Source organism: Leptopilina heterotoma, unplaced genomic scaffold, assembly GCF_015476425.1.
Source record: "Leptopilina heterotoma isolate Lh14 unplaced genomic scaffold, ASM1547642v1 Lhet_99, whole genome shotgun sequence".
Lineage (NCBI taxonomy): Eukaryota > Metazoa > Arthropoda > Insecta > Hymenoptera > Figitidae > Leptopilina > Leptopilina heterotoma.
Window position 1 is genome coordinate 1 of NW_025111206.1, and position 283,737 is coordinate 283,737.

Consider the following 283,737-nt stretch of genomic DNA (forward strand, 5'->3'; position numbering starts at 1 on the left):
TTCATTTAACAAAATGAAACAAAAATACAGAAAAAAAATTAACGAACCTTTGCTTCAATTTGTAATTTTTTGCACTCGAAGAGCAATAATTCAGCGCTCGCTGAAGAATCACCTAAATGATCACTGGTACTCGATAGAGCTGATATTCTGTCATTGAGAATATCTTCGAGATTTCTGAGATCAGTGGCGAGTAGAGCTAACGCAAGACACTGTTCGAGTTGAGTTTTTCGACTTTTGAATGAAATTTCAATTAATCGTCTTCTATCGTGGAGCTCCTCGAGCCATGTTTCAACTTGTTGGATGGCTAAAAATTCGAAATGAAAATTGTTATTAGAATAAAGAGAGAAAATTGCAAATTTTAGTTAAAAGAAGGTTGAATAAAAATCAAAAGTAAATTTTGAAAGATGAGTTGAAAAATTAGAGGAAGAAAAAATAGCGAAAGATTAAAAGTTGAAAGAGAAGAAGAAATAGAAAATTTACGAGAATAAAAGATGGAGATAAACAGAAAAAGAACAAAAATAGAAGAAAAGAAAATAGAAGTAGAAGAAAAGAAAAAGGAAATATTAGAGAAATAGAAGAAACAGAAGAAAGATCATCAAATCTCCAAAGGAATAGAAAATCTTTTAATAAATATAAAATATAAAAAATTAAAAACTTAAGATATAAATAAAAATTTCATATTCACCATGATCGGCATCGTGTTTAATTCTATCAGGTCGGGAATCGAGAGTACCTTCATTTGAAATCTCTTTCAATCGATCGAGCAATATTTTCCCCTCCTGCAATGCACCCATCAGTGTTTCGAGCATCATTTTTCGTAAATCATGAATTTTACTCAGGAAATTTTTCACAGCTTCAATTTCAATTGGCAATAGTGTATCGTTGCAAGCCATCTCTAAATTTTTCATACTCTCCTTGCACTCGTCAGCCCGACTAGTAAATAAAAATATTTTTCTTTTTTATAATTGTCTCATTTCAATGGAACCAAACTTTGCTTTTCTATTTTTTTTCTCCTCAAGAACAAATAAAAAATAATTCATTCAATAAACAAATAGTTTAAAAGAGTTTCAATTTTAAAACAAAGAGTAAAATCTAAAATTCTTAAAAAAGTGTTTAATTTTTATAATAAAAAAAAAATATACCATTGAAAAAGAACATTTCGTTCGAGAATAATTTTCCGTCGTTCCAAAAGTGAATTGACATCCCTCCATGCGTTTGCAAGTGTATCAGCCATAGCTTTATAAACTTCCGCCTTTGGTTTTTGCGTTGAAATAAGTCGATCGGCTTGTCGTAGTAATTCTTCCACGGGACTTTGTTTAGTCTGAAAATAAATTGAAAAATTCTTCAATTTCTATCGAGTTGAGTAAAGATTCTAAATAATAATAGAGGAACGAAAATAAATTATTATTATTATTTTTATCATTATCATTGTTATGATTATTATTAATAAAAAGGCAAAAATAGGTAAACGACAAAAATTTGTTTACCTGTAAACGTAAAAGAACTTCGTTATGTGCGTTCGAAAGTTCCGTAGCCTCCTCAGGCGAAGAACCTAATTTCGTTAGTTCCGGCTGAATTTCCAGAACTTTTAGTCGCAACCATTCACCACTCTAAAAGCAGAAAAATCAATTTTTTATTAAGCAAATTATTGATTTAATTAATTACTTTAAGTTACTTATCTCGTTACTTAAAAATAATGACTGTATTTTAGTTATTGAATTTTTGCCATAATTTACAATTGAAAAAGAATTTACTCGATTTAAATAACCGATTACTTGTCTATTATCAAATAATTTCTATTATCAAATAATTTCTTGAATCGAATAATTTTAATCAATAAAATAGCATTTGCTTCGAATACTATAAAATTATTGGTTCAATTATAATTTAATTGATTCAAATAAAAATTATTTACTTCATGTAAATATTTATTTTAGACAAGTAATTGATTATTTTATAATCAAATACATTTTTTTCAGTGTAACAAAATAAAATAAAAAAAAAAATCGGTAGTACTAAAATTTTATAGTACTGATAGTAAAAAAATAAACCACTTCATTTACAATTATAATTTTTTTCGTACTGAAACTTCACCATTGTTGTCTGTAAATAATAATGAAAACTTATCAGCACTTGCAAAATTTAACAGGTGAAAATTTTCATTTCAGTGATAATTTACACTTGTAATTTAAAATTAGAATAATTTATAGTAAATATAAAATTATTATTATTATTCTAGTAAGTTATAATCGTAATAGCTACAACTAAAATTTGCAAGTAAATTTATAGCGTAAATAAACAATTAAAATAATTTACAGTCTAAATTAACAATTAAGATAATTTACAGTGTGAATTAATAATTATGTTGTAATTTATAGTAGAGAAAAAATGCGGTACTAGTAACATTGTTTTACAGCTAAAATTTTGCTATTAGAGAAAATTTATGGGAGAAATTAACTAAAGATATAAATTACAGTAGACATAGTAGTAGTTCTCAAAGTAACTTAAACACATGGGGTTTCATCTATTTTTTTTTTTTTATTTTTATTCTCCAATTTCTGGTCACATAATGTTAACCTACTTTACAAAAATACAAAACATAAGGAACTAGACTGAGAAAATTCATTCTCCCTCGTATATTTGCTTTCATACTGAAACTGACAATACTTATTTTAAGTGCTTTAACATGTGTTACACATTTGGAGTGTTCAAATTCTTGAACCCTTTTTTTTCTCTGCAAAACAAGAAAAAAGAAGATGATTTTCAATTCCAAAATGTAACATTTGTTTCTTTCGGAATTTTACGAAAAATACTTTGGTTTTTTTTCATTCAGTAATTTCTAGTGAAGATTTAATTAATATTAGTAGTGAATAATTAATTAAAATAATTAGTAGTGAATAATTAATTAAAATAATTAACAGTGTATAATTAATAATTAACTGTTAATAAATAATAATTGACAAATAATAAAAATGAATAACAAAAAATAAAATATTATGAAAATATTAAAGTAATAACTAAACAATACATAATTTTTTATCCATTATTATTATTATTTTGAAAATTAAATTTTAACAAATATTAATAAGAATTTTAAATTTTGGGATTAAAATAGTTATTCGTTGATGGTATTGAATGGTTTTTCAAATAATTAATTTGCAGGTGAATCTAAATTTTTCTTTAATCGTAAATTTACAACTATTGATAAGTAGTACAGTTTCTAAATTGAAACTTTCTGGAAATCGTTTAACTTCAGACTAGACACTTGCTAAAAGTCTAATTATAAAGAGCATGGAACATCAAGAATCAGAAGGGAAATGTAACAAGAGAACATCAATACCTCTCTTCAAGACATGTACAAAATTTTTTGATTAATTTACCGAAATTAAGAATTAAAAAATTTTTTTTTCACTAATTTAACTTTTTTCTAACTCTATTTTTTGAATAAAAAATTAAAAGTGAAGAATCATGGGAGAAAAATGATAAAATCAAAACAAATCCTCACGTTGTTACTATTTTTGTGTATATATCTTTGATTGTATATTTAATTCCTTTCGCAGAGTTTAGATCAACAGAAAAGGAAGAGTTCGTTTTCAATCAATCGGAAGGGATAAATTCAAACAGTTTGGACAATTTTAAACAAACATATGACTATTTTTATCATAGAAATTTTCTTTTCTTTTTCAATAAAAAATTTGTGTGTATTCACACAAGGGTGAAGTAAATTTCAAGTTCGTTGAACTCAAAAAGTCGCGCTTTACTGGTAAGAGAATAAGATATGCTTCCATTTCCATCATTGGCATTTTGCCAAAATTGTCTCTCGTGACTTTGGATTCCTCTTAAAGTGCGTGTGCGTTCCCCTTGTTTTTTTTTTTGGGGGGGAAGAAACAAAATTTTATGCAAAGTTTACGAAAAATTTTAATCAACAGTCTACGAATTGTTTATAATACGAAAATGGAACAATTTTCTTTTCATTTGGTATTTCCGCAGGTTTCAAAGATTTTATTATTAAAAACAAAATCAAATAAAAAAAAATGCCACAAAATTAGATATCAATAAAAAAGTGTCCAAAGATTTGAATCTTTGGACACTTTTTTTATTGATATCTAATTTTGTGGATTTTTTTCGATCACTTAATCACTGAATTTTCGAGTTTTTGAAAAACGGAAAAAATTACAAAATTCGAAAATTGTTAAAAGTTAAATTTGCTAATTTTGACTTTAATTTAATTTAATCAAAAAATTAGAATTGGCACATTTTCCACTAGTCAAACAGGAAGTAAAAAAAGGAAAAATAGGAAGTTTACTTTTCATTTCAATTTATAGAAGCAAATACTCTCGAAAGTTTCAGTGTAAGTTTCCTTTAAGACGTTCAGTGACATAACAAGGGGGGCAAGCAGAAAAAGCAAAAAAAAAAAGAAAAAAAAATTTCTCGTAGCGTCTTTCCGAAACGGAGTGAAAGTGAATCCAATTACAAGCGTAGGTACATACTTGTTCGTAAAACTTATTGCAAGGAAGGTATATAACCTTCGACAAGAAACGAAGAAATAGTCGCCCGCGACTGCTATTCAAGCATTCCCATATTTGTAACGAGGCCGGCCAGTGCGAGAGAGATGAATCCGAAAGTAGACACGAAAAAAAAAATCAACAAGACATTTGCCTAGGCGTTTTTAATACTAGATTCGCAGCACACTTTACTGCCATCAATGGCACATAATTGCATTCACACTTTTTTCATCTTTTCAAGAACACACAATTAAAAAAATTAAAAAAAAAAAAATAGGAAAAAGGAGTTTTTATTGAAAAATATTCTACAAAATGTTTTTTTCGAACCAAATGTAGGTACACTGCAAAATATTTTTTTAACATAATATATTTTTAATACATTTTGTTAAAGAGAAAATTTACTTTAAAAATAAATTTTCCAACAAAGAATATTTTGAATACATTTTCCAAAATAAAAAAAATACATTAAAAATATTTATTCGAGCAAATTAAAACATTTTCCAATTTTTAGAACATTTTCCAAAAAAGAAAATTTACTTTAAAAATATTTATTCGAGCAAAATATATTTTTAGAACATTTTCCAAAAAAGGAAATTTACTTTAAAAATATTTTCTAAAGAAAATATATTTTTAGTACATTTTTCTAAAAACAAAATATATTAATAAATGTTTTTTCAAGAAAAAAAATGTTTTCTACAAAACATTTATATCAACATAAAATATATTGACAGATAATTGTTACAAAAGAAAGTTCTATTTCTAAATATTATGTTTGAAAAAATATATTCTACAGAATATTTTCTCCAACAAAATATATTTTTAATTTTAATTTACATTTTGCCAAAAAGAAAATTTACTTTGAAATTCTCCGACAAAAAATATTTTGAATTAATTTTCGAAAAAGAAAATATATTTTTACAAAATGTTTTTCCAACAAGAAAATACAAATGTAAAATAATTTTTCTTTCAAAAAATATTGGAAATGTTTTTTTCAAACAGGAAATGTACTTTAAAAAAAATTTTACCCAATTTTTCCTCCACTAAAAAATATTTTTTAATAGAATTTTCTAAAAAGAAAATATACTTTAATAATAATTTTCTAAACAAAATATATTTTTAGAATATTTTTCCAAAAGAAAACATTTTTACTAAATGATTTTCAAAGAAAGAAAAAATATTTTTACTAAATGATCTTCTAAAAAATAAAACATATTTTTTCATATTTTACTAGAAAGAAAATGTACTTTTGAAAATATTATAATTTTAGTAAATTTTTCCAAAAAGTATTTTCTTTGTAAAATATATTTTGCAAAATATTTTTCTATTCGAAAAAGAAATATATTTGTCCAGACAGAAGATATATCGTTACTAAATGTTTTTCTAAAAAGAAAATATACTTTAATTATCATTTTTCCACAAAAAAAAATTTTTTACTGCATTTTTCAAAAAAGAAAAGTACTTTGAAAATAATTATTATTCAATTTTACCAAAAAAATTTTCCAAACATTTTTTAATACAATTTTCCAAAAAGAAAATATGCTTTAAAAATAATTTTCTAAAAAAAATTTTTAGTATATTTTTATAAAAATAAAACAAAATTTTACTAAATGAATTTCCAAAAAAGAACATGTATTTTAGAGAATGTATTTTCAGTCAATTTTCACAAAAAGAATTTTCTTTATAAAATATTTAATTTCTTTTTGGAAAAATATATTTCATAAAATATTTTTCTATTCAAAAGGTTTTGCAAAATGAGTTTTCCTTTTGGAAAAGTTCATTTACATAATATTTGTCTCTTTGGAAAAATATATTTTACAAAATATTTTTTCAAATAGAAAATAATTTCAGTGTGTTTTTCCTAAAAGAAAATGGGTTTTTTGTGTAAATTTTTCCAAACAAAATATATTTTTCAAAAAAAAATTTCCAATCGAGAAATATAATAAGGAAAATATTTTTTAAATAGAAAATATTTTTCAAATAGAAAATATTTTTTAAAAAGAAACACTTCTTTTCTATCACAAAACAGTTCATTAAAAAAATTCCGCCAAAAAAGTGAAACAGACGTCGGATAAAAATTTCAAAGACAATTTAGCAAATTCTTTTTTTTTAATTTTCATTTCAATTCTCTTATTAACTGAAATTAATTTATTGTTGAAAAATTTATTGTCTACGTACAAAAATATATAAATATTTAAAAAAAAAATTTAAAAACTGAATAAATTTTCCTCAACAAAAGAAAAAAAATTAATACACAAAAAAATGTGTAAACACTTGAAGGAAAAAGCGTGTATCGAAAAGAAAATCCGAGACGACAATGATGAGGAGAATATGATATTCTGATGAAAGAATACAATATCCGTTTTTGAAAAAAACTATATACAATACGATGCGGGATGAATTTCGGGAACCTTTAAGAAGAGATTGAATAACTTGTGAGTCCGTGATAACTGACCCAGTCATGGTGCTCACGTTTCAGGTGCGTGTGCGCTTGTATAATATATATCGTATATATATGTGAGTGAAAAACAATTTTATAAATTTAGAGTCATAAAAAGACTACGTGATTGACATGAACGACAACATGAAAGTTAAATGGTTTTTGGGGCGTTGCCTTCTATATGAGTTGAAAGCTATTTCTGAATATATGCTCTTCAGTTATACAGTTAGTAGCACTATACTATGATTCTACGAAATTCTGCAGAAAATAAATCCTACCTTGCACGCGTGGTAGTCAATTTATTCTCATGACATGTCGGAGAAGGAAAAGTACAAACTTATTAGGGCTTCATTTTGGTAACAATCCATGAAGTCAAAAAATATTTTTATTTTCTCTCACTTACATATATTTTTTATTATTATTTCACAAATTTTTAAATTACACAATAATTTTAATTTATTTTCACAAATTTTTTTAAATAAAGTTTCAAGAATCGTTTTTTTATCTGTTTTAAACGACAGTTTCTATCTTAATATTCAATTTGAAAAGAGACTTAAGTTCTAATTGGAAGTAAAAAAAAATTAAAAAGTAGTTCAGTTTAAAAAACATTTGCAAATTGAAAATGGAAGTTTTTGAAATAAAAAATTATTGAACTAAAATATTTATGAGAACATTGAAAAATAATTTGTCAGAATTAAAAAAAATTGTTTTTAAATAATTAAGAAACATTTAGGAATGTTTAAAAAAGAAATGTTTGGAAAAAATTGAAGTGTGTTTAAAAAATATTTACAAAATATATAAAACTTGTAATAAATAAATAATTAAATAATATTGAAAATAAAGTGTCTGACCGAAAACTACTTGTTCTACTTGAAGCTAATTATTTTACAGTATTTTTTTCAATAAAACTTTGTAAACGTTGTTTTCAAAGATTTATTTTTTTTTAATTTAAAAAAAAATTTTCTATTTAATTATTCAATTTAAAAAATAGATATGAAACCAAATTAGAAAATTAAAACTTTTTAAATTTTTGGAAAATGAAGGAAAAAAATTTTACTCAAAAAAATGTTCTGTTACTTTTATTTACGAATTTCTTTAATTGTAAAATTATTCGAAAACATCAATAACTTTTTTTTTAAATAAATATTTAATCAATATTATTTTTTATCATAGGAATTAAAAATTTCAAATTCAAATCTTTTTAAATTCAATAACTTACAAGAAAATTTTTATAAAACATGAAGATAGCGATCGCTTCGAATCGAAGACTCGGAGTGATCGATTTCTTAATGTTTTATAATAATTAAAGATGACCAAGTTTAGTAATAAAATCATTGTTTTATATTATAAGAATATTATTACAGTAACAAATTTAAAATTTAACTTTTTCAAAATTATTTTCATGATTTCAAATTAATTATTATTTTCTACAATTTTTAATTATTTTTTATGAAAATAATTGGAATTCCTTAACAAAAATTTTATTATTTATAAAAGTAATTGAATTATGGCGAAGGAATTTATAAAAAATTTGTAAATAATTGAATTCTTGAGAAATTTTTATTATATATGAGAATAATTAAATGTTTGCGTATTATTTTTGGGAATTTGAAATTGATTTGAAAATAATTGAACTTTGGGGAAAAATTTTGTTATTTAAAAAGATAATTGGGATTTTGACGAGAATTTTTTTTTAAATTTTAAAGATAATTGAATTTTATGAGAAGAATTTTATTACTCTTGAAAAGAATTGAATTTTTGCAATTATTTGTAATTGTTCAAAAATAGAATTTTTTTAGTATTGTCAAGAAAAATTTGAATTACAAATTTTTAAATTCTATTATTTTTAAAATTTCTAATTTTATCCTAAAAGTTAGCCGCGCGCTTTAGTTCCCAAATTATTGCTAGTTTATAAAATAAACAATTTTTAACAAATATTTAAGAGTTTTTAAAAAATATTTGGGAGTATTCAAAAATTTTTTAGGAATATTTAAAATATTCAGAAACGTTTGAAAAAAGGAATCTTAAAAAATATTGAAGCACCTATAATTATTTAAAAATATTTAGAAAATATATTGCAATTTCTGTGTCTGACCGAAAACTATTTGTTCTACTTGAAGCTAATTATTTACAGTGCCTTTTGAATACAATTTCCACAGTTGGGAAATTTAATTCGTATATAAAAAAAATAATTTTCTATTTATTCAATTCTAATACAAAAATAATTTAATAGAATTATTTAATAGAAATTATTTGTTGTCATTTTTTTATAATAATTTTATTATAAAGTATTTTCTTTTCTTTTTGTTTCAGGTGAGTTAAACAAAATTTTTCCTGGCGAGTTTTTTCGTAAGTAACTACATTTTGAAATATTTATAATTTCTATATTATTATAAGAAAAATATAATTATCAAAAGAATTTTAAAAGTTCTGATTCGTTCATTTAAGCTTCGTGGTATTTTTATGGATTTGATAATTAAAGAAATTTAGAGAAAATATCGAAAAATATATGTTCGTTTTGAAAAATTTATTTTTAATATTTATAAGCGATGTAGTTTAATTTCTAAGAAAATATATTTTTAATATACTTTTCCAAAAAGAAAACGTACTTTACAAAATATTTTTTCAAATAGAAAATATAATTTTAGTACCTACATTTTTTCACAATAATTTTTTTCGTAAAATTTATTTATTTTTTTGAAAAATGTACTTTAAAAAATGTTTTTTCTTTTCTGAATTAAAAAAATATTATATAAAATTTTTTTTTTAAGTAAAATTCAAGAATATATTTTTTAGAAAATATTTTTCAAGCAGCATGAGCAATTATTGTCATGGATTTTTTTCATAATTCATGACTGTATACAACAATAAAAATTATGTTTTACTTGAAAAATCCCCTTTTCGCAAAGTATCTTCTTTTTAAAAATAAAAGTCCCACTGACATAAATAATTTTAAAAAAAATTTAAAAGTCTCTCAAGTTATTCACAGAATAAATAAACAATAAAAAAAATTCAGTCACTTGATACGATTTTAGTTAATGATAAAAAAATTAATTTTCATGTATTTTTGGATTTTCGAGGCGCGGGAAAAAAATCAAATGTTCTAATCTTTAAATCGTAAGAAAGAACGAAGGCGGTTTTCATAATGAGAAGTGTATCCCTAGATATATCCCAATAGATTTCGGGCATTGAACTCACTATGTGACTTCAATGTATGGCTAAACTTTCAAAACCTGTTCTTTTTTTTCTTTTAAATCTTTACGAACTCTTTTCTTTTTAAAAAGTGTCATAGGGAGTACATTAATCTTAGAGAACTCTTTAATGCATTTTTTCCATGTTATGCTAATAAGCCAATAAAACTTTATGTTAATTAGCTGAAGATATTCTTTGAATTTCCCAGAAGCTGATTTCATTCTTCTACATATGTAAAGAACGAGTGTATTCTCAATGTTAATTAAATAATGATAAATCTATTTTATCCATAAAGATCAACTATAATAGTGACACAAAAAAGTCAGGTTAAAAAAATTACATATAATATAAAATAGTTAAAATTAATTTTTTTAATCAATTAATTATAATATCATTGAGAAGAGTAAATAATTATAATTTTATTATTTAGGAAAATAACTAAATTCCCGCAAAGAATTTTATTAAAATTTGTAAAAGTCCTAATTAAATTCTTTTAAAGAATTTCTTTGAATTTTTTTATAATCTAATGGAGTTTCTATAAAAATTTTAATTGGAAATTTTGAAAGCAATTAAATTTTATGAAGAAGAATTTTATTAAAATTGAATTAAAAACAATTGAATTCTTGCGAAGAATTTTAATATTTATAAAAATAATTTAAATGTTTCGAAAGAATTTATTAAAATTTTAAAAAATATTTAAATTGTTATGAATAATTTTATAGAAATATTTGATAATAATGAAATTTTTTGGAGAAATTCAATTAAAGTTGTTTCGAAAATAATTGAATTTCTTTAAAGAATTGTGTAAAAATTAAGTATTATTCAAAATAATTGGATTCATCACAAGAGTTTTATTATTTTTCGAAAATAATTGATTTTTTTCAATTTTTTTCACAAATATATTTAAAAATTGTATTGAAAGTAATTTAATTTTTATATAGAATTTTTTTAAAAATATTTTCAGAATAATTGAATCATTTTTTAGAGAATTTGAAATTCTTGTTGAAATGGAATTTCATGGAAATTTTTGAAAATATTTAAATTCTTTCGTGTGATTTTATTTAAATTGGATTAAAAATAATTTAATTCCTGCAAAGAATTTTAGTATTTATAAAAATAGTTGAATTGTTTCGAAGAATTTATTAAAATGTTAGGAAATAATTGAAACTTATGAAAATATTTTAAAATATTTGAATTCATCCTAGGAATTCAATTAAAATTGTTTTGAAAATAATTGAATTCCTGCAAAGAATTTTACTATTCATAAAATTAATTGAATTCTTGAGAAAAATTTTACTATTTATTAAAATAATTGGATTTTTTCGAAGGATTTATTAAATTAAAATTAAAATTGTTTTGAAAATCATTGAATTTTTGTAAAGATTTTACTATTTAAAAAAATAATTGAATTGTTTAGAAGGATTTATTAAAATTTTAGAAAATAATTGAATTTTTTCGTGAAATTTTATTAAAATTTTTGAAAATATGAACAGTAATAATTAATTTTGTACTTAATATGTGAATTTTTTAAATTTTGATTATGAAATTATTTTAAAAATTTATATTTGAAAATAAAAAATTTTGTTTTACTATTAATAATACAATTTCTGTTATTAATAGTAATTAATAATTTTAATTATAACAATTAATAATTTTAATTATAACGCTAACAATTTGAATTACCAATTAAATTAAATTAAATTAAATTAAATTAAATTACCAATTAAAATTGTTATTAATAATTTGTTAATTACACAAGTATTGATAATATAAATTAATTGTTATTTATTTCGTTTGATTAAATAATTATTTTTTATTTACTATATATATAAAAATTTTTTTTTTGTTTCTTACTTGAAGAAGGGCAATAACGAGACGAGTGTCACCACTTTGCAGTGCAATGGTTCCGATTGTGGTTGTCACAGGGGGTTGCGAGGGGGGAATTTCCTCAGATCTATTTGCCAAAAAATCCCCCTGTCGATCACCAATATCGTCGCGATTCTCCTCCATGTCGACGGATTCACATCCATTTACCATTATATCGTTTTTACACTCAAAACACTTTCCTCCACTAATTTAATAAAAAAAATTATTTATTCATTTCATTTTCCCACAAAAATCAATTCTGTTGTAGAGAAGAATATTTTTTTAGAAAAATTTTCTCAATTCGAACTCGTGGATTTTTTTACATTTCGTCCTTGATCTTCAAAATTGATAACCAATTTTTTAAAGAATTTTACTTGATTTATTATTACTACTTATTCATTGATATTTATTTAATAATATTTATTTAATAATATTTGTTTAATAATATTTGTTCAATAATATTTATTTAATAATATTTATTTATCAATATTCACTTCTTTATTAATATTTATTTATTTCGAATTTTGCAATTTTGAAAAAATAAATTTAATATTTATTAACTTATTTCTTAATATTTGCCTATTTTTGAATATTTACTAATTTATTAATATTTACTTCTTTATTAACATTCGATAATTTGTAAACGTTAATTAATTCTTTTTTCGAAATTTTTTAACTTTTACTAAAAGAAATGAATAATTATCGATTTTTGGTACAACTGATTGACGTTATTTAGAAGGAATTGACAAAGTGCATATGGAAGTGTATTATATTTCTCGCAATACGATATAGTTGGCTAATGTTCAGAAAAATATTCGCTGGCATAGCATTTCAAGTTTTTCATACATATATATAATAATAATAAATGTGTAATGTGCGACAGTGACCTTGTCAGTAGTGCAGAAACACAATTATAAATCGTTATTATTTTTTTTTCTTGCGAAAACTGGATTATTTATGAAAACCGAAAAATGTTGTTACGTAACAAGTGGTATTTATAATTCGCAAGGTCGATAATCGAGACACTTTTTTTTTAAATCAAAACGGGATAATTTTCATTGAGGATTTCTCTGTAATCCATATACAATAGGTATTGAATAATTCCTTGATTGTATATTTGTTCCTTGAACTAGACGATAATGGATTTATTATCAATTGACAGTTTATACGTACTGACTCTATTTTTCGAATTTAATATTTATTAATTTCTATTCTTTTAAAAATATATTTATTTTGAATTTATGTTTCATATTCTTATTTTGAATTTATATTTCATATTTCTTAATTTTTTTAATTTATATTAACTAATTTCTTATTTTTCCAATTTATATTTTTACTCTAAGTAGCAGTGCTTGGTTTTATTCAGACAATAAAAAAATTAGTAAAATTAGTATTAAAAAAAGTTAAAGTAGTAAAAGTCAGTTTTAGTCAGACTTTGAAATTTTTTTCATTTAGTAGTAGTAGGTGTCAGTTTCAGTCAGACTTCAAAATTTTTTCTTCATTTTGCACTAGTAGGAGTCTGCAATCCGACTTCGAAATTTATTTTTGTTTTCTAGTTGTAGAAGTCATTTTTAGTCAGACTATTAATTCCTATTTTGTATATAAGTATTTTTGCTCCTAGTAGTAATTTCCAGTTACAATCAGACCTAAAAAACACTTTTTAAATTAATTTCAGTAGTAAAAGTCATTTTTAGTCAGCCTATTATTTTTAATTACAGTAATTAACTTTAGCATCAGTAGTAAAAACCAGTTAGCGTCGGACTTTTGAAATAATTATCAATTTAACTTCAGTAGTAAAAACCAATTAAGGCCAGACTTTGAAAACACTTTTTAATTAAATTTCAGTAGTAAAAGTAATTTCTAGTCAGACTATATATTTTTAATTACTGTAAATAAAACTAGTTACAGTAAAAACAAATTACAATCAGACTTTTGAAATAATTATCAATTCAATTCTAGTAGTAAAAACCAATTACGGTCAGACTTTGAAAACACTTTTTAATGAAATTTAAGTAGTAAAAGTAATTTTTAGTCAGTTATTTTTAATTACTTATTTTTAATTATTTTTTATTACTGTAAGAAAATTTACTATGAAAATTTTTCAGCAGTAAAAGTCAATTTTTACTCTGTCCTAAAAAAATTCTATCGAATTGTATCACTTTTTTAGTTTACAAAAAATATTTTATTCATTACAATTTATCAATTAAATGTCAGTAGTGAAAGTCACTTTTAGTCAGACAAGAAGAATACCATTAAATTGTATCACGATTTTCTAACAGCTAAAGAAAGTACTTTATCAGACCTGGTAATTTATTTAGATTTACAAATCCGATTAGTAGTAACAGTCAATTTTAAGTCAGGCGTGAATAAAAATGTCTTCTATTTTTATCATCAATAAGAAAAACACATTTTCTCGATCCATTTAAATTACTTTGAGTAAAAAAAAAGTTTCTCTCCTAATTCATATTTTAAATAATAACTTTTTACAGTTTCAAGAAATTGGTTTGTAAAAAGTCTTAGTAAAGTAACCAAACTCTAAAAAAATTATTTTTTAAAATTAAAATAGTTTACTTTCGTAAACTATTTTTTAAATAATTTTTTTCTGGAATTATTTCTGCATTAGAGTGCAAGAAAAAATAATGTGCGAGACAATTTTTCTTTTTTAAAAAATGTATATCACTTTTTGTTTTAAATATAGAAAACTAGTCATCGTCGATTATATCACTTTTATTTTTGTCTTAAAACTTTTTTAAAGTTAAATACCGCAGTGGAAGGAAAATTATTCATCCATAATTATATGCAATACTTATGTTTTTAATAACTGACTAAAAAAGAAGTAAAGAAACAGTTTGCATAAAAGTTAATAATAGTTTTTTTCGAATGTTTTTTGTACGAGTGTTTGAAATATGTAATCTGCATTTTAAAAATACAAACGGCAAATATAAATGCGAATGAGCAATTATATATGTCTATATCGTGTGCTTGGAAGATTAAACACTGAGCTTATTTTCATTTCTTCAAAGTCAAACAAACCTAAATTGACTATTTGTGAAATTATTTTTTTTCAACTTTATTGCTTCTTTCACACTTTTTTTTATTTTTTCAGTTTTTTATTTTCTTTCTTTTTCTTTTTCTATTTTTTTAACTCTATTTTTTCTTTTTCCTTTCTCATCTTTTTTTTCTTTTTCTTTTCTCCTCTTATTCTTTCTCTTTCTTTCTCATTTTTTTCTCTTTTCCTTTTTCCGTTTTTATTTCTTCTTTTTTTTCTATTTCTGTTTTTCTTTCCTCTTCACCTTTTTTCTTTTTTTTTCTCTCTTTATTTTTTCTCCGTCTTTCTCTTTTCTTTTTCTATTCGTTTTCTCTAGTATTTTCTCTTCTTTTTTCTTTCCTTTCTATCCTCCTTTTAGTTTTTTATTTCTCTTTCCCTTTCTTTTCTTGTTTCTATTTATTTTCTCTTCTAATTTTTTATTTCTTTTTTCTTTTTTTTTCTTTTCCTTTTCTCTTTGTATTTTTTTTTCTATTTTTTCTTTCTCTTTTCTTATTTTTCTTATTTAATTTGTTTATTTTCATTTTTTGAAAAATAGAGTCTTTTAGAATGATTTAAATTTCATAATGTGTAGAAAGAGAAAAGTAATTTATGTAATAAATCAATTTCATCGTGGTTTATTTTTGTTGGGCTTATTTTAAATTTTCTTTTTCTTTTCACTTTAAGCGTGATATGTAACTTTTCTCCCTCGTTTTGTTTTCCTTCTAAAATGTTTTTCTTTCCACCGCATTCTTCTTTGTCTTTCTCCTCGTATGTCGATTAGGAGAGAAGCCTTCGAAGAAACATTATTTTTGGCCCTAGACCAATACTGACACGCGCAAAAACCGCAGAAGCCATGAAAGAATATTTTTTTATTATTTTAAATACCCTGCGAGTCGCCTAATGTAAAATCACTTGTCTATTTATGCGAAAAAAAAATTAATTAACTCTAATGAATAAATGAAGAAAATAAATAAATTTAAATTCTCTCTAAATTAGAATTAGTAAAGATGATTACTAACCTTTGAATTAGTGACTGACTTTTCGCTTTTGGATTAGTAAATTTTACTAATAAATAGTAATTTCTACTGAATTTTACTAATAAATAGTAATTTTTACTAAATTTTTCTAAAAAAAAATAATTTCTACTGAATTTTACTGATAAATAGTAATTTGTACTACATTTAACTAATAAATAGTTATTTCTACTAATAAATACTAATTTCTAGTAAATTTTACTAACAAATATAAATTTGCACTAAATTTTACTAATAAATAGTAATTTGTACTACATTTAACTAATAAATAGTTATTTTTACTAATAAATAGTAATTTCTACTAATGAATACTAATTTCTAGTAAGTTTTACTAACAAATAGTAATTTGGACTAAATTTTACTAATAAATAGTAATTTCTACTGAATTTTACTAATAAATTGTAATTTCTACTAAATTTTACTAATAAATAGTATTTTCTATTAAATTCTACAAATAAATATTATTTTTTACTAATTTGATTAATAAATAGTTATTTCTACTAAATTTGACTAATTAATTATCATTTCTACTAAATTTTACTAATAAATAGTAATTTCTAATAATTTCTTAGTAAAATTTACTAATAAACTAGTAAAATTTTTTACTAATTCTAATTCAGAGTTTACCAATAAAAATAAAATAGTCAAAACAAAAATTTTTGACGACGAGATGAATAGAAAACTATTGAAATTTAATTTTTAAAAAATATTAAAAGAAAAATACTTTCAAAGAAAGTTAACAAAAAATTTGTAATGAATTAAAAAATAAGAATTAAATATTAAAAATTAGAAATTAAAAATTAAAAGTTAAGAAATACAATTTAAAAATTAAGAAATAAGTACAAAAAATAATAAAAGACGAAAAATAAGAAATTAAATCAAAATTAAAAAGGAGCCAAAAATAGGAGAGAAACTAAACAAAAAAGGACGAAGAAGAAAAACCTTTTGCGAATATAAATTGCAAACGAATTACTTAACATTGACTGAACAAATTCATTAGCCTTGAATAACAAGAGAGTGGAGAAAATAATGTTCCGCGGAAGATGGAGATAATGAGAATGTTGATAACGGACTTGTTTAAAACGGAGATAAAAATTAAATTAAGTTTCATTCACTCTAATTAATAATAATAATAAACCGGAATGTCAATTAATGTTTCTTGATGACTTTTTACAATTTTTTTCTTTTAACTTTTAAAAACCCGGCATTGTGTGTACATATATATATGAATCTTAGCGCACACTGACGTCATCGACATGGACGAAAGAAAACCTGCCTGACCGGTAGCCTTTTCGTTGTACCAGAAATAATGCATATCGAAAGTGAATAAAAATTATTTATTTTTGGTAACTATTTGAAACAATTTTTTTTTTCGAATTACTGATTTAACTTTCTACAATGTAGATTTTGTGTTTATTTTTGATACTTATTTTTATTTCGTAATTCCAGGTGGTATCCACTTATAAGAATGTATTTAAGTATTTTATATGATACGCACTACAATCAATTTCGATAACACACATGATGTATTCGATCCACTTTAAAAAAGAAAATTTGTTTTTCATCTTCCCTTGGTCCTTGAGATGGAAAAAATATTCCTACCACTTGGAATTTGAATTTTCTTCTCTCAAAATTATTTATTTAAATTCACCGGCGCAAAATATTGTTCTATTTGATTTTTACAAAAAAGAAGTTTTTCTCTTTTTCGAAATAAGATGGGAAAATATGAGAGAAAATAATAGAACAAAAATAATTGGAAGAAGAAGTCAATATTTTACTAAACCGAATTTAATCTTTTATTTCTTGAATTAAAATTTCAAATAAATTTTTTTTTAAGTTTCCGTGCTAGAAAAAATTTTTTTTTTTATATTTCACTGTTAACGAGGTTTGAATAATCCGAAGTGTATAAAAATAAAAAAACTAAAAAAATAACTAAAAATTTTAAAAAGTGGAATAAAAACGAAAATTTTATTTCGAAGATCAAGGACGTAATAATAATAAGAAGAAATTAGTGTAAAATAAATAAAAAATTGAATTTTTCACACATAAAATTTTTCTTTTTTTCTTTTTCGAAACCGCAAATATTCACTCGCGAACAATAACACTATAAAGAGACACGCGTGACATGTTTGAGAATCGAGCGACTTGTGTATTGTAATACAACAATCTGGCGCGAAGGCCGCTCAAACACTAAAACTGTTAAAAGTTAAACTGGTATAAGAGAACTTCCCACTTCCCCAAGGTGGATTCCCGAGTGGCACCGATAGTTCCCGACATGATGATCGGTCCATATCATCATCATCCACAAGCGGTATATTTAGCGAATCTTTTCTTAGATTATTTGCAAAGTTATCCATAGGATATATTTTAATGTCTATCATCATAATTTTCAAAAATTGTTGATTTTATAGCCCGAGTTTTTTTTTTTTTATTTTTCATTGGCCTTTGGGAATTTTTTAGCTAATTTTATATTCAGTGAATGATGGGAGAAAAGAAAAAGTTTATTTGGAATAGGGATAAGTTTCTGTAGAATAGAGAAATTTTATTAAGAAAAATAAAGAAAATAAAAATTACCAGCAAATGAAGAAAATGAAAATAATGATTTTGATGATATTTTTGATTATGCTAAAAAAGAAAAAGAAGAAGAAGAAGAATGTAAATGAGAAGCAAAAGAAGGAAAAGAATAATTCATTATTATTATGATGAATAAAAAAAGAAGAAGAAGATTAAAAATGTGGATCGAAAGAAGAAAAAATTAAGATCTTGATGATGATAATAATGACTATGGAGAAAAAAGAAAAAAGTGAATTGGGAAGAGTAATAAAGAAAAGATGACAAAGAATATGAATAATGATCGAATTTAGAGAAAGAGAAAAAGAAGGAAGAAAGGAAAAAGAAAAGAAGGAGAAAAAGAGGAAAAATAAGAAAAAGGAGAGGAAGGAGAAAAGAAAAAAGAAAAAGAAAAGGAAAAAGTGGACGGTGAAGAAAAAAGTGAAAAAGAAGAAGTAAAAGGAAAAAAAGAAGGAAAAGTAGAAGAATAAAATAAGAAGTAAAGTAAGAAGTAAAAAGTAAAGTAAAAAAGAAAAACTGGAAAATAATAAAAAGAAGATGAAAATGGAAAATAAGATTTAAAAAACAAGAAGAAGAAGAAAAAAAGTAGAAAAAGGAAATTAAGAAGAAAAAAAAGAAGGTGAAAGAAAAAATGTAAAAAGAAGAAAATAGAAGGAGAACAAAAAGAGGGAGAAGAAGAAGAAGCAAATGAAGAAAAAAAAGTAGGAGATAAATAAAAAGAGAAAAAGTAAAAGAAGAAAGAAAGAAAAAAGAAGAAAAATGAGAAGAATATATAAAAAATTAAAAATGAAAGAGAAAAGGAAAAAGAAGAAAAAGGAAAAGAGGAAGAAAAAACAAGAAGCAGAAAGAAAAATGTAGAAAAGAAGAAAATAAAAGGAGAACAAAAAGAGGGAGAAGAAGAAGCAAAGAAAATAAAAAGAAGTAGAAGATAAAAGGAAAGAGAAAAAGAAGAAAGAAAGGAAAAAGAAAAGAAGGAGAAAAAGAAGAAAAATATGAAGAAAGAGAAGAAGGAGAAAATAAAAAAAGAGACAAGGAAAGAGTAGAAAAAGAAGAAAAAGGAAAAGAGGAAGAAAAAAACAAGAAGCAGAAGGAAAAATGTAGTAAAGAAGAAGAAAAAAGGAGAAAAAAGTAAAAAAGAAGTAAAAGAAAAAAAAGAAGGAGAAGTAGAAAAATAAAAGGAAGAAGTAAAGTTAAAAAGAAAATCTGAAAAATAAAAAAAGATGAAAAAGAAAAATAAGATGTAGAAAACAAACAAAAAAAATTAATTAACTCTGATGAATAAATAAAGAAAATAAGTAAATTTAAATTCTCTATAAATTAGAATTACAAAAAAGTGTTTACTAAAATTTGAATTAGTGACTGAATTTTTGCTGTTCAATTAGTAAATTTTACTAATAAATAGTAATTTTTACTGAATGTTACTAATAAATAGTAATTTCTACTGAATTTTACTAATAAATAGTAATTTCTAGTAACTTTTACTAATAAATAGTAATCTATACTGAATTTTACTAATAAATAGTAATTTGTACTAAATTTTACGAATAAACAGTAATTTCTACTGAATTTTACTAATAAGTAGTAATTTCTACTAAATTTTACTAATAAATAGTATTTTCTATTCAATTTTACCAATAAATAGTATTTTCTACTAATTTGACTAATAAATAGTCATTTCTACTAAATTTGACTAATAAATAATCATTTCTACTAAATTTTAATAATAAATAGTAATTTTTACTAATTTTTTTAATAAAATTGACTAATAAACTAGTAAACATTTTTACTAATTCTAATTTAGAGAGTGACAATAAAAATAAAATAGTCAAAAAAAATTTTTTGACGACAAGTTAAATATAAAACTATTGAAATTTAATTTTTAAAAAATACTAGTAAAGAAGAAAAAAGAAGGAGAAAAAATAGAAAAAGAAGTAAAGTAAAAAAGAAAAACTGGAAAATAAAAAAAAGATGACCAAGGAAAATAAGATGTAGAAAACAAGAAGGAGAAGGAAAAAAAGTAGAAAAAGGAAATTAAGAAGAAAAAAAGAAGGTGAAAGAAAAAATGTAGAAAAGAAGAAAATAGAAGGAGAACAAAAAGAGGGAGAAGAAGAAGAAGCAAATGAAAAAAAGAAGTAGGGGATAAATAGAAAGAGAAAAAGAAGAAGGAAAGAAAATAGAAAAAAAGGAGAAAAAGAGTAAAAATAAGAAGAAGGAGAAAATAAAAAAGAAAGAGAAAAGGAAAAAGAAGAAAGAGAGAAAAAAGAAAAGAACGAGAAAAAGAGGAAAAATAAGAAGAAAATAATGACGACAATGATAAAAAAACATAAAGAAAATATTAAACAAAAAAAGAAAAATTATGCCAAAAAAGAAAAGAACATTATTATAATTAATAAAAATTAAAAAATCAACATAACAATTATCAACAACAGCGAATAGGCAAAATTAAAAAAATAAACCATCGAAAATTAATTGTGACACTTTATTTACAAAAATAAAAAATACAGCATTAAATACATAACAATACAACATAAATTGTTAGATGAATTAACCAGCAGAGGCGTTATTAATTCATGCTTAATTGTATGCTCGCCTCTATTCTTCAACATCCATTTTTTTTTAATTTTCTTTCATTTTTTTTACACTATGGCATGTTAGTCCATACCCCCCTCCCTTATTTTGAAATAAAAAAAAATAAATAAAAGAAAACGGGAATTTTTATCTTTTAATAATTTGCTCTTTTTATTCAGATGAGAATTTTGTTTTTACGAAGAACCTCTTTGACTCACCATACGAATTTTCGACAAAAACCCATTTTCAATTCCATCAATGTCCACATCTTTTGTATCCTCCTTACAACGTTGATAATAATTTGTCGTAATATTGTTATTATTCATTGGTGACAATTCTTGCATTTTTATTTTATTGAATTTTATTAATGACGTGGTGGACGGTGAACCGCCATTTGAACACATTGAATGCTCTTCCTGTTCGTGTGACCATAATTTTGATTCAAAACCATTTAATAAATTACCGGTAGCAGTGTGTTTTGAATAATCTGTGTCGTAGTCTTTAAAAAAACGATCAGCTGTTGGAAAAGAAAAATCAATTATTAATTTATTTATTTCATTGACTTATTTTATATTTATTGTTTTATTATTATTATTAAAATTAGTATTGTTTATTATTCTTTAATTTTTAATTTAATTTAATTATAATTGGTTAGAAAAATTAATTTAAATAATTAAAAAGTAATTTTTTATCTTTATGAATATTGAAGTAATTATTCAATATTAAATCGAAAAATTAATATTAAACTAATTATTTTATATTAAATGAAGTAATTAATATTAAATAAAGTAATTAATATTAAATTAAATTTTAATATTAATGTAATTACTTCAATATTAATTATTTAATATCCGAGAGAGCTAATCTGTCAGTTTATTAATTATTTAATATTAAATTAAATATTAATATGAATTATTAAAATAGAATAATTCTTACAGGGAAAAAAATTTATCTGGTGTAGCTACAAATTTTACTGTATTTGGCGAAAATTTTAGTTTTTTTAGTTAAGACTTTTGCTACTGTAAAAAAATTTATCACTGCTCCAGGTAAATATTTTTTTTTCGTTTACTATTTAAATAGATTACTATTAAATTCAGGGAAATTAATAAACTTGTAGAAAAAAATTTACGTTAATAAAAAAGTTTTCCAAAACTTAATAATTATAAATTACATACTATTCGCAACTTCTGAATTACTCGATTCCATTTCACTTTCGCAAGTTAGTTTGAGATCTTGCATTTTCTTCACATCACAGTGATGCTGATTATCTCGAGTCGTATTCGCAACTAATTTATAAGATGAAACTCCTAATCGAGTATCATGAGACACTCGCAGTGTCGTCGTTTCAGTCACTTCCTTCACGATCTTTCCGCTTTTTCCCTGAAATTCAAAGGGAAAATTTTAATGAAACTTTAATATTACATTAAAAAGACCACTTCCCAGTATCATTTTGATAAAAATTTTTTTTATTTTTTTTAAATGACATTTTGGTTTTGAATTAGTGAATTTTATAGTAATTATCAATAATTTATTAGCAAATTTTACTAATTCGAAAGAAAAATGTTAGTCACTAATTCAAATAATTTTTACTAATTCAAATTTAGAGAAAAAAGTTTAAGAATAAAGTTTAGTATTAAATTTTACCAATTCGAAAGGGCACGGCCCGTGTAAATGAATAAATAAATAAATTCGAAAAAAAAAGTTAGATTATTTTCCCTAATTCAAATCTACAGAGCAATGTTTATTATTTTTAATACTTTAGTGTAAAAAAAGTTTTAAAAAAATTGAATTGAAAAATAATAATAAAAAATAAATAAATTTTCAAAATAAAAAAAAACAGCTAAAATTGCTTCTGTGAAAAAAATATTTTTACGACCATTTTTATTGGCCTTGAAAATCTTTTCGTCTTCTTTTCTCTGCGGTTATCATGCGGGAGCATTGCTCCTTGAAACGAAAAACTGATGCTGGTTCTTTTTATATAAAATATAAATATACATTATATTATACTGTAGAGTGGATATTGCCAATACGCATATCAGTATCAATTTACTAATTTAAAGTTCAAGTTTCAATAGATATTTTTACCTCAATGAATCTTTGTATTGAAATAGCTTGATCACAGTTCACTTCATCTTGAGATCCTGTCGCTGTTGATTTTATCGCTATTGGCTTTATAATTGCTGGCTCGCTTTTCTTCGTTGATAAAACAGGTATAACATATTCCGTAGGCGTTGAAGCGTGATCAACATTCCTGATGAACAAAATTTTATTTTCATTTTATTAAAATATTTCAACGCACCAAAAAAAAAAATATTCTTTTTAAATTTATTTTTTTTTATCTTTCTTTTCAATTTTTGGGAATATTTTTTTCATTTTATTTATATTTATATAAATTTATATTTAATTTTTATTGTAATTTACATCATAGTTTTTCTAAGGATATCAAATTGAGACAAAAAATGTATCAAAACGTTGCTTCGCAACTTAGAAACACTCTATAGTAACTAATTCACTTGGTAAATTATTTTAATAAATATATTATTTATTAGAAATTATAATGAATAATTTATTTATTAGAAATTATAATACATAATTTATTTATTAGAATGGCAAATAATCTACTTCTTTCTTTCTTAATTCTTTCTTAAATTTTGAATAATTTATTTATTATAATTTGTAATTAATAATTTTTCCAGTCACAAATTTTTTTCCGACTCATTTTAATATTTAAGTTATTCATTATTTAATTAATTTTTTGTAATTTATAATATTTAATTTAATTTACTCTCTAAATTTGAAAAATGTTTTTTAAAATGTTTTTTACTTTGAATTAGTGACTGACTTTTTGCATTTAAATTTATCAGTTTTACTAATTAGTAAAAATTACTATTTATTACTATAACTTACTAATTCAAAAGCAAACAGTCATCAGTTACTAATTTATTAAGAAAAGTCAACTTTACTAATAAATTAGTAGAAATTACTATTTATTACTAATTTTACTAATTCAAATTTAGAAAGTAAATATTAAAATAATGCGTAAATAAAATTAGTTATGACTAATTTACTTATTAGAATTTACAATAAATAATTACTTTAATTCAAATATTAAAATTAATTGTAAATAAAATTGTTATTAAAAAAATTGCAGTAAATATTTCAAATAAATATAATAAATAATTAATTTCATTCATTTAAAATAAAATAAATTATTTTGTATCATCATATTTGCAAGAGAATCAGATTTATTATTATTGCGTTTTATTATTATTATTTTATGATTATTATTGTTGTTGTTATTATAATTATTTTATTATTATTATTATTATTATTATTATTTTATTATTGTTATTTTATTGTTATTATTATTTTATTCTTTAAAAAATAGAATTTTAAAATAATTTCCAAGAAATAAAATTGAGAGCTATTTTTTGTACCTTGATAAAGCATCTTCATATTCTGAACTGGTTACAATTGATTCACTTCGAGATCGAATGATTGGCGTGGTTGAGCATTCAGTTGCTGTCACGTATTCTTCTAAATTCGAATCTTCAATTGCGCTGTCAGATAATTTTTGATCACCCACAACCTATTAATTATTAGAAATAAAATTATAATTAAAAAAAGATTATTATTTTATTTCTAATTTTTTAAATTATTAATTATTCATTTAATTAAGTAATATTATTATTAAATTTTTTATAACAAAAATTTATGCACACAAATGATAGGTACCTACTTAAAAATTTTTCACAAAAGATGTAATCAGATTTTGTTGATAAATTGCTTCTGAATAATAATTGACAAGCATTTTTTTATTTTTTTTTATTTTACTTTATTTTTATTTTTATTTTTATTTTTATTTTTATTTTTATTTTTTACTATTTTATTTTTAATATTTTCCACTTACTTTTTAATTGTTTTTAATTTTTTGATTTTATTTGTAATGTTTCTTATTTTCATTTTAATTGCTTTGTAATTTTTAATACTTTATTTTTAGTGTTTTTTATTTTCCTTTAAATTGGTTTTAATTTTTTATTTCGTATTTAAAACAAATAACGAACCTCAATGGGACTTTCCTTCCTCTCATCTCTCGGCAAATCAACACAAGTTGTTTGACGCGGTGATTCTAGACGACTATTTGAACTATTGTCATCTTGTTTGGTCCTAGCACCCGCCTCACTGAGTTTCGCGTCCAATTTTTCCGCGAGCCTCGTAACTTCGAGTAATTTATTTGAAATTGACTCGACCGCTGATAAATTTCCACTTTCATCCGGCGATTTTCTCTCCAAATCGGACATTCTTGTGTAGTATTTAAAAAAAATAGTAAATTAAATTTTCGACTTTTTCGATCATAAATAACATAAATAGAAAAATGAACGAATTTTTAACATAAACAGTTATTAATTTTATTACTAGGGTAGTCAGTTTGTTTTCAGTTTCAAATTTAAAGTCTTAAAAATTCTTTAAAAAGTCAGATTTTTCACTTTTTTCATTGTTTTTACATTTTTTATTTAAATTAATAATTTAGAATTGAAAATGAATTAATTTAATAATAATTAATATAATATTTTTAATATTTGCAAATTGTGGGAAAGAAATTACATAAGAAAAGTGACAGGGAGGTCTTGACAGCGCGAAAGAAATGAAAAGGTAGGTCACTGATCTAATTTAGTTGGAACGTCATTGCCATCAGTGCATGCGCGTAAAGAGTTTGAAAACACTGGAGGTGAGGGAAATTGAAAGTTTATTTGGTGGGGTGGGGGAGGAAGAAGGTTATTTTCACCATACTCTTGGGCGTTTTTTGTTTTTCTGCCGCTGGATAAAATCAGTTCTTGGCTTCCAAAATGATATTTTAAGAAATTTTTGCGCAAAAACGTTAGGCAAATATTTGATGTTATAAAATGAGATTTGAAATTTTATTTGCATGTTTTATACGTTGGAAATTATAGAGCATTCGTTTGGTTGGATAAATTTAGAGTGAAGAAGAAAATTTAGAGAAAGAGTAGAAATAAATCATCGTTCTTTTGATGAAAATTTATGAAAGCTATAAATTAGTCATGATAAATTAGAAATTAAATTATTGAATTTTGTTTTTTAATATTTCAAGTTTTTTTTCCAAATTGTAGAAAAATTAATATTTCTTATCTCCGTTAAGTAGTAAAATCAATATTCAGTCAGACAACACATATTGTTTGGAAATAGTAAAAAAAATGTTAGTAGTAGATTTTAGCAGTAAAAATTAGTCATAGACCATATTAGTAAAAATTAGTAATTGATCTTATTAGTGAAAATTAGTAATAGACTTTAATAGTAAAAATAAGCAGTTAATTTCAGTAGTAAAAAATTGTTTGTATATTTTAGTAGAAAAAAGAATTTTCAGTCAGACAAAATAAAAATTTTAATTTGAATACAAGTAGAAAATATTTGTCTTAGTCAGACTTTAAGATATTTTCAAATTGTTATCAGTAGCAAAAGTCAATAAGAGAGAGGAATTTTCTAATTTTCTGTATTTTTTGTCTCAGTAGTAAAAGTCAAACTTGGTCAGACATAAATAAATTATCAATTTTTTATTAGTAGTATTAGTCAATTATAGTCAGACTTCTGCATTAATATTATTCTTAATTTTCAAAATTTTTTAAATCAGTAGTAAAATCCAACTTTGGTCAGACAGTAAATTATTATTCATTTCTTATCAGTAGTGTAAGTCAATTATAGTCAGACTTCTGCATTTATTAATTTTTTTATTCAGTAGTTTACATCAAATTCAGTCTGACGTCGAATTTTCGTTAATTTTTAATCAGTAGAAAACTTCTATTTTAGTCAGACAATTTTAACAGTTTTAATAAATTAATTTTTTCTTTGCTGCTATGCTTTTTAGTAAAAAAAAAGTAAATGTCAATTGAAAAAATAATTTCCAGTCGATCGTAAAACTTTTTTTTGTAATTTTGATGTCAGTAGTAAATATCAAGTTTAGTCAGACAGTTACTTCTTTTTTCGCTTTCAAAAATAATTAAGTAAGTAGTAAATTAATTTTTAGCAAATCGTTCAAAAACCAGAAAAACTTTTAGTTCGTTTGACACTAGTGGTAATATTCCTCATTAGTCAGACTTTAAAATTTTATTAAATTAGTGTTTAGTAGTCGCAGTCAAGTCATCAGTCTGACCTTTAAAGGACCATAATTTTTTTTTCAATAGTAAGAATAATTTTTATTGAAACATTAAATCTTTGTTTTTATATCAGTAGGGAAAGACACTATTAATCAGACACTGTATAAAGTTAATCAATTTTCAGTAGTAAAATTCTATTATAGTCAGACAATCGTTTATTTAATTTTCTCTTGGAATTTAGTAATTTTCAGTAGTAAAATTCTATTATAGTCATACAATCGTTTTTTAATTTTCTCTTGGAATTTAGTAATTTTCAGTAGTAAAATTCTATTTTAGTCAGACAATCGTTTATTTAATTTTCTCTTGGAATTCAGTAATTTTCAGTAGTAAAATTCTATTTTAGCCAGACAATCGTTTTTTAATTTTCTCTTGGAATTTAGTAATTTTCAGTAGTAAAATTCTATTATAGTCATACAATCGTTTTTTAATTTTCTCTTGGAATTTAGTAATTTTCAGTAGTAAAATTCTATTCTAGTCAGACAACCGTTTATTTAATTTTCTCTTGGAATTCAGTAATTTTCAGTAGTAAAATTCTATTTTAGCCAGACAATCGTTTATTTTATTTTATTTTTTTTTTGCCTCAGTAGAAAAAGTCCCGTTTTTGTCAGACATCGCAATTAATTTTGTTAAAATATAAGTAGTAACTAATCGTTAAGTTTGAATACTAATTTTTTAAGTAGTAGAAGCCAGTGTTAATCAGACAATCTTGCAATTTTTTATTAATTTCCCATCTCTCTAGTAAATTTTTACTAAATTGTTGAAAAAATATTTCTTTAGTTAAGAACTAAAAAAAATTTACCGTTGAAACGTCAAAGAATCTTTTAATCTTGTCCTCAGGAGTCTTCCAAGTCTCACCATTCGTCCAACTTCCGGTAAAAGTTCTTCCCTCTTTGTCAGTATTTCTCTTATTTCCACTTTTGGATATGTTTCAACATCCGGCGACGTTCCGGATTCCAGTTTTAATTTTTGTCTCTCCAACAACTTCTCCACAACTTCAATTATATCACCTAATTGTTTACAGTGCTGCAAAATTAACGTTCACATTTTTTTCACTGTTATTTTACGAACGACTATTAATTAAAATAATTATATGTAGTTAAAAAAATTGTGATAGTTATTAATTATATATACTAAATTAATTTTTATAATATTAAATTAATTTTTAACTAAATCAGAGATTTTTTATTAATAGAAATTAATAGAAAATTAATAGAAAATTAATTATTAATTGGAAAATGTAAAATAAAAAAATATAAAATAAACTTTAAATAATTAAGAAAATAGAAGAAAATATAAAATTAATTATTAGTTTTTTATTAAATTAGTTATTAACAAAAGTATAGTAAAATTAGTTTGAATTAAAATAATTTGAAAATCAAATTAATTTAAGAAACAAAGTAATTAACGAAAAGACAATATATTCAATTGTAATTTGTCCTTTAAGTTGTAATTTTTTTTCTCTTCTGAAAAAGGGCAATTAGACAAAAATAATAAGAGTAATTAAAGTAAAGTGCTTACGTCGTCGACATTTCTGTGAAAAACGGCACAAACTCTCAATCTTGTTAGTTGCTCCTGTCCCACAGAATGTAATTTTCTCCAAGCCAATCGTAATCTCACTGATAAATCGGTATTTTCAGCTAGTGATAATTTACAGGAAAGCCTAAGAACTCGAGCTCCATTTATTAATTGATTTCCGTACTCATACGTGCCCTATTTTTTTTTTGTTTTAAAATACATAAATACCGTTAAATGAGGAAACGAGTTTCATTTTCTTATATAATAATTATCTTAATTACCTTTGCCGTATCTTGGAATGCTTGATGTTCCTCCTTTTGCGATTGAATTTCGTTCATATTGCAACCAATTTCAACGTGACTTCCAAGAAGAACGTCGAAGAGATCATTCAACCAATGCACAGCCTATAAATTTCCAAACAATTATTGAAAGAAAAAAAAATGTAATTATATCCGAGAATTAATTAAATATGTTTGTATTCTATTATCTCTCAATTTTCCAACGATTAAGCTTTTCTACAACTGAAAAAATTATTTGTTTTTAATTAAACTACAAAATTTTTAATTGAGCTGAATAATTATTAAGTAGGCCAAATAATTACTAATTAGAATAAATAATTATTAACTTGACTAAATAATTACTAATCAAGCCAAATTATTATTAATTAGAACAAATAATTACTAATTAGAATAAATTTTTTTGTTTTTTTTTTTCTTTAAAAAATATTGTTTGACAGATCGAAAAAATGCAGGTATTTTTTTCATGATTTATAATAAAAATAAATAGGATAAATAATTACTCATTGGACTTAATAATTACTAACTAAACTAAATTATTATTAATTAAAACAAATATTTACTAATTTGAATAAATAATTATTAAATTTAGAAAATAATTTATAATTACACCAAATAATTACTTATTAAACCAAATAATTAATGTTTAGATTATTTGACTAATTAATTCGAGTTAAAAGTATTTTTAATTCTTAATTTATTTCCAATTAAAAATTAAATTAAATAAAAAGTAAAAATAATACAGCCTTAATTAATTACTGATCAAAAAATATTTTTATTCCTTAGCTTATTTTCGATTAGAAATGTTTAAAATTCTTAATTTAGTTTCGATTAAAAATGAAATGATATTAAATTTAATTTAATGAAATAAAATTAAATTTAATGAAATAAAATTAAATTTAATGAAATTAAATGAAACGAAATTAAATTAAATTTAATTTAATGAAATGAAATTAATTTGAATTAAAAATTGAAATAAAACAAATTTAAACATTAAATTCTTTTGGTAAGTAATTTTATTGTTTACCTGTTGAGCATCATTTTCGTAGGTGTGTATCAGGGTAATTTGATTTAACGCCAATTTTTGTAGTTCAACACTGTCGTTGAAAATATTTTTTCGTGCATTTGTCGCGTCTAAAATATCGCGAACGTTAATTATATCTTCACCATAATCAACGTGAATATCACGACACAATGCATCCTTTACTGGCATTGAAAGAATATCCGACAATTTTTCACCTTCTTTCACCAATTCTTTCTCAAGAGTTTCTAGAAGAAAAATTTTTATTATTCACTTTCTTTCCAACTGTGGTCTCTCTCAATTAATAAAATGAGAATTTACCTAATTAATTATTTTAATTGGATAAATTAACATATACATTGTATTAATTTAATTAATTAAATAAATACTTCAAATTTAACAAAATACATTTACCCAACATTAATTGACTCTTCTCGAGTTTTTGTAATTTTAATCTCGCCTGCAAGAAATCGTAAGATCGATTTCCCATTATTAGCTTATCGAACACTTCACTCGTTTTGTCAAAATACTGTAACATTCCGAAATAAATTAATTGATTAATATTTATTTCATAAATAAATTAATATTATTTTTTTTTTATTTTGAAACTAATAACAAGTTTTTTTTTTTTGACAATATTATTTTATTTTTCGAAAATATATGCAAAATAAAAAAAAATCCAAAATAAAATATTTAATTTAGAAATATTCAAAATAAATCTTAATTTTTTTGAGGGGGGAGGGGGATTAACTTACCTCTGAAACGAGTCGAAAAAATCTTTGGGAAGTAATAAGAACATTTCGTCGCCTCTCTAATCTAGTGGCAAAACTTCGACACACAAAATCCATAAAATCTCTTTGGGACTTGAGATCACTGGATATACATCCGTTTGGTACATTATCAATTCTATGAAGTAGTTCAGCGTATCTTCCATACGTGTCCTGCAAATAATTAATATAAAAATTCAATTTTAAAAAATATAATTAAATAAATAATTATTATTTAATAATTAGGTAAATTACAAAGATTATATGAAACGAATGACAAGAGAATATTTTTATATTTAGAATTATTGTTCTCTTTATACTAAAGAAAATAATTGACAATAATTATAAATTAATAAACAATAAGTTAATAATAATTATTTATAATTTATTTAATTAATTATAATTAATTAGTTTAATCTATAAAAAATTGTTCGTTAAACATACTCTGCACTCGAGTTCCAATTTCTCATGTTCCCTCCTTAATTCTTCGGATGAAGCGACGTCGAATCCAATTTGATAGCGTGAATTAAGCATAGAATCAGCTGGACCCAGAATCCAATTGGTCACTCTCGAAACACTTTCCTCCAAGTTTTTAATTTCCCTAACTGTATCTAAATTGCGTTCCATTTCCGTCCAAGCGCTTTCGACTTCCACCTGGCGAGAAGAATATTATTCTCATTACCATCTAATTAGACTTGTAATTATATATTTTTTTTACTTTAATATTTACTTATAATTATATAATTATAATTTATTTATCATTATAGTTAATATAATTTATAAATACAGTAATTTTTTTTTATTTCCACCTGCTTGAGTTCTATTGTGTCCAACGATTTATTAACTTCTTGAACTGCATCTAAAATATCCTGCGAAGTTTCTTTACTCAGTAAACTATTCACCAAAAGACGACCTAAAATTTACAAACAATAGAAAAATTATTTTTTGCAATTTTTATTACATTAATTAATTTCGTTGAGAAGAAATTAATTTAAGCTTAGAAATTCAGTATTTATTGATCAATAAAAATCAATAAAAATAAAATATATTTTATTTACCTGTATGAAGAATTCGTCGAGCGGCGAATGTAACTTCAGTTCCAATTTCCCAAAATGATGCAAGATTATCTTTGGATTCTCTTGAGCGAATTTTTTCCAAACTCCTTAAATTATTTCCAAGTTCTGTCATTTTTGTAATTAACTTCAAAGAATCGTTGGCAAGTTCCTCGATATGCTGAGTATGCAAAAATAAAAAAAAACAATTAACAATGTTTTTCCAAAATTTTTTTTTTTTAATTTCCTCTCAAAATTGTTTAAATATTAATTAAATATATTAAATTACCACACGATTTTGAATCCATTCCGTGTGATCGAAAGATTTTGTTCCTCCCAAGTCGTAGGTCAATTGATTAGGTCGAATGAAAGTGTACAGTCTTGTAACCGGAATGTATATTGGCTGGAAAAAAAATTTTTTGATACTAAATAATATTGTTTAATAAAAATTTATAAATAAAATGAAATATTCATTTTATTTTAAAGTTAAATTAATTTGAGTTAATTTAGTTTACTTTAAAAATAAATTTCGTTAATAAAATATAATTTAAACAATAATAATTGATAATTAATAAATAATAATTTATTATTAATAAAATAAATAATAATAAAATAATAAAAATATAAATAATAAATATAAATAAATAATAAAAATATTAATAACTTTATTTATTTATAATAAATAGCTTCAATTTTAAATCAAATATAGGGGAATGTAGTCAAGGTTGGTCTACTGTCTAGGTAGGCCACTCGCGTTTTTTTGTCAAGTTCACTAGCGCCACCTACGCGCATTTTTGTCGAAGCTTGTCTTAGTGAAACCTAACTTTTTGTTCAATTACATTTTCGGAAAATCGAAAATTGTGTTTTCTGTGACGTCGGTACAAAAAAAGCTCAAAAAAAGTTTTGTGCATAATGTGAAAAACCATTAATAAAAGATAAAAAACAAATTGAATCGTCAAGGCAAGTATGCAGAAAATTTGTGGGACTCATGGTTGAAAGGAAAACAAAGTAAAAAATCGAATCCCGAAACGTATTTCTTTATGGTTACAACAATTCGGTAATGTTACTTACTGTCAAGGTCGGCCACTATGTGTTTAAAATGCGCAAAGATGAGGACGAGCTACTTCATTTGCAAAAACTGCAATTCTGTATAACTCATAATATAATTGATCATCTTATTAATAGTTTCATTTAATTTTATTAATATTTTAGTGCAAAATTTTTTTTTATTTATATTTATTTTTTTATATTGTTTATTTTTATTATTTTGTTATTTCATTAAGTTACAAACTGTAAACAATAAAGAATCAATTTTCCGTAACTCCAAACATGTTATTTTATTTTTTAACGATTAATGCCCTTTGAATTTTAAACATGGCCGACCTTGACTGTAATGGCCAACCTGGACTACAAATTTTTTTTTTTTTAAATCTTTATAACTTTTTCATTTTTAAACCTGTCAATTTACTTTGTACAGAAAAAATGTTCCTATTAAACAGGACTTTCCAACCATATACTTCAATTGTCCAAATTCATTTTTAAAAAAAAGTTATAAACAAAAGTCAAAAAGGTGGCCGACCTAGACTATGTTCCCCTAATAATACAATTAAAAATAATTAATAAGTAATAATAATAAGTACAATAACAATAATTGAAATACTGAAAAATTGAAAAATATTGTACAAAAAATATTAATTTTTTTCGGACTATAATGAAAAAAATTTTTAGTGACTTACCTCCCCCTCTTTATGAGATTTGGTACAATTATCAACCCGTTTGTCCCAAAATCCATCGGGACGCACTGCAATAGTTGATGTTGCATTAGAGCCCAAAATAAGAGTCGAAAGTCGAATAAAAGATCTCGCAACTCGCCAAACAGCATAACGAGCATCAATTAAAAGGCACAATCCATTTTGTTTAGTTTCTTCACTGAAATATTAATAATTCTCGTTTAACATTATTAATCATTCGACAATTTTTTTCCCAAAAAATAAAAATTATTTTTAATTTATTATTTAAATTTAAATACAATAAAAATGTTTATTTCTTTATTAACATTAAAAAAATATAATTTTTTAAATATTTTTATTTTAATTATTTTAATATTTTTATACGATTATATTTTAATAAATAAATAATTGAATAAATAAATACATTAATTATCTAATTATTTCCGTTATATTATAAAAATGATATTAAATAATAATACTCCGTATAATAAATGTATTTATTCATAAATAAACATGTACTTTGTTTATTTATTTATTTATTTATTTATTCAATCGTATTTACATAAAAGAAAACTTCACCTCATTAAAAATTGAATTTAAATTAAGAAGAATAAATTGAATTGAAGAAAATAATATATATATATAAGTATTAAAAGATTCACCTGAAGATTGTGAGATAATATTCAAGAAGGGCTTCTAATTTCGACTTGGAACTCGAGGGAGGATCACCTGGCGGGACATTTACCACAACCAGGGGACGGCCTTCGCGGTCCCTTCCCCCAGGAAGTAAAGCGAGACCGGATTCAAGGGTCTCGAGAATATTAACCGCTTCGAGCTCCGGACTAGGCATTTCTAAAATTTTAAAGAAAACCAAAATTTTACTCCTTTTCAATTATAAGTACATTTTTTCCAATTTTTTAAATTTACTTTCTTATTGCTTCTCATTTGCAAATAAAATTTTAATTTCTCTTGATTTATTCTATTTATGATGAAGAAGTATTTAAAAGTGTTGTGTCATCTTTAGCTTCACAAAATTTGAATGTAGAAAAAAACATTTCTTGTATTAAATAAAAGATTTTCTTGTATTACAAAAACATTCTTGTATTAAAAAAAAATTTCTTGTATTAAAAAAACTTTTCTTGTATTCAAAAAAAATTTCTGGAATTAAAAAAAAACTTTTCTGGAATTAAAAAAACTTTCTGGAATTAGAACAAATTTTCTTGTATTCAAAAAACTTTTTTTGCATTCAAAAAAAATTTCTGGAACTAAAAAAAACTTTTCTGGAATTAAAGCAAACTTTCTGGAATTAGAACAAAATTTTCTTGTATTCAAAAAACTTTTTTTGCATTCAAAAAAAATTTCTGGAACTAAAAAAAACTTTTCTGGAATTAAATCAAACTTTCTGGAATTAGAACAAATTTTTTTCTATTAAAAAAATTTTTTGTCGAAAACCAATCAATTCATAATTAAAATAAAAAAATTCACCTCAATTCCTATTGAAGACGAAGTGAAGAATTTTTTTTTAGTTAGTAAACAATTTCTTTAAACAAAAAGAAATTTATCTTTAAACAAAAGAGTGTGCAGTTCTTTTAATCAAATAAATTGTTTTTTAATTAAAAGAAGTTTCCTTCTAAAAAGACATTTTTTTTATTCTGAATAAATTATTTGTTATTTACAACAAGTTTACAGTTATTTTTCTAGAATAAATTGTTTCTGAAGAAGAAATTTAAAGTTTTTTAACAAAAATTGTTCATTATTAAATAAAATTTTTAATTTCTTTATATTTAAATGTTGCTTTATAATTATGAGAAGTTTTCATCTTTTTCCTGAATAAATAATTTGTTATTTAAAAGAAGTTTACAGTTCTTTTCTTCAAAGAAATTATGCTTCTATTTAAAACAAGTTTGCAGTTTTTTTTCTCGTATAAATTATTTCTTAATTAAAAGATTGAAGAAAAATGTTCTTTAATAAATGAGTTTTAAGTTCTTTTTTATTAAAAAAATTGTCTCTAGGTTGAAAAATGTTTGCACTTATCTTTTAATCGAATAAATTATTATCTAATTAAAAGAAGTTTACGTTTTTTTCAAAAAATTGTTCTTTTATTAAATAATGTTTTAAATTTCTTTATATTTAATTAAAATCGCTTTATAATTATGAGGATTTTTCATTTTTTCCACAATAAATTATTTGTTATTTGAAAGAAATTTACACTTCTCTTTTTCAAAATAGTTATTCTAATATTAAAGGAATAAGTTTGTTTTCTCATATAAACTATTTCTTCATTAAAACAGTTTTTTTTACAAAAAAAATTATTCCTTTTTGAAATTAAATTTTAGCTTCTTTTCCTTTTGAAAAAATTGCTCTAGAATTAAAAGAAGTTTGCACTTATCTTCTACTCGAATAAATTGCTTCCTAATTAAAAGAAGTTAACAGTTTTTGCCTACAAAGAAATTATTATTTTCTTAAATGAAGTAGTTTAATAAGTTTCCTTCCGTTTAAAGAAATTGTTCTATTATTAAGTCTGCGGTTATTTTTGCTCAAACAAATTGTTTTTTAATGAAAAGAATATTTTTTTCTTTAGGATTTTTTGTTTCAACCAGAAATTTTAATTGAAAAAATAATTATATAGAATTTACTAAAGTAAATTTCTTTCAATTTAAAAAAAAATCTTTCACTCTTTCATTTAAATTTTAAATTAAAAATTAGTCGATTTCTTTAATTTAGAAATATTTGGAAAATAATTTTTCAAACAAAATCTATCATTATTTATGGGAAAAATTCTAACAAATTGGTATTTTTTATCCACTAGTGAAAAATTTCTTCATATTGAAAAAATAGACTCACTAAATTATTATCATTACATTTCAGTAAATTTATGGAAATTGTTCAAGACCCAAGAAAGTTTTCTCTAGTTTCAAAATTAAATAGGCTTTCTTTTTTCGAAAACTTTCTATTTTTTCAGCAAAGTACAAAAATAAACACAGTTTTTTTTATTTTATTGAAAACATCTTCCTATTTAAATTTTTAGTTAGGAATATTTATAAAAATGTTTTTCTTTGAAAACCAAAAAATTCGATAGTAAAAAATTTTTTATTTTGTAAAAACTTTGTTAGTTAAGAATATTTACATAAATGTTTCTCTTTGAAAACCAAAACATTCAATAGCAAAGAATTTTTCCATTTATCAATTAATATTAAAACTGTTACTTAAAAATATTTACAAAAATATTTCTCTTTAAAAACTGAAAAATTCAATAATAAGGAATTTAATGATTTTAATTTAATTTAATTCATCAACAAAGAATTTATTTTATTTTTACGTTTTTTACTTTCGAATTATTTTTTTTTAAACAAAAAAAACAAGCATCACTGAATTTCTTTTCAGTCCTTAAAAAAAAAAGAGGAAACACTTTATTTATTACCATTGAAATTCCAGTTTCCTGAACAACAGTGTATTTATCTGAATAAACAATCTTCCGGCATTTAGCAAAAATAGGGTCACTCACTGAACTGAAACACTGATTTGAAAGTGTGTATCCTTTTTTTATTTTTATTATTTTGAATTGGCGCCAGATATAATGAAAAGTGAATGAACCAGTGTAGCATGAGAAAAGAAAAATTTATGTAAAAATATTTCAAGGTCAAACAATAACAAATTCACTAGACGTCACTTTGAAATAAATTGAGATATAAAAAAAATCACAAATTTATATACAATAGAATACAAGAATCGTGGATAAAACGATTTATTTGCGCGCATAGCAAAGCAGAAAGTTTCACTGCGATTGCATTTTGAGCACGATCGCACACACGAGACTGTTGAGGAGAACCTTTAGCAAGTATCAACGTGACCGCTTTTCCCTCAAATCCCCCCCTTCCCTATTTCTCGAAAGGTGTAACTTACGGTATATTATTCGGTCCTTCGATTCAGCTCGATTCTCGATACATTCACCTATACACATACAAAACAACGTGTTTTGCTGAATGACAAATTTTTTTCAATGTATATATATATACCATATAGAATGAAGAAAAAACCACAAGTTCTCAGTGTAATAAATTTATATATTTAACGACACTCCTAAGTCTTCAAGATGACATTTTATTTTTTTCTTCCCTCTTGAACAATTTTTTTGTTTCTTCGCGTCTAATTTGTGACCCCAGGTATATAAGCTGCTAATGAATAATACAGGTGTTCAGTGTAGGTCACAAATGTATGCATTCACCTGCGTCTTTGAGGATTTAATGATGATAGTGTCAGAATTGTTTTTTTTCTTCTTCAAATTATTATGTTTATTCTTCTCATATTATTAATTTCACTTTAATATTTTTATACCTAGTGATTATTATGTTTTCTATAATTTCTAATAGTATAATTACAATTATTAATTAATTATTGTATTATATTAAAACAATAATTATTAATAACTATTTTATTATACACCCAGATATATTTGACTCAGAGCCAAAAAAAATTTACTTACAGTGTAATAATTATTATTTATAACTAAATTTTATTATTATAAACATAATTATTTATAATAATTTAATGACAGTAATAATTATAATTAATTAATAATTATAATACATTTTATTATAAATATAATTATTCACAAACATTTTGGTATAAAAATAATTATTTATAACAATTTAATGACAATAATAATTATAATAAATTATATTTGATGTTCTCCAAGGAAAGGTACCTAAGCGGCAGAAAATTTAAGTTTATGTTTGTAATTTTTGTAAGGAAAATACAAAATGATAATCAACTTTAAATTCCAACAACTAATCTTCAAGTCTTCATTACATTGAAAATAATTAATAGAAACTGATTTTTGTTTTACGCAATTAAACTAAAATTTTTAATTAATGTAAAAATTACACGAAAATAACCTCAAAATTCTTTGCTTCTTAGGTATCTTTCTTTGGAGCACGTCACATTATTATATAATTATAATTTTAAAATTGCAAATTAGGAATTTATTTCATCATAATTTTGCTTAAAAATAATAAATTTTTCAATGAAAAAACAAAAAAATGAACAAAATAAAAAAATAAGTTTTCCAAAAAATGAAAACATTAAACTTTATTTAAAAACAGTAAAGTATACTTTTCAATTAATTGAAACTTCACTCTGAAGTATTAGGAACTTTTTGGATCAATTTTTTTAATATTTTAAATTTGTTACGTATTTTATTCGAAATAATAAATAATTAAACGTATTTTATTGAATATAATCAAATTGAAATGTATTTTATTCCATATAATAAAATTAAGACGATTTAAAATATGAAATTTTATTGTAAATTAAATTTTGATAAAAATAAAGAAAAAAGATTGAAAAGAAATTCCGATTAAAATTTAATTAAAATTTAATTAAAATTGTAATTAAAAAATATTTTAAAGAAATATTAAAAAAATAATAATAACTAAAATATATGAAACAAAAATTAAAATTCGTTGAATTAAAGAAACTTTATTGAGAATTAAAATCCACTGAAGAACTGTAAAGTTAAAACTTCATCACAATATCCATCTTGAATTTTTCGAATCCTCGCGGAAATAACTAGGACATAAGTTGCGTACAACCAGGACGAGCCATCACTTAAGTAGGACTTCACTCATTAACATAATTTTATCAACTTGAAAAAAATCTATTCAGCAATTTCTAACTGTTAACAATTATTAATTTCTTCGTTTAATACGGAACTTTGTAATTAATTGATGTAAATTATTTTTCGACACCTGTTAGAAACTATTTTAATGAAGATTTCATTTTTTTAGAAAACAAAAATAAATGGAGAAGTAATAATAAAAGAGAAAAATTAAGAAGTAATTTAAATAAATGGGAAATAATAATTATTAACATTATTATTATTATTATTAGAAGAAGAAGAAATAAAAAAATAGAAGTAGAAGAGAAACTAAAAGAAGAAAACAATTTTTCACTTCTTCTTTTTTTAGTAGTTTAATTAGAATTTAAATTAAATATTTAATAATTTAATGAATTGAAGAAAAGGGGGAAACAAATTGTGCTGAAGAAATAAAGAAAATATAGAAATAATTATTGAAAGAAGAAAACGAAGAAGAAGAAGAAGAAGTAAATAAAGAAATAATTAGTGGAAAAAGAGGAAAAAATTTAGGAGAAAAAATTAAGTAAGGAAATAATAAGTAGAAGAAGAATAAATGAGGAGAGAAATAATTAGTAGAGGACAATGAAGAAATAATTACAGAAAATGGAGAAATTGAAAAATGAGGAAATAATTAGAAGGAGCAAAAAGATTGGAATTGAAATTAATTAAGTAATAATTACTAGAAGGGAAAAAGAGAAGATAGAAATAGAAATGAATGAAGTGATAATATGTAGAAAAAGAAAAGAATAGGGGGAAATAGAATCGAATAAAGAAATAATTAGTCGTAACGAAGATGAAAAAAAGAAGTAAAAGAAGAAAAAAAGGAAAAAAAGAAGAAAAAGAAGAATGATGAAGATAAGAATATAAAAAAGAAAAAGAAGGAAGAGAAGAATGATGAAGGAAAAGAAGAAAAAATGGAAACAGAAGGAAAAGAAGAAAGAAGGAAAAACAAGGAAAAGGAGAAAAAAGGAAAAAGAAGGTAAAGAAGAATGAGTGCAAAAACGTAAACAAAAAATATAGGAAAAAAGAAGAACAAAAAGAGGAAAAAGAAGAGAAAGAAATTTATAAAACCCAACTATTTAGAGCCTACCTGGCTTGAAATAGACATTTACAGGAGTGAAGAAATAATTGGAAAAATATTCACAAAGTTCGCCAAGTATGGGACACGAGACTCACGTGGAGGCTGCTTGTCTTCCACTGAGTCTCTCGCCGCTCACCTCTGGTCCATTCAGATGCAACGGTATAGACACAAACACTCACACACACACATACACACTCATCGCTTTTCCTATCTCTCTCTCCCTTTCTCTCATATACCAGAATCTCCACTCCCTTGTCCCCTCCAACACTACATAGCAACTACACAAACCGAAGGCTGAAGGACACACCTTAATCTTTAGAAGAATCAGACAGGGAGTGTAAAAGTCTCAGTTTTGTCAAGAATTATATATTTTAACCGGAAGGAGAAGTGATAGAAATTCTAATTGAGATTTAAATCTTTCAATATGAAAAGAAGATATTTCTATTATAGTATTATTATTATTGTATTACAAATGTCCTTGCGCGACGAGGTGATTATCTGGAATTCCTAAATAGAGAAAAACTATGACGATGAGATGATGATGGGAGAAAAAAACTATCTGAACGGTACTTTTGATCAGCGATGGTGGAAATTTTTTTCTGGTAAAGAAAAATGGGTGAATTGTGTGTAATATAATGGATTAATTAAAATAGTTTGTCGTAAATTTGTTTTTTTCTTGCAAAAATAATTTTGTCTCTTGCAAAAAAAAAATTTAATATGTTGCGAAAAACATTTTGTCTCTTGCAAAAAAAATTTGATATGTTGCGAAAAACATTTTGTCTCTTGCAAAAAAAATTTGCTATGTTGCGAAAAACATTTTTTTTTTTTTTGCAAGTAGAATATAAAAATGAAAAATGATGGAATAGGTCAAAATTAATTGAAGATTTTTGGATTTACAAAATTCGTTTAGTTTCCGAGTTGAAAAATTTGGTACCAAAACTACCGATGATACTGTCGAATTTGTGAATGGTACCATTTTTGGTATTATTCCATAATTTTTCATTTTTATATTCTTTTTGCAAAAAGAAATGTTTTTCGCAACATAACAATTTTTTCGCAACAAAAAAATGATACCATTCTACTATCTGTTAGTAAAACCATGAAAATAATAAATGGTACCGTCTAAATAGTAAATGGTACTAAATAGTATATAAATCAAAATAGCAAATGGTACCACCTACCAAATAGTGATTGGTACCATCCGAATAATAATTGGTACCATTTACAGATACGATCCGATAGTAAAAGGTACTCAAATAGTAAATAAATCCGAATAGGAAATGGTACCATCCGCATAGAAAATGGTACCGTTTAAATAATAAATGGTACCACTAAAATATTGCATTTTACCATCTGAATAATTATTGGTACCATTTACTATTTACTAGTACTGGTATGATCCAGCAGAAATGGTACCATTTTAATAATAACTGGTACCACCAAAAATATTGAAAGTATCATTAGAATGTGGTACCATCTAAATTGTAAAAATTATTCTCCAAATAATTATTGGTACCACCAGAATAATAAATGGTAACATCAAAATTAGAAGTGGTAGTATCGAATTTACTAATTGAATGGTACCACTGTTAATTTTAAAGGGACTATTTACTATTTTGGTGGTACCAATAATGTAGTGTCATTAATTTTAGTAGTATCATTATACAATATTAGTGGTATCATCAAAATTATTGTTGGTACCAACCAGAATATAAGCGGTACGATCAAAGAAATAAATAATATCACTGAAATTACAAATGGTACCACCCAAATAGTAAATGGTACCATACAAAATATAAGCGGTACCATCGAAGTAATAAATGGTACCACTGAAATTACAAACGGTACCACCCAAGTAGTAAATGGTACCATCAAAAATATAATCGGTACCATCGAAGTAATAAATGGTACCACTGAAATTACAAACGGTACCATCAAAAATATAATCGGTACCATCGAAGTATTACATGGTACCACCCAAGTAGTAAATGGTACCTTCAAAATTATAAGCGGTACCATTAAAATAATGAATGGTACCATCCAAAATTACTAATAACCCTAGTTGAAACCCAAATAGAATGTAATTACAAAAATGAATTTTGCTTCATGAATTCAATGAAATTAAATTTGTTAAATTTACAGGCCTTTTAATGTTAAAGTGTAATGCAAAAACTTGTATGTTCCAGGTACGTTTCAAGGTGACTGACCGTTGTTAAATGACGAAGGAATGGAAGAACGTGTATACAAGGGGCAAGGCTTAAGGAAAAGGGAGAAGTAAAAGGTAAGAAAAAAAAAGAAAATTGCAGTAGAATTACTCTGTCTACGAATTAGACTACACTTCTTCTTCTTCTTCTTCTTTTTTATTCTTCTTCTATCTTCTTTTTCTTCTCCTTGTTCGAAACAATGTAAGAAATTCATTTCGTACGAATTTAAATTTTTATCCTTTTGTGTTTTTTTGAAGATACAACCGATTTTGGAAAAAAATTCCAGACGAAAAAAATACCATTTAATAATAGACTCAAATAATAATTATTTGATTCAAGAAAATATTTAATTACTGATAATCAATTTATAAAAATATATTTTGAAATAATTATTATATATATTTTTAAATATATATTTTTAGATAATATTATATTTCTTTTAATTTAAGAAAAAAAAGAGGAAGAAAAAGTTTTACCTTAATGAAAATTAGTTATTGCACATGGTTTACAGGAAAAAAAACCCCCAGTAATAAAATTTGAATGAAAGGCGTTTATAAACAGGAACGAGAAATTTATTTCGAATAACGATCATGCACTTAATTAATCGGCGAATAAATATACTGTATAAATCAGAGGTACTTATTATCAGCTACTTATTATCTAATCTTGCTAAGTCGTAATCGAAAAAAAAAATTCGTCAATATCGCAAAATTAATCGTCGTTCGCTTAGAATCAAATATATTCTTTCACTTCAAATTAAAATTCATTTGAGAGAATAACTTGAGAATAAATAAAATTCAATTAAATTATTATTCTCCCCTATCGTTAAAGTAAAGAGTATACAATTTTCATTAAATCAACTTTTTTTTTGATTCTATATAAATTAAAAAATTCTAATTATATATCGTAAATATGTTTCTTCGTTTTCGTATAAAAAATATTTCCATTAGAATTTTTTTTTCCCTTTTTTTATAAATTTTACAAAAATAATATAATTTTGCTAAAATTTATTTGTGAAATAGTTATTTTCGTTAAGTTTTCTTTTCTTTTTTGCTCGTCATCTCAAGGAAGTTACTTTTTCCAAAACTCAAATGCTTTTTGTATTCTTTCACGTTGTGTATTTGTTCGTGATAATGGCCGTGTAGATTTCTCCTTCACTGAACTTCCGGCATGTGATTCTGTTCCCTTCTTCTCGAATATTTTTGCCGTTCGACTCACATTCCCCGTGTGAAGATAGTGCCGACCTTGACTTGTTTTAATTACCCGTGTGTTCCGTGTGTTCTCACCACAATCGTCTGTAAAAAAAAACGCCAAAAGAAAAATTGTCAGTGAAACATTTCTTGAAAACTAAATAAAGATGGCAATTTCTATAGAAAAATTTTTCTCTTCGCGAAAGGATTTCTCCTTTACTCACTTAATCAAATAAAAAAAATTCTGGTAAAAAAAAAGATTATAAGATAATTTAAATCGTAATTAACGAAAACAAATAAATAAAAAATAAAGAATAACAAAATATTTTTAAAAATAAATAAAAATAGAGAATTAGAAAATAATAAATAAAATAAATAAAAATATAGAACAATGAAATAATAAAGAAAATAAATAAAAATAAATAATAACAAAATAGTGAAGAAAAATAGACAAAAATAAATAATAAAAAAAATGAGAAAATATTTTCTGAAAAAAGGAAAAAAATCGAATTTGAGTAAATGAAAAAATACACACCTTCGTGCAAAGTGTTAAGATCACACACAGTGTTACATACTCCATTTTTGAAGTCATCTTGGTTGAATTTCTCCTCCTCAACCTCCTGCTTATCGGAATCGATTTTATTTCGATTGTCATCAGTCTTCTTTGAATTTTTCAGTTGCTCGAAATTAAAATCCGAATCACTTTCCATCTCGTCAGCTTTTACGTCAATGGAAAATCTGACTTGATATTTTTGCTTGTTCGCTTCTTTCGTTTGAGATTCAATAGCTTCATTTTCCGCTAATTCCACATTGTCATTTTCTTCAGTTGCAAATTTTTGCAGTTTAGAATTTACTTCTTCCATAATTTCTTCAATATTCAAAATATTTCCAGAAGGAAGTTCTTCAGTTTCTTTTTGTCCTTCTACTTCTTCTTTTGCTTCTTCTTCTTCTTCTTCTTTTCGGTCATTTTCTTCTTCTTTGAATTCTGAATTTCTTTTTTGACTAGCTTCATCAATATCCAATTTTTCAAATACTTCAAATACTTCAAATACCTCAGGTTCGACAATATCTTCAGTATTCTTTTCTTTCTTCAGTGAAAGTGAGGAAATATTCTCATAAATGGGTTCGAAATTTGAAGAAATAGGAAGGAAATATCCCTGTGTTTTTTCACTGGAAGAAAAAACGTTTTCTGTTGATTCGGCAACAGGAGAAGATAAATTTTTTCTCCTTTCTTCAACGAAGGAAGTATCTTCCATTGATACTTCGAAAGGAGAAGAAGAAACATACTCTATTTCTTCAGCAGCAAAGGAAGAAGTTTCTTCTGATTGTTGATCGGTAGGAGAAGAAACTTTTTCTATTTCTTCATTAGTAGGAGAAGAAACTTTATCCGTTTCTTCATTAGTAGAAGAAGATACTTTTTTCGATTCCTTATTAGCAGAAGAAGAAACTTTCTCCGTTTCTTCATTAGCAAAAGAAGAAACTTTTTTCGATTCTTTATTTATAAAAGAAGAAACTTTTTTTGATTCTTTGTTAGTAAGAGAAGAAACTTTTTTCGATTCTCCATTAGTAAAAGAAGAAATGTTTTCCGATCGTTTCTTAGTAGAAGAAGAAACATCTGTTGATTCGGCAACAGAAGATAAATTTTTTCGTGTCTCGGTAGGAAAAGAAGAAGATTTCGTTGATGCTTCGGGAAGAGAAGGAGAAACTTCGTTTGTTTCTTCAGCAGCTAAACAAGAAGCTTCTTCTGATTCTTCATTAGCAAAAGACAATTTTTCTTTTATTTCGTCAGCAGAAAAAGAAGTAGTTTTCACCGGTATTTCGGAACGCAAAGAAGAAGCTTCATCTGATGCATCATCATCGACTGAAGAAACTTTTTCTGATTCCCGACGAGAATAAGATTTCTCCGTTTCTTCATCAGCGAAAGAAGAAACATTTCCCGAAGATAAAATTTCTTCCCCTGCTGACACAATTTTCAAAGTCATTTTATCTTCCTTTCGAGAAAAATCTTCTTTGGCAACTGAAGAAATTTCGATATTTTCTTCAAAAGAATTTTCCCTTGTACTCGTATTTTTTTTATCTGATGACTCCTCAAAGGATGATGATTCCTTCAAAACGGGAGAGGACGGTCCCGACGATTGTGAAGGACTTCGTCTACTATTTGCCGATTTCGACATCCGGCCAAGTGCTCGAAGTGCATTTCCTGTTTTCTGTTTTAGAAAAAAACAAAACGCAAACAAAAGACAAAAAATATTAAAACACACATGCTATTAGAAATTTCTTTGTTTTTTAAACTAAAAATCTATTAAAATTTGTGTGAGTGTACCAAACAAGCACATCAAACACTCGAAACACAAACAATGGAAAAAGTTAAAAAAAAGTTTTCTTTTTTTTTTAATTTGTTTTCTCACCTGCCATTTTCTTCGTACGAGGAATTTCTTCAATTTTTCGGTCGATAAAGCAACTTGACTCATATTTTCCGTGTGTTGCGCCAGCCACGAGTGCTCTAAACATTCCTTTGCCGACATTCGAGATCTAAAATCGTTCCAATTATTTAAATTCTTGTATAATTCTTAATTATTGAAATAATAATAATTTTGTGATTATTATATTAATAATTTAATAATTATTATATTGATAATAAATAATTTTTTTAATTTATAAAAATGAAAAAATAAATAAAATATATAAATAAATAAGAATAAATAATAATAAAATAATGTAACAAATAAAGTAAAATAATAAAATAAATATAAATAAATATAAAATCATATATAAAAAAAATATCATATTATTATAAAACATCATATTATTAAAAATTTTACAATAATTTTATGAAAATAAAAAAAAACATGAATAGAAATTTTTGGAATTGTGGAAACTTAAAAGGAAACTTACTCTTTTCTCTTAATCAATAAACAGCCAATAAAATCTTTGGCATCCTGTGAAATTGCGTCAAATGCTTCGTCATCGAAATCATATTCAGATCTTGTTATATTGGCAAAAGTTTCCGTATCATTATTGCCCATAAACGGAGAGAGTCCACTTAATCTGTAGATTTAAATTAAAATTGAATTTATTTATAACTGAATTAATATTAATTATTATTTATATTTGAATTATTCTTAATAATTATTTATAGTTAAATTATTATTATTAATTACTATTTAATAATAATTATTTATAATTAAATTATTATTATTAATTATTTATAACTGAATCAGCGATTCAAATAAAATTTAAAAAAAAAATAATTTAATCTGAAAGTTTTATTTTTAAATAATTCAAATTTTGAATCCTTTTTTTCTAAATACTCACAAAACGTAACAGATTATTCCCACACTCCACATATCGGATTCGGTGCCAATAGGCTCGTAGCTAATAATCTCAGGTGGAATAAATTCCGGCGTTCCAAAAAGTACACGAATTGGAACATTTGGCTTTAAAATTTGTGCCAAGCCAAAATCTATTAATTTTATACTGTGGGACGTTCGAGTTCGACACATTATATTCTCTGGCTGAAATTAAAATAAAAAAAGATAAATACATAAAATGAAAATGTTAGAATTATAAATTTTATTATTATTACTAATTACCATTATTTTATTAACAATAATAAAAGTAAAAAAAAATATTTATATCAATTATTATTATTATTATTATTATTGTTATTATAATTATGATAATTATTATAATAATATATTTTCTAATTTAATTAATTGCAACTCACTTTGAGATCCAGATGAACGACATTATTTTTGTGCATGTATTTAACGCCCTCGCAAATTTGTCTCATAAAGAGAATGCTATCTTTCTCAGTGAGTGTGAAATCATCGGCAACTACTCTTTCAAAAAGCTCACCGCCTGATATGCTAAACGAAGCAAAAAGAAATGTTGCTTAAAAATTTATCAATAAAATTATCAAAAACTCGATTTTAGAAGAAAGAAAATATAAAAAATGGTAGAAAACAATAATTAGAAATTTTTAATTAAAAATTTAATTTAATATTATTTATTTCAATTTATCAAATTTAATTAGCAAATTAATTTAACTTATTATTACAAAATATGAAGATAACGATTTAATTTAAGTACCAAATTAATTTATTAATTATATTTAATTATTAGTAATTAAACAATAGTCTCACTATTCTGTGATCATGATGATTTCCCTCGGACTCTCAAAAGCTGCTGACAAACGAAGAAGCTTCGGATGTTTAAGTAGATTCATTATTTTTATTTCTTCACGCACTAATTTTCTATCCGTTGCTTTTATTGTCTTCACAAATTTCGATGCGAATTCATGTCCCGTTGTTTTTTCCACAACTCTTTTGACAATTCCGTATCGACCTTTTCCCAATTCCTCCATTACATCGTATCTTTCGTGGAAGACTTTTCCGTCCTCGGGAGTGACTACTGTCTTCTCCATGTTCTTCTCGCCAAAGCCTTCAAGAAAAAAAAATTGCAAAAATAAATAAATAAAAAGAAAAAAGAAGAGAAAAAATCCATAAAAAGAAAGAAAAGAAACAAAGAAAAATAACAATAAATAAACAGGAAAAAAGAGAAGAAAAAATACCACGGAAGTAGCAAATTGTACTATGAGTAATAAATGGTACGAAATAATTGTTGGTATCACTGAAGTAATAAGTGGTACCATTGAAATAATAAGTGGTACCATTGAAATAAGTATTGGTACCATTGAAATAATTATTGGTACCATTGAAATAAGTATTGGTACCATTGAAATAATTATTGGTACCATTGAAATAAGTATTGGTGCCATTGAAATAATTATTGGTTCCATTGAAATAATTATTGGTACCATTAAAATACTAATGGTACTACCCTAATATTGATTGATACCATCAAAGTTACAAATCATACAATCGATTTGTAAATAGTACCAGACCACAAGTTTTACCATCAAAATAATCGCTGGTACAATGTAAATTAAAAATGGTATCATCAGTACCTGGATTAGTACCATCAAAAAATTAATACTACCATCAAATTAATTATTGGTACCAATTAAATAGTAAGTAATAACATCGAGATTACTGCACCCGTAAAATTATTTAATTGTACCAGCGAATTAATGATACAATAGAATTTATAAGTGGTACTATCAAAATTACAGATGGTACCATTAAAGTAATAAATGGTACCACCGAAATTAATAACGGTACCGCCCAAGTAGTAAATGGTACCATCGAAATATTGATTGGTACCATCGAAATAATAAGTGGTACCATCGAAATAATAAGTGGTACCATTGAAACAATAAGTGGTACCACTGAAATTATAAATGGTACTTTCAAAACAATAATTGGTACCATCAAAATTACAAAGGCCACAATCGATCTACTAAATTGTTACCATTAATTGGTTCCAATCATTACTTCTTACTTGAGTGGTATAATTATTTCGATGGTACCATTAATTACTTTAATGGTACCAACTGTTATTTTGATAGTACCACTTATAAATTATATGGTACCAAAAAAAAAGATAATTGTGAATTAATATTAAAGAAACGGCAAAAAAACAGCAAAATGCCATTTTTCTCCAAATGATACCAGTGAATTTTAAATACTTAACATATACGAATACATACTTTCGTCTTCGGTTTCCTTATCCGACATTTGATCCTTCATTTCCTTCTCGTTTTCAATTTCCCGTCGAACTGTAAACGGAACGGATTCAAAACTCGGTTCACTTGCTCCGTGAATGTTTATTGCCCTAACTCGAAATAGATACGTCTCATCTGGTATGAGACCAGCGATTGTGTGATTAAGTGAATGATATGTTTCTGAAACAAGAGTCCAACTTTCTTCATCAATATTTCGCATTTCAATCGCATAGCCAGTGAGTGCACATCCACCGTCGTATGACGGAGAACACCATGCTACATTGACACCTGGAATTTCTTTGCCCACATTGCATGCGCTCACTATTGGCACTCCCGCTGGTGCTTCCGGTGGTCCTGAGAACAAAAATCACCCAAAAAAAAGAATTAAAAAAGTAATAAATAATTCTAAAATTGAAAACAAAATACTAACAGTATTTTTTTTTCTTTTTTACAAACTTGTAATTTTATTACATTACAAATTAGAAATGTTTTCATTACAATAATTAAAAATCCCCGTGGAAGGATTTTCGGAAAATTTTGTCGAAAATCTTCTGTATTATCAAGGAAAATTTCCAGAAACTACTCCTGAAAGGTTCACACTTCCTGGGGGAGTGACTTCCGGAAATCCTTCCGCATAGTAACACTAAGCTAATTTAATTAACAAATTGGTGATTTACTGCGATTTATTGTAGTTAAAATCAAAATTAATATAAAGTAAAATCCCACTTGAAAAAGTTTCCGGAAATAATACCGGGAATTTCCGGGAATGACTCTTTAAAATTTTTAAGGGTTTTATTTTCATTTCCACTCACGAGAAATTTTTAACGTAATATTAAATATTGATGATTGAATAATAAAATATTGAATTAATAAAATTAAATAAATAAATCAATAAATTTCTGGAAATAAATTTAATTTCTAGAATCAAAAATACGTTTTATTCTCTCTAAATTTGAATTAAATAAAAATGTTTACTAATAACTGCTTTTGAATTAGTAAAGTTTACTAATAAATTAGTAGAAATTACTATATTTATTAGTAAAATTCACTAATTCAAAAACCAAAAGTCAGTCACCAATTCAAATTGGTAAACATTTTTATTAATTTAAATTTTACTAAGTAATTTACCACTAATTTTACTAATTCAAATTCACTAGAAATTTTTTGATTTATTACTTTTAATTATAAAAAATATAATTATAAAAAATATTGACTAATACAAAAAAGAACTAAAAAACAATGTATCTAAAGAACGATTTAAATAATTTTAATTCATTGATATTAAATTCGAAAACTTAATTAACACAATTCGAACCTTAATTGTTAAACTAAAATTACTAAATTAAGACTTACAGTTGAGCACAGATCACTAACAATTTCCAAGGCACAATTTTTCTCTTTTTTCCAAAAAATCAAAAAACTCAAAATTAGCGCAATGAAAAATTGATAAAAACAAATTGGAATTTATTTTTTTTTCAAGTAAATGGAATAACACACTGAAACTAGATATTTAAACAGCTGGCTTCGTTGACGATCAAGAAACGTCTGCTATGCAAAAGGATTTGAGAAATAAACATATATAAACTTTAGATTTTAAACTCACACGATGTCATTGGAGCTAGACTACCTTGTCTGGGGAGAACTAGACCGAGAACACGCCTACTTAAGCTCATTATGTGAAGTTTATAGCTTTACATCCAAAGAAGATATATTCTTCCCTACCCTAGCTTACAGTTTCATTTTTCTCCCAAGTTTATATATATATTTTTTTTGGTTTATTTTGTCTATTACGTAATCTAACTCAACTGTCGTCATTCATTCTACACGTGAACAATTTCTGTTTTCTTGATAAATAATCGATTGCTCCGACTTAATAACAATTGAATAGTATAATAAATTAATTTTATATGATTTATTAATTATTTATAACTATTTATAACTATTTATACATAATTATTTATAAATTATTATTTATATTATAAATTTATAATTTATTTACTCTCCCTTCAGTACTCAGATTTCGAGGATACATACAGTGAAACCTATCGGAATGCAACTCGATTTTTAAAATTTTGATTACAGTAAATAATTCTTAAAAAATTGTTTTATAATTTAATTTTGTAATATTTTTATTTTTTTGCAATATTCTGGAACTATGTGAAAATTATTGTTTGTCATTTTTGAATACAAAAATATTTTAAAAATAGAGTTGTATTCCGACAGGCTCGACTGTTGTAATTTAATTAAAATATTTATGTAAAACTATAAATTAGTTTATTTTTAATTATTTATTGAAGTCAATTAAGGGGAGGTTCTCATTGCAAAGGCCAAAATAAACACAAACTTTGACAATTTTTTGCAAAGAGCGGCTATGACTTAGCGATGTAGTTCTTTTTTCTAAATAAAGATACATTCTTGAACTTTCAAAACATATATTTCATTTTTAAAAAAATGCAAAATGGCGGCCAATATGGCGCATCTAGAAAATAATGTTTTTTTAAATATGGAAAACGGTGGGCATTCTACACTGCGCAATTTTTAGTCTAAAACAAAAACTCAAAATTTTTTATAAAGATGACATCCTAAAGAATAGGTTATACCTATAAAATAGTTAAAAAGTTAACAAAATGACAAAATGGCGGACACATTTTTAAAAAAACTGCGTTTTTGCATTATTTTTCTATATTTGACCTCTTGTAAAAATCTCTATTGTTAACAATTTTACCATATTATAGGTATAACCCCAGTAGAATTTAGTTACCTTTAATTAGCCGCAAACCCGAAGTTGATTGACTAAATAGTTTAGACGCTACGATGCCCACCAGTTTGAAAAATCTTGTTTCGAGAAAAACGCGTTTAAAGTTTGAGAAACATTTTTGTGCAATAATTAAATTCTTTCCAATTCTTTGTTCAATTTGCGTATTTGATAAATATCTATAGGTATTTAGGGTCACTCTTTACGATTCTGAGGTCAGATTTGCAAAATTTTTAAAAATCGATTCGATTTGCCTGACATTTGTTATTCAGTGCTCGGGACGCCGGTGAGTTCAAGACTCCATAAGAACGAAAATATTCTTCGGATCAAAAAATCGCTATACACACATATTCTACATATATATAGCTTTCAAAAAATACAATAAAAAAGAAATAAATTTTTTTGATTCCCGCAATGAGAACCTCCCCTTAAATGGTATTTTTTTTATATACTGAATTTTTTGGTTCAAATAAAATTTAATTAGTTGAGATAAAAATTATTTAATTCAAGTAAAAATTATTTGATTCGAGTAAAAATTATTTTATTCAAGTAAAATTTATTTGATAATAGAAAAGTAATCGGTTACTTGAATCAAATATATGTTTTTCAGTATTAAAATTAATTAGAAGTACATATTAAATTTAATTAATTAATTACTTTCATTAAAAAAAAATTAATTTTAATCAAAATATATTTACATAAGTTATATTAATTGTAATCAAAATTTATTTAAATTATATAAACTATAATTAATATCTACACTGTAAAAAGAAATAAGTACTAAATACGAGTTACTATTAGGTATTAAAATGAAACTTAATTATTAGAACAATAAAATAATTATTAAAATAAAAAAAAAATTACTATAATAATAAAATAATTACTATAATAGTTTGTAATTTTACCTTCAACCGCAAGACTCGAATATCTCCAATCGCGTCCTGAAGAATTTTCAACGAAAACCGCGTATTTTCCAGCTTGGTCAGCTGTTATTTTTTCCAAAGTGAGTCTCGATGTGCCTTTTTCGGTTTCGATTCGAATTCTCTCGCTTGGAATCAAAACTCGACCCTAAAGAATAAAAAAAAAATTTTGTTCAGTATGAATAAAAAATCCACTTTGTTTCAGGTAAAATATCAATTTTTTTTTGTTTATTAAAGTAAAAGTAAAAGTTGAAGACGAGAAAAATAAATAAAAAGTAGAAGAATAAAACATAAAAAATAAAGAATAAGACAAAATTGAATTAAAATATAGAATTTAAAAAATTTTTTAATTGAAATGAAAAAAAATTAAATTAATAATAATAAAAATACAATAATAAACAACCATAAAGAAGGGGGGAAAAAAGATAACAAAATATAGTAAAAAAAGTTTTAAAAAAATTTATAAAAATAAAAATATAATGTAAATATTCAGAAAAGTATATAATTAAAGATATAAAAAAAGAGAATCTAAAAATTAAAAAAAAATGGGTGCACGGTAGTAATCTATCATAAAACTGATTTGCAATAAGAGAAACAATCTCATTTTTCCGCTATATTGAGCCGAAAAAAAATCGCCATGTTATCGAATTAACAATGCGTTTTACGCATTTTACAGATTCATGTTCTTATATAGGCATGAAACAAAATACTTTTCTCTCGCTTAAAAAGAGCAATTTGAGTCGAGCAAAAGATCAAGTGTCGTTGTGAAGCTGAACAAAAGTGAACAAAAGCAACAAGTCGTTATTCCACGTGGTACGAACAAGGTCACATGAAAAGCCCGACTAATTCATGTTTCCTTCTTACCTATTGTAATCTCACTGCATATAAAAATGTGCATTCACTTCTTTTTTTTTCGAAAAAAAAAATAAAGGAAACAATAATTCAAAAACACATATTTACAAATTACAAGAAAAAAAAACCAAAACAAAACACAGAAATAAAAGCACAAAATATGAAAGAAATAAACTTTAAAATGACTGACACGTTTGGTTTGAAAAATTTCGTTCCGATAACATAATGTGCACTCACGAGTGGGAGAAACCATAATAATATATGAAAGTAATATTGTGCGTGTCACGCGTTTTCTCTGCCTCGTACACGATGAATCATCATCAGCCGCATTTTTTAAATTCTATTAAGAATTCTTTCCGTGTGTCTTTTAGCTTATTTCGATTTAAAACTCGCGACTTGAGCGAATCAGCAACATATGATATTTATTATTGTATTCGTTTATATGTTTTTTGCATCCAAGCACACTGGTAATTATTTTAGAATAATTATATTTATTATATAATAATTGAATAATAAATAAATTATTAAATAAACATATTTTTATTATTATTTATTTTTTCTACTGTGTTTTTCTACTTTTGTTATTAAATTCGATAAACAGAAAAAATTGATATTTTGCCTGAGATGAAACGATTTTTTTCGTAATTACAAATTTTAGTAGTGAATTATATTTTTTTCGTAAATAAAGAAAACTGTTTTTTTTTTACTTTCAAACAAATTATTTTTATTTAGGTAAAAAAAAATTGTACTGCTCTAATTTGAAATGTAATTTCAACAATAATCACTTATTTTTGACCTAGAGGGTAAATAGCATAACCCACTGTCACTAACGACCTATTCTGACCTAGCGAAAAAATACCATAATATAATTGACTGTAAGAAAAATTATTCCTTTTTGAAATCGCGAATCTCCAAAATTTTGGGGCTAATTTTCAATAAACTATTATTTCAGAAACTCCAAAGAGTGCAGGAAAATTTCTTTCTATCATAATTGACCTAAATTCATAATAAAATTACGTATTATAACATAACATATTTGACCGAAAGAAAAATTAATCCCTTCGGAAATCGTTAAAATCTAGCAATTTTTTAAATAATTTTCAAAAATCAAAATTTGCAGGAAAATTTTCTCTTTCTCTTAATTGACCCAAATTGGTCATAAAATGACCTATTTTTTCTGGTGAAAAAAGGTCTATTAGTTAATTGCCTTAAAAAAAAAAATAACCCTTATGAAAACGGCGAATTTCATGCATTTCTGCTTATTTTCCACAAAATATTATTATTTTTTTATTAGGACCTATTTTGTCCTAAAAAAAAATTTCATAACATAATTAACCTAAAGGAAAATTAATCCCTTCAAAAATAGTTAAATTCTAGCAATTTTTTGGCTTATTTATAAACTCCAAAATTTGAAGAAAAATTTCTCTTTTTTTAATTGACCTAAATTAGTCATAAAATGACCTATTTTGTCCTGGTGGAAAAATTCCATTAACTAATTGTCTTGAAAAAATTATGAAAACCGCTAATTTCCTGCAATTTTTGATTATTTTCCACAAAATATTATTCAAACCACTCAAAAATTTTAGAAGTGACCTATTTTGACCTATCAAAAAAATACCATAACATAATTAACCGAAAGGAAAATTTAAGCCTTTTAAAAATAGTTCGTAAAATTCTTTTGTTAATATTTAATAATTTATGAATAAGCAACTAGAAGGGATTCCTTTAAATTTTCTACCATTATAATTGACCTAAATAAGTCATATAATGACCTATTTTGACGTGGAAAAAATATTTTTTAAAATAATTTTTAAATAAATTTAAATAATTTTTATTGCGTCAATTCTCTTATAAGAGAATTGACACGAAAAAATTTTTTTGAAAAGGGTTAAAAATAATTTCGCTAATAATAGAATTGACCTAACGGTATATAAAATAACCTATTTTATTCTAGTGAAAAATTCCATTACATAATTGTCTCGAAAAAAATTAACTCTTTTATGAAAACCGCTAATTTTCTACCAATTCTGTTTATTTTCTACAGAATATTATTTAATCCACTGCAAAGGTTTAAAAAAAATTTGTTTATAATTAATAATGACCTATTTTGGCCTAACAAAAAATACCATAACATAATTGACCGAAAAAAAATTAACCCTTTCAAAAATCGTTATAGTGTAGCAATTTTTTAGCTAAATTTCAATAAATTTAAAAGGGTAACGAAAAATTTCTCTCTTTCATAATAGACCTAAATTAATCATAAAATGACCTACTTTGTCCTGATGAAAAAATTCCATTAGAGAAATAACCCGAAAAATATTAATTCTTCGAAAATCGTTAATTTTCTGCAAGTTTTCTGCTTATTTTTGGATAAAATATTATTTGAGACACTTGAAAGGGTTTAGGAAATTTTACGGTTTTCACTAATGACTTAAATGATCTAAAAAAAAAAATTAATAAAAAATAATTTACTGAAGGAAAAATTAACCTATTTGAAAATCGCGAATTTCTCACAATTTTTCGGCTACTCTCTAAATTTGAATTAGTAAAAATATTTACTAATTTAAATTAATGACTGACTTTTTACTTTTGAATTAGTAAATTTTACTAATAAGTAGTAATTTCTACAAATTTATTAGTAAATTTTACTAATTCAAAAGCAAAAAGTCAGTCACTAATTCAAATTAGTAAATATTTTTACCAATTCAAATTTAGAGAGTAATTTTCAAAAAATTACTATTCAATTAACTCTGAAAGGTTGTTATTAAAAAAAAAGTTATTATTAATTTATTAAAAAAAATTCACGATCAAGAATCAATTATTATTTTAGCTAAACTCGTAAGCAACTCGTTATCTTGAAGACTGAAACTAACGCAATGTTGTGTTATCGTTAATTCAATAAACTACTGGATTAGTAGATTTCATGCTCGTTTTCAAGAAGAGCAGTGTGTCTATTTTCGAACAGATGTGCCTTTTGATGATAATACGAGAGTTTCTCTTTTTGATTTATAAAAAGTCAAAAAAAAAAAAAAAAAATTGTAATGTTGATATGAATTTTATCAGACATTAACATAAATATAATGACGTATCGATTTTCAAGTCATTATGATTATTACAGAAATGTATTTGTTCTACTCACAGCTTGAAGCCATCTGACTGTGGGCTCCGGTTGACCTCGATACAACACACTGAGAATCGCTGTTGAACCTCTGAGCGCTATTACGTCCAATGGATCTTTTAATACTATTGCCGGTTCGTCACGCTCGTACACATCCAAAAATTCCAACTCTTCTCCGTTCACTGACTCGTGGGTGGGGAGGTATCTCTTTACCTCTAAAGTTTCCGGATTTACTTGTTCGAGAGCCGGTTTCACTGCAATAAATTCCGTTTGCTTATTGTCAACATTTTCCTCTTCTTCTTCTTTTTTTGTACTTTTCTTTTTATTTTTGCTTCTCTTCTTTTCTTCATTTTTCCAATTTTCTTCTTTTTCAATTCTTCGCTCCGATTTGTTGGGGATTTTCTTTATTTTTCGATTTTCGTTTGTGTTCATTTCTCTCTTGTTTTCGTCTCTTTTCATCTTCGGTTTGTCTGGAGATATCTTCATTTCTTCTAAAGAGTTATTTTGCTTCATTTTTTCGTCGAATTTATTTTGCTTCATTTCTTCTAAAGATTTATTGTGTTTTATGTTTTTGAGTGAATTATTTTGCTTAATTTCTTCTAAGGATTTATTTTGCTTCATTTTTTCGAAAGATTTAATTTTCTTCATTTCTTCAAAAGATGTATTTTGTTTTCTTTCATCCAAAAATGTATTTTGCTTCCTTTCATCCAAAGATGTATTTTGCTTCCTTTCATCCAAAGATGTGTTTTGCTTCATTTCTTCTAAAGATTTACTTTGCTTCATTTTTTCGAAAGATTTATTTTGCTTCATTTTTGTGAAAGATTTATCTTGACTCATTTCTTCTAAAGACTTATTTTTCTTCATTTCTTCTAAAGATTTATTTTGCTTCATTTTTTCGACAAATTTATTTTGCTTCATTTCTTTCAAAGATTTAGTTTTCTTTATTTCTTCTAAAGATTTGTTTTGCTTCATTTCTTCTAAAGGTTTAATTTGCTTCATTTCTTCTGAAGATATATTTAGCTGCATTGCTTCTGAAGATACTTTGTGCGAATTTTGGTTTGAGTTTTTCTTCTTTATTTCTTCTTTTCGTTTAGCATATTTTCTTGGCTCGTTTTCTTCAGCTGATTTCATTTCTCTCTCTATTTCTTCTTTTATTGACTTCACTTTTGTTTGTAAATTTTCTTCTTCTCTTACTTTCTTTTTTTCGTTTTCTTTTCTTTCTTCATTTCCTCTTTTCTGCTTTGCTTTTTCTTCTTTTCGTTTTCCTTTTCTTATTTTCGTTTCTTCTTTCCTGAAACCACCTTCTACGTTTCTCGTCTTCACTTCTTCAATTCTTCCAATAATCTCTATTCTCTCTTCATCTCTTACTATTTCTTCTTCCTTTTCAATTTTTCTCTCCTTCCGATTGCCAAGAGAGTTTGCCAACTTATTGAGACAATTACGAACAATTTTTTCCTCCCTCTGATTTTCAGTCTCAGTTCTAATTTGTCGATTATTGTAAATTTTCGCCGATATTAATTCATCTTCAATTATTGTATTTTTCTTGATGATTTCCTGATTCTGCTGAGATGTTGAATTGTTGCAGAAAATCTCGATTTGTGAACGATTATGCAAATCATTAATTTTATTAATTTTATTAATTTTATTGTCTGCCCTTTCATTTAATGATGATATTCTATTTGAATTCTCTTTATTATCGTAACGATTGGGACTTGTGGTGACACGTGTCGAACGTCTTGGCAGTGGTGATAGGAACATTTTTACAGGCGATGGAGATCTGTCTCTTGATCTGGGAATTCTGAAGAAACGAAGATCAGTGGCACAACTTATCGATGGACCTCGACCTCCAGTCACTGATGCTGTGCAACGAATTTCACCGCAGTCACGATAAGTCACTGAATTTATCCTCAATATTGTCGTTGGCCCGTCTTTCTCAACCTAAAATTATTTTAACAATGTAATTTAGAAAAAAAAATTTTTTTACTGTTCGGAGGAAATTTTGTTTAAAAATTTTTTTGATTGTTCCAAAGGATCAATCAAATTTTAATTAAAACTTTCTGATTGATCAAAAGCAAATTCTGATCAACAATCATCATCTAATGATGAAGAGGTATTAGTTATGATGTTGATGATGATTGAAAGAGGCATTACATATGATGATGATTCATCCAAACCTTGCAATTGTGATTCTCTCTAGCACTCTTTCCATTGACGGTCCATTCAATTTCAATGGATCTTTCAGTCTGAATCCTAGCACAAAATGAAACGGTCTCGCCCTTGGTAGCCAGAACTGGAACTGGAGTTTTTGTGAACCAAAATGCAGCTTTCGATCCACCTTTATAGTCTAGAATAGAGGAATAAATTCTCTTCAGTTAAAATACAAAAATTAAAGAAAATTTTTTTTATTCTTCTATTTTCTCATTACCTTGAACTGCGAATAAACCGTTACATGATGATGATCCAAAAGCATTTCGCACTAGGCAGGTGTATTCACCAGCATCCAAGGAATTGACATTGGCTAATCGTAGAGCTAAACCTCCATCTTCGTAGACAACATATCGGTAGCAGTCAGTGTCACAAACTTCCTTCTTGTCCTTCAGCCACTTGATTTCAAACGGAGGAGTACCTGCGAATATAAATTTGTTTCAATCAATCAATCTAACTAATCTGATTGATCATTGATTAAAATCAATTAAAATCAAAAACAGTACCTGCAATTCTCGTCTGCAATTCATAAGAATGTCCCTCCATTACTATTGATTCTTTCGCAAGAGTTTGTAGAAATTTCGGTGCCTCTTTATCCAGTGTCGAGGGATCATCAGAATCAAAGACAATTACTTGACAACTACTTCTTGTTGATCCCAGAAAATTATAAGCCTCACAAACATATTCACCAGTATCAGTTTTCTTCACTTCGAAGATCTCTATTTTTGCCGTTCGTCCATCAAAATATTTTCTAACTCTACTCGATCGCTCCATTCGTTTACCATTTCTATTCACAGGAAGAAAAAAAAGGGGGGAAAGACAAGAAAAAAGTATTTCATTAATTGATCAGTTACAAATTAATGCTCAACTAATTGATTGCATAAATATTCAATATGCCAACCTGTACCAAGAAGGAGTTGGACTTGGAGAACTTCTAATGTCGCATTGCAATTGAAATGAATCATTGACCCTCGTTGCACAACCAAGAAGACTTCTAGTGAATGTTGGATAGGTTCTAGGCGATGCACTTCTCGTTCGAATTGGACGAGGAACTGCACTGTGTCGATCTGAAAAAATTTGACTGATAATTAAGGTAAATTTTATTGTTGATCTAATTTTGGCTCTAGATTTGGCTGAACTTTATTGATCAATCAATCAGTTAACAGATACTGATCACTAGCAATCAAAAGAAGTATTGATCATTAGCAATCAAAAGAAATAATGATCATTGCAATCAACAAATGTTGATCATTAGCAATCAGCTGTTGCTGATTATAAACAATAAATATATATTGATCATTAGCAATCAGCAGATGTTGATCAACGACAATAAATATTTACTGCTTATTACCAATTATCAGATGTTGATCATTACCAAGAAACAGATGATAATAATCATTAGCAATTAGTAAATATGTTGATCATTAGCAATCAACAACTATTTGGATATTCCTGATATTCATCAGCAATGATTATGATAACCAAAAAAAACATACTGATTATTTCCAAACGTGCTGTAGCTTCAGTGCGTCCGACATCATTCTCAAGGGTGACTCTGTACAGTCCTGCATCTTCGGACATCACCTGGGAGATTTCCAGAACTCGTAAGTCATCTTTCTCTTTGATTGTTATTCTTGGCGTTTGAGTAACGGAGACACCATTTTTATCCCAAACCACCCAGGGCATCGGATGACCAGTGATTGCGCACTGGAATCTTATTGTCTCGCCTTCCTCTGCCACTCTATTATGAGGAACCGTGTAAAATTTCGGAGGAGCTATTTTTTGCTTTCTTCTCATATTGACACCAGCTTCCACTCGTCTTGGAAGATTTATTGCTCTCAATTCGCGGCCATCTGAAAAACACAAGATTCAAGGTCATCGTAGAATCATGATTGATCATTTCATTCAGGGTCTCGATTCAAGGTCAGCATCAATCAATCAGTTGATTGATGATAAATTCACTGATTGATCATTTCATTTAGAAACGTAAATTTAGGAAGGTCTTTAGAAATGATTAAAGGATCATGATCAACTGATGAATAAACATGTCATTTAAAATCGCTAATTCAACAATTGGTTCACAATCCTATTGATCATTTGAGAAACAATTAAACCACAATCGTATTGATTAATTAACAATGGTTCACAATCGTACTGATCAATTGATCAACAAGTGTAAAATGAATTGATCAACACTTGGTTCACAATCCTATTGATCTTTTGAGAAACAATTAAACCACAATCGTATTAATCAATTGATTAACAATTGATTCCCAATCGTACTGATCAATTGACCAACAATTGGTTCATAATCGTATTGATCAATTGATCAAGAATTGGTCCAGTTGTAACATCATCAATATTGATCAGCAGTTTTACAATTGTATGGATCAACTGATCAATAATTGGTCCAAATATTTCATCATCAATTATTGATCGATTGATCATTATCATTTAAGTCATCAATGGATGATTCATCAGGTAATCAATATTTTCCGCTCTCGTCTCAAGGCCATCATTGGATCATGATCAAAATTAATAATTGATCTTGCAATCAATAATATTATAAATATTAAATCATTAAATCATTAATATTTACTGCTCTTGATTCAAGGACATTATAGGATCATGATAATCATAATTCATCATGCATGATCATAATTCATCATATTATTTAGAAAGGTCTATAGAAAGTTCAAAAAAGGATCATGATCATTTAAAGATTGATGGCATTTACAATATTTATTATTTTCAATTCAAGGTTATCGAAGGATCGTCATCAATTGATGAATGATCATAAAATCAACGAATCGACGAAATCATCAGTAATGATCATCAATGATTCTAGCTTAAGTCCCTTTTAAAAATTCCTTTATTCTTATTATTATTATTCTTTCATGAATAAACAAAACAAATAGCTTGAAAATAGTGTTCAAGAAGAAAAAAATAATTGCAGAACAAAAAATTCGAAATTTGTTATTTATCATAGACCTAAATCTATTATTTACACATTGTTCGATTCACATATAACAAACATTTACTTTCGATTTCGCATAATAAATCGACCACCATTGAGATCGACACTTGTCCTGACAGCTATGCTGAGTCAAAGTGCAAATCAAGTATTGCACAATAATGACTCTTTTTTTGTGTGTGCGCACATTAAACTTGCATGCTAAATATTCATGAAAGTAAATCTTTTCACTTCATTGTATCTTATATATATTTCTTGGAATACTTTGTGTGCCGACACAAACGAGCAAATATATATTTTAAATAAAGAAAAACATTCTTTTATAAAGTAAATTTAGAGAAGAGGGAAAAAAAATTGAGTAAAGAGAATAAATTATTTTTTTTTCTTACGGGCACCAGCAGCCGGTGAGAGACTGCGAACAGGCGTCGATCTTGGAGTTGATCTAGGAGTTGACCCTGCTGATAATAGTCCCATGGGCTTCATAAGGCGTGGTTGACTTAATACATTCTCCTTACCCTCGGGTACTGGAATAATTCAAGCGTAACGAATTTATTAAGAATCCTTTTCTGAGTGATTTCTATTTTTTTTAATAACTCTTTTCCTGAATCTGTGTTGATTGACGTTAGACGATAATGTTATTCGATAAGACTTGTGAAATACGTTTTACTAATTATTGTTGATCATTTATTTCCAAATGACTGCCTGTGAACGAAAACTGATCAGTGGATCACTTGATGATTGTTCAAGACAAATGGATCATCAGTTGATCTATTGATCGTCTACTTTTGATTTATTGATTATCAACATTTCATATCAATCTGTTGATCATTAAAATTTAATCTATTGATCTCTAAAATTTGAACTATTGATCTTTAAAATTTGATCTATTGATCATCAATAGTTGATCTACTGATTAGTTAATCCACTCATCAGTTAATCCACTGATGCAACAGAATCATCAATTCATTCAATTAAGAATCCAGTGATCAAGAGATCAATTAATCCACTAATTAATCCTTAATAAATGAATGAATCCACTGATCAAGAGCTAATCTACTGATCAATTAATTCACTGATCCAAAAAAATTTATTGATTGAATATATGACTCCACTGATCAAAGGCTGATTTACTGGTCAATTAATTCACTTATCCAAAAAAATCATTAACAAATCATTAGATTGAATAAATGAATGAATCCACTGATCAACTAATTCACTGATGAAAATAATCATTAGATTAAATGAATGAATGAATCTACTAATCAGTTAATTCACTAATTAAAAAAAAATCATTAATCGATCATTAGATTGAATGAATGAATCCACTGATCAAGATTGATTGAATTGAATCAAAAAAAAAATCATCAATCTAATAATGATTTCAATGATCAAGAGTTGATCTACTAATCAGCAAAAAGTGTAAAATAGTGCAAACATTAAAAAAAACTGTTAAATTCATGAGTCATTAAGTTAATGCCTGACATTCCATCACGTGCAATTAGCGTTAAATTGTGTAACATTTTATAATTTAAATTAGCTGACTATTAAAATCACTTAATGACAGTTGATAAAAAAAAGAGCGAGTTAATTTATTCTGATTATCCACTCACCGTCAACAATGAGACACGCAGATGTGAAAGCTTTTCCCAATTGATTTGAGGCAATGCAAGTGTATTCACCCTCGTCTTCTGGATACACATGCTGAATACTGAGTCTTGCAGTTTCACCATCAAAATCAGCGGAGAAATCTCCGCTTAATGACAGTGTCTACCAATGAAAAAAGAAATTAATTTTTTATTATTATAATTTTTTTATTATTTTATATTATTATCATTTTCTTCATAATCATCATTGTAATCATGATCATTGAGTTATTAATCATTAAGAAATCATTACCATTAAGTTGTTATGATTCAGTAAAATACTACATTTCAATGATCATCATTCAATAATTATTATCACTTGGTAATTAGTACCATTAACTAAAAATCATTCGGTAATCATTACAATTAGGTGGTCATCATTCAATAATCATTACCAATATATAAAAATCATTCAGTAATCAGTACCAATAAGTAAAAATCATTCAGTAATCATTATCAATAAGTAAAAATCTTTCATCAATCATTACCATTAAATGATCATCATTCAGTAAACATTGCCATTAATTAAAAATCATTGAGTAATCATTACCATTAATTAAAAATCACTCAGTAATTATTACCATTAAGTGATCATCATTTGGTAATAATTATTCCTAAATAATTAACTAATTGTCAAAAAGTATTCAATTTATCAGCTGAATCTGATCAACTATCATCGCAACTAGACTATTTTCTGGTAGCTAATTAACTAATCATTAGAAATTGATAGAATGATTATCAAATATTTTTTTAATTACCTTGCCATCTTTCTCCCAGCGAATATTTGGCGTTTCTGAAGGAGCATAAAATTTGCATTCCAAAACAACAGCATCACCATCACAACATTGAAGATCACGCAATTCCTTCCTTATGATTGGCAGACTTAAAATTTTCCTTTGAGAAAAAAAGAAATTCGTTCAATGAAAAAAATTCTATTACTGATCAGTTTTCATTTTATTGATCAACTTTTGCCTTTATTAATCTGTTTTTACTTTATTAGTTATTTTCCGAATTACTCTAAATTTTCCAACTTATCAAAAGAATCAATTGGATCATTTGATGGAAAAATCAATTGGATCAATTGATCACTTGACTTTAATAACTTTAAAAAATTCTCATTATTGCAAAATTATTTATTATTGTAATTAATTAATTGACTATTATTTTAATTAATTACTTAAATACAATTAATTGTTGCACAATTATAAACGAAAAATTCAGAAAATTACTACCTACCCTTCTCGAATTGTTGACTGCTGATTCATTCTGTCACCTTTGCCTTGCCCTTTTGATATTAATAACAGAATATTAAATTTTTAATTTATCACTAAAAATATTTCATAACTTATAGAGAGTCGATTTGTAATTTCAGTTTTGATTTGAATTTTATTTTCACATCTACTTTGAAAAATTCTTACTTTCACTTTTATTTTTATGACTTTTTATTTTTACTTTCATTTTTACTTTCATTTTTACTTTCACTTTGATATTTTTATTTTCACTTTCATTCTCATTTTCACTTTGACAGTTTCATATTTTCGCTTTATTTCAAAGTGAAAGTGAAAGTAAAAACAAAAGTGAAAGTAAAAGTAAAAACATCAAAGTGTGACAGTCAAAACAAAAGTGAAAGTAAAAATAAAAAATATTAAAGTGAAAGTGAAAAAAAATTGAAAGTAAAAAAGAAATATCAAAGTGTCAGTAAAAATAAAACTGAAAATAAACATCCATCAAAGTGTAAGTAAAAATAAAAGTGAAAATGAAAATCTATTAATGTAAACATGAAACTAAAAGTAAAAATAAAAATAAAATTACATAATCGACCCCCAAAATAAAATTAATTTTTCACACATAAATCCCTACCTTTTGCGTATATTTGTAACGATATTATCGCTTTTGCTTCACCATGACAATTTTTCGCGATAACCGTATAAGTCCCAGTGAAATCAAGTTTAGCAAATGGAATTTCAAGTCGATATTGAGGACCAGCGCCAATTCGTCGAAAATGTGTTGCGTCTCTATAATAATCGGGCTGAAAAAATAAATATTCGCTCATTGAAATAAATAATTTTTTGTACATATAATGAAGGATAAAAAAATTATTCATTGATAAAATTAAGTAATTTACGATGTTTGAATTTACGTAAATAAAATTATCGCGACGCAATGTACAACGGATTAAAATGACGCGCAAGGTTGGCATAATAAATCAGACTAATGGAATCCAGTTTTTGCCTTGATCATGGCATTCGAATTACTGATACTTATTATTATTAATATTTTTTTTATTATTATTATTGATTTTCTTCACTACGGGAAAATTTTTCATTGATAATAGCAAAAATTTATGAGTTTCAGGAAATATTCCTTTACCCGATAGTAAAAGATTAATGCAAAGTGAGATGTTTTATTTATATATTTGCTACCAACTATTTTTATGCTCGTGATTTTATGATCCAAATTTGGTTACCAAAGTGGTGAAGTGTAAAAAAATAATTCAATCAAATAATCATCAATTTTATTAATTAATTATATTTCTTTCTTTTTAATTCGCTTTAAATAAAATAAAATTTTTTAAAAATTATCATAACTATTATATTATTATTATAATCAAGAAAATTATTGTAATTAAATTGTTGAACTCTAGTAACAAAATATAATGTAAAGGGATAAAAGAAATTTTTATCTGATTGTAAATCATTTTTTTGAGCATTTATCATTCATTCAATCAAAAAAAAAAAAAAAAATACTGTCTCTTATATTTAATTCCCAAATAAATTTGCAAAGACTTTTTAAAGTAGACGCAGATCATATTTTATTTCTTCAGGGCATTAATTATGCAATTTCACTTTAAGACAAATCATTAAAATGCCATCGTATTTTATGAATTACGAGTAATTATCACTTTCCCCATCAGTTATTTTATTCCGCAAAAAAAACAAAAATTTGTTCTTCATTTACTTTTTAAAAGTTAATCAAAATTATCCTTAACGAGTTTCATTCAACAAAAAATTTTTAATTTAACTTTATATCAAAAATAAATAAATTAATTAAATAAATAAACTAAGGGAGAGAAAGGAGGGAAACAACCAAATAAACAAATAAACAAATAAATAATAAACAAAATAAATAAATATGAATAAAAATAATTATAAAAATAATGTAATGTAAGTATAACAAAGATGTAAAACAATAATTATAAAATCAACAATTTATAAAATTAATAAATAATAACAGCAAATAACAATAAGCATAAAAATAATAAAAATAATAATAATAATAATAATAATAATGATAATAATATTAATAATAATATAGTAATAGTGATAATAAATAAAAAATAATAATTAGTTATTAATAATAAATACCTAATTATTAATTAATAATATATAAATAATAAGTAAATCAAATTAATTCAATCAGTGTGAGAAAAATAAGCAAGTGTCAATCAATACCAAATGAATGCCAAAGATTGTAAATTCCATAAAACGAAAAAATAAACCTATGTTGAAAATAGGTCACAATTTTCTTTTTTATTTTTTTTTTTTAATATAAAAATAATTAATTTTCTATGGCCATTTAATAGCGTTGTGTGTGTATATGGGTGATTCTCCTGAAAGGGACCCTTTTTTGGTTGAATTTCCAAAAAATCAAATTATTCTTTTTTTCTTACTTTTCTTTCATAAATAAGTTTAGAAAATGTTTAAAGATAAAAATATAAGTTGCGCAAAATTAATTTTCAGAAATAAGACCTCCAGGAACATTTTACTATCATGTGTTCTAGAGGTTAAGTATAATTAATTATAACTTTTAAATTAATTATTTTGTAAAAAAAACTCGGTAGGAATATTTTTTTTAAATAATAAATTGTTATGTTTTAATTTATTGCACTTTTTGCTTGTATATTTTATTTTTATTAAATTAATAATTTAATTTGAGGGTTAAATATTTCAAAACAATGATTAAAAAATTAAAAACAAAAGAAAACGCCTATCAAATATAAAAAAGGCTTCGGAGATGAATTGATAATTTAATGAAAAAATTCTCATTTTTTCTAATTTTAAAAATATTACAATTTTTTAAACAATATTTTTAGTTTTAATCATCAAATATTTTCACATCGATTACATATTATGTTTAAAACGTTAAAAAATATGATGTTATTATATAGAAAATGAGGCTTCGGAGATGAATTTAATTTTTACTCTCATTGATAATACTATTTTAATTAATAATTTAAATAACTTTTTTTACCTTATTTTAAACAAATGTAAGTAAAAAATAATCCTTATATTCTAAACTTTAATTTGATATATATCATAAATATGTTGAAATTGTTTAAATACGTTAAAATATAATTATAAAATATACATTCTGTTTAACCAAAATTCGATGACAAAATTAAATATGTTTTTTAAATAGGAAGAAATTTAAATATAAGCAATAGAAGATTATATAAAGATAGATAAATCTTCGTAGATTATAAATAAATTTTTCAAAAAATTTAAACATGATAAAATATTAATGAAAAATTAATTTAAATAATGAACCTCATGTTGGAGACACGTGAAGTGGTCCCTTTCAGGAGAATCACCCATATACACTTTCGCGGATAAGTCTAAGAAATAAACTCTGGACATGCGTTCGCCCATATAGGGAGCGAAAGTTTAATCGGTTCGGTTTTTGGCCGGTTCATTTTATCCAGTTTACCATTTTTCATTTGATGAACTTGTTTAAAATGAACCTTAAAAAGTAATTAACTTGATAAATACTCAATTAAATCAAATGAAAATTGAGGGAGTAAATTATTTAATTGACCCCTGCTTATAACGAGAGTTCCGTATACATATTGTATATATAATGCATACTAACTATATCCCTTTAGAAAAAGAAACAAAAATAATTTAAAATTTTTTTCTATCCAATGATCTTATTATATCCGCGAAAAATGACACCTCATTCAGGTTTTTCTTTGCAAACACCTTGCGTACTAGAACAAGATAAAATCTTCCAAATATGTATAAAGAGTGCGCCCATTTTCACAGATGATGATGATGATGAATTGGAAAATGACTCCTAATGAATTAATTGACACTGAAATCGTTCGAGTAATTTATTTTCAATTTGTAAATTATCAAATTAAGAAGAAAATAGAATTTAGAACAAAATTAAGAAAACAAAAATAATAGAAAATGTGGCCATTTTCTATTATTTTTGGTTTCTTAATCTTGTTCTAAATTTTTTTTTTTTGTAGAAAAAAATGTATTTATTGCAAATAATGTATTTCTTGTCTATTATTAGAGTTTTTTATTTTTATTTGCGGCGAATAACTAATATTTAAATAAACTAACAACATTTTCCAATTAAAAATTGTCTCTTTTGGAAAAATATTATTTACTTCAATAGTTTAAATATTATTTCCCTCAGAAATTATTTTAGTTATAATAAAAATTGCTTGGATAAAAAGGTAAATTTTTATTTCTTAATTTTTAAGTAATTGTTTAATTTATTTCATAATTATTAATTTTTATTTATTATTAATTGTTTTTTTAATTATTATTAATTGTTATTTTAAGTATTACTAACTGTTATTTCTGTTTTTCTGGATTTTTGCTTTAATTTTGATTAATTGTTACTTAAATTATTATTAATTGTTACTTAAATTTTTATTTGTTATTAACTGATATTTTTATTTTTTAATAATTGTCAATTTCAATTTTTATTGATTTTAACTTTAATTTTTATTAATTGTTACCTTAATTTGTACAAATTATTGTTAATTTAATTTCTATTGATTGTAAACTTTATTTTTGTTAATTGCTATTTTAATTTCTATTTAGTATTAAATTGTTATTATAATTTTTTATTTATTGTTAATTTCATTTTTATTAATCGTTACTTAAATTAGCATAAATTATTAATTATGTAATTTAATTTCTACTAATTGATTACTTAATTTTTGTTGATTGCTATTTTAATTTCTATTCATCCTTAAATTATTGTAACCAGTTTTTAATTTTTAATAGTTTAATTTATTATCAATTAATAATTTAATTTAATTTTTAATTATTTACTTATTCGAATCAAATATAATTTTTTCCGCTGTATAAATTAACTAAACATTTATTTAACTTACGTTTCCAATTTGATTCAAAATTTCCTCAAGGATAATTTTGGGGGCAAAAACAATTCATCACAATTAAACATCATTGTAATTTTGAAACTTGAAACAACAAATAAATAAATAACTAAATAGACGAAAATTAACGAAACAAGGTTGAATTATTCAGAAGGAATAATTTGAATTTATAATTTTCTTTTGCTTCGAATTGAAAAAAATAATTTTTTGTTTATTTTCTCATTGTTGTTTTTGCGAAAATCGCGGATCAATAGACAGTCAACGCCAACGCGTTCCGAAGACTCTTTCGCGGCACGCGACGTTACACCTTCAACTGTAAAACCGATCTCTTAACTTGAAGATCTGTCAAGAGTGGGGATCGACACGACACCACTCAGCCTCCCTCTCATTATAAAGATTTTTATTACTCCACATTTTTAATGAGCTCCTAAATCAATTGCGCTTTTTGGAAAAATTGTTTTTGAATTTTTTCCAACTTTTTCCAATTTGTTCTGATTTTTTCAAATCACTTTTTTACAATTTTTTGCCTTTTTTGCTTCTATTTTTTATTTGTATTCTATTTTATTCTATTTTTACTATTTTCTATATTCTTCTATTTTTTCTATTTCTTTATATTTTCATGATTATATTTTATCTCATCGTAAATTTTTGGCCACTTTTAATTTTTGTTTGTTTGTTTATTTTTAAACAAACATTTTGTTCATTTTATTATTTTTAATTAATTTAAATGAATTATCAATTAATTATTTTAATTTTAATTATTTATTAAATTAATTATTTTTAATTTTGTTTATTTGTTGCAATTTTTTGCTACAATTAATCATAATGTAAATTTTTTTTATAAATTGCAATAATTAAATAAAAAATATTGTAAATAATTTCTATAGTTGATAAAATTAGAGAAAATAGAAAAAAATTAAATTAAATTAGAAAATAAGCGAAAATACTTGATTCATTTCGTTTGTGAGTGAATTTTCATGCCATCTAGGCGGTAATTTAATGAAATAATATATTTGCGCAAAATTCAAAAAAAGAAAAATTTAATTAATTAATAATTATTAATTCTGTTATTTTTTATTATTATTATTAAATCTAGAAAATAATTACAATCTATAAATCCAAAAAAGTACAACAAGAAATAAAAACCACTAGCGATTGTACCAAAAAAAAATCCTCCAAAGAACTGATCACACTCAACAAGAGAGGATGCAAATGAATATAACAAAAAGTCCTTTAAAATATTTCACGCCGCATGGCGCTTAAAAATAAATTTGTGACGAATGAAAAGAATCGAAAAAAAGATAAATAAATAATGAAAATAAAAAGTATCTTGACGAATAATAACAGGCACGTCTGAGGCGGCAGACATCAACGGCGTCGATTATCCATCTTACATGGGCATAATATTTCTTTTCGCGACACCCTTGACCCACATTAGAGCAACACTAACGACACGTCATCCAAAAATTACGTAATCTTTCCTAGTTTAAACCACACACCCGTAAAATCCTCATGCTCACCGCAATTATCAACCCGTTGACGGTTCAATGAACGTACACTTTTTTATTGTGTATACGCGAACTTTGTTTTATAATATAAATAGACTTTCTTTTCTTTTGCTTCTTCAAAATGAAAACAATGGAAACAATGTATTCAGAAGAGGGACACAAAAAAATACATACCCTCTTTCATCAAAAAAAAGGACTAACTCACCTTTAGAAAATCACGAAGCCACATGACCTCTGGCTTAGGATCGCCAACGACCTCGCACATTATGATGATCGTATCTCCTTCAACAGCATCCGATGAAAGTGGTTTCGTAACGAAAAGAGGCTTCTGTGAATACCTGATGATCGAAAATATAAAATGTCTTTTGAAAAAAAAAGTTATTTCATCTCGAGAAATTGGAATTGATGTCAAATATATATTAAGTGCTTCTTGAGTGTTTCGAATGCTTTTTTTGAATTTCTAATTGCTTTTCTCTTTAATTTTTTACTCCTTTTTCTTCGGCTATTTTTGATATTATTGCTATTTTGATATTATTGCTATTTTGATATTATTGCCTTCATTGCTATTTTTTGGGATAGTTTTTAACAAAACTTTAATTTATCGTTGCTGATAATTAAAGAGAAGGTATCAGCAATAATTATAGCGAAAGTTATCAAAAATTATTGATGCTGATAACTGAAGGGAAAGTCATCAGCAACTATTATTGCTGTTATTAAATGAATTATTAAATTCATAAATAAATAAATTATCAGAAACTGTCGCTGCTGTTAATTAAAGGAAAAAGTTATCAATGCTTCTTGTATCTGATAATTCAAGACAAACTTATCAGCAATTACTGTAACAATTAAAAGCGAAATTATCAGCAACTATTGACGCTGATAACTTTAAGAGAAAGAAAGAATTGGAAGAAAAGGGAATATATGGAAAGTTATCAGCAATAGATGTTGCTGAAGATAAAGAGCAACTATTGTCACTGATAATTAAAAAAAAGAAAGAAAAGGTATTAAAGGGAAAGTTATCATCAATCATTGTTGATGATAATTAAAAGCAACTTTTGCCACTGATAACTGAAGAAAAAGAAAAAAATTGAAGTAATCTCTTGGTCTTAATAGTCATAAAAAGTAAAACGAAAGAAAATACTAACGGAATTCCAGAACTAGGTTCCATAATTAATTTTTCTCCGGAAGTCTCTTGATCATCAAGTGAAATATCAACCCTGGTTGAAGTCTCCGCTCGTCCGACTTCATTGGTCGCTGTGCAACTGTACATTCCCGCATCCCTGCTGGTGACATTGCCCAAGCACAATTCAACAGCTCCGTTGTGATTCAAGGTCATCACTGCTCTTCTACTCGGTCGAAGGCGAACTCCATCGCGATGCCTTCGGATCAGATTGAAAATTGATAAACAAATAAATTGAAGGTGGAGAATAATAACAAAAAAAATTATTAAATAAATTGAAGAAGATGAAGAAGAAGTATAACCAAAAAAAGATAAAATAATTTAGAAATAAAGAAGGAGAAGAATAAAATAAGGATAAAATAAATTGAAGAAGAAGAAGAAGAAGAAGAAAAAATAAAATATAAAATAAATTAAAGAAGAAGAAGAAGAATACCAAAAATGGTAAAATAAATTAAAGAAGAAGAGTAATAACAAAAAAAGATAAAAAAAATTAAAGAAGAAGAAGAAGAAGAAGAATACAAAATATTATTAAATGAATTGAAGAAGAAGAGTAATAACAAAAAAAGATAAAATAAATTAAAGAGGAAGAAGAAGAATAAAAAAGTAGTAAAATAAATTGAAGAAGAAGAGTAATAACAAGAAAAAGATAAAAAAAATTAAAGAAGAAGAAGAAGAAGAATACAAAATATTATTAAATGAATTGAAGAAGAAGAGTAATAACAAAAAAAGATAAAATAAATTAAAGAGGAAGAAGAAGAATAAAAAAGTAGTAAAATAAATTGAAGAAGAAGAGTAATAACAAAAAAAATAAAAAAATTAAGAAAGAAGAAGAAGAATACTAAAAAAATAAATTAAAGAAGAAAAAGAATAAAAATAATTAATAAAATAAATTGAAGAAGAGTACTCAGAAGAAGAACGAAAAAAGATAAAATAAATTAAAGGAGAAGAACAATAAAATAGTGCTAAAATAAATTAAAGAAGAAGAGTAATAACAAAAAAAATAAAATAATTTAAAATACTTCCTCTATGAGGAAGTAAAAGAAGAAGAATAATAACAAAAAAGATAAAATAAATAAAAGAAGAATAAAAAATTAGTAAAATAAATTGAAGAAGAAGAAGAAGAATAAAAAATTAGTAAAATAAATTAAAGAAGAAGAGTAATAACAAAAAAGATAAAATAAATGAAAGAAGAAGAAGAAGAAGAAGAAGAAGAAGAAGAAGAAGAAGAAGAAGAAGAAGAAGAAGAAGAAGAAGAAGAAGAAGAATACAAAATATTATTAAATGAATTGAAGAAGAAGAGTAATAACAAAAAAAGATAAAATAAATTAAAGAAGAAGAAGAAGAAGAATAAAAAAGTAGTAAAATAAATTGAAGAAGAAGAAGAGTAATAACAAAAAAATAAAAAAATTAAGAAAGAAGAAGAAGAATACAAAAAAAAATAAACTAAAGAAGAAAAAGAATAAAAATAATTAATAAAATAAATTAAAGGAGAAGAACAATAAAATAGTGCTAAAATAAATTAAAGAAGAAGAGTAATAACAAAAAAAATAAAATAATTTAAAATACTTCCTCTATGAGGAAGTAAAAGAAGAAGAATAATAACAAAAAAGATAAAATAAATAAAAGAAGAAGAAGAAAAAATTAGTAAAATAAATTGAAGAAGAATACTAAGAAGAAGAACAAAAAAAGATAAAATAAATTAAGGAACAAGATTAAAAGAAATGGTAAAATAAATTGAAGAAGAAGAGTAATAACAAAAAAGCTAAAAAAATAACTTAAAAAAGAAGAAGAAGAAGAATATCAAAAAAAGATAAAATAAATTAAAGAAGAAGAAGAATAAAATATTGATAAAATAAATTGAAGAAGAAGAATAAAATAGTGATGAAATAAATTGAAGAAGAAGAATAAAATAGTGATCAAATAAATTGAAGAAGAATACTAAGAAGAGGAAGAAGAAGAAGAAGAAGAAGAGAAATTACAAAAAAAAGATAAAATAATTTAAAAAAGAAGAATAATAACAAAAATTGACAAGGACATTTTTTTTTAATCGTTCTACAAAGGAATAAATAACAGAAATTTGCAAAATTGGTTGCTCACCAAACGACACCAACACTTGGATATGCCTCAATTTGAGCAGACATTCGCAATTCCTCGCCAGGTCTCAAGGTGTAGGCGGCATCCAAACCGCAGGTGAATTCCGGAGCAATGTAAGCGCGAATTCCTTTATCGACGACGATCATGCAGCGGCAGGAAACGGAGCCGTATAAATTTTTTGCAGTCGCCATGTAACAACCAGAATCCTCAACTGACGACGAGGAAATCTCGAGAGTATGGAAATGTGATTCGTCATTCCAAAATGCGTGAAAGCCTGGAATTTTTTTTAATTTTTAGGAAAAATTATACCAGGGAAGAATTTTAATTTTAAATAAAAATTTTTTTTTATTTATTTATTTTTCTGATAATTTTTTACCGTCTTCGTGAATTTCTTTGCCATTTTTGAACCAAGTGACCTGGGGTTCGGGGAATCCTAAAACTTGACAGGTCAATCTCACTGGATAGCTCGCCTGTACTCGTCTGTCTCGTAGTCTCATTGCAAATTGAGGAGGACTCTCCACAGTTGCGCCATCGAAATATCTTTTAAAAAAAAATATGTTTAAAATATTGTTTTTAATATTTAAAACTATTTTTGAATATTTAAAACTATTTTGGAGTATTTGAAACTATTTTGGAATATTTTTAACTATGTTGGAATATTTTAAACTATTTTAGAATACTTTAAAATATTTTGGAATATTTAAAGCTTTTTTGGAATATTTTAAACTATTTTGGAGTATTTGAAACTATTTAGGAATATTTAAAACTATTTTGGAATATTTAAAACTAATTTAGAGTGTTTTAAACTATTTTAATTCTTGACGAAAACTTGGAATTTTTAAAACTATTTTCAAGCATATAAAACTATTTTAGAATATTTTAAACTGTTTTAGAGTATTTAAAACTATTTTGGAATATTTTGGAGTATTAAAGAACATTTTATGTGCTTATTAATTATTTAAAAATATTTCAAACTATTTATGAACGTTTTAAATTATTTTTGAATGTTTTAAAAATATTTCGACATATTTGAAACTGTTTTTGAATACTTCAAAATATTTTGTGATTTTTTACAATATTTTAGAGTATTAAAAATTTTTTTTAAATAATTTAAAACTATTTTGAAATATTTAAAACTGTTTTTGAATACTTTTAAATATTTTGAAATATTCAAAATCTATTTTTGAACAGTTTAAAAAATTGTCGAATAATTTAAAGATTTTGTATTTAAATTTTTGAAATATTTCGAATTATTTATATTTGAATTAGGTTTTAATTTATTTCTTATTATAATATTGTGGTTTTCACTCTAATTTTACCTGCTCCTCAATTTTTCGTCAGCCTGCAAAATTTTTTCATCATTCACCACCATCAATCTGGCGAAGGTCGAAACTTTTCCAGCTTTATTCGTTGCCTCACAAATATACCTTCCAGAATCAGTCTCTTGAATTTTACTTAAAATTAACGAACACTTGGTACCATTGTGAGAAACTGTGCATCTTGGATCATCATTAGGATCAATTCCATTGTTCTCTCGAAACCAATTTATTTTCGAGTCCCCTCGAACCTTCGTTTTAAATAAACATTTTTCAATTATAAATTTTAATGATTATTTAAAAACAATTTTTTTTTACTAAATAAATAATAAATAAAATTGAAAGAGTTGTAGAGCAAAATTTGTAGAATCAAAAAAATTAATTCTATTCTAATTCCAAAATAAAGAGAAAACAAATAAAGAAAAATAAATAAATAAATAACTGCTGTAAATAATAATAAATACAAAATAATAAATATTTATTTAATTACATTTGCAACAAAAAAAACATAGATTATAGGAAAATATAAAATTACCTCACACTCCAATTTAACGGTGGTACCTTCGAGAGCTTTGATTTGACCAGGAAGAATTCTGACGAATTCCGGAATTTCGACATTATCATTAACTGTAAATGTCTCTGTACTTAGGAGAGATTCACCCCAGCCATAACGATTTCTAGGTGTTATGCGAAATTTATATTCACTTCCCGATCGAAGATTAAAAGCGTCGAACGAATTTATAGGACTTTCACCCAACTAAATTTTAAAAGAAAGAAAAAGTTGATTTGTAATTTTTTTCTTCCTCTCAAAAAAAAAAAAAAAAAAAAAAAGGAAACAGAGAAAAGAGAAAATAATTACCGTCACCCATCTTGCACCACCTTCACCTCCAAGTAACCAGGCTTCAATTTTATAACCAACAATTGGAGCCGGACCTCTTTGCTCAGCTCTGCCCCAACTCAAAGACAGCCAATTTCTACCACTGTCCAAAACAATCGGTTCGCTGCTAATTGGTCCCGGAATATCTGAAAAAAAATTTTTTTACTTTAATTTTTTTTAGATAAAATAATTTGTGGTTATTACAATTCTTAGTTTAATTTTTTTAGATAAAATAATTTTTAGTTATTAAAATTTTTAGTTAATACCTTCTTTAGTTAATAAATATTTTTAGCTAATATAATTTTTCATTAATTATGTTTTTTCAAAATATTCTTGAATATTAAATCTCGTTATATAATCTACTGAAGAATCACCTTTTAATAATTATTATATCACACCTACATTGAAAAATGTAAATTTATTATTTTTTAACATTTTCTGTAACTATGATGTTTTAAAATATTTATTATTATTATAATTAAAATAATTTATTGTTATTTCTAAACACTTATTTATTTATTTATTTATTTAATGAACAAAATTGAAACTAAAATTAATTAAAAATTCTTAATTATTTATTTATTTACTTATTCTTTTACGTATTTAGTTGTTTAATAATTATTAATAATAATTTTATTTCTTTACTTATTTAAATTAGTTTCCTTTTTTAAAAATATTTACTACTATAATAAGTAAATAAATGTTTAAAAAAAAGGAGACTAATTTAACTCTAAATATCATTTTTAAAATTTTTCGTTTTTTATTTAAATATTTATAAAAGTTCAAAAATTAGATACGAAACCTTGAAAATCCACCAATTCTTGACTCGAACATTCTCTATTAAACCACGAAAGTCGAAGGCGCTTGATTAAATTCTGCTTCTCATCACTAATAGATTCATGATTATTTTCATTATCCATCATGAAACATCACTATTTTTTTCGATAATTTTCATATATTTTTTTAATACAAAAATTCCAAATAATTTTTTTCCTTTCAATAATTGCTTCTTATAATGACTTTCTCTAATAATATTTTTTCATTCAAATCTTTTTTATTCTTTTTCCACTATTTTTACGTATTTTATTTACTGTTTATTACTTTCATCTGTAATTTTTTTTATTTTTACACATTTTATTTTTTATTTATTTTATTTACAATTTTCTATTTTTATTTTTTATTTTCTCTCTTCATTTATTACTGCCTCTTTTCATTTAGTATCTTTTTATAATCTCTTCATTTATTATCTTCTTTTTATTTATTAATTTTATTTACGAATCAATAATTATCAATTTTTTCTTTCGTTTTCCACCGCAATTAAGAAATAATTTCTTTACGAATATTCATAATTTTTTTTAACAATAAAAACAATGTTAAATTTGCAAAATTTATTCAAAAAAAAAATTTTCAACGATAAAATTTAAGAGAACACGCAATATAAGATTAAATGCAGTGCATGAAATTAGACCGCTTGCATATAGATAGATAAGTTGACTACTCGTGGGAAAATAGGACCCGCGCGTATTTCAACTCTCGAACTGAATTTCAATTTTGGAACACTACCGATGAAGTGACCGGAGATATGAGAGTAGCAGGGGAGAGTCTCTCTAAACTCAAAAATAACCCAACGGTTTGTGTTCATTTTTGAATTCAGAATGTAGGTGGGTTTATGCGTGAAAATTTTCTTGTTTATTATGCTATTTTTATTGCTCTTTCTATATGTTACACACACACTACTTTTCTCATTCTTGCGAATACTAATAAATTTTAAGCCACTTCAAATGTAAAAGCAATTATTGCATTTTCAAAATAACTTCTCACTCGCATGCTTTTTCGCGAGCATTTTTTTTTTCTAATCGTGAACTTCGATTTGCAAAAAATAAACTAACGAAAGATATTTTAAGCAAATTTCTATTCTCTCAGAGTGTGAAATAAAAGAATATAAATATTATCTCAAAATATAAAAATTAATTAAATAAATTAAAAATATTATTTAAAAATATTAATATTATTTAATAATGTTAATAATGTTTTTAAATTATCGATTGCTGAAAATGTTCATCATTTAGAGAAATAAATATTTCACCACATCGTAAAAAATGAAATTTTTAAAATAGATTTATAAACCAAAAAAAAAATTTTTAATTTATGGAGAAAATTAAAATTGAAATTGAAAATTATTATAAGATTAAAATTTTTACTTTTTGTAAAATTTTTAAAAAATCAATTTACCTTTTATGTTCAAAGATACTTCTTCATTTTCATGTTCCGACAGATGATTTCCAATGTCGCTTAAGAACGTCGGCGTCAGTGATCTCGCTCTTTGCTTCACCTTAAATCATCACAAATTGTAAGTCCAAATTCAGAAAATAGTAAATCTTTGAAATTTTTAAATTATATTTTGCATAGTATAAACAAATTAAATATTTTTCTGGTTTAAAAATAAACATATATTTTTTTAAACAGAAAAATTAACTGATAGAAAAGCGAAACCTTTAAAAAAATTAAACCTATATATATAAGCAACAAAATTAAATCTGTATGCAATTAGTAAATAAATCGAATAATTTATTTACTATATAATTAAGATTACTAAAAAAAAAATTTAAACAGCATTTAAGAAATAAATAAATTTATATTCAACTAGTAAAAAAAATCAGTCTGCAGTTAATTAATAAAAATTGAATTTGTAATTAAGTACATAAAAAAATTTAAACCTATAATTAATTGCTAAAAATATTTTAAACATTTTTATGCAATTAATAAAATAGGTATACTTTTATTAATAATTTTAAAACGAAAGTGAAATATGAAGAAACATACCTTGATTGAAAAAAATGCTCTATCACATCCGTAACGATTTTTTGCCAAAATACAATAAGTACCTTCATCGGCGGGAATAATTCTGCTGAGAGTGATTCGAACATAATCGTCAACATTATCTTTACATGATCTCGGTCCATTAGTGATGTCTCGTAATCCCTTCATCCACGTTACTACGACATGAAGATAATTTATCATTTTTACATATGATTAAACATTTCTTGAAAAGTAACTATATTACAATTTTTCATTTTTAAAAGTTATAATTTTTTTACTTTTAGTAGTGAAATTTTCATCATTACCCTAATTTAATTTTTTTAATCTTAACAGACATAGAAAATAAATAGAAAATAAATAAATGAACAAACAGATTAAAAAATAAAATAAATAAAAATATAAAAATAATAATATGGAAATACTGTAGGAATTAAAATAGAAAATAAAATATTAAATTTAATTAAAAATTAAAAAACCATTTATTTTTAAAAATAAAAAAACCCACCACGTGGTTTTGGAACTCCTGCCAATCTGAATGAAACAGAAACGTCTTCGCCGACAACAGCAGAAATTGTCTTCTCAGCGGGTCGAGAAATGAACATTGCGGGTTTTCCATTAGCGTCGAACTTGGTTGGACCAAGAACTTCAACATTAGCAATTGTGTCCGTCTGACCAAAGACATTCGACGCCCTGCAAACGTAGGTTCCAGCTTCCGATTCCGATGCCTCCGGTAAAATTAACGTATGAACACCCGACTCCGTAAATGTACGGAATTTCGAACATAAAGATCTTTCCCTCCTCTCATCATCACGACGTAACCACGTTACTTTTGGTGCTGGCGTTCCTGATTATGAATCAGAAAATTAATTAAGTAATTAAACAAATTCATTAATTTTATTAATTCAAAAAAAAAAAATTGAATCAAAAAAATTTACCTCCAACTTCAACCTGTAAGGCAATGGTACCACCGACCGGAACACTGTGATCCATGAGATGACTGGAGAAACATGGACGTCGACCAATCTCTCTAGTGGAAGTTCGATTCCTATCGTCAAACAGAATACGTTCCCGTGCGCTCGTGAATCGTTGCTCGTGACCTTCATTCAAAATTATTTTCATTACTTTTCCGCATTTTTATATTCTACATCACATTTTAATTTTTATTGGACGAATTTTTCAAAACTGATGAAGCTATCAAAATTGTAAAATATAAAGGTATCAAAGTATAAGGAGAAGAAAAAAATGGAAAAAGAAAGAAGAATGGGAAGAGGAGAACAAAGAAAAGAAAAAATATAAGAAAGAGAAAGAAAAAAGAAGAAAATAAAACAGAGAAAGAAGAAGATAGAAAGGAGAAAGAAAAAAAAGAAAGTAAAAAGGAAGAAAAAACAAAGAAAAGAAAAAAGATAAGAAAAATCAAGAAAATGAAACAGAGAAAGAAAAAGAAAGACAGGAGAAAGAAAAAAGAAGGAAATAAAAAGGAAGAAAGAAAAAATGGAAAACCGGAGTTGGAGAAAAGAAGAATAATAAAAGAAGACCAGAGAGAAAAGAAGAAGAAGAAAAAAAGCAGAAAGAAAAAATAAAAAGAAAGACGACAATAAAAAAGAGAAATAAGAAAAAGACGAAAAAAGAAGAAAATAAAAAGAAAAAAGAAAAAATAGAGACGGAATGAAGAGGAATATAAAAAGACGAGGGAGAAAAAAAGAAGAAAAAGAAACAGAAGAAAGAAAAAAGAAGAAAATAAAAAGAACAAAAGAAAGAAGAAAAAAAAGAGAAATAAGAAAAAGACGAAAAAAGAAGAAAATAAAAAGGAAAAAGAAAAAATAGAGACTGAATAAAGAGGAATATAAAAAGAAGACGAGGGAAAAAAAAGAAGAAAATAAAAAGAAAGAAAAGAGAGAAGAAAAAAATAAGAAGGAGGAAGAAAAAAAGGCAAAAAATAGAGACAAAAAGAAGAAGAATAAATAAAGAAGAAGAGGGAAAAAAGAAGAAAATAAAAAGAAAGAAAAAAAGAAAAGGGAAAAAAAAGAGGAATAAATTAAAAATAGGGAAGAAAAGAAAAGGGAGAAAGAACTAAGAAGATAATAAAATAGAGAAAGAAAAAGAAGAAAATAAGAAGGAAAAGGAAAAAACGAAGAAAAGGGAAAAGAAGAAGAAGGAAAAATAAGAGAAGAGAATAAAAAGGAGAAAGGAAAAAATGAAAAAATGGAGACAAAAAAGAAGAATAAGAAGAAAGCAGAGAGAAAATGAAGTCGAGCAACGAAAAGAAGAATCTACCTTCAAAATGAACAATATGACGAATTTGATCCTTTCGTACATCATTGTCAGCACGACAAACATATTCACCACTGTCTGATGCATCTGGATTTGCAATTTTCAAACGGCAAATACCATCAGCAAGAAAACTTTGATTGTAACGATTTCCTCGCAATTCAATCTCATCCTTCAACCACGTTATAGTTGGCGTTGGCTGTCCTCGAACTCTGCATTCCAGGATCAATTCATGATCTGAGAATCTATAAGTATCTGCGGACAAATTTAATTTCTCCTCAAAAAAATGATTATCGTCAAGTATTCAATTTTTATCTTTAAAAAAATTAAAATTATCTTTTAAAATATTAATTTTTTCTGCTCTAATGGATAGTGATCAAGTTGATCAACTTGTTTATTATTGATTCAGCTATTTCTGATTAAATAATGATCAGTTGTGAATTGTGATAGCAATGATTAAGTGTTTGCAACAAACCGTCAATCATCATCAGTTGATCATTAATAGCTGATTCATTTGATCATTATTGATTCAGCTGATTCTGATCCTGTTTCTGATCATTACTTGTGATTAGTGATGATCAAGTATCTTCTAGAATACATTAGCTGATCACCAATAGCTAATTTACTTGTTTATTAGTGATTCACCTGTTTCTGATAAAGTCATGATCATTATATTATAATCATTAATTGATCAAGTGATTAACAATGATCAGTACCTTCTAAAATCCACCAGATTAACAATAGCTGATACATGATCAATTAATCAACGCTGATCCTTTGATCAATTCTCATCAGTTAATCATTATTTATCAGTTGATCATTAATGATCAGATGATCATCAAGCAGTGGTAACAAAATAGTAAGGCTAAACTCTAAAAATCATGTTATCATCGAAACAAGATTAAACAAACAAATCACCTTTTATGGAACTTGTAAAAGTTGGAGGCAATGGTATGGCTTCGAACGCGGCGTAAATCCTCACCACAGCCTCACTGATTGATTGGCCATGAGAATTTTTCGCGACACAAACGTAACATCCAGAATCCTCAGGAAGAACTGAATTTATTTCCAAAATTGCCAATCCATTTTCCAACTTGATCCGCTCACGACTTCCAGGTCGAATCTTCTCGCCATTCTTCGTCCAATGAACATCAGGATCCGGTTGACCAATCACCGTGCAAGTTAATCTCAATCTCGAACCCTCGGCCACTGTTCGATTCGTTAATTTTGTACAGAAAAAGGGACACTTTGCTCGATCGATGGAGCTTTTCTGAAAAATGGAGATAAGTTCAAATTCCAATAAACCAAACAGTAGGTAATCTTGCAGTAATCTTGGGGCAAGCTTTCACCAAGATTGCTGCAAGATTACTTGCTATCTTGGTATCATTTCGAAATTTCAAAATTGTTCCCAAAGTTTCTGGAAAACATCATCAAAAACAGAAAAGACGGTTCTTTTTTGTTTTTGATGATTATTTTTCAATTCATCAGAGTTATCATTAATTTTCCTACCTCTGGTGTGCAACTTCCTTCAGTTGATAAATAATAGGCTGACGAATCAATTTCCGGAATTAAACTAGGACTGACGCTACCAGGTCTTCTGCGGGTATAATGAACAGTGGGTGAAACATAAATGGAACGTTCAGTGGGTCTTAGAAACGATGTCGAGGAACTGATTGGTGATTCATAATATTTTGATGATCTTGAACGTTCCCTGTCGTAGGATTTATTTCGTTGAACAACCGCTGGACGAAGAGTGGAATAATCTTCTCTACTTTGCCTCGAATGTACCGTTGCTGAGTACTCTGAATAAGTCGTCGTGCTCCTGAAGGAGGCTGAAGGAGTGATCCTTTCAGAACAACTGAAATCAGTTCTGGAATATCTTTCCGGCTCCTGCCTGATTCTCTCCCTAGCTGATGATTTTTCCTCTCGACCCAAAGTTATCGTATTCGAAGAAGAATCATCGGATTGATAATCTGACAGACGTTTTCGTTCGTGATCATCTGTTATCCTGGGTTTATCAGTTTCTCGTTTCCTGAGTCCAGAGTCTTGAGAATCATCAATAGATGATGTTTTTGTGCTACTTCTTCGACGCATTTCTTTTGTTGAAGATTTAATTGTTTTTGTGCTGGCTCCATTTTCAATTTGGGATTTTTCCATTTTCTCTAAAGAGACAATTTCCTCTTGATTCGATTGTTTTGAGGATCGTCTTAATTTTTGTTTAGGTACTTCAGTATCTGTAGTTGTTGTTTTGGAATAATCAGTTTTTGTTTCAATTTGTGATCCATTTTGTTCTCCATTTTCGGTAGTTTGCGATTTTTCTTCGACTTTACTGCTTTTTTCAATTTTTGATTGCTTCAAGGATGCCTTACGTTTGGTTTTCTTTGTTTCTTCAATTTTTGGTTTATCTTTTTCTGGAACTTCCTCTTCAGGTTTTTTAGTATCCTTAATGATGGATTGATCATCTGCTGGAGTTTTGTCTGCTGAACTCTCCTTTTGCTCAACATCGTCTTTCAAACCATTATCTTTGGCTTTAATTGTTTTTTCAGTTTCTTCTTTCAGTGCTTCTGCAGAACCTTTGCGTTTCTGATCCTTTGATTTTCTTCTGACTTTTTCCTTTGCATCCTTCTTCCTATCGACAGTCTTGGATTCTAGTTGTTCTTGTTCTTCTTTTTTTGGTAACTCTTCTTTCTCTTTTTTCTTTTTTTCGGATTCAAGTTTCAATTGTTCTTCTTTCTTTAAACACTCCTCTTCCTCTCGGCGTTTAAGTTCCTCTACTTCTTCCTTCTTCCTTTTCTCAGCTTCAAGTTTTAATTTTTCTTCTTCTTCTTTACGTTGTTGTTCTTTCTTTAAACGTTCCTCTTCTTCTTGTTTCTTCCCGGCTTCGAGTTTTTCTTCTTCTTCTTTCTGTTCTTTTTCTTTCTTCAATCGTTCCTCTTCTTCTTGACGTTTTAGTTCCTCTTCTTTTTTCTTTTTCTCATCCTCAAGCTTAACTCCTTCCTCTTCTTTTTTCTTTTCAACCTCAACTTTTTCCTCTTCTTTCTTACGCTCCTGTTCTTGCTTTAATCGGTCATCTTCTTCTTTCTTCTTCTTTGCCTCACGTTTGACTCTTTTCTCTTCTTCTTTGACTTCTTTCTCTTTCTTCAAACGTTCCTCTTCTTCTTTTTTCTTTTCAGCTTCATTTCTTTCCTCTTCTTCTTTACGTTCTTGTTCTTTCTTTAAACGTTCCTCTTCTTTTTTCTTATCAGCTGCAATTCTTTCATTTTCTTCTTCACGCTCTTGTTCTTTCTTTATTCTCTCCTCTTCTTCTTTCTTCTCAGCCTCAAGTTTAAGCCTTTCTTCTTCTTTACGTTCTTGTTCTAATTTCAAACGTTCTTCTTCTTCTTTGAGTTCTTGTTCCTTCTGTAAACGTTCCTCTTCTTCTTTCCTCTTCTCAGCCTCAACTCTTTCTTCTTCTTCCTTACGTTCCTGTTCTTTCTTCAATCGCTCTTCTTCTTCTCTTTTTTTCTTTGCCTCACGTTTAACTCTTTTTTCTTCTTCTTTACGTTCTTGTTCTTGCTTTAAACGCTCCTCTTCTTGTTTTTTCTTTTCAGCTTCAATCCTTTCCTCTTCCTCTTTTTTCTTTTCAGCTTTAATTCTTTCCTCTTCTTCTTTCAGTTCTTGTTCTTTTTTCAATCGCTCCTCTTCTTCAATACGCTCTTTTTCTTTCTTTACACGCTCCTCTTCTTCTCTTTTCCTTTCAGCCTCAATTCTTTCATTTTCTTCTTTGAGTTCTTGTTCCTTCTTCAATCGATTCTCTTCGTCCAGACGTTCTTGTTCTTTCTTTAAGCGTTCCTCTTCTTCTTTGCGCTTTTGTTCCTTCTTTAAGCGTTCCTCTTCTTCTTTTTTCTTTTCTGCCTCAACTCTTGCCTTTTCTTCTTTAAGTTCTTGTTCTTTCTTCAATCTTTCCTCTTCTTGTTCTTTTTCCTTCTTTAAACGTTCCTCTTCTTCTTTTATCTTCTCAGCTTTAATTCTTTCCTCTTCTTCTTTAAGTTCTTGTTCCTTTCTTAATCGTTCTTCTTCTTCTTTACGCTCTTGTTCTTTTTTCAATCGTTCCTCTTCCTCTTTCTTTTTCTCTGCCTCGCGTTTGATTCGTTCCTCTTCTTCTTTAAGTTCCTTTTCTTTCATTAATCGTTCCTCTTCTTCTTTAAGTTCTTTTTCCTTCTTTAATCGTTCCTCTTCTTCTTTAAGTTCTTTTTCCTTCTTTAATCGTTCCTCTTCATCTTTACGCTCTAGCTCTCTCTTTAATCGTTCTTCTTCCTGTTTTTTCTCTTCAGCCTCACGTTCAATTCTTTGTTCCTCTTCTTTACGTTCTTTTTCTGTTCTTAATCTTTCTTCTTCTTGTTCTTTCTTTAAACGTTCCTGTTCTTCTTTTTTCTTCTCTGCCTCAAGTCTTTCCTCTTCTTCTTTACGCTCTTGTTCTTTTTTCAATCGGTCCTCTTCTTCCTTTCTTTTCTCTGCCTCACGATTTAACCTTTCTTCTTCTTTGCAATCTTGTTCTTTTCTCAATCTTTCCTCTTCTTCTCTAAGTTTTTCTTCCTTCTTTAGACGCTCTTCTTCTTTTTTCTTCTCAGCCTCAATTCTTTCCTTTTCTTCTTTAAGTTCTTGTTCTTTCTTTAACCGTTCCTCTTCTTCTTTGATTTCTTGCTCTTTCTTTAATCGTTCTTCTTCTTTCTTGATTTCTTGTTCTTTCTTTACTCTTTCTTCTTCTTCCTTGATTTCTTGTTCTTTCTTTAATCGTTCTTCTTCTTCTTTGGTTTCTTGTTCCTTTTTCAATCGTTCTTCTTCTATACGTTCTTTTTCCTTCTTTAATCGTTCCTCCTCTTCTTTTTCTTTTGCTAGTAGTTCTTCTTCTTCTTTCTTTTTCTCTGTCTCGCGCTTGATTCTTTCCTCTTCTTCCTTGAGTTCTTTTTCTTTCTCTATACGTTCCTCTTCTTTTCTTTTCTCCTCAGCCTCCTTTTCAAGTCTTTCTTCTTCTTTTCTACGTTCTTGTTCTTCCTTTAATCTTTGCTCTTCCTCCTGACGTTTAATTTCCTCTTCTTCTTTTCTCTTCTCTTCTTCGCGTTTTAATCTTTCTTCTTCTTGAAGTTCTTGTTCCTTCTTTAATCGTTCTTCTTCTTTTTCTTTAATTTCTTGTTCCTTCTTCAATCGTTCCTCTTCTTCTATACGTTCTTTTTCCTTCTTTAAACGTTCTTCTTCTTCTTTTTTCTTCTCAGCTTCAATTCTTTCCTCTTCTTCTTTAAGCTCTTGTTCTTTTTTCAATCTCTCTTCTTCTTTTTTCTTCTTCGCCTCACGTTTAACTCTTCTTTCTTCCTCTTTACGTCCTTGTTCTTGCTTTAAACGTTCCTCTTCTTCTTTCTTCTTTTCAGCTTCAATTCTTTCCTCTTCTTCTTTAAGCTCTTGTTCTTTCTTTAATCTTTCCTCTTCTTCTTTCTTCTCAGCTTCAATTCTTTCCTCTTCTTCTTTACGTTCTTGTTCTTTCTTTAATTTCTCCTCTTCTTCTTTCTTCTCGGCTTCAATTCTTTCCTCTTCTTCTTTTCGTTCTTGTTCTTTCTTTAATTTCTCCTCTTCTTCTTTCTTCTCAGTTTCAATTCTTTTTTCTTCTGCTTCACGCTCTTGTTCTTTCTTTAATTTGTCATCTTCTTCTTTCTTCTCAGCCTCAACTCTTTTCTCTTCTGCTTCACGTTCCTTTTCTTCTTTTTCTTTTTCTATACGATCCTCTTCTTCACGACTTTTCAATTCTTCCTCTATCTTCTTCTTTGTTTCTATCTCTTGTTTGTTTACTGCTTCTTTTTCCTTTTCTTGTTCTTCTTTTTCCTTCATTAGTAGTTGTTCTTCTTTCTTTATAATTTCTCCTTCGAGTTTTTGTTTTCTTTCTTCTTCATTCTTCTTATTTATCACTTCTTCCTGCTTTAGACTCTGTTCACCGTCCACAGTTTTCAATTCTTCTTGATCTTTTTTCTGCTCTTCTTCGTCTTTTATTTTTTCTTCTTTTTGTACTTGTACTTTGTCTACTTTTTCTTTGTCTTCTTGTACTTTTTTCAATTGCTCTTCGTCAGTTTCTTTCATTTTCTCAATTTCTTCTTTTAATTCCTTTTTCTCTCTAATCTGTTTAACTTCTACTTCTTCTTCTTTTCCTTCTTCTTTTACTTCTGCTTCTTCTTCTTTCTTCTCCTTCATAATTTTTTCTTCAGCCTTCTGCTTCAAATTCTCCTCTTCTTTTACTCGTTTTACCTCCTCATCATCAATCTCTCTTTGGCCTTCATCTCGTTCTTCTTCTTTCTTCTGAATACTTTCTTCCACTTTGAATTTAGATATGGTTTCTTCAGCAACCAATTTATTTTCATCTTCGATAACAATTCCCACCGTTTCCTGTTTCATAGGCGATAATTCATCCACACTCTCTGATTCCTGTTCTAGATATACATTATCTTCCACTAATAGTGCAAGTGATTCTCTCAATTCCTGAAGAGGTTGCACCAATGTCTTCAATTTATCAGCCGTCACTGTATCATCTGCCAAGCTAGAAGCTACTTCTTCAATTTCGATTGTCTCCATCACTGGTAAATGTTCTCCCAACTTCTCCAAAGCTTTCGCTAAATTTTGCAAAGCAGGAAAACTCTCCTCCTGCCAAGTGACCTCTTCCGATCGGTCAGCTTCCGATAGAGTCAATTCCTGAATAGCAGCTATTGACGATTGCAGTTCAGTTAATTGCTGAACTACCTCAGATTGTAGGATCATTTCACTTTTTGCTTCATCAATTTTTCCAGTTTCCTCCAAATTCACCTGCTCGTCAATGATTGTGGCAATTGATTCCTTGAGTGCATTTAGTGGTTCGTCCATTAGAGACCAAAATGCGACAAGACTCTCCTTTCTGTCTAAATTCTGCATTGATGATCCTTCTTCTGAAATATCTGCTGTCTCCACTATCAAAGCTTGATGAATATTTAATTTTTCTTCTTTTGATTTTTCATCCAACTTGATTTCTCCTGACTCCTCAAGAATTACTCCTTTAGATTCCTCATCATGCAGTGTAGCTGTTTGCTCCTTAACAACGTTCAATCGACTCTCATCCACTTCCGCTTTTGGAATAGCTCTCGCAACTTCCAGCAAGGCTTCAGTTTGCAAATTCGATATTTCGATACATTCGTCAATAATTGTCTCAACGGTCGTGAATACAGTCGGAAGTGAGGTACTTTCTTCTTTTTGAGTCTGGTCTTCATCTTTTGGAATCTTTTCACTTTTGGAATCTGCTCCATTGTCTTTTGCTTCCGTTTGAATACTCTTTCCACTCTCCTTGATAATTGATCCAATTGTCGAGTGTATACTCTTCAGTGGTACAAGAACAGCACCTAGGGTTTCAGCTTTTGACAATTGTTGACTCTCACTGTCAGTGATGAGTTCTTTGTGCAATGTGGACAATGATGATTCAAAATTTACCACAGCTTCCTGTAGGGTTTGCAATAAACGCAAAGAATCTTCTTTTATTTCAGTATTTTGTTGATTTTCTTTCAAAACATTAAGGGATGAGAGAAGTCTATCAGCCGGGTAGATGAAACCTTCGACAATTGCTTCTTCATCGAGATGTTGATCAGAAGTTTCATTCAACTGCGTTTGAGCTATTTGAAGTTGTTTTTGAAGAGTCTGCAGTGGATTTGAGACAATATCAAAAGTTTCCTGATCAAGATTCTCCTGGAGTGTTGATACTGTGCCTAAGAGTTCATTCAGTGCGGGTGTTATTCTAGTCTGAAGTGTTCCAATGCAACTGACTCTTCTGCTGTACTCCGCTTTGCTGAAATCATAATTAATCTTTATTATAAAGGATTTTTTTACTTATTGAAAATTAGTTTGTAATTATTATTTTAGTTCTGATTTTAATTCTAATTAAATTAAGAATAAGAGAATCAGAATCAGAGTTAAAATTTGAACAGAATTAGAAATAAAATTAAGTATTTAAATATTATAATCAACATCATACCAAACATGTCGTTGAACAGATGACATAGCCGCATTCAAAGTAATCAACGAATCCAAAAGTGCATCAATATCGCCATTTCTTCCATTTCCTCCAACACTCTCGATTATTTCCCCCAAAGAATTACTCAAGCCCTCAATTGATAGAAGAATAACATTCTTCCTCTTCTCCAGTAATTCCGTTTCCATCACCGAACTTCTTCGACTACTCCTAACAACTGACAATGTACTGTGAAATTCAAACAATGGTTCCACCAATCCATGAAGCTTCAACACTGCATTTCGCATCCGTTCGTCTGAATGATTTCCATCCTCAAATTTCTCCACAAGATCAGCAAGAACACGTTGAAAATAATTTGTCGGTCCCACGAGAATATTAGCCACATCCGTTTCCAATGTGCGTTCAGCAGACGTGTCCAGATCATTCATTCTCTCCCTGACAACATCCAATGGTCTCATAACATTATGCAGAACATTCACAATCTCCAATTTGTACTTCACTTCATCTAGAGCGAGCGGTATTTCTTCTTCGATAGTCTCTAGAACTTGAATCATTGGAGTCAGAGTGATTATCGATGATGATTCAATTTTAGATTCTATCAACAATTTGACGATATTTTGTTTTATATTTTCAATCGGATTGTTGAGTTTGTTGAGAAGTACCAATTCGGGAGCGCCACACTCTTGTGTTGCTGACAAAGCTTCGCTAACTTTCATTAACGGTTTCAGCATTTTTGTTAATTCGCTCGTAATTTCGTTGACGTTAATTTCACACAATTCTTCACCACTGAATTCTGCTTCATAGTCGGACTTTGAAAACTCTTCGGCGGTTGTTGCAAATTCTGTAGAAATATTCGAAACTGTTCTCCTTAACATTTCGATTGCGGTTGCTAATTGTGAGACTGACAATGAGGGAGTTGTTACTGGTCTTTGTTCGAATTCTTCTACAATGTTCGTTATTTGTTGCTTAACTTCGTTCAGATTGTTACTCACTTTGATGATTAGTTCCTTTGGAATTTGTATCTTCTCTTCGGAGATTTCTCGCCTTTCTTCCGTATCTTTTGATTCATCATCTGTAATTTCTTTTGTTGTTGCTTCTTCCATTTGATGAATGTCTTTAGTTTCTTTTTTCGATGAATCTACAATTTCTTCAATTTTAGCTTCTTTAATTTTAGCATCTTTAGTATCAGCTTCTTTAATTTCAGCATCTTTAGTACCAACTTCTTTAGCTTCAGCATCTTCAGTGTCTTTAATTTCAACTTCTTGAATTTCAGCTTTTTTAATTTTAACTTCTTCGATATTTGCGAGGTTCAAAACTTCTGGCATTTCTTCAGTGAAAGCGATACCAGTATCTGCACTTGTAGCTTCTTCATATTTAGCTTCTTTACTTTCAGCTTCATTTATTTTAGTTTCTTCGATATTTGCTAGATTCAAAACTTCTGGTCTTTCTTCAATAGAAGCGTTACCAACTTCATCGGTTTTAGCTTCTTTAATGTTTACAAGATTCAAAACATCTGCTCTTTCTTCAGTAGAAGCAATACCAGTTTCTTCAGTTTTAGCTTCTTCGATATTTGCGAGACTCAAAACTTCCGCTTTTTCTTCAGTAGAAGCGATGCCAAAATCAGTACCAGTTTCTTCAGTTTTAGCTTCTTCGATATTTGCGACCTTAAATACTTCCGATATTTCTTCAGTAGAAGCAATACCAATTTCTTCAGTTTTAGCTTCTTCGATATTTGCGACCTTAAATACTTCCGATATTTCTTCAGCAGAAGCAATACCAGTTTCTTCAGTTTTAGCTTCTTCGATATTTGCGAGACTCAAAACTTCCGCTTTTTCTTCAGTAGAAGCGATGCCAAAAGCAGTACCAGTTTCTTCAGTTTTAGCTTCTTCGATATTTGCGACCTTCAATACTTCCGGTATTTCTTCAGTAGAAGCGATACCATTTTCTTCAGCCTTAGCTTCTTCGATATTTGCGACCTTCGAATTTTCCTGTAATTCTTCAGTAGAAACGATATCAGAAGCGAGACCACTTTCTTCAATTTTAGCCTCTTCCATATTTGCCACACTCAAAACATCCGGTATTTCTTCAATTGAAGCGACAACTTCTTCAACAGATTTCGTCAACATTTGCTCGTTAATTTCCCTAAAACTCTGATCACTTTCTTCTGCTATTGCCATTTGGAGAACTTGTGGTTTATCCAGGATGTCAATCACTTCTTCTTGTTCCATCGCTTCATGGAAGGTTGAATCGTCTTTAGTCGTCATAGTTGAGATTTCTTCCGACAGTGAAGAAATATCGTCACCAACTGCCATTTGCAAAACAATTGGCGCACCAATTAATTCGAATTTTTCGTGCGAGGAAACTGTTTCTAAAATTTTTCCCTCCTCTCCCTCAATGGAACTTTCATCAGTAATTATTCCCGTTTGATCAAATTCAGAGAGCTCTGTTATTTCTTCTTTCTGTAAAATTTGATATGGTTCTTTGAGAATATTAACGAAATCGGTTCGTTCAGATTCTACGATTTCAATTAAATTTTCTTTCAAATCTGGTTGAGTGTCCAAATTTTCAGCAAGTGAATCTCTAAATTGTTCCGTTTGTTCAGCACCGATTTGAACAGTTTTTTCCGATTCTTCAAATTCTTGTGCTTGTTTAGACAAAGTTGCTTCAGTTATACTTTGTAGATCTTCACTTGTTGATATTTCTTCGATGTTTTCCATTTGGAACACGTTTGGCTTATTGAAGATCAGTTGGTTTCCTCTCAAATATGTTTCAGAAACATCTAATTCGGTCAGATTTTCTGATTCCTGATCGATTGGTTCTAAAGTTTTTGGTTCTTCTTCTTCCAATTGGGAGATATCTTTACTTTTTGCCATACTGTACACTTCCGGTAATTCTGTACGAGCGGTTGATTTGATTTCCTCTAGTTTCTCTTCTGCTAGGTTTAAGATTTCTTCTCTTTCTGACAATTCTCTTAATTCCTTTGACATATCTTCGGTTATAGGTTCATTGATTGACGAAGACTGCAAAACGTTTGATTTTTGTAAATCTGTTGCAGTTTCTAGACTCGTTGCTGAATCAACAACTGCCTGAAGAGTTTTAGCTTCGGGCAAATTTTCCGTTAAAGAATCTGCTTCCTCCAATTTTGAAGATTCTGTTGCTTTGGCAACATTGTAAATGTTTGATGGTTCTGTAATTTTTGGTGATTCTGTTAGTGTGTCGATTGATGAAGCTTCTTGTGCTTCAGTTGATGATGTTTTAGCTGCTGCTTGTTCTGCTTCTAATTGTGTTGATTTCTTGATATCTTCTTTTTCAATTGTTGTTGCTGCAGCTACTGCTGCATCAGCTGATTGAACAGATATTTCTGATAATTCTGATTGTTTCGATTCGTTACCTTTTGCTTGATCTTCTGCAACTGCTGATGGAGAAGATGTTTCAGCTGATTCTGCTTGTTTCAATTTTTTGTTATCTTCTTCTTGATGGTCTGCTGCATCACCTGATGGAGCAGATATTTCAGCTGATTCTGATTGTTTCGATTCTTTATTTTTTTCTTGATATTCTGCAGTTGCTGTAACAACTAATGGATCAGAAGTTTCAGCTGATTCCTTGTTATCCTTTCTTCGTTCATCACCAACTAATAAATCTTCTTGATTCACAGTTGCAGACATTTTATCTAATTCCAAATGTATCGTTTCCTTGGCATCTTCAGCAATTCCCATTTTCTCTGGACCTAAAGATCCTGCTGCTTCATCAAGTTCTCCAGAAACTTCCGTTTGAGCCAAATCTAAAATTTCCTGCTTAACTCCAATTGCTCCCGAGAGTAATTTTTCATTTCCACCAACTACCAGTCCTTCTCCATTAAATTGCTGATCAAATTCCTGATCATCCTGACTCTTCTGAACTTCCTCCATCCTTCCTCCATTCTCCTGCTCCACTTTTCCTATTTTCAACACTTCCGGTCTTGAAGAATCAATTGTCGACAAATCCTGAACAACTTCCATCATTGCCATCTGATCCTTTGTCTCTCTATCAATTCCCACAACTTCTTCAGATAACGAAGAAATATCTTCATCAATTGGCATTTTTAAAACCTGTGGTGAATCCGTAATATTCACCGCTTCCTGCAATGATACTTCAGAACCTAAACCTCTTTCCGTTTTGGTTTCATATTCATCGATTAAACCGGAGTCTTGATCAATTTCCCTCAGCTCCTTCAGTTCTTCTCTCTGCATAACATCCACTGATTCCATTTTCATAGAATCGGAAGATTCCTGCAATTCCTGTAGTTTAAAATTCAAAATATCTTTACTGTCTTTCAGACTTGAGAGCAATGAATCATCAAAATGTTCCGTTTGTTCAGCGGCTATTTGCAACGTTTTCGCCAATTCCTGAACTCTAGTCGCATACTGTTTGGAAATCGAATCCTCGTCCAGACTCTCGAGTTCTTCGGTTCTCGTAATTTCATCAGAATCACCCATTTGGAGTACTTTCGGCTGATCGGGAATGTTATGACTCTCTCTACTTTCAGATATTTGGGTTAATTTATTAATTTCCTGCGATATCTCTTCAATGTTCGTTGCTTCTATTGGTGAAATATCTTCTAATTGCGAAACATCTTCGATTCTTCCAACATTATAGACATTTGGTTTTTGGGCTAATTCGGAGACTTCAGCGGTGGGAGTTTCTTGAGTTTTTTCAATTTCGGTTAGTTCCATCGACGTGTGGATCGATGGAAGATTGGTGATTCCTTCCTGATCAGCTTGTTGAACAATTTTAGCTTCTTGAAGTTTTTTGCCTTCTGGACAAACGTCTGATTCCGTTAATTTTACTTCTATTTCTCCAGCATATGATTTTTGTGATTCTGCAACTACTGATGAATCAGCAAATTGATTTTCCCTAGCGGCTATTTTAGACAATGCTAATTGTTCAGCTGCTTCGGCAAATTCACCAGCAACTGCTTCAGAGAAAGCATCATTAATACCTGTCGGTTCGATTTCGATCATTTTTTCACGGTCCATTGATTTTTGGAACATTTCGTTTAATTCCGAATTCGTCACCTCTTCCACCTTCTCGAGATCGATTTCTTCACTTTCAAGAATTGTTTTGACCCCTGAACTTTGTACAAGGATGTTTTCTTCGATGTCACCCAATAAACCTAGAATCAACAATACTTTCTCAGGTTTTTCTATTCCTTGGGCAAGACTCTCTATTATGGTTCGTATCCGCCTAATCGGCTCTCTTAGTCCCTGGAGAACTTCTTCTTCCTCTAAATTGTGTCGTTTATTCAACTCTTTTTGAAAATTGATCAACGGTGCACTCAACTGGGCCAACTCGTTGATTATGTCGTCATCATTTAGGTCCAGTTTTATTGGAAGATTGCCTAGAGCGACAGTGGTGGAACCCAGACTTTCTCTCACTTCCTCTAATTTTGCGATGAGGTCGGAATCGTTTATGGTTGTTCCACCAATCTTACGTTCCTGTTTTTCCAAAATTGTCGAAATATCAAAAAATACGGTGGTCAGTTGCGAGGCAACTTCCAATGACTCCAGAATTTCGGTCAATTCCTTTCTCCTGTCGACTTTTGCTCCTATTTCGTCAGGTTGACTTTCCATCATCATTAGCTGATCAATGATCAAGGGAACCTGCTGCTGTATTTCCCCCAGTGTCTCCAGTATCGGACTCATTGAACTAACAATCTCGATTCCGCTCACGTGCTCAAGAGTCGTGGAGAACATCTTCTTCAGTGTGTTTATAGGAGGAATGATGCTGTTTATAATCGGAATTTCCTCGTAGAGTAATTCTGATGACAGAGCAATTTGCAGATCGAACAAGGGTTCTCGTAGGTCGATCAAAGAATTGATCGTCTCGTCTTCCTTGAGTGTTGTCGCTATTTGTGCGGCGTTCGACAAAGCTTGGCGTAATTGCGTCAATGTCATGATCAATTCCGATGAGCCTAGAACTTGGGAAATTTGGATCTCCTTCTCCGAACGGGGATCGTCAATAACTCTTAGGATCGAATTCACCGAGGATTGGACGTCAATCAGGGGATCGAGAATCACTTCGGATAGAGTTCCAGGTTCGTCGAAGGATAACGGTTTGGAGATGTTGGTCAATTCGTCCGCCGCTCCGACTAGGGAAGATTTCAGAGCCAGGACAAATTCGGTCCGATTATCGGTCTCGTAGCCCTCTAGTGCGACAACTAATGCGTCGAGTCTGGTCAACAATTCGTCGAAAGGTTCCGCGATTTGTTTGGCGACTTCTGGATTCACCTCTTGGAGAATATCGGCTGAAGTTCTGGTCAAGTCTTCCAGGGGTCGACAGAGAGATTCTATGAGAACGGCATCGATGTTCTCGCTCCAGGTTCCATTGACTGGATTCAATGGTACTTGATCTACGAATTCTTTCAATGTTCTATGAATCATTGTTAGGGAGTTTGACAAGTTTGATGACTCCTCGGATTGTTGGAGACGTTCCCCGAGCCAGGAGATAGTTCTCCTCATTCTTTCCAAGACGATCGGTTCTTTGCTTTTTGATTGACCGGAAATTTCGTAGTCTATCTTCGACAATCCGGAGAGGATTTCATCAACAGGATCAGCCAACGGTTCCAGAATGACAGGATCGAGTTTCAAATTGTCGGCGCCTCTTCGCTTCATTACCTCGATTCCCCGGAGTAGTTCTTCGGTTGGTCCGCTAATTGCTTCTAAAACAGCGATTCTTACGTTTTGCGCTAGAGATCGTTTGCCAGCACCTTTTAGAGCCTTTGCCTCTATGATGTTTATCTGATTGCAGAGTCTTTGAATCGGTTGGACAAAATTTTCGGTTATGAATGCATTCTGCTCGTTATCAGTGCACTCGGCCAGGGATAAAAGTAAATCGAAGTCGACCAAAGCATTCCGGATTATCAATGCTGGTTCAGCTAGTTCTTGATTCATGTTCAGAAGCATTTCCTTATTGTTCAGTAATTGCTTTTCCGATTCGTCATCAATGGATTTTCCGGTTAGAACCGGATCGGCCGAATCGCTCCGTTTGAGCTTCTTCAATTCATCTGGCAATTCTTCGGATGGGGTTTTTTCGATCAACGAGCGCTTCTTTCGGGGTTTTTGATTCTTGCCATTGGTGAGGGAATCGAAGGAGTCTTGATTTTTCTGTAACTTACTGTCGGTTGATGAAAGAGCATCGGTGAATGGTTCAGTGTCAACGTCCATTTCGAAACTGTCTTTCTTTTGTGGTTCCCTCGCACTGTGATAACTTTCAGACAGCTTCTCGCTCCTGGCGCTTGATTTTCTCCTCGGAGGTTTCACTGGTGGACGATCACCATCAGCGAAGATGATTTCCGGTAGGGGCGATGAGATAGTGGTCTGCTCGTCCATCATTGACATATCCTCGACGTCAGCTTCAGTTCGTAGATCATCACCTTCTTCGATAGAGACAAAATATTCCGGGGACACGTCAATGACAACTGCTTCCATCAATAAATTACCCGAATTTGAAGTCTCCTTCATGAATCTCATGGGTGGGAGTTCGATAATATTGTGTGAGGTGACATGCTCAGAGAGTTGATCAGCGTACATTTCGACAATTTGAATGGCTTCCTCCTCGGTGAGATCGGGTGTTTCGTAGAGACTTACGGAGACTTCTTTTCCATCGAAGCTGAATGAGACTTCGCCGCGATCATCAACGGTGATTGATTGATCGGTTTGAATGGTGTCGTACAATTGAGATGTTCTCTCCTCGTGAATTGTTGATAGGGAGAGATTGCGAGCTAGTTCACGATCGTGATCAAAGGCTGAGAATGGCCGGGCTGGAATTCCATTCCCTGGTGATGTGACAACTCGATCTTCGAAACCAAGCAGGGAGGCTGAACTGCTCACACTTCCCATGCAATTTGAGGCTTCACAGGTGTAGGTTCCTAGGCAGCAGGTACCATCTTGTCCTGATGTTATCCTGTGAATATCGCCAGCTTTCAGCTCAGCACCATCTTTGAACCACTTCAAAGTTGGCTGAGGTACTCCAATTACTTTACACTCGAGATTAACTGCACCCTCTTCGGAGAGAATTGCTCTCAAGTTTTCTAGAAATTTCGGTTGCTTATAATGTTTTGGAATGATCAGTTTCAGGAAACAGGATGTCACACTGTGTCCGTAATCATTGCTCGCCACGCATTTCCATTCAGCCTGGTGAATTAATCATCAATTGTTAGTTAATCGTCATATCAAGCTGTGATAAGTGGAACTAATCCTTAATCACTGATTGTTGATCAGCCATAACTATAATTAATCATTGATCATTGATGATGAATCATCAATCACTGATTGATCATTGATTATAGATCATCAATCACTGAAGGTTGATCAATGATTATTGATCAATCATGACTGAAATTAATCATTGATTATTGATCAATAATCTTTTATCGTCGATGATAGATCATTGATCCTTAAACACTAATAACAAAAATTAATAATTGATCGTTAATTATAAATTATTGATCGTTGATAATTGAACAATAAACGCTGAAAATTGATCGTTCATAACTGATCATTGATAATAATTATCATTGATCGTTGATCAATGATAAAGATCATTGATGAAGTATCGATAATAATTGAAACTCACTTGATCAACAAAGTCAAGACGCTGCACATCTAGATGACACGTTCCCAATGATTCCTTCTCTATTCTGAATTTGTCATTCTCATCAACTTGAGAATCATCTCGATACCAAAATAGACTTGGCGCAGGTGCAAGACTCACTTAATCGGAGAATTTGAAAACATAATTAATTTTCCAACTAAGTGTAAACCATTTGATCGAATTGTAAATTGAATGTAGAATTATACCTTGAACAGTGAATCGGAAATGATCACAAATTTTGGCTTCGCAACTTCTAAGGCCCCTGATGAATTTTGGTGGTTGATTTGTACTCAAAAGTTGAAGACGTTCCTCTTCATTCAACTGATTTTGAATGTCTTCCACCGTTAATTCAGCTGTACTTTTAGCTTCACCCATACAATTTTTTGCGATACAACAATAAGAACCTGAAATTGACAGTTGATCAGTGATCATTGATCAGTTGATTATTGATCATTTATCACTGACAGTTGATCAGTGATCGATGATCAATTAAGAATAAAAGTGAAATTATATATTTTAGCAAATTAGAAATCATAAAGAATTTTATTTTCTTTTTAAATTCAAAAATACCTAACGAATTGGCACCAGTGAGCTGATAAACATCCCCTGGCTTTAGTTCCTGTCCATCTTTGAACCATTGCAACAGGGGCGTGGGGAAACCAACGACTTTGCATTCAAAGGACACTAATCCTTCTTCTGTTAAGATCGCCTTTAAGCTCTCCATGAATCGAGGCTTTCGATAATTTTTTGGAACTAGAAAAGAGATATTTGAAAATATCGAAAATAATAATGATAATAAAGATTAATTGAGTGTTGAATAAGCTTACTGGACATGGCGACATAACAGGTCGTGAATTGCTTCATATTTTCGAAACTCGTTGCAACACATTTCCATTCTCCTTCGTCCATTGCTTCGACGGGATTTATTTCGATCGAATAACCACCTATACCATCAGCTTGAATGTGATATCTTTCGCTTGCTTCAACTTTACCTTCTTTATTGTACCAATGGATTTCCTTCGGCCACGGTGGAACGTCAACTGGAAAATTTTATTATTTACTATACTAAATTCTCGATTCAATTTTTATTAAACACATTAGTGAATTATCAGGAATCTTTGGAAACCATAATAAATTTAGAAAAACTTCTTTGAAATCATTAGAGATCATCAGGGGTGATCGCAAACTGAGAGATCATCAAAAATCCTTGGGAGTTGTTGAAAAAAAAATAGAAAACCGTACCTTTGCAAGAAAGACACAGAGCCTCTCCAATTTTACAGGATTCATCTTTGAGGATTTGTTTGAAAATTGGAAGTGGTCCAGATGGTGCCAAGGTGTCTGCTGGTCTCAGCGATCCTTCTCTACTTCCTTTTCCAACAACGTGAACCTAGAACAATAAAAATCCACAATAGAAGAAATAAAGAAGAGAAAAGCAGAAAATTTTTGTGAATTCAAGAAGAAAATAAAAGTTGCTTATAAACCTTGGAAGAAGAGAAAGATGTTCCCATGCAATTTGTTGCCTCGCAAGTATAAGTACCCAGAGATGTTGGATCATCGACGTTAGCCGTCAGGGCGAAAACATCACCTGCTTTTATTTCCTTATTGTCCTTGAACCATTTTAACAATGGTGTTGGCACTCCAACGACTTTGCATTCCAACGAAACGGTTCCAGTCTCCGTTAGGATTGCTCGAAGTTCTCCAACGAATTCTGGCTTCTTATAGGCCTTTGGAACTGAGAAACGAAGAATTAAATATTAATTTTTTAAAAATTTATTTTCATTGCTTTTATTATTATCAATTTACTATTGTGATTATTATCATTATTATTATTTAGTAACTATTTATTTATTTTATAATTTATAATTTATCTTTTCTTTTCTATCTGCAGAAGAAAATTAAAAACATGAAGATTTGAAGAAAATGTAAGAAACTAAGAAAAAAAAACTAAGAAAATGTAAAAGAAGAAACAAAAAGATAGAAGAAATGTTTTAATGAATAAAAGTTAAAAATAGAAATTAAATTGAAGACATAAAAAAACTATTATAAACAAATTGAAGACAACTACAGGAATAAAGCCAGGAAATTCGGATATAAATACCTAGAAGTTAAATTTAGAAACAAATAGAAGAAAGAAAGGGATATAAATAAAGAGATAAACATAAGAGTAAATGGATAAAATTAAAACATAAATAAATGAAATATCAAAATAGAAGTAAGTAAAAAATTAATTTGCTGTTACTATTAATTACTATTAATTACTATTACCAACAGCTATTAATTTCTTTTACTAATTTCTAGGAATTATTACTACTAATTACCATTAATTACTATTAATTCCTATTACCAATGTCTATTAATTAATTTTATTAATTGCAATAAGTAATTACTACTATTAATTACAATAAGTAATTACTACTATTAATTACTGTTAATTATTACTAGTATGTACTGCTACAAATTACTAGTAATTACTACTACTAATTACCATTACTTACTATTAATAATTTCTATTAATGACTATTGCCAATGACTATTAATTACCTTTCCTAATTACTATTACTAATTAGTAGTGATTACTACTATTAATTACATTTAATTTTTACTAGTATGTACTGCTGCTAATTACTATTAAGTACTACTGATAATTACTATTAATGACTATTTCCACTTATCATTAATTACTTTAACTAATTATCATTAATTATTACTAGTAATTACTACGACTAATTACCATTAATTACTATTAATGACTATTGACAATTACAATTAATTACTTTCACTAATTACTATTAATTATTTTTAATTATTACTATCAATTACTACTACTAATTACCATTAATTACTATTAATGCCTATTATCAATTACAATTAATTACTTTTGCTAGTTACTAATAATATTATTATTAGTAATTACCACTATTATTGGTAATTTACCACTACTAATTACTATTACTAATTACTAGTAATTACTAATAATAATTACTATAGTTAATAACTATTTAAAAATATAATTAGTATTGAATAAAAGAATAAAAAATAAATGTAAAATAAAAAGTTACAAATAATTATATAAACAAATATTATACACATAAAAATTTAAGAAAAAAACAAGAACAATTATTGCATTAAATATTAAATTAATGTGAAGAAAAAACTTTTCTAAAAAAAAAAAATAAAGAAAATTTATTCACCAATGACTGTCAAGTGCGATGAACAAGATGATCTTCCGCAGTAATTTTCCACCATGCACGTCCAATGTCCTTCATCGTCAACTGTTACCGGCGCAACGTCAACGCAATAAAAATTTCCCTCATTTACAAATGAAAAACGTGAATTTCCTTGAATAATTTCATCATTCCTGTGCCACGTTACCTTCAGAGAGAAAATTTTTTGTAAATTTTCAAAAAATGTTTTAAAATCGAAAAATTATTTTATTAAAATAAATTAGAAAAGTACCCACTTTTGGTGTAGCGGGACTTCGTATTTCAACCAAAAATCTCGTTCTCGTGCCAACTTTAACTGATAGATCGCTCAGTCTTCGGACAAAGATAGGCAAATCACCTTCATCGAAACTAGACGATTCGTCAACTCTCAAGTGAATTCGCCTTGCATATTTATTCTGATTTCCATTTTGTGTTATTCTTTTTGCAGTCAACGAATAATGTCCGGCGTCATCTTGTTTTGTTTCCTTTAATGTTAATTGCACTAAATTCCCCTGTGTTTCAATTCGATAGCGATTTGTTGAAATCGGCAGCTCCCCTCGATATCTGCGCAGCGAAAGAAAATCAAGAATAAATACAAAAATAATTTTTTTTATATATTTTTCTTCCTTAAATTCTAACAAATTTTTTATTCATTTTCTTATTTTTTATTTTATTTGGCAGTTTTTTTTTTATTTGTTTATTTTATTTATTAACTTTATTTATTTAATAACATTTTTTCTACTTATTTAATTTATTGTATTTATTTTATTTCTTGCATTGAAAATTGAAGCTACTGAAGAAAAAGAAGATGATTTGAATGAGAAAATTAGAGAAAAACAGAAAAAGTAGAAAAAAATAAAAGAGTGTAAAAATGAAGAAAAATAAAGAAAAAGATGAAGAGTATAGAAAAAAAGAGAATAAACAAAAATAGAAGAATGTGAGACAAAAGTAGATTAACGAGAAAAATGAATGTAGAACAAAAGAAAGAAGAAGAAGAAGAAAAATGTACAAAAGAAGTTAGATACAAAAATAATGAAGAATAAGAAACAAAAAAAAATATAGAATAGAAGTAGAATGGAAATAAAATGAAGAATATACGGAACAGAAGAAGAATAAGAAGAAAAAATGTTAATAAAAAATAACAATAAAGAACAATAAAGAAAAAACAATAATGGTGAAAAAGGAAAATTAGGAAAAGAGAAAAATATAAAAATAGAAGTAGAATGGAGTAAGGAAAAAAATATTAAATGGAAGAAGAATAAGAAAAAAATGAAGAATTCAGAGCATAAGAAAAACATGTCAAAAAGAAGAAAAATATGGAAAAAGAAGAATGTAGAAAAGAAGAAAAATATGAAAAAAAGAAGAATGTAGAAGAGGAATATAAATTCGAAGAAAAATAAAAAAAATAAAAATAAGGAAAAAAAGAAAATATGGAATAGGAGAAGGAAAAGGAAAAAGAAGAATATAAATTTGAAAAAAAATATAAAAAAAAAAAGAAGAAGAAAAATATGGAATAGAAGAAGAATAAGAAAAAATGAAGAATACAGAGCATAAGAAAAACATTTCAAAAAGAAGAAAATAGAACAGAAGAAAAATATGGAAAAAAGAAGAATGTAGAAAAGAAGAAAAATAAGGAAAGAAAGAAAATATGGAATAGGAGAAGGAAAAGGAAAGAAGAAAAATATAAATTCGACGAAAAATAAGGAAAGGGAGAAAAATATGGAATAGGGGAAGGTAAGGGAAAAAAGAAGAATATAGAAAAGAAGAAAAATAAAAGAAAGAAATCTAAGAGAAAAAAAAGAAAACATTTACTACCCTAAGAAAATGTCAGTAGATAAATAAGTAAAAAAACAAAAATTCTAACAAACTGTAAAATTTCTTTTTTGGAAAATTTTTGCCGTCTTTTTTCACACGTGATAGTCAAAGTCCAATCGAAACGTCATCGACTATTCTTCAACGTTCTTCTAATTCTATAGATTCCTCTCATTCAGCCCGTCAGACTTGCGCAATACCAACAAGAATACACGAATACCAATTCACATTATATAGCAAAGCAAAAAAAAGCGTTGCAAAGCATTTCAAATTTATTTCTTCTTCTTCTTCTTTTTCTCTAAAAGAAAAATGATTCAATATTTCAATTTTTTCGTAACAAAATTTTGTTTTTGGAAAATCTTTCTTTTTCGAAATTCAGAAGCAAAAAAAAACTAATTTAAAATGTTTGTTGATGAGGATGTAAATTATAAAAGCCAAGCGCGGATATCTGTTACAAGCTTACGTCAGATCCACGAGGGTATGCAACCGTCAGAAAACGAGGCTCGTGATATTTCTAGATCACAATATACATATATATGTTTATCTATTATTGCTGTAGGACAAGATCTTTATAAATTTTCTTTTGAAACAATAATTTCTCTAGCCATGAAAATTGGTGACAATTATTTTGTTCTTTGGAAAATTATTGTTTTGTAGGAAAAAAATTTTTTTGTTTTATGACAAGTTTTGTTTTTTTAATTTATTAGGCAGAAAATGTGTTTTTCCTGTCAAATATCGCTGCGAATATTTACATTCAAAATTATGGAAAATTTGAAGGAAATTCAAAGAAAAATTGAAGAAGAATTAAAGAAAAATTTTTAACAACTTTTAATAGTTTCTTTTAATAGTTTTCTTTAGAAAAATTTAAAAAAAAATACAAATTAAAGAAAAATTTAAAAAAATTAAAGAATAATCTAAAGTTTAGTCAAAACGAAAATTAGTCCAATGTCGTAATTTCGTATTTTAGGAGAAAGCGATAAAATAAATTTTTAATTCGTTTCGGTGGAAGCGTAAAGAAGTTAATTTTCAACGATTCAAAACTATGGGAAATTTAAATTTGAAAACAAAATTCAAGAAAAGTTTGAAATCTTTTCTTGAATTTTTTTTTCAAATTTAAATTTTCCATAGGAAAGAAGACAGAAGAAATGCAATAAAAATTAAGGAATAATCTGACGGACAGTCAAAACAAAAGTTATTTCGTATTTTAAGAGGAAACGACAAAATTAAATTCCCGTCAGATTTTTTCTTTAGTAAAATTACAAAAAAATGTTAAAAAATATTAAAGAGAAATTAATTGAGAAAAAAAGGAGTTAAACTAACTTTTATTTTGACTGCCCGTCAGATTTTTCCTTAAGCGAAAATTACAAAAAAAATGTAAAAAAAATTAAAGAGAAATTAATTTAGAAAAAAGGAGTGAAACTAACTTTTTAACTAACTTTTGTTTTGACTGTCAGTCAAATTTTTCCTTAAGCGAAAATTCCCAAAAAAAAATTTTAAAACTTAATGAGAAATTAATGTAAAAACAAGGGTTGAAACTAACTTTTGTTTTGACTGTCCGTCAGATTTTTCCTTAAGCGAAAATTACAAAAGAAAATGTAAAAAAAATTGAAGAGAAGTTAATTGAGGAAAAAAGAAGTGAAACTTACTTTTTAACTAACTTTTGTTTTGACTGTCTATCAGATTTTTCTTTTAGCAAAAATTACAAAAAAAAAAACATTAAAGAAAAATTAAAGAAAAGTTAATTGAGGAAAAAAAGAAGTGAAACTAAGAAGAAAAATTTAAATGAAGTTTATACACGAAAGAACAATTTTTTGTATAAAAAATAATGAAAAATATTAAGAGAAAAAGAAGAAGAAAAAATGGAGAGAAATAAAAAAAAGAAAAATGTGAAATAAAAAAGAAAAGGAAGAAGAAGAAAAAAAAGAAACAGAAGAAAAGAAGAAATAACTTTGCATTGCAATTTCTTCAATTCAAAGATTTTAAGAAGCGTTTCAGGAAATTCAAGAATATAAAATTAAAAAAAATAAAAAAAAATAGTTACGAAAGAAAAAAAATCATCTCGACTGTTTACCGGTATCTGGATCCATCATTGGAACTAGCGGCATGGGTTTTCTTGGCACATTTGCAACATTTGCTACCCATAACGCGGCAACAATGGCGGACGAATCACAATTCTTCATCTAAGCGAATCGCGCCTAGATCGTAGTTTGAAACTCATAGAAATCACATTCTCAGTAAAAAATCTCCTATTTCGATTCATAATTTTCAAAATAAAATTTTCAACACCATTGAAAAAAACGAAAAATTTTCTCAAAAATTTTTTTTCACCATAGAAAAAACGAGAAATTTTCTCAAAAAAAAAAATTTTTTTTTTTTCACCAATAATTACGAATTCTTTATAATTCTCGAAAACTTGCACTGATAATTTGTGAAAAAAGCACATTAAATAGGAATGAATTTTTTAGGCGAATGTCATCAAATGAGATCGTTCCACTTTGCTTGATTCGCTTCGTCCTAATTCGAAGCATTGCACTTTTGCAAGGGCACTGAATAAATACAGTCCAATAATAAAATATAGATTTAAATTTGTTTAATCGATCGTTGTCGTCGTCGGATCTCTCGCGAGACTGATAGTTTCAGTCTGTGTCTTTTAGGTGGCAGACATAGTCTCAACTACGCCATTTCCCACCGTTCATCCCCCTTCTCTTCTTCTTCATCTTCTTCTTCATCTTTTACGCAAACGAGGAGAAGCACAAAGCGCAAAAATAGGTCAAGAATTAATGTCTCTCTCTCCCTCCCTCTCTCTCTCTTGATTTAGCAAAAGACTTTTAGAATAATGAAATTAAATTTAGTTATGTGAATGGTACAAAAATTTTGATAGAATTTTTTTTTAAAAAGGATTTCTTTTTTTGAAAAAATATTTTTGTTGAGAGACAAAAATTGGTGGTAGACTGTGAGGGGAAAAATTTAGCAATAGACTCTAAAATAGTAAAATTAAATTTAGTTATACTAATGGTATAAAAAACTTTGCTATATTATAATTTTTGTTTAATGAACGCTTAAGTAGTAACGGCCTGTTTAAGTCAGACTTTTTTAAATTGAATTTATTATTTTAGTAGTAAAAGACAGTTAGGGCCAGACAATATAATTTTTTAATACAAATTTGTTTTTTTTAATTTGCATTTTTAAATCTAGTAGTAAAAAACAGTTTTAGCCAGACGAAGAATTTTCTTAACACAATTTTTGAAAGAATATAAAAATTGAGACAAGAAACGTATCAAAATGTTGCTTTGTTTGTTTTTTTTTTTTGTTTTTACAAATTTTTTATTTTTGCTTTTTTTTTAATTAGATTTTTTTAGTCTAGTAGTAAAAAACAGTTTAAGTCAGACAAAGTATTCTATTTCACAGTTTCTCTGAGGTTAGAAAATTTAAACAAAAAACGAATCAAAACGTTGCTTTGTACAAATTTTTTATTTGTTTTATTTTTTCAGTAAATTTTTTTAATTTAGTAGTAAAAAGCAGTTTTAGTCAGACGAAGCATTTTTTACACAATTTTTGAAAGAATATAAAAACTGAGACAAGAAATGTATCAAAACGTTGCTTTGTACAAATTTTTTTTTTTATTTTTTCAATTAAATTTTTTTAATTTAGTAGGAAAAAACAGTTTTAGTCAGACGAAGAATTTTATTTCACAATTTTTCGAATGATGTAAAATATGGAAAAACGAATTAAAACGTTGCTTTGTACTTTTATACTTTTTAATTAGCATTTTTTAATCTAGTAGTAAAAAACAGTTTTAGTCAGACGAAGCATTCTTTTCCACAATTTTTATGATGATATAAAATTGAGACAAAAAACGAATGAAAACTTTGCTTTGTACAAATTCTTTATTTATTTTATTTTTTAATTAAATATTTTTTTAGTCTAGTAGTAAAAACAGTTTTAGTCAGACGAAACACTTTCTTTACATAGTTTTTCTATAAGGATATCAAATTAAGACAAAAAAGGAATCAAAAGCGTTGCGTAGCAACGCCTCTTACGCTGAGAGGGAAAAAAATTTAGCGAAAGTCTTTAAAAAATAGAATAAAATATAATTATACTAATATAAAAATTTTATGAGAATTGTTTTTTAATAAGCAAATTAAAAATTCATCTTATACGCTGAGAGGGGGAAATTTTTGGACTTGAAAAATAATAAAAAAAATAGTTCGAAAGTGAGTATGGACTGGAAATTAAAATAGAAAATCAAGAATGTAAAGTGAAAAATGTCAGTGAGAGTCAGACAAAACATTTTAATGTAATTTTAGTAGCAGTAGTAAACAAGTTCTTGAAAGAAGATTTTTTTCTAATTTTTGTATTATTTTTGTTTTGTTAGACAAATTTTTAACATTGTTCAACCTTGACAGTAGTAGAAGAAGACTGTTTTAGTCAGACGAAATACAATTCAATTATTAAAATTTTTAATCAGTAGTACAAAAATATTCTAGTCAGACGTTTTCAGAAGTATTTAAAAAATACTTGATTTGATTTTTTTTATTTCAGTAGTAACTGCATGTTTGAGTCAGACTTTTTTAGTTAAATTTTTTACTTTAGTAGTAAAAGGCAACTTTTAGTCAGACGAAGTAGTATTTATTTATAGAAATGTTTAATTTGTATTATTGTTTAATTAGGTTTTTTTGTCAGATTTCTTTAGATAGATAATTCTTTAGAATTATTTATTTTTATTACTTCAGAGCAGTAAAATACAGTCCAATTATCCAAATTTTGATTTCAGTAGTAAAAGAGTATTACAGTCAGACGTAATCAGAATTTTTGTATTGTTTATTTTAGTAGTAACGATCAGTTTTAGTGAGACGTTTTCAGAATTGCACATTTTTTTCATTCAGTAGTAAAAGGCATTTTTAGTCAGACAACGTTATCTTTATTTATACTTATTTTTTTATTTTTATTTTTTTCCATTATTATTTTCTTTCTAATTCATTTAGTAAAAAATAATTTTAATCTAACGGAGAAAATATTTCTATTAATAGTAAAAAAAACTACGTGCCAGACGAAAATTTTCTACATTCATAACAGACAAATGCAAATAGGAGCAATTTCAGTAAGTGCTTTTTGTACTCAATTTTTCTCACAGTAGTGAAGGTCAGTAGTAGACAATCTATTTTTGACAGTAATAAAGATTAGCATTTGTCTGCCAAAAAATCTTTAATTCCGTATGTTTTTAATTCAGTAGAACAGGTCAGTTTTGGTCAGACAAGTTGTGGATATTATTACATTTACAATTTTCCAGTGGTTTCTTTCAGTTGTAAAATATTTATTTTCCGACGTAGTTCGTAGTAAATAAAAATTTATTTAACTGACGAGACATTATTGAAATTTTTATTTTAGTAGTAAAAATCATTATCAGTCAGACAGTTTTTATTTTCAACTAACGAAAGTTTCATTAGGACGAATTTTTTATTTCAATAATAAAATATTGTAATCGTAGTTAGTAGAAAAAATTCCTTTAACTGACGAATACTTATTGGAATTTTTCTATCAGTAGTAAAAATCAGTAGTGGTCAGACAAATTTTTTTTTTAAATAGGTAAAAAGAATGTTTCAGTAGAACAAAATTTCTTTTAGTATAGTAAAATATTCAGTGTCGGACGTAGTTAGTAGTAAAAACTGATTTAACTGACGAAACATTGAAATTTTTATTTCAGTAGTAAAAACCTGTATTAATCAGACAATTTATATTTTTAAGTATCAAATCAGTTTTTTAGTAAGACAAATTTTTTTATTTTAGTGATAAAATATTCAGTCTCAGATGTAGTTAGTAGTCAAAATTCCTTCAACTAATGAAACATTAGTGTAATTTTTATTTCAGTAGTAAAAATCAATATCGGTCAGACAGTTTTTATTTTCAAATAACGGAAGTTTCATTAATACGAATTTTCTTATTTCAATAGTGAAATATTCAGTGTAAACCGTAGTTAGTAGTAAAAATTTCCTTTAACTGACAAATACTTATTGAAATTTTTATTTCAGTAGTAAAAATCATTATCAGTCAGACAATTTTTTTTAAGTAGCGAAACAGTTTGTCAAGTAAAACAAATTTTGTTTTTTTATTTTATCCGTAAAATATTCAGTGTAAAATGTAGTTAATAGTAAAAATTCCTCCAAGTGATGAAAAAATATTAAAATTTTTATTTCAGTAGTAAACATCAATAGTAGTCAGACTGTTTTTATTTTAAAGTAACAAAAGAGTAAGACAACATTTATTTTAGTAGTAAAATATTCAGTGTCAGACATAGTGTGCTAAATAATTTAAATTTCGCCGACAGTAGAAAATGCTACTTCTATTGAGACACATTTTCGAAATTCTTGACTCCTCTGCATAAAAGTAGTAAATGACACTTAAAGTCAGACGAAAAGTTTTAAATCCGCAAAGTTACGTTTTGCGTAAAAACTATTAAAAGACCCCTAGTATTTCAAAAATTTACAAGTTTCACAAAATTTAAAAAAAAAATTCAAAGTTATATTTTATAAGTAGTATAAATCCCTATTAGTCAGACATCCGTGAAATATTTCTGGTTCAAGTTTCCAGACTCGGCAAAACTTAACATTCAACAGTAATGAGACAGTTTTGACGCACATTTTCCAATTGGCACTAGACCACGTAATTCACAAATTTGTTCTAATTCGTCACTTATACGTATTCGTTAAATTACCTTCGTTTACTTATTATATTTTTTACATTTTATTTCAAATATTTATTTAAAAAGGATTTTTTAAAAATTTATTTTATATAATATATAAAATAAATTTTATATAATATATAAAATAAATTTTACAAATAAGTAAAAATTCTCTCCCTCTTTTATGTAGGGGTTAGAAAAAATATACGTTTCGTTAATTATTAAATTTTACTAAAAAGAATTTTTTTTTCTACAAAGTTTATAAGGACAAGTTTTTTGCTCAGGCATATTATAAAGTTTTATATTTTTTGTGTTTTTGTTTGTGTTGTGATGAAGCTATTCCCACGAAGCTTATAAGTGTTGAAAACAGAGGAAAATGCAATGATCCCACACGTCCCTGGCATTGAAGACAGTCTCGTCGAAATGACATGACGAGAATAATTTCGACCTCGCAAAATTAAATCCACGACTGCTTGAAATAAACACCTTCTGATGATGCTTGGCACGCACGACAGTTTCACGGGAACCGGGACAAATTACCGAATCCAATGTTTCGATTCATTTTTGTATCCCCACGTAATTTCAAGTTTTCTTATTAATTATCAAAATTTTCAACAAGATTTTTTTTTATTTATAATCTTATCACTATACTTCAATTTAATTTCCATTTTAGTTTCATTTCCTTTTTATTTTTATTTCTATCTAATTTTTAATTTTCAATTTTTAATTTATTTTTAATTTGGTTTTATTTATTTATTGATGTTTTCTTTATTTTTTTATTTATTTTATGTTCCTAAAGTTTTGAACATTCAAATGAACGACGTCAGGAAATTTCTTTTTGCTTTAATTTGTGTTATTGGTTTGTTTATATTCAAAAAATTAATTTTTTCATGATTTATAATAAAATAATATTTTAAATAAAAAAATTAGAAAATTTTTTATAAATTATAATTAAGAAATAAATGTTGTTTATTATAATGCTTTTTTCTATAAAAAATTTTGTTTGACTCCTTTTTATTTATAAAAAATAGAAAATTGTTAATTATTAAAAAATTATGATTAAGAAAAAGGAAATATATTCATTTTATGCCTAATTTTCATTTCTTTCAATTTCTATTTCTTAATTATAATTGTTTTAATATAATTCAAAATTTTTTAAAAATAAAAGAAAAAATGTTTATAAAATTCTATTTGTAAATTACAAATTCTCATTGAAAATGATATTAAAAATTTTTTTATTTTTAAAAAATAAAGGAAAAAAAAACTTCTTCAAAATTTAATTTAATTTAATTATTATTTTCTAGAATTTTTAACTACTTTTTATCGCAATAATTCAATTCCTTAAAAAAAATTTTATCATTTATAAAAATAATTGAATTATTGGAAAGAAATTTATAAAAATATTTGTAAATAATTGAATTCCTGTCAAATTTTTATTATTTATGAAAATAATTGAATGTTTGCGTACAATTTTATTAAATTTTTTTTTAAATAATTGAATTCGTTTATATTTTAATTTTCGTATTTATTGATTTATTTATATTTTAATTTTTTCGTTTAATTATTATTTCTTTCTTTTACAAACTTATTTCAGTATGAAAATATTTTTCAAGACAATTTGTTTATTTATTTATTTATTTATTTATTTATTTATTTATTTATAAGTTAAAAAAACAAATAAAGATCAAAGGGAAAAATCTACTCACAATTCGAAGAGAAAATTGTCGCAAATTTCCGTTTGGCGAATTTTCACCGCGATGACAACGTCTTCGTTCGATCGGCATTTCACTTTTATTTCCTCCTCTTCCTCCCATATTGATGTTTCGATTCCGGAGGAATGATCTACGATTATCGTTAAAAATTAGAAGAGAAAACAATATTTTTCTTTTTTTTTGCAAAATTGTGTAAAAATAAAAAAAAAATTCAAGCAAAAATACAAAAACTCAACTCAAATTTTAGATAATAAAAAATGTTTCTAATTTTTACCGGGGGGAGGCGAAAAAAAAATTAACTTAGAAATGCAATTGAAATCGCAATTGAGTTGATTCGCTAAGTTCGACTAACCGGCTTTCTAAAAATATCATCGACTTCAAATCACCACGTATAAGAAACGACTGCTTTACTATTCGTCTTCTCTTCTTTTTTTTCTTACTTTTCATTTCGCTAAAATACTATTTGAACGAAATTTTCAATTATTTTCCATCCCATTTTTTTCTCTACTCTAATTTTAATTTTTTTTCCCCTCCATTAATTTGAATTTTCCCTCAGAAATATATTCAACTATTTTCTTCATTAATAGATTTTGGAAAATTTTCACATAAATGTCAATCAAAATTTGACGTTGCTCACGCATGTCAAAAGTTTCACACTTATACGCACACGTCAGAGCAAAAAAAAAAAAATAACCAGTAGTTTCAAATCTATTTTTATTCAAAATTCTCCTACTAATAAATGATGACAGTTGATTAGTTTTTCCAATAATTATCACCGGCTTATTTTATTTTACAAATTTTTCTGAAAAATTTATTAATATAGAGAAAAAAACAATAATTTTTCACGTTTATGCAACACGGTGTTTATTAAAGACTGGCCAACTCTCAAAATATTCTCACCAAGTGCATCCCGTCGCATTCATCGAGAAAAATCCGACCCAAATCCGCTTGTTTTGACGCTTTTTATTAGGTGAAGAGGAAAAAATAAAAAATGTTTCTAAACCAATTTCTTTCTCAATATCGGAAAAGCAAAATAAAATTTTTCTGTCGTTAAAAGAATTTTAAAAAAATACTTTGAGAAAAAAATATAATTTACGAAAAATGGTAAAAATTAAAATGAAGAAATAAACAGAAAATTTTATCTAAAGGGTAAAATTGTTAAGACTTTAAAAAATTAGAAAAATTAAAAAAGGAATAATTTACGCAAAAGGTGATAATTAATTAAAAAAGGAAAAAGGGGAAAAAAATAGTTTAAAAGTTAAAAAAAAGCTAATTAGAAAAATAAAAAAACAAAAATTATTTTCAACAACAAAATCAAAAAAAAAAAAAATTTCCAAAAAATTGAAAAATTCTTTTTTCCAAAAATATTTAATTACCTGTTAAGGTCATTCCGTCAAGTGAAGAAGCAATTTTCGATTCTTTTTTCCATTGACATAACTCTCTTTTTTAAATTACTCAATTAAAAAATGAATTATTTGGCGCGTGCCGAAATAACACTTCCCTATTCGTTCCCGTCTTTTCGCATTCGATTCTCGCCTTTTTCCCCACCTTTCCCACAATTTTCACCAAACACTTTACCAAGAAGCAAAATTTTGCCGCACGCAACCCTAAACTGCGCCAAGCCAAGGGCTCTGATCTAAAATCGTCAACGATGAACGGCGTTGTGTGCGCGCCGACCACTCTCTCCACTCTTCTTCTCTTTTGTACATATGTTGAGAAAAACTTTTTCGTCGCGTTTTAAACACAGACATGCGCTTGTGAGTTTCACTCTTTCTCTCTCTCTCTCACTCCAAAAGCTATAGTGGAATTCTGACGTAATAAAAAAAATATAAAACCACGCGTCATGGAATTTCAAAATTTTTTTTTTCGTGAAATAAAAATCTTTCTATAAAAGAAAGAAATTTTTTATGGACAAGAGAGAAGGAAAATTGTATTTTAAAAAGGGAGAGAGAGAGAGAGAGAGAAAAGGAAAGAATAGGAGAGAAATGGCGAACAAGGAATGAGGAACTAATTAAATGCATCTAAATCCGTGGGATCTACTTTAAAATACAGTGGTCAGAGTGCGTATATATTTAAAGCACTATTTGCACTCGTCCCCTGAATTTAATGGTTTTCCCGAGTTCAAATTATGCTTTTGTTTTAGCTCCCCCCCCCCTCCCCCCTCCTTCGGCCTGATCCTAAAATAGAGTCTCAATTGGAAATTTACGAAAAAAACCTATTTAGGATTTTTTATTCATTTGTTTAGAATAATGCAAAAAAGTTACAAAATTATTTTTTATAGATATTAATTAATCATGTATTATTAATATCAAAATATTATTTATTATGGTTTTTTGAATTTTGAATTTCGCGCCAATACATTTCTTTAAACTGTCGCCTAGATGGCATGAAAGTTCTCTCGCAAACGAAATGATGCGGATAGAGAACAGAAAAAATTTGGACTCATTTTTGTTGCAACACAAAATTTTAATTTTATTTATTTCACTAGCAACAATTCGCGTTCGATTTTTTTTACTTAGCAATTTTTATTAATTAGTAATTTTAACAATAATAGAATTTAAAAATTTGTAATTCAAATTTTTCTTGAAAACAATATAAAAATCTAATTTTGGAACAATTACAAATAATTGCAGAAATTTAATTATTTTCAAGAGGGATAAAATTCTTCTCATAAAATTCAATTATCTTTTAAATTTAAAAAAAATTCTCGTCAAAATCTCCAATTATCTTTATAAATAACAAAATTCTTCCCCAAGGTTCAATTATTTTCAAATAAATTTCAAGTTCACAAAAATATAGTACGCAAAGATTTAATTATTTTCATAAATAATAAAAATTTCTCAGAAATTCAATTATTTACAAATTTTTTTATAAATTCCTTCGCAATAATACAATTATTTTCATAAAAAATAATTTAAAATTGTAGAAAATAATAATTGATTTGAAATGATGGAAATAATTTTTGAAAAAGTTACTGTAATAATATTCTTATAATATAAAACAATGATTTTATCACTCGGTCATTTTAATTATTATAAAACATTCTTATAAGTTATTGAATTTAAAAAGATTTTGAATTTGAATGTTTTGAAAAATTTTAATTTCTACGTAAAAATAATATTTAAATATTTATTTAAAAAAAAATTATTGACGTTTTCGAATAATTTTACAATTAAAGAAATTCGTAAATAAATTGAGAAATATAAATTATGCATAAAATGGGTATACGTCCTGTTTCTTAATTATAATTTAACAATTAACAATTTTCTCATATTTTTTATAAATAAAAAGGAGAAAAATTTGCATAATTTAGATCAGTCAAAATTTGAAAATAATTGAATTTTATGAAGAATACAATGAATTCAAAATTGTAATGAAATTCTTTAGTCAATATATAAATAATATAAATCTTCGTAAAAAATTCAATTATTTTAAAAAATCTTGTTAAAATTCTCTGAGAAAAACAATTATTTTAAAGGCAATTTTAATAAAATTCTTCTCAAAAAATCACTTATTTTTTTAAATTTTGCAAAAATTCAATTATTTGCAGAAATAATACATTTTTTCGCAGGGATTCAATTGTTCTCAAAAGTTTTAATAAAATTCTATTTAAGAATTCAATTATTTTCAGAAATAATTCAAATTGTCGATTTACTAAAAATCATTGAATGCTTGTAAAGTATTTATAAAAAAATTTGAAAATAATTGAATTTATTTCGAGAATTTTATCAAAATTTTTTTATTAAATTATTTATTTATTTATTTATTTATTTAAACGGTTCCTAGGGCTAATGAGCCCTCCAAGGAACAATATGTTTGTAATTTTAAAAAATAATTTTTTAATTAAAAATTTTGAAAATAATTGAAATTTACAAATAAATTTATTAAAAACTTTTGAGAACAATTGAATTGTTCAGAAAAATGTTATTACAATTTTTATTAAAACTTTTAAAAATAATTGAATTCTTACAAAACATTTTATTATTTATGAAATGTTTTTTCTCAGTTTAGTGAAATTTGTAGCTGTTCCAGGCAAATTTTTCTTCTTGTAGTCATTATAAAATTTCCGTTAAGAGACTTTTCGTTTTTTCTCAAGTTTTTCGTTAAAACCATTTTCTATTACAAAAAGAATTTTTGTAAACATTTTTGTTAAAGAAAAATAATTACAGAAATAAATTCTGTAAGAGGAAATTTGAAATATAGAAAGGTAAAAAATTGTTTTCTTTAATTATACATTTTTATTATATATTATTTATTTTATTATATATTAACATTTCTGTACACATAAAGCACAGTTGTCGAAAGACATAAAAACCAATAATCAGACACATTTGTTCGTAAAAAACACGATTTTTTTGCAATTATTACACTTTCAATAGAAATCAAACGAAAAACCTAGTGACATGCAAAATTTGACATAATCTTCGAGGAAACTTTAGTCGAAAAAGTTGTGTTAAACTTAATGAAATTAATTTAATTAATTCAGAATTGAATATAAATTAAAAGCTTTTAATAAAAATTAAAAAATATTAAAACTAGATTTACTGTAAATAAATAAATTCCAGCTGACGTCTGTTAATTTTTTTTCTTTTCTTTTATTTTTTATTTATAGACATATTTTAAAAATTTTTTGTAATTTTGCTTGTCACTGGAAAAATTGGATCAGCGGTTACAAAACTGACAGTAGGGACAAGTATACAATATTTACAATTTTTGAGATATTATAATATCTCTGAGTCTTCGTGACACTTTATTTTTAAAAAGTTAATTCAATTAATTACACTTTATTTTTTAAAAATTAATTCACTCTCTGAAAAAAGGAGTCATAATTTAGTCTTCAACAGTGGTCTAAAACAAAACATTTGGTGTTAAAATCCAATTATTATTTATTCAATTTTGATTTATTATTATTTATTAGGAATTAGAATTGAAATTAGAATTGAAATTCTAGTTTTAATTCTAAATTCGAATTGGAATTAAAATTATAACTAAAACTAGAATTGAAATTCTAGTTTTAATTGTAATTTCAATTTTTATTTTTATTCCTGATCCAATTCTAATACGAATTCTAATTCGAATTTAAATTCTACTTCCAGTTCTAGTTTTAATTCTACTTTTTAAAATTTAATTTTAAATCCAATTCCAATTCGGATTTAAATTCGAATTCCACGTTAAATTCACGTTTGAATTAAATTTCTAGTTTCAATTCTGATTTGAAGTCTAATTCCAATTCTATATCCGATTCTTATTTGAATTCTAATTCTAATTTCGATTTTAGTTCCAATTGTAGATTTAATTCTATTTCTAGTTCGAATTCTAATTGGAATTAAAATTTTCCTTTCAATTCTAATTAAAATTTTAATTCCTGAAGTGCATTAATGCGATAAAATTGTAACTTGAATTGAAATTACAATTAGAATTGAATTGTAACTGGCATTAGAATTTAAATTAAAATTAGAATTGAAACTAGAACTGGAATTAGAATTGGAATAAAAATTAGAATTGAAACTGGAATTTGAATTGGAATTAAAATTAGAATTGGAACTAGAATTGGAACTGGCAATAGAATTTAAATTAAAATTAGAATTGAAACTAGAATTGGAACTGGAATTAGAATTGGAATCAAACTTAGAATTGAAACTGAAATTAGAATTGGAATTAAAATTAGAACTGAAACTGGAATTGGAACTGGAATTAGAATTGGAATTATAATTAGAACTGGAACCCAGACGCTTTAGCAATTCATACAGACTCGCGTCCTTTTTTTTTAATTCCTTATATTTGATTCGAATTCGAATTCGTAATTCTCTTTTCGAATTATTTCACCCTTATTTTCATTCGTATTTCAAAAAATTATTTTCCTAAATTACATTCAATGTCCAGAAGACTCAATTATTCAATTTCACTCATTTGTTCATTGTTTTTTTGTTTATTTTCATCTCCCTTTTTTGGAAACTTAACGTCTAGGACCACGCAACCATTTAGGAATTAAATCACAAATTCCTTGTTGAATTCGCCGATAAAGAATCAGTCCAATAATGGGAATAGCGAAAATTGCCTCCTTAAAAATATAAACATACACAGCGGCCAACAATAAAATCACGTCCGTCACAAAACTGAAATTCGATCTAACATTCCGTTCGGCTTGAATTTCTAGTAAATATTTTGTGTGAGGATCAATAAAATCATATCTCTCGTGGGTTGATATTCGCCTCGATCGTTGCCTCCTACCACCACTTTGACTTTGCAATCGTTCCATTTTCGCCTCGGTTGGTGTTTGAGCACGTGAACGATCACGAGAATTCGATCTCGACGATGTACGACTACTGGATTGATATTTGGACGACTGATTTTGATGACTAGACTGATCATTTCGTGTCTTTGATGACGATCTCGATGATCCGCCTCCTCTCTCGCTGGAGACATTTCTCGATCTTGGTTTGGAATTTTCACCTCTTCTCGTCTTGGATGATGATCTGGACGATGCAGCCCTGTCGGTGGAAACATTTCTTGATCTTGGCGCGGGAATTTCGTCGGCACGTGATCTAGCGCGTCGTGTTTCCGTTCGAGTCGGACTAAAAGTACCTGATCTTTGGTTGAACTCTTGATTAAGATTCCTGTCTCTATAGTTTTGGGAATCACTCGATCTTTCGTCTGAGGAATAATCGACCCTCGTGGGTGGAATCGACAACGATTTTACAATTTCTTCGGGATTTATTTTTTCCGTTCGGGAAAAGGTGGGGGTTGGAACTCTTTTCTGGGGAGGGAATGGTTTATGTGTTTGGGAGAATTGATTAACAATTTCGGTGTAGTGACTGACGACGGCCATTCTTTGTTCGAAGCGCTCCTCCTCATTGTCTGATGATGTAATCGAACTTTTGGACATTTGCTTCAATTGTCGTCGTCTGTTTTGCGCGACTTCGGCCGCTGAGAGGACGTTCTCGTTGTCAATGGCCGATAGTGACATTTCACCTGAAACCATTTCAGGAGCGGATGTACCAGTGAAATCACTTGTATTTTTGGTTCTTGGTTCGTCCGGTAACTTTTTGACATCGGTTTCGATTGGTTTCTCCGGTGGTACCGGTCTGCCGAATTGGTTCACTGGTACCGAGTCGGGTTCGACTCGCTTTTTGAGAATTGATTTTGGAACTATGGTGACGGGCGACATTGGTGGCGATGGAATTGATTGGCGAATACTTTCGGGAGTTGGTTCGATTACCTGAACTCTGTGTGAGGGAATTGGTGGTTGTGCTGTTTTTTCTGGACTGACGTGACGAACTGGATTTCCCCTGGGATGGTAGGTGTCCTCCTCGTTTTCGACTGGAATTGCCAAAATTCTTGCTCTGAATAGTCGGAGATCTTCGTCACTACTTTCTTCTTCGGATGATTCGATGGAAGTTTCGACACTCATTGTCTCGGTTACTTCCTCGTATTGTTTCTGCTGCCAAGTTGTTTCGATTTTTTTCTCCTGAGGCTCTTCGATCATTATCGGAGTGAACGTATTTTCTGATGAATAATCATGCCACCTTCGCAGAGGTTCGGAATTGTCGACTTCTGTCACTTCCGAATACTCCTTTTGATCTATTTCATCAAAATATTCCGTTTGATCAACTTCTGGATCAATAGGTTCGGAATCCACTCGATCGACTTCTTCGGAGTATTCACCAATTCCAACCTCTTCTGGATAGTCATCTTGACCTGAGTATTGTGTTCTTACTTTTCCCGAAAACCTATTCATCTCGTCGATTGGGGAATTTTCCGAATCCAGTTGTTGACTACCCCAATGATCCATCTTTGGTTCTAGGGACGATAAATTAGGATCGGAAGCAACGTCTTCCAAAACTCCGGGTATTAGTTTGGTGGGAACGCGTAAAGTGTCGGTTTGACTGTCACTGCATCTTCTGCGATCGCGTTTAGTTTGCCAGAGCGATGAATGAGCTGGAACTTTCTTTCGTAGGGATATTCTTTGCTCGAAGAGGGGATATTTTTCGAGAGTATCGTTTGTTGGGTCAGTCTTTAGATCACTGTTATCGATCTCTTGGGGAATTTGTCGTTTAGCTTCGTCGACAGCAACTGCACGATAGAATCTTTCCATGGCACGTTCGTGAAGTAGTTCTGTTGAACTGACAGCCTCGCGCATTGTCTCCACGAATTGATGATCAATTCTGAATAATTCCGGAAGTGAAATAGACTTTGGTGGTGGAACCAAATCGTCTTCTTCATTTCCCATTGTTCTCGATCTTGGTCGACCTTTAGGAAAAAAATCAAGATTGTTAGTTAAAACAGAACGAAAGAGACAAATTCTAATTCCAATTCCAATTCTAATTCTAATTCTAATTCCAATTCTAATTTAAATTCTAATTCAAATTTCAATTCTAATTCCACTTCTAATTCGAATTTCATTTCCATCGCGTTAATAAACAAATCAATTACATCACTTTAGCTTTTACATTTACCTGAAAAATCAATTTCCGTCTGTGAATGGCGATCAAGCTCCTGTTGAGAGTCCCGATCATCGGGATAGAGAACAAGAACAAATTCCGAACTACCATGCAGAGCATTTTCATCATCATCAGCAAATGAGGCAGGTTCAGTTCTAGCGAATTGTTTTCGTTTAACATCCAAAAATGCTGAATCACCCTGAGCCGATAAATCAGTGAAATGTTGTTCTTTTCTCAAAGTGGAAACTGGAGTTCTGGGTGGACTCAAATGAGTGCGATCCGGTGAAGTCGGTACCTGACTCCTAGGATCATGAGCTCTCGGTGGCTTAGGTGGGGCTGGAGTCTTTGTGGTCCCTCCAATCGATCGTGATCTTGGCTGAGGAACTGGAGATTCTCCTCCCGAATCGTCAAACGTTGGAGTGACAATTATTGTTGTTGCTGTGGGTTCTTTCCTCTTCTCATGAACATCTGACACCTGAAAGGGAATTTAATTTTAGTCACTCAAATTATTATCATCTCCTTTTTCGTTATCATCACCTTCACCATCATCATTAACATTATCATTATCATCAACATCATCATTATCATCATCTTTCTCATTATAATCAACAATATCATCATCATTAGCATTACCTTTAGCTTCAGCATTATCATCATCATCAGCATTATCTTTATCTTCAGCATTATCATCATCATCATCATCATCGCTCCCACAGCATTTAAACTTGCAGCAATGTTGTTAATGTTGCTGCAAGTTTAGATGCTGTGGGTGCATCCTCATCATCATCACTATCATTATAATTATTATTATAACTAATACTATTATTATTTCTTCATTATGTACCTTTACTTGATCATTTTTCTTCTGCATTTCCTCGGAATGATCAACAACGTCCAGAGCAAAGGTCACTCTGCTGTCGGATCTCGATGATCTTCCTGAGCTGAGACGTTGTGATGACAGAGAACGTTCAACAGGATCTCCCCTTGAATAATTTTCTTCGCGAGTCAAACTCCTGGTTCTTTGCGAAGGTTCAACGAAACTCACTTCTCGTCTTTCGCTTCGTCCTCTGTGAATTTCTCGATGACTCTGTGATTTGTTGCTCAGAGGCCCTGTAATTCTGTCATTTTCATTACAATAAATATAGGTTTTTCGAATTTTTGGAAAATTTTGATAATTTTAGATTTTTTACCAAAGGGTAGAGACTAATAAATAAGTAAAGTGTTTTTGAAGAGCACAAAAATAATGAAGCTAAATGCCATAAAAAAGAAGAAAAAATGTTGAATTTTAAGAAATTCGGTTTTTCGAATTTTTGGAAAATTTTGATAATTTTAGATTTTTTACCAAAGGGTGGAGAGTAATAAATAAATAAAGTGTTTTTCAAAAGCACAAAAATAATGAAGCTTAATGCCATAAAAAAGAAGAAAAAATGTTGAATTTTAAGAAATTCGGTTTTTCGAATTTTTGGTAAATTTTGATAATTTTAGATTTTTTACCAAAGAGTGGAGACTATTAAATAAGTAAAGTGTTTTTCAAAAGCACAAAAATAATGAAGCTAAATGCCATAAAACAGAAGAAAAAATGTTTAATTTTAAGAAATTCGGTTTTTCGAATTTTTGGAAAATTTTGATAATTTTAGATTTTTTACCAAAGGGTGGAGAGTAATAAATAAATAAAGTGTTTTTCAAAAGCACAAAAATAATGAAGCTTAATGCCATAAAAAAGAAGAAAAAATGTTGAATTTTAAGAAATTCGGTTTTTCGAATTTTTGGTAAATTTTGATAATTTTAGATTTTTTACCAAAGGGTGGAGAGTAATAAATAAGTAAAGTGTTTTTCAAAAGCACAAAAATAATGAAGCTTAATGCCATAAAAAAGAAGAAAAAATGTTGAATTTTAAGAAATTCGGTTTTTCGAATTTTTGGAAAATTTTGATAATTTTAGATTTTTTACCAAAGGGTGGAGAGTAATAAATAAATAAAGTGTTTTTCAAAAGCACAAAAATAATGAAGCTTAATGCCATAAAAAAGAAGAAAAAATGTTGAATTTTAAGAAATTCGGTTTTTCGAATTTTTGGTAAATTTTGATAATTTTAGATTTTTTACCAAAGAGTGGAGACTATTAAATAAGTAAAGTGTTTTTCAAAAGCACAAAAATAATGAAGCTAAATGCCATAAAACAGAAGAAAAAATGTTTAATTTTAAGAAATTCGGTTTTTCGAATTTTTGGAAAATTTTGATAATTTTAGATTTTTTACCAAAGGGTGGAGAGTAATAAATAAATAAAGTGTTTTTCAAAAGCACAAAAATAATGAAGCTTAATGCCATAAAAAAGAAGAAAAAATGTTGAATTTTAAGAAATTCGGTTTTTCGAATTTTTGGTAAATTTTGATAATTTTAGATTTTTTACCAAAGGGTGGAGAGTAATAAATAAGTAAAGTGTTTTTCAAAAGCACAAAAATAATGAAGCTTAATGCCATAAAAAAGAAGAAAAAATGTTGAATTTTAAGAAATTCGGTTTTTCGAATTTTTGGTAAATTTTGATAATTTTAGATTTTTTACCAAAGGGTGGAGAGTAATAAATAAGTAAAGTGTTTTTCAAAAGCACAAAAATAATGAAGCTTAATGCCATAAAAAAGAAGAAAAAATGTTGAATTTTAAGAAATTCCGTTTTTCGAATTTTTGGAAAATTTTGATAATTTTAGATTTTTTACCAAAGATTGGAGACTTTTAAATAAGTAAAGTGTTTTTGAAGAGCACAAAAATAATGAAGTTAAATGCCATAAAACAGAAGAAAAAATGTTGAATTTTAAGAAATTCGGTTTTTCGAATTTTTGGAAAATTTTTATAATTTTAGATTTTTTACCAAAGAGTGGAGATTATTGAATAAGTAAAATTTTTTTGAAGAGCCCAAAAATAATGAAGCTAAATGCCATAAAAAAGAATAAAAAATGTTGAATTTTAAGAAATTCGGTTTTTCGAATTTTTGGAAAATTTTGATAATTTTAGATTTTTTACCAAAGAGTGGAGATTATTAAATAAGTAAAATTTTTTTGAAGAGCTTAAAAATAATGAAGCTAAATGCCATAAAAAAGAATAAAAAATGTTGAATTTTAAGAAATTCGGTTTTTCGAATTTTTGAATAATTTTGTTATTTTTAGATTTGAAAATTTGAATTTTTTGTACTTTTAACTAACTATTCTGTAGAATTAATTTTTGTCAAAAAAGTAGAAAAATAAGAAGAAATTCAAAGAAAAGAAAAAAAGAAAAACTCTATAAGGAAAAGAAGAAGAAGAAATTCCAAAAGTTGGAGGAGAAGAAAATTAAGAAGAAATTCAAAAAAAAGAAGAAAGAAAAAAAATGCAATGAGGAAAAGGAAAAGAAATTCTTTTTAATTATCATTATCATATAATTATATTAATTATATTATCATTATCTTTTTTCCAAAAGGCGGAGGAGAAGAAAAATAAGAAGAAATTGAAAAAAGGGAAGAAAGATAACAAATGCAATAAATAAAAGAAGAAGAAAAATTGCAAAACGTGAAGGAGAAGAAATGCAAAAAGGTAAAGATAGGACAGGAGAAAAGAGGAGAAGAAGAAGAAATTCAAAGAGGAAAAGAAGAAGGAGAAGAAGTAACTCAAAAAGTAGAAGATGAAGATGCAAAAATGCAAAAAGGAAGAGAAGAAGAAATACCAAAACGAGAAGTACAATATATAGAAGAAGAAATTCAAAAAGGTGTAGAAGATAAACTCAAGAAAGAGGAAAAAGAAGAAGAAATACAAAATGTAAAAGAAGAAGGAACTCAAGAAAAAGAAGAAGAATAAGAAATCCAAAAAGAAGAAGGAAAAGAAAAAATACAAAAAGAAGAAATAGTAGAAGGAAATGAATAAGAAGGAGGATAAGAAGAAATCCAAAAAGAATAAGAAGAATTAAAGGAATTCTAGAAAAAAGAAATCTCACCCCCGCTTCAGATCTGGAATGAAGACAACGTCACTCTCCTCACTGGGATCACTGACACCATAAGGATTTTCCGCCTTAATGCGAAAACGATATTCCGAGCCCTCGATAAGTTCGCTCAATGTTGTCGTTGTCTGTCGACATGTCGCAGCTTTGAGCCACATATCCCAACCGACTCGATAGTATTCAACGATATATGTACCAATTTTGCAACCGCCATCGTCTTCCGGCTCCATCCACTTGAGTGTGACGGACCTTCCCAAGGTCATTGCGACCGTGGCCTTGCCCGGTGCCGAAGGTCGATCTACATAAATATACAAACAATTTAAATTAAAAAAAAGTCACACAAATCAATTTCATTCATTTTCAATGCCAAAAATTCATATTACGAAATATATAAAGATATAGATGAAAATTTGGCTGGCAAAACCATTACCTACCTACCTGTTACGGTGACTAAAAATGAAGCGATGTCTTCACCTAATTTATTCGTCACCTTCACACTGTACTCGCCACGATCTTTTCTCTTAGCGTCAGGTATCTTCAGCACACTCTCACCGTCCATTGACTCGAAAATGTGTCTCTCGTCTTTGTTTATTGTATCACCATCGTGATACCATGTGACATCAGGCGGTGGACGACCAGCGAGTGTTATCTTCAATCGAATTGTTTCGTCTTGCTCGAATAGAAGTCCGTCCTCATATTGTCGGGGGAGTCGTATTCTCGGTGGAGCTAGTGATCAATGAAATTGGAATTTTTCTTTGAAAATGTGAAGATATTTTGTGGCAGTTCACTGTTCATTTAATAGTATCAAATTGCAAAGAATTGACAGCAAAAATGTGGATCAAATCAAAAATTGATCTTAATTTAAATGAAGAAATATTTTTTAAAGAAGATGACAGTCATTCAATTGAAGATTAATTCAAACTAAGGTGTATCTTCAAAAGAAGATTTATATACAAACGAAGATAGACTTATAAATGAAGAAATATGCAAAAGAAGATTCATTCAAATGAAGAAATATTTAAACAAAGGATTATTTAAACGAAAGATACATTTAAATGAAGATATAATCAAACGAAGATACATTCAACTGAAGATATATTCAAACGAAGATACATTCAATCGAAAATAGAATTAATATTTAAATTGAAAATAAGATTAATTTTCAAATCATGAAGACATTTAAAATTCAAATTATTAAACAGAGAATGATTTATTGTATTTGTATGATATAAAGCTAAATTCAATGGAGTATTCGGTGAAGAAATAGAAGATAAAAGATTATCACTATTCAATGTAACAAAAATATTAAAAAGAAATTTTTATTGCACTCGAAATAAAATGAAGAAAAGAAGAAATAAAACTGAAGATATTTACCTTCGAGCATGAGTCTCGCTTTTGTGCTCACATGTCCAGCGCGATTGGTCGCAGTGCATTTAATTTCACCCTCATCATCAATTGCCGTTCGATGAATCAGCAGAACACTTTTTCCATTTTCTGTCACAATTCTCGTTCGTCGACTGCTAAATATTTCAAAACCATCCTTAAACCAAGCAATCTTTGGTGATGGCACTCCGGAATATTGGACTTCAAATTCCGCCTGTAAATAAGAAGAAAGTTTTCTCTTTTTTTTGTCGAATTTATTCTCATATCGAAATTTACATCGAAATTTAAATCGAAATTCAAAATCTCAATTCAAAATCGAAATATAAATTTAAATTAAAATTCGAAAATAAATTTACAATATTTTAGAAATTAAATGTTCTTGTTTATTATTATTCGAAAATTTTAATAAAATTCCTTCAAGAAATTCAATTATTTTCATAAATAATAAAATGTTTTATAAGAATTCAATTATTTTCAATAGAATTTTAATAAAATTTCTCGAAAGAATATAATTATTCATAAAATTTAAATTCAATTAAATTAAATTTAAATTCAATTATCTTTTTAAAATAAAAATTCAATTATTTTCAACAATTCTGATATAAAATTCTTCCAAATAATTCAATAATTTTTATAAATTGTAAAATTCTTGGCAATAATTCAATTATTTTTGTAAATAATAAAATTTTTCTTAGAAATTCAAATATTTCCAATACAATTTTAAATTTCTAATAAAATTTCTAGGAAAAAGTTCAATTATATTCAAGATAATTTTAATAAAATTTCTCTAACAGGTTTCAATTATTTTAAAAAAATTGTAATAAAATTTTTCTAAACAATTTAATTGTTCTCAAAAGTTTTTAATAAAATTCTTTGTAAATTTCAATTATTTTCAAAATTTTCAATTAAAAAATTATTTTAAAAAATTACATTATTTTTATGAAATTTAATGAAAAAAATTTTTGATAAAATTCTCGAAATAAATTCAATTATTTTCAAATTTTTTTATAAATACTTTACAAGAATTCAATGATTTTTAGTAAATCAACAATTTTAATTATTTCTGAAAATAATTGAATTCTTGAATAGAATTTTATTAAAACTTTTTAAATAATTGAATCCTTGCGAAAAAATTTATTCTTTCTGCAAATAATTGAATTTTTGCAAATTTTTAAAAAATAAGTGATTTTTTGAGAAGAATTTTATTAAAATTGCCTTTAAAATATTTGTTTTTCTCAGAGAATTTTTACAAGATTTTTAAAAATAATTGGAAATTTTTGAAGAATTCAATTAAAATTGTATTGAAAATAAGTGAAATCCTGATAAGAATTTTATTATTTATATAAAAATAATTTAATTTTTTACGAAGATTTTTATTATTTATATATTGACTAAAGAATTTAAAATACAATTTTGAATTAATTGAATTCTTCATAAAATTCAATTATTTTCAAATTTTTTTTATAAATACTTTACAAGAAGTCAAGGATTTTCAGTACACTAATTAAAAAATTGAAAATATTTAAAAAGAAAAATTATTTAAAAAGTTAGGATACAAAATTCTGTCGATCCACATTTTGAAATTAGTTTTTTTTGTGTTTTTTTCTTTAAAAAATATTGTTTGACAGATCGAAAAAGTGCAGGTATTCTTCATGATTTATAATAAAACAATATTTGAAATTAGAAAATGTAAAAAAATTATGATTAACAAATAAATTTTGTTTATTACATGCTTTTTTCTATAACAAATTTCGTTTGACTGATCTAAATTACGCAAAGTTTACTCCTTTTTATTTATAAAAAATATGAGAAAATTGTTAATTGTTAAATTATAATTAAGAAATAGGAAATATACCCATTTTATGCATAGAATTTATATTTCTCAATAACAATATTTTTAGAAACTCATCATTTTCTTTTATATAAGAAAACATTACATATTCTATTCTATTTTTCAATTACAAATTTTAATTAAAAATTAAATTGAAACTTTTTAAATTTTTAGAAAATAGAGGCAAAAAACTTTAATCAAAAAAATGTTCTGTTACATTTATTTACGAATTTCTTTAATTGTAAAATTATTTGAAAACATCAATAACATTTTTTTAAATAAATATTTAAATATTATTTTTCCGTAGGAATTAAAATTTTTCAAAACATTCAAATTCAAATCTTTTTAAATTCAATAACTTATAAGAATATTTTTATAAAACATGAAGATAGCGATTGCTCCGAGTCGAAGACTCGGAGTGATCGATTTCTTCATGTTTTATAATAATTAAAGATGACCGAGTGATAAAATCATTTTTTTAAATTATAAGAATATTATTACAGTAACTTTTTCAAAAATTATTTCCATAATTTCAAATCAATTATTATTTTCTACAATTTTTAATTATTTTTTATGAAAATAATTGAAAAAATTTTATTATTTATAAAAATAATTGAATTATTGGGAAGGAATTTATAAAAAAAATTTGTAAATAATTGAATTTCTGAGAAATTTTTATTATTTATGAAAATAATAATGAAGTAAAAAAAACCTGCTCGTTTTCAAGTGAAGTTGTGTCTTTTAATTCAATATCAAAATAAGGCGATGAGGCAATGGCACGTTGGAGAGTGACAGTGAGTGGATCGGAAATTTCACTTGGTTCCGATAGTCCCAGGGCATTCTGGGCACGAATACGAAATTGATAACGCCATCCTGGTTCAAGACCACTCAATGTGACTTCGGAAAATTTACAAAGAACTGGCGTTGAACGAATCCAATTTGGTGAACCCAATTTTCGATGTTCAACAAGATAGCCAATAATAGCCGATCCTCCATTACTTGTTGATCGTTCCCATCTGATACTGACTACATCTGGTTGTGTTTCCTCCGTGCCTGGTATCAGTATTGGCTTTCCTGGCGATGCTGGTAAACCTTCAACAATAAAAACCAAAAAAAATTTAATCACCAATTAAATTAAATCAAATCAAATTAAATTTCCCATCAATTAATTTCATATTTAATTATTTCAATTTTCGTAAATCAATTATAGACGCTATTTAAACAATTAAATTTAATTTCTCAAATAAATTATTAATTTAACTACTTTTTTATAATAATTAGTTGCTTAATTAATTGTGTCAGGTGCTAATGAATAAAGTAGTTTTCAATAGTTTTTTTTCTTAATAGTTTTATTTCAAATAAATATTTAATCATTATTCATTATTCTCATGAAGAATTTTATCAACAAATTTTTAAATAATTGAATTCTTTTAACGAATTTTATTAATATTACATTTTTTTATGAATCCGATTAAAATTGTATTAAAAATTATTGAAATTCTACGATGAGTTTTATTATTTGTGAAAATAAATGAATCCCCGTAAAAAATTATAATATTTTTAAAAATAATTGAATTATTGGGAAGAAATTTATAAAAATTAGTAAATAATTGAATTATTGTGAAGAAATTGATAAAAATTGGTAAATAATTTAATTATTGGGAAGATATTTATAAAAATTTGTAAATAATTGAATTGAGGGAAAGTTTTGCAAATAATTGAAATTTCACCAAGAATTTTATTAAAATTTTTAAAAATAATTGAATTTCGGAGAAGAGTTTTATTATTTCTATAAAGACAATTGAAATTTTAACGAGAATTTTGAAAAAAATTCTGGACATAATTAAATTTTTGAGAAGAATTTTATTTAATTCTTCTATAAATTCATTATTAATACTAATTAATAATAACTAATTTCTGAAGAATTTAAATTATTAAAATTTTTGAAAAATCTAAGTTCTTTAAAATTTCTAATGAAATTCATTCAAAATTGAAATTTTACAAAATTTAAAATTAAAACTTTTTTTTAAGTTCTTCTATTTATAAAAATTGTGAACGCAACTCTTTTAAAATTCAATTAAATTAATCTTCAAGAGTTAAGTTATTTAATAGGAAATTATTGTCTGAAATAGAAAAAATTGAAGGTCTTTTTTTAGAATTTGTGATAATCTCATAGTTTATGAGTCAAACAAAAAAAAGACTCTCATATGCTCTTGCAAAATCTGCTTTTTGAGAAAAAATAGCAGTTAATAAACTTAGCTGTTAATAAATTTGATATTTTATCAATTGTGTCATGAATTAATTAAGAAGTAAATTAAATCAGTCCAGAATTAATTATGTGAATAAAAATTATGTTATTATGATAATTATGTGAGTAAAAATTAATTAAATAATTAATAAAGAAAATAATAAATTTATTAAGTAGTAAATTTATGCAGTAACGATTTTGTTAAATAGTGATTTAATTTAAAATTGAATTAATTAAGTAGTTATTTAATTAAGTTGTGATTTAATTAAATAGTGATTTAATTTAAAATTGAATTAATTAAGTAGTTATTTAATTAAGTTATGATTTAATTAATTAGTGAATTAATTAATTAGTAAATTAATTAAGCAGTCATTTAATTAAGTTGTGATTAATTTAATTAATTAAATAGTAAATTAATTCAGTAGTTATTTAATTAAGTATTCAATTAATTAAGTAGTGAATTAATTAGCAGTTGATTAAATTAAATAATTAATTAGGCAGCGGTTAATGAATTCCCAATTATCTGCGTGGTTTTCTATTATTTCAATCTCGATTTTAAAGTTTTTGCTCAGAAACATCAAATTTGCCAATTGGTATATTTTTATTTCTCTCTGATTTTCTTTTTCTTTTTTTTCAACGTCATGAATGAAATATTATGTTTTTGTGTGTGTGTAAACTGTTTAGCTTGCAAAAAGCACATGGTTTTTCTCAAAGAAGCAAAGGAGAACTGCTAATAAGAATGATTTATTCGTGAATTAAAAATAAAACCCAAAGATTTTTGTAGGAAAGTAAGAAAAGTTTTGAATAAAGGAAAAATGCGCATAAAAATAAAATTTTGCAGAGATTTGCAAAAACTTTTTTTTTTCTGTGATATTATTTTTTTCAAACAGTCTCTATTTTTATCTCCTGCCGTTTAATTTTTTATTGAAATAGACTATTCATAAAGAATGACATATTCTCTTTGATTTGAAGAAGGAAAAAATTTTGAAAAAGAACTTTCACCGAAAATTAAAATTATTTATAAATTAATAAATTGAATAATTTTTCTTTTTGAATTGAAAAAAAAATTGTTTGTTTATTGCTGTTTATTTTTCAAGTAGAAAATATTTTTACAAAATAATTAGCAATGAGGGAATATATTATAATAGTAAATTACTGCAAATTATTAAAACAAAATCAAAATTCAACAGAAAAAAAAAATTACTTAGAGGAAAATATTTTTAAATCAACATTTCAAATCGATATGTATTTGTACGCTTGTATTGTATAACAAAAGCATTCAATATAATAATATGTTGGGGAGCACGCGACCTAATGGATAGCTGCACGTGGCTCTCCCAAAATAAAACGATGAGCATTTGGCAATCAGAAGAGGCGAAACCACTGGGCAGCTCCGGGAAGGATGACATCGGATACCAAATCGAAAGATCAACATCTTTCAATATCGCAAAAGAAAAAAAAAATATTCAAAATCTTTTTTTCCTCATCAAATTAGTTTAACACCCATTTTTCAAAATTCTCCAAAATCAAATTCGAAAGAAAAAAAAAAATTATTCCAAACTATTCAATAGTAAAAGAAAATATTTTCAAATATCAGAGAAAAAAATCTTTTTTCAAAAAACAATTTTGAAAATAAAGCGTTATAAACAAGCGATTTTTTTAACATAAAAAAAAGGCGGAAGGATGGAAAAAGTTACCTGGACCTTCCCAGTGTACCTTCTTCGTACCGCTTCCCGAAGAAGAAATTGGCTTCGAATAATGTGACTTCCTCTGGGCGTTGCCCATGATTTCTTCGTTGATTTAAACTGAAGAAATTTTGCAGTAGAAGGAGTAGTAGGAGGAGGAGGACAATGACACGTGACCCGAATGTCCGGTCTATTAAATAATTAAAATTTTGATGTCAAAAAAAAAGAAGAAGAATGAATTCACTAATCTTCATTTACGTTCTAGATGAAGAATAATCTCAAAAAGAAAAAACATGATAGAAATAAAAAATAAAAAAAAAAATTATTAAAATTGAAGACGACGCAAACGTTGAGTGAGAGAGAAAAAAAAATAAAAAAAGAAATTGGAAAAACTATTGGGAAGAAGACCGTCGTTGGCCCGCTACGAGCCGAGACTCTCGGGAGGGCTCTCGATATAGAGCGAGGTTCTTTGCGGCAGCACTGGTTCTTAAACGTAGACGAGTTAAAATTTATTCAAAGACATTGCGCGCTCCATCTTTACCACCTAAAAGAAACGCGCATCCATCAATTTTTTCAAGACGTAAACATATTTCTTTTTAATTTACTTTAAATAAAAAAAAAATTTGCATTAAAGTGAAGAAATTAAAAATTTAGTTTAGTAAATAAAGAAATTAATTATGTAACTAATTAAGTGAATAATTATACAGATAATTAGCAATGAGTATATATTAAGAAAAATTTATTTGATTCAAGTAAACGATTTCTTGTCTTTCATCAAATAAATATTTACTTGAATCAAATAAATTGTATTTGAAACAATAATAAATTAAATATTTGAACCATTAATGTTTCAATTCATATTTGATTCAAATAATGAAATTATTGTTACAAATAAAATTTAATTGACTTGAATAAAATTTATTTGATTCAAGTAAATATTTAAGAGACAAGTAATTGGTTATTTGAAGCAAATAAATTTTTTTTTCAGTGTAAATCGTACAGTCAAAAATTCATATAAATAATTATTGAGTAATTAATGTTGTCAAAACTTCTATTAAGTGTGATAAAAAAATATATAAACATTAAATAATAATTAATTTAAAAATTAAAAAATTAATTTAAATATTAAATAATTAATTTAAATATTAAATAATTAATTTAAATATTAAACAATTAATTTAATTAATTAACATTAAAACGCATTAATGTAATTAATTAATTACTTAATACTGTAATTATCTAATATTACTTTGTAATGTTATTAAATAACTAGTAAATATATTAAGTAATGATATTAATTTATAAAAGCATTTATTACTAAATTAATAAGATAATTAATTGATGAATGAACTGATAAATTAATTAAGCAATTGAATTGAAAAATTAATATTTTAATTAATTGAAGAATTAATTAAGTATTTAATTTTAGAAGTACTTTGATACTCAGTGGAAGAGTTAATTAAATAATTAATTCAGAAATTAGTTAATAAATTAATTGGACACATTAGTGAAAAATCAATAAATGAATCAATTTTTTATTTGATTGCGGAATTAATGAGATATTTAATGGAAAAATTAATAAAGAATTTAATCCGAGTATTAAATATAGGTATTCAATTTTAGAACTCATATGGTACTCAATGAAGGAGTTAATAAAAAAATTATTTAAATAATTAATTCAGAAATTAGTTAATAAATTAATTAGGTACATCAATGAAAAATCAATAAATAAATCAATTCTTAAATTTAATTACGGAATCAATTAGATATTTAATGGAAAAATTAATAAAGAAATTAAATGGAGAAATAAATAAATTCCTTAATTGAGTAAATAATTAGGGTATTTATAGTATAATTGGTAATTTTTTGACAAATTAACATATAAATTAATTTCATATTTAAATGAGGAGTTAATTAGTTAATTAATTGACTAATTAATCAGGCATTTAATCGAGAAGTTAACAAACAAACTGATTGAGAAATTAAATACACAATTAAATTGATATTTTATTGACAAATTAACATATAAATTAATTTTATAATTAAATGATGAGTTAATTATAGTTATTTTATGGAGGAATTTAAAAAAATTATTTGGAAACTAATTAGGTATTAAATTGAAAAATTAATCAATTAATTAATTAAGGAATTAATTGGGTAATTCATTGAGGAATTAATTAAGTAGTTAATTAAGGAATTAATCAGGTAGTTAATTAAGGAATCAATTTGATATTAAATTCAACAGTTAATTAGGAAATTAATTTTTTTATTAATTACATAATTAATTGAGAAATTAGTTAATGAATTATATGTGTAATTTATTGAGGATAAAATATATAAATTAATTTCATAATTAATTGTGGCATTAATTAATTTTTTAATTAAAAATTTCATAATGAAATTAATTAAGAAATTAATTATGTAATCGATAAACTAGTTAATAAATTAATTGGGTAATTTTTGAAGTAATTAATTAATAAATCAATTCCGTAATTAACTAAGAAATTAATTATTAAATTATTTAGGTAATTTATTGAGTAATTAATTAAGAAATCAATTCTGTAATTAACTGAAAAAATAATAAATTAATTATGTACTTAACTAAGAAATTAATTATTTACTAATTAATTATTACTAATTTGTTGTTAATAAATAATAAACAACATTTATTTTCAACATTTTCAAATATATATTTAAACAAAAATGTAGTCGTTATCAATTTTAAATTTACAGCTGTACCAACTTAAATTTCAAATTTTTCTGTTTGCAGCCCTGACGAGCAGACGACAGTGTCAATAGGGGAAACATGGCGTTCTCCAGTTCACGTGCATTTATCTGTTATTTAAGTAAAAATAACAGTAGTCTTGTAACGAAAAATGCTAATTTCTATAGTTTATTATCAATTACTAATTGCCAGGTAATAAAATTAATTTTTCTATGAATATTCTTTACACCAACAACATTAATTATTAATCTTCCTGACGAGGACAGAAATCCTAACCTCAAAGATTGTTTTTATTCTCTTTATTTATTATTTCTTTGTAGATTTTTAATAAATGTTCATATTCTGCCGCTAAAGAAGAAATTGCCGAAAATTTAGCCGATGAATTGGAATCTGCTGTCTTTGGTGGGCCGAGTAAAAAAATAAGTAAATCTATGAAAGCATATTTGGAACGTTCAAAAGAGCACAGTAAGTTAATATATTCCATTTGTTTTTAATGTATACATATTTAATTATTTTGATTTAATTGTTTATTAATGAATTAAACTGTCGAATAGATGAGTTTATGCAAAAAGCGAGAGCTGAATATCAAATTGGAAAACGACATCTCGCTAATATGATGGGTGAAAATCCGGATAATTTCTCACAAGATGATATAAATGTAAGTTTTTTTTATATTTCAACTATTATTGGTTTGATTTAATTCTGAATTATTATTGATAATTTTATTACATTACTAATAATAGATAGATTAGTAAATTAAAGTATAAATTTAAATTGATAAATTAACATTCACTTCTGTTTTGGTTTTTTAAAAGTACTTTTTATTTATTTATATTTAATTTTTTCTAGAAAGCAATAGAATATCTTTTTCCCTCTGGAGTATTCGATAAAAAAGCTAAACCTATGATGAAACCACCAGATGAAATATTTCCTCCACGAAAAGCAGCAGAATTTGATGAATCCGGAAGACCTTTCCATTCTATGTTTTACACATGCAGACCAAATTATTATCAAACACTTCACGTAAAATATTTACAATTTATTTCTAAAATTTCTATTTTTCGATTTTTTTTACAATATCTTTTTTATAATTTTGTAGTAATAATAAGTTTCCTTTAATTTTCAATTTCTAAATATAATGAACTTTACAGAAAATTGCAGACGAAATACATAAATTAAATGAAAAAGAAGATAAGCTTTACATGTCAGGTTCACGACCAGATGACAATGTGAAAATGTACGTAGAAATTTGCTAATTAAACACGAAACACTATTTATTTTAATTCACAAGTAATTAAATTTATTTTACTTTTTACAGCGATCTAGAAACTTCAGTTTGGTTGACAAATGGTGAGCTTGAAAAAGTTCTTTTCGAAACTGTTCCTGATAATTTGGTAATTATTTCCTACATTATTTGGAAACAAAATATCTTTTAAAAGCAGAAACTAATTATAATAATTTTAGTATGAATACTTTATAAACACTATGGACAGATTGGCAGCTCATCCTGTATCGTATGAAGCCAAAGAATTTATCATGAAGTACAGAAAAGAATTACAAAATATTTCCGATTCAGTTGAACTACTTCCGGTAAGTTTGATATTTTTTGACAAAAATAACTCATATGTAATAAATTAATCTAATTAAATATAAAATTAGAATTAGAAATTAGAACTTTCTAATGAAGAAAATTTATTTATTTCTTCTTCAAATTCAATTTTTATTATAATTTTGCGTCACTATAAAAAAAAATTATAAAGTAAAATTCTAAATGTAAAATTGAAGTCGTAATTTTTATGGCAATCAGTAATTTATGAAAATATTTCGTTAATTTGAATGTTCAAAAGTTGTTAATTTATAGAATTAATAGAAAAATTTTAAATATTCACTGAATTCTTCGCAAGAATTCAATTATTTTTATAAATAGTAAAATTTTTCTCAGGAATTCAATTATATTCAATTCGATTCTAAAAAAAATCAATATTCAAATTTTCAATTATAATTATTGACTGACACGATTGTTTTGAAAAGTTTTAAAAATTCTTTGTTTAATTCAATTATTTTCAAAATGTTCAATTAAAATTATTTTAAAAAACTACATTTTTTCCAACAAACTTAAAGAAATTTTTCCAAAGAATTTAATTATTTACAAAAACTCTAATAAAATTGTTTAAGAAAATTCAATTTTGTATCAATAATTTTAATAGAATTTAATTAATAGCAAAATTATTAATTATAACAATTAATACAATTATTAACAAAATCGATTATATTAAAAAAAAATAAAGATATTTTTTAAAAGAATTCAATATTTTAATGAAATTCCATAAAGAAATTAAATTATTTTCTAAAAATTTTAATAATCTTCAATAATCAAATGTTGAAATCAAATGTTTCAGTTATTAACAAACACGATTATTTTAAAAACTTGAAAGAAATTTTTCATAAAATTCGATTACTAAAAATTTTCAATTAAAACTATTAAGAAATCTCACTTATTTAAAAAAAAATTAAAAGGCATTTTTCAAAAGAATGTAATTAGGATTTTAAAAAATTTGAATAAAATTCTTTACAGAAATTTAATGATTTTCAATGCATTAATTTAAAAATTGAAAACATTTGAAGAGAAAAATTATTCAAAAAGTTAGGAAACAAAAAAGAAAACAACAACTAATTTCAAATTGCGAACCGATTATCGGAATACAACGATTATTAATATAGAAGATAAATTTATAGAATTACAATTTTTATCTTATTATTTAATAAGATATTTAATATTTCTTTCTTTTCCAGATGCAATATGACGCAGATGGAAGACCTTTTGTCTGTGTCCCTGGTAAGTTGATTTTGTAAAAAATAAATCATTTACTCTTTATCTGCAATAAAAGGAATTAGAATTGAATCAGAAAAATTTGTAATTCTAATTCTCTGTTTGTTTTCTAAAGAGATCAAGGAATATTAATGTTTAATTAATATTTATTTTAGATTGCAAAAGAAAGTCTGCAAGGGGTCAGGTAATTCTACGAGGAGAAGGTACCGGTAAAATATCAATCAATGGTGAGAATATTCGTTACTTTAATGATTGGCAAAGCAGGGAACAAGTGAGTTTTTAACTTTATAAAAATTATTAATTATATAGTCTCATTTTCTAATCGGCAATTTTTTACCATCTAAAGATTTTTATAAAACTATTCAGTAATAACTTAACTGAATATTAAAAAATAATATCAAAAATATTAATATTAATAATTCCGATATGAATTCTTCATTTTGTTTATTATATTAATATGACTAAAGTCAATTAATTTATTTACGAAACTAATTCTCCATTGCTTATCCGAACTGTTTTTTATTTCTCATTTTAATGATTCGTATTTAGGTATAAAATTTAATAATTTCCGTGTCAAAAAAAATTTTTTTTCTCGTCTGGTTTAACCAGTTATGTGAAATGATTAATAACTCAAGTATTCAATTGTTGCGCATTCACAGGTAAGTGAATTATTCAATTTATTCAATTTTTATTAATTTTATGCGTGAATAAAATGAGTCGATATTTATTTTTATTTAAATTCTCTCACTCTGATTAGATTTTTCTTACTATTACCTACGTTTTCTCGGACAAATTGTTTCTCTGAATTACGTACATCATTGAGAAATCTATTACTTTTTGAATAATTCATAATAAATGAGGAAACAGGAAAAATTAGAAAATTCCCATAGAAATCAAAAACTAACAATTGCGTGCGTCTCTTTACGTAAAATAATTATATCTACTACCGCAGTATTTTGAATTTTCGTCAATTATTCCTTTTTCCTTGCGATTAATACGAAAATAAATTTTTATTATTTATTATTCTATTCTTCATTTTGCAGGATGCTTATTTTTATTAAGTAACCTTCGGTCATGAATCATCTCAAATACATTCGCCAATTACATCCGGTGAGAATTAAAACAACATTTTCTGATTTTAAATTTTGTTATTTTAAAAAAAAGATTTCGTTATTTTACTGAATAATGGATTGTGTTTTTGCAAAAACTAATTACTCGGGAATTATTAATAGTAAATTGGTATTAATTTATAAGAAGGAAGAAAAAATATTGTTAGTATAGAATTTTTTTACCATAATATGTCTAAAAATTAATTGATTAAAATTATTTATTTGTGTTTTCAGTTTTGCTGCGACCTTTTCATGTGCAGGTAAATTACACCTAGAAAGTGCTTTACCGCTATTCAAAAAAAACTTCCTCGCCAAGTGGAAGAACCTCTCATTCGTCTGGTTTAGTCATCAACGACCTTCTCATATTTAAGATACTTTAGTGCATTGTTACGGCGCCGTTACTCAGGTAAACATACGCTTGATTTAAAAATATAATAACACGTGCGAATATTTTTAAATAAATTTCAATCTGCTTAAAATTGCAATCAATGAAAATATTTTCTTCAAAATTTTTTTCAAACAAAAAGTAAATATTATAAAACGTACTTTTTGTTTCCATCACGTAATTAATAATCTTTTATATTTCGCTTTTGACAAATAAATAACAACAAAATTTTTATTAATTTCTTATTAATCTAAATTAATTCAGATAAACAAAAAATTACGTGCGATTTTATTACAATTTACAAGAAAAGAAAAAATATCGAATTTGCAACAAGTGATAAAAATATTAAGGAGGTCATAAAATTTTCAGTTTAAATAAATAACCGGTTTTAATTGAACGAGAAAAGCAATCAAAAGTAGAACACTTAATTTTAATTTTAAAATAAATTTTCCATATAAATATAAAATTTATTTATTTTTCATAGAAAATAATCTCAAATATTTTTTTTTCTTTATTTATTTAATTTTTAATTTTCAAAAAATTAATTTTTTTGAAAGTTAGTATTTTTTTGCATATTTATAGCAAACTATAAATCAAGCAATACGAAAAAACTATGCTGATTTTTATATTTAATAATATCTTATACAACACGTGTGAATTTTCTCTTTTAGTAATATTTCCAATTTTTTCTATAAACTTTTTAAAACAGGATACAAGTAAAGATAAAAATATTTGAATTTGACATATGCACCTGGAGTGCAGATTCAAGTATTATAAAACACAAATTAATGCCATAAATTTTATTGTGCGTCATCAGAATCCATAAAAAAAATATATTCTAGGCATTTTCGAAATGTGAACGATAAAAAATCAATTATAGAAAATAAATAATGAAACGACAACAATTGGATAATAAAATTAATTAAGATACAAATTTTTCGCAAATAAGAATAAATTTAAAAATGAAATAAAATTGATTGTCAAAAACTATTTTTAAAACATTTGCTGATAAATGTTTTTCGAATTATTTTTTAACTCCTTTCGGATTTTTTCAAATAATTGCAAATTTTGTAGAATTGAATTGAAAATAATTGAATTTTAAAATGCATTTCAAGTAAACTTTTTTTTATTTCTTGATTTATTCAATTCTTAAAAATGTTTGTGAAAATAAATAAGAATAATAAATTTAGACAAGAAATCGAATTAAAAATTCTAGAAAATAAGTAAATATTGGAAGAGTTATAGTCGAAATTTTTGGAAATAATTAAATTTCAAAAGGCTTCAAATTAAAATTTTTATAAGATTTGAATTTTGAATAATTTTAATTACAAATTTAAACAAGACAGTTCTTTGAAACAATTTGATGTAAATTTTTTAAAAATGAGTTATTAATTTTTTGGAATTTTTAACATATTTTTAATAGAAAAATTTTCAAGTAATCAAAATTTCATGAAATTGAATTGAAAATAATTGAATTTCAAATTTTATTTCAAGCGAACTTTCCTTTTTTTTTTGAACAAATAATTCTCCAAAAAACTTTTTCAAAATTATTAAAAACAATTGATTTAAAAAATAATTCCAGGAAAAAATCTTAAAAAAATGATTTTATTTAATATTAAAATATTTTTAATTAAATTAAATTAAAATTAAATTTTTATATTAGATATTAATTAAATTATTATTAAATAAAATAAAAACTTGAATAGATAAAATAAATTAAACAACGACCCGAGGCCTTTAAATTTGTAATTTTACACATTGATTGTATATTAATTATTTTTATTTAAAATTTTATTTAAATATTCAGAAATTTTTTTTTTTAATTTTAAAACATTTTTAGTAAAATTTTTCTCCTTTTCTAATTTAAGAACACGTTTCTGTCTATTTCTTCTTTTCTTGAATAACATGGGAGTCCCCTAATAAAAACTAAATTCGAAACAAGTTTGTGATCCTTTTTTCGTTTAGAGGTCCAGAATGCAAAATAGAAATGACTGCATTTTAAAGAATTTGATTTTAATTTGCCCTTTTTGTATAAAAACTAATTTATTTCCTTGCTTTAACAATTAATTTTTTTCATTCAATTTTTGTCGTTAATTTAATTTTTCCATTCGATTATTGTCGTCAATTTATTTTTTTTTCCCATTCAATTACTGTTCATTTAATTTTTCCCTTCAATTATTGTCATTTCTTCAATTTTCAATTATTTTCATTTTCCTTTAAATAATTTTTCAATTTCTCGTTAGTTTAATTTTTCCATTCAATTATTGTCGTTTCTCTAATTTTTTGCTACTATTGTCATTAATTTAATTTTCCAATCAATTCAAGATAAATCAATTTTTTCCATTTTGAATAAACAAAAATAATAACACTGGTAAAAATTTTCAATTATTTTCGTTTTCCTTTAAATAATTTTTCAATTTCTCGTTAGTTTAATTTTTCTATTCGATTATTGTCGTTAATTTAATTTTTCCCTTCAATTATTCTCGTTTCTCTAATTTTTTCTATTATTGTCATTAATTTAATTTTCCAGTCAATTCAAGATATGTAAATCAATTTTTTCCATTTTGAATAAACAAAAATAAGGGGAAAATTAAAAAAATAAGGGAAAAATAAAAAAAAAGAGATTAATTTCACGTGAAATAAGACAAGAGAGATTAAAGACAATCTTTAATCGCTATTTAATCGAAATCGGAGTTTTTTTTGCTGATAAATTCGTGCTTGGACAAATTAATAACAAAAATGTTAAAAAGAAAGTTAAATATAGTATTTGGTTTTTATTTTTTCTTCAACGCTACTGTACTTTGAATAAGTTAGATTTGCTTTAATAGCATCATTGAAAAAAATAGTCAGTCAATCGTGGTCCACGAAGTCAACCGGTTTGCTTGGTTCTTTCCACGTTCTCTGCATATGTGCAATTCTGTGTCACATGTGAGTGCCTCCTTTTATTATATAGTGCTTAAGATCAACCAAAGACCAGCTTGGTTACGTCGTTCAGTCAGTGTCAGAATGGTCAGCCAGACAGAATGATCTTGGTACATTGTCGTGACTTTCATTATCAGAATATTTAACTTTTCAATATCGACATCTTTATAGTTCAAGTTCAAAAGGTGATTGTCAGGTGTGATTGTCCTCTAAGAGTAGTTTCAATTGTATTCTCATTTTAATCTCAAAGAATTAATTTATTTTGAAAGTTACCTTGAAGCGAGTAAAAAGTCATTATTACACTCAAATTAAAGCCGGTAATTTTCTTGTTTACCTCAATATAAGTGATTCACTGTAAATTCTTGGAATTTATTTTTTTATTCTTCAAAATGGAACATCAAGAGCTGAAACAATTTTTCAATTGACATTCGTCGTCCTCTTAATTATATTCAGGAAGAATTTTTCATTCAAGACGTTATCATTTTTTTTTTATTTTTGATTTGTTCCACTGTGGCAAAAATTTATAAATTAATTTTCATTTTATTTATTTTAGAGAAATGATCCTGAGTTAAAACACAATGGGTGATCAAAAATCAACACCGCCGGTTTTGCCAGCAGCGAGGAAACGAGTGCAATTGGAACGTGCGTTTAGTATGCAATCGCCAATGGTGAAAACTCCCCCTTGTTTAAAATCAAAATCAGCGACTTCTCTCCTGCTGACAAGATGGCTCGTGTCGAAGAGACCAGTGACACCGGAAACGGAGGAAGGATGGACGTTGGATGATCGTTCGATGGAATATGGAACACCACCGCCTGTTGAGGAGCCACATTGTTACTCGATGTGCATTAGTGAAAGTTCGATAAGCGATGAGAAAAATTGTGCAGTACAGGTGACGAATGATTTGATAAGAAATCTCCTCGTTGAACATATGCGAGGAGTTGGTGGTCGTCTTCAACTATTAGACGATTTAGATACTTTGAAAATAACCATCGATAGTGAGGAGTTGGGGAATGGTTATAAATTATCGGAGATAAATGCTCTTTTACTGCAGGCGAGTTTTCTAGGCCGTGGGGATTTAATTCCCCTGTTGCATAAATGCGGCGCTGACTTAAATCATTCGGAACAGGAATTAGGCTTGACGGCACTGCATTTGTGCGCCTATAGTAATTCAATGACGGGGGTAAAGTATTTGATTACCAATGGTGCTAATATTAATTCGAGAAAAGCGCACACACCGTTTCATTATGCTGCTTTTGGAGATTCGGTGGATGTGACGCAGCATTTTAAGCAGCAGGGTTATAGTCAGGAGTCGCCGTTGGGCGATGAGTCGGTACTGCATTCGGCGGCTAGGAGTAATGCTCTTAATGTTCTGCATCTGTTGGCGAAGGATAATCCGGCTTTGAATGTTAAGGATAAGAATGGATATGCGCCGATTCATCATGTGGCTGACAGGGGTGATTCGACTTGTCTGGAGGTTTTGTTGTCGAGTGGTTGTCAAGTGGATTTGGCGTCGAAGAAGGGGGATACGGCTTTGCATCTTGCCGCCGAGGCGGGTTGTGTGGAGAATGTGGAGTTGCTGCTGAAAAATGGAGCGAGCGCGAGGATGAAGAATTCACGAGGACACACACCGCTGCATTTGGCGGCACGTTCGCATTGTTTGGAGTGTGTTGAGATCCTGTTGCATAAGGCGAATTGTGATCCGAATGCGGAGGATAATGATGGACGGACGCCACTGCATTTGGCTTTGGGACGATCGCTGTTGGCTTATGACGTTAGCGATTTGTTGATTACGAGAATGGCGAATGTTAATAAGGCGGATAAATATGGTTACACGCCGTTACACGTTGCGGCTGTTAATGAATTGTCCCAGTGTGTGGATATCTTGATAAAGAGAGGGGCGGATCTGAGTGCGCGGACGAAAGGCGGAACGACGGCTCTGTCGATAATTTTGCGGAAAACACCAACGTCGTTGAATGTTTTTAAGGAGAAATTGGATTCGTCGATATCGCTCCATCAGCATGGATCGGCGACCGGTGAGGTTGAATTGCGACTCGATTTTCATCCGCTCTTGCAGCATCAGGAGCAGGGGGAGATTGGTTATTTGGGAACGTTCGTCAAGGAGGGTTATAAGGAGATTTTAGAGCATCCGTTGTGTCAGTCGTTTCTCTATCTGAAGTGGGAGAAAATTCGGAAGTACTATGTTGGACGATTGTTGTTTTATTTGTTGTACGTTTTGGTGTTGACGGCATGGGTTATAACGGCGTTGGCTCACAATTGTTATAATGAGTCGCATGGACAGTTGGATAATCCTGGAACACCGTTGTGTGCGAATTCGACTGGATTGAATGGTTTTCTCTACACGAATCCGATTGTATTGGAAATCGAATGGTACGCTTTGGTTGTATTAACGGTTCTCGAGTGTCTGAGGAAATTGGCTGGTATTTTCACCTATTCGTCGGTTCGGCAATTTTTTACGCAAGCGGAAAATATGGTAGAGTGGTGCGTTATTGTGAGCGTATTTGCAACGTCGTTCGTTTATACGGGAAGGACTTATACTTGGCAGAGTCACGTTGGTGCATTTGCGGTCCTCTGCGGTTGGAGTAATTTGATGTTGATGATTGGACAATTGCCGATGTTTGGTGCCTATGTTGCAATGTTCACTAGTGTTCAGGCGCAGGTTTTCAAATTATTGCTCGCCTATGCTTGCCTCCTGGTGGGATTTACGGCTAGTTTTTGTGTTATTTTTCCAAGATCGAAATCATTTAGTAGTCCGCATACGGGTTTGATAAAAGTATTGGTGATGATGACGGGGGAATTGGATTTTGAGGAATTATTCTTCCCCGAGGAGGAAGGTGGTCGTCCGGTTGATGTTGGCGGGACTTCTTGGATATTGTTGCAAGTTTCGGCACAATTATCCTTTGTATTATTTCTCCTGTTCGTCACGATTGTTCTCATGAATTTACTGGTTGGCATTGCTGTTCATGATATTAAGGGATTGCAAAAGACGGCTGGCTTGGCAAAACTCGTGCGACAAACAAAACTCATTTGTGATGTTGAGACGGCTCTATTTTTGGGTCTTGTGCCGAGACGATTGATGAAATTGTTGCGTTGGACTGCTTTGGTTCTTCCATCGCCACTCAAGGCTGTATTAACTGTTCGACCATTGAATCCACGAGAAAAGAGGCTTCCGCCGGAAGTTTTGGCTTCGGCACACAAAGTTGCGAGAGAAAAGAAATTTATTTCTGGCACAATGTCGAGTAATAAAAGTAATAATACTGCTTTTCCGTATTCAAAAAATGATATGTACTCCTCGATAAGACGTGATGGTAATTATGAACAATTGTTGAGCGAAAATAATGTCAAATTAAGAAGTCAAGTGATGGAATTGAAAAAAATTTTCCAGGAAAATCACAAACTTATCCAAGATCTCGTTATGGCTCTTGCGCTGGATCAACGTTTCAATCCAAATGCAATTAATGAAAATTTGTGATTTTTCCTAATTTAACAATCATATGAAATGATTTTTTCATTTATTTTTCAACCAAAAAAAAATGAAATCGCTGATAAATTTTTCAATTTCAAGGATGTTTTAAAAATAACAACCCTCGAAATTGCATTTAATTTATGATTATGTGCTCATGGGTAAACGTTTTAAATTGTTTCAATTGTTTTAAAAGCATGTGTAGACGCCTAGTCATTTTATCTGTTAGTGGCACTTATTTGAAATTACGCATCAATAAATCGAAAAAATTGCTAGAAAAAATTTTTTTTCACAAAAAAATAAAAATATATTTTTAGCAGTTGTTAATTTTTTTTGTAATATTTGAAAAAAATGCGTAATCTCAAATCGAATTTCATTGAGCTTTCAATACTTTATCTTCATTTATTTGTTTGAATTTTAACATTTTCGTTAAAATCAGATACGGTCAAAGATTATTTTTTTACTGTAGGATAATTTTTCATTAGTCTTTTATTTTCCAAAAAATAATTATTAAAAAATAAAGAACTAAGAGAAATTCTTATTCCGTCCAATGTAATATTTATAATATGGCGAAGAAAAAAGAATGGAGAATATTTTTTTTTTTTACTTTGATCCATTCTTATTGTAGAATGAAGTTTCAAAGAATTGAAAAAAGAATGATAAGCCATTTGGATATTTATAATTGTTTAATTACAATTATATAATTGCAATCTATATGATTATAATTGAATAAAAAAAAATTAATAAATACAGATGTATAATTACGATTGTAAGAATTGTATAATATTAAGAAAATTGAAAAAAATAGTGAAGTGATTTTTCGTATAAAAGAAAATGCATATTCATAAGAACAATTTAGTTATAATGCTCACTTAGAATTTATAAAAATAGTTGCTCAATTCATATAGTGTGATCATAGGCATAGTATTTTTTTTCCCGATATTTTATAAGTAAATAAAATTAAAATTTTGTATTCACTTTTCGATTTTAGTAATTTTACAATTTCTATTATGAACTTCGTAAAAATTTTTATTATACTTTTTAAAAATATTCGCAAATTTATAATTATAAATTGAGATTTATATTTTGCTCTTTTTGTAAGAAAGCAAAATAAACACAAAACGGTACAAAATAAAAAAAATATCAATCGATTCTAATTTAATCTTTTACCCGTACAAATAAATTTTTAAGAAAAAAATAAACAAGTTTCACTTTAATTTGAATATTTAAAAATATTTATTAATGTTTAAATTAACAATTTGTTATTTAAATATTTTATTTAAAGTGAAATTTTCTCTTTTCTCTAATTTTGATGAAAGTAAAAATTCGAGGGAAAATAAGTAACAAAATCAATTGAATTTTTCCTCGATTTTAACTTCAATTTTAATGTTTACAATTGAAATGTTGAGAATAATTCTTGCCCAAGTATATCAGACTTGTAAGTTCATTATGAATTCTATAGAAATCTTCAAGTTGAAATTGTTGTATCATTCAATTGACAATTTTGCTCATAGCATAACAAGTGGTTTGAAAGTAGGAAGGTCAAATTTAATTTAAAAAAAAAGAGAAAAAAAGAGAATTTAATAAGCCGCAAATTTCTGAAAATTCATAAAATACTCTGAAGCATCTTTACTGTCAAAAATAATTACACGATTGTCGGAAATTGAATAAACGCTTTTATGTTTCTAGTTTATTAAAGCAAGGACGCTAAGTTTTTTTTTAAATTGAAGACATTCGAAAAAGTAATTTTTTTTATTAATATTATTATTTTTTTTATCTTTATTTGATTCAGTTAATGTTAACGACTTATCAGCGACTATCAAAATGATAATTAAGTAATTAAACATTACGTGTAAAATATTAATGAAATACGTGATTAATTGAAATTTTGTCCTTTAAGTTTGTAGTTAAAAAAATTAATTTCGTGCATATCATTGCATTTCTGAATTGACAAATTTTTTCTCCCACTTTTTTTGGAGAGAAAAGAATTATTTTTTCGTCGGTATATTAATGAAATATTTGACGCGATTCCTCAGTTCTTGTATAAAAAGACTGCTTTCTTCACGTGTTACCTACATTAACCTGGAGTATTAAAATTTCCACCGAAAAAAAGTTGATTCAAATTTTTTTTTGGAGATCAAAAATTATCTAATCGAAAGAGATAAAAAAGATTAGAGTTTTCTGAAAACATTTCAATATAATATTGTGTTATTTTTTGAAGATAGGCTAAATGGACTCATCTGGACGAAGGATTTTTTAATTTTCGAATCCGACCAGGAAGACTTCTCAGATCTTCAAAAAAGAGGAAAGTGGTAAAGAGAGGAAAATTTCCGCTGAAAAACAAAACAATGGAAATTTTAATTTTAAGAAGAAACTGAAGATAAAAATAAATAGAAACAAGAAAAATTGAGAAAAAGGCAGAAATAGAATTGAAAAAGGCGAGAGAGAATTAATCTTGTTCATCGAAGTGAAGTCAATGTGTTTAAAGTAACTGCTTCCTGCAATAATATGAAATTTCTGAATCAAGTGGATGGTCACGTTTAAAGATGAGAGATTTCATTTGCTACTGTTACACGAATACTCGTTTCTATCTTGTATTTTACGAAATATTTGGACGAAATTTTAATACCTTCTTCACTTAATTTTATCTTCTCTTAAACATTGTCAAGAATTTCTTAGCAAAAATATTTCTGTAAATTTTTTCCTGAATAAAAGCCAGCAGTACGCATTCCCCTGGAAGGAAATAAACTGATTGTCTATGTCCTATATATCTTCGCATATGAATGCGCAATTCGTAACCGAGCTTGTAACACATTAAGGGAAATGACACGACTTCAAATATATAGAAGGTAATGACGACGTTTGATCTAAAGTGGTTTAAACGACCTTACACGCCTAACAGTGTTTAGAAGTGAGCGAACAAGATCGGTATCACTCAACCTGTGCCATGTAAAGGAAAAGAAAAAAAATGATGCAGCCATCTTTAAATAATTTACAAATCTGATCAAAATCGATAAGGATTTAATTTTTAATTAAGACAATATGGGGTACGACAATGTCGCCACGCAAGAAAAGGTGAGACTTTATTTTAATTTTACTTTTTTGTAACAAAGAAAAACAACAGTAAAAGTGAATAATCGATTCTAAATTGTATTTTTGTTTTCAGGCCCTACCTAGACAGATTTATTCAATTAGTCAGAAATCGCCACCCGATAGAATTTTCTGCAGATCGGAGAGTTCGACGTCATTCTATAAATTGGGAAAAAATGACACTCAACCACCGTGTCCGCTACTAAATGAAGAAACAAAGCCCCGTCATTATTCCGTGGGCTGTCTCTACGATCACGTGAATAAGGATCCATTTTTCAAGGGCATCACACCAATCCACAAATCCATTAAATCAATTTGCGTTGAGAAGGGCCTCGAGACAAAGGACACAAATCCAATTGAAATTGACGCCGGTGAACCGCCACCGGTCGACGATTCCCTCTTCTTCGACAATCTCGAGGCACTGAAACACATGAAAGTCGATGGAACGAGTCTCATGACAAAAATCTGGTCCTCCCTCAATGTCACCGAAATGAAACTCCTCCTGGAAATGGAACGTGTCAATATAACAAAATTAAAGAGCGGTAAATTATTCACCAATTGTCATGAGAATTTTAAAAATATCGCCTTCCTCTGGGCATGCTTTCGTGGTTTAATTCATCTTTTGCCTATTTTAGAATCAATTGGCGTTGATGTTCATTATATTGATCCGGTGACGGGTGCAAATTCGATAATGGTCGCGTGTGTCTCGGGTAATATTCCCTGTTTGGAGTATTTGATGAAAAAAAATGTCGACGTCAATCACACGAGTTTGATTAATAATTACACATGTTTACATATTGCGGCTATTGCTAATTCAAAGGACGCTGCTGAATTATTGATCAACAATGGGGCGAAATTACATACACTCAGTTCACAGGAGATGGAACCGGTTCTTCATTGCAGTATCAAGGCACAATCGGAATCGGTTGTTGAATTATTGTTGGCAAAGGGAATAAGTCTTGCGCAAAAGAATCGTTTGGGTGAGACGCCACTTCATGTCGCTTGTTTCGTGCAGTCGATAAATTGCGCAAAAATGCTTTTGTCCGCACAGGGAACGGATGTGAATGCTGTTGATCGTATGCATCGAACGCCATTGCACTATGCCGTGATGAATACATCGTCATCGGCGGAATTAGTGAAACTTTTATTGAAACATGGAGCGCAGGTGAATGTTTTCGATAGGACGAGTTTTTCACCTTTGCACATTGCTTCGCTGAATGAATTGTCACATTGTGTTGAGGCGTTGATTTGGGCCGGTGCGGATGTGAGCGCAACGACAAATTCTGGTCTTTCGGCGTTGAATATTATTTTACGGAAAATACCCGAATCGTTGCAGGTGTTTCGTCGACGATTGGACGCGTCGATTAGATTGAAACGACCGGTGCCACATAATCGGGAATTTGAGATGAGAATGGAATTTGATATACTATTCCCGAGTAATAATCATTGTGAGACGAGTTTTATCAATACTTTTGTACAGGAGCATTGTAAGGATCTTTTGTCGCATCCTCTTGTCATGGCGTTCCTTCATCTCAAATGGGAGAAGATAAGGAAAATTTATCTTCTCCGAATTTTCCTCTATGCACTGACGGTGATGTGTATGACGACCTATGTACTCACTGCATTGGCCTATAAATGCTACAATACGGACGAGGCGATAAATAGCAAAATATGCAACAATAAACGTGTCTCGAGTTTTTTATTTCGAAAATCGGTGATTGAAATTGAATGGTATTTGTCATTGGTACTGACGTCGGTGGCGATACCAAGGAAAGTAATGGCATTCACGGTTTATAAATCGGTGAAGCAATATTTTTCGAATATTGAAAATATTCTTGATGCAATTGTTGTGATTAGCGTATTTTTAACATCGTTCATCTACACGGGTCGCACCTACGATTGGCAGAATTATGTCGGAGCTTTTGCTATTCTTTGCGCGTGGACCAATCTCATGCTGATGGTTGGTCAACTTCCCGCTTTTGGCACCTACGTGGCAATGTTCACACACATACAATTTGAATTCGCGAAACTTCTTCTCGCCTACTCGGGACTTCTCATTGGTTTCACGATAAGTTTCTGCGTCATCTTCGTTGGTGAACCATCATTCGGCAATCCATTCACGGGCTTGATAAAAGTCCTTGCAATGATGGCGGGAGAATTAGATTTCGAGGGCCTGATAAATCAGGCCGATTTAATGACTGACGGTTCATTTGTAATTTATCATCCGCTTTCCGTTTGTTCGCAAATTCTATTTACTTTGTTCATTGTATTTGTTACGGTGATTTTAATGAATTTACTCGTAGGCATTGCTGTTCATGATATTCAGGGTTTACGTAATCACGCTGGTTTAACGAAATTAGTGCGTCAGACGAAATTAATTCTTTTCACGGAAATGGTCCTTCATAATGGTCGAATTCCCTATTTATTTCGCAAATGGATGTCCGATCACAATATCGATGTGGAAAATCGTAAACGCGTTCTTGTTGTTAAACCACTGAATCCATTGGAGAAACGATTGCCTAAGGATATATTGAAATCGGCTTACGATATTGCTCAAAAGAATGGTCCACTAATTAATGAGGATGATGATAATTTGTGTGAATTTATCTCGTGGACCAATCAACTCAGTGAGGATGGTTCCGAATCGGATGTACAATTGGCTGTTGAAAAATTATCACTGCAAATGAAAGCCAGTGAGGAGGAAATACATTTCATTAAGGATCAATTACTAGACACTAAGAAAATCTTAGAGAATTTAATTCACAACGTATTGAAAGTAAATTAAAACAATAAGAAAAGAAAAATATTTTAATTATTAAAAATCTTTTTGAATTATTCAATGTCAAATCCAAAGTCCTTGAATTATTTATTGAGTTAAATCTTTGTAATTTCTTAATTAATTTGATCCATGTCTACTATTAAAACAAAATTTTTTCATTGTACTGAAAATGTAAATATGAAATTTATACATTTTGTTTTTTCAGTTATTGGTTTTTTTACGACTCATTTTACACTTTAAGAAATGTTTGTAAATGTGACAATAAAAAATAAAACTGAAAATTGTCCTTTTTTTCATTGCAATTAGAAAATTGAATTTTCACTCTGTCTCGTTAAAGGAGAGTAATTGTTAACACTCCCTATTATTATAATCGATTCACTTTATTTTGGCTTATAATGATGTAGTAAATTTCTCGTGATAGATAAGGGCACAAAGATAATTAATGAGATGGATAAAAAGCTACCCTTTAATTAATAAGTCAAGTTCATTGCTAGTTCGCAAATTACGCAATATAGCGTAAATAACGAATATTTTAAATTAAAAAAAAATATTATAATTTGTGAAAAGTCGACGTTTTTTTCAAGGTTAAAAATAATTATGAAAACTTATTTCAAATACTTATTTGATTATTCTTGATAAGGGTCCGAGACCTTGACCGTAACATTGCTTTTTAACACAATTACAAGAAAATTAACATAAACATCTAATTTTATTTAAAAACGTCCAAATAAGTATTTAATAATTTTTATCTGTTTCATACAACTTTTTTCTTTTTTCTCTTTTCTTTGATCAATTTTATCAGTTTTACTTCCGGTATAATTAAATTAAATATAAATAAAGAAAAAAGGTGAAAAAAATTCTAATCTTCAACTAATACAATTAGTGAAAATTTCTTTCTCTTCACCTGTAATTTCATTGATTAAAAGATATGAGTATTTTCCATGGAGGAAAATATAAAATCAGGGACACGCCCCTATACAAGATATATTCTAGATTAGTAGTTGTGTAAACGCAATTCAAATAAAATTTGTAATTCATTGAGACGACAGACTTCAGTTGGAGCGTTTCATAAAAATTTTTCGCAACTCGTGAAAATATTTCTACACTTTTGTAAAAATTTTTATTTTTTTTACATATGAAAGTATAATTTTCTCTTCTGGAAATATTTTTCTAAAATAATTCTCGCAATTTTTATAGTTCGAAAAATGGAGTTCGACAATTATTTTCAAATGGAAGAAGCTGAATTAATCAATATGGTATGTACTTTTCTTCGGATTTATTAAATTTTCAATTAAGGAATTTGCTAATTTTATTCGTGGTGAAAATATTATTCATTTTTCTTTGCCAAAGAAGAAATTGGTTGAAGAATTTTAAAATTTTTCTTTCAAATTTTATTTTGTTTCAATTTAATTTAATTTTAATATAATTTATTGAAAATTGAATTAATAATTAATAAATTTCACTTTTTAAGAATAATACGTTTGTTTAAGGACCACCTACAAGGAATTGGAAGGAGACCGAAAAGTCTGTTGACTATTAATCATCAGGATAAAAATGAGATGTCCCTATTGTCGCCGACTTACGACACTAGTCGACGACACTTTTCCGCAAGTTTCGTCTACGATCAACTGAGAGCCGACGACCTTTCAGACTCTCTGAAAAAATCCTACAGTTCACTGAAATCACCGATAATTCTTCAAGAATCGATGACTGAGAAAGAAATTGTAAAATCCCAGGAGATAAGAATAAACATCGAAGATTCGTCATTTTCGACAAACGACTCTTTCATGGAGAAAGCTTTCAACGATCTGAAAAGTCGTGAATTCGAAGGTCTAAATCTACTGGGTTTCATTCTACAAATTTTGTCAGCCGACGAATTGAAGCAATTTTTAAAAATGGAATTGGGAATAATCCCGGAGAAAAATGGAATTCTCTTTCCCGATAATGAAGTGGAATTTAGAAATCGTGCATTTATTTGGGCAGCTTTTCGTGGTTTAACACATCTTCTACCGAAATTCGAATCCTCGGGTGTTGATGTTCACAACACTTGTTTCGGTGGATCGAATGCAATCATGACAGCTTGCTATTCAGGCCACATTTCTTCTGTTCAATATCTAATTGACAAAAATTTGGATTTAAATTACGTGAGTCCTATCGACGGTCGCAGTTGTTTACACTTGGCAGTTGCTGGTAAATCCTACGAGGCTGCAAAATTACTCCTTCAAAATGGAGCCAATTTGAATGACCCAGGAATATCAAAGACAAATCCACTGCTACATTACGCCATCAAAGCAAAAATTGAATCAATTGTCGAATTATTCCTCGAGCATGGAGCTGATCCAACGCAAAAAAATAGTTTCGGCGAGACACCACTTCATGTCGCTTGCTCCGTTTATTCGATAAATTGCTGTCGAATGTTGATCGAAAATCACCAGGTCGACGTGAATGCAATTGACGTGATGGATCGCACACCTCTTCACTACGCAACAATGTCGTCGTGGTGCGATTATCGTTTAATCGACATTCTCGTAAAACACGGTGCCCTAGTGAATGTCATCGACAAAGCGGGTTATTCACCCCTTCACATTGCATCACTAAACGAAAAATCGAAATGCTCCGAAATTCTGATTTTGAATGGTGCCGATGTGAGTTGTACCACCACTAAAGGTGTCTCAGCCTTAAATATAATCCTGAGAAAAATTCCCGAATCATTCGAAGTGTTTCGTTCAAAATTGGACTCGTCGATAAAATTAAAACGACCAGGTTGTCAGAATCGTGAAATTGAAATGAGTCTCGATTTCAAGACTCTACTGCCAAGTGGAAAAAAACCCGAGACAAGTGTTATTAATACATTCATTAGTGAGAATCGAAAAGAATTATTATCACATCCTCTAGTCATGGCTTTTTTATATCTCAAATGGAAGAAAATTCGAAGATTTTATATTTTCAATATTTTTCAATATACACTGACAATTATATTTATGACGTCGTATATATTGAGCGCGTTAGCATTTAAATGTTATAATTCAATAGAAGAGACACATTTTATTTGTCAACATTTTTCCAAGGGGATTATTGAATTTGAATGGTACATGTGGTTGACACTCACATGTTTTACATTGCCGAGAAAAATTCTTGCCTTCTGGATGAATAGATGCATTAAACATTGTTTATGGAATTTGGAGAGTCTTCTTGATTTTTTCGTAATTTCGAGTGTTTTTATAACAAGTTTCATTTATACGGGAAAAAATTACGATTGGCAAAATTATTTCGGCGCATTTGCAATTATTAGCGCATGGACTAATTTAATGTTGATGATTGGACAACTCCCAACTTTTGGCACATACGTCGCAATGTTCACGCACATTCAATTTGAATTTGCAAAACTTTTATTCGCTTATTCGGGACTGCTTATTGGATTTACTCTAAGTTTTTGTGTGATTTACACCAGAGAACCGTCGTTTCGTAATCCATTCACGGGATTGATTAAAATTCTTGCAATGATGGCGGGTGAATTGGACTTTGAGGGACTCATCAGTCATTCATATTTAAAAGATTCTTTTTCAAATAGTTTTTTTCATCCCCTTGGAATTTGTGCTCAAATTCTCTGTTTGCTGTTTATTATTTTCATTGCTGTTATTTTAATGAATTTACTCGTAGGCATTGCTGTCCATGACATTCAGGGTTTACGAACACATGCGGGCGTCACAAAATTGGTACGACAGACGAAATTAATTCTCTATACGGAAACGGTTCAATGTAAAATATCAATTCTCTCATTTCTATTGAAATTAATACCAAAGCATGAGATGAGAAATTTAAATGATATTTTTGTCGTGAGACCATTGAATCCAATAGATAAGAGTCTTCCTAGGGATATTTTGAAGGCTGCTTTTGAAATTGCTCGTAAACGTAATCCAATGATGGACGATAAGAGTGGTGATTATTTGAAAAAAGATTCATGGACCACCGATGAAGGAGTTGAAGATAATTTACGATCAACTTTCGAATCGTCTATGCAAAAGTTCAATTTACAGATGAAAACAATTGCTGATGAGATAAATGATGTCAAAGATCAATTTCGAGATGTTAAGCAAATTTTGGAAACTATCAGACTGAAATTACCATAGTTGAAAATTATAACAGTCTTTTTGGTTCTTGGAAAATTTTTGCAAATTTTTATTGTAATTTATACCTAGAATACAAATATATTCCCTTATTGTTGCAAATCCTATTGTTTTATTTAATTTTTCAAAAAAAAAAAAAATCTTATTAGGAATTTAAAAATTTTCTGCTAGACAAAAATGATAAATAAAAATTTTAATAAAATACAATTATATAAAACATATTGCCGATTAGAAAATGAATATTATGATTAAAAGTGATCTCTACTCACAATTGCTTTCGATTTCAGGTTATATTCCCGCTAATATTTACTGGAATGCAGGACAAAGTCGACGTTGAAGCGACTATTAGTATGGGAGGAACAACCGGACAATCAGGAGCGATTCGTTGGGGTATTGCCTGGGGTCTTCGTAGTTTTGTCGACAAACACATGATCGAAAAAATGAAAGTAGGTGAGTTCGAATCAATTTTCACCAAATTAATAGAATTTATATTTCAATTTCCAACTTTGTTAATTAATTTTCAAATTTCAAATGCTAAAATCCTTTTTTTTATTTGTCAGCCGGTCTTTTGACAAGGGACTGGAGAAGAAGGGAACGAAAGAAACCTGGTCAAGAAGGAGCCAGAAGAAAATTCACCTGGAAAAAGCGTTAGAAGATTTGTACGAAATGTGGAAAAAATTTACTTTTCTATCTAGTTTAAAGAATCGTTTATACATTTTTGACTCTTAAACAATTTAATTAACTAATAACGTAAATTAATAAATTAGTTAATTGGGTTAGAATGAATAAAGAATCAGAAACTTTTTTTTAACTCTAAAACTGTTCTTTAGAATTTATTTTAGATTCTTATAAAAAACATTTTCTAATCTAATTACTCTATTTTCTATTTTACAAAACTTACATTCTTTTCAATGGAGTCAATCCCACTAGTTTCATTCCCTGAGCAAGAAAGTTTTTCGCCACTTTGAAGAGAAGTAAACGTTGTGCAGCGATTTCCGGCGATTCATCCTTAACTCTCAACGAAACTACGCATTTGTTAATAACGTGACTGAAAAGAAAAGAAAATGATACACATTAGAGAATTTATAGAGAAAAGGAGAAAATTCTCCATGTTGAATATTAATTTTCAAGAAATTAATTATAGACAATATTAACATCGATAATAATTTTAATTAGTTAATAAGAATATGAAGTTAAAATAAGAGTATTTAAACTTCATATATTATTAATTAATTTAATTAAAACTTAATTTTATTAATATAATTGAAATACGAATTAATTGAATTAATATAATTTAAATTAATTTTAAAAAGTATTTTTTCAATTCAATTCCTTAATTACCTTAAACGAAATAGGTAATTCACAAAAATACATGCTTCCATCTTTTCGTGTGATTTGAGTAACATTTCGTCGAAAAGGCCAAAAATAAGTACCAATTCATCGACAATTGCTTCGTTTAATATTTCCGGATTACATTCCACTGCTGTTTCAATATCATTATTCTCAATCAAACTCTCTAGTCTGCAATGAGTGTATTGCAATTTAACACCTGTTTCGCCTCTAAACTGAAAATAAAAGATAAAAATTAATATAAAAATCATAAATTAATTATACGAAATTCAAATAAAATATTGAATAAATTTTACATCTAAAGCCTTGTTCCAATCAAAATTATAATCTTGATTTCGTTTTTGTTTCAAGTCATTAATGATGACTGCCGAAACGCCAAGAATATCCGTACTTTCATCAATCACATCCAAAGAAACTTTCGTATCTGAAATTTGACAAATCTTCAAAAATGCTTCAAATCTGGAAAATTTATTGAAAATAAGACTAATTTTTATTGAATTTTAATTATAATTTATATTAAAAGTGTAAATTATGAAAATATCTTGTAGAGGATTGCCACAAAAATGTGATTTTATTTTTTCCTGATTTCCAGACAAAGCAAAAATAGAAAAGTTAAAAAAAACTAAAATTAAATTAAAGTAAAACAAAAATACTAACTTGGAGATTGCATTTGTTTCTCTCTCATAACTAATCTCGTTTCATCTAGAATATCAGTTAAAAATACAGCCGTTCCTTTCCTCGTGCTCATGCCTCTAATTTTTCCAAATTTCACATGTTCAATTCTATTCGACCACGGATATTGCATAAGTTCGAGGCATTTTTTTATTTTTGAAAAATGTTCACTTTGTGAATTGTCCACAACATAAAACATGGAATCAAATTCATATTCGTTAAATCTATCAACAGCTGCTGCAATATCTCGTATTAAATACAATGTCGTACCATCGCTTTTCAAAAGAGGAACATTTTTCTCATTTATACAAATAACTTTCCTATTTTCACTGTCAGTTGTCAATAATTTCAATTGCTCTAAATTAGCAATAAGTGGTTTCAATTTTTTCGCATTATACATAGATTCCCAGTGATACTCATCAAATGTAACACCCAATCTACCATAAGTATTTTTCAATTCATCAGCTGTACAACGTCTCAAAATTTCCCAATCCTTTAAAATTTCATCATCACCTTCTTCTAATTTACGAAAAATATCTTTCGCTTTTTCAAGTAGACTCGGATCTTCAAGACTCAAATTATTCGCGTGAACATAAGCTTTGTATAAATTATTCATCGGATCACTCTTAAGGCTTGACTGTGAAATATTTCCTAATTCACGTCCAATTTGAATGAAACCAAATTGTGTTCCCCAGTCGCCTAAATAATTTATTTTCGTAACATTGTTGTTTAAATATTGATTAACGTTTGCTATAAAATTACCAATTATTGTCGATCTCAAGTGACCAACATGAAATGGTTTTGCAATGTTTGGAGAACTGAATTCTACTACAATTTTTTTTGTATCCTGATTAACAGGTGGCGATATTTCTTTGGCATTATTTTCTAAAGCATTCTTAACGTAAGGATCCCTGTGCAATTGAAATAACATCCACTTGTTATTCTCCCTCTGTCCGTGTTCAATATTCTTCACATAATTATCAGTATTATTTATTATGCCCGCAGTTGACGTGAGAACGTCGTATTCATTATTTTTCAATGGTAATTTAAAGGAAAATCCCCCTTCCACATTGTGCTTCAATTTTAAATTCGATGCTTGTACATTTTTTACACAGTCCACTTGATGTAGACATTCAGCAACCTGAAAATAAATAAATAATAAAAATTAATTCCTGGCAAGGAAAACATAACCTCTAAAGTGTCAAGCGAGAAGAAAAACAATTGTGCAGATAATTTAAACAAAAAATAGTAAAATAAGAAACTGAAATGAACAAGAATACCTTTTTATGGACCAGTTGTCTTACTTTACAGCTCATGATAATTAAAATATATTTACAAATTCAAATAGTTTAAAAAAAAAAAAAACTAAGTGCGGTTATGGTCTGTCATTCCATCAGCAAGTTTCAATTAATTCTGACATTTACCAGAGGTATTACATATTAGAGTAAATTTCATTGATAATTACTAGAAAAGTTCTAAAAATTTGTTAATTATCAACAAACAATAACAGAAAATAATAAAAATGAATGGTTTGTTTACATCAAAAACAACGTGTACAATAACAAAAACACAATTCTCTGGACATGCGCAGAAGTGAATTCAAAATGGCCGCCAACTGCAGCGCTAAAGTGGCGGAACGTTGAATTACATCACAATTGTTGAACCTGTCTCCAGCTGACGCTGAGAGCTCGCTCAGCTCAGTTTGGAGCGATCATATAAAATCGCGCAAAGGGAAGAGAGAGAAAAAGAAGGAGAGAGATAGATAGAGAGAGAAAGAGACTGGAGAATTAACAGGACAAGTACGGGAACTTGATAAAAAGGGCGTAAAAGGGTTAAGCTGGACCGGAAGGTGGAGTGATCGTTATCGGTGTTTACTCAAGTGTGCGTGAGGTGGTGGGTGCCAAGTTTTAAAGTTTTTGTGTCATTATCGTGTGTTGTATATTAGAAAGAAAAAAAAATACAGGTGCTTTTAAATATCCGTCGAAAAAGAAGAAAATCCAATATAGATAAACTCAAGAACAAGAGGATAGTGTACAATAATTTAAAGGACCAAATCAGGACGGGACAGAACGGCACGATTTTAGGCGAAATAACTCCAGTATGGCGGGACAAACGATAAGCGACAGATTATTGGCAGCAAGGCACAGCATTGCTGGACAGGGCCTTGCAAAAGCTGTTTGTAAAGCAACCACCGAGGAAATGATAGGACCCAAGAAAAAACATTTGGACTGTAAGTTTTGGCAATTTTAAATTTTATGCTCCGATTCCTCTCCTCGTTTACCATCTTGAGATTTCGAAAATACCGGTTTTCAATAGCAACGACAAGCCGGTTACTTGGAGTCAGTTATATATATATGTATATACAGGTATTTGTACCTTACACAAGATATCAATATTCGAAATTAGTAATTTAAAAAATAAAAAAAAATCATTGGGCGAGGTTAGAAAATCCAAATGGATCCCTCCAGGTTTTGTGCTTTTGCGCGTACTCCAGCTTTCATTTACGTCACACTTGTAACATGTCATAAATTTTAAAGAGAAATAGGCTTTTTTAGATAGTGATTTTTTTAAATGACAATTAAGAGCACTATGCCTGTAAAATTGATACAGAAAAACTCGTAAATGATACGATGGTATTTTGTCACAGCAGAAACAATATCACAATTGTCCTGTCATTCACACACTTTTTATCGCAACTTTTTTTTCTAGCTGCTTCTTGTTCTTAACTAGAAAGAAATCGATAATTTAAAACACTAGTTTCTCTTTAAAACTTCGTTTAGCAGTACATTAATTAAATTTATCTTTTTTTTAAGTTTCTTCTCTGAGAATAAAATGAGAATTTCAATCTTTACTAATTAGGAAATTTTTTAATTAAACTTTTAATCAAATAATTGGAAAGTCAACTACATTGAAACAGTTCGTTTCTGTTAAAAATTGTTAGTAAATTTTCACCAGTTGACATTTAACGTCATTAATACTCATTAGCCATTTGAGGCAAAAATTATTTTTCCATCGCAATCGTACACTAGAAAGTTCTTTTTTTTCATTCATAAATTCCTCCAATTTTACTTTCGTTGATAAATATTTTTAATTGCGATAAAATAGGTCCTTAGAATTAAAATAGAAATTATTTTTTACTTCTTAAATAGAAATTACGATGAATTAATTAAAAAATAGAGTAAAATTCTATTTTTTCGAAAAAAAGAATAATTTGTGGTGAATTTGATTAAAATTATAGTTTTCAATAATTTGTTTATTGTCATATTGTCATAGAAAACAAGCGGTGCCAGGTGACCATAACTTTTGTTCATTCAAGCGTATTTTAAAAAGGTTATAATATTACAATGGCCACGTTAATGTTTCGAGTATTTTTTAGATTTTATATTTAAAAAAATATCACAAAATATAACTAGATCAATATAATTTTCCTAATATTTCTTTTTTCTTTTTTTTCATTTACTTTCATTTTCGATTAAATAGAGAAAAAAAAGTTTCAAAATACAAGTGTATTTATTATTTAAGCATTAAGTATTTATTTTAATATTCAAGATTATTATAAATTTCGAACTGATAATATGATTATTGTTATCATATAATACATAAAATGTTATATCAATAAATGCGTTTCTGTTTCTGAGAATGTGGGCGAATCGAAGTTTAGTAACCTGGCGTAGAGAAAGACGACCTATCGATCTGTTCCAATTTCTTTTCCTGTTCATGACTCCTCTATAATATCGAGGACCTAATCTAAAAAAAATTCCACTTGGGAATTTTGAACCTTATATTCACAATCAATATTTTCCTTTATATTTAGAGATAAAATATTCCTTATTCCCCTTGCTTTCCGACAAGAGAGGTAAATTTTCCACTGTATGATTTTTTTTGGTTCTTTTTTCGATATATATGTAATTACGATTTTTATTTAATTGATAATTAATGTCGAATTTAATTTAATTTAATTAGTAGATATTTAAATCGATTTTTATTAAATTTACTTATTAATTAATTGTGATTTCAATTTAATTAATTTACAATAAACTGCTATTTTTAATTAATTAATAATTAATTTCGAATTTAATTTAATGAATAATTAATTTAGATTTTTATTAAATTTAGTTAGTAATTAATTTAGATTTTTATATTAAATTTAATTATTAGGTAATTTCGATTTCAATTTAATTAATTAATAATAAATTGCGATATTTATTCAACTAACAATTGATTTCGATTTTAATTTAATTTAATTAGTAAATAATTTCGATTTTTATTAAATTTAGTTATTAATTAATTGTGATTTCAATTTAATTAATTTACAATAAACTGCTATTTTTATTTAATTAATATTTTATTTAATTAATTCATTTTGATTTCAATTTAATGAAATAATAATAAATAGGTATGCGATTTTTATTCAACTACTAATTAATTTCGATTTTAATTTAATTTTATTTAATTTAATTCGAATTTTTATTATACAATACAGTTAGTAATTAATTTAGATTTTTATATTAAATTTAATTATTAGTGAATTTCGATTTCAATTTAATTAATTAATAATAAATTGCGATTTTTATTCAACTAACAATTGTTTTCGATTTTAATTTAATTTAATTAGTAAATAATTTCGATTTTTATTAAATTTAAGTATTAATTAATTGAGATTTCAATGTAATTAATTTACAATAAACTGCTATTTTTATTTAATTGATAATTTAATTTAATTTCGATTTTAATTTAACGATTAATTAATTTTGATTTTTGGTAAATTTAGTTAGTAATTAATTTCGATTTTTATTAAATTTAATTATTGGTTTTTAATTCATTTCGATTTTAACTTTATTAATTAATTAATAATAAATTGTGGTTTTTATTCAACTAACAATTAATTTGGATTTTAATTTAATTTAGTTAGTAATTAATTTTGATTTTAATGATAAATAAACGATTTTAATTGATTTTGATTTTAATTTTATTGAATTAATAATTAATTTCAATTTTAACAACAGTTTTTTTAAGGATGTCAAATTAAGACAAAAAACGAATCAAAAGTGTTGCAAAGCAACATTTTTATTCGTTTTTTGTCTCAATTTGATATGGCCTTAGAAAAATTGCGAATTTAATTAAATTAATAATTAATTCGGTTTTAATTGAATTCAATTAATGATTAATTTCGATTTTAATTTAATGAATAATTAATTTAGACTTTGAAGTAATTTAATTAATACCTAATAAATTGCTACTTTTATTTAATTAATAACAAATTTAGATTTTTATTTAATAATTAATGACGATTACAATATTAATTCTTTTGAAATTAGAAATAATTCCTTTTGACTGTAAAATACTGAAATTAAGTGACATGAATTTAATTATGTATTTGCGAAATGCGCGGTGAATAAATGAATTTAATAAATATTAACGAAATTTTTATATCAATCGGTCGAGTCATTAAATTAAAAATTTAGATTTTTATTATATTTTTTTTTTATGAAATCGTGAAAAAAGGAAATTTTCGAGAGACATTAATTTTATTATTATTATCTATAAAATATATCAAGTAAAAAAAATGGAAGTGAATTTGAAACATAAAAAGATATTCAAATTTATTTTTACGTAATATATTCTCTCTCTCTTCGGAAATATTGTTATCTAATTATGATCATTGGTCGCTAATGTTTTATAATTGCAGTACAACGTAATATCACTATATGACTCTAGAAATAGCAAAATAGAAAGTTCAAAACACTTCGAATCGAACTTGTATTAATGTAAATGATTTAATTTATTAAAAATAGGTATACGAATTTCGCACTAGTTATATACTCTCTCAACACTCAACTTTCGCTCGTAACATATACTTGAATAATTCTCTCTATCTTTCTCTTATTTCTCTCTTTTTCTCCCTTGAAAACAGATTCCTCGTTACTATTTCTGTAAATGCTATTTTCTCTCTCTTGGCCAAAAGCAAAAAAAAAAAAAAAAAAAATAATGTTATTTTCTTCTTTGATCATTAACCTTATATGATATTTGATAATCTTGATAGAAATACAAATTTACACAATCGTTTGAATATACATGACGTGTGTATGTGACAAAATAAACAGGTTTTTCTTTAAAAAACACACTTACAGTTAATTTATACATTTTTTTCAGAATTTTGGTAACAATGTCTTTTTTTATTTTGTTTTTAATTTTCATGAAAAGAAAAATAATGCGATTTAATTAAATAAAGAAAAATGAACATTAATATTTATAATTTTTTTCGTGAAAATTTATTATTTTGTTTCGTGAAAAATTGAAAATATTTTTTTATTATAAGAATATAACGAAAGGATATTTTTTTCAGCCCGTTTACTAATACGAAATAAATAAAATAATAAATAAATATTGAAATAGGAAAAAAGAGAATAATAAACAAAATAAAAAAATGTCCCTCCCGTGTGGAAAAATATTGTGGCAGTCTAGAGTCCAATGATTTCCCGATTAGCAATCATCAAGTCCGTCTAATTCTAGACGGTCCATCAAGTCCCGAATCAGTGACTTAACAGATTGGCTTATTAGAAAAAATCTAAGTCAAATATGTCCGTCTAGTACGGTGTTATTAAGACCGTCTAGATTTGGTCTAGGATGTTATATGCGCATGCGTCGATGAATGCCCAGCTGTTAAGTAACATGGCGCCTAATGGCGTCGCGTCGTTTGGCGTCGTTAGATCAGTCAGTGTGTGATGCATTTTGTTTGTGAATTATAGTATTTGTTGTGGTTTCTGTTTTACGTGAATAATAATGTGCTATGTTGTTGTTGTTTTCTGTATAATGTAATTTTAAATGTGCACTGAAAAAAATAGGTTTTGATGTGTTTCTATGTGTTTTGATTAGTCGGCTGAAGCTAGCAGTCGTACTCAGCATCAATGTTTAGGCGTCATCTACAAATATGCCTCTCCTTCAAATTTAGTAATACTTAATGATTTAAAAAACCATCGAATATTGTTATTTGAGAATAAATTGTACACTAAATAGCAAATTTAGTAAGTTTTTATTTATTAATTTCATTAATTAGTGGTTGACGCCTAAAGATTGGTGCTGAGTACGACTGATAGTTTCATCCGGCTGTTTTGATTTGCAGTAAATTTTATTTTACAAAAAGACTACTATCTCCAATGCCAAAGATTGGGAGGGACACAAAGCCTTACGCTTAAAGAAAGTTGAAGTGAAAAATACAGAAAGTTAAAATATTTTTTAATACTTTTTATATAAAAAAAAAGTCATTAAAATTATTTCAAATATAATTAAGTTTTATTATTCTAAGAATAGTTGTCATAACATATAATGAGAAATTTTGAATAGACGTAGATTAGAATTTACTAGCACTGCTGATCAGACCAGAAACGCTGGTCTATTCTAGATGATAGCGTGGAAGTTTCGTTTCAATTCTGAACAGCCGCTCGACAAGACCGTCTGCCCTGGGTCTAGAAAGACGTTAGACAGTCTATTAAGCGCTTGGTCAGCGCCCTAAAATTTTTCCACACGGGCTAAAGTTCTGAACATTTAAGTGAACTAATTTTTTTTACTTTTTTAAAATTTGAATTTTGATAACAGAATAATAATTTTTCCCGTAAATTTTATAAAATAAAATTAATTAATTTAAAATAATTTGATAAAAAATGAAAAATATTAATCGATAATTTTTTCTCCTGATATTTTTAACTTTATTAAAACTTTTTATTTTAGATATTGTATATACTGCAAAGTATCATAAAACTTTTGATATAAAACTGTCAATACACAATTTCCTGTGTCTATTTTTAAAAGAATGTTTAGTTTAAACATTAAATAAAACGTTAAAAGTAATTTTTAACGATGTTTCGATATTGTTGAAATACACTTTTTATTAATACACTTCAATAAGCGATTGGTTTTTTCTACATTAATAGTGGAGAAATTAAATAAATAGATAACCTACATTCCCGGAATCAAGTGTTTAAACTTTATAATTATCGTTAAAAATTATAAATATAAATTTTGTCATATTTACAAAATTTTAGACTCTGTAATTTATTTTTCAGATGATTTTTTAGTATAAAATAGAAAAGAAATTTTGAAATTAACAAAAAATATTTTTAAAGAAATTTGAATTGGCTATAAATAGTTGATAGAAATAATTTAATAAAATTTTGATAGTAATAATTTGTTTAGATTAAAAAAAGAATAAAAATTATTAGGTAATATTAATAAAATTAATTCTCCACACTATTCTTTTAATAATTATTTTTTCTAATGAAGAAGATTAGGACTTAGCCTCGAGGATTAGTTTGCAACTAACTTTTAAAAGTTCGACAGGGGTTCGAATCCCGGTGGGATTTTTTCTGTCAAAACTTACTTTATTTCTTTTAATTCGTTTTAGTATAGTTAGTAAAAAAACAATCTTAGGAACATTTTCAATTAATTCTGTTTTATTGATAAGGGAACGATTTGTTGTATTTTTTGCGTATTGATTCTATTTTCTGCTTCAAGAGAATTCAATTAATATTTTTCCTCAACAATAATGAAAGTGAACTTTCATAACTCAAATAATATGTTATTCAACTGTAATATACGGTATATAGGAAGAAGAAGGTAGCTTCTAAAATGAAATTTCCGCATTATATACATACGCATAATGTAATTGAATGGGGCAAAATGTCGATATATAGGATAATTCGCAGAGGAGATGTGTGTATATATAATTTTCAAGAGCGAGAACTTTATAAACTCCCACACATAAAAACCTCCTACTTGCATATTATATTGCAAAAAAGAGGGATGTATTATTATTGCTATCGCAAGAGATAACTAAATCGCATCGCAGACACTTTAATTTTCAAACTCTCATTAGAGATCCTTTTCTTCAAAGAGAATATAGTTGAGATCACTTTCACAAGTGTTATGCAATCGAGTATTTTTTCTTTTCATCGCAAATTTTTTGAACCTGTCGGAATGTAACAATAAATTTAAATTTGTTTTTGTATTCAAAAATTTCAAACAAGAATTATATAGTGTGAAAAGTATAACAATAGATAAATCTTTGAAATATTATTTTTGAATAATTTTTCTAATTAAATTTTTGAAATATAGAATGAAAAATATTTTAAATAATTGAAATTTTGTAAAATTTAATTGAAAATAACATTTTGAAAAATTAATTAAATTAAATTAATTAATTAAATTTTTGTCAAGTTTTTTTTAAATTTTTGAAAATTAACTTTTAAAAGAATTTTAATTGAAAATTTTGAAAATAATTGAATTCTCAAAAATTTTAATGAAAAATCTTCAAGTGTAAATTTAATAAAAATGGAAATTAATAATGAAAATTAGATTATAAGAATAATATTAAAATATTTTTGAAAAAACTAATTCTCAAAATTTTTTCATTCGAATTTTTTAAAATTCAATTATTTCCAATATTTTCGATTAACTACGTATATTTCGAAAAATTCAAATACATGAAAAAATAACATTCTAGAATTATTTTTAACATTTTGAAGAAAAAAATCATGTTCAAAATTTTTAATTAAAATTCTTCAAAACTGTGATTATTTTTTTTTATTTTTTAAAAACTTAATTATTTTGAAAAGATTTTATCAAATTTCAATTATTTTTCAAAGATTTTACCAAATTTAAATTATTTTTAAAAAGATTTTACTAAATTTCAATTTTTCGGATTTTTTTTAATTGTTATGTAATTGTAAAAATATTGTCTTTCAAAAATTATTTAGAAATATTTTTAAAAAATTTCAGAATTTCTTTATTAAAATTTTTGAAAATATTCTCCCTTAATATCTTTAAAAAGAAAAATAGACAGTTTCAATTATTATAAAAAGTTGAATTTTTGTATTTAAATAATTGAATTGTCGAAGAACTTTCGGAAAATTATTAAACATTAATATAGATAATTGATTTAAAGATAAAGTTTAGTTCAAAATTGTAGAAAATAATTTAATTTTGAAAGGGTTATAGTTGTAATTTTTAGAAATTATTTTGAAATTTTTTTAATTTTATTTCCCGCGTGAAAAAAGATATAAGAAATATTTAAATATTTATTTAGCAAAAATAGTCGATCCGAGGCCTGGTGTAATAAAATTTAAAAAATCGAGTTGCATTACGACAGGTTTCACTGTAGAGAAGAAAGAGATATTTAGAAAAAAGAAATTGTTTATAAAAATCCAAATAGAGATCATGAATATTTTTGAAGAAAATATAAACGGATTTATCCTTGGTATTTATATTTTATTTTCTTTTTGCATCGTTTGAATTGAATGGATTGAATAGTGTACAAATAAAGTAATTAACTGTTTTATCAACGTTTTTTTTTCTTTTTTTTAATAAATTTCATGTTGCTTATCAGTCTCAAGGACAGGCATTATATATACTTCCGATGTGATATACATGTTTAAGTTAGAGTACGTGGGTTACTCAGATCCTGTTTTCAGAGATACAATAGCAATACATGTATATACGTGCATCTTCAATTGTGTTAAAATGGGTGTGGCAAACCCTGTATATCTTCAGATTTTTAATAAAATGAAAAATTGCCTTTTTTACCTCAATAAATTTTCATTAAATTTTAGTTGAAATTTAGTAACTATTATCGTGACTTGAATTTTTATTTCAATATTAAAGTTAAAAATAAATATTTTATCCAAATAATTTTTGGTAGAAAAATAATTAGAAAAAAAATATTCGGAGCTTTTTTTTATATTAAAAAAATTTTTTACTTCTGTGATCATCGGGATTGAGAAATTTTTTTCTTTTTTTTTCAAGAAAGTCAATGATTCACCTTCGTCTCTCTGCTTCCTAATTGCAAATGGACTTATGATGACTAACATTAGCATTTCTTAGTGAGATTATAAGAATTTTATAATCGACATTTTTGTTTTATCTATTACCTTTTATTAGCATCTTTTTTGAAAAATAATTTCTCCTTTCATTCTACTAGAAATAAAATCTGATGAGTCTTTCATACTTGAAAATTTTTTTATCAATTATTTTAAAACGAAAATTTTGTAAACAAAAAAATTTATTGTTTTCGGTGCGTGGAAAATAATTTATTTTTCAATAGTCTCGTTGATTGTAAACGTTATTTTATCAGTTATTTATTTTTATATTTAAATAATTGAATTTTCGTAGAACTTTCTGATAAGAATTTATTTTTAAAAGAATTTTAGTTAAAAGTTTTAGAAAATAATTGAATATTAAAAGCGTTATAATTGCAATTTTTGTAGAAATAATTAAATTTCAAAAGGTTTTTAAATTGGAATTTTTGAAAATTTTAATTCTTGTTAAATTTCAAATGATTTTACATTGAAATTATTGAAAATTATAATTACTGCGTGGAACAATAAATGACAATATGTAAATATTTAAATACTAATTTAACAAAAAAACAAAACAAAAATAAAGTTTCGAATAATATTTAATTTAGAAATTCTGAAAATATTCAGGTTTCTATAAAATAGTAATTAGAATTTTTTGAACATGGTTGAACTCCCGAAAATAATTTTAAATAATTGAAAAAATTCGAAATTTTGTAAAATTTTATTGACATAAATTTTATATTTAAAATAATTTTAATTTTTTACATTAAAAAAATATTTTTAAATATAATCGTAGTTTTGAAGAATTCTAACTAAAACTTCGGAAAATTTTTTTTTAACAAAAATTAGAATTAAAGTTATTAGCAGGATAAGGATAAGGATAAGGATAAGGAAAGCAGTTCATGTATTTTTTCTGGAAATCAGGGAATTAATCAAATTGTTGTGATAACCCTGAACTCCTTTTAATTAATTAACGAGTGCAAAGCCTGATATTATAATTAATATTGTGCCATTATTTAAATTTTGAATTTTTTAAAATTATATTTTAATTTTTAATTTTAAATAATATTTTTTTCTCTGAAAAAATAAAATAACAGCAGATTTTTTTTTAGATAAAAAAATTGTGTTTTTTCTTTTTTTTTCTTTTTCAAACAATTCGAAATATATCTACAGTTGTAGTAATTAATGCTGAGACACTAATTAGTTGAAATAGAAATTTGACTAACAGTATGAGTCTACAAAATTTCAAATGATGAGGCAGATAAGAAGATAACTTTCTCTTATATAGTTCTACAATTTTATTATGTGCACATTCCCCAACTTGAGATGAAACTCTCATTCTTTATATATTATTATATTCTTGAATGCAAAATAATTTCCTTATGCAACATCATCAAAAATTCTTTAAAATTATTTCTTCTCTATAAATTTTTGAAAAAAAAATATTATTTACGAATGTACTCCTTATTTATTTATATTTATTATTTAAAATTAAAATAATTTAATGAATAATAATATCGTCCCGAATATTTGTTACATAAAAAAATATAAACACAATATTTCATTATAAAATTAAAAAAAAAATTTTTTAATTAGAATAATTCAATAAATAATTATATAATAATAGTAGTAGTATCTAATAATAATACTAATAGTAATGTTAATAGTAATAATAATAATAAAAAAAAAATAATCAAAAACACTGAAAAGACAGAAATCTTATTTTTAAGATCAAAGTACGTAATGTGCTCCGAAGAAAAGTACCTAAGGAGCAAAAAATTTTAGTTTAAGTTTATAAAATTAATTAATTCTAATATATTAATTGATTGATACTTTTTTAAGAGAAAACTACATTTTTCTTCTAAATTCCAATAATTTGGAATAGCGATTCTTTTTCGTTTATTAATTTTCGCAATTTTAGTTCGATTACAGTTTGGGAACAATAAATTTTTATGATTTAATTTTTCGGAAATTATTTTTATCGTATGGCCAATATAAACATATATATAGAAAAGAGACAACACTAGTGACCATGGCCTAGTTTGAAACTATGGAACTTGATTATGTGACGTCATCTCAGAATTTGCTGTTTTAGATTGTGGTTAATGATAACTGCTGCTATTGCCCGCAAATCGTTCATATATACATTCGATTCTACTTTCAATTATTAATTCCTTTTTTCATTCTTCTCTCAATCGTTTCATAATACACTGTGCAAACAAGGGGACGTATTTAATATTTAACTTTTAACAGGGATGTTTCTTTTTGAGTCATGCAATTATTTTTAAATTCCCTCTTCTGTCTTTTAAAAAAAATCTTGGACGTTAGTAAATTATTTAATAATTTAATTTGATAAATCATTTTTTAAAATTATTTAATAAATTATTAAATTTATTAATTATTTTTTTATTATTTATTTTTTATTATTTATTTATTATTTATTTTTTTATTATTTTTTATTATTTATTTATTTACTTATTTATTACCTCTGTATAGAATTTCTTTTCTTTCATTTATTTACAGACGCGGGACATTATTAAAATGAAAATAGAAAATTCAGGAAGTTAAAAATTACCGTTGTCCTGAAGTTTCTGAATTTGTATGCTCGTAAAATTAATTTGATAAATTTTTAATTTCAAATTTGTAACTCGCCTATTGAATTTTCGTTTTCATCAAAAGTTTCAAGTGATGGGGGTGGCTAAGAATGTGGCTGAACCCCTCCCCTCCCTCCTCTTCACTCTTTCTCTTGTCTTATGCTTATAGTTCTTAGACTCTTGGAGTTAAGGTCGTGACTCGTGATGGCTCAGGTAGAGACTTTTCCTTTCCTTCTATTTAACTCCCTCTCTTTCTCTCTCTTGGGATTTTATTTTATACGCGAATCTCTCTCTCTCTCTCTCTCCGTTTTCTGCCTTCCTGCCTTTTTTTTTCTTTTCTGTTCTTTTTTTTTATTCTCCAACTGTTCTAACTGCCACGAACAACACGAGCGTTCTTCTTCGCTAAAAGTGCCAACATCTGAGAAACTGTTCTTAGAAAATTTAATTTACGTACATGAAAGAAGTTATTTTAAGGTTCAGTTTGGATCTCTATCTTTTCTCTATTTATTGATTCTTTCCAATGAGTTATCATTGGGGTGGGAAATTTTTTCTTTTGGAATTTTTTGCCTTTTTTTAATTTGATTAGTTTTGGATTAAAATTTGGATTTTTGATTGATAATAAAATTGTTGAATGGGAATTTTTTTTTAACGGATTGAAATACACTGGAACTGTTAAAGAGCATTTTCTTGCATTTTTTTTTTCAAATTGAAGAAATAAGATTTCGTTGGATCGAAATATAAATACCTACTAATCTCAGTAAAAAAGATTTAAGTTGCGTATTTTTTTAAAATTGAAATATTGTTTTGATAAAAAATACGCCCCCAGTGGAGGTTGATCACAGATTGAATTACGTTCGCCTACACCCCTCAATTTTTTTCCACAGATAAGAGAAATCGATGTTTCATATATAATATGAGAATTACATAATTTGTTTTCGTTCATTACTTAGAGATGAAAATGTAATTTATCGGCAAATAACTTTTATTCGTATCTTCAGGGAATTATCAGACATTATTACTCTCACCACAAATTTTTTACATTTTTTTAATTTATTATATTATTATTTTTTGTTTATTATTAATTTCTTAATATAATAATAATTATTATAATAATGATAATAAAAAGAATAATAATAAAAATAATTAAAGGAAAGTAATTTATCATTCGGAGAGATTACTAATTAAATTATTAAATTTTACAAATAAGTAGTTATTTCTACTAATTTATTGGTAAAATTTACTAAATCAAAACAGGGTTGCTACGCAACCTGGAAACTTGGAAAACCTGGAAATAAACCTAGAAAAGTCAGGGAATTTTTATCGAAATTCTGGAAAATTGTTGTTTTTTAAAGTTATTGTGATTATTCTTGAAATCTAATTTCACTTAACCCGTTGCCTGTTTCCGACCCACGGGTGGGTCGTGAAAAAGTATGGCCATAACTGCCCGTGCAGAAATTTTGACCGGGGCCAGATCGGGGCCAGATCGGGACAAACCGGGCCCCGATCTGGCAACCCGACCTGGCCCCGGTCTGGTTGAAACACTAAAACCGACCGGGGCCATGGCACTTTGCCCGATCTGTCCGCCCTGTCGGGACCCGGTCGGGGCCATGGGATTTCCCCCGATCTTTTCGCTACCCAGGTAGAAATCCAATACTGACTGCATTTTATTATATTAAAGCTCGTTATTTGATTATTAAAGCATGGGGAGTATTTACTTCAATATTAATAATTATTATTATTTTTGTAGTAAATAAACTTTTATGAATGTCATTAAAAATGTAAATAATTATTAGAATTGCTTTTATTGAACTAAGTTTTTAAAAAAAATATTTTTCTTATTTTCTTTCATTAATTTAGACAGACTATCTTATTTAAATTAATGCCTAATTTATTATTATTATTGTTAATAATTATTTAAACCTATACTTTATGTAACATTATTAAGAATTATACACAAAACACTTAAAACTAAGACGGAAAAATATCGCACGCACGGGGGATCGAACCCTAGACCTCGAGGACGCAAGTCAAATACACATACCGCAAAGCCACGCAAGCTTGGAAGCGACCTCGCTTAAACTTCCTTTTGAATCATGGGACCGTTATATACAGTATTATCATAATAAATTGACTGTATCATATTTATTTATAGAAAAATTATTAAAAATGTATGTTATATATATATATATAAATTAATATGTTTATCATAATAATATGGTAAAAATTATTAATTTAATTATTTATTCTCTATTATTTATAATTTAACTATTTTTTAAAATAATAAAAAAATTTTTATTATTAATAATTCACAATAATACTAAAAATTATTAATTAATAATAATTTATTTTTTTGCCTTAAACATGGAATTTCAATTTAAGTGTGAAAAATAATTGGTGCGTTTGTCCTATTGTTTTAAATTAAAGGAGAATAAATTCCTAAGACATCCCTCGAGGCCAATTTTTGAGTTTTTAATTGTTTATAATTTTTATTTTCAAATTTCAATCAAAGTTAACAAATTAACACAATTTTTTAAAAACGGACGTTTATTTTCTTATTCCGTTACTGCACATGCTCTAAATCAGTTCAAATTAATCCAATATTACCAGCAGACAATTAAAAACCTATAAAGTAATATATTTCAATTGTCATAAACAACATTAATTAACAAATAGTTAACTTTGATTCCTCTCCAATAAAAAATATTAATATGTCTTTTTTCTTATAATATAACTTATTTAAATATTTAATATTATATATCCGTGGTCTTTTAACATTATCCAAATAAAAAAGTAAACGTGAAAAAAAAATTTTTGGTGGAAAGGAACAAAAATTAACTATTTGTTAATTAATATTATTTGTAACCATTTAAATAAGTTATTTTTTAAACAAAAAGGACACATATTTTTAAAATGAACTTAAATTAAAAAGTAGATGTGAAAAAAATTTTTTTGGTGGACAGGAACGTAAGTTACATAACTATTTATTATTTAATATATTGTTTATAACAATTTAAATAAGTTATTTTTTAATCAAAAAGGACAAATATTCTTTAAATAGACTTAAATTAAAAAGAAAATGTGAAAAAAAATTTTTAGTGGAATAGGAATCAATGTTAACTATTTGTTAATTAATATTGTTTATAACAATTTAAATAAGTTATTTTATAATCAAAAAGGACAAATATTCTTTAAATGAACTTAAATTAAAAAGAAAAGGTGAAAAAAACATTTTTTAGTGGAAAGAAATCAAAGTTAACTATTTGTTAATTAATACTGTTTATAACAATTGATATAAATTACTTTCTGTTTTATTAATTGTGTGGTGGTCATATTGTATTAATTTGAACTGATTCAGATCATATGCAGCAACGGAATAAGAAAATAAGCCTCCTTTTTTGAAAAATTGTATTAATTTGTTAACTTTGATTGAAAATAAAAATTATAAACAATTAAGAACTAAAAAATTGACCTTAAGGGATGTCTTAAGAATTTATTTGCCTTTAATTTAAAATAAAGAATACTGAAACCGGTTAAGAATTGTAGGCTGTAGACAGTTTTGAACAGTAAATTGTAAAAAAAATCCCATTGTGCGCTGTTTGTAGATCCTTGGGCAAACCCGGCCTGGTCCTGGTCGGGGCCACGAAGTCGGGGCCAGATCATGAAAACCCGACCGGGGCCAGGGCGGTAATCGGGAACAAAAGTGGCGATTTCTGCACGGGTGTTTCCGACCCACCCGTGGGTCGTGTTCACTATCACTAAAATAAATATAATTTGTATATAAATTGATAGATATTTTTCTTCATATCAATATTATAAGAAATTATAAGGGTCATTAATGATATTTTAGAAAATAATTGAATAATTAATTATAATTTAAATATATTATACTATTTGAGAAAGTATTAGATTCCGCTGGGCAGTTTAGGACAATCATGTTGTATTTTCCTCAAACAGTTAAGGGGTTAAATATTACAAAATTAATTCAATTTCAAAAGAATTGCGTTTACAATTTTCATAAGTAGATGAACTTCAAAAGATTTTGATTTAAGGTTTTGTAAAGCTTTTCAATTTTAAATAAATTTAATTAGAAATATTAAAAAACTTTCATTAAAAAAAAAATTTTTAAACTAAAATTCTTCTGAAATTAGTTAAATTTTTTAATTGTATATTTAACTAGTTTTATTAAAAATAATGGATTTATAGAAGAATTTTAGTTAAAAACACTAAAACAAAAATTGAATTTTGAAGCAATTAGAAATGATTGCAGAAGTTCAATTATTTTCAAAAGTAGTAAAACTCTTCTCAGAAATTCAATTATTTTCAAAAATTTGCATAAAATTCTTGTCAAAATTTTAATTTTTTCCAAAAACTTTCCTTAATTCAATGATTTTTAATATCTACAACTTTAATAAAAATTCCTAAAAGAATTCAATTAGTTAAGAAAAATTTTAATAAAATTCTACGCAAACATTTCATTATTTTCATAAATAATAAAAATTTCACAGCAATTCAATTATTTACAAATTATTTTCATTTATTATATCAATTATTTTCATAAATATAATAACATTTTTTTACAGGAATTCAATTATTTTCATAAATAATAACATTTTTTTTACAGAGATTCAATTATTTTCATAAAAAATAAAACTCAAAGCTGAATTTCAATTATTTTTAATACAATTTTAATGGAATTCCTCGAAAAAAGTTATTATTCTTAAGAATTTTATTAAAATTTATCTAAGAAATTTAATTATTTTAAAAACCATTGCTGCAATTAATTTATTAGAATTCAAATATTATTTTCAATACATTTTTAATTACATTTCTTTGAAGAATAAAATTATTTTCAAAAATTTCAATGAAATTCTTTGCGTAACAATAATTCAATTCTTTTCAAAAAAATTTTAATAAAATTCTTCTCAGAAATCCAATTATGTTTAAAAATTTACAAAAATTCTTGTCAAAATTTCAATTATCTTTATAAATAATAAAATTTTTCTCCGAAATTCAATTATATTCAAAACTTTTAATAAAATTCTTGGCAGAATTTCAATTATTTTTAATACAATTTTCATTAAATTTCTCGAAAAATGCAATTGTTTTTAAAAATTTTATTAAAATTTGTCAAGAGAATTCAATTATTTAGAAATTTGTTGATAAAATTCTTTATGAAAATTCAATTTTAAGAAACATTCAATTGTTTAATAAACTATTTATTTTTATAGTTAAATAATTGAATTCTCTTAGAATTTTCTAATAAATGTTGATTTAAAAATTAATTTCAAATTAAAATCTTTGAAAATTTGAACATTTCATATTTTTATAATTAAGAATTCTATACAATTAATTTTTCTCAACAAGTTTAATGGAATTTTTTTTAATTATTTGAAGTTTTTAATTTCTAATATATTTAATTGAAGAATGTCTCATAATAATCGAAATTTCGTAAAATTAAATTGTAAACAAATGAATTTGAAAATTCACAAAGAACTTTTTCAAAAATTATTAAAAATAAATTGAAGAATTTTAGTTGAAAATTCTAGAAATGAATAATCGTAATGATGAAAATAATTTTTGAAGAAGTTACAGTAAGAAAGTAGCAAAGTTTTAATTATTATAAAACATAAAAATATCGATTGCTCCGAGTCGAAGACGATCGATATTTTCATGTTTTATAATAATTAATAATATTCTTATACGTTATTGAATTTCAAATTTTTGAATATCTTAATTTCTATAAAAAAAAATAATGCGATTAAATATTTATTTTAAAATGAAGTTATTGGTGTTTTTTTTGAATAATTTTCGTTTTAAAAACCTGGAAAAATTTCGTTTTTTAATCTGGAAAAGTTAGGGAATTTGAAAAGAGCAAAAGCGTGGTAATCCTGAAAAAGCAAAGAAATACTGAAATTATTGGTTCAAATACCATTTAATTGACTCCAATAAATAATATTTGATTCAAGTAAATATTTAATTGATATAATAGTCAATTAATCGGTTATTTGAATGAAATAAATTTTTTCTTCAGTGTGATCTAAGAATTACAATATCGGTTGTGAGTAAGAATAATTAGAAAAGAGATCGGGAGTAAATCATTGTTGATAATCTTTGGAAAAAAAGGACGAAACTAGACAAATCTCACGACACGCTTCGCACGGCTGCGAAAAGCATGAGGTATATTATCGTTGTTAGGCTCACATAGGTGAATGACTTGGACATAAAGCTTGGCCTCTACCCCTCGCGACTATCAACGATACACCGCACACTCCGAGAGTCAGTGAGAGAAAGGGAAAGGTCGCTTGACTTTGCAGAAAGGGAAAATTAATGAGTTTGATGCATTTTCTATTTCATATGCAATAACCATATACACACCTGAATTCTAAATCTATTTCTGGTTTTGCGCAATTATAAAAAGTCAAAGTGAAAAAAAATTATTGTAGAGATATTTTTTCTTTCTTTGCTTCTCAGACAAAATTGCAACTTTTTTTACTTTTCTTCCAAATATTGCAACAAAATACCATATTTTTAGTATAAATTGCAAATAATTTCGATTTTTCTAGTTTTAAAAAGTAACTATAGACAAATCTTTCGAAAATTATTTTTGAATAATTTTTCTAATTAAATTTTCGAAATATACAATAAAGAGATTTGGAATAATTGAAATTTAGTAAAATTTAATTGAAAATAATTGATTTTTTTCAGGTATTATTACGAATTTTGAAAATCAACTTTTTGAAGAAATTTAATTGCAAATTTTGTGAAAATAATTGATTTCTCAAAAAAAATTTAATGATAAATCTTCAAGTGTAAATTTATGAAACCGAATATAAACTAGCTTCTAAAAAAGTAATTTTTAAAATTTTTTTTAAAAAAGTAATTCTTAGAATTTTTTTTATTAAAAATTTTTGAAATTCAATTACTTTTAATATTTTTAAAAATATAATTCCGGAAATTCAAATACATAGGAATTGAAAATAATTTTCAGAATTATTTTTAACAGTTTGATGAAAACAATTATTGTGAAAATTTTAATTAAAATTCTTCGAAAAATTGATTATTTATTTTATATTTTTCAGAAAATCAATTATTTTTAAAAGATTTTATCAAATTTCAATTATTTTAAAATAATTTTACAAAAAATTCAATTGTTTCAAAAATATTTATCAAATTTCAATTATTTTTAAAAGATTTTACCAAAATTGAATTATTTGGAATTTTTTTAACTGTATATATAATTGAAAGACATCTTTCAAAAAATTATTTAAATATTATTTTTAACAAATTTATTTTAAATATCTACAATAAAAATTTTTTTGAATAATTTTAATTTTGTAAAATTTAATTGAAAATAATTTTTTGTTTCAAGTATTTTTTTACAATTTTTGAATATTAACTTTTGAAGAATTTTAATTACAAATTTTGAAAATAATTGAATTATTAAAAATATTAATGAAAAATCTTTAAATGTAAATTGAAAATTGAAAATTAATGAAAATTAGCTTTTAATTTTTCAAAATTCAATATTTTTTTTAGTATTTTTAATTACAAATTTCCAAAAATTCAAATACATACAAAAAATAATAACATTTTTAAATAATTTTAAAAAAAATTTCAATTCTCAATTTTTAACAATTTTAATACATTTATTTTGAGTCAATAAAAATTATGTTTAATTCAAACATATTTTTTTGGTTGACCATATATTTTTGGATTTAAAAAAATGACAAAGTGTTTCAAAATGTATTATTGTTGTTTTTTATTTGTATCGCTGTCAACAATATTTTTAATTGTTGTTAATTTTGATGGCTTGCAGTTTATTTGGACGATTAAATATCTATGTAGGAAAAAAGTATTTTCTTCATTTGATCGTTGAGAATTTTTTTGGAATATATAATTTTCTACGAAACTTAAAAGAGTCTGCTTTCGCATACAATGTATGCATTTCATCTTTTGAAGTCTTTTGAAAAATTAAAATTCTACATCGCCAAATGTCAGCTGATTGCACGTGGTTTGCAGTTTGTTTGGGCGATTATAATTAGAACAGGATGGCTGACAAGGTCGAGAACACTACTCCACTTGAGACAGATAGCGTCCGTTCACTTAATTCATTGCAACCATACTCATCGTTTGGTGTCGTTAAAAATCATTAAGATCTCCCACAGTTTTCATTCTCTGATGTGCAGTCAAATTGCAAAGAGTAAAAAAAAGTGTTCTCTCATTCACAAAAAATAAAAAAAAAATTATGAAAATTTAATTCTTGACATGATTATAATACGGAAGAAAAGACCAAAAAATTTCAACTATTAATAAGAAATCAATATTTTTGCTCTTTCTCGTTTTTTTTGTAATTCTGGGAAAAATTGAAAATTATATTCGAATTTATGTCGAACATTCCTGTATTTTATTCATTATTCAATCGTCGTGAATAAAAATGAAGAAAGGTCATTGACATCTTTATTGGCTTTATTGTCTTATTTGGAGAAGTAATATATACGTATATATAAATTTCCTCTACACTGTCTCGACTAAACAATAAATTTCAAATATTTATTATTGCTTTCCAAAAAATTGTTTTCTTAAATATTTGCCTTTTCTTTCTTCTATGACAATTTATCCGTTACATTTTTCTTGTCTAGAATGAAGAGTTTTTTATCTCGAGTATAAGAATTTTTTAAGGGATTTTTAATGAATAAAATTTCTATTTGTAATTATTTTTTAATCTCTGCAATTTTCGAGAAATTTTTTGAGGGGTTTTTAATAAATGAAATTTTTAATTGTAATTACTTTTTAATCTCTGCAGTTTCCAAGGGATTTTTAATAAATAAACTTTTTAATTGTAATTATTTTTTAATCTCTGCAATATTCAAGAAAGTTTTTGACGGGATTATTAATAAATATAATTTTGAATTGTAATTATTTTTCAATCTCTGCAGTTTTCAATAAATAAAATTTTTAATTGTAATTATTTTTCATTCACTGCAATTTTCAGGGGATTTTTTTTTTAAACCAGAAATAAACTAAAATAATCTCTCGCAGTCTTTTCTACGTATATTTATATGTTTCAGAAATGAAAAATTTTTTTATGAAGGTTGAATGAAAATGATAGAAAATCGATAAACTATAAATATTCAATTGTGGGAAAATTTTGATTTTTAACACAAAAATGTTACAAATTTCTCGTTTACATTTTATTATTCCATATTTTAAAAGTTTGATATTTCAAATTATATTTAAAAAATGAAATATTTAAATATGAGGGAATTTTATACGAGAATTCACATTTTTATGTTTTCAACATTTTTTTATTGTGTTTTTAGTTTAAATTTTAACTAGAATAGCATAAAATAAAATTTTATTATTAATTATTGAATTAACAAATTTATTTCTCTGGAAAAAGTCAAATTTTGTTTTGAAATTAAAATTTTCAAATATATTTTGATTTTTTTTTTAGAGAAATAATTTTTGTTTGCATTATGTTCTTACACAAAAATCATTAGATTAAAAAAAATATCAAGTAAATGTTTCTTTGAATTAAATAAATTTTTTTCAGTGTAAAATTTATAAAAATGGTAAAAATTATAATTATATTAATATTTATAAAATATAAATAGTAATCTTTGTAAATTAAAATATTTATAAATAGTAATATTTATAAATTTTAAATATATAAAAATAGTAATATTTATAAATAGCAAAAATCATTATTCTGTAGAAATAACACAGAAATTCTAGACACTTTAAATTTTATTATTATCTAAAATTATGCAGAAAAAGTTACTCCACTCGTTTCCTTCGTTCACAGTAAAAATAAAATATTTTTGAAGTAAGAATCAATTCACATTGAAAAAAATTTAATTTATATTCCAACAAATAATTACTTGTCTATTATCAAATAAACATTTACTTGAATCAGATTATTTTTATTTAAATCAAAAAAATATTTACTTGAATCAAATAATTTTCATTTAAACCATTCATGCTTGAATAAAATAATTTTTATTTACATCAAATAAATATTTACTTAAATGAAATAATTTTTATTTACACCAAATAAATATTTACTTGAATGAAATAATTTTTATTTTAACCAAATAAATATTTTATTTATTTATTTTTTTTTATTTTTATTATTTTTTTTATTTTTTTTTATTTATGAATCAAATAATTTTTATTTAAATCAAAGAAATATTTACTTAATTTAAATAATTTTTAATTAAACCAAATAAATATTTACTTGAATTAAATAAATTTTTTTTTCAGTGCAATAACGTTTTTTAAATAATAAAAGAAAAAATCTATTTTCAAAGAATAACATTTTCAAAGTGAAAATTAAAATGATTTGAAACAAAAAAATGTTATTAAAAGAATTTCACATTTAAAATCAAAAGCTATTCAATAAACATCGTATATATAAAATTCATCCACTATTCCTTTATTTAATTGTGAGATGCACGAGTTTTATAATTGCAAACGGGATTCTAGAATTTCAAATAAAGGGACTACTGACCGTAACGATCCGTTATCATTAGGTGTTTTAGTTTCCTACTCTAATGATAGCTTTAGTGAACAATATAAAAGTTCCTTTTACGAGAAAGAAATACAAAAATAAAAAGAAAATTCACGTTCCTCTTGTACACGTCACTGTAATGGAACATTTTTTTCTTCTTTTAATCTTCCGAGGTCAAGGTCTTTACTTGTCTCAATGAATATAATTCTGCTTTAAAAGCTATACAATTATTCTCCTTTTCTCTTTTTTTTAAATGCATTTTTCTTGTAAAAAAAATTCTTTTCCTCTCTTCGCGAGAAACTCATTTTTCTACGTTAACAATTTCAATTTTTTTTTTCTCCCCATTTTATTTATGAAAATGAATTATTTCTCTTTAGGGGATTTTAATATCAAAAGAAGTAGAATTTTTCCTGTGTTGCGCTTAACTCTCAGGTTGTATTGAAAATTATTTTGTTATTTAAATCAAAATAAGGGAAAAGAAGTAAAATAATTTTGTTACAGTTGAGAATTTTAGATGATTTAATCGTATTTTTAATCATTTCATCATAAAAATGAAGAGAAGCAAAGTTTGTACTGTTGTTTAGTTACAGATTTCAAAGAAGATAAAATTTCTTTTTCGAAATTTTATTTTACGGTAATTTTCAGTTTTTTTTCTGTATTTGGGATTATAATTGAACCTGAATATTGTTAAAATCTATATAGACTTGTATACTTATAGAAGGCTTCGTGGGCTTGGCTTCAGTGGTACGATCAATACTTAAAGGAGATATTCACAACGCCATTGTCCCAATTGCATCAAGTTTTTGAGATTTCAGTTTAGAAGGCAAAAAAAAGCAAATAGTTTATAGAAAAATATTTCCAAAATGTAAATATATCTTCGATTTTGAATCTTTTTCTTATCGTATTTTTTATCATGTTTTTTATATTTTCCAAAAAAATTAATTGACTCGCAATAAGGACGTTCTTTTCTTCGATATTTTTTGAAATCAGTTTCGTTAACTAAAAACAAAAAAAATAAAAATAATTTTAATAAAAACTAAAAAGAAAATAAAATAAAGAAAATAATTTATAAATCGATAAATAAAGTCACTGAACTTTATAATTAATAATAATAATTTACCCCTAGTTTATGAAAATTAGAAAATTTTCCTGTTTATTGGTGAATATTTTAATAACAATCGGTCTTAATTTTATATTAATCAACGAATAATTAGAAATTTGTCAATTTTTTTTATATTCATGACCTGACATATATAAAGATTCGGTCTAAACTTAGAGACGTTGTGTGAAACTTAAAGTCGGTCAAAGTAAAATATCACTCGACTTTATTTCCGTCTTTATTTGTATATATGCCCGTTTGGTGAATCTTCTCATTTTAAAGTATTACGAATGTTTTAATATTGACTCGAGATTCGAAAGACTGGTAAACATTTTTTTTAATTATTTTCGCGACAAAGAAATATTTGATTCAAGAGAAATTAAATTCTTGCACTAAAGAAAAAATTTATTTTTACTCAAATAACCGATTTGAATAGAATAATTAGGAAATATTTTCTTTGAATGGTTATTGCAACTTAAAAAAATTATTTGATTCAAATAATTAATTAGTTGACTATTAATAAACAACAAATAAATGTTTCTTTGTAATGAGTAATTTTAAATTTAATTTTAAATATTTCTTTTTTTGGTAACTAATAATTGGAATCGAATATTTATTTGTAACAAAAATTCTAATTCTAATGAAATAAATATTTATTTGTAACAAATTTGAATAAAAAAAAATATTTGTATAACAAATAATTTGAACGTCAATGAAATATTTTCTTATGCCAAGAAATAATTATAATTAAACATTCATTTGTAACAAAAATTATAATTTTAATAAAATAAATGTTTATTTGTAAGAAATAATTATAATTTTAATGAAAAAAATATTTCTATATAACAAAAATGCGTAATTCTATTGTTGTAAATGTTTATTTGTAACAAAAAATAAAAATTTGAATCAGTAAAATATTTGTTTGCAAAAAAAATTTACAATTCTTATAAAATAAATATTTATTTCTCTACTATAATTATAATTTGAATCATAATTGAATGATAAAATAAAAATTTATTTTGTTTTAATTCATTTTATTTCAAATAAAAAATTTGAATAAAATACAAAGAAATTAAAAATATAAATAAAATAAAGAAATATTCTACGGAGGTAAAGGAAAAACTGTCTACAGTTTTTCTTTGAGAAAAGATAAGATTATTTAGAGCGAAACTCAAATTTGAAAATTAAATCTAATGAGCTTGTATCTTGCACGTGTCAAAGATTACATTATAAAGAGCAATTATCTTTTTCTCCTCAATGTGAGTCATGAAATATACCTACAACTAGATCGTAACACTGCTGTCATTTAATATATCTTACAATAGAAACTATTCATGATAACACGTACCCCTGTTCAATTCGCTCAAATAATCATTATAAAAAGAATTTTTTTCGTCAATTTTTTTTCTCACAAATTTAAAATTATGCTAATTACTTAATTGTATTTACACCCAGAGAAATGTTTTATTTGTCTTAAATAAAAATTTTATTTAGCACAAGAAAAACTTTTATTCGAACCAAATAAAATTTATTTGAAACAAATAAGAGATTCAGTCATGTATACTTTTATTCTGGGTGTATTTACTTGTAATTTTTTTTTATTTTATAATTTTTATTTTTCGTACAGTTGATTATGAGAAAAATAAATTTTCTTTCGGTGTCTTTGAACTTTATTGTGCGGAAATATGTAATTGTCGCATACCTCGTCCTTCACATTGATAGCAAATATGTAAAAAAAGAATCTGATATAAATATAGATTTTTTTTATAGTATTCTTTTATAGTATTTGTTTATAAATATTCTTTTAATATATTTTTTGTAGTATTTTTTGTAGTATTTTTTATAGTATTTTTTTCTCATCTCGTTTTCTTCTAATTAGGCAAAAATTTTGTATATATTGGGAAAAATTCTCTTTAAAAGTAGCATCAGTCTGAGAAATGGGAATAAGATTCTGTTTGATGTATAATAATGTAATATATACCGCTAAGATGAAACACACATCATTGGTTGTTACCAACGCTGTGCTAAACTAGCGTCGATGCAATCGATCTTTTTTTCAGACCAAGGACACGTACTGAAGAGTCATCAGCTTTAACGCGACACTTTGCTTATAATCTTGGGTCAAGTGAAAGATCATTCGTTTCATCTCGAATGTAAATTTTGGTTTCTTTTTCAGACCCAAGTAGATTTTTTTTTTTAATAGGACCTACAAAGGGATTTTAAAATATACATTTACGTACTTTTTTTCGCTCATCTTTCCTTTTTTCACGAGACACGAGACTTAAAAAATATCCAATAAATTAATTTTTTCGATTTTTGAAAGACGTATATAAAAGGTAAAAGAAAAACACTCTTTTACTTTTTTATAAAATAGACGACGTTTCGGTGGTCAGGTTCGCCACCATCATCAGGTCACTTTAATAGAAAAATTTTTTTAAAAAAAATTAATACTCGCAATTAGCGAGCATAAAAACAAAAACCTCGAATCCGTTGTGAACAAACATCAAACTGAATATAATCATTCTTTTAATTTTGACGATGCAGAAATTTTAGATTATGAAACTTCTTATAAAAAACGATTAATTTCTGAGATGATTTATATTAAATGCAATAATTTTACTATTAACAAGAAGGAAGATATACAGTTTCTTAGTAATTCCTATTTTCCTTTGCTTAATAAATTGAAATAATGGTTATAATTCATAATATTTCGATTGCGGGTCATTGACCCCATCAGACTGTATATAACGCGAAAATTGTCACCGGCTCAGTCAGTTTGACTAATCACTCGTTTTAATATGTTTGTGATTTGTAAATTTAAATATTTTATTTTTTTTTTGTTGTATTGCGTTTATTTATGTTTTTAATTTATTGACGTGATGTTTATTTTATTGACTTTAACTAGGTAAAAATTTTTTTTTATTTTTTGTTTGAATTTAAATTTTAAAAAATTTTGTTGTATTAATTTTTTTTTTTTAAATTTTTCTATTAAAGTGACCTGATGATGGTGGCGAACCTGACCACCGAAACGTCGTCTATTTTATAAAAAAGTAAAAGAGTGTTTTTCTTTTACCTTTTATACACGTCTTCCAAAAATCGAAAAAATTAATTTATTAAATAACTGTGGAAGAATTTACTAAATATTTAATTAAAAAATATCCCTGAGAACTTTTTTTCTATTCGTAAAATTTATCAAAAATTTTTTTATTCGTGAATTAGTTTATTTTGACGAGGATTTTTTTTTAAATTTGAAAGATAATTGAATTTTATGAGAAGAATTTTATCACTCTTGAAAATAATTGAATTTATGCAATTATTTGTAATTTTTCCAAAATTGAATTTTTTTAGTGTTTTCAACAAAAATTTGAATTACCAATTTTTAAATTCTATTATTTTTAAAATTGCTAATTTTGTCCTAAAAAGTTTGTCGCGCGCGAATTGTTGCTAGTTTATTATAAAAATAAATATATTTTTTATTTTTAACTTAATATTTATTTTCACCAAACGTATATTTTTTTTAACTTGATAATATTTAATTGTATAATAATTATATTGATAAAAATTAAAAATGAACATTAATTAAATTATTTGAATGAAAATAAATTTTTCCGAGTATATTTAGAAAAAAAAAATTTTTTTTAATATCATTTTTATTATTGTTATAGTGGAAAATAAAATTGTGGACAATATGACGCGGTCAAGGTTAATTTATATAAAATTATTTCATCTTTCCTGCTTCCCATTTTCAAGCAGTTTGCGTTTACAACGTTAGACGTATTAAAATAATACGTCAAGCTGGGAATTCAAGTAATTGAGCTTGTACCACTTTAAAGACAAAATTATTATTGTCGAGTAGACTCTCCACGTGGGCGAGAAAATCAGTTTCTCGAACGTTAACTTAAATATTCCACTATTTAGATACCTGATCACTTCTTAATCGTTTATTTATCGAATTAAAATCAATTTATTTAGAGTTATTTTAATTATTATTATTATAATTAAAAATTACGATAAATAAATCGTAAATAAATAATAAATCATTATTTTTAATTATTTAATTAACAATTAATTTTATATTTTCTTAATAATAAAGAATTAGTACCTATAGTTTTAGTATTTTATAACAACAATATTTTATAATAGGAAAAAAATTAATAATAATAATAATAATACACTGAAAAAAAATTTAGTTCATTCAAATCACCGATTATGTCTAATATTATCAAGTAAATATTTCTTTGAGTCAAATAATTTTTATTTAAATCAATTAAATGGTATTTGCCTCAAATAATTTTTATTTAAATTAATTAAATGGTATTTGCCTCAAATCTGAAATTATTGATTCAAATATAATTTAAGGGACATAAATGAAAATTATTTAATTCAAGTAAACATTTAATTGATAATAGACAAGTAATCGGTTATTTGAATCAAATAATTTTTTTTTAGTGTAATAATAATAATAATAATGTCAATAATACAATAAAAAAAATTTATTTGATTATTTAAATCAAATAAAATCGAATTTTGCGTGAAATTTATATTTTAAAATATAAAATTTTGTATAAAATTTTAATCTAAATTTTATTGTATAAAAATTGTTTGAAATTTACTAATATAATTATATAACAAATGATGTGTGAGAATGTAATTACAATGTTATTAAAATACAAAGTGTATTTATTATGTTGATGTAATTATTTATAATTTGCTTGAGAAAAAAAATGAAAGTGCACATCTTTTCATCTTCGGTATAGAGTTTGAACTTTTGTGTTCTAATCGAGTAAATTGTTATATATATGTATACAGTTTGCAGCGAAAGATTTTATAATCGAGTGAACTGGTTCAGATCATTGAACAACTGAGCAGTGAAAGTGGCACACGTGCAAATACCAATACCTGTAATAATCTTAACGTCTTGTAATCCTTAAGAAATCTTTTCTTTAGATCGTCGTTCAATGAACCTCACATAAACAGAGATTATATTTATCCCCGATTTTTTTTTTTTTTTTTGCAAATCATCAATAATTGATTAATTAAAGTCCACACTTTTAAATTTTAATTGGAAAATAAATTTCACTCGAAACGAGATCTTTGTCTTTGGATATTTAAATATTTATGTTAAAATTTTATATAATGAGAAAATAATATAATATAGTCGTAATAATAATTATTATTATTTTTAATATTAATAATAATAATAATTATTTTTATTATTAATAATAATAATTATTATTTTTATTATTAATAATAATAATTATTATTTTTATTATTATTAATAACAATAATAATAATTATTATTATTATTACTATTATTATTAATAAATAAAATGCTGAGATTAACGATCACTCAATCGGATTAATTTTAAATTGTATCATCCGCCATATTTGTTCCGACATTTTGAATTTTGAAAAACTAAAGTTAAAGTAAAAAGACGAAAATTCGCCCTTTTTTCGAATTTTTATTATTTTTATGGTCGAAAGTTGGTATATTTTTAAATAATTAATTTATTATTATGAATGAACGTTTAATTTATATTATTTTCCCGTATTGGTATTTTTTTTATCGTAAATTACTTTCACTGCTTTTTTTCCATTCCACATTTCTATTTCTGTATATTAATGAGTCTTTAATATAGAGGAAAAAATTGAAAAAAAACAAAAATTAAATTCCTGATAAAATTAAATCACCACTAATACTCGTTTTATCTTTCTTTTTGCAGATTTAATACATTGCACGAACGAGCCAAATGTATCGATTCCACAATTAGCCAATTTATTGATAGAACGGTCACAAAATACAAATTGGACGGTGGTTTTTAAAGCTCTCATCACGGTGCATCATATGCTCTGCTATGGAAATGAGGTGATTATAAATTTTAGATTGGATTTTCCATTTAAAAATGATTTTCACTAATTTTAACCGTGTGATAAAAAATATTGAAGAATTTTTCTCATTATTAGATGAAAAAAAAATACAATTTATTTTCATTTCAATTGATGTGACTTAAGGTCATTGTGAGATAAATTTAAACCATGCATCTAAAATACTCTCTCTAGACAGTTCAACTTGACACTGGACCAAAATTCTAATCAGACAATTCTATATTGTGGAGTTAAAGAATCGTTTGTTTTTTTTATTTACTCCCTAGTTTTAGAAATCACGAATTTTTTCCATTTTGAAAAAAAATTCTTCGCAAAGAAAAATAAAAAAAAAAAGAATTAGAATTTTTTTTTTTAATAAAAATCTCTTTTTATTTTATACGGAAATTGTGTTTCCATGAAATATAAATTTTTTCCACAATAAAAATTCGAAATTCACAATTTTTTTCCAAACATAAAAAGCGTACTGAAAGGTTTTTTATTATAAGAAAAATTGTATTGAAAATCTTTTTTATTAAAAAAAATCTTATTGACAATTTTTTTTATTAAAAGAAAAATCTATTGGAAGGTTATATTATTTAAAAAATCTGTATTAAAATTTTTTTTATTAAAAAAAATTGTATTCAAAGTTATTTTTTATTAAAAATTTTTTTTATTAAAAAAATTGTGTCGAAAGTTTCTGTTTCATTAAAAAAAGAGAGAATTAAAATCTCTACTTCGTCACTGATATAAATTATCGTTAATGAAATTATTATTTAATTGTCGCGAATGCATTATTATTGTTATTATGAGAGATTAATGATAGGAATATCTTCACTAGACATCTGCCTCTTTATTTAATGTTCGAAAGTTTCTTATTCTATTGAAATAAAGTAAATTACTCGAAAGAATTAATACGATATTTGCGCTTTGAAAAAAGAAATCTTATCGTTTTTAGAGATTATAAACTTGTCTATTTCAATTCACTATTCCTAGGTCAGGGATAATATTAAAATGAAAAGCATTCGTGAATAAATTTTTCTTTTAAAAATAAACGCTTTGACAAGATGCACTTTTGATCCTCGGATGGGAAAAAATTTATTCCAATCTTATAACTCCATATGTTGTAAACAATCTTTCACAATCTTTCGGCAAAATGAAAGGAAAACTATTTTCATATTTTACTATTCTATTTTATCTTTTTTTAACTTTTCTAGGTATTTTGTTTATTTTTTATTATTTAATTTTTATCTTTACTCTTTTTTTCATCTCTTTTCTTTTTTTTTGCTTTTTTTTCTTTTTTTCTATTATTATATATTTTTTATTTTTTCTCTTTTATTTTTTTTCCCTTTTCTATGTGTAAATAATTCAGAAAAATTTTTTTCTCTTTTGAATAATTTAAAACGTAGGGAAAAGTAAAGGAATTTTATCAAAAGTACTGGAAAAATAACAAACTTTTAGAATTATTACGAAAATTCTACTTTTTGGTGTCGAGAAATATTTTTAAAAAGCATAAAAACCTCAATTTTTTCTTAACAATTTTTTAATCTGAATGAATTTTAAAGCAATGCCTTAAATTTTTCTTATTTTTGTAAATAATTAAATTTATTCTGAATAATTAAATTCTAAAATAACTTTCTAAAATTTAATTAATTCTACTTAACTTAAAAAAAAAAATTTAGTTGAAAAAAGTTTCAATTTTCAAAAATAATTATAAATTTCAGAAGGCTTTAATCTAGAATCCTTGAAAATTTCAATAATTGATGTGAAGATATTAATAGCAATGAAATATTTATTTAAAAAATTATTCAAGTTTTAAATAATTTTATTTAAAATTCTAAAAAAATTGGATTTCTAAGAAATTTTAATTCAATCGTTTAAAGATACTTGAATTTAAAGCAAATTTAAAACAATTTTATAAAATTGTACTAAAAAATTATCAAATTTATTGAAATTTTGTGAAATTTTAGTAAATATAATACAGTTAAATATTTATTTAAAAAATGATTCAAGTTTTTAAATAATTTTATTTAAAATTCTGGAAAAAATTGGATTTAAGAATCTAAGAAATTTTAATTTTGCTTAAAGATACTTGAATTTTTGAAGAAATTGTATTAAAAAATTATTAAATTAGTTGAAATTTTGTGAAATTTTATTAAATATAATACAATTCGTTAATTAATTATTTATTTTGAAAATTATTCAAGTGGAAAAATTGTATTTCTATAAAATTTTAATTCAATTGTTTAAAGATACTTGAATTTAAAACAAAAAATTTATTTGAAAATTATCAGATTAATTGGAATTTTGTGAAATTTTATTAAATTTATTCGAAACTTCCATTTAAACAAAAAATTGTAATTTAAAAATTTTCAAAACTAACTAATTACTAAAAATTGTAACTCTAACTTTTTCGTAATTAAATTATTTTACATACAAGTTAAAATCTGTAATGAAAATGATACTTTTTTGACTAACAAACATATGAATAGATTTAATTGTGACTCTTTAGAAAATTATTTAATTTAATTAACAAATTGTAATAAATTTAATAAAATTTCACAAAATTCCAATTAATTGGATAATTTTTAAATAAATTTTTTGTTTTAAATTCAAGTATCTTTAAACAATTGAATTAAAATTTAATTACGAAATTAATAATTAATAATAATTATTTATTATTATATTAATAATTATTAATAATAATTATAATAAATAATAATTTAATTACGAAAGAGTTACAGTTACAATTTTTAGTAATTAGTTAGTTTGGAAAATTTTTAAATTACAATCTTTTGTTTAAATAGAAGTTTCGAAAAATTTTATTTGAAATTCAGATAATTTTATAAGCAAGTAATTAAAAATTTGTAAAATAATTGATTTTTTAAGCAATTTTTTTTGAAATTGTTTATAAACAATCGACGGAAATTTGACAAAGTGACTAATCTTATTTGTTAACTATTTTAATTTTCTATAGAGAGATCAGGAAAAGAATTTAAATTCTATCAGAAAATTAGGGAAAAACAAAATCAAATTTTTGTGGCAAACCTGAAAATTAAAACACTATTTTTCAAATTAAATTCTATTTTCTAAATTAAATACAATTTTCAAAATTAAATGCCATTTTCTAAATTAAATACAATTTTCTAAATTAAATACTATTTGTCAACTTAAATATAATTTGTAAATTAAATACAATTTTCCAATTGAAATTCTATTTTCCAAGTAAAATACTAAAATAGTAGCTTTTACCTTTATCTTTTATGTACCCATATTTCAATAATTTGTAAAAGTGTGAATATATTTTGCAATTGAAAAATTTTTTTTTCGTCTTCTAGTTTAGATATAATATTGTGAAATAATGAAAGGGAAAAATTTAATGAAAAATTGTTTGACTTTTGTTGCAGAGGTTCACACAGTACCTGGCATCTAGCAACAGTACATTTCAGCTCAGTAATTTTCTCGACAAGAGCGGTGTACAAGGTAAATATATTAGACATAGTGTGCCATAAACTTGGAAATAGTCTTAGTATAACTTGAAAACTTTTTAATCATGTGTAAAATAACTGCAGCCTTCCTTATATTTCCATAATACATTATACACGCAGTTTAATAATAAAATGCATTAAAGAATTTTTAATAACAGCATGAACGCTTCTTTCTTTTAAATTTGTTTTTTTTTCCAAAAGAAAACTACATAATGAAGATTTTTGTCACATATGTATTTCTATTTCTCTTTTCCATGTGTGTTTGGCTCTTTTTGATTTATACTAACATGGATTAATTTTCTCTATTTGGAAGCAGCTGGAGCTCGAGTCGGTAAGTTGTTATCATAACTGGATTCTCATTGATTCATGTAATAATAATTCACATAACACGTTACATTTTTCATTTAATTAACTAACGTAATAATTAAGAATTAATGGGCAATTGTGGCGCTTTCATTAATTAACAAAGTAAACCAATGATTTATAATATTTATGACTTTCATCTTTTTGTTATGAATTCATAAACAGGATATAATAAAATTCGTTTACAATTTTTTATTTACCTTTTTTATTTCTAGAGCAAAAATTCATAATTCGATATTACTAATTAATTATTTATTAAATATATCTGTTAAGAAAAATTTTTAATTTAGTCACTGAGTCAATTAAATTTTAATTTAACCAATAATTTCGGTATTTGAAACAAATACCATTTAATTGGTTCAAATAAAATTTAATTGATTTAAATAAAAATTATTTGATTCAAGTAAGTATTTATTCGATATAATAGACAAGTAATTCGTTATTTGAATCAAATAAATTTTTTTCAGTGTAAACTAACAAGTTAATAAAATTACGAAAATATAAATTTTATTAAAAGAAAAAATTGTATTAAAAAAACTATATTGAAAAAAATGAATTAATCTCAAATTTTACTGCACTTCTCGTGTTCACCTCAGAGATAAACTCAAGTAATTTAGAATTTTTATTATCGTTCTTGCCAAAGCTTAAGTGAAATAATCAATATTGGCTTTTTAAAAAAACAATTTTTATGACTTTTAATTCCCGATCAGATGTTTATTTTTTTAATTTTATGCACAAAGTTCGTCAAAAGCGGTTTTAAATTTTGCTTAATTAATTGCTATCAACTCGTAAACGGATTTGATGAAAAAATGTGTTTTTTTCCATTTTTATAGAATTTAATAATTTATTTAGTAATAAAAAAATAATTTAGTTTAATAATAATTGCTGATATCGTAGGAAAAACGAGAAAACTTTCACTAATAATAAATTTATTTGAATTAAAAGATTTCTTTTCGTAATTTTTTTCTTCTTTTATTTTGTTAAATTAATGAACTTCCTTGTTTCGCTAATAAGAGAAGATTTACAAATGAACAATGCACAAAAAGATTATGTGTTCTTTAATTTTTTATACATTTATTCTTCCTGTTTTCAGGATATGACATGTCACCATTCATCAGACGCTATGCCAAATACCTGAATGAGAAGGCTCTGTCCTACAGAACAGTCGCTTTTGATTTCTGTAAAGTTAAGCGGGGGTGAGAATTAAAAAAAAAGTTGATTACTATTATTATCATTATTGGAAAAATTTATACGAATATTTTCTATTTAGAATTAAAATTATTTTTATTTCTAATTTTTAAACTAATAATTAAGTAAATAATATTTTTTTTACAAAATTATTGTTCTTTAATTATTAATTTATTTTAATTATTAAATAATTAATTGTATAGAAATATTTTTATTTATTTATATTTTATTTTTTAATAACAATATTATTTGTTGCGTTATTACAATTTTTTATAACTATTTATTCATTTTTAAAATTTTTTTATTATACATATTTGCTTGTTATTCAATTTTTTAGATTGTTTATTTGATTTGTATAGCAATTTGGCTCTAAATTCTATTTAATTTTCTTAAATTAAATGAAATAATTAAAAATTAAATTAAATTAAAATTTATTTTTTTATTATTATTTTTATTATTATTATTTATTATTATTTTTTTTATTATTATTGAATAAATTACAATAAAAAATAAAGGAAAATATTCCCTTTTCTAAAAGTATTAATTGAAAAAAATGAAATTTGAAATAAACGAATTCAAAAAGCAATTTTCTGTTATGAAAAGAAAGTAATTTAATTGCAGAAAGTTTATGGAATCTTTTTTAATTAAATTTCCAGGAAGGAAGATGGAACATTACGCACAATGAATGCAGAGAAATTGCTGAAAACGTTGCCAGCATTGCAATCGCAGCTTGATGCATTATTGGAATTTGACTGTACATCGAACGATCTTACAAATGGTGTTATTAATATGGCCTTTATGTTGCTTTTTCGAGATTTAATTCGTCTCTTCGCTGGCTATAACGATGGAATTATTAATCTTTTAGGTAAACATAATAAATCACTCCTTGCAAAAAATAACAATAGATTTAAATTCTATTTTAATTAATGTTCCTACAGTACCGTCCGAAATTGTCAATCCACCCATTTTCAAAGGAATGACAAAAATTTTTTAACATAAAATTCATGAAAAGTAAAATTTTTTTTGGTTTATATTTTGAAAGACGATAAAATTTTGAAAAGAATAAGACCTTACAGAAGTCATTTAGCCAAAATTTGTAGAAGATATTCTTAAAAATCGTCATTTTCAATGTTTTACAAAAATTTGAATAACTTCTAAAATAATGAACGCTTTTTAATAATCTTAGGCTTATTTTAAAGACCATTTTCTACAGAATAAGAATTACTTATAGGCATTAACCTGTAATTTTTAACTTGGCATAAGCATGACGTCAAAGTTGGACAAAAAAATTTAAAAAATTTGAAATAATATTATTAAAAGAAAAATAATTTTTGAAATTCAAACATATATTTTTATTACATTTTCTTGAAAAATCTACACCATATCATGTTTTATATATGTTCTAGAATAGTTTTTAGTACAAAAAATTGATTTCAAATTTTTCCAATTTTTTTGTCTAATTTTGACGTCATGCTTATTCCAAGTTAAAAATGACAGGTTAATGCCTTTAAGTAATTCTTATTCCGTAGAAAAAGACCTTTAAAATAAGCCTAAGATTATTAAAAAGCGTTCATTATTTTACAAGTTATTTAAATTTTTGTAAAACATTGAAAATGACGATTTTTAGGAATATCTTCTACAAATTTTGGCCAAATGACTTCTGTAAGGTCTTATTCTTTTCAAAATTTTATCGTCTTTCAAAATATAAACCAAAAAAAATTTTAGTTTTCATGAATTTTATGTTAAAAAATTTTTGTCATTCCTTTAAAAATGGGTGGACTGACAATTGCGGACGGTACTGTATAAAGTTCCGAACGTTTAAATAAACAAAATTTATTTATTTTCTTCTTCAAATTAAAATTTTATTAAAAAAGAAAAATTAATTATCAAAATTATAAAATTTTGTTTCAGATAAAAAAGAAATTATAAATAAATTTATTTATTTTCTTCTTCAAATTAAAATTTTATTAAAAAAGAAAAATTAATTATCAAAATTATAAAATTTTGTTTCAGATAAAAAAGAAAGGCAAAAATGAAATTAAACGTTTACAAAATTTGTCATTTATTTTTTCTAATAAGTGACGCGACTCTTTTGCCAGAAAATTTGAATTTAAATAAAAAGTAAACAAATTTGGTTTATTTGAACGTTCGAATAATTAGGAACATTTTTTGAATAATAATTCTTAAGTGAACAATATTAATAATTAATAATCTTAATTCAAAAATTTTAAATATTAATAATAATTTAAATAATATTTTTTCGATTAAAAAACATTTTTGTATTTTGCAGAAAAATACTTTGACATGAATAAAAAGCAATGCAGAGATGCGTTAGATTTGTACAAAAAATTCCTCATTAGAATGGATAGAGTTGGAGAATTTCTTAAAGTAGCAGAGGTGAGAATATAATTTTTCTAAAAGAAAATAAATTTTATTACTTATATTGATTATTGTAAATGTTTAGGTATTATTTTTTCAATATTATTTCTCTTTGTTTTAATTTTTTTAATTTAATATATATTTTTTTTTAAAGATTTATTTACTAATTATTTATTTCCTAAAAATTTAAATTTAATGTAAAATTTTCTTTTATAAATTTTTTTTTTAGTTTTTCTTATAAAAAAATACTGTAAAAAGTGTATTTAATAAAAATTTATCTACTATTTATTTTTGCTAAAATTTACTTTTATTTTCAGAATGTGGGAATTGACAAAGGCGACATTCCAGACCTCACGAAGGTAAAATTCTTATCTAATAACTAATTGCTGTATTGTTTTTTTTTCGTGAAACAAAAATAGATCTAATAAATTTTCTCTTTTCTCGAAAATTATTGAATGATAGTCTGAGGTACAGTTGTTAAAAAATTAATTTACTTTTAAAGGAAAATTAACAGTTTTGCTAGTCTGTAACTTTAATTAGTGCTCTATTGTTTAATTTTCTTTTTTAATATTAAAATTGCTTTCAATAAAGTATTAATTTCGTTTAATTAAATTACTACTGTATTGTTTCTTTTCTCTAGTATTTATTTTTTTTTCTTCAATTTATTAGTTCTTTTATTTTTATTACACTTTTTTATTTTTTGCTATTGTTTTATTATTCATTTAGTTAATATTTTTGTCTATTATTTATTTAGAAATATTTTTAGAATAAAAATACAATTAATACCTATTGTTTTTTTTAGTTCGTTGTATTTACAATTTTTTATAGAATCTGTTTTATAATTTCTATAATTTACTTTAAATTGTTATTACTATTATTATTATAATAGTAGACAAATTTAGGAATTTGTTTTCCTATTATTTATTTTACTTTTTATTTTTAATTTTATTATTTTTATTTTTATTTTATATATTAATTTATTTTTATTTAAGTTCTACAACTCATTAAATTGAAATTATTTTTTTAGGCACCAAGCAGTTTATTAGACGCCTTGGAACAACATCTCGCGGCCCTTGAAGGAAAGAAGGGCTCAGCTGCAAATACACCGACACAAACAGCAAGGTACATTGTGTTTAATTACACAATTCTTTTTTTTTATTATAATAATTCCAAGACCAATACAGTGGGAATAGAAAATAATTTATGATTTCCGCTAATAATTCCCGTTTAATTATCAAAGATTAAAATCTTATTGCTTGCTTTTTTAATAAATCGTAAAATATTTTTTGCCCCGCCAGTGATAAAATTGTTAACTCTATTTTCACTGTATGATACTTATAATTGTTTGTCCTAACCCATTAATAAGATTAATACCTTAATGTGACGGAAGTATATTTTAAGTTAACTACTAATCCTTCCTGTTTCATGTACCTTCATAAAAAAACCTTTTTTTTCTCTGAAATTATATGAGTATATACATACAATTAACACACATGCACATGAACACGAATTGTTCATAATTTTTGTCTCATTTCGGATTTAACAAAAGAAAACAAAAAAATGGTTTTACCTATTTTTGTTGTATTTTTTTAATTTTTGTAACAGATTTTTAGTTATTTTATAGGATTAAAATACTTTCACACTGGTTTGAATCTGGTATGTCGTTAATATTGCCAAATTGTGCATTCATGATAATATTTGATTCTTTTATTAATGAATCACGTAGAAAAATTTTTTTTTTGCATTTTCAATTTTATCTTTGGTTTATATGTAAATTCTCCAGTGGATTCTCTCTCTTTCTCTCTTGAGTGTTTATCTTTAGAAAATGAAATTTACTAAAAGTTTCTTTAAAAAAATAAAAAGTAAAATAAAATTACAAATTTAAATTGAAGATAAATAAAATTTACATTTTTTTAAAAGAAACCTTGTTAATAAAAATACATTTTTGGCAATAGTAAATTTTAATTGTAAATTAAAATAGTAAATTCTCTAGTAAATAGTAAATTTTATAAATAAAGTTAATAAGAAATTCTTTTTGGTACTAGCAAACAATTTTTTTTATTAATAATTAAATAACATTTTAACCAAAAATTCTTAACCAAATAATTTTTATAGATCATAAAAAAATTTTGAATTGATAAACAATTTTTGTTTTTTTGTTTAAATAAATACTAATTTTGTTAAACGGTTGAATTAGAAATTTTAAATCAGTAATAATAAACAATTTTCGATCATAATGGATATTAAATTGTTAATAATTATTTTAATGCTATTAAAAAATTTTTGATTATTTAAAAATTAAAATCTACTAATTTTATATAAATCAAAGGTTTGAAATGAAAATTGCAATCAAAATATTGGTCTAAAAACTCAAACAGCAATGTGACCAAAAATGCACGCCTATTGTGTTGTAGATTTTTTTTTGAGAAACTCCTTGTAAACTATTTAATAGTTATTTACTTATTTGTCCTATTTTCTATCTAATACAATATTTAATTTATTTTCTACTCAATTTGTACTTATTTTGTTTTCTATTCGATAGATTATTTTTTTAGTAGAAAATATATTTTTTTTTAGGGAAAGAATTGATATCTTCATATGCCATTAATTATTTTTAATAATAATAAATAAATTTTTGATAGAAAACTATTTTTAATAGAAAGTCATTTTTAATAGTAAAAATAAATAAATATATTTGTAAATAGAAAAATATTTTTTTTTTAAAGAAAAAATTAATAATTTTTTAAAAATAAAAACCAATTATTTTTGATAGAAAATTAATTACTTTTGACAGAAAATTAATCATTTTTTGACAGAAAGTTATAATGATTTTTGAAAGAAAGTTATATATTTTTGATAGAAAATTAATTATTTTTGACAGAAATTTAATCATTTTTGATAGAAAATTTAATATTTTTGCTAGAAAATAAATCATTTATGATAGAAAATTAAATTATTTTCGATAGAAATTTAATCATTTTTTGAGATAGAAAATTAATTATCCTAACAGATTGATTAATTAGTTCATAAACTTAATACATTAATTTTTTCTATATTCGATAGATACTTCTTTTCGTTTTTAAATAGAAATCCATTCAAAGAATTGAATTCTCTTTCTTTTTACTTGAAATGCAATAAAAATTGGAACATTGCTTTTTATGTGCTTGAAAAAAAGGCACAAAAATTCTTTTTTCTCTTCTACTTCTTCTTCTTTTTAATTAGTTAGGACACATTCACTTCTGCATTAGTACAAATGAATTCTTACGCAATTTACACTGGTCATCAATTTTCTAATTGCACAATTTCATAAAAGCATGTTGTAATTCAACAATGTGTTACAGTTTTTATTGTCAATGTATATTACAAGCATAATATATTTTACGAACGCTGAAAAAAATTTTTCTTTGATTCAAATAAAATTTATTTGATTCACAAGTAAATTATTTGGTTTACAATATTAAATTATTTATTAATAGCCAAGTAATTAATTGTCTGAATTAAATAAATTGTTCTTCAGTGTAAAACGAAGATGAATATTTGTTTTTTGACAAGAAAATTTTTGTTTGATTTGAGAGACAAAAACTGTTTTTTTTTATTGCACAGTAAAATTTTTCTTGTTATAAATAAAGAATATTCATATATAAAAAGTATTTCGAAAAATATTTTTATTATTATTTTTATTATTATATTATTAATTTATATAGAATTCTATCTTTAAATTCAAATTCTATCTTTTTTTGTAGGAAAAATTGTTTTTTATGAAAAATTAATTGAAATTAAGATCACTTTAATTTAAAAATAATATTTTTAATTAAAAAATTTTTCTTTATTAAAAATCAATGGAATATTTTGTTGTCATTGTAGGAAAAATTTTTCTCAGTGCTTTGAATAGTGTAAATAATGAAATTGTATTTAAAGTAAATATGTTACATTTGCTTTTGAGATAAATCGCTTGAAGTGTGCTTGAAGCTTTACCGATTCAAAGTTTTTTTTCTGAATTTAATTCTTTTCTGTTAGTAAAAACAAAATAGTTCACTGAAAGTAGTTTTTTGTCATTTTCAGAAAATTTAGTTTCCATTTCATTGAATTTTCGTCTTGTAAATATACATAATGCCTTATATACATTAACGCTAAAATTCATATTTTTTTCAATAATTAATTCATATGTAATTTATATATACACTGAAATTTTTTCTATTTTATTTCCTTGTTATCTGTGTTTGAAATATTTTAATTTTTTTCTAATCTAAATTTTTGTTTCTTTTTCTAAAATTCATTTTTTTTTTTTAATAAATTTTTTCTTTCTAAAATTCATTTTATTTCTTTTTTAAGTATAAATTTTAGTTTTTTTCCAATATGCATTTTAGTTAAATACTTTTTCTACTTTAAATTTTAGTTTCTTTTTCTAATATACATTCAAGGATTTATTTTTTTCTAATATAGTAATTTAGTAATTTTAATTTTCTAATTTTGTAAATTTAGTTTTATTTCATTCAAATTTTAGTAGAATGTGAAAATTATTTATTTAATCCACTGTTTGAATTCCATAAAACTTACAAGCACACGGAACATTATTTTAGTTTTTTGGCATATATTTCTGCATATTACATGTATTACACGACTTCTTTGTTTTTTTGTTTTTCTCTCCTTTATTTTCAATTATCAATTATCCCTATCACTCCTCTCACGAATTTCTTCAAAACATTTTACGAAAAAAAAAAAATACAAATCATAACTTACCTTCCCACCTGAATCCAATTCAATCGAGAAAACCCGTCACCCAAAAAATAACCCAAAGCAGCAATAGAACGAATGTAAAGTCGGGAGTGTCCGCCCTATCTTCCACCAGTACGGCATTTGGAACTGCTGCCAGTAATCAGCGTTTGGAACACACTGGAAATGGTCACATAGATGAGGCTTTAAGGCAACAAGCTCTTGCTGAGGAGGAAGCGGCCATGAATCAATACAAGGTTCGCCTGATTTTCCTAGAAAACAAAGAAAAATATTAAAAATTAAAAAAATTATCTAAAAATTAATTCATTTTGTGGTGGAAAATAATTTTAGTTGGATACAATGTTTGCTAAAAACCAAGAAACAAAATTAAAAACAAAAAATATTTGGAAATTTATTCATTATGTAGTGGAAAATAATTTTTGATTGATAAAAAGTATAAAAACAAAAAAAAAAATTAAAACAAAAAAAATATTAGGAAATTAATTCATCAGAACAAAATTTAAAAAAAAATTACAGCGAAATTAAAAAACAAAATTAAAATTAAAGCGATATTAAAATATAGAATTGAAATTAAAAAGAAATTTGATTTTAGGCTAAAGTTCAGTCTCCAACTGGAGGACCAAGTACAAATCCATTCCTCAGCTCGCCTACAAATAATGTCAATCAACCAATTGTAGATTTATTTGCTCCTGGGCCAACTGCTGATCTGGTAATTAACATTATTTTTTTATTTACTGTCATTAATTAAAATTCAAACTTATCTTTTTGGGAGAAAAATTGTTTTTATTTCTATAAATTTATTTTTACTATGATTATTTTTAACAGATGTTATATTTGTAAATATCAACCAATTTTTGAATGATTTCAGATTCAAGATTTAAAAAAACTTATTTATGAAGTAATTAATTATTATTATTTTCAAAAATTTTTCTAAAATTCTTTATATAAATTCAATTATTTTCAATAAAAATTCAATTATTCAATTTACTTTTTCGGAAGAATGCAATTTTTTCAAAAATATAAATAAAATTCTTGGCGATAATTGAATTACATATATTTTTTTAAATAATAAAATTCTTGACAAGAACTTTATTTACATTTTATTTTTTTTTCAATTACTGAATTAAATTTTTCCAAAGAATACAATTTTTTCAAAAACATAAATAAAGTTCTTGTCGAGAATTGAATTATTTTCAAGAATAATAAAATTCTTCACAGGAATTCAATTATTTTCCAAAATTCTAATAAAATTCTTCATGAGAATTCAATTCTTTTCAAAAATTGTTGATAAGATTCATTATAAAAATTCAATTATAATACAATTTTATTTAAATTTTTTGAAAGAATAAAATTATCAAAATATTATCAAAGTTTTTCGTAACAATTAAAATACTTTCAACAATTTTCATAAAATTAATCGCGAAAATTCAATTATTTTCATAAATTTCGATAACGTTCTTTATAAGATTTTAATTATTTTCAATATAATTTTAATTTTATTCCTCGAAAGAATTTAATTATTCTCAAAAATTTTATTCAAAATCTGAGATAGACTTCAATTATTTCCAAAAATTTTAATAAAATTCTTCACGAAAATTCAATTATTTTTATAAATAATAAAACTATTCACAGGAAATTAATTTATTTTCAAAACAATTTTACAAAAATGGAATTGAATTTTTCTGGAAAGAATTGAATTATTAAACAAAATTTTTCTTTAATTTAATTATTTTTTTCAACTTTTTTTAAAACTCTTCACATTAATTCAATTAATTTCATAAATAATAAAATTCTTTACAAGATTTTAAATATTTTCAAAAATAATAAAATTCTTCACAGGAATTTAATTTATTATTTTTATATAAAATTCTAATAAAATTGAATTGAATATATTTTTTAAAGAAGTAATTTATTCTTGAGTAATTTATTAAAATACTTAAATGAAAATACAATTTTTTTCAATAAATTTTATTAAATTTTTTTTATAACTATTCTGTTATTTTCAACAATTGTAAGTGAAAGTCTTAGAAAAAATTCAATTATTTTCAAAAATAATAATATTCTTCGCAGGAATTAAATTATTTTTAATGAAATTGAATTGAATTTATTTTTTTAAAAATTTATTTATATTCTTAAAAATGTTATTAAAATTTTTTCAAATATTTTAAGTATTTAAAAATATTTTTAATAAATTTGATTAAAAAAATTCAATTATTTTCAATGTTACAATTTTATTTCTATACTTCGATGGAATTGAATTATTTTTTTATATTTTAATCATTTTTATATATTTTAATAACTAATTTTTTTAAAGAAATTCAAATATTTTCGAAAATTTTAATAATATTCTATGACAGAATTAATAATAAAAATAAATAATGAAAGTCATTGTTTTTATTGTTGTTATTAATTTTATTGTCAATACTATTATTTATTATTATTAATATTAATTATTAAATAATAGTAATAATATAAATAATAGTAATAATAAAAAGAGAAAGTAAAAAAAGTAAAGAATTTCCTCATAATTAGAATATTAATTCTCTATTATGATTTCAGTCACAGAAAGCGTCGGACGATCTTTTGCAATTAGCAGGAAATCCATTTGCGGATATGTTTGGAGCACCAGCTCCGCAACCAGCACCAGTACAAAGTAATATGTGGATCGCCAACGGTAATGGTAAATAAATCTAAATTTATATTATAATATTATTTTTTTGGTTGCCTGTAAATATTTTTATTTTCAAAAATTTTCTTTTCTTTTCTTTATTGCTAGGGGTTAAAAAATATTGTACTATTATTCATTAAAATTTTTTTTTGATTTTTATGCACGCTTTTTATAGAAATTTTTTTATTGTAGGTTTCACCGCCGCGCTACCACCATCTAATAACTTTGTTACAGATAACAACTTTTCGTCTGTTTTTGGAAATCAAGATCAACAACCAGGTAAGCTCGCAATATCATTATAATTAATAAAAAATTACCCGAAGAAAATTCTGGATTCTACTTTTTACTATAGAAACTATTTTTCCAAACAGATGAGGTAAAGGTTTCTCAAAGTCCTTTATTTTTAGAAATAATATCATCTTTCATTCTCTCGTTAAAAAAAGAATTTCATATAAATCATTCTAGTTTCATTGTTAATGTCATAATTTTAAATTCTTTTTTTTTTTAATTAAAATTTTTTTTTTAATTTTTTATTGTTAAAATAAAAATCTTTACAATAAGTCAAGATTTTTTTTTGTACAATTAGTTTTTGAATGAAATGGGAATGGAATTTGATAAATTTTTTTTCTATTCAATGAGTCATTCATGCCTTTACCATCTGATTCATCAAAAAATATTTTTCAATATCGCTTTTTGAATATTCTCAATGCACTTTCATGAAAATCATTTTAGTATTTTAAGTCACTTCTTTCTTGATTCATAGAGAAAAAATGGCTGCATTTTAGTTTTAAAGTAGATTCCATTGAAAAATTGGGGAAAAAAAATAAATTCTAATGGTCAGTAGACAATATAACATTTTAAACTTGTACTTTATTTTATGTTGTATAATTGTTTTTGTTTTGATTAATATTTGTTTATTCTATTAGACATAAACCATTTTCTTTTTAACACTATTCTTCGATTAACATTTATTCTTTTCACACACTATTTTTTCTAATATTCGAGAATATTTATTTCATGTAACACTATTGTTTCATTATACATTTGGTGTAAATTAGTAAAAAAAAAAAAAAACAAGACTAATTACTTAGAAAAACACAAGAGGGTAGCTTAAAATTGTGGAGAAGAAGAGTTGTTGATTTTTTTCTGTTTTTATACTCTGTAAAATTATTCAAGTTCGAACAATTTTGGTTTTCATTGAAAAAAATTATAAATTAAATAAATTTGATTTATAATTTTTTTTAAGCAAAGAAAGTTTAGTTTCCTAAAAATTTTTTGCTTAAAGAAAAAAATTTTGACAATTGCTAAAACTTTAACGATTATAGTGTCCGACCAAACATTTACTTGTACTACTAATATATTTCTAAAATCGTAACGTCTGACTTAAAACTGACTGCTGCTACTACTAATATTACTAAAGTTAAAAAACGTTTTGTCCGACCCATACTATTTTGTACTACTGGGATGTAAATTAACTAAAAATTTAAAGTTTTGTTTAACTTGAGATTTTTTCCGTCTGACTGCAAAAGAACTTTATCACTGCAATAAAAATTCAGTTAGTACGTCTGACTAGAAATGAATCTACTAACTTATAATGGTAGCACTATTTTTATTATTTATTGTATAGCATAATATTTATTGCTAATGAATTAATTAAAGCAATTATAGTCTGACTAAAAATGACCTTTACTACTTATACATAAATAATGACCTTCTGTCTGACTGTAAACTAACCGTACTGTTATTCTAAAAACACAAATCTTTTGTCTGGTTTTAAATGACTTTTACTACTGAAAACTGCCTTTACTACTGTTTGACCAAATATTTACTTGCACTACTTACAAAAATTTCTAAACTAGTAATGTCTGACTATAAACTAACTTTACTACTGTTTTTAAAAATACTAGACTTTAATCTGATTTGAAATGATTTTTTCTCTTGATAAGTGGAAAAAACGTTCAAGTCTGACTGAAAATAATCTGTACTACTTGTACAAAAATTAAGTAATTATGTCAGACTAAAATTACTCTCTAAATCTGAATTAGTAGTTTTGTACTTTTCTACTAATTAATAGTAGAAAACTACTAATTTAAATTTAGAGATTAATTTTGGAGCTTAAAAAAAATGTAATTCTAGTCTGAGTAAAAATGATTCACACTACTTATACTTATAATTTTAGCTCTTAAAAAAAATACAAATCTAGTCTGACTAAAAATGATTCACACTACTTAAGCAAAGCTGATGTCTCTCTGTCTGACTACAAACTATCTATTCTACTGTCTGACCAGATATTTACTTGTATCACTGATACACATTTTTAAAATTCTAATGTCTGACTGCAAACTTATTTTACTACTGTTTATGAAAATGAAAATGCTTTGTCTAGTTTTAAATGAGTTTTGTTACTGATAAGTAAAAAATTACTTTTGTCTGACTGAAAATGATCTTTATCACTGTGACAAAAATTCAGTCATATTAAGTCTGCCTAATTCTTTAACTTTAAATTAACTATAAATTAACTTTAAATTAAATTAAATTAAATCTCTATATAAATAATAAAATTCTTCACTGATATTCAATTATTTTACGAAATTTTAATCAAATTTTTGTCAAAATTTCAATTATTTTCAATAGTTTTCTAAAATTCAATGATTTTTAATATCTACTATTTCAATAAAATTTACCAAAAGAATTCCATTATTAAAAAAAAATTTGAAAAAAATTCTACGCAAACATTCAATTATTTTCATAAATAATTATAATTAGATGTAGTCTTTTAGTTTCGACTTGTGGCTGAATATATCATATGTAAGGTGTAAGCAATAGTTAAGAAATAGAAACTATTGATATATAGATAGATAAGCAATAGATAAGAAACTATTGCTTACACCTTACATATGATATTTTCATAAATAATAAAAATTTTTACAGAAATTTAATTATTTACAAATTTTTTTTATAAATTTCTTCGCAATAATTCAGTGATTTTCATAAATAGTAACATTTTTACAGAGATTCAATTATTTTTATAAATAATAAAATTCTTTTAGGAATTCAAATATTTTCATAAATAATAAAACTCATTGCGGAATTTCAATTATTTTTAATGCAATTTTAATCGTTGATTAACATTTTTAATGAGAATTAAATTTCAAGAAACCTTAAATTAATAAAATATTTATTTTTGTATTTAAATAATTGCAAATTCTCGTGGAATTTACTAATAAAAATGGTTTCAAAAATAAATTTCAGTTAAAATTTTAGATTATAATTAAATATTAAAAGCATTATAACGCGGATTTTTAGAAATAATTAAATTTTGAAAAAGTTTTAATAACTAAAATCATTGAAATTCTTAATTTTTCATATTTTTGACAAACAATTCTGTAGAGTTAATTCTTTTTGAAAGTTTAATAGGATTTTTATTGAAATTATTCGAAGTTTTTATTTTTCAATATAATATTTAATTGCAGAATTTCCGAATAATTGAAATTTTGTAAAACTGAATTGTAAACGAATGAATTTGGGAAATTCTCATAAAACTCATCGCAGCGTTTCAATTATTTTTAATAGAATTTTAATCGAATTTCTCGAAAAAAGTAATTATTCTTAAAAATTTTAATGAAATTCGACAAAAGAATTCAATTATTATTTAAAAATTTGTCACTAAACATTTTTTATGAGAATTGAATTCTGAGAAATATTCAATTATTCAATAAATTATTTACTTTTGCATTTAAATAATTAAATTATTGTAGAATTTTCTAATAAAAATTGATTTTTATGAAATAAAAATGAATGTCAGTTAAAATTTTAGATTATAATTGAATATTAAAAGCAATATAACGTGAATTTTTAGAAATAATTGAAATTAATTTTTTTGAAAAAGTTTAATTGAATTTTCTTTTATGAATATAAAAGAAAATTCAATTTAACTTTTTAAAAAAAATTAAAGTTTTTATTTTCTAATATATGCATTTAATTAAAGATTTTAGGAATGATTGAAATTTCGTGAAATTGAATATTGTAAACAAATGGATTTGAAAATTGCCAAAGAACTAACTTTTTCGAAAATTATTAAAAATAATAGATATAAAGTAAAATTGTAGTTAAAAATGTTTTGAAAATAATAATTGAATTGAAATTATGGAAATAATTTTGAAGAAGTTCAATATTCTTATAATATAAAATAATGATTTTATTACTTGGTCATCCTTAATTATTATAAAATATGAAGAAATCGATCACTCCGAGTCGAATCACTCCGAACTCAGAGTTATCGATATCTTCATGTTTTATGGTTATAAAAAAATTTAATGAACTAAAATTTCATTCATTGTTAAATATAACACCAAAATTGATTATTTTAATCTTTTTTTTGGTGTTAATTTAATCTGCAATACTTTTTAATACCTCACGATTTACTGTGTTACTACTGTTTTCAAAAATACAAATCTGACTGACTATAAACAATGTTTACTACTGTTTTCAAAATTACTCACTTTCAGTACGGTTTTAAATGACTTTTACTACTGATAAGTAGAAACAACTGATTTCAAAAGATTTTTACTACTTTCAAGTAAAAAATAGTTTCTGTCTGACTGAAAATGTTTTGACCTTTACTACTGCTGATGAAAAAGGAGATAAAGTGAGTCTGACTTAAAACGATCCTGAACTACTTATACCTAATATTCGAATGGCCCTTTGGGTTGGAGAATAATTTTACAGAGTTAAACAGAAAAAAAAATTGTCACTTCTCTCGGCAAAATTAAAAAAAAAAAAAAGAAATATCGCATTTTGCCTCTTTAACCTGACTGATCTATCGACTAATCGTGCATCTTGGTCACTTTTTATGCAAGCTGCTGTCTCTGGAACAGCCGTACCTAATCCCTTCATGTCCGACTATCCTGCTTCCGGTCCTCAAGCTACGAACGCAGCAGCACTTGGCATGTTTGACCAAGGTGCAACTGCCCCACCTGGCAGCGGTGATAATCAACCGCAAGGTGGAGACCTATTCAGTGCTGGCGGCCAGGCAGATCTCTTTGGAAGCGACACAGCAATGCTCAGCGCCAATGATGGGAGTGAAGTTGACATTGCTACCGTCCCACCACAACCACCACCGGGAGCAATGTCAGCGTCATCTCTTACCACTGGCAAGTCCACTGCTACGCCGCCTCCCAGACCACCGCCTCCCGCGTCAGCTGCTAATGGTACACCACGTGCAATGTCTCCGGCAGTTGGCGGGACTTCACCTGGTAGGCCAGCAACAGCTGCACCTGCCGGATCCCTGACATCATCGCCAGCAGCATCAGCGGCAACAGCAGCAGCGGCGGCGGCGGCGGCAGTGAACCAAAATAAAAGTGCATTCGACGACCTGAACGACAGTATTCGTATGGCACTGGGTGGGTCTCCATCTCGTCCAGCTCCCATTGCCCAGCAGGTCCCCCCCGCTCAATCCGCGCAGCAACCTGTACAACAGCAGGGATTTGCCATGTTTGATATGGGAGGGAGTATGGGGGGCGCTGGACAGCCTATGATGGCAGGTGCGCCCATGGTTGGTTATGGAGTACCACCTTCTTCCCAAACCCAAGTTCCTGTGGGATACGGCTCCCCGTCAAAGCAGCCTATGTCAGGTGAAGGGATTGAAAAAAAAGAACAAATTCACGCTTCTGCTGCATGCAAGCACTATTGCTAATTACTCTTTCTTCTTCTTCTTCTTCTTCTTCTTTCTTTTATTCTTCATCTTTTCTCATCTCGATCACGTTTTCACGTTCTACATTTAATAATATGGTTGTTTTGTCTTTTATTAGCCTTCACGGAGAGAAAGGAATTGTTAAATCTACTAGCGGATTGTCGATATAGAACTAGCAAATCTGATTTATCGTTGCGACAATTATTTTTGTTCTCTAAACAAATTAATTGTTATCACAACAATCTCGAGTTGTTAGGAGAACCGAAAAACTGTTTCAACAACAAAATCAGATTTGCTAGTTCTATATTGACAATCCGCTAGTAGATTTAACAATTCCTTTTTCTCCGTGTTATTGTACGGTAATTGCACTAGTTAAAGAATTGACATCAGTAAAATAACAATAAAAACTGAGTGTAAAAATCGTTTTCTGCTTTTAAAACATATTTTTTGACTGGGCTTTAAAAATACCTTAAAACTAGACAGCAGGGTTGCCACGCAACATGGAAAATCTGGAAATGTCAGGGAATTTTGATCGGAATCCTGGAAAATTGTTGATTTCTAAAGTTATTGTGTTTATTCTTATGAAATCTAATTATCGAAAGAGAAAAGTTCATAAACTATTAAATTATCGCGAATTCTAATATAAAACCAATTTTTTTTATTCTTGTCAATAATTTCTGTTTAAATAACTTCATTCTTGAACAATCAGGGTGTCTAGTATTTTCGTTCAACAAAATTCCCGGTTATGTCCAAATTTTTTCCCGGTTTTTTTCTCATCAAATTTAAATTTAAATTTGATTTCGAAAATAAATAAATCTTTAAATTTTTTTAATTTTTCAAAAATAATCTTGTCTCTTTATAATTATAATTGAAAATTTGATTTTTTAATTTTATTAAAATTATATTGATAATAATTGAATTTCTGCAAAAAAATTTCACTATTTATAAAAACAATTGAATCCTTCCAAAGAATGCTATTATTTATGAAAATAATTTAATTCTTGTGAAGAATTTTATTAAAATTTTTGAAAATAATAATCATTAATAATTAATTATTTACTTAATAAGTAATAAACATTTAATCAGAAATTTAAATTATAAAAATTTAAGAGAAGTTTAATAATATTTTTAGAAGCAAAAAATTGATTTAAAACTGTAAGAGGGACTTTAAATTTTAAAAATTAAATTATAATTACGGTCACTAACTTCCCTTGATTATTTTCAAAAAATTTAAATAAAATTCTTTAAAAGAATTCAATTATTTTTCAAAAAATGTAAACAAATTTAAATTATTTAAAAAAGTTTCAATTATTTGTTTAGAAAAATTCAATTATCTTGAAACAATAGAATTAAAAAATTAAAACAATCTTATTTTTCAGAATTAAAAAAAAAATTTGCGAAAGTTCAATTTTATTAAACAATTTTAAGTATGTATATTTTTTTAAATTAACTAATAAAAATTTTAATTATTAATCTTCGCAGTAAGAAACATGAATACATTAGAATTTAACTCTTTATAATATTCAATTATTAATCAATTATTAAATTCAAATACTTTGAAAATTCTATTTGTTAAAAAGTTTCTAATGAAATTCTTTAACAAATTTAATTACATATTTTCAGTCGAATTGATTTTTTACTATCAAATTAATAATTTTTAACAAACTTAAATTTAGAGAACAGTATAAATACCTATAAAAATATTTCTATTAACTCCATATTTTTTAAAAAATTTATTTACATAATATGTTTGAATTGGTGACTGATTTTCTACTATCAAATTAATTATTTTTAACTAACTGAAATTTAGAGAACAGTATAAATACCTATAAAAATTGAAATAAAAAGTGATTTTTTAAAAACAAATTAAAATAATAAAACTTTTTTAATTTTGGTAAAAAAATTCCCGGTTTAGTATATAATTCCCGGTTTTCCCGGTCAAATAAAATTCCCGGTTATTTCCTGGTTTTCCCGGAATTCCCGGTTAGTAGACACCCTGAACAACTACCACACTGAAAAAAATGTAGGGGAAAGGCTTGCAGGTTGCCATACCTAAACTTTTTTGCTCATAACTCATTAAAAAAAAAAATAATAATAATAATCGAAAAATTAAACTTTTACATCAATTTTTAAAAATGATGTAAAATCAACGCTTCGAAATTTAGGCTTGCAGGTTGAACCACCTTGAAAAATTGATAATAATATGGAACTGCAATAAATTTATTATTATTTCACTTACATTTAATGTTTCTAAACATAATAATTTAAATTTAAATTTTTTAAACAATTTATTAGTAAATAAATTTTTTTTTAAATAATAAATATTTTTGTAAAAAAAAATTTTTTTCAATTGAGAATCAAACAAAACAATATCAGTCGCGTTTTTAATTATGGCATTTCTACAATCAAAAAGAACGCAAGTTGGACAACCTGAAAGACTTTTCCCTATTTGATTCAAATAACAAATTACTATTAGTTTATCAATTAAAAATTTAATTGAATCAAATAATATTTAATTGATAATAGTCCATTAATCGCGGTTATTTGAATCAAATAAAATTTTTTTTCAGTGCATAAAATTATAATGTTTATAAATTATTTAATGAATAATTTTATTAAAATGTTTCAAAATTAATTGAATTTTTAAAAGAGTTAAGTTTACAATTTTCATAAATAGATCAATTTCGAAAGGTTTTAAATTGAAATTTTATAAAATTTTAATTATCAATTAATTTAATTAGAAATTTTAAACAACTAAAATTTTTGAAAAATTTTAATAATTCAAACTCTTTTGAAGTTACGAATGAATGCAGAAATTCAATTATTTTCAAAAATAATAAAATTCTTCGCAGAAATTCAATTGTGTTCAAAAGATTTTTTTAATTCTTGTCAAAATTTCAATTAATTTTATAAATAATAAAATTCTTCTTAAAAATTCGAATATTTTAATAAAATTCTTGTCAAAATTTCAATTATTTTAAAAAATTTTCCTCAATTCAATGATTTTCAATATTTACTATATTTTACATAATATAATTTTCCAAAAGAATTCAATTATTAACAAATTTTTTTTATTTATTTCTTTATCATTCAATTGTTTTCATAAATAATAAAATTTTTACAGGGATTCAATTATTTTCGGAAATAATAAAACTCTTTTTAGGAATTCAATTATTTTTATAAATAATAAAATTCTTTTTAGAAATTCAATTATTTTCATAAATATTAAAACTGATCGCTGAATTTTAATTATTACTTTGGGCATTACTTTTTGATTCTGATTGTGCTTTAAATATATCATTATATTATTATTATTGTTATTGTTATTGTTATTGTTATTATTAAATGTTGACGTACTTTTCATTGTAGTTCTAGTTGATAGATTTTTATTGCACATTATTTGGAAACAAAATGATTTTTGATTTATTTACTCTTTCATAGAAATAGTTAAAAATATTTTTTTAACCAGCCAAACAGATTTTTAATTAGTGAAATTTTTTATCAATTAGTGAAAAATATTTTAGTCTATAGTTTCTTAATTTGTCTAAATTTAGAATATAATAACCGCAATTTTTTTTCTGTATTTTATTTATTCAATACTTGAAAAAACAAATTTATAATAAAGTTCAGTAGTAAAGACCATGTTTAGTCAGACAAATACATTTCTTTTTAGAGGTTTAATAGTTTTATTGGGACAGAACTTTTTTTTTAATAATTACAAATAGTTTTTTAGTTTAACACTAGTATTAATAGTTTCAGTCAGATAGAAATGTAAATAAAGTTAAGATCTTAAGTAGAAAAGATTAATTTTAGTCAGACAAGTATATTTATAAATTTCTGCAAGTTCAGTGTAAGTAGTAAGGAATAATTTTAGTCAGACAAGAAACTTTAAATGTTAAATAAAATAAATTAGAGAAGTTAATTCATTTTCTATGTTATCAGTAGTAGAGTTCGATTTCGGTCAGACAATACATTTCAAGTACTTGTGAAATTTTTATCAGCTTAGTAATAGACGTTTTTGGTGAGACAACTTTTTAAATATATTAATTTAAATAAGATCTACGATTATAAAAAGACAAATTTAATAAAAAAAATGTAGTTACAGTAGTTTACGAATTTTATTTTACCGCTTGTAGTTTAGAGAAAACTACTTTGTATTTCTGTTGTAAAAAGTAGTTTTGAGTGTAAAAAGTAGTGAGACTATACACGATTTTACATCGTGTAGAAATTCCATCCTAAATTTTATTTTTTCATATACCTTTCTTTTTTTGATAATTTTGGTCCACATATTTTTTTCTTTGTTTTTTAAAAATGTTGATCAGGTTTTAATTTGGCCATTGTAGACGCGCTTAAGTCAATGAAGGATGTTGTGTGTCACAATTTTTATTCATGAAATTAATAAAAATTGTAATAAATAAATTTCCAGGTGCTCAGCAACCGAACGCGGCTGCAAGTGGAAAAGTTTTAACAGGAGATTTAGATAGTAGTCTTGCTAGTCTTGCGGAAAATCTTTCCATTAATAAGAGTGCACAGCAACAAGTCAAGTAAGATTTATATAAAAATTTTTTATTGTCTTATTATTTTTTTAAGTGCACCCAGAGGAAAATTTTTCCTTTTTAAGTGCACCCAGAGAAAAATTTTGTCTCTTTATGTGCACCTAGAGGAAAATTTTATTTGAACCAAATAATTAAATAATTAAAAATTTTAATTATAATTAAAATTACAATTAAAAATTTAAAATATTTACAGAGGAATGCAGTGGAACTCTCCTAAAAATACTGCAAAAGCAGGACAGGCCGGATGGACGCCACAACCAATGGCAGCTACGACTGGAGCAGGATATCGTCCAATGGTAAATACGATTTAATTTTTTCATCTTAATGAGAATAAATTTTTTACGTTTAGCATGTTTTTATTTTACTTCTAAATGTACATTATACAATTAGCTTTCACTAATGACCTTTTAAATATGCTTTTACAAAAAATCACTGAATTTAGTGATTCTCTCCTGGTGGTTAATGACACAAGTTATTTCAGTGAAATTGAAAAATTGAATATGAAAATTCACAATATTTTGTATATATGAATATACACAATAATGTAACGAATATAATTAATTAATAATTCACAATAGAACAATTATTTATCACACGCTTAAATTTTAACACTTGCTTACCACTCAAGGAACCTTTAGACCCTGTCTTCGTTTCTTTTGCACAAAGATTTTTCAGATTATTTAAAATGTTTATTTAATATTAAGTTACTAATTATTAATTAGTAAATTAATTAATTATTAATTATTAACTTAAATATTATTAATTATTAACTTAAATATTATCTTTTTAAAAATCATTTTTTTGCAAAAGCCTCTAAAGTAATTTTTTCTTATAATAATATATCAGTAGAAAAATCGGTTAAAATCTCAGCCCTCAATGTCAAAATGTATGAATAAAAAAATAAAATAAATAAAATTGTCATTTTCAAAGTGGTAAGTAAGGGTTAATTTAGATATAAATAGTACCTAGGATTTAGAAATTATCAAGACTAGTGTTTACATATCACCAAAAATAAATATAGAATTTAGTTAAAATTAGCATTTTTAGTCAAAATTCAGCAAAAAAATTATATTTTCACCAAAAAAAAAAAAATTGGCAGTCTTAGTTTTTTTTGTTATGCATGCATGGCATTTGGCATGTTACTGGATGTTACAGGGTCAAGGAATGATGCAACTTCCTCCAACAACCACATTGGGATATCCCTCTCAAACCACAGCACTGGTGAGTTTTTTTTCCAATTGCACTGAAATGTATATATTTGTATTTTTTTGTAACCTTCAAAAAAACAAAAATTTTAACACCCTTAAATCTGTTGAAAATATTTTTCTTAATATTATTGTACAGTTCACACAGCTTTTGCACTAATAATTTTTTTCCTAGTTTGCATATAATGTTACAAAAAAATTTTTATATTTTTGTAAATATTTTCTGATTTATGTTTTGAAATTAAATAAATTTAAATTCGATGAGAAAAAAAACCGGGAAAAATTAGGACAAAGCCGGGAAATAACCGGAAATTTTATTGAACGAAAATAGTATAGACACCTTGTTTTTTTAATATTTAGAAAAATTAATTTTTTTTTTTACTTTTTTGTATTAACTTTAAACAGTTAACAATTGAGACCAAGTTTAATGATATAGTGAAGGCATTGTAGATTTTATTGTTGGAAATATTTTTCAACTTATGGCTTAAAAATAATTTTCTCCCTTACGAGTATAGTAGAAATCCGAAAAGTTTAGTAAGTGAATATTTTTTTAGGATTTAATGACAAATTGAAAAAAAATTTGAGAAATGTATATATAGTAAGAAAAAAAAATTAATTATCGTTTACGCTTCACTCACATGTGTGTTAGCTAATTTATTATTATTATCAACTGCTTTTTGTTACATACGCTTTGGCATTTTTACTGAAAAGTCATTTTCCACCATTAAGCATCCGATATTTGTGTATAGTAAAAATATTTTTAATCTACATCCAATGCACAACTCTATTGTAAATTTTACTGGTATTTTTTTTTTAAATACATAAGTAAACTTTTTGAATTTTTTGTCTTCCAAAATATAAATATTATTTAGAGACAAAAAAATTTAGATATCTCTTTAAAACTGTATCAGTGAAAATTGACTGATATTTCTGTAATTTTTAACTGATATTCAGTGAAAATGATTAAAAAAAAAATTCAATTATTGGAAACATGACAATAGTCAGTAATTTTTAGTAAAATTTCAGTGTTCTTTAGTAGATAAGAATTTTACTGATTCAGATTTAGAGAGTGTTCACTAGGATCAAATAATTAAACTATTTTGTAATAAAGGGCCTAAATTTAAACTAATATTATAATTAATTAAAATTTTAATTAATTATACACTGTAGAAAAAAGGTTTTAATTTAGAGCTGATATCGGTACTATAATAGAACAAAATTACGATTTAGTATCAAAATTGGTACTAACTTAGTACTAAGTACTTTTCTTTTTACGGTTTAATTAATAATTTAATAATTAATATTATAATGAATTGTTTAATAATTGAATAATTAATATTATAATGAATTGTTTAATAATTGAATAATTAATATTATAATTAATTAATAATTGAATTGAATATCATAATTAATTAATTAATAATTGAATTGAATATCATAATTAATTAATTAATAATTGAATTGAATACCATAATTAATTAATTAATTAATAATTGAATTGAATATCATAATTAATTAATTAATTAATAATCGAATTGAATATCATAATAAAATATCAAATAATCGAATATTTTCTTTTATTGTCTACGTTCAAAGGAAGAGGAAACTATGAGCAACTGAAGAAATTGTTGTCAGGCAATTTTTTTTCCATTTTTTTTTTGTTTGTAAAAATTGTAAATAGTTTTTTTTTTAAAGTTCCTTTGGTCTCTGGTTTGTGTAGGGTATGCAGGGAATGCCTGTGGGCATGCAAGGTATGAGACCAATGATGGGTGCAATGCCTGGTGCCCCAGCCGCGGGTAGCGGAATGATGGTTGCTGGAGGAGCAGCTCCTATGATGATGGGAGCAAACCCAGTTATGGGTGCTCCTCTCCAACAACAAACTCCTCAACCCGCCACTGCTCAACCACAAAATAATGCAGTTCAACTCGACCCCTTTGGTGCTCTGTGAGGGGATTAGGTATCTATCTAATTCCTAAATTGGTTTTCCATTTTCTGTCCCATTCGAAAATTTAGAAATGTTTTTTTTCACTTTATAATTGCTTTTTAAAAAATTTCCTCGACAGATATTTTATCGAAAAATGGAGATTAATTTTCTAGGGATATAAAAATAGTATGTTTATAAATAATAAACGTGGGTCAGTACGAATAGATGAAAGCGTCAGAGCGATAGAAAGAGACAGAGTGCACCTAACGTCCCCTTTTCTCTCTCCGCAGAGACGCATGCGCATTAAAAAGGCGCGTTTTTCAAGCAATGTACAAACTTAACTTTTCGAATATAACTCATTATGTTTATTAACAATTTTGTTAAATTAACAATAAATTAATAATTTATAAATTAACAATAAATTAATAATTTATAAATTAACAATTTTTGAATATGTAAATAATAAACAAGCCTATTTAGGCTTTTTATTTATTTATAAACAATTAATAAAATGGGCTTGCTCCGTTTATAAATAAATAATTATTTATAAACGGAGCAAGCCCGTTAAATATTCAAAAGGAAGAAGAAAATTTTGAAGAACCTTTTTTTCTAATTAAACATTTTTTATTTGTTTACTAATAAAAAAGTAAATAATTATTCCAAGAAATAAAAGAAGGTAATAAAATTGTATAAAAACGGACATTTTTTATAAAAAATTATTTTATTTCTTAGAAATATGATTTTGAGGTTAGGAATATACGAATATTAAACATAATATTTAGCGCATGCGTAAAGAAACAAAGACAAAAGAGGGGACGTTAGGTACACTAGTTAACTCTTTCTATCGACCTGATGCGATTTCAGGCCTCTTGTATCCTCTATTTTTCTATCTCTATGATTAATTTACTCTAATTTTCACAATTACAATTTCTATTACAAAAGAAAATAATTTTTCAATTTTTTTTTAACTGGAAATATTTCCTTAATAATAAATATTGTTTTCTTTCGTTATAAAAAAGATTTTTTACAAAAGAAAATAATTTTTTAATTCTTTTTAACTAAAAATATTCCTTTAATAGTAAATATTTCTTTGTTTCGTAATAAAAAACAATTTTTTACAAGAAGATTATTTTTTAATTCTTTTTAACTGGAAATATTTTTAAAACATTTTTTTCTTTCCTTAAAACAAATTGTTTATAAAAGAAAATGATTTTTTCATTCATTTTAACTGGAAATATTCCTGTAATAAAATATTTTAATTCTTTTTAATTGGAAATGTTTTATAAATAGTAAATATTTCAAGAGTGATTGATTCCTCAATTTTGAAGGTGTTAGACAATTTTTTAATACTCACTTTGTACAGATTACACATAATTAACCACATGTTTTCATTGTCGTAACACTTTTGGTGATTGAGAGTAAAATTTAATTAAATATACAATTATAATTAATTTGAAAATATGTTAATATTGTTTATTAATACAATTTAAAATTTGCTGGTGACTAAAATACTCTTCTCTGTATTGAAAAGTAAACTTAGATTTTCTTTTACTAATTTACGAATTAAAATTAATAATAATACTTTTTGTAACTATTATTTTTTCTTTTCTTACAAATTCCTTTCTTATATTCATGTTTTATTTGATTTATTTATTATTTATTTATTTAAAAATATTTAAATTTATAAAATCAATTAAGGGGAGTTTGCCTATATTTTTAATTATATCAAGAAAATAATTTAAATCTGCCATAAATTTATTTTTACAGCAATTTTTGTTAGAAAAATTTAACAGTCATAAAATAAAATCGGTCAGAATAAATTTTAAGCCTTTTTGGATTTTTATTTTTCTTAAAAATTGGTAGATTTTAAAAACTATCTGTAACATCGTAGAAATTATGTTTTTGTGTTTTCAAAAAAATTGACGAATGAAAAAATTTATTTTTACTATTTTTTAAGTATTTTTTTTTAAAGAAAAAACGTTTTTAGGGTGCAAATACTGAAAAATACCATTGTTAATCAATTTTTTTATTTCGAAATTCATTTGTTTATTTTTTCTAACTAATTTCAAATTATAACTTTTTGAAATAAAAAATATAATTTACAAAAAAATTGTGACAAAAAAAAATCAAAAATTCAATAGTCAGAAAATATTGATAAAAAATAAATTTGTTATTAATTTTTTTATTTGAAAATTCATTTACTTATATTTCTAACTAATTCCAGATAATAATTTTTCTATACAAAAATAAATATAACAAAATCATGATAAAATTGTAATTTCGAATTAGTTAGAAAAATAAATAAATGAATTTTCAAATAAAAAAATTCAAAAAAAATGTTATTTTTTAGCACTTTTCACCTACAAACGTTTTTTTCAAAAAAAAAATATTTCAAGAATAGTAAAAATTAATTTTCTCATTCGGCAATTTTTTTGTTGATACAAAATCACATTTTTTGGAAAATTGCGTATGGATTTCAAAATCTACTAATTTTTGAAAAAAAGAATATAAAAATTCAAAAATAGGGTCAAAATATTTTCTAACCATTGAATTCCTCTAAAAAAAATTACTATAAAAACAATTTTATGGAACATTTAAATTATTTTCTTGATTACTTAAAAAATATCAGTGAACCTTTTCCTTAATAATATTTATGTCTAAATTTATAAAATCAATTACAAATCAATTTAAAAATTTGAATATTAATGTAAAAACTATAAAATTAAATTTTTTAATTTTATAAACTAAATAAAATTTAGAACATAATTTACAGTTAAATAATAATAAATTTAATAATTCAGAGTCAAATTAATTTCTCTAAATAACAAAATATTTTACCAAAAAAAAAATTTACATAAAAGTATTTTATTATTTCAGGACTTCAATTGGCACTGAGAGGACGGAGTATTGTGCTTGTAAATATTGTGTAATATGCCTAAAAATCGGTCCCACTTTTTTTTTAACATTATCTTCATCGTCGAACATTTTATTTGTCCCATTTTCTCTAATTTCATTTTTTTCATTTTTAATTGAAAAAATTATTTCCACCCTCTGTGAATATGGCCAAGACTTATAATAATTCCATCTTCTGTTCACCTGATGATGATGATGATGATGATGATGATATGTTCGAGTTGGTGCATCGCTGATATCTCTACTATTATTGGCCCTGCCTTAAATTTTACGTAGCTAATGTATAAAAAAAATTGTATAAGATGGCCCATAGTGCTTATATATAGGAATTATATGAGTGCATTGCATACAATTTTTGTTTACAATGACTAAAGTAATTTTGTGATGAAAATTTTTTTTTTAACTAGTTTTTCTCTGTAGATATTGATTTATTTTAATATTCTGATTTTTACAAAAAAAAAGTTTTTATGATTTTTATACAATTCAATCTTTTTTCAGTAAAATATCAATGACTTGAAAAATTTTTTGTTTAGCAAATAATTTACAAATTTTTACTATTTTCAATATGGAATATTTTCCGAAAAGTGTTTTCAAAAAATACGATATTTTTAAATATTTGAAAATATTTTTGAATTATTTTTAATTCGAAAATAAAGAATAAAAATTATTTCTAATTTTTTAAAAATATATTTTGTTAAATCTTTGAAAATCTCTTTAAAAATATCAAATATTAATATTTTTAAAGAACTCTAAAACTTTATAATATAAAATATTTCACTTTGCCGGTAAATTTTCAAATTTTCTGCACAATCCAGTGTTATTCGAAAAATTATCTTTTATACAAAAAAACAAAATCAACATCACAATTTTTCTAAACACTAAATAATTTCTCGTATCTTGGCCAATTCATTGCTTTTTATATATAAAAATATATGTGAAAAAAAAAGAATTTTAAAAAAGGGATTGCTTTTTTTTGAAAAAAAAAGCTGAAAAAAACCGAATGCTTTTTATGAAAAAGTAATTAATTATAAACGATTGCTTACTAAAAGTAAATTTTTAAAAAGGCGATTCAAATTATACTATAATACAATTTATTGCATCTGAATTGTTGTACATTATTTTATATTCAGTGCGTTATGAAATTTATTTTTTGTTCGTCCAAATAAATATATTATGGCAAATTATCGAATAAAAAAAAGTTATTCTTTTTTTTGTTAAAGTATTAAATCTTAACTTTAATAGATTATTGTTGTAATCGTATGCAAAGTGTAAAATTATTACATATTATATATATAAAAAAAAATAGGTAAAAGAAATTAATAGGTGGTTCCCCATTAATGTTCTTTCACTGTATTGTTCTGATGTATCTGAATTAGGTAGACATTAATTAAAATCATGATGTAAAGAAATTAAGACTATGATACTCAGATAATAATATTAATAATAATAAATAAATAAATAATAATTATAATTATAAATGTAATATGATTCTATGATATCGTAAAATATTGATATAGTTATATATATATAATATTATGCTGTTGCAAAGTGTACTAAATTTTTCTCTCCTTTTACCAAGAGCAAAACAATGTCAATTCATTCATTACTTTTTTTAGTGAAAGATTTAAAAAATTGATTTTATTAATTAATTATTAATTAATTGTTACTAAATACTAATCAATAATTTTTTTAACCATTTGCGATTTTAATAACAGTGATTAAACATAAAAATTCATTAATATTAAAAATATTTCATCGTTTCTTAAAGAATAATTAAAGAGCATAAATTTATTTTCAATTTAGCAAAGAAAAAATTGAGTGTTCTTGGTTAAAAAAGAGAAGAAAACAAAGCGTTGAGTATTCGCCATGTACAGTGTGAAAATAGAAATTGTGAATCATTGATGTAATGTGCAGGAGATGAGGAACTTTTCATTCATTTTTTTTCTGTCTAAATTTTTTCTTTTCTTTAGTATTTTTTTTGTAATTAATTTTTATTCCCATTTTTTATTTAAAAGTCGTGTGCAATTTGTTTTTCTTAAATTTTCATTTAGGTGTAGTTTCAATTGTCAATAATTAAAAATCTAGTTGTTAATGAAACGACCACTGATTATTTTTTTTTTGTTATCTAAGTCATCAGCTTTGTTTTTGATAAAAAAAAAATGTAATAATTGAAGCGAATCTGATTCAGAGAAAAAAAAATGTAGTTTTAAATATTTTTCTTAGAGAAAATATTTCTTTTATTTCTTTGTTGCCACAAAAATTTTATTTCGTTTTTCGTTGATTTACAGATATGAATTTTGATTTATTCCAAAATTTTTTGTTTTTATAAAATTCCCTAGCTTTTCCCTGACTCTTTGGCAACTCTTGTAATAAATTGTTGCTGTTTTAAGCATAATTTTAAAAAAAAATTAATAATAATAATTTTATCAAGTCTACTAATTTTAATAATTTTAATTATATGGATAGAAAAATAAAACCGGATTTAGTTATTTAATATTCAGAATATAATAGAAACAAATATTTTTAGTAGATATTTTTTACTTGTTCCTAAAATAAATAGAAACAGTAATTATTCATTAAATTTATTTATAGAATAATAATTTATAGTAGAAATTTATTTCTTTGTAGAAAAATGTTTTTTTTTTGGGTACATATTTCGCAAAATAATTTTATTTTCTAATTGTATAAATTATCAAAATTTTAGTTTCTTTCTGAATTGTAAAAATGGAATTTAATTTTATTATAAAGATTGATTCGTTCTGTGATAGGAATGATGTTGTCGATTGACACTTTTTTTATGTTAAAGGATTATACTTCGCATTAAAAAAAATATTTAATTATTAAATTATTATTATTTAGGAATCTTCGGTAGCATAAATTAAAAATTCTATTTCTATGACCAAAATAAAAAAAAATGTGACCATTACTTAAACATTTGGGACAAATATTTACTTCTAGAATACTAAAAGTTTTCGTTACAAATTTCTTTTTCGAAATTACAAAAAAAAAAAACGTTGATTTTAAAGAAGGTAAAATTGATAAAACAAAATTTTTATTCATGAGAATTAAAATCAAAAAATTATGTTTGAAATTTTTCTATTTTCGATATAGTAAACTAATCGTAACATATCAGTGCAAAATATCACAAATAATAATTATTTTTTGGTTTCGTATTTTTCACAATCGATTCCAAAGATAATTAAAAATCCCATAAAAAGAAAATCTAATAAAGAGTATTTTATACTGTGAAATATGCAAATATTTAATTTCATTACTAGATCATTGGAATTTATTGTGATTCTTTCTTCTTTTGAAAATATTTATAAAATGTAAATATTCATTGAATAATTTATTAAATATTTATTTAAAAAAAATAAAAAATAATAGCGAAATGTAAAAATGTGCCTCGAATCTAAAAATTGTCCCAAATGATTTTGTAATTAAAGAAAAAGTAAATAACAATTATAACAAAAATCATTTGTTCAAAAACGAATGATTCTATTTAAACTAGAGATCATGATTTATATTTTTATTTTCACATCTATCCAACCTTTCAAATTGCATGCGTGTAAATTTATATAAAAAATATATTATTAATGTAATAACTACTGGACAATATTTCATGTACACTTTGCCGACAAAGAGAACATTATAAAATCCTATATTCTCTAAATAGATTACCGAAGTTACCTTCTGATGAAAAAAAAACAAAAAAAAAATTATTCTATAAAAAAAAACATTTTATACTGATTTCTTTAAAGACTTTTTGCGACATTGAGTTTGAAAAAAAAGTAGACAGCGTCTTAAAAAAAAAAGAAAACTACGATCCAAAAATTACAAAGAGACTTTTTTTGAAACTAGAGATATCAAAAAGAGAGAAAGAATAGAAAAAAATATATTTCGAATAAACTATACTTAAAAATTGTGTGTTGTGCCTCGAGAATAAATAATGATAATAATTAAAGAAAAAAAATTGTATTCCATATGTACATAATTGTAGTATTCGCAAAAAGTCTTTAATTGCAATCAGGAAAACTCGCAAAAAAAAACTTCACTGTTATTTAGTTCTTAGTATACCTATGCTTGTACATGTATAATTATAAATACAAAAAACAGACATAAAATAAAAAATTGTAGGTTTTAAGAAGACTATTACAAAATGTTTAAGGGGATGTAAAAGATATCTTGTTTTGTGTATCAATCCCATACGCATTATGTACATCAAAAAACAAAAAAAGAAAAAAATGCACGTGTGAATAATATATGCAAACGTATTAGTTACTTAGATTATTGCCAATATCATTATTCACAACAACCTTTGGTGATTTTTTTTTAATAATTATTTATCTTTTTTTTTTTAATATTTATTTACCGCTTTTTTATTATTTATTTAGCATTTTCTCTAATTTACTAATTTATCATTTTCTCTTAATATTTTTTATTATATTTATTTTCTTAGTTATTTTTCTTTATTTTATTTTTTGTTTTTCTCGTTTTTTTATAATTTTTTATTGTTTTTTGATTTTTTTATTTTTATTATGAAACGAACGAGAATTTTTTCTTGTCAATCGAATAATATTTTTTTTTTAGTTGGAAAAGGAGTTCTTAAAGGGCGCACAAATTTTTTAAATTAAAAAAAATTCTTCTTTCGTATGGTGAAAGTGGTATTTTAAAGGGAAAATTAAAACCACAAAATGAAATTGGATTTAAATAGAAAAAGTAGTTTTTGTTTTAAAAATTTCCGAAAAATTAAAAATATTATCGTAAGATGAAAAAATTCAAATAGTAAGAAATATTTAATTGTAAAAAGGACAAATTAAGTAGAAAAGTCAATGCATGTCAGACAAAGACATTATTTTAAAGAAAAAAAAGAATATTTAAATTTAAACTGAAAAAGTCGTTTACTGCGTTCAAGAATATTATTTTAAGTAGAAAATTATTTTTCAGTCAGACAAAGATAATTTGAGTTTCAATTAAAAATATGTCCTATAGTCAAATAAATATAATCACAATATTTCCAAGAAAAGAAAATTGTTTTTGTCATAAATACATAAAAAAAAAATAGAAAAATAGGTATTACATTTTTTATTTTAAGTAGAAAAATACTTTTCGGGTAGACAAAAATAATTTGCATTTTAAGTGAAAAATTTTCCTTTTCGTCAGACGAAATTAATTCGAATTTCATGTAAAAAAAATTGTTCAATTCAGACAAATAACGTGAAAAATCATTTCAAAAAGATAAAAATTATATTTTGAGTAGAAAAAGACTTTTTTGTCAGACAGTCAGCAAAATATCATCAAAATGTCTAAGAAAAAAATTAGGAAAAAAGACATATAAATTTTTTATTTTAGGTAAAAAAAATGAATTAATTAATTTTAAAAATTATTCTGATAAAAACCTTTTAGTAAAACAAATTATATTTGTCAAAAAAATGTTATGAAAAATAATTAGATAACGTTCAAGCTTCAATTTTTAATAGAAAAGTATCTTATTTATTAGAACAACAAAAATACTTTCTATTTATTATAAGTTACAAAAACGATTTTTATAGTCAGACGAAAATAATTCAAATTTTAAGTAGAAAAATTCTTGTTTGTCAGACAAATGATATAAAAATTAATTTAAAAATATAAAATTGTATTTTACTTGAAAAAAAAATTCTTCTCTTCCTAACAAAAATAATATTTATTTTAAGTAAAAAAAATGCTCTGTAATCAGAAAAGGAGAATCAAAATTTCGAAACAATACATAAAAATAAAAACTGAGTTTCTGTTTTAAGTAAAAAAAATGCTTTTTTGTCAGACAGTCAGATAACTGTTATTAAAATGTCTAAGAAAAAAAATTAGGAAAAAATCGAGCTTCTTAGTCAGACGAAATAAATTCAAATTTTTTGAAAAAAAAAATTGTTTTTCGCAGACAAATCAGATGAAAAATAATTTAAAAAAGATACAAATTTAATTTTAAGTAGAAAAATTCTTTTTTGTCAGACAAATCGTATATAAAAATTAATTTAAAAAAATAAAATTGTATTTTTCTTGAAAAATATTCTTCTTTGCCAAACAAAAATAATATTTATTTTAAGTAAAAAAAATGCTCTGTAATCAGAACATAAAAGTCAGTTTTTTGAAAAAAGATCCGAAAAGTTCGTAATTTGATAGAAAAAAAACGAAAAATTCAGAAATTGTACGATATAATTTGGAGAATTGTAGAAAAATTACAAATGATTGCAGAAATTCAATTATTTTTAAAAGTAATAAAATTCTTCCAAAAAATTCAATTATATGTTCACAAGAATTCAATTATTTACAATTTTTTTTTATAAATTTGTTCGCAATAATTAATTTATTTTCATAAATAATAAAAACTTCATAGAAATTCAATTATTTTTAAAAATAATAAAATTCTTGGAAAAATTTCAATTATTTTCAAAAACTTTCCTCAGTTAAATGATTTTCAATATTTATTATTTTCATAAAATTTACCAAAAAAATTCAATTATTTAAAAAAAGTTTTATAAATGTCTATGCAATCATTTAATTATTACTATTAAATAATAAAAATTTCACTGGAATTCAATTAATTACAAATGTTTTATAAATTTCTACGTAATAATTCAGTTATTTTCTTAAATAATAAAATTTTTACAGGGATTCAATTATTTTCGTAATATAATAAAATTCTTTTTAAGGAATTCAATTATTTTCAAGAATAATAAAACTCATAATAGAATTCCAATTATTTTTATGAAAATAAATAAATAATAATTGAATTCCTTAAAAAAAATTTTATTATTTATGAAAATAATTGAATTCCTGTGAAATATTTATTATTTATAAAAATAATTAAATGTTTGCATACAATTTTTTTTAAATTTGTTTTAAATAATTGAATTCTTTTTTTGAATTTCTTTGTTAAATTTAATTAAAATAGTGAATATTGAAAATCATTGAAAAGAAAAAATGAAAAAAAAAAAATAGAAAAATTTTTGAAAATAATTAAAATCACTGGTTCGAGTTCTGATATTAAGATCAAAATGTCAAGACCTGAATTTTCACTTCAGGTGATATTTAAATAAAAATAACTTATATGTATTGCATGACAATTATTGCAATATCATTTACATAATTAATCTTCGCAAGTACTTGTAAAATACTTTCATATATATTATTATCGCATCGTCTTCGTAATAATATATATATGTTTCATAGTATATTTATCGCGTACAGCAACAATGAAGTGTTTCAATAAAAGAGTATTTATTGAAAATATATTACTGATTTATTTAATTTTAAGTCTTCACGTCTCGAATGCATTAGGGGGTGGATGTTAGAACCCTTTCACAATTATTGATGCAAATAACAGGTAAATATTGGTAAGTAGATGTGTTTTCTATTTTATTAATCTCGAACTTGAAGAAAAAATGGGTTTTGACTGATATGCAAAGCAGTTCGATTAATGTGAAAGAGGTGGCGATCAAGAACTAAAGGTCATTCGCATAAGTTCAACGGGATGAACATGAGACTTTATAAAGCACTTTCTATCACCGAGATGTGTATAGAAAATTTCTACTTCTGTTTTCTCTTCCTCCAAGCCCACCTTGTCCCCCTTTTTTTTGCAGTTATGTCACATCTGACAGATTAAAGTCCCAGAAAAAATGTATTGAAATAAATCAAAAGTAATTTTATAATAAAATTTCATTATTTATTCATTATTTATTCATTACTTATTCATTATTTTATAATAAAATAATGTTGAATAATTAAAAGTTAATTAATAATAAATATTTATATTAATAATAAATATTCATATATTAACAATAATTATTCATTATTAATACTAATAAAAAAATTAAATAAAAATAAAAAATAAGGAAAATTCTTCCAACATTTTTTTTCAAGAAATTATTTTTAGGTTCAAATAAAATAAATTTTTATAGATGATTTTTTGACACAAAAAGGAGAAGAACAATCGGGATTGAAAGTTAAATAATTTTTTTTTTTAAATAAAAGAGAACATTTTTAGTTTAAATAAATTTTTGTAAATACAATAAAAATGTTTTTAGTTCAAATAAAATAATTTTTTATAGATGATTAAATATAGACACAAAGGGAAGAAGAACAATCGGGATTGAAAGTAAGAGTGGAGAAATTTTTCTATTTCTTAAACAAAAAAAAAAAAAAAGTTTAAAAATCTATAGAAAATTTATGGTTTTGTTTAAGTATTTTAGGTGGAGTTTTTGTATTGCGAATCACGATTTCCTAGCGGGATCATCACGCGGCTATAACAGCAGCTGCAAATATTTGCACCGATTATATCAGTTCGGCGTGACATTCTATTATCCCCCGAGGGGGAAGTATCCCATCTGACAGTGAAAGCATGATCTTTTAACCTCAAGAGTCCACCTTTTCACGCTCGTGAAACAAAGTATACACAATTATATGTATACATATATATATATTTTGAACCGTTACAACTAAACTCTTGATTCGTCCTTTTATATACGTACAAATTTATCTACAATCTTTCCGATATAAAACGACAAACTGATCGCAAATTATGTCCAGGGGATTCTCCTTTTACCAACATGATATTTAATTTTATTGTATTCACAAATTTTGTATATTTGTACTTTTACAAAAATTAATTGAAGGACAAGATAATTTTGATATATTGGATAAATTTTATAATTAGGTTTATAGAAGACTAGCAACAATTAACTAACTTTTTAGAATAATATTGGCAATTTTAAAAATAATAGAATTTAAAAATTTGTAATTTAAATTTTTTTTGAAAACACTAAAAAAATCCAATTTTGGAAAAATTACAAATAATTGCAGAAATTCAATTATTTTCAAGATTGATAAAATTCTTCTCGTATAATTCAATTATCTTTCAAATTTAAAAAAAAATTCTCGTCAAAATTCCCATTTTCTTTATAAATAACAAAATTCTTCACCAAAGTTCAATTATTTTCAAATCAATTTCAAATCCCCAAAAATAATACGCAAACATTTAATTATTTTCATAAATAATAAAAATAATAATAATAATAATAATTTTTTTTTATAAATTCCTTCGCAATAATTCAATTATTTTTATAAGTAATAAAATTCTTCGCAATAATTCATTTATTTCTATATTTTTTGTAAGTATTTAATTATTTTTATAAATAGTAAATTTTTTTCAAAAATTAAATTATTTTTAACAAAATTTTAATAAAATATCACAAAAGAATTCAATTATTTTTATAAATAGTAAAATTCTTCGTAAGAATTCAATTATTTTTATAAATAGTAAAATCCTTTGCAGGAATTAAATTATTCTCAAAACAATTTTAACTGAATTCCTCGTCAGAATTCAAATATTTTCAAATATTTCCATAAAATTTATTTATTTCCTTAAATTTTAATAAACTCTTCGAAACAATTCAACTATTTTTAAAAACACTAAAATTCCTTGCAGGAATTAAATTGTTTTTAATCCAATTTAAATAAAATTACAAGAAAGAATTTAATTATTTTCAAAAATTTCCATAAAATTCAATTTCGTCAAGAATTTAAAATTCTCTAAAAATAATTCAATTATTCTCAAAATATTTAAAAAAAATTCTATATGAAAATTAAATTACTTTCAATGCAATTTTTAAATACATTCGTCAAAAAATTGAAATAATTCAATTATTTTTAAAAAATAATAAAATTCTTCTGATGAATACAATTATTTTGAACGTACTTAAATAAAATTCTTTACAGAAATTCAATTATTTTCGAAACAACTTTAATTCAATTTCTCGAAAGAATTTAATTATTTTCAATTATTTCTATAACATTCTTCAAAACAATTCAATTTCTCCTAAAATTTTAATAAATTTTTCATTTTATTTTAATAAAATTCCTCAAAAGAATTTAATTATTTTCAAATATTTACATAAAATTAATTTATTTCCTAAAATTTTAATAAATTCTTTGGAAAAATTCAATTATTTTTATAAATAGTAAAATTATTTGCAAGAATTAAATTATCTTTAGAAATAATAAAATTCTTCTCAGAAATTCAATTATTTTCAATAAAATTTTAATAAAATTCTTCTTCATGAAATTCAATTGCTTTCAAAATTTTCAATTAAAATAATAAAAGAAACCCAATGATTTAAAAAAAATTCAAAGAAATCCTTCAAAAGAATTTAATTAGGATTTTAAAAAAATTTTTTTTTTAATTTTTTTTTATTGTTTATACTCCTGCCCTATTGGGAAATTTAATAAAAATTTATATTTATAAGAATTTTAATAAAATTCATCGCGAGAATTGAATTATTTTCATAAATAAAAAAATTCTTCGAAGAAATTCAATTATTCTCTTGAAATTTTTTGATAATATTCTTTGCAAGAATTCAGTGATTTTCAATACATTAATATTAAAATTAAAAATATTTAGAAAGGAAAATTTTTTAAAAAAATTATGAAACAAAAAAGCAATCAACAACTAACTTCAAACTGCGAACAGATTACCGGCAGCAATTTTTTAACAGAAAAAACGAATTAATTTTGCGTCTGACTAAAAAGCACTTTTTCTACTTACAAATAAAATTTCCCGAGTCTGACAGAAAAGTACTTTTCTACTTAAAATCGAAACTCGATTTTTATCTAATTATTCTTTTTGTGTTCTATATAAGAAACAATTATTTTTTTCTTTCGACATTTTGATTACATATTTATCTGAATATGAGATATTTTTTTTACTTAAGAAGCGAATTATTTTTATCTAACAAAAAGAATTTTTCTATTCAATAAAAAATTTTTAACTTTTCTTTTTTTCCTTGTGATTTGTCTGTTATTAAGCAATTTTTTAACATAAAAAACGAATTAATGAATAAAAATAATAAGGCCTAAATAAAAAGTACTTTTGTAACTGAAAAATAAAATTATGATTGTCTGACAAAAAATGAAGTTTTCTACTTAGAACGCAAATTATTTTTGTCTGACAAAAAAGAATTTTTCTACTTAAAGTAGATTTTTATACAATTTTCGAATTATTTTTCATGTGATTTATCTGAAAAAATCGTATTTTTTTACTTAAAATTAGAATTTATTATGTCTGACTAAAAAGCATTTTTGTTACTTCAAAAATATAAATTGTTGTCTGATTATAAAAAATTATTTTTACTTAAAATAGAAAAATAATTGTTTTGTAATTATTTTCCATGTGATTTCCTTGTCAAAAATGTTTTTTACTTAGAAATTTTAATTGTTTAAATTTTTATAATTATTTTTTCAATTGAAAATAATTTCTTTTTTTTAAAATCAGAATACTAATTTACTTTGGCTGACAAAAAAGAATTTTTCTACTTAAAATAGATAAAATCATATTCTAATTATTTTTTATGTAATTTAAAAAATAATTAGAAAAAAAATTTTTTTTTAAAATAATGTTTCTTCCTTAGAAAATTTGATTGTATAAACTTTTTAAATTATTTAAAGCTTTAATTAATAGATTCATGTTTTTAAAATAAAAATACGAATTTTCTTTGTCTGACAAAAAAGAACTTTTCTACTTAAATAAAATTTTTGAACTTTGTTGTATTATTTTTAATGTGATTTTTGTCTGACATAAACAATTTTTAACACAAAAATTCGACCTAATTTTGTCTGACTAAAAAGTGCTTTTGTTACTTAAAAATAAAATTATCTTTGTCTGACAAAAATATAGTTTTCTACTTAAAATCTTTTTTGAATTCTTTTCCACGTCATTTGTAGGATAAAAATAATTTTTTTTACGTATAGAAATTTAATAATATTGATTTTTTCGTTGATTAAAATTAAAATTAATTTATGCATGAAAAATTATTTAAGAATGCATAAAGTAATAAATATAAATAATTCTTCTAATTCGAAGAAAATGTAAAAGAATTTTTTCTGGAAAAAAAAATTTTTGTTCATAACCAAAAAGTGTGGACGTTTGAATAAATATAAGTAAAATCAATAAAATAATTAAAAGAAAATAATAGAAATAAAAAATGTAACTTAAAATAAATAAGAGATAAAATAAAATAAGAAATAAAATAAAAATATTTGTACACTAGATAAAAAAGAGAAATGAATATAAATGAAATATAAAATTAGAATAAATAACAAATTATATACATCTTAACGGATAAAAAAGAAGTATTTCTTAATTGATCCCAAAGTGTAAATATAATATAATTATAAATTCGTGTCTACTTGCATTTAAGACAGTAAGACAAGAAGCACATTTTCTTTCATCACATTTAGAGTATATTCAGACTAAATATTGTAATAAAACATCCGAGAGTTGTTCTATTGGAGTGTTTTGCGATATTCTATTGCGCGGTTAACCACTCTGATGGGTAACTGAAATAATCATTTCAAAGCGCTTTATTAAAAGGGTAAATAATTAACTTTTACTACTTCCTACTGCATTATTTCTCTCTTTCTCTCCACACTCTTTTAGAAAATCATTATACAAACGAAATCCCCTTTTTTTCGACAAATACAATTTTTGTTTTCCTTTCCTTAATAATTTTATTTATATTTTTAATTAAATTCACAAATTTATTTATATTTTTAATCTATTTCACAAATTTATTTATATTTTTAATCAAATTCACAAATTTATTTATATTTTTAATCAAATTCACAAATTTATTTATATTTTTAATTAAATTCACAAATTTATTTATATTTTTAATCTATTTCACAAATTTATTTATATTTTTAATCAAATTCACAAATTTATTTATATTTTTAATCAAATTCACAAATTTATTTATATTTTTAATCAAATTCACAAATTTATTTATATTTTTAATTAAATTCACAAATTTATTTACATAAATAAAAAAGTATATTTCAAAAAATATCATTTAATTTAAATAAATAAATCGCCAGGCAACACTTTCTTCACGAATTCTTTACATCAAGGCAAAGATAATTTTTATCAGAAAATATTTCAAGTCTATACAATAAAATGTAATTGCAATGGGACAGAAATTATAATAATATTATATACTTTAGAGCTATATAAATATTTAATGGAGCAAATATAGGTTTTGTCTTGAAAAAGGTCAACATGAGGGCATGTTCGTGACATCGCGGAGGAACCATCGTTTTCAACATTAGCAAACGAGAAGGAGGAATACTTGTAATAAAAGCGAGAAAGTAATTGCGCGCTTACGCGATATATATACAGTTCTGCTTAGACGTGAGACTGTACCATTTAATTACTTCGTTTGGTTTGTTCTCGAGTTAAATCTTTGCTACCTAATCTCTAACATTGTTTACAACTGGAAAAAAAATTATTACAATGCCGGAAGGATTCATCTCTTACTCTCCCGAATTATATATATATATATACTATAAAGTTAAATAATTTATTATATAGTTACGTGATCGAGAGTTGAAACTATCAACAAATTTTCCTTTTTCACTATATTATAATTTATTGTTATTTAATACTCATCATGACAATAGAGAAATATTTTTTATCAATGTACAGAAAATAAATCATTTTATAATTAACTGTCGCTTTTATAGATATTCATTATTTCTAAAAGAAAAATATCTTCTTTAAAAATATTTTTCTTTAAAAATCTTTTTCTACAAACTTTTTTTTTTCTTTAAAAATCTTTTTCTATAAACTTTTTTTTTTCTTCAAAACTCTTTTTTTATAAAATTTTTTTTTCTTTAAAAATCTTTTTCTATAAACTTTTTTTTTCCTTCAAAACTCTTTTTTTATAAACTTTTTTTTTCTTTAAAAATCTTTTAAAAGAAAAAGATAGTTTTCTTGTAAAAAAGACAAGTGTTTTTTTACGGCGTTAAAATAAATATTCTTTAGAACCAAAGTACTTTTTTATCGGACAATATCCACAAGACTTTAGAAAATACTAAATAACAATAATAAAATAAGGCTTTTATTTCACTAAATTTTATTTTAATAAAATTAGAAATCTGATTAAAGTTTTTTGTTGAAAAAAATATTAAATTCTTACAAGAATATTTTTAAACTGAAAAAAATGGTTTGATAATTTAATTTCTCCACCTGAGAACGCAAAGATCGCCACCAGGTGGCGAGAAATCAGATTTTATCAACCGAACTGCCATCTAGCGATGACCTTGACGTTCTCAGGTGGAGGATAGAATCTCCATATTGAATCTCAAGATGTTCGTAATACAAACGAAAATTATAAAGACAGGTTAATTAATTAATTAATTAATTTTGCAATATATTAATTTTTTTAAAATTAATAATACAGTAGTCATAAAAATAAATACATTATTATATTTTAATTAATATATTAATATTAATACTGACGCATTTTAAAAAGCTTTTAATTCGGCGCAATTTTGTTTGCAGATTATTTATAGTAAATAACAGAATATTTATACAAATTGGAAAATTCTAATTATTGTTAAATTAAAAATTAATAAATTAATGTTATTATTTAATACATATTATTGAAGAAAAAAAATTTACTTGTCAATAGTGGACTCTTTCGATGAAGTGGTCCCTGCGAAGAAAATTGGAACACTCCCGAGATCACGTGGTGACATCAAATAAAAATTAAAACCGAAAAAAGGGATGACCAATGATGAAAAATAAAATCAAAAAATAAAATATAAAAATAAATCGATCGATAAAAAATAAAAATCAATAAAAAAAATAAATAAATAGAAAAATAAATCAAAAAATGTATGCTATAGAATAAAAAAATAAAGAATTAAAAAAATAACAAGTGATCGATGAATAAATAATTAAATGAATAAAGAATAAAATGAATAATAGACGAAATAAAAAATAAAGAAATGAATAAAACTAAATTTAATCACTCCCGAAGCTATAATATTTTATTAAAATGATCAAAAGAAAATTTTTTTAAATCACAATTTTTCAATATTAGCGAACTTTCGAAAATGCGTACACTGAAGAGGAGAATTGTCGTATTATAAAATTATTGTCGTATTTTTCACCAGTAAATATACAAGTTGTGACCTGCTAATTGAAATCCCTTGTTCCCAAGCCAAACATTGCTGCGAGAATAAAGCAGAAGTCCCATTAGTCTTTTGTTTTGTTGACCTTCCCGGAAAAGTTACAACCTCAACCGATTATTATTATATGTATTTTAAATTCACATTTAAGTAAATTATCCTCTTATTATATTACTTTATTATTGTCCTTACAAGACAAACATTAAAATCTAATATCAATTTAATTGTTGAACGATAAAAATATAGTTAATTATCATTATGATAAAAATAAATATTTTTTGGAACAATAATTAATTAAAATATAAAGAAATCAAATAATTATTACTTATTTTGTCGGGAAGAAAAGAAAATTCAAGATTCCGAATAATTATTCCTTAATTTATTATCTTATTTACATAATATTATCTTTAATTGTAATTCTACACTATTTACAGATTTTTGATGATTTCAAAATTTAAAATTGTTCTTTTTTCGAATTACTATTATTTTTTTTTGAATGAATATTAGTTCAAAAGGTATTATTTTAACAATATGCCATTGTTTGTAGTAACGTGTAAAAAATATCATTTTTCAATCACTAAAAATTAATTTATAAAAATTTATTGATACAGTTTCCAGAGTGCATTGAAATATGCCGCAGATGATTTAATTACCTGCAATCCAATAAATATACCTAAAATTTAATTTTTCATGTAAAGAAAACAAAAATTGGAAATATTTTTGAAAAAAACGAAAATTGTTTATTGAAAACGTAAAAAACAAAAATCATACTTTACTGAATGTAGCCATTGAGAGTGTCACAACTTTTCCAGCAGTAATTTTTGCTGGAAATTGACAAACTCTAATGAAAAGTAACAAATCCAGTGATATTTTTCTTGGCAGTCGATGCCATTCAATCATGTAACCCTTCTCGCCAAGTTTTGTCGCCTATGGAAAATAAATTTATTTTTATATTTTTTTTCCTCATTTCTAAGCAAACAATTAATACGCACCTGAGTAGTTAACAATTCTCCCAGATAACAATAGATAAAAATATTAAAAGTGAACGATAAAAGAATGACCGCATACGAAATAGTGGCAGTTAAATCATCCTTCTTCCAACTCTAAACAATAAATAAAGATATACATGTAATAAAAATTATTGTTATAATAAATAGTATATAATAATAATAAAAAAATCATAAATAAGGATTGTAATAAAAGAAAATTCAAAATTTTGACAATTAGCATTGGAAGTTTTAAGCAGGAATAAAAATTAAAAAACAAACTAATAAATAATTAATAAAATCAATAAATAAATAATTAATAAATATAAAACTATTAATAAATACATTTATTTACCTCTATTATATAAGAACCGACTAAACACATATTCATTGAACATCCCACAACTTCGATCAAACATATTTCATTCAGTAATTGCTCCAGTTGAGAGACAAAACTGAAAATAATCCCACTAAATTAATATATTCTAAACAAGAAATAATCCGACTAATTAACTAATTACTACAAATTCATAGACACAAAATTAATTCAAATAAATTAAAGACATTAATAAACGCAAAATTAATTCAGTTAATTAAAAGAGATTAACAAAAACTAAATTGAAATTTTCATTTATTAATTATGAATTATTATAAATTATTATTAATTAAAATAATTAGAACAAATTAATAAACACAAAGTTAACTAAAATAATGAAAACAAATTCGTAAAACAAAATTAATTCAAATAAACGAACTAAAGAACAAAAATTTAATTGTTCTCATGGTTTCCTTGAACAAATAAAGAAATTCTAATTCTAATTCAAATTCTAATTAACATAATTAATTAATTTAAATTATTAGAACAAATTAATTATTATTGTTTATATTTTCAAAAATTTTAATAAAATTCCTCGCAAATCAATGATTTTTAACAAAATTTTAATAAAATTTTACAAAAGAATTGAATTATTTTCTAAAATTTTAATAAATCCTTCTAAACAATTCAATAATTTTCTTAAATAGAAAAATCTTCGCAACAATTCAATTACTTTTATAAATAGTAAGATTCTTAGCGAGAATTCAATTATTTTTATAAATAGTAGTAAAATCTTTGCAAAAATTCAATTATTTTCAATAAAATTTCGCGAAAGAATATTATTTTTTTTTAATTCGCTATAAAATTTTTTAAAAGAAATCAATTATTTTCTAAAATCTTAATAAATCCTTCGAAACAATTCAATTATTTTTATAAATACTAAAATTCTTCGCAACTATTCAATTATTTTTATAAAAAGTAAAATTCTTCGCAAAAGTTCAATTATTTTTATAAATTATAAAATTCTTTGCAGAAATTCAATTCTTTTCACAACAATTTTAATACGATTCCTTTAAAGAATTTAATTCTTTTCAAATATTTACATAAAATTAAATTATTTTCTAAAGTTTTAATAAATCCTTCTAAACAATTCAATTATTTTTTTTAATTAGTAAAATCTTTGCAAACATTCAATTATTTTCAATCAAATTTCTCGCAATTCAATTATTTTTAACAAAATTTTAATAAAATTTTACAAAAGAATTCAATTATTTTTATAAATAGTAAAATTCTTCGCAATAGTTCAATTATTTTTATAAATTGTAAAATTCTTTCCAGAAATTAAATTCTTTTCAGAACAATTTTAATAGAATTCCTTTAAAGAATTCAATTATTTTCAAATATTTACATACAATTAATTTATTTCCTAAAAAATAAATCCTTCGAATCAAATCAATTATTTTTATATATATATATAGTAAAATTCTTAGCGAGAATTTAATTATTTTTATAAATAAAAAAAAATTCTTCGAATTAATTTAATTATTCTCTTTAAATTTTTTGATAAGATTCTTTGAAAAAATACAATGATTTACGATATACATTAATTTTAAAAAGAAAATTTTAAAAAAAGTTATGAAGCAAAAAAGCAATCAACAACTAACTTCAAACTGTGAAGGTTACACCGGAATACAACGATTATTAATATAGATTATTAATTAAAATATGTAGAACAAATTAATAGACACAAAGTTAATTAAAATAGTTAAAACAATTTAATTAACACAAACTTAATTGAAATTTTAATGATATTAATTATTAATCATTATAATTATGCTTAATTCAAATAAATAGAACAACTTAATAAGCACAAAATGAATTCCCACAATTGAAAGAAATTATTAAATAAAAAATAATTAATAAAATTAAAACAAATTCGTAAGCAAAAAATTAATTTAAATCAGCATAAAATTTACGAACATAAAAATTAATTAACTAATTTGATACAAACCTCAAAACTCTCAAATGTGAATTTATAATAATAATCAATCTTTCATGAGCAAAATTTGTTTCCTTCCTCGTTTCACTAACAAGATCATTCAAATAAATTGTGGCAATTTCCAATTGTCCACAGGCATGTAGTGTCAAAACTGATGCAAAACTAAATGGCACAACAGTCGCAGAAAATAGAACAAAATCAGCGACAAGTAACAAAATGAAAATAATTTCATAATACGGACTGTAACCAGTATTCAAAAATTTCCCATAAACTGGTGCTGGATATGGTATCACTGTTATATTCTCATGAGTGATTATTTTCTCCGACACCAATGGACGTACCAAATGATAACCAAAACCTCCACAATACATAAAAATAGCACACAAAATTATTAAATATCTTCCATAGTGTGCATTCTTTAACATAATTTGACGATAATTTTCATGAATTGAGCAAAATTTCCAATCCTCTTCAATGTGTTTAAAACATTTTTTCACAGTTTCACCGCGATACAAAAGTATCAAATACTTTGACAGGCTCATTATGTAAAAATTAGTGGGACCAATAAGTTCAACTTTTTCATGAACACTTTTCATTTCGTAAATAATTGTTAAAACATTAGAGAGAATTGAACAAAACATGAGAAAACAGGCGATTACATTTAAAGTGAATTTGATAATTTTTTTCCAAAATGAATCATCAATATTAATTGGCCATAAACCGAGAATTAATGCAAGAATACGAGAGAGATTTATTGTGTATTTCACATCCTTTTTATATGACAGTTTATTAATTTGAAAAATTTGGGAAATTTTCCGAGACATTTTACTATGAGTACAATTCACTTGAGACTGATGTTCATTATTGTGATCGCGGGCATTGTACTTGGGGTTAAAGTTTTTCAACGGGAAAAAAGTTTACTTCACTTAAACAAATAATGGAGTCTATTAAAATTACAAGTTTTATTTATTTTGTATAGTTAGCGTTAAGTAAATCTAATGGTATCAAATTTATGTGTAATAATCGACTGAGGTGTGTATCGAAAGTACATTTAATATAAACAAGAGTTGTTGAATAATTGAATATATTTAGTTTAATAGAGTAATAAAGTTTTGCCACTGCAAATAAAATATTTGATCTTGAAACTAAATTTTTATTGTTTGTATTTCTCTATTTTTTATTTGGCTAATAAATATTTTTTTATTCTTCATTCATTATTTATTTAATATTTATTATATAATTTTATATTTTATATACTTTTCTAAATTTATTATTTATCTTTTCTTTATTTTCTTTATTTTTTCCTATCAATTGCCATTATTCTTTACATTATTATTTTTATTAGTATTTGTAAAATAAATTAAATTCGTTTATGATTTGTTTTTCACTGGAAAATAAGTTTTATAGAAATAAAAAAAATAATTAATAAAAAATAGTGAATTAAATACAATTAATAATTATTTTTCAGCGAAATGTTAATAAAAAAATAACTGGTTCGAGGAAAATAATATTATTATTAGTATTATTTTTTTATAATTATTAATATTATTATTATAATAGTGTTATAATACTAACGTTTGTCAATAAATTTTTAGTGGAAAATAAATATAAAGAAAAAATTATTACAAACATAAAAAAATAGAAGAAAAATCATTTAGTTTAATAAATTTTCAGTGGAAAATAAGTAGAGGGAAAAAATGATTATAAATATAAAAAAATAGGAGAAAAATGATTTTGTTAAATTAATTCAATCAATATTTATAAATTTATTTTCAGTAGAAAATAAATAGAAAAAATTTAAAAATTTGAAGATTTTAAATTTAAATAATTAAAAAAATTTTAAATTAAAAAAAAGGAGAAAAATTATTCAGTAAAATTAATAAAATTTAAATTTTCTATTCATTTCATTTTCGCATAGAAAATTAACCTTAATATATAAGTTCTCTGAAAATTTGTACATTAACAAAATATTATGCACCCGAGAGAATTAAAGTGTAATTATTGTAATTAAGGTCTAAAACGTGATTCCTCCTACGATAGTGAGCTAATAATTATCTAATATTTATCGCACATTTGTTGGACATTATTTATTATAATTGTAGGAATTAATTAACATTTTGTGCATGCGCTCACCTACAAAATTATTTTCATTGCAAAAAAAAAAAAAAAAAAAAATGCTACAACTATTTAGTAGTGTGAGTTACTATGTTATAAACTTAATTTACCGAGAATTAAAAGCCAACATTTATTCTTGTGTATATATGTTCCCGGATGGATCTTCAGGGATTTAAAGCTCCAATGAAATTAAATTCTCTTTTATTTTTAACTAAGTTTTTAAATATCATTCACTGTTAAAGACATTAGGGTTTTTATAAAATCATTTGAAATATTGTAGATATTTTTTATTTTATCGAAATTTTTAAATTCTCTCGTATTTAAGTGAAAGTAAAAATACGTTTATAGTAAAAACATATTTAGAAAAAATGAAAAATAATAAAATAAGTTATAAATAGAAATAACAAACGAAATTTTTTTCTGTTCAAATATTTTCAAAGATCATACTAAAATAAAAAATAATGTGAATTTTATAATTAAAAATGAAGAAAACTGTAAAACAAGTATAATGCTTTTTCATTATTTGAGAAAGTTTGGAAATTTTTTTTTCTGCAAAAAATATTTCATAAATCCCTTATTAAAAACAATATAAAATGTTTTAATTCAATATTGAATTCGAAAATTTCAACACAAAATTTAATTGAACTTTTTCAACAAATTTTGATTGATCTCTTCCTCTATTTTTTTGAAACGAAAAAATACTTTTTTCTCAAATTTCAATTAATAATGCTTCTTTTTAAAATAATAATTATCTCTAAATTATAATTATTTTGAGAAAAAGATTTTCTTAACCGATTGTCAGACTAATGTTAATTAATTATCGACACCTTTCTAAAGAACTTTCTCTACAACGAATGACATCATTAAAAATCCTCTTCAAATGACAATTTGTTCAACAAATCAAGGTATTATTGCACATTACAAAAAGTACGCATTCACTTAATAAATAAGTAAACAAATAAATAAATAAAACGAATTACAATATCAGTCAATAAGTAACGATAAATAAAATAAATTAATCAATTGAAAAAATAAATAAATTATAAATAAATAAAAAAAAATTGTATTACTAATTAGTAGTTAATAATTAATAAAATAAATTTACGAATTAATAAATAAATAAACTAATAAATAGGAAAAAAGAATTTTATTACTTATCAATAAAATAAATTAACAAATTAGTAAATAATAATAATTAAAGAAATTAATAAATAAAAAAATCTAATTTTATTATTAATTAATTAATAATTATATAATAAATTCAAAATCAAAATTTTTGGTAGGTTTAAAAATACATTTTCTCGTAGAAATTACGTTTGGGATGAAATTTAATTTTTAAAGAAGCAAAATTTAAAAAATTAATAGTTAATGTGATAAATATAAAAAAATTATCATTCGAATTTTATCGTACATCGATTATATTGAGGAATAAATAGCAAACTAATTGGAAAAATAGCGAAAATAATTACAAGGGTCTTTGCATAAATTACAGAGAAATTAATTGCGTAAATTTCAGCAAATCGATTTTACCATTAATCATAACAAACCTGTCAGTAAAAAATAATTCAATGAAATTTATCACACGATTAACGAAATCAATTAATTTATGACTCAAATTAAAAAAATAATAATTCAATTAAAAAAAGATTGAATTTTTAAAAATCAATTTTAATAATTTTTTAATTTTTTTATTTTACATGTATATGAATATCAACTTACGAGCTAGGAAAAAAATATTCCTTCCGTCAGTTTTTAATTTTTAGACTTTAAAATTAATCGTAAAATTAAAATTTATTAAAATTAAAATAAAATTAGTTCTAAAAACAATTTTGTGACATAAAAACAAAAGAGTTTCTTTTATCAAGGCCCATAGAAGAAATTTAATTGTTTGAAGAAAAAAAAATTCTTTCTTTTCTTTTTTTGGATTTAAATTATACTAATTTTTTTTGTTGGTTTTAAATTATAATAATGAATACAGGTACATATATAAAAATGGTAACAAGTTTTTTTTTCTTCCTCAGTCGGAAATTATTCATTATCCGAGATATTTAGAATTTTATGATTTATTCAAACAATCGGAATGATCTACATCTTTTTGTCTGGTGAATGATGACGAAAGGAATTTGAGTGGATTTGAGATTTACATTTCTTGTCTTTATTGAAGGCAAAAGTATAACCAGCGTACTTCCGTTTCTTATTAGTGAGAAAGAAGAAAAAAAAAGGAGAGTGTCTCTCTCTCCCTCTTTCTCTCTCTCTGGGGGAATTAATTAGCACGTAATCGCACGACGTTTCATAACAACGTCGGCGCGAAATATTCACTCGGCACAAGTCCGTTTGTCCAACTCTATTATTTCCCTCGCGTGTTAAATTCACAGAATTCTCATCACCTCATAGCGACTAGTGAGAGAATAATAAGCCATGAAGATAAAGTAGGTTTTTGATCAATTTAACTCGCGGTCACGTTATTTCAACAAGTCAATTTTACGCCAGTCATGAAAAAATATTTATTCATCTGCATTGCATTTTTTTTTCTTTCTCTCTTTATATTCTTTTTTTTTTTTTTTTTTTGACACCATTCCTTTTTTTGTGGGAAGTTTCACGACACAATTTTTCATTTATTTTTTTCACCTTTTTTCTTTTTTTCTTTTTTGTATATGAAATACAAAAAACGATTTTTTACTTTCTCATTTTTTTATTGCAATAATTATTATTTTTGCACGAAAATTTAAGTTTGTTTTTCCTTGAATTTTCCCTAATTTCCAGGTGGAATTCTGATTTTTCTTCTCTTCAATGAAAAAAAAAATAGAGCAAAATTTTTTTCATGAGATTTAAGAAAAAATTATTTGCCACAAAAATTTAATTTAATTTTTCCCTCACTTTTCGGCTGCTTTTCAGACAAAATTTTGAATTTTTTCTTGATTCTAAAGAATATTCTAATTCACTTAAAATATTAAAATTAGTTACTCAAAAAAAATATTATTTTCTAGAATTTTTAATTATTTTTTATAAAAATAATAAAGAAATTTATAAAAAATTTGAAAATAATAAAATTCTTGTAAAATTTTTATTATTTATAAAAGTAATTAAAAGGTTTGCGTACAATTTTATTAAATTTTTTTTTAAATAATTGAATTCCTTTTGGGAAATTTTCATTCAAATAGTAGATATTGAAAATCATTGAAATTAGAAAAATTTTTGAAAATAATTAAAATTAGGACAAGAATTTTATTGACATTTTTAAAAATAATTGAACATTGGGGAAGAATTTTGTTATTTATAAAGATAACTGGGATTTTGACGGTAAGTTTTTTTAAATTTTGAACATAATTGAATTTTAAGAGAAGAATTTTATTTTTTTTTTAAATAATTGAATTTTTGCAATTATTTGTAATTTCTCCAAAATTAAATTTTTTAGTGTTTTCTACAAAAATTTGAATTAAAAATTTCTAAATTCTATTATTTTTAAAATTGATAATTTTATTTAAAAAGTAAGTATAAGACGTTAGTAATTGTTGGTAGTAATTTCTAAAATTCAACTTTCAATTAAGTTTTTGTTTTTTAGCTCGTTCAGGTATTTGAAATAATTTTGTTTTACGAATTTGTTTTCATTATTTTAGTATGAATTATTTTAGCTTTATAAACAAAAAATTAGTTCCATGGAAATTTAAATTAAAAGTATGAAAAATTCAAATTTTCAAAGATTTTAATTAAAAACCTTTACAAAATTCAATTATTAGTAACTTCTCCAAAATTCAATTATTATTTAAAATTTGAACTAAAACTCATTTTTAAAACCATTTTTATTAGAAAATTCTATACGAAAATTCAATTATTTAAATACAAACATAATAGATAATTGAATAATTGAATATTTCTTAATTTCTTAAATTTCTTATACATAATTTTATCAACAAATTTTTAAATAATTGAATTCTTGCCAACAATTTTATTAAAATTTTTGAAAATAATTCTACACTTAAGAAAAATTTTCTTAAAATTCTATAAAAAATAATGGATTTATTACCAAGAATTTTATTAAAATTTTTTAGAATAATTGAATTGCTGCCAAGAATTTTGTATATTTATGAAAATAATTGAATTCTTAACAATAGTTTTATTAAAATTTTCAAAAAGATTTAAATATCTAAAAAGAATTTTAATAAAATTCTATCAAAAATAATTGAATTTTTACCAAGAATTTATTAAAATTTTTTAAAATAATTGAATTTCTAAGAATAATTTTACGAAACTTATGTCGAAGATAATTAAATTCTTGCCAAAAATTTGATTAAAATTCTATCGAAAATAATTGAATTTCTGACAATAATTTTGTTATTTTTGAAAATAATTGAATTCTGGACGACAATTTTATTAAAATTTTTGAAAATAATTGAATTCCTGTGAAATTTTCATTATTTATGATAATAATTTAATATTTGCGTAGAGTTTTGTCAAAATTTTTGTTTAATAATTGAATTTCTTTGGGAAATTTTATTAAAATAGAGTATTAAAAATCATTGAATTAAGAAAAAATTTTGAAAATAATTAAAATTTTGCAATGAATTTAATTAAATTTTTTGAAAATAATTGAATTTTATTTCTTTTAAAAATAATTGAATTCTTGTGATGAATATTGTTGTTTAAGAAAAGAATTGACTTCCTCCGAATGATTTTATTATGTATTTATAAAAATAATTAAATTCCTAAAAGGAATTTTAAAGTTAATGAAAATAATTGAATTACTGCGAAGAATTTAATGCCAAATTTTAAAACATATTTTGTTTGAAAAAATTATTTAAATTCACATTTTTAATAATTGAATTCCTGTGAAATTTTTCTTTTCTTTTTTTTTTTTGAAAATAATTGAATGTTCATATAGAATTTTATAAAAAATTTTGCTAATAATTGATTTCATTGGGGAAATTTTATTAAAATAGAATATTGAAAATCATTCAATTAAAAAAAATTTTTCAAAATAATTGAAATTTTGCCATGTATGTTCTTGTAAAATAATTTGGAATTAGAGATGAATTTCAAAAGGAAAATAGAATACGTAATAAAGTCTGAAATAATTTATCATCTCTCCGCGTGTGTATGGCTGAACTCTTTATGTAATGTGTGCCTCTAAAGGAAAAACAATTTAATTAGAATAGAAATTAATTAACTTTTCTGTTGAACTTTGATTGGTGTCGCATTTTGTTAACCCAATGTGCATTTCCATTAAGAAGTAATTCAAAGCTACAAGCATTTTGTGGTGTGAGTCTCTGGATGAAGCTAATTTAATGAAAGTTAAAAGCCAACGTGCAGAACATCTTGTAATACGAGAATCAACTTTACTTTAGTCTTTAGATTTAAAGCTCCTAATGAAATTAGTTTTCAGATCAAAAGGCTTATAGTTTGCCTCCTTCAAGCTTGATTAATTAGGCACTTCAACAATACAAGAGCGGACGCATGAGAAAAAAAATTTAAGAAACGTTTTTTTTCGTCTCTTTTGTAAAAAAAAATTTCTAACGCTCTAAAAGATTCATTCAAGAAATTAAAGAAATATATTAAATTTTTCAATCGGATAAATTTTTTCCCCAGTATCAAAATTTATTAAAGTTTTTTTATATACTTTAAAGTTTAAAAATATACAATTAATTTCTTAAACCGAGAATAATTGAAAAAATTGCGAAATTAGCAAAATGAAAAAAATCGCGATCAATATCGAAAATTTTAGACAAATCTCTGGCAATTTTTTTTTAATAGATCTCTGGGAACTCTTCTATCTTCCATATTTGAAATTACATAATGATGATTCGACCAATCTGTTACACGGACAGTTAAAGAGAAAGACGGAGAAAGTCGCATTCGATGCTAAGCATCTTTGTTATTGTCCTGCAAACTTTTATATTCTATACATTACAAGTCCCCTAACGACTGATTTGCTACCTCTCTATACTTTATTTATTGTTTAAATATTTTTCCCTCCCGAAAAGAAAAAAATTTTAAGTCTACATATTATATAAATTTCCCATATCTATTCACTTTAATAACTTTTCAATTTATCCTCATATAATACACGTAATCTTATGCATATATATTTTCCACAAGGCGTCAAAATCTCCCAATATTACACTTTTTTTCCAAAACCCGGAAATTGGAAAATAAATTTATTTTAAAATAAAATCAATCTATTACAATTTTTCTAAATATTCAAGTATTTTTCCGGTGTTACATCATAAAGACAATATAATGTATTATATTGAAAAATAAATCGTATTCGTCGAAAATAAGGGAAAAAGGGTGGTGAAGAGGGGGGAGGAAAGGGGTATAAAAAATGTAATATTATTCGCAAAGAAAAGGAGATTTAATAAATTAAATTACAGCACACGACATTGGGTACCTATATTCTCTTGGATGGTTGCTTCAAATGAAACTTGGATGAAGCACTTTGAGGTAATTTTGCAATTTACTGCTCTCTCGACTGCTCCTCATCGCTACCATGCACATTTCTACACACTATACCAAAGGTTTATATCAATATAGTATTCCTAAATTGAGACTCAAAAATAAGTTGTAATAATAATTCAATACAACAGATCAAAATTTTTTTCCACTCGACTTTATTTGACGAAAAGAAAAATATTTCCCGAAAGTATTTGACTCATTTTTCCAATCAATATTATAAATAGTTTTTGATATACTGTTCTTTTAAGAATTTCCAAATTCAATAGTTTATAATTCAATTTTGAAAAATTTCGTTTATTCGAAAATTCTTTAATTAAATATAAGATTAGAAAATAAATACTTGAAATAATTTTAAAAAATTTCGATTAAGCTTTAGGAAAAAAAATTAGTTCCATGTAAACTTTAATTAAAAGTATGAAAAATTCAGATTTTCAAAGATTTTAATTTGAAACCTTTACAAATTCAATTATTTCTAAAAATTGGCTCGGTGAAACAAGCGACCCGCCGGCCATAGGCGCCGACACGCATATAGTAGCGCGGTGGCCCTATACGGTTCAATCGACGCAAAAACAACGTACGCTAGCAATTACAAATTATAAAAAAAAATGCAACAGTCACATTTTAAAGAGCAATAACCTTCCTTGAATTTGCGACCAAGAAACAAAAAATTGGTCAAAAATTCTTCAAGTTATGAATTTTTTTTCGATTTTTTTTCCAATTTTCGTTTTTCTGATACGGGCGGGTGGGGACGCTGGCTATCAAAAATTTTTTAAATAAATTCTTATTGGTCCAATGATAAGTAGCATTAATCCCTCTTTAATTTGCGACCAAGAAACAAAAAATTGGTCAAAAATTCTTCAAGTTATGAATTTTTTTTCGATTTTTTTTCCAATTTTCGTTTTTCTGATGCGGGCGGGTGGGGACGCTGGCTATCAAACATTTTTTAAATAAACTCTTATAGATCCGAGAATAAGAAGCATTAATCCCTCTTTAATTTGCGACCAAGAAACAAAAAATTGGTCAAAAATTCTTCAAGTTTTGAATTTTTTTTCGATTTTCCTTCCAATTTTCGTTTTTCTGATGCGGGCGGGTGGGGACGCTGGCTATAAAAAATTTTTTAAATAAATACTTATTGGTCTAATGATACGAAGCATTAATCTTTCTTTAATTTGCGACCAAGAAACAAAAAATTGGTCAAAAATTCTTCAAGTTATGAATTTTTTTAAAATTTTTTTTCCAATTTTCGTTTTTCTGATGCGGGCGGGTGGACACGCTGGCTATCAAAAATTTTTTAAATAAATTCTTATTTATTCCGAGAATAAGAAGCATTAATCCCTCTTTAATTTGCGACCAAGAAACAAGAATTTGGTCGAAAATTGTTCGAGTTATGAATTTTTTTTAAACTTTCTTTTCAATTTTCGTTTTTCTGATACGGGCGGGTGGGGACGCTGGCTATCAAAAATTTTTTAAATAAATTCTTATTGGTCTAATGATAAGAAGCATTAATTTTTTTTTAATTTGCGACCAAGAAACAAAAAATTGGTCAAAAATTCTTCAAGTTATGAATTTTTTAAAAACTTTTTTTCTAATTTTCGTTTTACTGATACGGGCGGGTGGGGACGCTGGCTATCAAAAATTTTTTAAATAAATTGTTATTGGTCTAATGATAAGTAGCATTAATCCTTCTTTAATTTGCGACCAAGAAACAAAAAATTGGTCAAAAATTCTTCAAGTTATGAATTTTTTTAAAATTGTTTTTCTAATTTTCGTTTTTCTGATACGGGCGGGTGGGGACGCTGGCTATCAAAAATTTTTTAAATAAATTCTTATTGGTCTAATGATAAGAAGCATTAATTTTTTTTTAATTTGCGACCAAGAAACAAAAAATTGGTCAAAAATTCTTCAAGTTATGAATTTTTTAAAAACTTTTTTTCTAATTTTCGTTTTACTGATACGGGCGGGTGGGGACGCTGGCTATCAAAAATTTTTTAAATAAATTGTTATTGGTCTAATGATAAGTAGCATTAATCCTTCTTTAATTTGCGACCAAGAAACATAAAATTGGTCAAAAATTCTTCAAGTTTTGAATTTTTTTTCGATTTTCCTTCCAATTTTCGTTTTTCTGATGCGGGCGGGTGGGGACGCTGGCTATCAAAAATTTATAAAATAAATTCGCAATGATTTAATCTTAAGGAACAATTATCCGTCTATAATTTGCAACCAAGAAACAAAAAAATTAATCAAAAAATGTTCCAGTTATTAATTTTTTTTTAACTTTTTTCCAATTTTTGGTTTTCTGATACGGGCGAAGAAATTTATAAAAAAAAATTGGTAAATAATTAAATTCCTGTGAAATTTTTTATAAAATTTTGTTTTAATAATTGAATTCTTTTGGAAAATTTTATTAAAATAGATATTTTATATATAATTTAAATGAGGAAAATTTTTGAAAGTATTTGGAATTTTGACATGGATATTATTAAATTTTTTGAAAATAATTGAATTTTGGAGAAGAATTTTATTACTCATAAAAATAATTGAATTTTGATAATTAATTATTTGAAAATAATTTTTGTTTTTTGTATTTTTGATATTTAAAGGCATTTTTTTTCGTTTTGAAAATTGTTTAAAATTTCTTCGTATATTGTAATTCAAATATTTAGAAATTTATTATTTTAAAAAATTTAATTCCCCAAATTAAATGAAGTTATAAAGAGAATTGAAAGATAAAGAAAATTGAAAGTTACACAAACATTTTTACAAACTAGAAGGGAAATGTCGACAAAAATGATTGCAAATGTGTAAACAAAAATAATGATATGTTTAATAAAAAGAGTTTTTGAATTCAAGATTTTGCATTCTTGGATTCAATTGGAAAAGACGTTGAAATTGAAAAGTTTAATGGAGTTGCGGGAGTCAGGATTGTATTTCAACGAGCAGGAAGAAAATAAGACAGGGTTCTTATAGGGTGTGTCAAAGTGAAAGTTTCATCCACCGCAATATCTTCTAAATAACAATTTAACGCAGTTGCCATTTTGCAAATTATCACTAAATTATAAAGATGCCTCTTTAAACATTACTTTTCAGTTGATGGCAATATGCGCCTTCTCCGCGGGAGAAATCATGAAATCATTCTCAAGACAGGTAGTAGGGAAAATGAATTTGCAATTCACAACAAATTGTGATACAACTAATTATTCTTTTTTTTTCGCATCTATATCGTTTAGTACTCAATTCTTTTGAAATTAAGAGTGCAATCTTTTTTCCATTGCAAAAAAATATTATTTCAACTCAACTCTTTGTGGAAATTATTTTTTTCTTTTCTAATTTTCATCGCGAAAAAAAATTCACAACCAAATTTAAAAATAAGCTTTTAAATTCGTTAAAAGTAAGTTTTTTCTTTCGTTAAAAATAAGCTTTTTTTATTTCGTAAAAATCAACTGTTTTCTTTTGTTAAAAATAAGCTTTTTTTCTTTCGTTAAAAGTCAACTTTTTTATTTCGTTAAAAATAAAATTGTACATCTAAAGTGTAAATAAACTTTTATATTTAAAGTATAAATAAATTTTTATGTATAAAGTTGAAATAAATTTTTCCATGTAAAGTGTAAATAAAATTTTATGTATAAACTATTAATATTGTAAATTTACATTTAAAAAAAAATTTTCTATACGCGTATAAATATAGATTTTCTATAAAAAAGTATAAATTGTAAATAAATATAAAAGAGGATTGAAAATAAATGTGGAAAACAATGAGGAATTTTCGAGAGATCTAAAATTTAGCGTACGATCGTAAATTCGCGTACTTTTTAAATAGTTCCTTACCCTAAAAACGAAAGTCGTCCATATTCATTGATACTATCTCGTGGGTATGTGATACGTAATGTATTGTTCATTCGACAGACTTCACATGAGGTGAGAAAGTATGCAGCTGCTTTAGGTGATTCTCGACAAATATTTCACATATATGTTAATCGATTTCGTGTAAAAATTCTAACGCTATCACATTTCAATTCGAATTGCCATTCATTTTAGCAATTCGATTTATTTCCTTTGACCCAAGTGAATAGATATCAACAATTTATCTTCTTTCGACTGTCACAAATTTTCCATTATTATTTTTGGAAAAAAAAGTAAGAAAAAAAAATTTACTGAACTTAATTATTTCTTACTCTACATATAGCCCTTTCAATTGCTACTAATTTGTAATTGAAAATGAAATTGAAAATTTGAAAAGAGTTTTATAACATAATAAACAAATTTTTTTCTTATTTTGATTTGTCAATCACATTCTTTTTACAAAATTTTTGCACAATTTCTATTTCTTTATCCCATATTTTTAAGAAAATCTCAATATTATTATTTTAATAAGTATTAATTTTTAATTAATAAGAATAAATTATTTAGTATTTTCTTAATAATATTGTCCTAGAATTGCGAGCGTATCTTCTGCTGCATTGTATTATTTATTGTTTATAATAATTCTAAAAAATTTTTGTTAACTTAAAAAATTTTTTAATTTTTAATTATTTAAACTAATACAATTTTATTTAAACTAAATAAAATATATTTGAACGAAAGAAAATATATTTAAACTAAATAAAATATATTTGAACGAAAGAAAATATATTTAAACCAAATAAAATATATTTGAACGAAAAAAAAATATTTAAACCAAATAAAATATATTTGTACGAAAGAAAATATATGTAAACCAAATAAAATTTATTTGAGCCAAATAAAATACATTTAATCCAAATAAAAAGTCAAGTTGTCTCTGAGGAAAATATATCTTTTTTCTGAGTGAAATGCCGGTAAAAGGAATAAAAATGAAATGAAATTTCGAAAAAGGAAATAAAATCAAATTTTCCCTTTTCGAGAAAAAAGAAAAAGATTCACGAGAAAGGAACTGAAAATTTAATTATTGTCAATCAAGTGAAGTTATCCCAGAGACAATGGGAATTGAACGATAATAAAAAAAAAACCTGACATTTAATTCACGAATCGGACAAACGAGCCTTTCCAACTTTTAAAATGTCCACTTTTCATCGCTCATTTCCTACTTTCCCATATTTGCCAACTTCTAAATTACAGATTACTTCAATTGCTCCTCGTACGGAAAATTAAAAAAAAAAGAAAGAAAAATTAAATCTACCATAATGAATAGTCCTGGTCAGATTGAAGTCCATAAAACAGTTGTGTATCCTGATCATAAAATTGGCTAAATGGTCTTCTGGTATTTTTCAAGAAATTCATCATAACGTAAAGAGAGAGAGAGAGATGAAATTAAAATTCATTGAACGAAAATGTTCTACACGAGGAACAACCAAAATTGTATACTTATTTCATTCCCCCCCCCATCCCACCCCTCGCCGAATCTTTTTATATACTTTTTGCCGTAACATCGAAATAGCACTCTCTTCTTGCGTGTCTCTTCCTGTAATTACAATATAAACGCTCTCTGTTGAAATACATTTTGGTTTAACCAACTCGAATACATCTGGGATTCGCGTTCTCGAAGAAGTCTCTCGTGTAATTTGTGACGTACCGTGAGTCACGCTGACTGTTAACGACTCCACTAATGGCAAACGATAGATTTTTTTTTTTTTTATTTTCATCTCAAATTCTTATGTACAAGACTTTCTTGGTTACCTTTAATCGAACACCATAGCAAATGACATCGAATGACGATTCCAACTTGACATTTTCATTGCATTTCGTGTATTTCTATGTTTTATATATATAGACAAAAAAAAACACGAAAAGTTGTTAATTTCATCATAAATCGATTATTTATCTCTTATCGCTTTGGAAAATTTTTTTTTTCTCCATTCATAATGAAATGACGAGTGTCATAATTTACAATTATTGCGGTGTAAATTTTTGACAAGGGAATTTACATTTACAGACTTTATGTAGTCGATAATAAATTTTTAAAAAAGTAGCAAAGAAACGTAGTTTTATAAAACTAAAAAGTAGTAAAAAAGTAGCCAACGAAAATTTAACGACTCAATTTTTTCATACACCCAGATAAAAATTTTTATTTAAACACGAACATAATTTACTTGAATTAAATAAAAATATATTTGTCTAAGAGCCAACTATAGATTATTTATTTATTTATTTAAAATAATTTTTTTATTAGACATAAGTAAAATTGTTCTTTACCAAATAAAATTTTAGCCAAATAAAATTTTAACTAAACTAAATAAAATTTATTTGAAACAAATAAAAAGTCTACTTTGCTCTGAGTGAAATATATCTTTTTTCTAGGTGTAATTTCTAAATAAAATTACATTCAAAAATAGAATAATTTTTTTAAAATAAATATTTAAATACCTACCTATTTATTTTTCCACAGGAATTAAAATATTTTAAATGATTTTAATATAAAGCCTCTTTGAAGTTAAACTATTTCTAAAAATTACAACTGTAATTCTTCCAAAATTAAATCATTCTTTTGTTGAAATATGTCAGTAAAATTATTCAAAACTTGAATCATTTTATTTCAAAATAAAAATATAATCGTATTTTTTAGAATAATAATTGAATTTTCTTGAAGAATTGTAATAAAATTTTTAAGAATGATTGCAATGAGTTATATTAGTTGTGAAAATTAATTGAATTTTTGCAACGAATTTTATTAAAATTTTTCAAAATAATTGAAATCCTGAGAAAAATTGTATTATTTATAAAAATAATTGAATTCTTGCTATTAAAAATAATTGAATTATTCCGAAGAATTATATAACTTATGAAACTAATTGAATTCTTATGACAAATTTCATTAAATTTTTTTTTGAAAACAATTAAAATCTTTTCAAAAAATTTAATTAAAAATGCATTGAAAATAATTATTAAATAAATTCTAAATTCTAATTTTTTTCTATTTATTAAACAAATAATAACATTTTTAAGAATAATTGCATTTTTCAAGGAATTTATTTAAAATTGAATTAAAAATAATTGAAACCCAGCGATGAGTTTTATTAGTTATAAAAATTAATTGAATTTTTGCAACGAATTTTATTAAAATTTTTTCAAAATAATTGAAATCCTGAGAAAAATTGTATTATTTATAAAAATAATTGAATTCTTGCTATATTATTTAAAATAATTGAATTCTTTTGAAGAATTGCAATAAAATTATTAAGAGTTTTATTAGTTATGAAAATAATTAAACTTTTATAACGAATTTTATGGAAATTGTTTTTAATTAATAATTGTTTTTTTTTGAAAAATGTTATGAAGATAGTATTTTAAATAATTGAATTCCTGTGAAAATTTTATTACTATGAAAATAATTGAAAGTTTCCAAAGGATTTTATAAAAAAAATTTTTAAATAATTGAATTCTTTTGGGACCTTTTTTTATTCAAATAGATTTTGGAAATAATTGAGTTTAGAAAAGTTTTTGAAAATAATTGAATCATTTGAAAGAACTTTATTAAAATTTGTTGAATTGTTTCTAATAAATTTATTTAAACATTTGAGAATAATTTTTTTAATTCTACTTTTAGATAATTTAAATAGTGCAAATTTTCAAAAATAGAAAAAGTATAGTTTTTAGTGGCATAAATGTAAAAAAATATCCAAATAGGTAGTAGCAAATCGTTGAAAAAGTAGTAAATAGTAATTTTTTGTAGATGAGTTCGAAGCCAATTAGAATCAGGATAATAAAGAAAAAATTTGTTATACAGTATTTTTTCTATAGTATTTTTTTTGTATTATCGATTTTATGTAGGTATTTCTTTTTTAAATAATAATATTTTTTCCGAAAAACTTTAAAGAGAATTACAACTGCAATAAATATATATAAATGTCTCCATGATTCATGGTAGACGGCTTTTTGCGCATGAATGTAAAAGTTTACATGACAAAAATTCCGCTTGAAGGATAATTTGCATTTAAGGAAGTAACACTGACATTTTGGTACGAGGAAAGAGATCGCAAAATGTTTGTGACAATGAGCGAGGAGCTTCGCGCGCGAGACACAAGTATAAAATTGTACTCTCTGCTTAGAAATTCAAAAACAAATACGGTTCACGCATTTTCTTTCCTGGAGCAAATGCGAATTTTATTAACCTCAAAAAAGAGAAATAAAATAACGTATAAGAAAATTTCCTTTCCTATAATTTTTATTCTTCTTTCTTTTCAAAAAGAAAAAAAAATAGTAAAAATTATTCCGCTGTTTTGAAAACAGGATTTTTTTCTTCGCCAAATCCTTTTACTTTAGAAAAAATCCTTTTTCTTTTTAGAAAAATTTTAAATATAAATGAATTTAGAAAAAGAAAAAAATGCGGAAATAAAATATTGTTAATCATAAAATTCGTATTTTCTCTGTGAATTTGGAAAAAGGTTTTTTCCCTCGTAAAATGGTTCTATAGTTGACGAAGTACAGCCGGAATAAATGGCAGATTGATGATGCGGATATGCTCGAGGCGGTACTCAACCCAAAAAGATACAAATAATACCGAAATCTTTTGGGGCTCAAAAAAATGTTTCATTTTTCATAAAAAAAAATTTTTTTTTTCTCTTTTTGAATCTTCTATTAATCCATTTACACTTTGCAAGCAAATTTGAAAATAAACATTTTTCAACTTTCATTTCAGATTTTATTTCATTTTTTTATTTTATTTCTTTTTTTTATTTTATTTCTTTTTTTACTTACTTTCATTTCTTTTTGTTTACTTTTATTTATTTCTTTATTTTTAAATTGATTTATTTATTAACTATGAAAACTAAATCTTCCTGATATTTTATTACTTCATAAAAATTATTCTAAAAATTGACAAAATTTCCATTATATTTTTTAAAGAAATTTTTACTGATTCACTTTAATTGGGGAATATAAAAATTGTTAACAAACATTAAAAGTAAAAACTGTAAATGAAAATAAAAATTTTTAAATATTAATAAAAATAGAAATTAAAATTGAAAAATATTAATAAAACTAAGAAGAAAAATTAAAAAATGTTAATAAATGATTATAATAAGCTCTAGTAAATAATATCTATACAATGTTATTAAATCGATAGAAAAATGAAATTTTTCTAATAACAATAACAAGAGAACAAAAAATATTTTTTCCTTTCGAAAATAAAGAGAAACATTTTATGAAACGGAAACAAAATAGAAATATAAAAAACAAACTAAAAAATTAATCAGTAGAAAAATTTTCGTAACGAATAAAAATTAATTTTTCGAGAGAAAAAAAATTTACTGCAAATGTTTAAACAAACGTTTGTAAAAAGTAGAAAAACATTTTTTCAAAAAGCAAATTTTCTGTCAGAAAAGAAAAATTTTCTAAAATGAAAGATAAATATCTCCATTTTAGAAATTCAAAGTGAATAAAAAATAAAAAATAATTTAAAAAATGTCACGGAAAAAATTGCGAAATTGAAATTTTTTTTTTAGAAATTCTTCTCTGAAAGAAATTTATTTTTTTTAATTAATAATTTTCAAAATATCCTTCAAAAAAAAAATGATTGCCAAAAAATGATTGTTATAGGATATTTAAAAAATGGTTAATAAAATAATTAATAAAAATTTTAAATTGATTGTAAGAAAATAAGAAAAACAATGCTTGTAAAACGTGATTAAAAAAATTAAACACAAAAATGTCGAATAAAAATTATTGTAAAAATTGATTGTTTAAAAGTTAAGAAAAATAATTGTAAAAATTGTATCTAAGAAAATAAAGAAAAATTATTGTAAAAATTGATCGTAAGAAAATAAGAAAAAAATTGATTGTAAAAAATTATTGGAAAAAATACAAAAAAGAATGTCGAAAAAAACGGTTGTAAAAATTAATTGTAAGAAAATAAGAAAAGAATTATTGTAAAAGATGATTGTAAGAAAATGAAGAAAAAATTTTTGCAAAAATTGTTTGTAAGAAAAAAAAATTGACTTTAAAAAATTATTGGAAAAAAGTACAAAAAAGAATGTAAAAAAAAACCGTTGTAAAAATTGGTTGTAAAAAATATGAAAACAATGATTGTAAGAAAATAAAGAAGAAAGATTGTAAAAATTGTTTGTAAGAAAATAAAGAAAAATGATTGTAAAAATTGATTCAAAAATTAAATACAAAAATGGCGAAAGAAAATTATTGTAAAAATTGATTATAAGGTAGTATAGAAAAATAATTGTAAAAATTGTTTGTAAGAAAATAAAGAAAAATGATTGTAAAAATTGATCGTAAGAAAATAGGAAAAAAATTGATTGCAAAAAATTATTGGAAAAAAGTACAAAAAAGAATGTAAAAAAACGGTTCCTGGTAAAAATTGATTGTAAGAAAGTAAAAAAAAAAGATTGTAAAAATTGTTTGTAAGAAAATAAAGAAAAATGATTGTAAAAATTGATTGTAATAAAAAAAAATGATTGTAAAAAAATGATTGAAAAGCAGTGCCTACAAAAAAGAATGATACAAAAATTATTGTAAAAATTGATTGTAAGAAAATTAAGAAAAATGATTGTAAAAAAATGATTGAAAAGCAGTGCCTACAAAAAAGAATGATACAAAAATTATTGTAAAAATTGATTGTAAGAAAATTAAGAAAAATGATTGTAAAAATTGATTGCAGGAAAAAAGAAAAAAAGATTGTAAAAAATGATTGAAAAAAATTACCTACAAAAAAGAATGATGATAAAAAAATGATTGTAAAAATTGATTGTAAGAAAATAAAAGAAAAAAATAGAAAAAAGAAATGTCGAAAAAAAATTACGAAACGCAATTTGTGAAATTGAAAAAAAATTACCAGAAATTTCCCTCAGAAAAAAATTCACTGCAGGAACAGATTCAGAATCCAAATGTCCATCTGATTAAAGTAATTACTTCTGGATTCGACTAGTTCCTGCAGTGAATTACAATGCATAATAATAAGATTCGCCATAATAGAGATGACAACCGGATTTAACGGATTACATCGGAATTATCCGTTTTCTCTCCTGTGGGAAAAGAGGGAAAAAAATCAAATTTTTTTTAACCAAATCGACATATTGATGAGATTGATGAGACAATGATGAACTTTTCTCCACTGAACAAGAGAGAGAGAGAGAAGGACATTGCGAATAATCACAAATCTAATATCGCTCACCAGAGAATGAAAAGCGAGTGTCATCGGGTCATCACGATTCAACGGACAATAATATTCAACCCCAATCAGATATTTTTTTTTTTAATTTTTTCAAAAAACGAAAGAGAGACACATTATAAATAGACGTCGAATATCCGCACGATAATCGATATATTCAAAGAGGAAAGAAGAAAAAATCTAATTTATATCATTTACGACTCAATCGGATAGGGAATGACATTTTCTTAACCGCGCGCATCCCAATGAAATTACATCTTCATAATATAGGTACAAAGACTTAATAATAAATAAGTGCCGTCTTCATTTAAAAAAAGAGAATTTCGAGAAAAAATGAAAAAAAAAGGAATAATCACGATTGAAATAAAAGAGAAGGAAAAAAAAAGATGAACTTTTGTAAAATGGTGATGTGGGTAAATTTATTATACGATGAGCGTTATGTCATACGAAATTATTACAACACGTTGATTACTAAATGAGACGAATGGAAAAAAAATTTAGTAATGTGACTTGATTTGCTGTAACCGCGTATATATATACATTTAATTGTCAAATAAACATAACAGGTGAAAAAGTCAAAATCATCAAAACAATTAGCCAAAGTGCATTTATTAAACCCTTTATTTCTCTCTCGTTTTTAGAAAGTATTTTATATTTTTTTCACTGACTACAAACACGCTAAAGTTTATTTTTAAATGACGCTTAGAATAAATTACCATTTTTCTTGAAAATACTCTTCACCAAATTTTTATTTACCTACTTTAGTCTCAATTTCAACTAAAAATAAAATAAATAAAATAAAATTTCATAAATTTTTAATCATAATTGATTTTCTTGACTCAAACTTTTTATTAACTCTATTTTTCACTTTTTCTCCCAAATCTTTTGTTCTGTTTATTTTCCTACTTATTTTAATACCAAAACATATAAATAATAATTTTTGTTATTAATTTTAAATAACCAAACTTTCGATTGTAAATCTTTTATATTTTAGTTTTTTTCTACGTTCGTCCTGATTTCTAAAAAAATAATTTTATTAACAAAGTTTTAAAACTAATCCATTGTTTTGAAGAATTTAAATTAAAACTTATTTTTAAAATGATTGTTTTCTACAAAATTTTTATTTATTCATTTATTTATTGAATCATTAATTTAAAAAATCATTAAATCATTAAATAAATCATTAATTAAAAATCAAATTAAAAAAAAAAAATTAATTAGATTTTAATTTTTTTTCCTAATTAGATTTTTAGAAATAATTCAATTTAATTAGTTTTTGTAAATATTTGAATATTCGGAAATATGAATAGAAAATATTGAAAATTGAATTTTGAATGAATTTTGAATTGAAGGTGAATTTTAAAAAATTTTACTGGAAAAATTATAAGAATTATTTTTTAAATAAAATCATGATATAGATTTTTTAAAACTAATTTCCATTAATTATAATTTTTAAATTTTCATTTAAAGATATATCATTAAAGTTTATAGTAATTCAGATTATAATTAAGAATTGCTATTAAATGACTTTAAAATTTGATGTTTAAAAATTTTATTGAATATCCTACAAGTTTTTAAAAAAAAATTAAAACACTTGAATATTAATTATTAATACACAATAGATAATTATTTATTACCGATTTTTTTTAAATTTGTAAAAATTTCACATTCCTTTCTACGTCTGGAGTTAATTTTTGTATATTTAAATAAAATATTAATATTGTTGAATTTTGTTTAATATTATCATTATTATTATTATTAATTTTTTTTATTTATTAATATTATGAAATTTAGTTTATTTTTCATTTGCAAGAAATATAAAATTAATTAATTAAAATTAATATTATTAAATTTTATTAAATATCAATACCATTAAATTTTGTTTAATATTAATACCATTAAATTATGTTTATCACCATTGAAATTTTCTTTTTTAGAATTTTTAGAATTTCTTTCCTCGTAAAAAAAAATATTTAATAAATGTAATGGAAATTCTATTTGCAATGAGAGTTTATGAGGACTGATAAAATAATTTCTTGCGGGTGTAAATTTTATTCATTGCTTTGGTAAATTTTTTTAAAGAAAATGATAGAATAGTAAATTTTGTTTCTGAACGATTGGAAATTTGATGTGATACTTGAATCGTCATGTAAATAAATGTGTATAAAATCAGATGTTCCGTGTAGCACAGGAGATTTATCTCATTACGATTTTAATTACAGATGGAAAAGGATAAGTGACCTTTTTCACTTCCACACCCTCGACAATAACTATTCCACGACATTTGATTCCACCATCGATTCATCAGTTGATTTCTTTTAATATCCTCAAGGATATACAAGCAAATTCATCCATTCTAATAAAATATGTTATCGTCGCAAATATTGAATAACAGAAAAAAATCGCTGAATTTTAATAAATTATTCTTAATTTTTCAGTTCAATTTGATTCAATTTAATTCAATCTAATTCAATTTAATTCAATTTTATTCTTTTTAATTCAATTTAATTCAATTCAATTTAATCCAAATTAATTCAATTTAATTCAATTCGATTTAATTTAATAAAATTATAAGTATGTAAATAATAATTTATATCCAAATATTTTGAAATAAATAATAAAGAATAATGAATAATAAACCAAAAATTGGAAAAATTAATAATTACGTTAAATTTAAATTAAGTAACAAATAATTATGTAAATAATAATTTATATCAAAATATATTTAATATCAAAATTGTGAATATTTAATAATCAAATCTAAGTATGTAAATAATTATATGAATAATAATTTACATTAAAATATAATTGATATTAAAATTAATACCAAAATTTTTAATACATAATGTAATTTAATTAGGTTAATTATTCTATTAAAACAATGTGAAATCATCGAATAAATTAAATTGAAATAACTAAATTTTATCTGAATTTAATTTTAAATTTCCAAATTGATTAAATTCAAAATTCTCAAATCAATTAAATTCTCAATTATTGACAATAAAAATATTTTTCCTTCCCAAAAAAAAAAAAAATATAAATAAAATCACGAAACTGTAATTAAATTTAAATTTTTTTATCAGATTTGTTCAATTTTCCAATTAATTTTATCTCGGTTAGTTAAACAAATTCGTTGAAATTTGTAAATACGACAAAATAATTATTTAACCTAAAAATTTAAATATTCAAATATGTTTTTAATCATTAATAATAATTTAATTAAATCAAAGTTCTTGATAAAAGTGTAAGCAATTTTTTTGTGACTGAATATTTATTCACAGTTTATTTGTTTTTTTTTAGTCAAAAGACGAAAATTTTTATAAAAAAAAATGTGTAGCAATGATAAATAGTTAAAAAAAAATGTACAAATTTTTCTTTCACCTTGAAGAATGAAATTACTTGGGACTTTCACAAAATTATCACAATTTTTGTTGACACTGGAATATGACGTTTATGAAGATTAAAAATTCGGCCGAAAAATTTAATTTAACCCTGGGTCGTTCAATTTTTCTCCAACAGCAAAATTTACTTCCACCGGCTTTCAGGAATCCTAAATGAGAAATTACTTATTATTAATTATTTTAATTATCAATTAATAATTAATTAATAATAATTAATTAATTAATTAATTAAGAATATTAATTAATAAATTATTTATTATTAATTAATTATTAAATTAATTAGTAAATTGATTAGTAAATTAATTGGTAAATTAATAAATAATTAATTTCAACGAATTTGTAATTGATAAATTAATTAATATGAATCAACAGAATTTAATGAAATTAAAATAAAAATATGAATGAATTTTTTTTTCCTCGAGTATTAATTTTTTTTAGGTACAAATTTTTTAATTCTGTTAATTTACTTGTAAAAATTTACGATGATCTGCAGGAAGAATATTTTGGTTTCCTTCGTTTACGACTCTTTTTCTGCGATGATTTACGGCCCAATGTGAGAAATTTGCATTTTTCTTCCTTTGGCATTTTCGCCCATTTTTTTCCAGCAATTTGCGCAACGTGCGTTACACATTTAGTCGGCATACACTTCAACAATCTCATGAAGAAAATGATAAATCCATTTCTTGTTCTTGCTTTATGACAACCTTTTCTATCACATTTTCTTTTTGGGGCTTTCGCTTTCATTCCATTACCGGCCATAATTTTTTAACTGTTTACCAAAAAAAAAATAAAAGTTTTTTTAATTATTTCACAAACGTTTTTCTTCTTCTTTAAATAAAAAACAAGAAAGATCAATTACTTACATATTAAAATAACTGGAATTTTGTGTAAAAGAAAATAAAAAATTTGTTTCTAAATTGAGACCGTTGATTTTTACGTCAAAATGTACATTTCTGTCACGTTAAATAATTGAATGTAGTTGAAAATGTTGACAACTTCGTTTCACCCCCTCTTGTCATTTCTTTTTTTTTCTGGTCGAGTAAAACAAAAAAAGAAAAAAAAGAAGAATTTTTTTTTTTAAATAAAATGTTTCTCTTCATAATAATATTAATTTCTCATCATAGTTTGTCATAGTTGGAGAAAGAAAGTTTAATAAAACGAAAAGAATTTATTAAAATTCGCGTAAATTCTTTAAGTTCGCATAAAAAGTGTTTAAATTATTATTATTAGAGTTTATTGATGTGACTTTTATCATTAGCAGAAAGTTAATTTCTACCTTTTACTATGATTTCATAAATTACACTGACAACAGGAAATGCTATACCTTTAATATAGTTGATGTAATGCGACAAACACTTTATTGTAATTAATTGAATGTATTATAAAACTTCTCTCTTTCTCTCTCTACACAACGGGATTTATCTTTATTGCTTTGTATATATAAATTTTACCCATGTTAATTTTAGCGAAAGTTATTTTAATATTTAATTGACTTGATTGGAAATGCGCTTTCATTTTATTGTCAAAAATCAAAATCTTATTCGTCATATTAATTATTACTAATATTATTATTATTATTATTCATTGTCATTTCATTCTAAATGCAATAAATTTAAATTTATTGAAGAGAAATAAATTTCATTATATGTATCAATTAAATATTTCCATTTTTGTAATAAATAAATTACTAATTTGAGAATTACTGATTACAGGCTTCGCACTCGGTAATTAATTCTAAAAAAACTATCAAAAAGTAGTTTAAAGACCAAAAGAGTAGTAAAAAAATTGATATTGAAAAATTAAATTTGGTGATTAAAAAAACTCGTTTTAGACAATTTGACAAAAATAAAAAAAAATTCATTCTGATTTTCTAATTCTTATTAAAAATATTTGCTTTTCTTTATACTGCTAATAAAGAAAAATCTAAATTTTTAAATAATTTAATAATTTTATAAATTTTAATTTAAAATTCCTCAAAACATTTTAATTGCAATTTTTCAAAAGACTAATTTTTTCCATAATTTCCAAATTAAATAATAATTTAATTTGAAAAAGATGAAAAAAATTAGTTATTTAATTTAAAATTCCTCAAAACATTTTAATTGCAATTTTTCAAAAGACTAATTTTTTCCATAATTTCCAAATTAAATAATAACTTAATTTGGAAATTATGGAAAAAATTAGTGTTTTGAAAAATTGCAATTAAAATGTTTTGAGGAATTTAAAATTAAAATTTATGAATTTATAAAAAAAATTAAAATGTTTATTAAACAAAAAATTATTCAAGTTTTGCATATTATGCAAAACTTGAATAATTTTTTGTTTAATAAACATTTTAATTTTTTTTTAATTTTTACAAAATTGAATAATTTTATAAATTTTAATTTAAAATTCCTCAAAACATTTTAATTACAATTTTGCAAAAGACTAATTTTTTCCATAATTTACCAATTAAATTAAATGCAAAACTTAAATAATTTTTTAAGGAAATAATACATAAATAATTTTTTTTTTAATAAAAATTTAAATATTATTACAGTTTTACAACAATTGAAATTTTCAAAGATTTAAGTTTAAAAATATTTTGAAATTTAATTATTTCTAAAAATTATTGAAATTTACTGAAATTCATTTTTAAATCAATTCTTATTAGAAATTTCTAAAATTCAATTATTTAACTATGAAAATAAATAATTTATTGAATAATTGAATATTTAATATTGAATTCATATACTTAAAGAATTTTTTCTTTTTTCTTCAAATTTTCTTCTTCAATTTCTTACAAGAATTGAATTCTAATGAAGAATTTAAAATATTTTTTTTGAATATTTGATTTTGTTGGAAAATTTTTATTAAAATTCCATTTTAAATAATTAAATTTCAGTGAAAATTTTATTATATATTGAAAATAAGTAAATTTCAAAATTGTTTGAAAATAATTGAATTGTTTCTAAAAATAATGAAATTTTTTAGAATAATTTTTTTATTTTAACTTTTAGCGAATTAAAAGTTGTGCCAATTGAAAAATAAAATAAACAGTAGCTTTTAGTGACTTTTATTTATTAAATATAATCATAATAAATTATGAATTATTAATTATAATTCTTCAGTGTAATTATTGATTTTATCTACTAATAATGAATTACCAATATTATAATTCCAAAGTATAATTATTGAATTGTAATGTAGATAATTTACAAATTAGTTTCTGGATAAAACTTTTTTTTACATTAAGAAAAATTTTGTGTAATAAATTTTACGAGGCCTTTACAAAAAATTTTTTTAAGGAAATAAAGCAGAAATAGCGTTTTGTTATATTAAATAAAATTTCTCCCCTTCATACATAAATAAGAATGTAATATTCAAATGTAACTGAATAATATTAATATACCTATACGAATATATAAAATGAAAAAAGAAAATTTATGCAGAAGAGAAAATGAAAGGGAGGATTTGGCATATATATTTCTAAAAGGACAGCATAAAAAAGCGGGGCTGACATATATATTTAGCACTTTTTTTCTGAATAGACACGAAGGAAATTACATTGTTCATTTCAAATATACTAGTTTTATGACGCTTATAAAACACTCTTCATTCTTAAGTACACTTCCATACGTATATATATAGATTTTAGCGAAATCATGTTAGAATATAGCTTCATAATAAAGTAATGAAATGTCATTCGATATATTCTATAACAGAAACTATAATCTTTCCTTATTATTATTTAAATAACTGCGAAATTGGAACTGAAAGATTAAAACAAAAACAGTTCCTTTTTTCGAAATACAAATTTTCTATAGGTATATTAATTATTTTAATTAATACAGAAAATTTGTATTTTGAAAAAAAGGAACTGAATTAAAGAAATACAGTAATTTTTTGCATTAAATAAAATAATTACCTACAGTTAAATAATATTTACAATAATCGAGAATTGACAGTTAAGAAAAAATAAATTTATCTCTTTGTTTATTTGAATACTTAAAAAGAAAATTTTTTATTATTTAAAAAGAAAATTTTTTTTAATATTTTGTCTTTTCAAAAAACCATAAAGAAATTAAGGTTGAAATTTTAATAAAAAATGGAATTTTTGTATTTCTACAACTGAATTCTCAAAAAACTTTCTAAAAATAATTGAAAATAATTGATTCAGAGAAAAAGTTTTAAAAAAATTTGGAATTGATTTTTTTAATTTTGTATTTCTACAACTGAATTCTCAAAAAACTTTCTAAAAATAATTTTAAAAAAAATTAATTCAGAGAAAAATTTAAAAAAATTTTTAAAATTGAATTTTTTAATTAGATTAGATAATTTTTTAATTAGATTTCAAAATTCTAATTAATATTCAGTTTTTCGAAAAATTTCTATTAAATTTTTTTTTGTAATTAATTGAATTTTTAATTAATTATTATATTATTATACTCAATTATTTTCTAGAATTTTTAACACAAATTTATTTCAAAATTAAATATATTTAAAAATACATATTCGCAGTTTTTTGAGAATAATTGAATTATTCAAAAAAAAAATCTTACATGTAATACAATTCAAATTTCAATTATTTTAATTCAATTCTAAAAAATTTCGATCATCTTTTGTAATTTATTATAATTAATTAATAATATTATAATTGAATACAATAAATTAAAAGAATTTTCGAATAATTGAAATTTTGTAGAATTCGAATTGAACAAAAATAAAAAATTGAATTCTAAATAGTATTATAAGCCAACTATTTTTTGTAGTTTTTAAATAATTTAATTCTCAAAAAACTTTCTGTTAACTATTAAAAATAATTGATTTCGAAAAAAATTTGGGTTAAAAATTTTAGAAAATAATTAAATTGAAAGAGTTGTAGAAGAAATTTTTAGGAATAATTAAATTTCAGAAGATTTCAATGTAAATTTTTTTGAAAATTTCAGTTAATGTTGGAAGTTTAATAATATTTAAATATCCATTTTAAACATTATTAAATTTTTTGAGTAAAATTCTAAAAAATAATTGAATTTCCGAAAGTATTTGAAAAATTGTCAAACGATTGTAAATTTCGTGAAATTTTATAGAAATAACAAATAATAATAATTGAAAATTATTTTGAAATTCTTTTCAAAAATTGTAATTAAAATTTCTTAAAGATAATTGAATTTCCGAAAGTATTTAAAAAATTGTCAAACAATTGTAAATTTCGTCAAATTTTATAGAAGTAAATTTTATATTTTGTATTTTTGTTTTATTGCAATTTTTGAAAAATAATCTTTTTTTAACACACATGTTAAATCTATTCAAAAAATATAAAATCAAATTTTTATAGAAATCTTGAATAAAATAAACGACTTTTTCGATTTTTTTTTTTTAATTTGAATGGATTGAACGAACTTTTTTTGAGGGGTTTTGAAGTCGATTCGCGGGCTAAATTTTCAATTGTGTAAAAAATGTTAAATATAAAAATTAAATAATAGAGAAAATAAAAAATATAACTTGATTGTCATTCAATTTTAAATAATTATTATTAAAAATATTATTTTAAATTCTACTCTGTTCAATGCTAAAAATTACTTGGGAAAATAAATTTCTTTCATCAAATAAATATGAAATTGATTTAAGTAAATTATGTGAAGCATTATTTACTTGATTCAATTAAATTTTTTCTCAGTGTATATATAATAAATTTTTGATGCAATTCGTTTTTTAAAATTTTTTTTTTAATTATTTATATACATATAATTTTTAGTAATAATATTAAAATAAATTCAATTTTTCTCAATAATAATTTATCGAATCAATTTTTAATTTTAATTTTTCCATTATTTTTTATTCTTTAATGGAAAAATAGGTACATAAGAGGTATATGCGCATAAGAGGGCGATTATACTTTTTGCGCCTCTCTTGGCTTGAAGGGACCATTATTGCACTTGAAATACGTTCAATCGATGTACTATGTAATGTAACATGTTTCAAGTAGTAGTCCATAGGGCAACTTCCAGTGGTGATTGTATCACGTGCTTTCACAGGCATGAAATTTATGCAAAGCATAATCCTGCTGACTTGAACTCATCAAACATAGTATTTTGACGAGATCGTCGGAAGTTCCTTTGGTTGACATGGTTGTATGCAATTTCCACATTATCATTCATATACAATCGAAATCAATAAACTTTGAATAATTTATTCATATACAAAATTGTCTCTCGCCAACACTATAATATTTCGATCGATAATAATTTTCGTCCACACTAAATTGAAAAATAAAAAAATCATTTTTTTTAATCGAAAATAAAAAAAATCGAGACAAATACGTGTTAAAATTGTTGCATCGCAACAATTTTATTTCGTTTTTTGTCTCAATTTGAAAATCAACAAAAAAGAATTTCTTCAAATAAATAAAAAATATGAAACTAAAAATTTAGGGAAGAAAATTGAAAAAAGAATTGAACTTGATTTTTGTTTAAACGTTTAAAGTGAAATTTTCTCGCTGAAAAAAAAAGAAAAAAAAATGTCAAGTTATTGTAAATATGGGTAAGTCGATCCTTCGTATACCTTGAGAATTTCTTAATTATAAAGGAATATCAAAGGCTCGTGTAACACTTGTTTCTTTGGCGCATCCGACACGCGACTATTGGCTTTGCACGAAAACTTTGTATAATACTTGTTACGTGAACGTGGATAAAAGGGGTAAAACGAGTACCAAAGTAAAGAGTTAAAATTATCAGGCGTCCAACATTTTCCCAATCAATCACACAACACTCTTTTATTTTCTATTCAAAACCTTTAACCCAATTTAACGCTCGTTAAGAAAATTATTTATCTTTTTTCTCTGTCAAATTTAAAAAATTATTTACTTTATCGAATTTAAAAGAAGAAATTTTATCAAATTTAAAAAATTGTTTTATCGAATTAAATAATACATACTCTATCAAATTTAAAAAAATTATTTTATCGGAATTAAAAAATATGTACTTTATCTTTAAATATTTTATCGAATTTAAAAAATATTTACTTTATTTTAAAAATAATTTTTTTCGAAATTGAAAAATATTTATCAAATAATAATATTTATCAAATTTAAAAGTTATTTTATCGAATTTAAAAATTATTTCATCGAATTTACAAAATCTTTGTTTTTATCAAAATTTAAAAAATATTCATAAATCAAACTTTTGAAGTTAACGACCACTCCGAATCAAAATGGATAAATAAATAAAGTCGGAAAATTGCATTAAAAAATATTCTTTTCATCAAATTTGAAAAATATTTATTTTATTTACTCTATCTTTAAAAATCATTTATTTCATTATTTATTTATCACGGCACTCTAAAAAGCAATGTGATACTAAAAAATAAAAATATATAAACAATTTTATTTCTTTTTTTTAGAAATTTGAAAAAATTACTTAATAATAAAAGAGAAAAATTTTTTTTTGCTGGAGAATAAGTTTCCGTTTTTCAGAAAACTTTGAGAAAAATTGGGAAAAGGGTGGGAGGGGGAGGAGGAGATTCTTTTGAAAATACAAAAAGTCACACACAGCACGAAACCCAATTCCGTCACTTGAGTAAAAATATCATGGGTAGAATTTTGAAATTTATTCGGTCTATAACATAAACTTCGTGTCAACCAGAGAATGCAGAGAATTATATTTTGCCCGCTAAATTTTCAGTGTGGAAAACTGGACTCGAAAGATATAGTAACTCATATATATGTAATTTATTAGTTTATTTCTTCCAGTCTCCACTTTACTGGAAACTTTTTCAAAAAAAAAAAAAATGTATACTATTTCAAAATACATGGAATTTTATTTTATTGGTACAAATTTATCTAAAATAGGAAAACAAAAAATTATCAAAGTATTTTCAAAACAATTTTTGTCTTTAGAAAAATAATTTTTCTAAAAGTATTTTAGTATTTTTATTTGTATTTTTTGTATTTATATTAATTTCATCTTTTAAATGACTTTATGAAATGATATTTTTTCTAAAAATAGTTTTAAAAAACGAGAACCTTAATTTTTTTCCATCTAACTTTTGATTCTCAATGAATTTTAAAATAACGCCTTAAATTTTTCTTATTTCCGCAAATAATTAAATTCTAGAATATAACTTTCTTTAATTTTATTAATTTTATTTAACTCAAAAGACAATTTAATTAAAAAAAGTTTCAATTTTCAAAAATAATTATAAATTTCAGAAGGTTTTAAACTAAAATGCTTGAAAATTTTAATTGCTGTGAAGCAATTAATAATAATTAAATATTTATTTAGACAATTATTCAAGTTTTTAAATAATTCTATTTAAATTTCTCGACAAATTGGATTTTTGAAAAATTTTAATTCAGTTGCAAAAAAAAATACTTGAATTTTTAAAAAATTGTATTAAAAAATGATCGAATTTATTGAAATCTTCTTGTGAATAAAATTTGTTAATTAAACATTTATTTTAAAAATTATTCAAGTTTAAAATAATTTTATTTAAAATTCTCGAAAAATTGGATTTCTAACAAATTTTAATTCAATTGTTTAAAAATATTTGAAATTCCAAAAAAATTTCATTAAAAATTATCAAATGTATTTCAAATGTAGGAGAATTTAATTAAACATAACAGAATTCGTTTATTAATATTTAATTAAAAAATGATTCAAGTTTTTAAATAATTCTATTGAAAATTGTCGAAAAATTGGATTTTTTAAAAATTTTAATTCAATTATTTAAAAATATTTGAAATTTCAAAAAAATTGTATTAAAAAATTATCAAACATATTGAAATTTTTTGAAATTTGATTAAATATAATTTAATTTTTTAATTAAATATTTATTTAAAAAATTATTTAAGTTTCTAACTAAATTCTATTTAAAATAATCGAAAAATTGGATTTCTAAAAAATTTTAATTCAATTGTTTACAAATATTTGAAATTTAAAAAAAATTGTATTTAAAAATTAACAAATTAGAAATTACAATTTTTATTAATAAATTAATTTTAAAAAGATTAAAATTACGATTTATTTAAATAGAATTTTCGAAAATTTTTATCCGAATTTCTGCTAATTTTATAAACAATTAATTGAAAATTTGTCAAATAATTTAAATTTCCAAAAATTCTACTACCCAGGTGCGAAAAGTTGGTCGGGCCATGGTCGCGCCGACCAAGTGGATAGTCGTGCCGACCTTGGCAACCAAAGGTCGGCCGAACTAGCGAATTGTAACACCCGCCGTCCAGTGGCTGACATGGTCGGGCCGACTATAGCTGCCAAAGTCGGACCGACCAGGGGTGCCAAAGTTTTGCCAACCATGTGAAAGAATGTCGGCTTGACTTTGGCAACCATGGTCGTGCCGACCTTGGCAGCCAAAGGTCGGCCGAACTAGCGAATTGTAACACCCGCCGTCCAGTGGCTGACATGGTCGTGCCGACTATGGTTGCCAAAGTCGGGCCGACCAGGGGTGCCAAAGCTTTGCCGACCATGAGAAAGAAGGTCGGATTCACTTTGGCAACCTTGGTCGTGCCGACCTTGGCAGCCAAAAGTCGGCCGACCGATTGCAAAAAATTATTAATTATTTATTATTATTATTAATTATTATTATTCATTATTTATTTGTTTATTGTATACATCTTAACACTAAACGCAATCTTACACATAAATACAAATTAAAATTTCTAACGCTCGCAGGAATCGAACTCGCAACCTAACGCACCGAAGTCTAACACGCTAACCATTACGCTACGCTTACATGAAAGCCTAAGAACAAAAATGATTTTATAAGCTGCAACTTCAAACTGACCATCGGCCCGACTCTGGCCAAAGTCGGCCCGACCAAGTGAAATTAGGTTTTTTGCACTCTGGCTGCCATAGTTTTACCGACCGTCGGCCCGACTCAGGCCAGAGTCGGCCCGACCAATTGAAATTAGGTTTTTTAAACTCTGGCTGCCATAGTTTAACCCACCATCGGCCCGACTCAGGCCAAAGTCGGCCCGACCAACAGAAATTAACCTTTTTAAACTCTGGCTGCCATAGTTTTACCGACCATCGGCCCGACTCAGGCCAAAGTCGGCCCGACCAACTAAAATTAGGTTCTCTAAACTCTGGCTGCCATAGTTTCACCGACCGTCGGCCCGACTCAGGCCAGAGTCGGCCCGACCAAGTGAAATTAGGTTTTTTGCACTCTGGCTGCCATAGTTTTACCGACCGTCGGCCCGACTCAGGCCAGAGTCGGCCCGACCAATTGAAATTAGGTTTTTTAAACTCTGGCTGCCATAGTTTAACCCACCATCGGCCCGACTCAGGCCAAAGTCGGCCCGACCAACAGAAATTAACTTTTTTAAACTCTGGCTGCCATAGTTTTACCGACCATCGGCCCGACTCAGGCCAAAGTCGGCCCGACCAACTAAAATTAGGTTCTCTAAACTCTGGCTGCCATAGTTTTACCGACCGTCGGCCCGACTCAGGCCAGAGTCGGCCCGACCAAGTGAAATTAGGTTTTTTAAACTCTGGCTGCCATAGTTTAACCCACCATCGGCCCGACTCAGGCCAAAGTCGGCCCGACCAACAGAAATTAACCTTTTTAAACTCTGGCTGCCATACTTTAGCCGACCATCGGCCCGACTCAGGCCAGAGTCGGCCCGACCAACAGAAATTAGGTTTTTTACACTCTGGCTGCCATAGTTTTACCGACCATCGGCCCGACTCAGGCCAGAGTCGGCCCGACCAACAGAAATTAGGTTTTTTTCACTCTGGCTGCCATAGTTTTACCGACCATCGGCCCGACTCAGGCCAAAGTCGGCCCGACCAACAGAAATTAACCTTTTTAAACTCTGGCTGCCATACTTTAGCCGACCATCGGCCCGACTCAGGCCAGAGTCGGCCCGACCAACTAAAATTAGGTTCTCTAAACTTTGGCACCCATAGTCGGCCCAAACTTGGGTGGAAACAGTAACCAAAGTCGGCCCGACTTTGGCTGCCGACCTATTGGCAGCCATAGATGGGCCGACCTGGGCCCGACCTGCCAACTCTGGCGGCCGACCAAAATTCGCACCTGGGTAAATTAGAAATAATTGAAAATTTGTAAAATAATTGAAATTTCCTAAAATTCTATTAATTAAAAATAATTGAAAATTTGTCAAATAATTGAAATTTCCTAAAATTCTATTAAAAATAATTGAATTTTTTGAGAATTTCATTGGAATTTTCAAAAATAATTGACGGAGGAATTATTTTCCTTTCAATTAAATAATTATAAGCAAATTTCAATTAATTGTTATATCAAATTTTACAAAACTTGAAATAAAATTACACTGAAGGAAAATAAATATTAAATTTTATAAAAGTATTTTACAATTTGGGGAAAAAAGGCGAAGAAGCAAAATTTTGATAAATACTAAAATTAAAAAAAATAAGAAGTTTAGTAGGTACAGTTATATCACAAAGTTTGATTAATGTTCTTGATATTTGAAATAACTATACCAAACTTCACCTAATTTTTTTTTTCAAAGTTTAGTATTTTTCAAATCAAAAATTTGCTTCGTCGCATTTTCTTCTCATTTTGTTAAATACTTCAAAAATAAAATAACTTATAAAATTTGAATATATTTATTTTCTTTCCGTGTAAAAAATCGTCAATATTGAGGAATGAAGTTTGACAAAGTAACTAATTAATGTTCATTTAAACGAAAATTTTGCCAACAAATTTTTCTCCATTATGATTTAATTTCTCTTCAAAACTTTTCCAATAAATAAATATTTTTTTTAAACCCCTTTTTTTGTTAGGATGCTTGTAATCAATTCGATTGTTTGATGTACCGGATCGAGAAAGAATGCTTTCAATGGAATCGAAGCTACTCCCATCCAATGTTAAAGGCGTGACGGAATCCTTCCCCGTTTATCCCCGTTTACTAAACGTGAAAAGCAAAGTTTCTAGTGTAAAAAAAATTTGTATATTTAAAACTTCCGCTCGTTTCACATTTTGTTAAAAATAGATTATAAACAAACATATCGGAATAAATTTTCCTTCATGGCAAAAATTTCTATAGAAACTTTATCCGAATTTTATTCAGTTAAATTTTAATTTTTCAAGTTGACAACAAAAAAGGGTCGAAAAAATTATATTGTAAATAAATAAGTAAACAAATTAAGTAATAAATAAATAAATTAATAAATAAATTAATAAATAAATTTATAAATAAATTAAGAAATTAATAAATAAATAAATTAATTATTAAATTAATAAATAAATTAATTATTAAATTAATAAATTAATTAATTATTAAATTAATAAATTAATTAATTATTAAATTAATAAATAAATTAATAAATTAATTAATTTTTAAACCTGCAATGGAATCTTATTTCGAAATGAAATTCAAATTTTTATACAAGTTAAAAAGGAGAAAAATTTCTGCTTTATGAATTATTATTATTAGTAACACCCAGTACTGTAACTATTGTTATTTTTTATACTTATGATCTGATAAGAATTTTACTCATATATGTGAATCTTTTGTTTCTACAAAAAAGACCATTAACGATCCCCGAGATGGATAAGATTTGATTTCGTGCAATGGATCGTAAAAGTAGGAAAGAGAGGTAAAAAAAAGCAGAAAATGTAAAAAAAAAGTTAAATAAACAATATTTCGAAATATTGAAGATGTACAAACGATATTAGAGAGAAAAATTTATGGCGTTAATGTGGCTTAAATTATGCGCCTAAGGAATCACTTAATTAGACATATATGCCACACATATGCGGTTAAATGAACAGGTGCTTGGGGAAACGATTATAACGATGATGTTGACTTCTGACAGGCCTGCCATATCCCATGGTATGCCCATTACTTGCAAAAATCTCTAATTAGCAATAAAATTAACAATCCTCCGTTTAATGTGTGATCATTAAAAAATAATTGAGATATATTTCCAAATCAAAAAAAATTATTTTCTCCAATTTGAAAAATCTTTTTTCTGTTATATAAAAGTCCTGATTTTTTTTTGACGAAATTTGAATAGTGTAACTAAAATTTTTTAACTTTAGGGTTTTTTAACACTATTTTGTTTTTTACACGGTTTTTAACACTATTTTTGGGTTTTAAATTCGATTCAAGGTTTGTAAGACGATTTTATTAGGTGAAGGTCAGATTGAGAAAAAAGAAAGAAACGATTTGTGCTCCATTGTTATAATAAAAATAACAATGCCAAAATATGATTTTAATTGCAGCTCTTTTAGAAAAAAGTGTCTTCCTTTTTGATTTACATATTTCATAATTAAAAAATCATGCACTGCGAGAAAGCGTTTATATCAATTATATAAATATATAATCATCAACAATCAAAATTAGAGACTTACATTCTTTTTTGATAAATTACATCTTTTGTTTTATTTTAAATGCTATATGCCCCTGAGGCTTTTTGATGTTTTCTTCTCTTAATCTTCCAGTTATGGTTGCAGAGTACTTTCTCCTAGAAGCTATATTATATGCGCTCGGTAAGAATCATTAGTAGATTATCTTATAGAGATAAAGACATTCTTTTTTTTCCATTAACTCTCAACATCCATTGACAAAGATTACACTTGTAGATCACAATCTTATATTGTATATGTGTTCGAAACTGATGAGAAAAGAAATTATTATGCATCATTTGTGATCTGAATTTGTTTCAAAAAAATGTAACAATTGCGTAATGTTTTCAATTGATAAACTGATGAGAAAAAAAATTATTATGCACCATTTGTGATTTGAATTAATATTGTTTATAGTAATTTAAATAAGTTATTTTTTAAACAAGGAGGACATATATTCTTTAAATTAACCTAAACAAAAAAGTAATAGTGAAAAAAAAATTTCCAGTAGAGAGGAATCAAAGTTAACTATTTATTAATTAATATTGTTTATAACAATTTAAATAAGTTACATTTTAAACAAAAAGGACATATATTCTTAAAAATAAACTTAAGTTAAAAAAAAATTTGTGAAAAAAAACCTTCTTTAGTGGAGAGGAATCAAAGTTATCTATTTGTTAATTAATATTGTTTACAACAATATAAATAAATTATTTCGTTTTATTAATTGTCTGGTGATCATATTTGATTAACTTAAATTTTAACTAAACTTCAATTTTAAATTAATTTTTATCTGAAAATTCTACGAGAATTCAATTATTGAACTACAAAAATAAATAATTTATTGAATAATTGAATGTTTCTTAAAATTGAAATCTCATGAAGAATTTTATCAACAAATTTTTAAATAATTGAATTCTTTTGACGAATTTTAATAAAAATTTTTAAGAATAATTACATTTTTCTAGGAATTTGTTTAAAATTGTATTTAAAAATAATTGAAATTCTTCGAGGAGTTTTATTATTTTCTAAAATAATTGAATTCTTAACAACAATTTGATTACAATTTTTTTAAATAATTGTATTTCTGCAAAAAATTTTATTATTTATAAACATAATTGAATTTTTGACAAAAAATTTATTTAATTTAAAAAAAATAATTGAATTACTGCAAAAAATTTTATTATTTATAAAGATAATTGAATTATTGACAACAATTTTATTAAAATTTTTGAAAATAATTGAATTCTTGTGAAATTTTTATTTATGATAATAATTAAATGTTTGCGTAGAAGTTTATTGAAATTTTCTTAAATAATTGAATGGAGAAAAAATGTTTGAAAATAATTGAATTTCGACAAAGAATTTTGCTATTTATAAAGATAAAAAAATTGAATTCTCATATAGAAATTTATTAAAAAATGTTAAAATAATTCAAATCATTTGTTGCATTTTAAAAAAAATTTTAAGAATAATTACATTTTTTGAGAAATTAAATTAAAATTCTATTAAAAATAATTGAAATTTTACAATGAGTTTTTTATTATTTATAAAAATAATTGAATTTCTGCAATAATTTGTAAATTTTCCAAAATTAAATTTTTTTCGTGTTTTTAACTAAAATTCTTCTTCTAACATAAACTTTCTCACAAAACTTAATTCCACAGAATTGTTAGTTAAAAATATGAAAAATTCAGATTTTCAAATATTTTAATTTGAAACCTTTTCAAAATTCAATTATTTCTAAAAATTCACGCTCTAATGCTTTTAATATTCAATTATAATCTGAAATTTTAATTTGAAATTAATTATAAAATCAAATTTTTATTAGAAAATTCTTCTAGAATTAAATTATTTAAATACAAAATAGATAATTTATTAAATAATTGCATGTTTCTTAAAATTGAATTTTCATATAGAATTTTATCAATAAATTTTTAAATAAATAATTTTTTTCGACTAATTTATAAAAAAATTTAACAATAATTTTATTTTCGAGGAATTCGATTTAAAATAATTGAAATTCTACGAGTTTTATTATTTATGAAAATATTTGAATAAGTGCGAAGAAATTTATAAAAAATTTGTAAATAATTGAATTGCTGTTAAATTTTTTATTTTTTTATGAAAATAATTGAAGGTTTGCGTAGAATTTTATTAATTTTTTTTTTAAATAATTGCATTCGTTTGGTAAATTTTATGAAAATAGTAGATTATTAAAAATTATTGAATTGCGAAATTTTTCTAAAATAATTGAAATTATGCCTAGAATTTTATTGAAATTTTTGAAAATAATTTAATTTCTGCAAAAAACTTAAATAGTCTAGAAAATAATTGAATTTTTCTATTGAAAATACTTTAATTTCTGGTAAAATTTTTTTTATTTATCAAGATAATTAAATTCATTCGAATAATTGTGTTAAAACTTTTGAAATAATTGAATTTAAAATTTTAAAAATTCAACTGATTTCAACAGAATTGAAAACGAAATTTTTCAAAAAAAATGGATTAAATGTTTGCGTTGAATTTTATTAAAATTTTTTTTTAAATAATTAAATTCGTTTGGAAAATTTTATTAAAATAGATATTAAAAATCATTGAATTGAGGAAATATTGCGAAAATAATTGAAATTTTGCCAAGAATAATTGAATGCCTGCGAAGAATTTTATTACTTTTGAATATAATTGAATTTAATGAAGAATTTTTTTAATTTTGAAAATAATTGAATTTCTGCAATAATTTGTAATTTCTCTGAAATTTTCCAAATTATATCGTACAATTTATGAACTTTTTATTTTTTCTCAATCAAATTACGGACTTTTACGGACTTCAAGCAAATTTATTAATTTACGGACATTTACGGGATTTACATACTCAGTTAGAGCCTTGTGACATCCTTACAAAAACTCTGATTGCATCTTCTTTTCGAATAAAGAACACTTTTTAAGAGATAGAAAAAAATTCTGTACATATATGCATATTCAAAAATATTTAAATGAACCCTTTTAACAAGAACGTAAAACAATAATTTGATTACAAAAATGATTACCTAACAGTATTCTTTCTTTAGTAAGAATTTGTTTTTTTTCACCGTTTTTAATATCTTTCTTCCTGTGAAGGGAATCAAAATGAAGATTCATTTTCCTTTTGAGTGGATTTTTTTGAAAATAAAAATATTCATATGCGGTCTCACGATGTGACCGGAAATATGATTCAGTGATTTTTTTCTCATGTCAATATTGCAGAGTTATAATAATAAAAGCATATGTAAGCAAATGTTTCTCTATATAGTTAAAGGAATACATTTCTCTCTTGGTGTTATGCGGATGCATAAAGAACTATCAGGGATCACTCTCACTCTTGTGAGTCACGTACATATGACCTCTAGGGAGGGTTAATGGCGCAAAGTCACTGCTCATGCCGATGCGATCCGAAAGGAATTGCCACAGCTAATATTGGAGATGAAAGTGACTATACCCTAAGGCAAAAAAGGATTCGCCAATGCCGCGAATGTCGCATCTTTCTTTCCGTTGTTCGCGCCGGCATCGGAACGTGAATCTCCACCGTGTATGTCACGAATAAGGTGTATCGATGAAGCTTTTATCGGGAATACGTTCGAGTATCTACAAGATTTTTTTTTCAACTTGAGATCTTCTAAAGGGGAGGAGAGAAATCTGATTCTGAAACCCCTTTCCTTTTGTGACTACTTTTGTAGCTACCATAATCGTGATTTTTTTGGAATCCATTCTTACAAGCTTCTTTTGGAGAACCACATTTCTTTTTATTACTTTCTGTTATCATTTCTTGCTACCATTCCTTATAAACATTTCTTACAACTATTTCTTGTAAACTACTTGTTATCATTTCTTGCAACTATTTCTTGCTACCATTCCTTACAAACATTTCTTACAAATATTTCTTGTAAACTTCTTGTTATCATTTCTTGCAACTAATTCTTGCTGCCATTCCTTATAAACATTTCTTACCACTTATTTCTTGCAAACATCCCTTGAATTCACTTCTACCAATAATTTTTTACACTCACTTCTTATAACCACTTTTTGCAATCATTTTTTGCAACTGCTTCTTACAACCGTTTTCAACAACAATTTCTAGCAACTTCTTCTGTTAACCATTCCTTATAACCACTTCTTGCAAACATTCTTTGTAATCATTTCTTGCAACCACTTCTTTCAACTATTTCTTACAATCGCTTTTTACAACCAATTTTTACAACCGATTCTTGCAATCATTCCTTACAACCACTTCTTGCAAAAATTTCTTATAACCACCTCTAGAAATCATTCTTTCACAGTTTTTTTAAGGAACTTCTTGCAAACATTCTTTACAATCACTTTTTACAACCATTTCTTGATACCATTTATTACAACCACTTTTTGTAACCAATCCTTACAAGCACTTCTTGCAACCCTTTCTTACAACAAACTTCAGCAACCATCTTTTGTAAATATCAAATCCAATAACCATTGTAACTATCACTATGATTGTAAATATCGAAAGTATTAAATACAAGAGCTACCAATTAACCCCGTTAAATTATTTTTTATTATTTAAACAACTGCTTTCTTTAAATCATCAATTATGTAACTATCATTAATCGGAATGATGTACCATTAAAAAAGATTAAAATAGCTAATAATAATAAATGCCTATCATATTCATTGTACCTGCAAAAATACTAATATGAATTGTTTGTATTTTGAATTTTGAAACCAGTGTCCTTCAAAATTATCATACTGATGTAACTTCAACTTAGTTCTATAACTACCAACGATTTCAGAAATCATTGTTTCCGGCTAAGGAAATTTTCATTAATGCCACTACCATGAAATTATTAATTACTTATTATTTCAACTATGTACCATTAGCGGAAACTACTATTTATTAACAGCAAATAGAATTAATTTAAACTACTAGTAAATAAAAATGCTATTCATTGAAACTATTAGTAATTGCAAATACAATTACTTGAAACTATACTAGTAATTGCAAATATCATTAATTGCAACAATTAATTAAATTATTAAAAATTATTAAATGGTGTGATATTAATTAATTGAAACTAAACATTAATTGAAACTACTATTAATTGCAAATACTATAAATTGCAGCTATTATTAATATTGTTTCTCTTTCTTCCATTTTAATTATATAAATGCTAATTCTATAATTCTAATTTTAATTCTAATTCTAATTTAGGGTTGCCATAAAAATTTAATTTTGTTCTTCCATGACTTTTCTCTGATTTACAGAAAAAAATTTTAACTTCTTGCTTGACCCTAAAGAATATATTCTGATTCACTCTAAAAATGAATAAAAAGTTCTTTGAGAATTTTCAAATCCATTTGCTTACAATTCAATTTCAATAAAATTTTAATTATTCAAAAATTCATCAATTAAATATATATTAGAAAATAAAAGCTTGAAATAATTTCAAAAAAAAATTCAATTAAACATTTCGAAAAAATTAATTCTAAATCATTTTTAATAACGTTAGTTCACATTATTAAAAATCCAGATTTTCAAAGATTTTAATTCGAAACATTTTCAAAAATCAATCATGTCTAAAAATTCATGCTATAATGCTTTTAATACTCAATTATCAAAAATTTTAACTAAAATTTGTTCTTAAATCAATTCTTATTGGAAAATTCTATACGACAATTCAATTATTTAAGTATAAAAATAAAAAATGTATTGAAAAATTGAACGTTTCTTAAAATTGAATTCTCATAATAAGTTTTATAAAGAAGTTTTTAAATAATTGAATTCTTTTGACGAATTTTAATAAATTTTTTAAGAATAATTAAATTTTTCGAGGAATTTGATTAAAATTGTATTGTATTAAAAATAATTGAAATTCTACGATGAGTTTTATTATTTATGAAAACAATTGAATTCCTAAAGAGAATTTTATTATTTATGAAAATAATTGAATCCCTGAGAAACATTTTATTATTTGTGAAAATAATTGAATTCCAATGAAAACTTATTATTTGTGAAAATAATTGAATTGTTGCGAAGAATTTTATAAATTTTGTTTAAATAATTGATTTTTGTCGAAAAATTGTATCCAAATTCTATTTAAAATAATTCAACTGCTGTTAAATTTTTATTATTTATAATAATAATTGAATGTTTGCGTAGAATTTTATCAAAAATTTTTATAATTGCATTTTGGTAAATTTTTTTAAAAATAGTAAATTATTAAAAATTATTGAATTGCGAAATTTTTTTTGTAAATAATTGCATTCTTTTGGTAAATTTTATGCAAAAATAGTAGCTTATTAAAAATTATTAAATTGTGAAAATTTTTTAAAAATAATTGAAATTATGCCCAGAATTTTATTATAATTTTCGAAAATAATTTAATTTCTGCAAATAATTTAAATACTTTAGAAAATAATTGAATTCTTCTATTGAATATTATTATTCAAAAAAATAACTGAATTTTGCTAAGAATTTTATTAAAAATTCTTGAAAATAATTGAATTTTTGCTAAGAATTTTGTTATTTATCAAGATAATTGAATTCATTCGAATAATTGCGTTAAAACTTTTGAAATAATTGAATTCATAATTTTAAAAATTGAACTTATTTCAACAGAATTGAAAACAAAATTTTTCAAAAAAAAAAATAGTTTAAATGTTTGGGTAGAATTATATTAAAAATTTTTTTAAATACATAATTGAATTTTTTTTTTTGAAAATTTTTTTAATATAGTAGATATTGAAAATCATTGAATTGAGGGAAGTTTTTGAAAATAATTGATTTTCGGTGAAGAATTTTATTATTTATGAAGACAATTGAAATTCTGACAGGAATTTTTTTAAATTGTTGAACATAATTGAATTTCTAACAAGAATTTTATTACTTTTGAAAATAATTGAATTTTTGTAATTATTTGTAACTTTTCCAAAATTGAATTAGTGTTTTTAACTAAAATTGTATTTTAAATCCATTATTTTTAATAATTATAGCAGCAAATGTAATAAAACGTAAATGTACTTTGTATTCCTACTTAAATAAAGTTGTACTTCTTTTAAAGTTATTAAAAATATATAATTTATTATTAATTGGTACTACTATTAATAGTAACTATACTAGTAATTGTAATTACCATTAGTTGAAAATACTATCAACTATAACTATCCTTAAATGTAAGTTCTCTCAATAATTATCATTAAATGTAACATCAATTAGTTGCAAAAAAATCTATTTTTCATATCTACACTGGAAAAAAAATTTATTTGATTCAAATAATCGATTAATTGACTATTATCAATTGACTATTATCAATTAAATATTTACTTGAATCAAATAATATTTATTGGAGTCAATTAAATGGTTCAATTCATGTTTTCTTCAAATACTGAAATTATTGGTTCAAATATCATTTAATTGATTCCAATAAATATTATTTGATTCAAGTAAATATTTAATTGATAATAGTCAATTAATCGGTTATTTGAATCAAATCAATTTTTCTCTCTGTGTATTTATAATTGTAGCTACTATCGATTATAACAACCATAATTTACAACTACTATCTTTTGGGAATTTCCCCAACAGTGGAGCGGGAATGAATAAAATATCGAAGGTTCTAATGAGGCGTGGGAGAGGCTATTCCGTGTCCACGATATAACCCGAATCACCGGAAATGCTTCAACTGTTTCAAGGGAATGAGCAAAAGAAGAAGAAGAAGAAGAAGAAAAAGAGAAAAAAAATCTTTGTTTGTATACATAATCGATTTTCCGTTGAGCGTTACCCTGCTGTTTAATTCCTGAACAATTACCTCTCGTTACAATCTAACGGTGCATAATTACACGTTACGTTTCATTGATAAATTGCCGTTTTCCTTACGGTCCCAACTTGGAAACATTGACGGTTTGCAATAATACAAAACTTTTCTCTATTCTTTCTTTCTTTTCCTTTATTTTTTAACATTATAATTCATCAATTTATATAAAGAGAGTACCGCGCGCTCATGTATCGTATTCAAATTATGTGACACAATAATCATTTTGTATTCATTTGAATTACTCAATAATTCACTGTGGAATAAATAATGACGATGAGGTTTACGCAGTATTTGATGGTAAAAAGAGAGAAAAAAGAATATACTATTGTAATGATATAATGAAGTAAAAAGAAGAGAGTTATTATCAGTATTTAAATACCTGCGCAAGGATAGATTAATTATATTGCCATTAGAATGGTGAGATTTTCGTTTTTTGAGAAATTCTCGTTAAATATCTGATATAGAATATTCTATTTGTAATTTGTAAAAATTACAAATTTTCAAGTACATTGTACTTTTTTCGGAGTTTATTAAATCGTTAGTAAAATTAAGTAAATCGAGTATATTATTAACTTAATTTTATAATAATTATTTCTAAAGTTTAAGAAAATAGTTATCACAGTCTCATTATAATGAAAGAGTATTTAGAAATTTTTTTTTGTTTCAGAATTTTTCGATCCAGTAGGATTACAGTAAGACTTCTTTAATCGGACTCCTTAATTCCTCTAATCTCTCAATTTGTCACTACTTTTCTTTTGGAAAAGAAACATTACATATTCTATTCTATTTGTCAATTACAAATTTTAATTGAAAATGAAATTGAAACTTTTAAAATTTTTAGAAAATAAAGGAAAAAAATTTTACTCAAAAAAAAATGTTCTGTTACATTTATTAACGAACTTCTTTAATTGTAAAATTATTCGAAAACATCAATAACATTTTTTTAAATAAATATTTAAATATTATTTTTCCGTAGGAATTAAAATTTTTCAAAACATTCAAATTCAAATCTTTTTAAATTCAATTGCTAATAAGACACTGAATTTCAAAAAGTGTTAATAAATCTCTATAAAGAGGTTCCACTGAATCTTCAAAGATTTATAATACTGTAAATTGAGTCAAATTTTCAATATTCTTTACCCCAGAAACAAATAAAGACGTTCCACTGTGTATATACTTTTTAAGAAAGATTTAAGTTTCTATAAATCTTCTCTTTCTCCCCGTAAAGTTTTCTCTTGCTTTGCATTTATAATCGCAAAATCAATTTCAAACAGTTTTCACTGTATATTCACGAATTGATTGAAAAATTCAATTTTCCTCGATTCGTTTGAAAAGTAATCATTCATTTTTTTCCTTTATAATAATAACAATAATCTCAATAATCATAAAAAGAAGTTTCAATTAAATTAAAATCTATTTGTTTTCCTTTCTTCAATTTAAAAAAAAAATATTTACCATCTCTCGTTTAAGGGGAGGGTACACCGATATTTTTAATTATTTATTTATTTACACACAATTATATCAAGAAAATAATTTTTATTTTAAATTTAACTTCTTTACTACTTTTTTAAAATAAAATTAGCAATTTTAAAAATTTTAATAGAATTTAAAAATTTTCTAATTTAAATTTTTGTTGAAAACACTAAAAAAAAATTCAATTTTGAAGAAATTACAAATAATTGCAGAAATTCAATTATTTTCAAAAAAATAAAATTTTTCCTATAAAATTCAACTATGTTCAAAATTTAAAAAAAATCCCAATGATCTTTATAAATAACGAAATTCTTCTCCAAAGTTGAATTATTTTCATAAATATGTCAAAAAAAATTCTTGCCCTAATTTCAATTATTTTCAAAAATGTTTCTAATTTCAATGATTTTTAATATCTATTATTTTAATAAAATTTCCCGAAAAGAATACAATTATTGAAAAAAAATTTAATAAAATTGTATGCAAACATTTAATTATTGTCGCATAAATA

At 25.1% G+C, this 283,737-nt stretch overlaps 9 protein-coding genes and 1 long non-coding RNA gene across 21 annotated transcripts; 3 read left to right on the top strand and 7 right to left on the bottom strand.

Annotated features, from left to right (window-relative positions):
- Positions 1-47: 47 nt before the first annotated feature.
- On the bottom strand, positions 48-18,344 carry LOC122512489 (coiled-coil domain-containing protein 141-like; the record flags this gene model as incomplete). The annotated part of the gene is made up of 6 exons (XM_043628353.1): positions 18,108-18,344; positions 11,989-12,259; positions 1,488-1,610; positions 1,143-1,321; positions 686-933; positions 48-304 (listed from the first exon to the last, which is right to left on the bottom strand). Coding segments are annotated over exons 2-6 (990 nt in total), but the record flags the coding sequence as incomplete, so codon positions are not given.
- Positions 18,345-21,098: 2,754 nt separating this feature from the next.
- Positions 21,099-40,669, bottom strand: LOC122512443 (SEC14 domain and spectrin repeat-containing protein 1-B). 2 transcript variants are annotated; one of them, XM_043628264.1, is made up of 18 exons: positions 40,478-40,669; positions 34,415-34,604; positions 33,759-33,951; positions 32,312-32,425; positions 32,029-32,203; positions 31,780-31,883; positions 31,415-31,624; positions 30,959-31,144; positions 30,618-30,732; positions 30,210-30,451; positions 29,168-29,290; positions 28,890-29,081; positions 28,171-28,394; positions 25,266-25,503; positions 24,639-24,790; positions 23,287-23,452; positions 22,377-22,581; positions 21,099-21,718 (listed from the first exon to the last, which is right to left on the bottom strand). In XM_043628264.1, the coding sequence occupies exons 2-18, from the start codon at positions 34,600-34,602 to the stop codon at positions 21,396-21,398; spliced, it is 3,150 nt and encodes a 1,049-aa protein (XP_043484199.1). In that variant the 5' UTR covers positions 34,603-34,604; positions 40,478-40,669; the 3' UTR covers positions 21,099-21,395. The 2 variants fall into 2 exon arrangements, with proteins under 2 accessions (XP_043484199.1, XP_043484200.1); XM_043628265.1 differs by lacking the exon at positions 40,478-40,669 and adding an exon at positions 37,174-37,576.
- A 2,557-nt stretch (positions 40,670-43,226) lies between these two features.
- On the bottom strand, positions 43,227-113,985 carry LOC122512447 (titin homolog). Its single transcript, XM_043628279.1, has 45 exons — positions 113,579-113,985; positions 112,197-112,332; positions 102,257-102,563; positions 101,988-102,168; positions 100,278-100,528; positions 100,039-100,183; positions 99,624-99,836; positions 99,367-99,549; positions 99,003-99,200; positions 98,779-98,915; positions 90,169-98,336; positions 83,664-89,982; positions 83,073-83,424; positions 82,161-82,409; positions 80,822-80,983; positions 80,392-80,730; positions 79,890-80,062; positions 79,299-79,398; positions 77,049-77,212; positions 76,725-76,946; positions 76,193-76,440; positions 75,250-75,413; positions 74,877-75,147; positions 72,745-72,978; positions 71,805-71,937; positions 65,816-65,984; positions 65,192-65,240; positions 64,714-64,849; positions 63,923-64,079; positions 62,702-62,836; positions 60,835-61,191; positions 60,240-60,405; positions 59,845-60,125; positions 59,559-59,759; positions 59,308-59,477; positions 57,155-59,071; positions 53,149-53,311; positions 49,474-49,842; positions 48,008-48,305; positions 47,590-47,731; positions 47,178-47,377; positions 46,758-46,910; positions 46,271-46,394; positions 44,398-46,069; positions 43,227-43,967 (listed from the first exon to the last, which is right to left on the bottom strand). The coding sequence occupies exons 1-45, from the start codon at positions 113,589-113,591 to the stop codon at positions 43,744-43,746; spliced, it is 26,145 nt and encodes an 8,714-aa protein (XP_043484214.1). The 5' UTR covers positions 113,592-113,985; the 3' UTR covers positions 43,227-43,743.
- Positions 113,986-117,717: 3,732 nt separating this feature from the next.
- Positions 117,718-132,234, bottom strand: LOC122512442 (titin homolog). Its single transcript, XM_043628263.1, has 8 exons — positions 131,762-132,234; positions 128,529-128,908; positions 125,977-126,199; positions 125,041-125,328; positions 124,600-124,900; positions 121,488-121,761; positions 120,659-121,118; positions 117,718-120,452 (listed from the first exon to the last, which is right to left on the bottom strand). Exons 1-8 carry the CDS (start codon positions 131,847-131,849, stop codon positions 118,159-118,161), a joined length of 4,308 nt encoding a protein of 1,435 aa, XP_043484198.1. The 5' UTR covers positions 131,850-132,234; the 3' UTR covers positions 117,718-118,158.
- Positions 132,235-134,555: 2,321 nt separating this feature from the next.
- On the top strand, positions 134,556-141,844 carry LOC122512466 (28S ribosomal protein S9, mitochondrial). Its single transcript, XM_043628308.1, has 10 exons — positions 134,556-134,666; positions 134,795-134,939; positions 135,029-135,132; positions 135,324-135,497; positions 135,626-135,711; positions 135,793-135,868; positions 135,939-136,064; positions 137,268-137,310; positions 137,460-137,575; positions 141,752-141,844. The coding sequence occupies exons 1-10, from the start codon at positions 134,556-134,558 to the stop codon at positions 141,842-141,844; spliced, it is 1,074 nt and encodes a 357-aa protein (XP_043484243.1).
- LOC122512467 lies at positions 141,734-155,469 on the top strand. Its single transcript, XM_043628309.1, has 6 exons — positions 141,734-141,905; positions 142,274-145,207; positions 145,956-145,971; positions 148,369-151,073; positions 152,210-152,327; positions 152,562-155,469. The coding sequence occupies exons 2-6, from the start codon at positions 142,299-142,301 to the stop codon at positions 155,199-155,201; spliced, it is 8,388 nt and encodes a 2,795-aa protein (XP_043484244.1). The 5' UTR covers positions 141,734-141,905; positions 142,274-142,298; the 3' UTR covers positions 155,202-155,469.
- Positions 155,470-155,676: 207 nt separating this feature from the next.
- On the bottom strand, positions 155,677-158,789 carry LOC122512446 (probable arginine--tRNA ligase, mitochondrial). Of its 2 annotated transcripts, XM_043628277.1 has the most exons (6): positions 158,501-158,789; positions 157,206-158,361; positions 156,845-156,972; positions 156,540-156,763; positions 156,100-156,246; positions 155,677-155,834 (listed from the first exon to the last, which is right to left on the bottom strand). In XM_043628277.1, exons 1-6 carry the CDS (start codon positions 158,534-158,536, stop codon positions 155,831-155,833), a joined length of 1,695 nt encoding a protein of 564 aa, XP_043484212.1. In that variant the 5' UTR covers positions 158,537-158,789; the 3' UTR covers positions 155,677-155,830. The 2 variants fall into 2 exon arrangements, with proteins under 2 accessions (XP_043484212.1, XP_043484213.1); XM_043628278.1 differs by lacking the exon at positions 155,677-155,834 and having other exon boundaries at positions 156,096-156,246.
- Positions 158,790-158,892: 103 nt separating this feature from the next.
- On the top strand, positions 158,893-219,582 carry LOC122512444 (phosphatidylinositol-binding clathrin assembly protein LAP). Of its 10 annotated transcripts, none has more exons than XM_043628270.1 (19): positions 158,893-159,450; positions 187,997-188,139; positions 191,543-191,618; positions 191,937-191,954; positions 193,080-193,182; positions 193,831-194,039; positions 195,465-195,571; positions 195,871-195,912; positions 196,581-196,675; positions 200,403-200,523; positions 200,880-200,996; positions 202,847-202,967; positions 203,148-203,234; positions 208,193-208,588; positions 213,074-213,191; positions 213,397-213,499; positions 214,359-214,424; positions 216,129-216,365; positions 219,210-219,582. In XM_043628270.1, exons 1-18 carry the CDS (start codon positions 159,321-159,323, stop codon positions 216,354-216,356), a joined length of 2,280 nt encoding a protein of 759 aa, XP_043484205.1. In that variant the 5' UTR covers positions 158,893-159,320; the 3' UTR covers positions 216,357-216,365; positions 219,210-219,582. The 10 variants fall into 10 exon arrangements, with proteins under 10 accessions (XP_043484205.1, XP_043484208.1, XP_043484206.1 ...); XM_043628266.1 differs by having other exon boundaries at positions 158,895-159,450; positions 200,355-200,523; XM_043628269.1 differs by having other exon boundaries at positions 158,895-159,450; positions 200,355-200,523; positions 203,190-203,234.
- A 15,274-nt stretch (positions 219,583-234,856) lies between these two features.
- LOC122512468 lies at positions 234,857-238,145 on the bottom strand. The gene is made up of 5 exons (XM_043628310.1): positions 237,562-238,145; positions 235,590-235,689; positions 235,241-235,351; positions 235,020-235,175; positions 234,857-234,921 (listed from the first exon to the last, which is right to left on the bottom strand). Exons 1-5 carry the CDS (start codon positions 238,143-238,145, stop codon positions 234,898-234,900), a joined length of 975 nt encoding a protein of 324 aa, XP_043484245.1. The 3' UTR covers positions 234,857-234,897.
- Positions 238,146-260,517: 22,372 nt separating this feature from the next.
- Positions 260,518-261,579, bottom strand: LOC122512456. Its single transcript, XR_006302636.1, has 3 exons — positions 261,471-261,579; positions 261,075-261,376; positions 260,518-260,756 (listed from the first exon to the last, which is right to left on the bottom strand). It is a non-coding gene; the product is annotated as an uncharacterized LOC122512456 (long non-coding RNA).
- Positions 261,580-283,737: the final 22,158 nt, after the last annotated feature.

Excerpts from the sequence above, each read along its gene's own strand:
- LOC122512444 (XM_043628266.1), top strand. The coding sequence starts at position 159,321 with ATGGCGGGACAAACGATAAGCGACAGATTATTGGCAGCAAGGCACAGC. Across the intron at positions 196,676-200,354 it reads ACACCGACACAAACAGCAAG|CAATAGAACGAATGTAAAGT; the intron begins GTACATTGTGTT and ends AACCCAAAGCAG. Across the intron at positions 203,235-208,192 it reads AAATCAAGATCAACAACCAG|TTGGCGGGACTTCACCTGGT; the intron begins GTAAGCTCGCAA and ends TGTCTCCGGCAG.
- LOC122512447 (XM_043628279.1), bottom strand. Across the intron at positions 98,916-99,002 it reads TTTCCGATTCACTGTTCAAG|TGAGTCTTGCACCTGCGCCA; the intron begins GTATAATTCTAC and ends TCTCCGATTAAG. Across the intron at positions 59,478-59,558 it reads CGGTTTATTCGCAGTTCAAG|ACTATAAAGGTGGATCGAAA; the intron begins GTAATGAGAAAA and ends CCTCTATTCTAG.
- LOC122512467 (XM_043628309.1), top strand. The coding sequence starts at position 142,299 with ATGGGTGATCAAAAATCAACACCGCCGGTTTTGCCAGCAGCGAGGAAA. Across the intron at positions 151,074-152,209 it reads CACAACGTATTGAAAGTAAA|AAAGTATAATTTTCTCTTCT; the intron begins TTAAAACAATAA and ends TTTTTACATATG. Across the intron at positions 152,328-152,561 it reads AAGCTGAATTAATCAATATG|GACCACCTACAAGGAATTGG; the intron begins GTATGTACTTTT and ends CGTTTGTTTAAG.
- LOC122512443 (XM_043628264.1), bottom strand. The coding sequence starts at position 34,602 with ATGCCTAGTCCGGAGCTCGAAGCGGTTAATATTCTCGAGACCCTTGAA. Across the intron at positions 30,733-30,958 it reads TTTTTCGACTCGTTTCAGAG|TATTTTGACAAAACGAGTGA; the intron begins GTAAGTTAATCC and ends GGAATGTTACAG. Across the intron at positions 30,452-30,617 it reads GAAGAGTCAATTAATGTTGG|AAACTCTTGAGAAAGAATTG; the intron begins GTAAATGTATTT and ends TTTTTCTTCTAG.
- LOC122512468 (XM_043628310.1), bottom strand. The coding sequence starts at position 238,145 with ATGAAAAGTGTTCATGAAAAAGTTGAACTTATTGGTCCCACTAATTTT. Across the intron at positions 235,690-237,561 it reads TCACATTTGAGAGTTTTGAG|TTTTGTCTCTCAACTGGAGC; the intron begins GTTTGTATCAAA and ends GATTATTTTCAG. Across the intron at positions 234,922-235,019 it reads CAATGGCTACATTCAGTAAA|GTATATTTATTGGATTGCAG; the intron begins GTATGATTTTTG and ends ATTAAATTTTAG.
- LOC122512466 (XM_043628308.1), top strand. The coding sequence starts at position 134,556 with ATGGCGTTCTCCAGTTCACGTGCATTTATCTGTTATTTAAGTAAAAAT. Across the intron at positions 135,712-135,792 it reads CCAGATGACAATGTGAAAAT|CGATCTAGAAACTTCAGTTT; the intron begins GTACGTAGAAAT and ends TACTTTTTACAG. Across the intron at positions 137,576-141,751 it reads ATTGGCAAAGCAGGGAACAA|TGCTTAAGATCAACCAAAGA; the intron begins GTGAGTTTTTAA and ends TTTATTATATAG.
- LOC122512442 (XM_043628263.1), bottom strand. The coding sequence starts at position 131,849 with ATGGGCAACGCCCAGAGGAAGTCACATTATTCGAAGCCAATTTCTTCT. Across the intron at positions 121,119-121,487 it reads AGAAAAATGATCAAGTAAAG|GTGTCAGATGTTCATGAGAA; the intron begins GTACATAATGAA and ends ATTCCCTTTCAG. Across the intron at positions 120,453-120,658 it reads GACGGAAATTGATTTTTCAG|GTCGACCAAGATCGAGAACA; the intron begins GTAAATGTAAAA and ends TTTTTCCTAAAG.
- LOC122512446 (XM_043628277.1), bottom strand. The coding sequence starts at position 158,536 with ATGAGCTGTAAAGTAAGACAACTGGTCCATAAAAAG. Across the intron at positions 158,362-158,500 it reads GACAACTGGTCCATAAAAAG|GTTGCTGAATGTCTACATCA; the intron begins GTATTCTTGTTC and ends ATTTATTTTCAG. Across the intron at positions 156,973-157,205 it reads GAAACAAATGCAATCTCCAA|ATACGAAAGTTTCTTTGGAT; the intron begins GTTAGTATTTTT and ends GTCAAATTTCAG.